Source organism: Papio anubis, chromosome 16 (genome assembly GCF_008728515.1).
Source record: "Papio anubis isolate 15944 chromosome 16, Panubis1.0, whole genome shotgun sequence".
Classification (NCBI taxonomy): domain Eukaryota; kingdom Metazoa; phylum Chordata; class Mammalia; order Primates; family Cercopithecidae; genus Papio; species Papio anubis.
The window spans coordinates 66022904-66245570 of record NC_044991.1 but is presented as its reverse complement, the minus strand read 5'-3'; the positions used below and the strand labels follow the sequence as shown (position 1 = coordinate 66245570).

General features: G+C 46.3%; 4 protein-coding genes across 6 annotated transcripts; 1 reads left to right on the top strand and 3 right to left on the bottom strand.

Annotated features, from left to right (window-relative positions):
* Positions 1 to 6171: 6171 nt before the first annotated feature.
* Positions 6172 to 8346, top strand: LOC101014679 (haloacid dehalogenase-like hydrolase domain-containing protein 2). The gene has a single exon (XM_003904745.5). It carries the CDS (start codon positions 6284 to 6286, stop codon positions 7061 to 7063), a length of 780 nt encoding a protein of 259 aa, XP_003904794.1. The 5' UTR covers positions 6172 to 6283; the 3' UTR covers positions 7064 to 8346.
* A 1147-nt stretch (positions 8347 to 9493) lies between these two features.
* Positions 9494 to 34960, bottom strand: FAM83D (family with sequence similarity 83 member D). Of its 2 annotated transcripts, none has more exons than XM_003904744.5 (4): positions 33674 to 34949; positions 20313 to 20480; positions 14781 to 14905; positions 9494 to 11261 (listed from the first exon to the last, which is right to left on the bottom strand). In XM_003904744.5, exons 1-4 carry the CDS (start codon positions 34334 to 34336, stop codon positions 10280 to 10282), a joined length of 1938 nt encoding a protein of 645 aa, XP_003904793.2. In that variant the 5' UTR covers positions 34337 to 34949; the 3' UTR covers positions 9494 to 10279. The 2 variants fall into 2 exon arrangements, with proteins under 2 accessions (XP_003904793.2, XP_017800306.1); XM_017944817.3 differs by having other exon boundaries at positions 10192 to 11119; positions 33674 to 34960.
* A 2598-nt stretch (positions 34961 to 37558) lies between these two features.
* On the bottom strand, positions 37559 to 158057 carry PPP1R16B (protein phosphatase 1 regulatory subunit 16B). The gene is made up of 12 exons (XM_031656774.1): positions 157258 to 158057; positions 125886 to 126235; positions 71735 to 71805; positions 65434 to 65577; positions 63617 to 63618; positions 60615 to 60718; positions 58508 to 58632; positions 55239 to 55364; positions 54275 to 54350; positions 53382 to 53511; positions 53121 to 53289; positions 37559 to 42438 (listed from the first exon to the last, which is right to left on the bottom strand). The coding sequence occupies exons 2-12, from the start codon at positions 126133 to 126135 to the stop codon at positions 41929 to 41931; spliced, it is 1707 nt and encodes a 568-aa protein (XP_031512634.1). The 5' UTR covers positions 126136 to 126235; positions 157258 to 158057; the 3' UTR covers positions 37559 to 41928.
* Positions 158058 to 191120: 33063 nt separating this feature from the next.
* On the bottom strand, positions 191121 to 215733 carry ACTR5 (actin related protein 5). 2 transcript variants are annotated; one of them, XM_003904748.5, is made up of 9 exons: positions 215200 to 215733; positions 213819 to 214048; positions 211769 to 211938; positions 209069 to 209286; positions 208222 to 208404; positions 198528 to 198644; positions 197666 to 197805; positions 196109 to 196241; positions 191121 to 191754 (listed from the first exon to the last, which is right to left on the bottom strand). In XM_003904748.5, the coding sequence occupies exons 1-9, from the start codon at positions 215572 to 215574 to the stop codon at positions 191497 to 191499; spliced, it is 1824 nt and encodes a 607-aa protein (XP_003904797.2). In that variant the 5' UTR covers positions 215575 to 215733; the 3' UTR covers positions 191121 to 191496. The 2 variants fall into 2 exon arrangements, with proteins under 2 accessions (XP_003904797.2, XP_021776754.2); XM_021921062.2 differs by lacking the exon at positions 198528 to 198644.
* Between the last annotated feature and the right edge of the window lie 6934 nt (positions 215734 to 222667).

Genomic DNA, 222667 nt, shown 5'->3' with positions numbered 1-222667 from the left:
ACTTTCTAGGTAGGCAACTAATTGGAAGTGAGAGGCTTCAGAATCTCTGCATTTTTAAAGCTGTGAAGAAAATTTTGAATTCTTTGAAATAAGTGGCATCATTACGGCAAGAGCAAGGGCTTTTGTGGACAGCTAGTCCAGATTTGGAATCCTAACTTTGCCATTTCCTAGCTCGTAGCTGTCATTTAATTTTAGTTGTAAATGAGGTTTAAAGAGGTATTAAATGAGATAACATGTAAAATACCTAACACTGCAAAACATAGCAGGCACTGAATCAATGTTAGCTCTCATTACCTCAACTCAAACAGAGCAAATCCACCAGGGAGAAAAATCTGAATTTACTTGCATAGGTTCATTTAACAAATAATCTCCTTTGATTTATTTTTATAGTAATTAATATAGGGACTCAATACCTGTTAATCCCTCTGCCTAGAATTCTCCATCCATCCTTTAAATTATCCCTTAAAGGACCAGCTCTAAATTATTTATCCAACTTAAACATTCCTCTTGTAGTCTAGGAACCTGTATTCTCGCTTTTGTGAGAAAAGTGACCTATAGTTTACCTGCCGCCACTATCACACAGGGAACTTACTGAGGACAGGACCATGTCACTTTTGTAGCCCAATAACAAGTGCCTGTTGAGTAACGTATAGATAAACATCATGCTTTAGGCTTAGTTTTAGTTGACCTGTAGTTTACCTGCCGCCACTATTACACAGGGAAATTACTGAGGACGAGGACCATGTCACATTCACATTCGTAGCCCAATAACAAGTGCCTATTGAGTAATGTATAGATAAACATCATGCTTTAGGTTTAGTTTTAGTTCTTCATGACATTGATTTTTCCTTGTTTTATTTTTGTCTTATTTTTACTAACAGCCCAATATGGAAACCAAGGTTTATACATGAATATAAGGCAAAATGAAATAAATGCCACTTTTTAAGATTATTTCATGGCCTGGCACGGTGGCTCACACCTGTAATCCCAGCATTTTGGGAGGCCGAGGCAGGCAGATCAACTGAGGTAAGAGTTCAAGACCAGCCTGGCCAACATGGTGAAATTCCATCTCTACTAGAAATACAAAAAAATTAGCCGGGTGTGGTGATAGGCACCTGTAATCCCAGCCACTTGGGAGGATGAGGCAGGAGAATCGCTTGAACACGGAAGGCAGAGGTTGCAATGAGCAGAGATCCGCCACTGCGCTCCAGCCTGGGTGACAGTAAGACTCCTCAAAAAATATAAAAAATAAAATAACTTCTCTATTTTATCTATTACTCATATAATGAAACCTTCCTGTTTACGAAGATACAGTAAATCGACCATGCCTGTATTATTGGATCATAATCTTTTTTCTTTTTCAGATGGAGTCTTGCTCTGTTGCCTAGGCTGGCGTGCTGTGGTGAGATCTCATCTCACTGCAACCTCCCCGCCCCCGGGTTCAAGTGATTCTCTTGCCTCAGCCTCCCGAGTAGCTGGGACTACAGGCACGCACCACCACGCCCGGCTAATTTTTGTATTTTTAGTAGAGACAGAGTTTCCCCGTGTTGGCCAGGCTGGTCTCGTGGATCATAATCTTAAAGCTGGAGGAGACCATACTTAACACCTCGCCTGAATTTCTTGTCTTACAGGAAACTGAGGTACTTGAAAGTTAAAAGGACTTGGTCAGAATCAATGAGTTAATTTAGTATCAGAACTAAAACTAGAACTCGGGCTTTCTAATTCCCAGGCCAGTGTTTGCTCAACCACATGGGCCTTTAAAATCATTAGAGCTACACTCTCCTAGAAGAAAATTAGTTCATCTGCCTTAGAAAGTTCCCAAAGTCCAACTCTCCTCAAGGGGTTATTTTGCCTACACAGACTTCTGTTAGAGAAAACACTTAAGTAGTAACCTACATGTTGATGTTGTGGTTTTATTTCCACAAATTAGGAATGGTCTCAATAGATTCTTAGTCTTCCTAATTATTTTCAAAAAGAATGGGCTAAAATAACAGCCCTAAAATTAAAACTGATATTTCTTGAGATGGCATCCAGAATTTATTTAGTTCATTGCCAACAATTCCATAAAAGTGTAATCATTTTGTTACATAAAGATGTATTTTGCAGCTTCCAAATGATAAGCTTTCCAGAAAGGTAATGTTCCTCAAAATCATGTTACAATATGGAAGTTTTTCTGTGCCTATGATAAAGGGTATTTTTTGCTTTGAAATATTTCCAGACTAAACGTATTGACCATGTTCAGGAAGGCATAGAATTTAGGGTTTTCATTTTTATATCAGTTAAGACGTGTATGGATATAAGTGATAGAAAATCCAACCCAACCTCTCTTAAGCAGAAATGGCTCATATAAACTAAAAAGTCTGGCTGGGCACAGTGGCTCACACCTATAATCCCAGCACTTTGGGAGGCTGAGGCGGGTAGATCACCTGAGGTCAGGAGTTCAAGACCATCTTGGCCAACATGGTGAAAGTCCATCTCTACTAATAATACCAAAAAAAATTAGCCAGGCATGGTGGTGCACGCCTATAATCCCAGCTACTCGGGAGGCTGAGGCAGGAGAATTGCTTGAACCTGGGAGTCAGAAGTTGCAGTAAGCTGAGATCACACCATTGCTCTCCAGCCTGGGCGACAAGAGTGAAACTCTGTCTCCAAAAATAAAAATAAGGCTGGGCGCGGTGGCTCATGCCTGTAATCCCAGCACTTTGGGAGGCCGAGGTGGGCGGATCACGAGGTCAGGAGATCCAGACCATCCTGGCTAACACGGTGAAACCCCGTCTCTACTGAAAATACAAAAAAAAAAAAATTAGCCGGGCGTGGTAGCCGCACCTGTAGTCCCAGCTACTCGGGAGGCTGAGGCAGGAGAATGGCGTGAACCTGGGAGGTGGAGCTTGCAGTGAGCCGAGATCGCACCGCTGCACTCCAGCCTGGGCACAGAGCAAGACTCTGTCTCAAAAAAAATAAAATAAAATAAAATAAAAATAAAATAAAAAGTCCAAGAGTAGTTCTGACTTGAGATGCAGCTGCATCAGGATTCTTTCTGATCATATTGATCCACCTTTTGCTGATTCAGGTGTAACATGGTAACGAAGTGGCCATGCCAGTTTTAGCCACCACATCCTCTTAAGCATTAAACCTCTTTCCAAAATTCCTTGGCAAAGTATTCCTGACAGGCCATGTATCCATCCCTAAATCAATCACTAAGCCAGGGAATCTAATGTACTAATTGACTTAGGCCTTGGTCCCACGTTCCACATCCAGGGTCAGGTTAGGTCAGCTTCAGCAGAACCACGTGGACTGAGAGTTGGGAACAGAAGGGTTCCCCAGAGGGAAACCTGAGGGTGAGATTACCAGAGGATGAATGATTGAATGAATGAAGCAAAAATAATAGATGTCCATTACAACCACCCATGTATCCACTTGCTACAACTGTTAGCTTCCTAAGAAAAACACTAACTGCCCTTTGGTTGCCACCATCAAGCTAGGTGAGAGGCAGCCATCCCCCAGACTGAAAAGTGGTGGTCCTTTGCAGAATTGCTTCACTAAATTGCATTGTATCAGGATTTTTCCGAGAGTCTAAGGTGCAGTCTTCCACAACTTGTTGTAACATATGTAAACCTGTCTGGTTTGTTGGTTTGCACACAAATGATCACGTTCACACAGTTATTAGCATAAGCACAAGTGCTGATGCAGCTTCAAAGATTTGGGTACAGAGTTGTGGAAAGATCCACTGGAAAGGATTCAGCAACCAGAGGAGCGTCTGTCTCTTTGGCCTGAGGGACACACAATTCCATGAAGTTGGGTGAACTGGGGACGGCCTCCTTAGGTCTGCAAGGTGCTTTCTATATAGGATGACTATATACTTTAATGTTCAAACTGGGACACTTTTGAGAATAAAAGGAGGTGTTAGCCAGATGGGACCTGGGGATAAGAGGCACCAACTGGAACTCTGCCAGGCAAACTGGGGCATACATCTAGGTGTGTGTGTAAACTTAGCCTAACAATGTTGATCTAAACATATTCAACATAAGGTATGTATTCCATGCTCATAGAATACACCTGAATACATTCACCTCATTTATTGCTTCAGACAACTGCCCCTGCAGAGTTCAGGGTACGGGCATGCCTCAGAGTATCTGTCATTGTTTATTATTGGAATGTGATTACCAGAATGTCATTTTTATAAGTATCATTTTTAGAAAAAGATCCTTGAAAGAAATTCTTATCTTAGTGCCTGGGACAATTTTGTTGTTTTAGAGATAGGGTCTCACTCTGTCACCCAGGCTGGAGGGCAGTGGTGCCATCACAGCTTACTACTGCCTCGTCCTTCCTGGCTCAAGCCATTCTCCCGCCTCAGCCCTCCAAATACCTAGGACTACAGGCACATGCCACCATGGGGAATAATTGTCCTTTCTGTATCTGGATTTACTTTAATCTTCAGGACACTGCGAATGGTGTATCTGACCAGGTTTCTCTGTCTTCACTATTGGAAAGCTTAAACATGTGGCCTCATGAAGTAGGTGTGTATGTCATGGTGTGCTCTTCAAGCCTCATTCCAGACTCCACTTTGCATCCCTCACTCTTGGGTTTCCTTCATGTAACTTTTCATTTACACAGCCTTGTACCCTAGCTTTTCTTGTTAGTCACTTTAAGTCCTATAAGTAAATGACAGATACTCACCAGCCCAACTGCCTACAGAGGTGGAAGTGGGGTGGCCAGCCACCTTTTCAGTTGATTCCTTTAAGTTTAATAGGAGAATGTCAACCCTGCATGGATCAACCTCTAATTCAAACAAACCATCAGGGGGAAAAAAATTAGACAACTAAATTTAAACACTTTATTTGATAAGTTTTTATCAAAGTTGTTTAGGTGTGACAGTGGTAGAGTGGTTATGTTTTCTTTTTTGTTGTTTTTTGAAATGGAGTCTCGGTCTGTCACCCAGGCTGGAGTGCTCACCACCACCTCCACATACCAGGTTCACACCATTCTCCTGCCTCAGCCTCCCGAGTAGCTGGGACTACAGGCACACACCACCATGCCCGGCTAATTTTTGTATTTTTAGTAAAGACGGGGTTCACTATGTTGGCCAGGCTGGTCTTGAATTCCTGACCTCGTGATCCGCCCACCTCGGCCTCTCAAAGTGCTGGGATTACAGGCATGAGCTACCACGCCTGGCCCTGGTTATGTTTTCTAAAACAGTTATCTTTTAGATATATATGCTGAAATATTTACAGCTAAGTCTGCGATGGCCAAATCTGACAGTAGACAGAGGAATATAATTTTCTCCCAGGGAGGGATAACAAATATTTTTGAACTACATAGGCTGCCACACTCACCCCCGCCTCCCCTGAGAGTGGAACCAGTAATCAGCATTTTAAATGCAAGCACCCAAGCACCCCAAGACTGATGCAGGTGGTCCTCAGATCTTTGAAAAACTCTGCCCTGTAAATGATACTTTCTGGACTTGACTCCAGAAAAACTTTGCTTACTCTGAGAGACTGAGTCATTTTCTTGGGACTCCATGTATCTCTTGCTCTTATTTCTAATTGTTGGCCACACTCTCAGAGAATAAAGATTTTGAGTCCTGCTCCACAAAAAGAGCACTCTGTGGTCAGGTAAGTTTGTGGTAGGCCATATACCTGCCCTGCTCTGAGAAATTCACTGTGATCATTACTTCAGAGCTCTGAATCGTCCTGCATTAAAGAACCTTGTTTAAATTTATTTGGCCCGGTTTCTCACACTAAACACAGAACCTTTGTTATGTAATCCTATTAATAGTTCCCTAGAACATTGAGTTAAAATTTCAAACTACATTAAAATACATTATCACAAGCTGGGTGCAGTAGCTCATGCCTGTAATCCCAGCACTTTGAGGGACTGAGGCAAGAGGATCACTTGAGCCCAGGAGTTTAAGAGCAGCCTAGGCACCATAGTGAGACCCCGCCTTTGCAAAAAAAACAAAAAAGTGAGCTGTGATTGTGCCACTGAACTCTAGCCTGAGCAACAGAATGAGACTGTTTCAAAAACAAACAAAAAGAATTATTACAGATTAGGACTTTGTACTTACATTTGTTAATGAGGCTGTTTTAATTTTCCATTCACCATTGCAGTAACTGCCCTTTCTCAAGGTACACTCTCTCCTGCCTCCATACTCCATGTAAAGAAATAGTCGGCTGCGGGGCTTTTTATCCCAGCTGAGAGGAACCTGCAGCCAATGTGGCTGGCTGGTTTTGCCATTAGCGGGGACCTTTCCTGAGGACGGCGTACGGAGTGTGGGGAATGAAGGATGGCAGCACGCCATGCGTTAGAAGCTGTTTTGGTAGATCTCAGTGGCACACTTCACATTGAAGATGCAGCTGTGCCAGGCGCACAGGAAGCTCTTAAAAGGTTACGTGGTGCTTCTGTAATCGTTAGGTTTGTGACCAATACGACCAAAGAGAGCAAGCAAGACCTGTTGCAAAGGTTGAGAAAATTGGAATTTGATATCTCTGAAAATGAAATATTCACATCTCTGACTGCAGCCAGAAGTTTACTAGAGCAGAAACAAGTCAGACCCATGCTGCTAGTTGATGATCGGGCACTACCTGATTTCAAAGGAATACAAACAAGTGATCCTAATACTGTAGTCATAGGATTGGCACCAGAACATTTTCATTATCAAATTCTGAATCAAGCATTCTGGTTACTCCTGGATGGAGCACCTCTGATAGCAATCCACAAAGCCAGGTATTACAAGAGGAAAGATGACTTAGCCCTGGGGCCTGGACCATTTGTGACTGCTTTAGAGTATGCCACAGATACCAAAGCCACAGTCGTGGAGAAACCCGAGAAGACGTTCTTTTTGGAAGCATTGCGAGGCACTGGCTGTGAACCTGAGGAGGCTGTCATGATAGGAGATGATTGCAGGGATGATGTTGGTGGGGCTCAGGATGTTGGCATGCTGGGCATCTTAGTAAAGACTGGGAAATACCGAGCATCAGATGAAGAAAAAATTAATCCACCTCCTTACTTAACTTGTGAGAGTTTCCCTCGTGCTGTGGACCACATTCTGCAGCACCTGTTGTGAAGCAATGTGTGCGTCTGAAGCAACTTGAAATGCAGCTTCTTATTGTCTGGAATGAATCCCTGACCAACTCAGTGCCAGCATCGGTAGACACACACCAGTCAGTGCTGATCGCTTTTTAACCCTCTTTTGTTGTGCATTAATTAGAAAGAAAGGTATTGAATTGCAGCCAGCCAGTAAGCCTTGCTAATCTCTTTTGTTTTGTAACTGAAGATGAGACCCAAAGAAAGGGAAAGCTGAGATTTTGTGCCATTCCTTTTAAAATATTCATCAGGTTAGGCAGGGCTGGGAGGGAGAAGCTACCACAGGGAAGAGTGTTCTCTGCTGTCTCCTCACTGGAAAACAGGCGGGGGGGATTTCAGACTGTGAGGAAAGTTGAATGGTGGTTTTTAAATTATAAAGTAATGTATTAAAAGGTACATTAGGCTGTAGTTCTAGTACTGAGTTCAACTGTGAAATCCATCAGATGTGCCAAATGGAGAAGACAGAAAGTAACAAAGAGAATTGTCCTTTAGCCCAAGTGATACAGTGAATTTGCTTTAATAGATGCTGAAAACTAAATTTTCTACTGTATTCCCAGCATGGGTGACTTCTTTTTCTCTTCATTAGCCAGAGATGACTAATTTAAATTTAGAACCAGAATTTAATTTAAAATAATACTTCCATTAATAACCTATTCATTGCAGATACCTATTATACTGTGTAACAGTTGTTTTGGAAATTTTATGTAAAATTAAAACTATCAGTATTTTACAGATGTTTTAATTAGACATTGTTATTAACAGGAACAGTGCAGAAACTGGAATCAAGCCTTGTAATGTCTTATAGACCATGCATTTTTGAAGTTAGTGTCCACTAGGGTCCTATTAACTGTACATTTGCAAGATTTCATTATTTTTGCCTCTGACACTATGGGAAAAAATTTTTAGAAGCTATTGGGACAGATTCAAGCTTTTATGTACTTGGTTACTACAGCTGTAAAATGAAATCTCGTCTTGTAGCATGGATTATTCCTCTCATGTTAAACCCACCAAAATGACTAAATAGGTAATGATTTTCCTAGTGCATTTGCATACTGTGACAACCCTGGGCCTTGCAATAGTTTTACAGGGCTCTTGGGCATTGAGTTATGAGGATGTAATTGTACATCACTGTAGTGTTCACCTTATTGAAGCTCACTCTGATGTTAATGAGCTTCGGGTTTTGATGCTTGTTTAGAGATCAGCAGTCTTGGATGGGAGGGAACAAAGCTAAATAAATCGTAGTTTGGTGAAAAAAAAAAAAAAGAAATAGTCGTATAACAGAGTACTGCACTTAGAATCTAGAAACCTGTGTTTAAATTCTTGTGTCACCATTTACAAGCCATGCCATCTTGAATATGCTACTTAATCAGAGCCCCAGTTTCATCTGAAAATTGGAAATAACAGCTATCTAACCTGCATAGCTCTCTGCTACATTGCTGCAAAGATCAAAGATGACACATATGAAGTGACCTAAGTCTGCAAGATGATTTCAAGTAACAGTATGTTTACTCGAGGCTTAGCTCAGAGTCGTTTCTAAGCAGACATGGATCAATTTCCTTACATTTGCTTTACAGCCACAGATTACAGCACTAACCCAGTAAATAACCTGACCACCATAAGGGAGTCCTGGCATAGGCGTGAGTGTAGGGGCACTCATGATCCAAGTGCATCAGCAGTTTATGTGGCAGATGCCTTCCCCTGCTGTAGATCTTGTTTACTGTAGCTAAGTCAGGAGAGGGAGGAAGCCATCATTTAACTCCCTTCCCTTTTGTCTGTCCATGAGAATGAGACAAAAACAGGATTCCACAGCCATACCAATCCTGATTAGCAGGGTGTAGAAACCAGTTACATTGCCTGCCACTGGACCAGGAAACCTGGATAATTGTCAGTGTCCTCTTTTGCCCCTACTCTAGGATATTAGATTGTAAATCACTGTCAATACACCCAGCTGATGAAATGAGGCCCATGGGGCCACCAGAGTTAATATTGGGAATGAATATAGGAACATACACTAAGGCCTCCTTTGGTAGACAAGCAGAGTACCAGCGTACCAAGGACCTACCGAAATAGCTCAGGCTTCTTCTTCAAAAAGAGAAAAGGCAGAGCATGTGCAAAGGCCTGCTATTTCTGGCCAGTTTCCTCACTCAAACTATACGGTAACATCAACATTCATGATGCTAACGAAGGTTAAGTGGATCTATTTTCCCTTCTATAGTTTGGATCATCTACTTCTTCCTCACCCTGACACTATGTTAAAAACCTTCAGATATAGATACCTATATACCTTTATCTATTAGATGCATTTATTTGTGACATATTCCCAGATTTAAAGAGAAAAGTGTCAGAGAAGGGGGAAAAAAGTACAGAAACACAAGTTTATATTTATTTAATGCTAAGAACACAGATACTCTAAAGAGATAAAAAGTAGTTTTATTTTTTCTAAATAGGATTTTGATCACAAAAATGCTGGTAATTCAAACCTTTAAAGCGGAAAAGCATATAACCTGAGAAAAATGCAAAACATATTTCATCTCTCACCTGAGTTAGACTTAGAACACCTAAGCATTCTCCTTAAGAGATTAATACAGTCACGTGTTGCCCAATGATAGGGATACATTCTGTGAAATGTGTTGTTAGGTGACTTCGTCCTTGTGCAAACAGCACAGAGTGTACTTACGGAACCCTAGATGGTATAACTACTACACACCTAGACTATATGGTATAGCCAGTTGCTCCTGGGCTACAAACGTGTACATCATGTTACTGCACTGAATACTGTAGGCAACTGTAACATAATGGTATTTGTATCTAAACATAGAAAAGGTATAGTAAAAATACGGTATTATAATCTTACGGGACTGCCATCATATACGTGGTCTGTCGTTGACCGAAACATCATTATGTAGTGCATGACTATTAAAATTGTGCAAAAAAAAAAAAAAAAAAAAAAAACAAGAAAAAAAAAATAAAACTGTATCCATAGTGTTTAAACCATAAAACCAATACCTGGTACATACATGACAAAAACAAAACAAAGCACGTAAAAGAATATGCAGCCTATAGAATTCAAAGACAACAAAGGTGACAAAGTCAGGTAAAAGAAAGGCAATTAGGGACATAAGATATTTTTTAAAGCAGGAAGCTGATGATGTCCACTGTAAGCCTGGAAGAAACCAGGAGTCTGAACACAGAGTAGTTACTGATAGGAAGGATAAAGTGCAGCATCTCTAATAGCAAGCAAATTAACTCTGCTGAAATTGCCAGAATGAAGGCCAAAGTGGTTTTCAGTAAAGACTGTTCTTCTTGACAGCATAGCCAGCATGTGGTTGAGCCGGGACCTGATACCAGCGAAGTGGAATTGCCGCTCTTTGTTCAAGTTTCTAAGTGAGTCACTCAAGTACAGTTCCATGTGGGGGGTGCCCAGGTACTTGGGATAGCCAGGATTGTGGAAGTCAGTGGCTCTGATGGAAGCGGGAGAGCCAGTGGAGCTTGCCACAGAGCCTTGGGAAGACACAGAGGAGGAAGACTTCAAACTGGAAGATCTTGATACAGACATTTTTGAGACTGGTGACCCTTCCGTAGATTGAGTTCCTTGAGGAAAGAGAATGTTCTCATCCATGTCAGTCTGAGTGGTGGTCGACCTGGACCAAACCATGGTTTGAGAGCTTGCTATCCTGGTGGTGACTGCAGTCTGGGTCCCAGCACACGCTGTGGTGATGCTGGTTTGTGTTCCCACCTCACTCACACGCAGCCTTGGCATCTCCTCTCCTGGCTCTGTTTGAGTGGCAGCGTCAATGGCCTTTCTGCTCTGGAGCTCGTCCCTGTGGCTGTTGAAGTAGTCTTCCTCACTAACAGTGGAGGACTCACAGTCCTGGGGCTTGCGCTCTGCCTTGCCCTCTGCGGGCATCTCTGGGTCCAGGTCCGCCTTCCTGGGAGTACTTGAGAGCCTAGCCAGCCGCATCCGCAGCAGGTTGCCTAGGGTGAGCTCCTTAGACTGTGGTTTTCGGTCGGTGAGGTGATCAAACTTGTTGCTGCTCTGGAAGTGAGACAGGAGTTTGGGGCTGATGGGCTTGGACTGGGCATACAGGATTCGGAACTCCAGATCAAAGTGTTCAACCACTTGGCCAGACAGAATTACCAAGTTACTGCTGTTTAATTTGCCATCTGTCCATGTAAAACTTAAGGATTAAAAAGAAACAAACAGCAGCTGGTAAGGATGAGCAATTTTGGTTTACTCACTGTCCATCTGAATAATATAGCACAGGTATCTTATCACATAAGGGTCACAACTTTGGTGATACAATACCTAACATTTGCATGCATTTAACTAGCCTTAACATCTATATAACACATATGTGTGTTACCATAAAAGTAAAAAGGCCAGCTGTTTAACAAATACACTAAATGCTCAGCCTCAGAGGGTTTTTTTTTTTTTTTTTTTTTTTGAGATGGGGTCTTGCTATATTGCTCAGACTGGTCTTGAACTCCCGGGCTCAAGCAGTCCTCCCACCTCAGCCTTCCAAAGTGCTAGGATTACAGGCATGAGCCACCTCACCTGGTCCTTGCCTCAGAGTTTTTAAAAACTAGAAAGGGGGCCAGGCGCGGTGGCTCACGATTGTAATCCCAGCACTTTGAGAGGCCAAAGTGGGCAGATCCCTTGAGGTCAGAAGTTCAAGACCACCCTGGTCAACATGGGGAAACCCTGTCTCCAGTAAAAACACACAAAAAATTAGCCAGGCATGGTGGTGCATGCCTGTAATCCTAGCTACTCAGGAGGCTGAGGTAGGAGAATTGCTTGAACCCGGGAGGCAGAGGTTGCGGTGAGCCGAGGTCATGACACTGTACACTCTATGACAGAGTGAGACTCCGTCTCAAAAAATAAATAAATTAATTAATTAATTAAAAATAAAAAGTAGGGCTTGTAAGTATTTAGGCCAGCATCCCCATTTTAAAGGTAAGAAAACTAGGCCAGCACCCCCATTTTAAAGGTACGGAAACCAGATAAAGGGATTATCACAGTGGGGAGCTACTAATGGACCCCATATCAGGCCCCAGGCCCTATGAATTGCTAATGCCCTGCTCCTTGCTACTGTTTGAGTGGTAACATGCCTTCCTGCCCTCAAGCTTGTCCTTGTGGCTGTTGAAGCAGTCTTCCTAACAGTGGAGGACCCACAGTCATGGGGCTATGCTGCCATTTTCACAAAACACCATGGCTCAAAACATGTTAGAGCTGATTAGTGGCCATGTGCCCTTGCCTGTCCAGTGTCCCTTCCCCGCCTCCCTTGTCTGCTAGCAGAACTCACACCCACCTGTACCCCAGAAAGCTTTCATTATCATACTCTCTCCAACCACAATAGGGGCAGGCATATGGTCCAGACTGGCCAGAGTATCCTATTCCCTCGGATGCAGGGATTCATTCAGGTTGGGCATGTAATCCCACCCGAGCCAAGTAATTTTTTAGAGATTTCTTTTTTCTTTGTCAAATGGATTCTGACAGAAGGGATTGATAGCAATTCTGAGTGAAAGAGTTTCACCCTTTGGGAGACAGCTACTAAAGACCATGTAAGAAAGCCAGGATCTGGCCGGGTGCGGTGGCTCACGCCTGTAATCCTAGCACTTTGGGAGGCCGAGGCAGGTGGATCATGAGGTCAGGAGATCGAGACCATCCTGGCTAACACAGTGAAACCCCGTCTCTACTAAAAATACAAAAAAAAAAAATTAGCTGGGTGTGGTGGCGGGCACCTGTAGTCCTAGCTACTCAGGAGGCTGAGGCAGGAGAATGGCGTGAACCCAGGAGGCGGAGCCGGCAGAGCACCGAGATCGCACAACTGCACTCCAGCCTGGGCAACAAAGCAAGACTCTGTCTCAAAAAAAAAAAAAAAAGAAAGCCAGGATTGTTGACTTTAAAGGGAGAGCCTACCTAAGAACAAAAATCAACTCGAAAACATCAGAATCAGGAGACAGTGTTCTGATCAGTGTGTGGGTCCTAGGTCAAGGTGAACTGAAAACCAACTGTAACTTCCTATGCTTCCTTCCAAGTTCTTCAAGTCAGTACGTTTGACAGTTAGCTGACACTCGCCATCACCCCACTAATGGTGGTATTTGTACCGGAATAGGTTTCAAATAAAGATCATAAAACACAGTCAACTCTGTCTCCTGCAACCAAAAATCTGGCTAATGCAAAGTCCCCCTGAAAACTGCCTTCAAAGCCTGAGAAGGAAGATTCTTTTGAAAGCCTTCAATGAGGCTGGGCACAGTGGCTCACACCTGTAAGCCCAGCACTGTGGAAGGCCAAGGCCAGCGGATCACCTGAGGTCGGGAGTCTGAGACCATCCTGGCCAACACGGTGAAACACTATCTCTACTAAAAATACAAAAAGTAGCCAGTCATGGTGGCATGCCTGTAGTCCCAACTACTCGGGAGGCTGAGGCACAGGAATCACTCCTGAGAGGCAGAGGTTGCAGTGAGCTAAGATGGCGCCACTGCACTCTAGCCTGAGCAACAGAGCAAGACTCCATCTCAAAAAAAAAAAAAAAAAGAAAGCCTTCGATGAGATAATCTAAATAAAACACCTATCCAACACCAAGATTATAAAACGTCCTCAACAAATGGAAGCTATCATCGTCATCAATTTCATTTGAAGAGTGTAGTTTTTATATTTTAGAACAGCCAAAAACCATTTGTAGTTAAGTTTAGTTAATATAGATAAATCCTACTTAGGTTTTATTTGGGTTAAAAAAAAATTTTTTTTTTTAAATAAACTTCTTACAAAAGGAAATTCCAAGAAAAAGAGTTCATATTTGTATTTTCCAACAGCCTCTTTGGTGAAGAAAGTTCAAATTTTATTCTGAGCAATGAGAGTATTGTTTAAAAAGGTGTCAAAATTTTCTTGATCTTACTGCTTCATCTTCCACAAGTCTTCACATTTCCACCTTTACCCAGGGCTGACATGTAATTATCACTCAGGGTTGTATGTTTCTTCAAAAATGGGGTTTTCTTTTTAAAATTCTACAGACACACCTCATGCAAACCATTAGACAATCTACTGCAGAGGCAGCAAAACTGGAGCCACATACGTAAAAATGGCACAAATTCTAGAGATTGATGTAAACCACTCATTATCCCCACCCTCTCTTCAACCTCCCTGCTCTCTACCTTCAGATGCCATTGCCAATGTGAGACTTCAAAGGTGGGTCAGAAACATAATCAGTATTTTCTAAAGTGCTAAATTACAAGGCTTGAAGCAACATATAGGATTTGAGTCTAAAGCTGACAGCTCTGGCTCTGCTTTCAACACTAATGGAGATGCCTGCAACTGCCTCTACCTTCGAGTGACCAGGGCAAGCTAGGTCCAGATCCCTAAGGAACCAGGATTCCAGATTGTGTGTTGCTGTTAACCCCCAATTTGTCCCCTGCAGACCTGGGTCAAGGCTTGAAATCTAGGACTTGCTGACTGTGTTGTCTCAATACAAGTTCAACTTCTGCATTTTAATCTATGGACTACAGGACAGGGGAGGTGACCCCCACCCAAACTGCCTCTAACAGGAGGCTTTGATAACCAGCTTGTATACACAGATGTGTGCATATCAGAATGCGTGGCCATACAGGCTCCCACTGAGAGGAAAAGGCTTTTACCTTTACGTGACATGCTTCTTAAGAGTTTAGATTAATAAGCCTTGGACGGGTTAGAAACTTACCTGTAGGAGCCTGTTGCCACGCGGATGCCATCAATCAACGTGAACTTTTCGTGAACCTTCCCAATAATTTTAGTTCCTGACCTTGCATAGTAGATATTTCCTGTGATAGTCCGAACTGTCATCAGCTGTTGGTGGGGAGTGGGAGAAATATAAACAAACAATTCAGCAATACTCATCCGTTGAGCAAATGATTAAGACAAAAAGGCTGAGTTTACAATTCCCAGATATAATTATTGGCAGATGCGTGGCTTAGGGATACCATTTAGTGACAGTACACACGGTACACTAGCCAAACAGTTCTCAAGCCTCAAGTGATGTTACGTCTACATTTGGTCCTTCTTCTCATCTGTTCTTTTCTTATATTTACTTTTGAGACCCTTAGTTCATGTGTGTATGCCTTCTTTTCGAACCTTTTTGGGATACTAAACAACAGAATTCGAAAAATGATTCTGAAGCAAAATGTGTGGGATAAAATCATCAAAGAAAACACACCAGTAATAAAGAATATTTTAACAAAATCTGAAAGAAGCTAAGCTGATTTTCCTCCAACTTGTTTGTTTAATGGCATCACATCAGAGTACCAGTCCATCCTCACTCACCCTCAACACCATAATGGGTATGGAGAAGAGGAACATAGGATAGGCGTTCTCTAGTACAGGCCTGCTGAGGCAGAAACACTCATATCACATGTGGCTTAACGAGCAATGTCACATCTCCTACAAATACATAATTACCAAAAAGGTACACTGGTGGTGGTATGCTGGGGCAATATATTGCACATGTATGCATAATTATTCCTGTAAAATGACACACATAAATGTATAAACAATGGCATACAAAATACTACAACAATTTGCATTCTCTGGAGCAGACCAGTGGTTCTATATCATTAGAAATCTTACACATTTAAATTAAATGTGTAAGATTTTTGTTTGACTCATTGATTCCATAAACATAGAGAGCCCCTACTATGTGCCAAGCCCTGAGACAACAGAGATGTAAGGCATGCTCCTTACCTTCAAGGACTAGAATAAGAGAGAGAAACTAATTGAATGATTTAGAAACTACAATAACACATAACAGCATCCAGAGAAATGAAAACCTATATCCACACAAAACCTCTACACATGTTCACAGCAACTTTATTCATAATAGACAAAAACTGGAAACTATCCAAATGTCCTTCAGTGGCTGAATGGTATAAGATACCATAAATACTCAGCAATGAAAAGGAACAAACTGTTGATACATGCACAACTTGGATGGATTTCAAAAACACTGTGATGAGGGGAAAAAAGCCAATCTTGAAAGTTACATACTGTATAATTCCATATATATAATAGACTGTAAATGACAAAATTATAGAAATAGAGAACAAATTAGTGGTTGCTAGGGGTTAAAGAGATGGGAGTGATGTGACTATATAAAGGAGAAGGAGGAGGGAGATCTTTGTGGTGATGGAAACTGCTGTCTGGATGTGCATGCATGATGATAACATGGCACAAAGCTGTATACACACATTGTACCAATGTCAATTTCCAGGTTTTGACATTGTACCATAAGTTACATAAGATGTAACATTTGGGGAAACTGGGTGAAGGGTACATGAAACTTTTCTGTGCAATCTTTGCAACTTCTGTTAATCTATCAATATTCAAAATAAGCTAAAAATAAAACACAAAACAAAACTATGGCAAGACATAATACCACTTCTGTGGTCTTCTTATCAAATGCGTAATCTGAATTTAACTTTGAGAAAACATCAGACAAACCCAAATTCTACAAAAAATTGGCTAGTTTTTTTTTTTTCCGAGGTGGAGTCTGGCTCTGTTGCCCAGGCTCGAGTGCAGTGGCATGATCTCGTCTCACTGCAAGCTCCATCTCCCAGGTTCAAGTGATTCTCCTGCCTCAGCATCCCAAGTAGCTGGGACTACAGGCACCTGCCACCACGCCCAGTTAATTTTTTTGTATTTTTAGTAGAGACGGGGTTTCGCCATGTTGGCCAAGCTGGTCTCGAACTCCTACCTCAGGTGATCTGCCCACCTCGGCCTCCCAAAGTGCTTGGATTACAGGCGTAAGCCACCATGCCCTGCTGGCTAGTGTTCTTTAAAGGTGTCAAGACCCAGCCGGGCACAGTGGCAAATGTCTGTCGTTCCAGCTACTTGGGAGGCTAGTTGATACAAGAGGATCAGTTGAGTCCAGGAGTTCAGGACCAGCCTAGGCAGTATAGTGAGACCTCATTTCTTTAAAAAAAAAAAAAAAAAAAGGGGGGTGGGGGGAGGGGAGGGGGGGAGGGGGGGCGGGTCAAGACCCTAAAAGACAAAGAAAGATGGAGAAACAGTTCCAGATTAAATGATATGCAGGAGACTTGACAACTAAATGTAAGGTGTGATCCTAGACTGGATTGGATCCTGGACCAGAAAAAGGGCATTAGTGGAATGACCAGGAAATGTATAACTCTGTAAATTAGATAGTATTGATACCAAGTTTATTTCCTGATTTTGTTATTTGTACTGAGGTTTGTAAGATGTTAACATGTGGAGAACTTGGGCTAAGAGTATTCAGGAATTTCTTATATTATTTTTGTAACTTCTTTATAAATCTTAAATTATTTCAAAATAAAAATTAAAAAAAAAAAAAAAGACGACTAGGGAATGTCATAGAGATACACCTGGACTTGGTGGGAGGAGAGCTTCCTGGAGGAGGTGATGACCCCTGAGCCAAGTTGTAAAGGATCAACATATAATAAGCATAAAAAATACCATTATGGGCAGATTAGGTGTGGTTTTGTGTATCTTTCCCTTTGACACACATCTGCATGTTGTACATGCCTCTGTGATCGTGGCCAAAGCACTCATGAGTGCCTGCACATCAATGTGTGACCAAGTTCCTACAGACAGCACAACCCAACATTCTGAACCAGCTACAGAGGCAAAGCATGGGGAAATCAGCCCCCATACGGCAAGGGCAGAAATTCACTAGCACAGACAGGCACAGGAGACACAAGCAACCAGAAGACAGTGCTTCCCCAGGAAGGAGTAAGACTACAAAAACTGGGGAAGCCAGAGAAATAGGCCTTCTTAAATCCCCCTACAGAGGATCTGGGCACCTATGAAGGCAGCAACCAACAGTAGGCACCTGAACCGGTACCTGCTCATAGATTTCTGTCTAGTAGATAAATCAGAGAAAATCACTTGATCAAAGTTGTGGCCAGAACAATTCTGTGATTTCTCTGCTAACGCACAGCTTTAATTATAGAAAGAGCGCCTTGAAATTAAACACTGACACCTTCAATTTCTTCACCTGACTAGCTGATAATGCTCTTTTCCATGCCAAAGTGTATCTTCCTTGGGTCCACCTGGCCTCATTTTCTAACCACCTGTTGGGTTACATGGCTATCTCATCTCAATTGGTCTCTAAACCCCAATCGTGTCTTTATCATGAGGCAATCAACAAGAACTCTGTGGGAGAATCTGAATTCTGTAAATCAAATTGCTTGGTAATAACAAGGTGGTAAGTTAGAGTCTCTTAGGCAATAACTTATAGTACCAAAGACTAAATTCGTTTTGCTGACTGCTTTATATCTAGTACCCGATGCATAATAGATGCTCAGATAGGTGATGAACAAATAAAGTTCTGAAGCTCACAGGTTAAGTTGCTTAATTTTTACACTTGATCTTAGCCAAAAGGCTGAGAAGCGATGGGTTGCTTAATTTTTAAAAAACAAATTCTGGGCCGGGCGTGGTGGGTCACGCCTGTAATCCCAGCAATTTGGGAGGCCAAGGCGGGTGGATCACTTGAGGTCAGGAGTTCGAGACCAGCCTGACCAACATGGTGAAACCCCGTCTCTATTAAAAATACAAAAAATTAGCTGGGTGTGGTGGCGAGCACCTGTAATCCCAGCTACTCAGGAGGCTGAGGCAGAAGAATTGCTTGAACCTGGGAGGCAGAGATTGCAGTGAGCTGAGATCGTGCCATTGCACTCCAGCCTGGGCAACAAGTGTGAAATTCCATCTCAAAAAAACAAAACAGAACAAAAAAAAAATCTGTAATAAATATGACAATTTTTCTTGCTTCTTTCCATGAAAGTGACCAAGCTAGCTATGCTGTATAGGCTTCCACTGAAACACTTAGATTATTTTCAGAATCAGAGAAATAGACATAAAATCTAATTTTACAATAATGTGAAATGAACAGCAGCAGCATGTGATACTGATTACAGACACTGGGGTTGGAGGCAGACAGACATAGGAGGAGGCAGACCCCAGTTGTGGACACTTGGGTTCTCTATGTCACTATTTCCTGATCTGAAACACAGATGCCACTTACCTGATAGGGCTGCTGCCAGGATTCAGTTACATAACATCTGTTAAAAGCACAGAGCAGGCTGGGCGTGGGGCCTAATACCTGTGATCCCAGCACTTTGGGAGGCCGAGGCAGGCAGATCACCTGAGGTAGGAGTTCAAGACCAGCTTGGACAACATGGCAAAACCCTATCTCTACTAAAAATACAAAAATTAGCCAGGTGTGGTGTTGCACACCTGTAATCCCAGCCACTTGGGAGACTGAGGCAGGATAATCGCTTGAACCTGGGAGAGGGATGTTGCAGTGAGCCTAGATTGTGCCGCTGCACTCCAGCCTTGGCAACAGAGTAAGACTCTGTCTCAGAAAAAAAAAAAAAAAAGCATGGAGCAGTGCCAAATACAGAGTGGGAGCTCAACAAATACTGGTTGCCATGATTAAAAGAGCAGCCTCCTGGAACTACTATCAAAAGCAGCAGCTTCCAGGGTGGCCTTCGGGCCTTCAACAAGGGAGCTGGTCCAGGCTCTATTAAGAGGCAGGACAGTACAGGGGAGAGGCCAAGGTCTTGAATCCTAACATTTCTTTCAACAGCTTGAGATCTAATTCACAGATCATACAATTAACACAAATTCTGTAGTTTTTAGTATATCCACAGATATATGCAACCATCATCACCGTTAGTCAATTTCAGGACATTCTCATCAGTTAGCAATAACCCCGTCCTTCCCTCCAACTCCCCAGCCCTAGGCAACCACTAATCGATGTCTCTGTAGCTTTCCCTATTCTGACTTAATGGAATAATATCATATGTGGTCTTTTGCGACTGGCTTCCTTCACTTAGCATGTTTGCAGGTTCATCCATGCTGTAGCATGTATCAGCACTTCATTCCTTTTTATGGTTGAATAGTACGCTATTGTATAAATAGACAACATATCATTTAACCATTTATCAGTTGATGGGCATTGGATTGTTTCCACTGTTTGACTTTATGAATAATGCTTCTATAAAACTCATACACAAATTTTTGTGGGGGCCTATATTTTCATCTCCTAGGAGAATTGCCAGGTCACAGGTACTGTCCATTTTCTGTAAGACCAGGCAAATGACTTTGCTCACATCCTCAGTCCCTTCCTTGTAAACAGGGATACTGCCACCAACCACCTTGTAGATCATGGATGCTTAGTCACATTCGTTGACTGTGGTGAAACTGGATATAGTGTACCACAAACCTTTTCCTGTTCAGGATGAACTTTCAGATCCATGCACATATCCAAAAACTGAGAGAGGAGAGCCTGGTCCAGAAGGATATACACAGCGACTCCCTGTTTCCTGCATATTTCTTGAAGGTCTCTGAAGATGTCGATGTCTGTGAACACGTCCATTACCACTGCAATCACCTACAGGTGAAACGGGGAAGAGCACATGGTCAGCTTATAGGACACCACCTTATAGCATGCTGTCTGGACTCTGGACTCCACTCAGAACTGGGAAATGATCCCTATCCAACAGTTATCCTTCCCTCCTGCTTCTGCAGTATTGGTGCTCCCCTCACCATAGACTCTTTTGCACCTCCAAAGACACCTGGGCCCCGTATCCTACAAATCTTGACTTGGCCTAGCTAACACTCCATGCTGTCACTAGGAGCTAACACTCCCAACTAAACTGTCCATGCTGGCAGGTTTCTCAAAAATACACATCAATCCACTGCCTTGCTCTCTTATGAACCTGCTCCATTCACCTTCTATTCCTCCACTAAACCCCTGTCTTACAGGCTTAATTCAGATCAGCAAGCTGTCTGGTTCTGTGGGTAACACACTGTTATCTTTGGCTTGTAGATTTCCCTACCAGGATTCAGTTTGCTGTCCGTTAAACAAGTAAATAAAACCTTAGATTCTCTCTGAGGGCCCTTCTGGGGGGTAGCATTCTCGAAATCTACTTTTTAAATTATTGTCTGGTTTTGAATCTTAATCTCTGACTTTTTTAAGGCCTGCCCCATTCACCACCAACTCATGACTTGAAAGCAACCAAAGCAGGCCCATGGATTCTCCCATCTTCTGCTTCCCTCCTACTGCATACCACATTTGTTAACATTCTGTTCTTTCCACCAGCCAGGCCTGATCAGCTGTCTGTTGGGCAGGTTCTAACCAAATGGCTTCCACCGCACCGGCCTCTCCTCAGTAAAAGGCTCTCTCTGCAGTTCTTTGGTATTGTCCACAGTGCAAGCCCATAGCAAAGAACAGGGAAATATTTCCTAAGGATTCTGCCCTTAAGCTCAGAGTAGGCCTTTCTTCTCCCCAACAACGTGGCTCCATTCATGCCTCCCAAGTGATTTTCCACACCTAGCATCAGACTACAATTAAGAGCCACCTTTTAGCCACGCATTCTTGGGCAAATTACAGCTGTTTCAAATGTCTGTTTCCTTAGCTGCAAAATACGGTTGTATCGAGAATTAAATGACTATGTTACATAAAGTACAAGGTACAAAGGATCCCTTAGTATCTGCTCATTTATTCACTTTACCAGTCCCGAGCTGGAGCTGTCCAGACAGTTCAACACAGGGAGACACTGCTCAGCTTTCCTCGCTCTTTTAAAGACAGGCTGCTCCAGCCACAATGCCTCTAATCACACCCTTTGCAGGCTTAAAACCAAGGTCCTCAGCAAACTCCTGGCAAGGCAGTGGGGGTGTCCAAACATCCAGGCTTAGAAACAGGTCCTGACAAACTGAGTCAGAAGCCGGGGGTGTTAACTAAGGAAACCAAGGCTTGGAAGCTCTTCTGTAGTCTGGAGCTATATGGGTTTCTCCTTCCTCCCCATTTCAACAGTAAAAGCCTGTCTCTCAGAATCACATTAACTCTTTTTCTGAAAGTTAGGATTATTCATTTATGGGTTTCACTCCTTCTACTGCAGCAAAGGCTCTTGAATGGGATTGATTCATTTCTGTGGTCCCAGAGGACTCAGGACAGTACATGACAGTCATTACTCCTTAAGGATTTGGGGAACTAAAGAAGGAATGAAGAGACAAAAAGGCAATTTGGCTGTCTTTCTCCAACACTCCAGGGCGTGGTCTACTAGGATGTGAGACCTTGAAATGCCAGTTCCTGGGAAGTCACTGCTGTGAGGGGGTCGAGAAGACCAGTTACTCTCCTGCTGCCTTTCCCTCCCCACCTCTTTTAATGATGCTGTAAGCTGTGGGCTATTCTTGGTAAAGAGCAAGGCTGAAACCCACTGAACACAGTGATTTAAAAAACGAGAAACGTTCTTTCTGAACTCATGGCATCCTCTGAAGTTTATATCCTCCACTGGCTTTACACATCCTATTTTGACAGTCCTATTCATCCTACTCATTCGGGTCATACAGCAGGGATTAAAGACAAAAGGTCTGGGCATAGAACCTAGCTCTACCACCTACCAGCTCTGTGACCTTGGGCAAGTGGCTTAATCTCTCTGAGCCTCAGTTTCCTCCTCAGGAGGATACAATTAATAGCATCTGGGTCAAAGGGCTGCTGTGAGGATTAAGTGAAACAAAGCATGGAAAGGGCTTAGCACAGGAGGGCAAGGCAGGAAACGGGTGCTATTATGCAGCCAAGACCTCCTCAGAGCCCACCGTGGGCTGCACACTGCACTAGGCAGAAAGATGGCTATGAGGAATTTGACATAGACCCAACTTACCTCAAGGAGAGGACACAGGATGCAGAGAGGCAAAATGATATATATAGCCTAAGCAATTAAACTAAGGGGGCTGGGCATGGTGGCTCATGCCTATAATCCCAGTGCTTCGGGAGGCCAAGGTGGGTGGATTACCTGAGGTCAGGAGTTTGAGACCATCCTGGCCAACATGGTAAAACCCTGTCTCTACTAAAAATACAAAAAGTTAGCTGAGCATGGTGTCATGCACCTGTCATCCCAGCTACTAGGAAGGCTGAGGTACAAGAATCACTTGAACCCAGGAAGTGAAGGTTGCAGTGAGCCGAGATCGCACCATTGCACTCCAGCCTGGGCAACAGAGCAAGACTCCATCTCAAAAAACAAAACAAAACAAAACAAAACAAAACAAAAACAAGGTGTCTCCTCCAGTGGTGGACTATAGGCACTATAGGTACTCAAATGCTTACCAGATAAGAGCAGGGAAGGCTTCCTGGAGGAGATGGCATTTGAGCTGAATCACAAGGACACTTGGACAAGGGCATGGGAGAAGTGAAGGGAGGAGAAGGCATTCCCACGGGAAGCCATATGATGACAAAGGAAGAGGTAGGGAATGACGGGGTATGTACCAGTCTAGCTGGAACGTACAGCATGTATGAAAGGGAGTCACGAGACATGACTGGAAAAGATGGATGAATGAGCAAGATCACAGAAGGCCCCGAATGCCAACCGAGGAATCAGTTTCAAACTTCTCCACATTGCCTGTATAAGAGTAATGAGTTCAAAGTGAAGAATCCAACAGGATGGGAGAAACTGATGCCAGAAGAGACTGGTATAGGTCAGAGTCTGGCCCCACCTCCTCCAACACAGGACCTATAACACGTCAGTCACGTGGATATTCTTTAGGTTAAGCAACTTCAATAAATGTTTAGGAGGACTAGAGACTAAATGAAGAAAAATCAGTGACATGGCAGAAGCAATGAGGGTTGCAGAAGAGGGAAGAAGGAAAATCAGTGGCAGGCAAGAAGCAATGAGGTTGCAGAAGAGGGAAGGAAGTCATGGGAGAGCCCAGCAGTGGGCGACATGGGCTGAGGATGACAGGGAGAGGGATATTCAGATACAAGGAAACAGGAAACACAAGACAAGAAGCAAGAGCGAGGGGTGGGCTTCGAAATGAATTTTGAGGTGGCAGTAAAACCTTCAGAAAGAGGTCTGGAATATGCAGGTGTAAGAATGAGAGTAGTGCTCACGGGAGAAAGCTAAAGAGGAAAACGCACACACCTGCTTGCCTCTCTGATTTCCCACTCTTCTTTCTTTCTTTTTTTTTTTTTTTTTTTGAGATGGGGTCTCGCTCTGTCACCCAGGCTGGAGTGCAGTGGCCGGATCTCAGCTCACTGCAAGCTCCGCCTCCCGGGTTCACGCCATTCTCCTGCCTCAGCCTCCCGAGTAGCTGGGACTACAGGCGCCCGCCACCTCGCCCGGCTAGTTTTTTGTATTTTTTAGTAGAGACGGGGTTTCACCGGGTTTGCCAGGATGGTCTCGATCTCCTGACCTCGTGATCCGCCCGTCTCGGCCTCCCAAAGTGCTGGGATTACAGGCTTGAGCCACCGCGCCTGGCCCCACTCTTCTTTCAAATCTTCAGGGTGGACCCAATCGAGGCAGGCAGGTGTTGAGCACTGAGGATCTAGTGTCAATCCCTGTCCTCGAGAACGCAGTCTAATGAGACAGGAGACAAGCCAGGGGTAACAGAGTGTGATGGGCCAATGGACACGTACCCTCAGTGCTTCTGGAAACAAAGACCAGAAAAACCCAGCTCAGCTGCTGGATTAGAGACCTGCTGGAGGCAGAGGCATGCGCCCAGGGGCCCACAGCACAAGGCACCACCAAGCTGAATTTTGATTCACCACTTAACAAAACAATTGTGCAACACCTTTGTTATATGGTGAGTAAATACCTAATTTGCTATTTGTTCCACCGTTTGGTTTTAAAGCCTCACCCTTTCCTGTGTGTTGGATTTGAACACTAGTCCTTAACATCCTCAGGGTGTGTAGAGTTGATGGAGGTTTTTCTTTCCCTGACTCCCCCTATACCCAGCACCCACTCCTTTCTTACTAAAGCAGGACTCTTAAAAGTATTCATCTATTTTTTGTTTTTGGAAACGAAGTTTCACCCCATCGCCCAGGATGGAGTGCAGTGGTGTGATCTCGGCTCACTGCAACCTCCCCCTCCGAAGCACAAGCAATCCTCCCGCATCAGCCTTCCAAGTAGCTGCGACTACAGGCACATGCCACCACACCTGGCTAATTTTTGTAGACATAGAATCTCACCATGTTACCCAGGATGGTCTCCAACTTCTGAGCTTAATGATCCACCCACCTTGGCCTTCCAAAGTGCAGAGATTCCAGGCATGAGCCACGATGCCCAGTCAAAAGTACTTGTCTTTTACAGAGGAAAAGTCCACAGTCCTACTGTAGAAGCAATCAGTAGGGAGGTCTTCCTTCAAATCCCCATCCCCATCCCCCTATTCCTATGTCCCAGCCCTCATGCAACCAATTCCTGCGTAGCTGAATTAGACCTGGGGCTAGACTGAAGGGACACTCTGTTCACTGAGCTGAGCAATGACCTGGACTCATCCACTAACTGGCTGAGTCCTGCTTTCCAAGCCAGGATGCATCTCCTAGGTGTCCGGTGCTCATGCTGCATCCTGTGGGCCCAGAAATACACCTGGACTTGAATACTGATGTGGAAATTGGCCACTGCTCCCACTCCTGGAGGCATAATGTACGAAGGACAAAGGCATGTCTGGAAGGCAGGCAGCCCTTGCACATCAAGTGCCCACAGTCATGGCACTCTCCCAGTCTGTGCTGTGTGGAGCCCACCCACTCTCTAAGGGCTAGAAAGTCATGAGAGTGGTGACTTTCAAGAGTCCCTTCCAGGATCAACACCCATTTGCAATTTGCAACTCAGTGCAAGTCAGTTACAACAGGAGATGTGAGGAGGACGCATTCAGCTAGTCAGGGGCCTAATGCAGCACCCCACTGTTCCTGCACTTCTCCAGCCATATCTGGAGCAACTGCACCTGTGCACATCATCTCAGGTGACAAATCTCAAGCCTATCTCTCTCAGTCCTTCTACCTATCCCCTCCTGATGTGTACCAAGGGACATGGGAACCTATGTAGTTGAACAGCAGACATCATGATGGCCTTCTTGGTCTCTGGGAAGGTCACAGACCCTGTTTATGTTACTTGCCAAGTAGAACTGAACTCTTTTCTGCTTGCCTTTTTTTTTTTTTTTTTTTTTTGAGACGGAGTCTCGCTCTGTCGCCCAGGCTGGAGTGCAGTGGCCGGATCTCAGCTCACTGCAAGCTCCGCCTCCCGGGTGTGCACCATTCTCCTGCCTCAGCCTCCCGTGTAGCTGGGACTATAGGCGCCCGCCACCTCACCCGGCTAGTTTTTTGTATTTTTAAAGTAGAGACAGGGTTTCACCGTGTTAGCCAGGATGGTCTCGATCTCCTGACCTCGTGATCCGCCCGTCTCGGCCTCCCAAAGTGCTAGGATTACAGGCTTGAGCCACCGCGCCCAGCCTCTGCTTGCCTTCTTGCACAAAAGCTCAAAAGTGCTATCTAGAGATTTCAAAACCCCATTACCTATCATCCCCAATCTATAGATGAGAAAGCCAAAGCTTGAAGAGGTTAGGTAACTTGTTCAAGGTGACAAACTTAAGCAAGTACAAGGGCTGGAATTTCAACCCAAGTCTGTGTGACTCTGCAGTCATCTAAGAAAAGTACTACACTCAGTATTTTATATCATTCCAAACAAGTTTAATGGGCAGTTCTTCACATGATTGGGAGCTTAGAACGAACACTAAAGGCTCAGCAGCGTAGCCCATGAAGTACATGGGCTCAAGCTCACCACGGATGATTGAGACTACCTACCTCATAGTGTTTATTGGCAGTTCCTAGCATATGGAAAGCCCTCAAATGGTAGCTACTCATATTCTTAGTCCCAATTCTGTCACTATCCCTGGACAAGCCATTCCATCTGAGTCTCAGTGTCCTTGAAACAAGGCCCCTTCCAGCTCTTCGAAGTCAGTGATTCATACACACTCAATGGGCAGGTCTGGGCTCTGACCAGGCACATGTGCAGCCCCAAGAGGCCCCTCAGGGCCAGTCATTCCAGTTCTCATTCCAGCTCTTCTTCCTCTGTGTGAAGCAGGAAGTTCGTACCGATTACCCCTTCTCACTGCACCGCAGTTTCCCTCCCTTCCCTTCCAGAGTCATAAAGTGAGGTCAGGTGTGCAACATGCTTGGAATTCCACCAAAGATCTGCACACGTTCAAAGATATGTCAGCCTGTGCTGCAGTCAATAACATGCTGGCTGCTGCATTCCCCCAGCTGACCACATGGCCTCCATTGCTCCTTCACTTCCTCTCCTTACTCTCTAGGGACCCTCTTGCTAAAAAAGCAAAAGATGTATTTTCTCCCCATGTATTACATGTTTTAATAGAACAGAAATGATCTCCTTGGGATTTTGTTAAAAACCTTTAAGTAACTATCTTGACATCTTTGGAGTTTAAAAACAAAAAAGAATGTAAATTCCCATAGCGAAACCTAAACTTGCTTGTATATACTGTTTTCCCTCTGTTTCAGAGGCTATTATCAAATTAACAATTTAGGTCAGGCACAGTGACTCACGTCTGTAATCCCAACACTTTAGGAGGCTGAGGTGGGAGGATCACTTCAGGCCAGGAGTTTGAGACCACTCTGGGCAACACAGTTGAGATCCCGTCTCCACAAAAAACTTTTTAATGATCTGGGCGTGGTGGCATGTGCCTGTAAGTCCCAGTTACTTGGGAGTCTGAGGCAGGAGAATTACTTGAGCCTGGGAGGTCGAGGCTACAGTGAGTCATGATTGCACCACTGCACTCTAGCCTGGGCAACAGAATAAGAACTTGTCTTAAACAAACAAACAAGCAAACAAATAAAACAATTTAAGTATCAGATGAAAGTGCTGGCAGGGTCACCAGAGGGTGGCGGGAGCAAAGTTTTTACTGACCTGTGGAGGGACTGACCACTATTCAGTAATCTGTACTATTCCAGCACGAAGTATACAAGCAGGCGGGCTTTTCAAAGGGGAGGGAAAAGCACCAAGAAGTTAGGGGGTAGGGGGAGGAGGGCTTCTCATTTTGAGTTGTTTTTATAAGTATGTAAAACATTTGCCTAGTTCCAAAATCCAATTTACAAAACAAGGTACTTTCAAAGATACCTAGTTTCCATCCTTGTCCCTCCCTCCCCATTGAGATAATATTTCCAATAGTTTTTTGTTTATTCTTCCATTTTTAATATAAACAAGTATACATAGGTGTATATAAACATATTTGTTTTATATAAACAAGTATACTATGTACATACCTATGTATATGTGTTTATATCCCCCTATAGATAAAAGGTAGCATGGAATATACATTGTTCTAGACTAGTGTGGCCCAACAGAACCTTCCAAGATGACAGAACTGAATCTTTACTTAATTTTAATCCATATAAACTTTAATAGCCTCATGTGGCTACCACATTGGTCAGTACCATTCTAGATACCGCATATCAGAGCTAGTCTTCATTCCTTCTTGGAGCTACAGGATATTCCACTGCAGAGACGAATTGGTTTATTCACAATGATGAACTCACCCTCTACTGATGAACACCTAAACTTTTTCCTGTGTTCTGCTATTATAATTAGTGCTGCAACGCATGGCCTATTGTCTACAACTATTCATATTTTTGCTAATGTATCTAGATACATAGAAGTGGAAGTGCTAGATCAATGGGTAAATATAACTGAAATTTTGCTAGATATTGCCAAATTCCCTTCTGAAGGTTATATCATTTGCATCAAGAATTTTCTTTTTTTTTTTTTTGAGACGGAGTTTCACTCTTGTTGCCCAGGCCGGAGTGCAATGGCGCGATCTTGGCTCATTGCAACCTCCGCCTCCCGGGTTCAAGCTATTCTCCTGCCTCGGCCTCCCAAGTAGCTGGGATTACAGGCACGTGCCACCACGCCCGGCTAATTTTGTATTTTTAGTAGAGTCGGGGTTCAAGATTTTTTTAAGCCAATATACCCACTACATTAGTTTTTGCTTTCTTTTTTCCTGAAATAACGTACGCTCTATCCATAAAGCAGTCAGAGAAGAATCCTGCAGCTTCCTTACTGTCTGCTAGACACTAAGGGAAAAGAATAAAGAAATGGCGGACAGAGGCCAGGCACGGTAGCTCACACCTGTAATCTCAGCACTTTCGGAGGCCAAGGAGGACAGATCACGAGGGTCAGAAGCTCGAGACCATCCTGGCCGACACGGTGAAACCCTGTTTCTACTAAAATACAAAAAATTAGCCAGGTGTGGTAGCAGGCACCTGTAGTCCCAGCTACTCGGGAGGCTGAGGCAGGGGAATCGCTTGAACCCGAGAGGCAAAGGTTGCATTGAGCCAAGATCACACCACTGTACTCCAGCCTGGCGACAGAGCGAGACAGACAGAGAAAGAAAAGAAAGAAAAGAAGAAAGAAAAGAAAAGAAAGAAAGAAAGAGAGAGAGAGAGAGAGAGGGAGGGAGGGAGGGAGGCAAAGAGAAAGAAACAGAAAGAAAGAGAGAGAGAAAGAAAGAAAGAGGGAAAGAGGGAAAGAAAAAGGAAGGAAGGAAGGAAGGAAAGAGAGAGAGAGAGAGAGAGAAAAAGAAAGAAAGAAAGAAAGAAAGAAAGAAAGAAAGAAAGAAAGAAAAAGAAAGCAAGCAAGCAAGCAAGCAAGCAAGTGGGCAGACAGAAAGTAGAATGGTGGTTGCCAGGGGCTGGGAAAGGAGAATATGAGGAGCTAGTGTTTAATGGGTACAGAGTTTCACCTTGGGAAGCTGAAACAGCTCTGGAGATGTCTGCTAGTGACAGCTGCACAACAGTGTGAACCTATTTAATGCCACTGAACTATACACTTACAATTGGTTAAAATGGTAAATTTTGCTATGTATTTTTTACCACAATATTTTTTCTTTTTTCTTTTTTTTAATTTTTATTATTATTTTTTATTATTATTATACTTTAAGTTCTAGGGTACATGTGCATAACGTGCAGGTTTGTTACATATGTATACTTGTGCCATGTTGCTGTGCTGCACCCATCAACTCGTCAGCACCCATCAACTCGTCATTTACAACCACAATATTTTTTAAAAGAAATGGCTAAATTCTAAAATCCTTAACCTGACACATGAAATCTAAAGGAAGAGATAAACAGTAACAACACTTCAGTCCAGTGGGTAACATCCCATAATGATGCGCTAGTGAGAACTTCTAGGCCAGTGGTTCACAACTGGGGGCGATTTTGCCCCCAGAGGGCATTTAGCAATGTCTGGAGACATTTTTTATCGTGGTAAAATAGATAAGTTTGCCATCTTAATAATTTTTAAGTGTACAATGTAGTGGCAATAATTACATTCACAACCATCACTACTATCTGTTTCTTTCTTTCTTTTTTTTTTTTTTGGAGACAGAGTCTCACTCTTTTGCCCAGGCTGGAGTGCACTGGAGCAATTTCCACTCACTACAACCTCTGCCTCCCAAGTTCAAGCAATTCTCTGCCTCAGCCTCCCCAGCAGCTGGGATTACAGGTACTTGCCACCATGCCCGGCTAATTTTTGTATTTTTAGTAGAGATGGATTTCACCATCTTGGCTGTGCTGATCTCGAACTCCTGACCTCGTGATCCACCCACTTCGGCCTCCCAAAGTGCTGGGATTACAAGCGTGAGCCACCACTCCCAGGCTATCTGTTTCTAAAACTTTTTCATAGCCCCAAACAGAAACTCTGTGCCCATTCATCAGTAAGTCCCTATTTCCCCCTCTGGAGACACTGAATATCATGACTACCTGGGGTGAGGGATACCATTGGCATCGAGTGAATGGGGGCCATGAATGCTACTCAACATCCTACAATGCACAGGACAGACCCTCAGGACAAAGAATTATCCAACCCAAAAGGTCAATAGTGCTGAGGGTGAGAAGCCCTGCTTGGGGCTGACACGAGCATTTGGAACAGAAACTGATCACACCACACAGGCTCTACTGTAATGCAGAGGAAAGTTATGCAAGAACAGGAAAGCCTTAATTCAGATACATCCAAGTACATGCCAGGGGCCCCCAACAGATTCCTTAGCTGCTACTCCTCCTGGCAGGGCTCTCTGGGAATGCAATGAGCCCCACTACTAACGCTCAGGTTATCAAGAGGATGCCCGAGGGTGAGGTCATAGCAAAAGGGGCCTCTTTGGAACAAAAGAGCATAGGGAATAGGCACTGGTAAGAAAGGTGACTCTGAGGAATTGGAACCTCCTGGTGGTACCAGCTTTGCCTCTGAACTCCCATTCAACAAACTGGAATAGCCGGACAGCCAATTCATAAGCACATTGCCAAAATGACACTACATAGCCCTTCCAGGCAAGGGGCCACAGCCCAGCCAAATCCCAGTTCACATAGCAACAGAGGCAAAAAGCTGAATGAGTCATCAATAGATACAGTGGTAGAGGGGTGGACCTAGAGCAAGTACGTGGGGAAAATATCCTGCATAGTTCAAGATTATCCAAAAACTTCCTTAGGAAGCAAACATATGGGTTCTCAAAAGGTTCAAAGCAGTATTTCCTCCAGTTTTGGTGAAGCTCACCTAAGCACCTGGTAAGCAGCCAGCTTGTATTCAAGCCATGCTACACATAATTGTGTTTTTATTTATTTTTTAGAAACAGGGTCTTGCTCTGTCACCTAAGCTGGAGTGCAGTGGCATGATCATAGCTTACTATAGCCTCCAACTCCTGGGCTCAAGTAATCCTCCTGCCTCAGCCTCCTGAGTAGCTGGAACTACAGGCACATGCCACCACACCCAGCTAATTTTTTAACTTTTTGTAGAGACGGGATCTCACTATGTTGCCCAGACTGGTCTCAAACTCCTGACCTCAAGAAATCCTCCAGCCTTGACCTCCCAAAACACTGGGATTACAGGCATGAGCCACCACGCATGGCCAAACCATTTGTTTTTAAACACTGTATCTCATTTAGTGTGACAGAATGCCCACACTTTGAAAGGTATATAGAAACAGTGTCAAGGAAGGGGATGGCAGATTCACAACCCCCAGGCACAGCCACCCAGGGACAAATACTTGCTGAGTAGAAAGGCAGACAGAATCACCTGAACTACTTTTCTTCCTACCTCCCACTCCCTTTCCCCCACCCTTTATTTCTCCTCAAAGCATGTAGCTGAATGAGCAAAGCTGCACATAATAGGCCCCTACAGTATTTACTGAGCACCTTTTATGTATCAGACACACTGAGTGATTCTGTGTGGTCAGAGAGCTGCTGGATAAAACCTATGCCAGAACCAGCCATTTAGGCTGCAAAGCCAGGATTAGGCCTTGCCATTTACCAAGTAACCCTGGCTTCCTGTGCCTATACTCTGGTCAAGGAGCTTCATATTCTGGCTTCTTCCAGAGACATTCCTGAAGATGCAAGGTGGTCCCCAGACCACCTTAGTGAGGGCAAATAAAGCTGCACGGGGCAAACGCTGAGCTCTGACCCTGCTCTACTGCAGCCTGGCCCCAACTTCTGGGGTTAAGTGGGACCGTTCACGTGGCATTCAAAGTTCCTTCATTCACCCACCAAAAGGTTCCCACAGATCCCTCTGCTCCAGGTACCAGAAGTATCTATCTGGCTCCATCTTTCCCAGGGAGAGGAAAACGCATTCTAGTTTACAAAACCTAAACCCAGAGACCTATATTCTTCTGGCATCATTAACCACCTTCCCCACTTGATGGGTTGAGGAGGTTCTCTGCCAGCCTTAATGTCTCCTCCTCTAAAAACTGACCACCTCGTTTTCTTCCTGAAAAGGACAGGTCTAGTCACTGTCATTTTCCTGTTCATAGAATACGCAACATGGAAATTAAAAAGTCCCAATCTTCAACTGTTACAAACCTTCAGCCTGTTGAAAACTAACAAAGCTCCAATCCTTCCTCATGGCAGGGAGGCTGTGTGCAGTAGGGATTAGGAGTGTGGGCTTCAGTGGTCAGGCACAGTGGCTCACGCCTGTAATCCCAGCACTTTGGGAGGCCGAGGAGGGTGGATCACCTGAGGTCAGGAGTTCGAGACCAGCTTGGCCAACATGGCGAAACCCCGTCTCTACTAAAAATACAAAAACTAGCCGGGCGTGGTGGCAGGCGCCTGTAATCCGAGCTACTTGGGAGGCTGAGGCAGGAGAATCACTTGAACCCGGGGACGGAGGTTGCGGTGAACTGAGTTCCCGCCACTTCACTCCAGCCTGGGCAAAAGAGCGAGACTCTGTCTCAAAGAAAAAAAAAAAAAAAGACAAGAAAGAAAAAGCGGCAGGGGTCTCGCTTTGCCACTTGTGTTTATCTGCTTTTTACAACATAAGATGCGTGAAAGTAATTAGCAATAATAATTGATTACTAATGCCCCGTAGTTGTCTCTGGAGACCATCTTCCTGGAACTTTCCCTAGGTAAGTTCTTTGGTAATGAGTCTCCTAAGAAGCTCCTGAAAGTGGGATCTAGCGTTGGCTGACAGCCGGGGAAATCGGCAATTTTCCAAGTTTGATTTCAACTGAAATTTGGAGCTGGGAGTACTTCTTCTGGTCCCTCCTTCAGGGATATGAACGTTAGGAGATGGAACCCGGACACAATTCTTATCCTTGGGAACCGAGGCTTCCCCACTATCTCCTGCCACCAGGAGCGGCCCGGGGGATCCGGGGAAGACACGCAGAGTTGGGTGTGAGTCGGGGACCCCGGGACCCCGTGGCCCGCGCTTCCGGTAGGGAGCTGAGGAGGTAGTCGCCCCGGCCTGTGCTCCCAGCAGGCCTCAATTTCCCATTCTTGAAGGGGGTCTCCCGTGCGACCCAGGGCCCGGGAGGGCCGCTCACCTCTCGCGCCGAGCGGAGCTGCTGGCGCAGAGCGTCCTTGCAGCCGTAGGGGCCGCCCTCGCCCGTGCCGCGGGGCTGGAAGTGGGCCTCGACGCGCGTGGCGCCGCGGTAGGCGCCCTGGTAGAAGGCGGGCCAGCCGAGCTCCAGCAGCGGCGGCTCCAGGTCCGACTGCTCGGGGAAGTAGGTGCCCGACGAGCAGTCATGCGAGGAGCCGAACGAGTCCTCGGCCGCCGCCGCCGCGCCCTCCTCTCCTGGCCTCTCCGCCGCGCGCAGGATGGCGTGCACCTCATCGGGGTTCAGGAAGCGAGCCAGGCGCTCGCGTCGCAGGAAGGCCGCGAAGGCTTCGGGGCCGCCGGCCACCAGCTCCTCCAGAGCCAGGCGCCGTGACTCGCTGAACAGCTCGGCTGGGTTAGGCGGCCCGCACGGAGACAGGCAGGCAGCCGGCAGTTCGTCCAGGCCCTGGGATAGCAGAGCCATAGCGGCACTCGGACGCGACAGCCCTCGGACGAGAACCAGCCTGCAGGCCCGCTTTATAGGCAACCTTTGAATCAAACAGGCCCGCGCCATTGGCCGCACCTCCCCGCCTCGACTCTCCCATTGGCTGTATTCCTTCCAATAGCGGAGCGAGGCGGGGCGCAAGCCTCTACGGTTCCGCCCTCTCATGCGTTATTGGCTGCGATGCTGGGGTTGCTAAGCGGAATTTAAACTTGCAGGGGCGAAGCGGGCCGCAGAGCAGGGACAGAGCGGGGAGAGCCGGGCTCCTGGCCATCCCAGGGCGCCCCCTGCCGGCCGCCCCCCAGTGCGGCCCTACAAGGCCAGGGACAGTCAGGCCTAGGCAGTGAGGAGAGGCAGGTGCTGGCTCCCAGACACGTTGGCGACGCTGCTCCTAGGCTCTCAGAGCTTTGGTATGGCCAACCATATCGCCTTTATCCCCTGCCTTTAACCATGTATTCATTCATTTAAAAAATACCGGCTCATCATATTAGGACCCCTCCTTTGATTGCACCCTCGGGTAGTCTTCTCTCATTTCATCGGTTTTTGCCTTGTAAAACTCCAACCAACCCTGGTTATATCCTACTTTGCACCTGCACCCCGGCAGCCCTACAGGGCTGGAGAAAAAAACAAAAAGAGCATAACCATGCTTACTGACTGGTCATGTTTTAAATTCATAATCTGTAAGACTACCTGCTAGAAGGCCGGGCGCGCAGTGGCTCACGCCTGTAGTCCCAGCATTTTAGGAGGCCTAGGAGGGCGGATCACCTGAAGTCAGGAGTTTGAGATCAGCCTGACCAACACGGTGAAACCCCGTCTCTACTAAAAATACGAAAATTAGCCGGGCGTCTTGATGTACGCCTGTAATCCCAGATGCTCGGGAGGCTGAGGCAGGAGAATCACTTGAATGCAGGGAGAGGAGGTTGCAGTGAGTCCAGATCACACCACTGCACTCCAGCCTGGGCAACAAGAGCGAAACTCCATCAAAAACAAAACAAAACAAAACAAAAAAAACTGCCTGGTAGGCCACATTTCCCTCATTCTCTCTACCTTTTCCTCTCTGACAGCTTGCCTCCTATGTCACCGAGAACACAGCAGCAGTGAGAAGGGAACGTCCACGTGCGCCCATCTAGTCTACCTTCCTGTCTCCATCGCTGCCCATATACTGGGCATTGATGAACTGCGCCTGTGCCCATCCAACCCCAACCCCTCTGCCTGGGCACTTCCAGCCCCTCTACTACTCACCATGGTGCATCACTCCAGCAACCTCCTCTTTCTCCTGGAACATCAGCTTCCCTCTTTACTGATTCATTTCTATCAACCTACATGCATGCTGAAATATTTTTCGTCTTAAAACAACCCTCTTTTGACCCTACATTCCTCTAAAGTTCCCCATCTCTCTTCTTTCTTTTGCAGCATAAAATCTCAGATGTGGCTGGCCATGGTGACTTGCACCTGTAATCCCAGCACTGTGGGAGGCCAAGGGAAGAGGATCACTTGAGCCCAGGAGTTTGAGACCAGCCTGGGCAACATAGTGAGACCCTGTCTCTACAAAAAAATACAAAAGTCAGCTGGGCATGGTAGTGCGCCTAACTCTTAGTGCATGGCAGTGCTCCTGTTGGTCCCAGCCACTGGGAAGGCTGAGGCAAGGGATCACTTAAGCCCAGGAGTTTGAGGCTGTAGTGAATTATGATCACACCACTGCACTCCAGCCTGGGTGACAGAGTAAGACCCTGTCTCAAAAAAAAAAAAAAAAAAAAAAAGAAAAGAAAAGAAAAAGAAACCCTCAAACCAGTTGTCTATACCTGCTGTCTCCAGTTCCCCTCCAGCCCTCTTCAATCAGGCTAAACCCCTCACTTCTTTACCAAAACCTCTTGTCAGGTTCATCATGAGTTCCACAGAGCTAAATCCAACAATCAATTTTCAGTCCTCATCTTTCTTATGTAAATGAAAAGTGCGTCATAAATGTGAGAGGTTGCTATTATTATTTAGTAACCAATAACCTTTTTAAATGGATGAATGCCTGCGGCTATTCAGACGCCTCTCCCTCTCTTCCCCTGCTCTCCTCATCCCTTTGTGAAGTTTCTCAAGAATAAGTGTGGGGCCTTCCATGTGTCCCTGCTCTGGTATCCAGTGTCTGGGAGGCTACAAAAGAGCACCTTTTTTTCTTTTTTTTTTTTTTTTGAGATGGAGTCTTGCCCTGTCACCCAGGCTGGAGTGCAATGGTGTGATCTCGGCTCACTGCAACCTCTGCCTCCCAGGTTCAAACGATTCTCCTGCCTCAGCCTCCAGAGTAGCTGGGATTACAGGCTCGTGCCACCACGCCCAGCTAATTTTCTGCATCTTTAGTAGAGACAGGGTTTCACCACATTGGCCAGGCTGGTCTCGAACTCCTCACCTTGTGATCCAACACCCTTTTCATCCTCTTTAAAGAAAAACACCAACAAAGTTCTGTGTGGGACAAGGACCAAGGATTGTGGTCTGAGGCTGTGCAACCACATAGCTTCTGTATGGCTCTAATGCTTGAGGTAAAAAATGAGAATGGCCAGGGCCTTAGCTGCTGTATTGCTGTCATAAGGTGAAGTACTTTATAGTATTGTACTTCCCCACAATAAGCACACGAGGGGAAAGAGTGGAATAGGGCAGGGGGAAGAGGACAGGACACATCAGTGTACTCCAAGAATGGGACAGAGGAGAGGGGCACCCTTGTTATATACAAATGTCATGAGAGGCTGGGCGCCGTGGTTCACGCCTATAATCCCAGCACTTTGGGAGGTCAAGGTGGGCAGATCACTTGAGGTCAGGAGTTGGAGACCAGCCTGGCCAGCATGGTGAAACTCTGTCTCGATTAAAAATACAAAAAATTAGCTGGACATCATGACAAGCGCCTGTAATCTCAGCTACTTGGGAGGCTGAGGCCGGAGAATCGTTGGAACCCGGGAGGCAGAGGTTGCAGTGAGCCAAGATCGCGCCACTGCACTCCAACCTGGGTGAAAGAGTGAGACTCCATCTTAAAAAAATAAAAATAAATAAATAAATATCAGGGAAAACTTTGAAAATGTATGGAATAAATATATGCAACTCTAGGGCCTCATGTTAATTTCAAAGAGAATATTTGACAGAATGAAGGTCATTCCCAACCACCAATCTTTTCTTGAATTCATCAGTTTTCACCATCTCCCAGTCTGGAGAGACATCTGCTCCAGGTCTGAGCCCCTAGAACTCCCTCTACTTCAGGGGCCTCATGGGAAAGCCCTCTGTGGGGAAGGGGTGGGGTAAGGGGGAAGAGACTAGAAGCCCTCACCCACCCTCTATTCCAGAAACCTCCTCTTTGTGAATTCAAGTCAGCACTGTTCAAGTGAGCTCACAGCAGTAACCACTCACACTAGCAGGTGTTATTAAAAGGAATTTAATAATTTTAATTAAAAACTCTTAACAGCGAATTCCGTCACAGGCCTTGGCATCTGGAAGCAACTCCAGGGACATGTGCCCCCTTTGGGATGTGGCTGACCCACGGTTTTGGACCCGAGGCCCACCGGTGCCGCATGGCGAGGGGCTACCTGGAAGTTACTTCAATACGATATCAAAGATCCGCGAAGATTTTTTTTAAAAAAGTTTTAAATATATTAGACTCTCTTGATTGCCATTTTTACACAAAGCTGCTGATACAGTATACAGAGTTTTAACTTTTTTTTTCACATAAAATACATTTTTTAAAGTGTTCTCTGTACATCAGTGGCTTCTGGTCTGGTGAATTATTGCGGAGGGCTGGGGGTCTGCAGACTTTTCCTGGGTGTGCAGAGCCAGGCCCCGCACGGTGGCACTTGCAATGCCCATGGGAAGCGGGCCCTCTGGCCAACAAGAGAGTCCTGTCGGGGAGAGGGCTATAGCTTCTGGCACAGGGGGTCACTTTTGCAGAGTCATCCACTGACCATTGGACCCTTTGCTCTTACGTGCCCTGGGGCAGGGAAGACCATCCCCAAGTTACAAATAGCAAGAGTTAAATACAGTCTTTCTGGGCATCTTGAAAGGAGCACCCTTCTTGAAAGTACCCCAGTATCCTGCTCTAGAAGAGAGAGCAGGTAGGTGAGAGAGCTCAGGATGAAAAGGTATCTGACACCAACAACCACAATGGTCTCATGTTATTACAAAGCCAGCAAACCGGTGGGGCAGGACAGGGGACACACCCTTGTTAACTTTTCTAAGCCCCTTGGAAATGGATCAAACGGTGCAGAGCAGTTTTACTTATGCTGCATATTTGATGGAGAATTCTATCCTGAAGTCTTCAGTAGCTCTGGGCCTAGAGTTTATTCGGCTTCCCTAAGCTACTCGCCAGAAACCCACAGTCTGGTGATAGCCGCCAACTTTCAATTGTTTGGGGCATATGATGGTGAGTCATGCAGCACCTGCTTTGGAAGTGGTCTCCTTTAATCTAATGAGGAGCTGCCACAGGACCTGGGTCACAGCAGGAGCTAGGCATCTGGCTGACTTTGCCTGGTTTCTCCCAGCTCCCGAATCCACCCCTGCCATGGAGGGAGGCAGATTCCCGGGGAAAGGCTTTGATGCTGAAGGAAGCAGCAACTTTTCCTCCCATTATCCATTAGTGGGGTGAGGGGACTATGTAATAAATGAGCCACCATGAGCAAGAAACAATGACTTTAAAAACCTGAGATGCATTTGGCAGCAAATTGCAGAACAGTCTTCTAGACACTGATCTCAAGCTGATATTATAGAGTCCCCCAAAGATGCTGGCTGAAGGCAGCTATCACTGAAAGTTCCAGATGGAGCTGGATGATGTCTGCCTGGAACCCGAGACCCAGCATCTATAACTGCTGGCAAATGTTATCCAGGGGTGGCCATGACAGCTGTTCCCAGCTAAAGGAATTCAGACTCTAAGGATTCTGGGAGCTGAAAAGCAAAGGGTCGCTGGACCAAGATGCAGACACTTTGCCTCAGGTGACTTGAATGGGACTGCTGATGCCTGTGATCCCCAAGGGGCAGAAACCACAAAGAACAATTCTCTTGACTCTGTCGTATTCCTCCTTTATCCGCAGAACCTAACATAGTGGCTGGCATGTTGCAGCTACTCAGTAAATTACGTGAGTGAATTAATGAATAACGGCGGCTCATTCATTGGAGGTTAGTCTCCAACTTGTCTCTCAACACTCAGAAGACCTACAGGGAAAGCTCCCCAGGGACTTAAAGCCCCAAGAGGGGATGGTTTATCCCTGGCTGAAAACATGAGCCAATGCCTGAGAGTCACCCGTGTGTGAAGTCAGCTCCTGTTAGGGAATCACCTGGGATTCCCAGCCTTCTGGGTGGAGAGGAATGGCCCAGGAGGCAGGAGGCATGCGGAAAAGGAGGGAATGGCCTCAGGTGCTCAGTGGGTTGGGCAGCACATGCCTTCAGTGTTTGGCCCCTGAGCAAAAAGATCGGAAAACCTGCCCAGCTCTCTCCTGAGGAGCACATGGCTTCCCTCAGAACTCCCTACCTTGTAGCTAAGGTCGGCTCATGAGGGCTTTCAGCATCAGTCTGGGCTCATACTGTTTTACAGCCAATGGTACATGTGTTTTACATCATCCTGTCCTGTTCCAGCCACAGCCTGAGATGTTGAAGAGCCCACCCCAGATGGCAGGGACGTGGGAAGCATCTGTGCACCTGTCTTCAGCCTCCTGGGCCGCCTCTACCTCTACTCTAGAATACATCTATCCTGGCACTGGGGTGGAGGTGGCCTGATGCTGAGAACCTCTCCCCTTCCAGCAGCCACCAAGGGCGCAGTCACTCCCATGGGCCCTCTACTCTCTGGTCCAGTCGCTCTGCTCCTGGGAAAGCATCACTCAGGCTCCCTGAAGTCCAGCTTCCTCTCTGCGTTATGGGGCCATGGGGGCCACAGTAGGGGGCTAAGAATGAAGAATGACAAAAAGCAGATCCCATGACAAAAGTTGTGGCACAAGGCGGGGATGGTCTTCCAGCTCCAAGCCCCTAGCCCAGGTGCCCCTCAGGGAAAGTTTCTCATAGACTGAGAAAGAAGTGGGTTAAAAAGAACCCAGATCTGTTCCCCAGATTAAAATCTGGACCTAGGGGACCCCTTCAGAGCTCTAAGGAGGTAGTTTAAGGACAAATAAAAGGCGCACAGAGCAGGGGACAACCTGCAGCTTGTTGGTTGCACCAAAAGGTTCTGGCTGAGCCTGTGGGCAGTGCCCGTGCCATGGGCAACTCCAAAGGGGGTCCTGGGAGAATCAGCAGTGAGGGGAGAACAGCCATTCACAGTCCTCCCTCCCCAGCATCAGGAAGGCTGGGACTATGAAACTGCAGAGCTGGGCAAGACCCAACTCCAGCCCTACCATGGCTCTCCTGAATGCAGGACGGGATATTGACCACGTGCACCCTGGATTCGCAGATTTGGGACATCACCACTCCTGCAAGTGCAGGCTGGGAGCCCCTGGGCCAGGCAGGAACTCAAAAGGGCTGACTGGCAAATCTGCCTCACCAAGCATCCCCAGAAAAGCAAAAGCTGGGCCCGGGATCCTGAGCACTGACTCCACACACATGACTGATGGGGGTGGATGGGGGTGGGAGGTGGAGGTAGGCTGGCCCCTAATTGCTTGCTCTGACAGCTCAGTCTGAGGAGGGCTGGCTGAGATGGGCTGGGCTGAAACAGTCTGGATATTCACAAAGACCCAAGGGTGCTGGGCTCTGTCACTGTTAACTAGCGACTGTTTTTTTTTTTAAATTAACTGGCCTCTCTGGCTGGAAAAGCATTCCAATGGAAGCTCCTCATTTAGCTTCATTTTTCCAGCACCAGCCAGTAAAACCCAGTGACCGTGATACGATCAGCAAGAAGAAGTGAATTCAGATACCTCCCTCCCTCTAGGAGTTTTACAGACTGCAGGAATTTTTAAAATCAGATATACTTTTGTAAATACTGACCTTGTCCCCCTCCCACACCCTTCTGCCTTTGGCACTTCCATCCAAGAGGAAAACATGATTTGGTTGATTCCAGAAATGGAATCGCCTGGTTTTCCCCCTTTATCCCTGGATGGTCATACAGCTGGCTCCTGGCATGGGTAGAAGTGTGGCTCTCAACAAGGCTGCAGGGAGCAGGTCTGTGTCCATCTCATCTACCCATGCAGGTTCCTGGCTCCCTCTGAACACAGCGAGGACTTCTCGCTCCTGTCAGGTGTGGCTGGTGGCCCAGACCTTGGGATGACTCTGAGCAGGACTATGGGTCTCAGCTTAGCAGGTCCCCTCCCCTGCTAAAGCCACATTGGCAGTGGTAATGAGACTCTGAGTCTTAATTTCCATCCTTTTGGGAATACCCCATACATTCTAAGCCCCCTTGCTTCCCCTGAGCCCAGGTATGTCATTCCTACACACACTGATCGAGCTTGGGTGTGCGTGTGTGTCTGTGTGTGTGTGTGTGTGTTGATGTGACATGCACATACTGATCCGGAGAAGCCTTTATACCAAGAATAGAGCTGGGATCTCAAGCCCACCCTCCCAAGATCAGACAGCAGAGTGAGCCAGGAGGCCATGACGGGCCTTGTGTCAGATGGCAGACGATGCAGCAGGAAGCAGAACCATGGGACATGGGACATGGGATGCTATGGGCAGCCAGGTGAGGGCTGGGGTCTGAGTTCCTCTGAAAAGCAGAGCCCACCTCTCCCCAGCTGCCCTATGACACCTCCCCAGCCAGGGCTGTCGGGCTGGCCTGGATTCCAGGAGCCCCTCTCCAGTCATCTCCCTCCTCCATCACACAGAGACTAGGAGATACGGCAACAGCCATGCACCTTCTCCTCCATCTCCTCTATGGGGGCCTTGAACTTTAAAAGTGGGGGATCTCCGCTGGTGACCGTGTAATATACCGAGGTCCCATTGCTGCTGTATGGTGAAGTTCTGCCTCCGATCAAGGGGGCCTTGCCTTCACTGCTACTCTCGCCCGTCCTGGCCATGCTGCTGCCCAGGTGGGTGCTAAGGAAGGGGTGGCTGAGCAGCTTGGCTGCAGCCCGCTGCCGCTTCAGCTCCAGAAGCGTCTGAGGGCTCTGCTCCTTGTAGCTGCTCCAGGGCGGGGTGGCGTCAGCCACGCCAGGGTTGCCATAGGCCATGCTGTAGTCGGGCACCTCATGCACCTTCCAGACATCGCCATTGGCCAGTGCATACTGGTAGGCACTGACCGGAGCCCGGAGGCCATTCTCAACAGGCATGTCCAATTCACCTCGTGGGATCTTGGTAGGAAATTCGGAGAGTAGCACTGGCTTCTCCAGCCTGGGGTTCTGCAAGTGAGAAGGACAACATTACCAGCTGGCTGGAAGATCTGAACCTACTATCCACCTGTCTCTCTGCTGAGGGCATTATTCTTTGGACCTTTCCCCTATCTGTTTTCCCTCTCTGGGTATTGGGGCCAGGGTTGTCCTTTGGGGAACCCCCAATCTATGAATTTTTGTAGAGCTGACTGACCCCTGGTCTTGCTCCAGGGCCTGGATCATGACCTAAGGCCTAGCCAGTCAACATATTTCACTACTGGGATTGGCCCAGGGATGAGTTCTTAACTGAAATTGCTTCAGTGAAGCAACCCTGGGACTTCTGCGAGAACAATTGGGAAAGAGAAGTTTCTGTAGGAACTGTGGGTAGTAAGAATGATGTAAGCTGAGGGCTGGGGAGATATTGTGTTGAAGGGTCTGCTTGCAAGTGAAGTTGACATGAAGGAAAACTAAGAGAGACTGCATCCCAATGACACATTTGAAGCCCAGGATCCTTCCAGGCCCAGACTTTTCAGTTGCATAAGCCAATAAATTCCTTGTGTGTAAGTCCATTTTAGTTGGGTTTTTCAGTCACTTGTAATCCTTCCTCTGTATTTGAAGCATGTCTCACAAAGATTCTTACCCAGGGACCCTGTATACCCAATAATCCTTGGATAACAAGAGTTTGAAAAGTAGCTGCTTCCTAAAAACTATAAACTAAAAAATAGATACAAGCGACAATAACATTTAAAGCACAGCAAAAATCACCATGAACAAGGAACAAGGTCAAAAGACACATGAAGAAACTAGAAAAATATTTTCAACATATACGACAGAAAAGAGAGTAATTTTCAAAAAGTATAAAGAACTCTTCAAAGTTTTTTGTTTTGTTTTGTTTTGTTTTAGGAGGCAGAGTCATGTCGCCCAGGCTGGAGTGCAGTGGCTGCATCTTGGCTCACTGCAAGCTCCGCCTCCGGAGTTTTAAGCCCGTTCTCACCTCAGCCTCCATTAAGCTGGGACTGAAGCCGCCACCTGGCCCGGCCTAGTTTTTGTATTTTTTTAGTAGAGATGGGGTTTCACTGTGTTAGACAGGATGGTCTCAATCGCCCTGACCTCGTGATCCGTGATCTCGGCCCTCCCAAAATTGCTGGGATTACAGGCTTGAGGCTACGCCCGACCTTTTTTTTTTTTTTTAAAGCGGGTCTCTGCTAGGCTAGAGGTGGGAGACGGTGGGCAGCTATCTAAGCTCCACCACAACCTCTGCCCTCCCACCTCAGCCTCCCGAATAGCTGGGATTACAGGTGCACACCACCACACCCAGCTAATTTTCATATTTTTATAGAGACGGGGTTTCACCATGCTGGCCAGGCTGATCTTGAACTCCTGACCTCAAGTGATCCACACTCCTCGGCTTCCCAAAATGCAGACAGAGATTGCAAGCATGAGCCACCGCGCCCAGCCAAAAGTCAATTTTTAAAAGACTGCCTACCCAGACCGGGTGTGGTGGCTCACGCCTGTAATCCCAGCACTTTGGGAGGCTGAGGTGGGTGGATCACGGGGTCAGGAGATCGAGACCATCCTGGCTAACACAGTGAAACCCCGTCTCTACTAAAAATACAAAAAATTAGCCGGGTATGGTGACGGGTGCCTGTAGTCCCAGCTACTCAGGAGGCTGAGGCAGGAGAATGGCGTGAACCTGGGAGGCAGAGCTTGCAGTGAGCCGAGATCGTACCACTGCACTCCAGCCTGGGCAACAGAGCGAGACTCCGTCTAAAAACAAAAAACAAAAAAAAACCTACCTACCCAATAAAAATAGTAGGCAAAGGATACTAATATGCAGCCCACAGCAAAATATATAGATATACATGGCATTGGAAAAAAGTATTCATCCTCACACATCATTAATAATATAAAAATTAAAACAACAAAATATCACTTTTAGATATCACATTGACAAATATGTTTAAAGTGTGTTATTACTCAGTGTTGGCAGGGGTATAGGGAAATGAGTGAGAATGTAAATTGCTACAGTCTCTTTGATGGACAATTTTGCATCATCCTTCAGTGAAATTTTTTTTTCTTTTTTCCTTTCTTCTCTCCCCAGCTCTTCAGTAAAAAAAAAAAAAAAAAAGGCCGGGCACGGTGGCTCAAGTCTGTAATTCCAGCACTTTGGGAGGCCGAGACGGGTGGATCACGAGGTCAGGAGATTGAGACCATCCTGGCTAACACGGTGAAACCCGGTCTCTACTAAAAAATACAAAAAACTAGCCGGGCGCGGTGGCGAGCGCCTGTAGTCCCAGCTACTCGGGAGGGTGAGGCAGGAGAATGGTGTAAACCCGGGAGGCGGAGCTTGCAGTGAGCTGAGATCCGGCCACTGCACTCCAGCCTGGGCGGCAGAGTGAGACTCCGTCTCAAAAAAAAAAAAAAAAAAAGATAATAATTTTTTAGAAAAGATTATATACTTTGCACCAGCAAGCCTATTTCCCAGATTTTCTCTCTCATTAGTGCAAAGCCTAAAAGTCATCACTGGGCAAGCAGGAAATTGTGGCCAGTACTTCTATTGGAATGCTCTGTAGCTTGTAAAAAGAATGAACGAAGTCTCCATGAGCTGGCATGGAAAGATGTCGAAGATATATACATAATCTAGTTTTCTAACATATATATAATAACACATATATATATAATAACATATATATATGGTAATATGTGATAAGGCAAAGAACACTTTCCTTAGTAAGTTTCCATTTATGAGTGTGTATTTCTTCTCTTTCTCCTTTTAGAGTCAGGGCCTCACTATGTTGCACAGGCTGGTCTTGAACTCCTGGTCTCAAGTGATCCTCTCACCTCAGCCTCCCAAAACACTGGGATTACAGGCATGAGCCACCGAGTCCACTTTTTTGTTGTTAATGGCTCCTTCTGAAGTATGCAGGCAGACTGATGCCATGTCATGTGGAGACCGTTTCTTGGTGGTCCTAGTCAGTGCTTCTCAAACTTCGATGTGTATGTGAGTTGCCTAGGGATATTGTTAAAATCCGTATTCTGATTCAATAGGTCAGGGTTGGGGCCTGAAATTTGGCACTTCTAAGAATTTCCTGCTGATGTTTAGAGTAGCAAAGATCTGAGACACTGATCCCATCTTCGATGCACATTGGCATCATCTAGACCATTAAAAACATGTACAGGCCGAGCGCGGTGGCTCACGCTTATAATCCCAGCACTTTGGGAGGCTGAGGTGGATGGATCACTTGAGGTCAGGAGTTCAAGACCTGCCTGGCCAACATGGTGAAACCTTGTCTCTACTAAAAGAAAAATACAAAAATTAGACAGGTGCAGTGATGCATGCCTCCAATCTCAGTTACTCAGGAGGCTGAGGCAGGATAATTGTTTGAAGCAGGAGGCAGAGGTTGCAGTGAGCCAAGATTGTATCATTGCGCTCCAGCCTGGGCAACAGAGTGAGACTCCATCTCAAAAAAAAAAAACAAAACCATATACAACACCAATCTGAAAACATCACATATTATATAATTCCAAGCATATACCATTTTGGAAAAGCAAGACTATGGAAACAGTAGAAGATCAGTGGTTGCTAGGGTTTGGGGAGGAAGCATAAGTAGAACACCAGGGCTGTTTAGTGGGATAGACTTGGTCTCTTTAACCAGTTGTTCGCAATCTCAGCTGTCTAATATAACCACTTAAACCAATTGGCGAGAGCATTCTGTGTGACACTATCATGATGGACACATGACATTATGCATTTGTCAAAACCCACAGGAGGTACAACACAAAGAGCAAACCCGACGTAAACTATGGGCTTTAGTTCACAATAAAGTATCAATATTGACCCATTGGTGATAACATACGTACCACACTAATGTGAGTTGTTAATAACAGGGGAAACCAGGGTGGAGGGGGGTGTATATGGGAAATATCTGTACTTTCCACTCATTTTTCTAGAGTTCTAAAACTGCTCGAAAGAAAAAGAAATCTATTCGTTTAAAAAGAAAAAATCCCTGCTGGGTGCAGTGGCTCATGCCTGTCATCCCAGCACTTTGGGAGGCTGAGGTGGGAGGATGGCATCAACCTGAGAGTTGGAGACCAGCCTGGGCAACACAGTGAGACCTCATCGCTACAAAAAAATCTAAAAATTAGCTGGGCATGGTGGTGCGTACCTGTGGTCCCAGCTACATGGGAGGCTGGGCAGGAGGATCACTTGAGCCCAGGAGGTTGAGGCTGCAGTGAGCCATATTTGCACCACTGCAGTCTAGCTTGAGTGACAGAATGAGACCCCGTGTGAACAAAACAAAACAAAACCCACCTATGTCCATCTCCAGTGTCAGAAATCAGAGCACTGAAGGAAGAGGAATTAACTCCGGCCTGAAGGATGTGGGTTAGACGAAAGAGGTTTTCTCATGATGCAGGGATGTGGGTTAGACGAAAGAGGTTTTCTCATGATGCAGGGAACTTCTAAATATATTTATCTGCCTAATGCTTAATGAGATACAAATGATGGGCTGAGTCCTATACAAATAAGAACACAACTGACCCTGGAACACCCTTTGTGGTAGGCACATCATCTTGGCAATGGTGAACTGAGATACTGGAAAACAGGAAGGTTAAACAAAATCCCCACCTTTCGTGTTCTGGGGAATGGCTGACTGCACAGAATCACCCTTCCCCATAGGATTTCCAGAGCGCTCAGACGACCCCTCCTTTTCCTAGGACAACCCAAACACAGTTCCCCAAATTCTCATTCTTTTTCTCTGCAATGATTAGCTAAACTGTCAACTTATCAACTGAAATTAAATGCTTGCTAAATGATTTTTTTTTTTTTTTTTGAGATAGAGTCTCACTCTGTTGCCTAGGCTGGAGTGCAGTGGTGCGATCTTGGCTCGCTGCAACCTCTGCTTCCCAGGTTCAAGTGATTCTCCTGCCTCAGGCTCCCAAGTAGCTGGGATTTCAGGCACCTGCCACCACACCTGGCTATTTTTAGTAGAGACAGGGTTTCACCATGTTGGCCAGGCTGGTCTCGAACTCCTGACCTCAGATGATACCGCCCACCTGGGCCTCTCAAAGTGCTGGGATTACAGGCGTGAGCCAACGTGCCCAGCGGTAAATGATTTAACCAAATTTTAGTTAAGCTGCTCCCCTCCCCACAGGATCCTGGACTTTGACTTACCCTGAGGGTAAACAAGCACTGCAATGCAGAAAAACTCTCCTGAAGACCCTTCTGGAAATGGACTGACCATGGGACACACATTCCTGGTCAACTGTCCAATTACACCACCTGCTCGTCCCACCCCCAACCCTCAGTCCTTGCAGCCTCTTGTCTTCCTCCCTAGGTAATGAACTCCTTTCTCACTGACCTCCGAGATCCTTGCCAATTCTGTGGTGGAAGCAATCTACTTACTGCTGCAATCACTTGAAAAACAGTCTGTCTTTAGGTTTGAAAAACAACGACATGGCCGGGCGCGATGGCTCACGCCTGTAATCCCAGCACTTTGGGAGGTCGAGGCAGGCAGATCACGAGGTCAAGGGATTGAGACCATCCTGGCCAGCTTGGTGAAACCCTGTCTCTACTAAAAATACAAAAATTAGCTGGGTATGGTGGCGTGCGCCTGTAGTCCCAGCTACTCAGGAGGCTGAGGCAGGAGAATCACTTGAACCCGGGAGGCAGAGGTTGCAGTGAGCCAAGATTGCGTCACTGCACTCCAGCCTGGCCACAGAGCAAGACTCCATCTCAAAACAAACAAACAAACAAAAAACAACGACAAACATATACAATGCTGAGGTCCCAACTCCTGAGATTCTGATTTAGTCTGTCTGTACTACTTCTTAAACATTAGATTAAAGAACAAGGGGCACGTTGGCTCACGCCTGTAATCCCAGCACTCTGGGAGGCCAAGGCAGGCAGATCACTTAAGATCAGGAGTTCGAGACCAGCTTGGCCAATATGGGGAAATTCCGTCTTCTATCAAAAAACACAAAAATTAGCCGGGCGTGATAGCGGGTGCCTATAATCCTAGCTACTCAGGAGGCTGAGGTGGGAGAATTGCTTGAATCTGGGAGGCAGAGGCTGCAGTGAACCAAGATCGCGCCACTGCACTCCAGTCCAGCCTGGGCGACAGAGTGAGACCCTGTCTCACAGGAAAAAAAAAAAAAAGAAGAAGAAGAAACAGTGAACCAAAGTCAGCCACAGCCTTGGAAGAAATGTGATTTGGGGGTCAGGCTGAACAAATTATTCCTCAAATAAGTGGTTCTGAAATTCTTATGTGCAGCAGTATCACCACATCTGGGGTGGGTCCTGAGAATCTACATTTATTTATTTTTACTTTTTGGTTTCTTTTCAGAGACCAGGCCTCACTCTGTCACCCAGGCTGGAGTGCAGTGGTGCTATCATAGCTCACTGCAGCCTCAAATTCCTCGACTCAAGCAATCCTCCTGCCTCAGCTTCATGAGACCGAAGACTACACACCACCACACCCAGCTAATTGTTTTTTTTTAGGTGGGAGTGGCAGAGATAGGATCTTGCTATGTTGTCCAGTAACTCCTAGGCTCAGGAGATCCTCCCACCTCAGCCTCCCTCAGTTTTGGGGTTACAGGTGTGAGCCACTGTGCCCAGCCAAAATCTGCATTTCTAACAAGTTCCCAGGTGTGCTGATGTTGCTGGTCCAGGCACCATACTTTGAGAATTCCTACCCTAACATGGTGAAACCTCATCTCTACTAAAACACAAAAATTAGCTGGGCATGGTGGCAGGTGCCTGTAATCTCAGCTACTTGGGAGGCTGAGGCAGGAGAATCACTTGAACCCGGGAGGCAGAGATTGCAGTGAGCCAAGATGGTGCCATTGTACTCCAGCCTGGGCAACAAGAGTGAAACTCTGTATAAAACAAAAACAAAACCAAAAAAAAACAAAACTGACTATACCAAGAGTTGGCAAGAAACACTCTGCCATGGGAAAGCAGACAGGTACAAAGCACCTTGGAAAACTGCTTGGTAGTATCCACTAAAGCTAAACATATGCCTACCTGTGACTCCCACTGTGTTCCTGGGTATATTCCCAACACAAAATAGCGCTTATGTCCACCGAAAGACATGCACGAAAATGTTTATAGCAGCTTTATTCACAGTAGCCAGAAACAAGAAACCCAAATGTCCACCAAAAGGAGAATGGAGGCCAAGAGCAGTGGCTCACTGTAATACCAACACTTTGGGAGGCCGAGGAGGGTGGATCATTTGAGGTCAGGAATTCAAGACCAGCCTGGCCAATATGGCGAAACCTTGTCTCTACTAAAAATATAAAAATTAGCCGGGCGTGGTGGCACGCACCTGTATTCCCAGCTACTCAGGAGGCTGAGGCAGGAGAATCGCTTGAACCTGGAGGCCGAGGAGGTGTAGTGAGCTGAGCACGCCACTGCACTCTGGCTTGGGTGACAAAAGCGAGACTCTGTCTCAAAAAGAGGAGGAATGGATATATAGGGTGATTTTAATATTCAAGCAGCCAATTCTAAAACAATAAAAGAATGGGAGGCAGCCAGTGGCGTCATCCTGTAATCCCAGCAGGGAGGTAGGTGGATAAGTTGGAGGTGAGGTGTGCAAACAACATGGTGAAACCCACTAGAAATACAAACATTAGCCGAGGCAGTGGTGAGCGCCTGTAGTCTAACTACTAAGGCTGGGGCAGGGCTCGGCTGGAGGGAGGCGGAGCTTACAATCTGAAACCAAGGATTGCCACTGGCCAAGCCAGCCTGGTGACAAGCGAGACTTCATCTCAAAAAACAAAAAAACAAAAACAGAATGAAGACCAGGAGACTGGGACATGGGGATCATTTTGAGTTCAAGTTTGAGGGCAAGCCTGGGTAACATAGCAAATTCCATACCAAAAGATTTTGTGTTTTTGTTTGTTTTTAGAGCAAATCTCACTCATGCCCAAGGGGCTGAAATGCAAATGAAACAGTCCAGGCTCCTTTCATCTCCGGGTTCCAGGATCTCTGCCTCAGCTCAATGGCTAGGGATACCATTTTACCACTTCACCCAGACCATTCCATGGTGCAGAGTGACAGGGGATTTCTCATTAAGCTGGAGACAGTCTCAATCTTCTTGAACCTTATGGTCTGCATATGACTTTCCCTAGTCTAGGAATACAATTTATATTACTGACTTTTGACAAAAAAATTTTTTTAATTAGCCAGGCATGTTGGTGCATACCTATAGTCCCAGCTACCCAAGAGGCTGAGGTGGAAGGATCACTTGATCCCGAGAGGTCAAGGCTGCAGTGAGCTAGGATCACACCACTGAACTCCAGCCCAGACAACAGAGTGAACTCCTGTCTCAAAAAACAAAAAACAAAAAACAAAAACAGACCTACTGCTATATGCCACAACGTGGGTGACTCTCACAGATGTTAAAAAAGCCAGACATAAAAGAAGACAAACTACAGTGTCTATTCATATGCATATATAAAACTAATCTTTAGAACTCAAAGTTAGATAGTGGCTACATTTGGAGTGGGGGAAAGGACAGAGAGAGAACATGGATGATGAAAATGCTCTATGAATTCATCTGAGTGTGTACATTTGTAAAAGTTTGTTGAAAATCTCATTTAAGATTTGTCTACTTGGCCAGGCATGGTGGCTCACGCCTGTAAGCCCAGACTTTGGGAGGTCCAGGTGGGCGGATTGCTTGAGGTCAGAACTTCAAAACCAGCCTGGCCAACGTGGTGAAACCCCATCTCTACTAAAAATACAAAAATCCACCAGGTGTCGTGGTGGGCACTAGTAATCCCAACTACTGGGGAGGCTGAGGCAGGAGGATCACTTGAACCCGTGAGGCAGAGGTTGCAGTGAGCTGAAATCACACCACTGCACTCCAGCCTGGGTAACAGGCAAGGCTTCATATCATTTAAAAAAAAAAAAAAAAAGATTTGTCTGCTTTACCATACTTAAGTTACACCACAATCACAAAGGAAAAATAAATAAAGCATAGCTGGGAGACATCTGAAACGTGATTTGATCTTGATCTATGTCTCTTTTCTCACCAATCCTCAGACTAAGGGGCCAGGCAGAACAAAGCTTCCCTATGTGCCCTCTCCATCACCAGCTGGTGGCTTTGATGTGGTCTCCCCTTGGGCAGGCACCTTCACACCTCCTGGTGAGACAGGCAGTAGGTGACCTCACTGTTCATGCTGGGAAGCAGGGTCCCTCTGAGACACGTGGGCATGCTGGGTAGCTAATCAATTGCATCCCACCAAAGCTAAACTCTCTAGGCATGTTTTCATCTGTTCATGGTGTGGTGGAAGAACAAAAATGGCAGACCACCTCTGGTACAGTTAGCTTCTCCCTCGTCCTCAGCAATTCCACTCCAGCCCCAAACTTGTTCACTCCACTCAGCAAGAAAGCAGCCATGCTGAGTGTGTTGGTTCTGGGTTAAGTAGTGTCCCTCAAAAATTCATGTCTACCTGGAACCTCCAAATGTGACTTTATCTGGAAATAGGTATTTGCAGGTGTAATAAATTAAATTAAGATTAGGTCATACTGGATTGGCATGGGCTCCAATCCAATGACTGGGGTCCTTATAAGAGGAAAAAACAGGCTAGGTACAGTGGCTCGAACCTGTAATCTCGGTACTTTGGGAAGCCAAGGTGGGAGGATTGCTTGAGGCTAAGTTTGAGACCAACCTGGGCAACATAGCAAGACCTCATCTCTACAAGAAATTTAAAAATTAGCCAGGCGTGATGGCCCCCACCTATAGTCCCAGCTACTTGGGAAGCTGAGGTGGGAGGATCGCTTAAGCCCATGAGTTGGAGTCTTCAGTGATCTATAATCATGCCATTGCCTGAGTGACAGAGCAAGACCCTGTCTCAAAAAAAAAAAAAAAAAAAATCCAATAAAATAAAAATAAAAAGAGAAAATACACACACACACACAAAGAAGAATGTCATGTGGAGATAGAAGCAGAGACTAGAATCATGCTAGCAAAAGCCAAAGAATGCCTGAGCCACCAGAAGCTCACAGAGCTATGGAACAGAATCTCCTTGAGAGCCCTCAGAGGGAACCAACGCTGTGTCACCTTGATTTTAGACTTCTGGCCTTCAGAACGGAGACAGAATACATTTCCACCATGTTAAGCCATCCAGTTTGTGAAAATTTCTCAAAGCAACCACCAGAAATGAATGTGTGTTCCCTTAGGAAAGCAGCTTAAAGCTTAAAGGACCATTGGCTGCTACAGGAGCAGGCTTCTCAGAGGTCCTGCTAGGCTCCTACTCCATTTTTCAAAAAGCATGTTCTGATAAACACAATTCTCAATATCTTGTTATATTTCCTGAAAAAGAAGTTGTAGCGCCCTCAGCTCCTGGGTGACTGCCCTATTGAAGCTCTCTTCTGGGAAGCCTACTGCTAGGTGTGGTGGAGCATAGCTAGGCACATAGCGGACACTCACCCCCTGTCAATTAGGAGACCCATCTGTGTGCCAAAGCACCCAGCTCAGCCTCTAACACGCTCCCTGATCACCTCTTTAACTACAGCAGCCACCAGCATCAGACTGAAACTGCTGGTTGAACTACAGTAGCCATCATCATCAGACTGGATATGCTAGTTTAAGGGCAGTGCCTGGCTACTTCCCTCTGAAGGCTCTCAGTTGAAGAGGCAAGGCCAGGCTGGGCCCTGTTCTCCTCCCATTGCAGTGGCTGACACTGGGGCAGAGAGTGAGGCTACTCACAGGGTCCTTATTCTCTTGGTCTGTCCTGGTCTCCCTGATGTCCCCGTTGTAGGTGGAGGTCCGCTGATCCTCGGTTGCACTCCGCTGCTGCCACAGGATGGCCTCTCCCTCATACTCCTTTCTGTACAGGTTGGTCCTGTCCGACAGGCTGGCTCGACGCACCACCTTCCTGAGAGGACAAAGTGGGTGCTGGAGGCTGCACCCAGGCGCCACAGGCAGGAGCACGCACAGGGACCCTTGGCTGCCCTGCCCTGGACTCACCCACGGCTGCCTGCGCTGGATGTCCTCCGGCTCAAGGATGACTTGTGCCTCAGCTGTGACTTCATGATCACGTCATGCTTGTGTTTTAGCTCCAGCAGCAGGACCTTGAACTCTTCCTCCTCGCACAGGTCTGAAGGGGCAGAGGAGTCTGTTGTGGGGGACAGGGCCAGGACCTGTGGCCCAAGAGGGTGCTCCAGACCAGACGAGCTACCACCCCAACCCAATGAAAACTCCAAGCATCTTTTGGGGCATGCAGGGAGGGAAGCAAACAATGCCAGCCTAAGTTCCTGGGCTGCAACCCAAACCTTAGAGGATTATAAGAATGGGAAACCCAGGTTCTGGGCACAGTCACAATTCCTAAGGTTCCCAGCTATGACCGAGGGATTCATGTTCCTCTTTGATAGTCTCCAAGAAGAGTCCTCAAGTCTTCACTGACAGAAGTAGTGAGGGAAATAAGCAGGTACCCCACATAGCCCAAGCAATAAATTATGCAAAGATGCTAAGAAAGCTACATACTCCTATCTATTCTACTTAACCCCTTCATCCAGCTATCTACCCACTGCTGAAAGAGCCATCTATTCAGATTCATCCTTTACCCACTCATCCACTTATTCTTCTATCTATTCATCCATCCATCCACCCACCCACCCATCCAGTCAACCATACCTCATAATATCTACCCATGTACCCCTCTCATCCATCCATTCATCCATTTATCCATCTATCCCTTCATCTGTCCATCTGTCCATTCATCTACCATCCATTAATTAATCCATCTATCTATACACCAATCCATCAGTCTATACAACCATATATTTATCTATTTCTCCCTCTACCCATCAAAAAATTGATAACTGTCTATTTGTGCACACCAGCTGTTGTGCTGGACTCACCTATTGGCATCTCATCCATGGATGTCCTTGCACTGAGACTAGCTCCATGGGACACCAATAGCTCTGCCATCTGCATCTGAAACACAGGAAGAAGCTCAGTGTCCCCCTGCCCAGAGCTCAGAAAGCCTAGGAGGTGGAGAGAGTGCCCAAGGCCTCTTAGGATGTGACCCAAAGAATGGTGGGACAAAGTTGATTTCCAGGGAAGGCCTGCATGCTAGAGCCATGGGGGGAATCCAGACAGATGCAATGCCTGGGCCACACCAAGAAGAGGGAGAAGAAAGAGTTGGCTGTAACTCTAGAGCTGGCAGGTATCTAAGGAGGGACTAGGTGTAAGTGACAATCAGAGTTTTGTGTCTAGAAACAAATGAGAAACTACTAGGGGCAAAAATGCTGGAAATTTTCTTATTTGGCAAATCTGATTACCATCCTATTAGAACACAACTTGTCAGCCGGGCACAGTGGCTCACGCCTGTAATCCCAGCACTTTGGGAGGTTGAGGCGGGCAGATCACCTGAGGTCAGGAGTTTGAGACCAGCCTGATCAACATGGTGATACCCCGTCTCTACTAAAAATACAAAAAAATTAGCTGGGCATGGTGGCACACGCCTGTAATCCCAGCTACTCAGGAGGCTGAGGCAGGAGAATTGCTTGAACCCAGGAAACGGAGGTTGCAGTGAACTGAGATTGCGCCACTGCACTCCACCAGCCTGGGCAACAGAGCAAGACTCTGGCTCAAAAAATTTAAAAAAAGAATACTAATAACAATTAAAAAAAAACACAACTTGTCTTGTCCAATGTTTTTGCAAACTCCCTAGGCCTTTTCATATCCCACATATGAGCTATAGTCAACACCTTAAGCCTTAAAGTCTTATGTTCTTTGAAACCAATTGCCAGCCCAAAAAACTTGATGTTAGCAAGTTAGCCCTGTGCCGGCTTCCCCTACAGCCCTGTGGGTGAGAACTACCTGTCCCCAGAAGGCAGCTGCGTGCAGGGGCTCCCAGCCATCCCAGTCCTTCACATCCACACGTACTCCATGATCCAGGAGGAGCTCAGCTGCCCTCAGGTATCCATTGGCTCCAGCTATGTGCAGCTGGAGAAGAGGAAAGAAGTAAGCATTCCCTAGGGGATCAGTCCCACATTGAAGGTAGGCTAGCCCTTACCCCCACCCAAGCCCCACAGCATCCTTGGGGCCAATACAATGGAATAGAATGAGATGGAAATACCAGTCACATTGCAGAGGATTATTAAGTCTGAAATATGGACCTAGAAAGAAAGGTAGAGAGCTGAATTCTTCTCCCATGTGGTTGGTCTTGGCATCCATGTGGTTAAAGCAACAGCATTTACTGAGCCCCTACTGTGCACTGAGCCCTAAAGAAGGGGTCTCTGAGGTTCAATATGGTGATTTTTAAACATGTCTACAAATTCTTTGACACAGCTTCCTTTAGAAGATGGAGCCCAACTGTTCTCACCTTGAATGTGGGCCAGATTGAGTGACTCACTTCTAACAAATAGGATATTGTGAAGTGAGTGACGATGTGTGATTTCTGAGGCTAGGGCATAAAAGGCATTGCTGCTTCTACTTTACATTGTCTTGGATCAATTACTCTAGAAGGAGGCAGCCACTATGTTGTGAGGACGCTCTAGAAGCCTCAAGGAGAGGTCCTAAGCCTCAAGGAGAGGTGAGAAACTGAGGCCTCCTGCCAACAGCCAGCACTAACTTGCCAGCCATGTGAGTGAGCCACCTTGGAAGTGGATCCTGCAGCACCAGTCAAGCCTTCAGATGAGACTGCAGCCCCAGTAGTCTCAACAATATTGCAACATCTTGATTGCAATATCATGACAGCCACCAAGCCAGAGCCACCCAGTTAAGCTGTTCCTAACTCTCTGACCCAAAGAAACCATATGAGACAATAAATATTTATTATTGTTTTAAGATGCTACATTGTGGGGTAGTTTGTCATGGAGCAATAGATAATATATCCAATAAGGGACTGTGATCCCATTCAAGGCCTTCAGTCACTGCCTGGCAGACCTCAGTTGTCATGCTTGTTCAATCTGCCCCCAAAATACATAAAGTGCTTAGCCCATAATGAACACTCAGTAAGGGATTCAAATTCTTAGAGAGCCCTAAGTGATGACCATGAGAATGAATGAGGGAGAAGGAAATAAGGCAGAAAGACATCAACTGTCCAGCCAAGATGAGAGATAGAAGTGAGAGTCCAAGGTGGTCAGCAGAAGACTGGCTGGGAGGAAGCCAGAGAGCCTCAGCGGACCTGAGGTCTGGGGCCGGAGAGTCAGAGGGACAAAGAAGGCATGGCCTCAGGAAGTGATCCTTCCGAATTCAGCCCTGATGGTCAGATGCTCCCTCATCCTGGGACAAAGTTGCTTAAAGCTCTGGTCAGTGGATGGTTTTTGTTTCTTTGTTTTTTGTTTTGTCCATCAGTCTATACAATTTGTTTTCCAACTTGAAAAACCAAGGGTATGATGTGAAAATTAGTATAATTATCTGATTTATAAATGTTTGATTCTTGCCAGTTGTAGAGAATGATACCTGCTGGCCAGTACGACATTACAAACCTCAATACTTGGCTGGAAATTAAAAGGTATGAGTGGAATAGTGGCATTATTAGTAAAAATAATGGTCATTGCTAACATACATTGAGAATTTACAGACTGTGCTAAGCACTTTCACACAGAATCTCATTTAATGCTCCTAACAACACTGTGAGGAAGACGAGGAAGACACTATGATCTCCACTTTACTGGGAAGACCTGAGACCTAGTATGTGCCTGGTCCATGGGGGTGGGGCCACCCTGAGGCCAGCCCCAGCCCAGGAAGAGAAGATCCCTCTGTCTTGAAGACCCAGTCACAGCCCCAGTAGAGCTGCAATAAGAGTGGGTATGCCCTAGTGCAGCCTGACCTTGACTTCAGACAGAAACAGTCAGTCCTCCTACCTGATCCCATTCTTGAGTGCTAGGCTGAGCAGGTAATTCAAGCAGGCACCCAAGTAATAGAAATGGGCACAAAACAGATGTGAGAGCTCAGGAAGCAGGTGGAAGAAGCCCACTTATCACACCTAGGCTGCCAGGTCAGGCCTGAGGGGCAGTGAGGATACCTGGTACTGCTGAGCCCTACCTAGTGAGCTTGAGATCCCGAGACTGCTAAGTGCTTATGACCAGCATGGAACCTAAGCCTGGGACAGGGCACCCGCACCCCGATCAGCAGGGTAGGCTGCCACAGCCATGCTCTGAATTTTGATTTACAGGCTGCAGAAGTAGACCTCCCAATATTAGCCTGCAGTGTGCTCTGAGAGCCTATGAGGAGTGGCCAGGGAGGTTTTCCTAAGTCATTGACACTTGAGCTGCAAGGATGAGTGGAGTTAACCAGGCAAACTTGAGAGAGAAGAAGGTCCCATTGTTCTCTGTCTCCAGGGTCTAGTAAAGTATGTGGCACAGAGGAGATGCTCATAACTGTGTGTTGACTGGATGGATGGATGGATGGATGGATGGATGGATGGATGGATGGTTCGATGGATGGATGGATGGAAGTCAGGGAACCCAAAGGAGAGGCTATTGCAGTAATAACAGAGGAGCTGATGAGGCAAGGCAGTGGGTGCTAGGGTGGGAGAGGAGACACTAAGGCAGAGGAATGGACAGTGCAAAGCAAGAAAGCATGGGTGAGTGGGTGAATGGTGACACCAGTCCTTAATAGAGGAGGTCATTAGAGGAGAGGGAAATAAGGTGCTTAAGATGGACACCTGAAGCCTTGGGTAAAGGAGTATCTTGGAGACAGAGCAGGTGGTGAACAGGTGGGAGCCAGGCCTCCCATCTAGGCTCCTAACTCCAAGCCCCACTTGAGAGTGGCCGGATTCTTTTTTGTTTGTTTGTTTATTAAAGACAAAGTCTTGCTCTGTCACCCAGGCTAGAGTGCACTGGTGCAATCACAGCCCAAACTCAAATTCCCGGGTGCATGTGATCCTCCCTCAGCCTCCCAAGTAGCTGGGACTACAGGTGTGAGCCACCAAGCCCAGCCCAGAGACAGGCCAGGTTCTCAAAGAGGCTGAGCCCTGCTCTGCTGACCCTCCCTATCCAGGGGCAATCCTGGCCCAAAAGGATTCTCGAGGAGGTCCAAGGTCACAGACAGGCCCCAAGGGTACAGGGTTGGTTCCCACCAGTTGCTGGCCCACTTTGGACCTAGCTGGTTTTGGTTTTGGCACTGGCCCATCTCCTCACCAGTGTGGCACCCTGGGCATCTATCCAGTCCAGGTCCTGGCCTGCTGCAATCATGCAGTGGATGTCCGCAATCATCTGCTGCTCAGGAGCTGCCCGCATCTCATTGATTTTCTCTTGGGTGATGCCTGCAGTGGGAAAGAGGGGATTTATTTAGCACCCTCAGGCCTAGGACCCCAGAGGGGAGGGGAAGGCAGATGAGGAGGCATGGTTCTTGTACCCTAGGGTACGCCAGTCAAGGGGGCATGCAGACATGCCCATAGATCATTGTCTTCAGGCCTGATGAGCATAGGCACCATGCACTGGCCCACAGAGCAAGGGCATTCCTGCCTGGCACCCACTAGGCACTGGATTCATGTCAGCTGCTTTGCATATGCTGTTCTTCTACCCGAAAGTCCCTACCATCCACCTACACACCTCCAACTGCTCAGATGGCTGCCTCTGTCTTGTTCTTTAGGTCCTGGACTGGATCATCTCCTAAACTGGCCTCTACTGACCGCCCTATCTGACCAGGGTCTCTGTTAGTTTCCTTCGTCTTAACCACAGTTGTGTCTGTAGCACCTGGCACAATGCTCAATCAATTTTAGTTCAGAATGACTGACTAAATGAATGTATTACTTTCAAGTGGAGAGCTGAGTCAGTTGAGGTAGGGGGCGCAGAGAGACATTGTATAGCCCGAATCCCATTCCTGTCTTAAAAGTGTGTTACTGACAGCTACGAATAGTATTTAACGAGAGGATGACACGCTCCGTAAAAAGATGCATTAGACCAAGCACTCTTCGATCGAGTTCAGGAGAGGTCTACAAAAGGAGGAAATAAAATCACACGTTTATTTTGACTAAGCTTTAAATGAAATTTAGCATTCCCTACCATTAGAATGTAAGCAAAACCCACAGTAGTGTTAGCAGTGCTTGTGACTTTGTTACCAACAGATACTATAGCTATTTTCATATCCTGTTATCTTATTGTTTAATGAATTAATGAAGTTTCTATCTAACACATTGAAAAATATTTTGGTAGTTATGCTTTAATATAATTGGCTTCCTTTATAATCCTATAATTTTATAACTATTTAAAAACATTATTCTAGACAGGCACGGGGGCTCACGCCTGTAATCTCAACACTTTGGGAGGCTGAGGCAGGCAGATCACCTGAGGTCAGGAGTTCGAGACCAGCCTGGCCAACATGGTGAAACCCTGCTCTACTAAAAATACAAAAATTAGCTGGGCATGATGGCGCACGCCTGTAATCCCAGCTACTTGGGAGGCTGAGGCAAGTGAATCACTTGAACCTGGGAGGCAGAGGGTGCAGTGAGCCGAGATTGTGCCATTGCACTCCAGCCTGGGGGACACAGCAAGACTCCATCTCAAAAAAATAAAAACATTATTCTGAGAAGGGGTCCATAGAGTCACCAGATTGGCACAAAAAATGGTTAAGAATCTCCATGGGAGATGAATAGGAAGAGCTGGGTGCAGGGAACAGGAGATTCAATCATGGTTACTGTGGCTCTGTGGGAGACACGAGGGCAGGGCCAGGGCAGGACTGCAGCTGCAGCTGAGGATCTGGGGTGTGTGACATATTTCCAAGGAGGTGGCACTTCAGAGGCCTGTCTGTGGGGTGCTGGGGGCACGCAGGTCTCTCATTGCTGCATTTGTTTCCTCTCTGAACCTCATTTGTGAGTTAAGAACAGCCCACATCTTGTTTATCTGGGCCCCTGGCAGCCAGTGTGGTGCCTGGCACAGAGCAGGCATCCTCCAGTGTTCTTGACTTTATTATTGTCCCACATAGAAATATATCTTTACGGTGAATGTTTATTGAATCAAATTGTCACAGCTGATGAAGACAAGGCCAGCTGCGGCCATCTGCATGTGTGGGTGACACAAATGAGATCAATACCTCCCTTCTGCGCAGCACATTTTCCAGGGTCCTCTCACGTCCTGCTCTTGACAATCACACAGATAAGGATACGAATGAGGACCCATCCTATTCACTGAGCGCGGCGCACAAGGCAGGCCGATGAGTAGCTAATCTGTTCGCCTGTACTGATTTAAGAGACGCTCTCTGCAACTCTGTGCTGTGCTCACTTCATAGTGGGCTGCCCTCCCTTACCCTGGTATGCCATGCAGGTCTCGATGACATCCAGGGTGGGTTCATCCTCGCAGAGGTCATATGGCATGTTCCCATCCGAGTTGACAGCAAGCAAGTCGGCCCCACTGCAGAGAAAGAGGCAGGGTGAGGGCCAAGTAGGTGTGGCTAGGATTGGTCTAGCTGCCTCTGCCCTCTGGCCTCTCACCTGCAATCCTACTGTACAACCCGGCACTCAAAACCCTACCAAGGTGTACCCCAGCAAGATGATCCTTGGATCTGCCTGACACACAGTCCAAGAGCACGACGGCTGCAGGATCCCAGGGCCCTAGGTGGGAAGAGACCAAAGTCCCAGGACAGCTATCCCAGGAGACCTCCCTAAGCCTTTCACTCTGTTGAACCAGCAGGCAGGGACTTAGGGACAGATATAAAAGTCCTCCTGGTGACAATAACAAAAATCGCATGAATGGCAGCAGCACCACTTACCAGGCACTTGCTTAGAGCCAAGCCTGATCTAAGCCCCTTTTGCAGGCATCCTTTTATTTAACCCTCATAATAGCTCAGGTTAATATTGTTGGCCCCATCTCACACAAGGGGAAACAAAGACTCAGACATGACTGGGCACAGTGGCTCATGCCTGTAATCCCAGCACTTTGGGAGGCCGAGGGGGGGTGGATCATCTGAGGTCAGGAGTTCGAGACCAGCCTAGCCAACATAGTGAAACCCTGTCTCTACTACAAACACAAAAATTAACGGGGTGTGGTGGTGGGAGCCTGTAATCCCAGCTATTCAGGAGACTGAGACATAAGAATTGCTTGAACCCGGGGGGCGGAGGTTGCAGTGAGCCAAGATCACGCCACTGCACTCCAGCCTGGGCGATAGAGCAAGACTCGGTCTAAAAAACAACAACAACAAAAAGACTCAGACAGGTTCGGTCACTTGTCTAAGGTCACACAGCTTGGATACAGTAGAGTCCAGACTTAAACTTCTCATATTAGTTCTTTTTACTTCTCCATGTTCTATTTCATTTTTTGCCCATATGCAGAAACACCCTCAGTTACATTCCACCTCCTCCAAGTCCCTACTCAAAAGGCTGATAGGACAGAGGTAGAAGAATGGAGACTTGGGACTCCCTGGAAGAATTTGCCCTTTGGGCCAGTGGTTCCTGAGAATGGCCCTGGATGCCCTGTGGCAGAACTACCTGCGGACCATGGGAATAAAATGCAGCATTTTGGGTGGGCTTCACTCCAGCCCTCCTGAAAAAGTCCTTGGGTTAGGGCATGGGAATCTGTGTTTTAAACCCATGCCCCAGGAGATTGTAATACCGATCAGCTTTGGGACCCACTGACCCAGGCTGGCACCACTTTCCTTGTCCTCTTGGCACCATCACTGATCAGGCTGTGACTGCCTGAAGCTCCTAGCAGAATTAACCATACTCAGGTTCCCATCAGAGATGTAGGCATGGGCCACCATCCAGTCCTGTGGCCTAACAGCCCTCCACTGTGACTTCTCTGAGCTCTTGTACGCCCCAGAGCAAGTTCATCCAGCTCTCTGAGCTGGGGCAGCAGTACTGTCATCTCCATCCCCGCGGGAGCCAACGATGGGCTCCTGCTGCTCTGCCAAGACCAGTGCAAAAGGCTACCTGCCCTTGGCCACTCTCTCTGACTCCCTGCCCTCAGATGATCAGTCCCCTGGTCTGGCTCTGTCTCAACTCTGGTACTTAAACCCCCTGGCTTTCTTCCTGGCTCCCCAGGACTTTTGCATCCCTGTGTGCCCAGTGCCTAACTCTGGGTAATACCAATTATTATTTAGGTTGGTGCAAAAGTAATTGTGGTTCTTGCTATTACTTTTAAGAATCACAATGATTTTGTTGTTGTTGTTGTTGTTGTTGTTGTTGTTGTTTTGAGACAAGGTCTTGCTCCATCACCCAGGCTGGTATGTAGTGGCTCGAACTCAGCTCACTGCAACCTCTGCCTCTCAGGTTCAAGCAATTCTCCTGCCTAAGCCTCTTGAGTAGCTGGGATTACAGGCATGCACCACCACGCCCAGCTAATTTTTTAATTTTTAGGAGACACAGGGCTTCACTATGTTGGCCAGGCTGGTCTCGAACTCCTGACCTCAAGTGGTCTGTCCACCTCGGCCTCCCAAAGTGCTGGGATTACAGGTGTCAACCACCACGCCCAGCTCTTCAGTGATTTTTTTTGCAGACTAGAATAGCTTATTCTAAAATTCATAGGGAATCTCAAGGAACCTGAATAGCCAACATAACCCTGAAAAAGAAGAACGAAGCTGGCGGACTCACATTTCCTGATTTCAAAACGAACTCCAAAACTCTAGCATCAAAACAGTGTGGGACTGGCATAAAGACAAATATACAGACCAATAAAACAGAATAGAGTCCAGAAACAAACCCTCACATATACAGTTAAATGATTTCAGACAGGGTACCAAGGCCATTCAATGGAGAAAAGACCAATCATCTTTCCAACAGATGGCGTAGGAAAATTGGATATCCATATGCAAAAGAATGAAGTAGGTCCTTACCCAATATAATATATAAGATTTAAATCAAACTGGATCCATGACCTAAATGAAAGACTTAAAACTGTAAAACTCTTAGGAGAAAACATAGAACAAAAGCTCCACGACAGTGGATTTGGCAGTGATTTCTTGGATATGACATCAAAGGCACAGGCAACAAAAGGAAAAGTAGATAAATTGGACTTTGTGAAAATTTAAAAATTTTGTGCAGCAAAAGCCACAACCAACAGAGTTAAAAAGACAACCCATAGAATGGGTGAAAACATTACATCTATCTGATAAGGGATTCATCTCCAGAATACATAGAGAAATCCTAAAATTCAATGACAAAAACCCAACCCAATTCAAACATGGACAAAGGACTTGAATAGACATTTCTCCAAAGAAGATATACAGATGGACAATGGGCACATGAAAAGATGCTCAACATCACTCATCAATAGAAAAATACAAATCAAAACCACAGTGAGAGACCACCTCACAGCTACTAGTATGGCTAATAACAAAAAAGAATAAGCAGAAAATAATAAGTGTTGGCAAGGATATGGATAAACTAGAACCTTTGTGTACTGTTGGTGGGAATGTAAAATGTTGTGGAAAACAGTATAGCAGCTCCTTAAAAAATTTAAAATAGCATTACCATACGATCCAGCAATTCCACTTCTGGGTGTATAACCAAAGGAACTGGAATCAGGGTTTCAAGAGATATTTGTACACCCATGTTCATCACAGCATGATTCACAATAACTAAAACATGGAGGCAACCCAGGTGTCCATCAACAAACAGATGCATAAGTGAAACATGGTATAGACATACAACGGAGTATATTCAGCCTTAAAAAGGAAGGAAACTCGGACACATACTACAACATAGATGAACCTTGAGGACATTATGCTAAGTGAAATATGCCAGTCAAAAAAAGACAGACACTATATGAATCCACTTCTTGTTTTTTTGAGATGGAGTCTCACTCCATCGCCCAGGCTGGATTGCAGTGGTACAATCTCGGCTCACTGCAACCTCAGTCTCCTGGATTCAAGCGATTCTCCTGCCTCAGCCTCCCGAGTAGCTGGGATTACAGACGTGAGCCACTATGCCCAGCTGAATCCACTATTTATTTATTTATTTATTTATTTATTTATTTATTTATTTATTTTTTGAGGTTGAGTCTTGCTCTTGTTGCCCAAGCTGGAGTGCAATGGCGTGATCTCAGCTCATTGCAACCTCCATCTCCTGGGTTCAAGTGATTCTCCTGCCTGGGCCTGCCAAGTAGCTGGGATTACAGGCATGCGCCACCATACCCAGCTAATTTTGTATTTTTAGCAGAGATGGGACTTCACCATGTTGGTCAGGCTGGTCTTGAACTCCTGACCTCAGGTGATCTGCCTGCCTCAGCCTCCCAAAATGCTGAAATGACAAGCGTGAACCACCGCGTCTGGCCTTTCCGAATCCACTTCCATAAAGTGCTTAGGGTAGTCAAATTCATAGAGACAGAAAGTAGAATGGTGGTTGCCAGGAACCAGGGGTGGACAAGGAATGGGAATTACTGTTTAATAGGTACAGAGTTTCAGTTTTGCAAGATGAAAGTCGTTCTGAAGATGGAGGGGGTGATGGCTGCACAACAGTATGAATGTACTTAACACCACTAACCTGCACACTTAAAATGGGTAAGGCGGTATTTTATGTTATATGTGTTTTATCACTAAAAAAAATTGGGGAGAAAGAGAGCATGAAAGGAGAAGAGAGAAAACAAAAAGAGACTGGAAAATACAGAGCAAGACCAAGAGTGAAGGACAGACAGAGACAGAAGAAGAAAATAACAGGCACACAGAGATGGGGAGAGTAAGGGGGAACTGAGGGGAGGAGAGGGCAAGAGGTAGAAGCAGAGAGAGACTGAGATGAAGAGAGGATGAGAGGAGAAAGAAAGTGACAAGCACTAAGAGATACTGAGAAAGAGTGACAGAGAGAGAGAAAAAAAGAGGAGAGGAAGAAAGAAAAGCAAAAAAGGAGGGAAGGAGGAAGGGAAGAAAGAAGAAAGGAAGGGAGGGAGGCAGGTAGGGAAAAGAAAGGAAGGGAGAGATGGAGGGACAAAAGGAGAGGAGGAAGTGGGGGAAGAAAGAAGAAAGGGAGGAAGGGAGGAAAGAAAGAAGAAAGGGAGGAAGGGAGGGAGGAAAGAAGAAAGGAAGGGAGGGAGGGAAGAAAGAAGGAAAGGAGGGAGGAAGGGAAGAAAGAAGGAAGGGAGGGAAGAAAGAAGAAAGGGAGGAAGGGAGGGAAGAAGGAAGGGAGGAAGGGACGTACGACAGAAAAAAGGATCTTCACCAGGTTGATGTGGCCACAGGTGGCTGCAGCATGGAGGGGTGTCCACAGCTCATTGTCCTTGGCGTTCACGTTGGCACCATGGGAGAGGAGCAGCTTGACAATTTCCTCAAAGTTGTCGATGCAGCACTGGGAGGGACACACAGGCAGAGTCAGCTCCAGGCAGGACCCTGGGCCCTGGTCAGGACATGCCAGGTTCCCCCTGGAGGCCATGAGGAAGACTGTGGAAGGCCTAAGTTTGAATCCAGCTCCATGATGTTCACACTGTAAGCATTGCCCTTGACCTTGAGCAAGCCACTTAACCTCTCTGGGCCTCAGTCTCCTTGTGAGCAAAAATGAAGTAAATAATATATAAGATAAAAATATACAGGTAAAAAACACTCTGTCAGCTATAACGTGCTTTGCAAGTATCACTGAAATGGGACAAAATTTTGAATGAGATTTTAAAACTTTTTTTTAATCCCAGAAGGCTTTCTCCAAACAAAATTGTATGGAGAACTCTCACTTAGATGACCAGTAAATCCAAGCAGGATTGCTTGGGTTGAGGCAGGGGTGTGTGTGTGTTGCGGGGCGGGGTGTCCCCATTCCCAGCAGTGGCCTCCAAAGTGGTTTCAAGATCATAGCTTGAAACCTCTGACTTAGGAACCTCTGACCCAGTAGCTCAGATCTTGGGGAAGCCTTCAAGTAACCAAGACTCCCCTCGAAAGAATCCAGCTCCACGTGAGTGTTCAGGAATGGGATAATGCCCTGCGAGGGCAGCCATGTTTGTGCTCCTGCCTGTATGCTGCAGGATTGCGCTTTCCAGGGCGATCGAGGGTAGAGAGGAAGAAGAACCCACGGCTGGGCTGGCAGTGCCTCAGCCTGTAATCCCAGCACTGGGAGGCCGAGGCGGGTGGATCCACCCGAGGTCAGGAGATCCCGAGACCATCCTAACACGGTGAAACCCGTCTCTACTAAAATACATTTTAAAAAGCCGGCGGGAGCAGTGGCGGGAAGCCTGTAGTCCCAGCCACAGGAGGCTGAGGCAGGAGATGGTGTGAACCGGAGTGAGCTGCAGTGTAGTGGAGAATCCCAGCCACTGCACTTCAGCCCTGGGCGACAGAGCAAGACTCCGTCTCTCAAAAAAAAAAAAAAAAAAAAAAAAAAAGGAGGAAGGGCCAGCAGCCTGCAGCCTCCTAGAGAGAACACAGGCTCCAACACAGGTAGCCCCCAGACTCCAGGGATAGGGAGGAAAAGATCCCAGGGAGACAGAGGGGTGTCAAGCTAGGCGCCAGGGTGGGAGAGGCCGGGAGAGAGGAGAAAGACAGGGAGCCACTTTACAGACTGCAGGAGGAGGCTTTCTTCCCCTAGAGAGGTGACTTCTGGGAAGCCAACGGGGAACTGTAGGCTCAAAGGCTTATGCCCATCCAGATAAGGGCTTGGGACTTGGTCCTCAGTGCAATGGGAGACACTGAGTTCTGGCAGCTGAAAGGGAATCAGGCTTTGCTTTTAAAACAACAAACTCCTCTGATTGCACGTGGAGAACAGATTGTGTGTGTGCGCGTGCACGCCCACACACATGTGTGCACGTTGGGAGGGGACAGCGAGGAGCTGTGTTGAAGTCACCCGGCTAAGAGATGATGGTGGTCTGGCCTCCAGAAACGACCACGGGGATAGAGAAGAGTCCAGATGCCAGCAGAAGGAGCGGGAGCAGCTGTGGAAGCCCACGGCCCCAGGTGGGTGTGGGCGTGGGTTGGGGCAGCACCACAGCCCCACGCCTATTCCCAGGGAAGCCAGGGCTCAGCATATATACCAGGACATGTGGGTAGCCGTTTGCTGAACCAGAGACCAGGTTCTTCACGCCAGCCAGTCTTTGCGGGGCGGGGGGGGGGGGACGGTGGCTAGGTCTGAGGACATCTCTCCGGACAGGCAGGGAAAGACGTGACTCTGTAGCGGCTGAGTGCTGCCTCAGGTGGGCGGGAGAACCACGCAGCAGCACGGCGCGGCCGGCAGAGGGCGCCAAAGGCAACGAAGCGAGGCTGTGATGGAAGGTGAACATCTCCAGGCCTTCACTGGGAGATGCCACTGAGAAGCCCCTGGGGTCAGGGGCAAGAGGGCCAGAAATCCAACCCCTGGAGACTGCAGGAAACATAGAGGGTGGAGTGGAAGCCTCAGGTTGAAGCGGGAGGGGACTGTGTGCCCAGAATGGCAGAGTCTTGTGAGACAATGTCCAGGGGCTGGACCAGTCTATACCTGGGAGACCCAGCCTGAGTAAGGGCTGCGTTGGGGGCTGGGTGCAGGGGCGCACATGGAGTAGGTGGTAGCTGGTGGAGTGGGCGGGCCTCCTCCTCTGCGGTGGCTGAGGTGGGAAATGGCACCTGGCAGTCAGTCGCCTCCTCCCACCTCCTCCCACCTCCTCCCTTCCCACCTTCAATCTATCACCAGGTATGAATCGCACATCTCCTAAATCGCTGTCCCCACCCTCTGCCCTGGATGAAGTTTCATCATCTCTCTCTACCTCCCTGTCACTCCCCTTCCTAACACCCTCGACCAGAGAGAGCTTCTTCATTAATCTAATCATGTTGCTCTGCATTTACAAACCTCTGAGGGCTCCCTGTTGCCAAGAGAAGAAAATCCACACTCCTTTGCCAGGCATGGGCAGTTCTTCTTAATGTGCCCCCATCTCCTTTGTTGCACTGGAGCAACAGTGACAATAGCAGTGATAACAATAACAACAGCCCCGGCAACAACAGTAATAACATGTCACATCACATTGTCAATAACAATGTCAAATACTTTTTGAGGGCTTACAAGAGTCAAGCAGCTTGCTAAGCTTTGGCCATGCATTGCCTCATTTAATCTTCAAAAAAAAGGAGGATTGCTCTTTTTACAGATGGGGAAATGGCCCCTTTTATAGATGGGGAAACTGGCTCAAGGAGACCTGGTGGCACAATGTCACACGGAGTAAGAAATGAATTGAAATCCAAGCAGTCTAACTCCAAAGGCCCTGTTCTTAACCTTCTCAGTCTCACCACCTGCACCTCTCCCTGAGGCTCCCTGCTCTCTAATTGTGCCACACGGAACCCTCTAGACTCCAAACTTGAAATGCTGAGCCCCTTTCTCAAGGCTTTGCACATGCTATTCCCTTGGCTTTGAATGTTCTGCCTTACCCTTTTCTAGCTAGCAAGCTCCTACTCATCCTTCAAGACCCAACTCAGATATCCCTTCCTCTTAGAAGCCTTTCTCAGTTCCCCTTTGGGTCAAGTCTTCGGTTCCCAGCTTTAAGCTGCCTCTGTGCAAGGGCTGACCACACTGCATTACCTCTATTATGATTTATGTGCCTGTGGCCACAGCACACTCTGAATTCTGAGAGCAGGGACTCTGCCTAACTTACTTCTGGGGCCCTGTCCCCAGAAGATACCTGGCATGGAGTGGGTACACAATAGGTACTTGTTGAAAAAATAAATGGAAGCCCACAGGCTGATGAGGGTGGATGTCTCCCTGAAAGGGATCTCAACATGGGGCCCAAGGCAAAGGTGGTGGTTGGGGTGGGGTGTGGGTTTCAGCTGGTCAGCCATGAGCTTCATGCAGCTAAACTCGGAGCCTGGTGAGTTCCCGCCTCCCTGACCATGCATCCCCAGGGGCCTAGGAACCCACAGGAGAAACTGGTCCTGAGAAAGCAATGTGACCAACAAGGAAGAAGCACTATGTGAGGTGGCGGGAACCCCAAGCTAAAAAAAGGGTGCCACTCAAGAGTTCATTGCATAGGGATGGCAACTCAAGGGGAGACCTGGGGTTCAGAGAATTGCAGCTGTGGTGTCCACAGAGCAGTTAAGACTACCTTGTTTCAAATCCTGGCTTCAACACTCAATCACTGTTTGGCCTTCGACAAGATTTCACCTCCCCAAGCTGCATGGTATAATACTACAGCCACTGTTTCTTTAAATCCAGTAAAATTAAATAAAATTCAAAATCCATTTCCTCAGTCACATCAGCCACATTTCGAGTGCTGGAGATCTGCATGTGGCTGGTGGCTATTGTACTGTGCACTGCAGAAACACAGAACATTTCCATCATTGTAGAAAGTTCTATTGAATAGGCTGCCTCAGTTTCCTCAGTCATAAAATAGGGATGATAATTCTTTTTTTTTTTTTTTTTTTGAGACAGCGTCTCACTCTGTCACCCAGGCTAGAAGGCAGTGGCATGATCTTGGCTCACTACAACCTCTGCTTCCCAGGTTCAAGCAAATCTCCATACCTCAGCCTCCCTAGTAGCTGGGATTACAAACACCCGCCACCACACCCGGCTAATTTTTGTATTTTTAGTAAAGACAGGGTTTTGCCATGTTGGCCAGGCTGGTCTTGAACTCCTGACCTCAGGTGATCTGCCTGCCTTGGCCTCCCAAAGTGCCAGGATTACAGGCATGAGCCACCATGCCCGGCCTGGGGATGATAATATTTCTGAGGTTTGTTGTAAGGATCAAAATGAAATATATAACTGAAGTAATTTGCAGATAAGTGGTCACATGATACATTTTAATAATAACTTTTAATAAATAATAATAGATAATATTTATCCAGTATTGAGCACTGCTTAAAGGAGTTTTACGTGTGTTCATTTAATCCTCACAACCACCCAATGAGATGGATACTTGTTATTCCTCTTTTAGAGATGAGGAAACTGAGGCACAGAGAGCTTAAGTAACTTCCCCACAGTCACACAGCTAGTGGGTGACAGTTCTGGGCCACAAGTCTGACTCTCAGTCCTGACGTCCTCACCTTTCTGGCACACAGTAGGAAGTAGCCTACACATTTGGTCCTCATGCCCATGGCTGGTGGGTGCTACCCAGCCTTGGAAATTGGCATTTGGGTCTCCACTTCAGGGCAAGCTACAGCAGCCACCTGCTCTCCGCTCCCTGGTGGAGTCCCAGGCCCTCTAGAGTTCATGGAGCTGGGAGTCTGGGAGTTTCCAAGGGCAGATGGAGACAGGGTACTGAGGCAGCTGCCTAAGAGTGGATGCCTGAGGCCCTGTGAGAGAGAAATCAAGAGGACACACAGGGACCTGCCCCTGGGGCCTGTGGGCAGGGCGTGGCCAGTCTCTGTCCATCCCACCCCGGCCCTTGCATGGAGGTGGAGAGGCCCTCACCAGCCCAGGGTTCTGGCTGCCTGGCCTCTCACTCAAGTCCATCTACTTAGAAACTCGGGCACAGGGAGGCTCTGGTGTGTTCATGCATTAATTCAGCATGCACATATTGAGTACCTGCTGTATGCCAGCATGGGGAAAGATGCTAGGACACACCCATAAGCAAGAGGCATGGGCTGTGCCCTCGGGCAGCTCAGCGTCTGAGTAGGGGAGAAGTCAGCATCAAATGATGACATCAATGGCTACAATGACTAATTACAAAGGAAGAGGGCCTTCAGAAGACAAAGGGTATGTCCATCACAGCACAGCTCTGAAGTTCTTGCTGTGGAGGGCAGCTAATGGGTGAAAGCACCAAGTGCTGTGGGAAGTGTGGTGGGGAGGAGCGCTGTGGGTCCAAGGACCTGAGAAGTTGTGTAGCTGGAGCCCCGAGAGCCAGGAGGCTTGGAAGATCGGGTGCGAGCCCCGCCTCGTGGGGCCTTGTGCACTGTGGCAGAGTTTGTTTTTATCCCCTCCATTATAGGAAGACATCAGAGAACTTTGAGTAATACGAAGAGAGTTTTGGCTTCAGCATCCCCATGGCTGCTGTGTGGAGACAGAATTATGGCAGAGCCAGACTGAATGCTGGGGACCAGTTACGAGGCTGTAGCAGCATCCATGTGAAAGGTGACAGCCAGAGCAGCCGTCCCCAGCAAGGAGGACTGGACCCATCCCTCTGCCTTGGAAAGGACATGTCATGATAGCACATGGCTCAGGGCCATAAATCAAGATCATGTGACCTTGGGCAGGTCACATAAGTCCCGCCAACTGCCTCTGTCACCAGGGTGGATGGGATGTCCTGATTAAGTGTGAATGTGCTTCGTACACTGTCAAGCTCCAAACACACTTGCTTTCATGGGTAGGAGGGGTGCAGTGAACAAAGGCTCCCTGTCAACAGAGCCTGCATGTGCAGGCGCGTCTGCGCGCACACAGGGCTCTGTAGGATGGCAGTAACAGACACGCGTGTCTCCAAAGTAGACAAGAGCCTTTCAGATGGGCCAGCTGCAGCTCCTCCTCCCTCCCTCATTCCCTCCTCCCTGAGAGTTCTGAGCAGGAAAGTGCCAAGAAACAGGGTACCTGTCCAGGTAAGGAGCAGGGAGCCCGGGAGCCCCAACGAGCCCAGCCTTACCTGGTGTAGGGCTGTGAGTCCGTCCTCATTGCACAAATCAGGGCTGACCTTATTCTTCAGGAAGTAGCGTACTGCAATAGGAGGGTACAGGAGTGAGCTTCCCGTTGCACACTGGGTGTGCAGGCATGCAGGGGCCTGGGTAAGACCCACTCTCCCCCAGGCCCATGAGGAATGCAGTAACACCTCCCCATTTTACAGATGAGACAACTGAGGCCCAGAATTTCCAAGAGGTGGATGCCACTGCCTGTCTTATTATGGATAACAATAACAAGAACTAACAATTTTTCAGTACTTCCTGTATGCCAGGCACTGAGCTAAGCAATTTACATTTGTTGTCCAGAGGGTGCACATTCTAGTCATTGAAAGCATACACTCTGGAGGTTCAAATTTGGGCACCATTCTCATTGGCTGTGCAACCTTGGTCAAGACACTACCTTCTCTGTGCTTCAGTTTTCTCATCTGCAAAATGGGGATGATGTTCATCCTCCTCACGGTGACAGTGTGAGTGGTCATCGAGGTGAGCCATGCCGGGGACTCAGCACAGTGGCCTGCATGTGGTTTGGGAGTGAACTCCTGCTCTGGCAGCTGTGGTGATTTTTATTAAAACTGTGGGTACCCACAGCAGGTAATGGCTCACCTATGGGTGTCAAATGCCCCTTCTTTGGCCCTACTGAGCCCTGAGGAAGGAGGGTAGCAGAGGTTTTAACCATCCCCAATCCCTAGAATTTTGTCTAGGGGTGTGTGTGTGTGTGTGTGTGTTTTCAGGGATTCTGGGTGGACAGGGAGGCCACAGTGAACAGCACCGACAGCCTGGAATCCCTCTTGCTTAGGATAAGCCCCCTCCCCTTATCACTGTGACCCTCCTCCCTTCTCCTCTGCCCGCCACCATTCAGGCCCTAATTCTCCCGTGAACCCAAGTGCAAAGGGAGAGAAGAGAGGAGCTCACCCAGCAGCCCTGCAGGCCCCTTCCCTGGCTTGGCAACTGGGACCCCAGCTCTGGCTTTAGCAGGGTGATCTGAGGCCTTCCAGCTTTGCCTTTCCCCATGGATGAGGAGTCTAGGGGGCCAGTGGGATGAGTCCACTCGAGCCCCTGGCTCCCCTTCCAGGCCACACCTCTACTGTTCCTGTCCAAATGGCTCCGAGCCTGCTTGCAGGGCCTCAGTAGGATCTTCCCTGGATCCAGTTTCCCAAAGGTAGACTGTGCAGTTACTGGGCAAGCGGACCTCTAGGCCAGAGGGGTGAACAGAGTGTGGCCGTTTGTGGGGCAAGTGGACGAACTTGAATAAGCAAGCTGGCTTGTGTGTGTGGCCCTCGCGCCATCGCGCTGATGAAGCCAGGCATGGAGGCCCAGGCACTGCAGATAGGATACATAGGCTGGCCCTGAGCCCTCTGAGCCTCCTCCCACCCCCAGCCAAGTCTGGCTCCCTGTGAAACAGAAGCCAAAGTCCACACCCCCTAATCCCCACCGCAGACACTATCTCCACACTACGGTTCATGCCACAGGGCAGGGCTGAGGTGGCTTCCTCGTTGATTTCTGCTGTGGGGAAACAAATTAGAAGTGAGCCGGGCAGGGTGGAGAGAAGGCTATCCCTTCCGCAGGACAAAAAACCCAGTCAGCAACTCCAGGGGGTACAGGGGAAAAAGACGCTGGCAGGCAAGGGAGGAGTCCTTAAGGGCTCAGGAGCAGTGAATGGGGTGGGGGTACAGCCCCTCAGCTCCATCCTCATGAGGCCCAGTTCCCAAACCACAGTCCCAGTTGCACCCTAGACCTCAGTGTGAACCAAGGCCCTGCATGAAGGGGAGGTTGAGGTCACCACTCAGCAAGAGGTGGCATCTCCAGTAGACCTGCCCAGTATGCATAGCCAGTATGGGTTAAGCATGACAGGACCTTGTCCAGTAAGGTCAGATCCTTTGGCGCTGTCCTGACCAACACGGTGCCACTAGCTACATCTGGCTATTATGGCTGCTTAAATGAATTAACATTTCAAATTTAGTTTCTCAGGCATGCTGTGCTGTTTCAAGTGGTTGGTGGCTACCATACTGGAAAGTGTAGAAATAGAACATTTTCATCTTCCTGGAAAGTTATATTGGACAGTGCTGCTTTGGGGCATTATAAATGAAAATTAGCTCTATCACAAATTGTTAAAATCCTTCCATGGCTCCCCATTGCTCTGGGAATAAAGTCCAAAACTCTTCCTATGGCCTACAAGTTCTTGCATGATGTGAGCCCTGCCTGCAGACCTCCAGCTTGTACAATTGTAGGGGGCACCATCCACATCATGGTTTCTAAGACTGGCATCCTCTGGAGCTGTCCAGTACACAACTTGCTCAGCTGTGCACAATCATCCTACCTGCTAACCTCTCCACTCTCATTTCTTAAACTCCTAACACTTTCCACAAGAGTCTTTTGTCAGTTACAGAGTCACACCACTTCTTGTGGTCTCTGAGATTTTGCATAGTCTGTTCCCATTGCCTGGAAAACTCATTCATTCATCCATCCAACCACCATCATCCATGCATCTGCCTCTAACACTAACACACACACACACACACCTCAGCCCCACGCCTCATCCTTTAGGTCTCAGCTCAAACTCCCCAGGCTCCTGTTATATATACCCATAGCTCCTATACATCTCATTTACAGCCTTGTCACAACTACAATTATATAACTAATTATGGGCTTTGAGTGTATCTGCTCATTGGACACTAAGCCCCACGAGGGCAGAACCATGACCTGGTACTTATGACTCTATCCCTAAAGCCTGGTACACAGTAAGTCCTCAAGAACTCCTCTAGGACTTTGACCCAATTGGCAGCCCTCTAGTTCAGTCCAAGGACAAAGCCTCCCCATCTCTGAGCAAAGCAGATCACCCTCAAGGGCTGACTCCGGAAGACTCATGTCTGTAGCAGGCAGTTCTCTGCTCACAGGCGCCTCCTACAGACCCGGTGCCTGGTGTTAGCCTCAGGACCATGTAGGAGATTATGGCAAAGCCACTGATCACCAAAGCCCAACCTGCCCATGGGTGAGTGGGGGTGCCCTGAGCCTGACAGATGGCCTTTGGGAGAGGAGCAGTGGCCACTATGTCCCTGACTAGGATGGGTTTCTGGATGGTTCTGCTCACATTAGCTAGGGGTTCAATTCCCATGGGATGGGTAGCAGAATAAGCTTCCTGTCCAGGAGATACTCTTTGAGGCAGAAAATAAGCATCAGCTGCCAAAAGCAGTGTTTGTGCACAGTAATTATTGGGGTGTCCTCCGTGCTGTGCAGGAATCCAAGCCATGTAATTACCCTGATGTTGGGCAGTTATTTTCAGCCCAAGAGGTGGGACAAATCATTCCCCTCTCTAGGAAGCCCTTAGTACTCATGAGCCAAGGCTGCCTCAGCAGTGCTACTTCCAATGTAGCTAGGAGCCCAAGGCCCGGCTCTGCACCTAGTCACAGGGGCAAAGTCCTCGCCGTCTAGTGCACAATCAGGCTCCCTGCCTCTAGAGTTCAGTAAGAAAATGATTATTATATTAATAATGTTTTCTGGCCAGGCACAGTGGCTCATGCCCATAATTCCAGCACTTTGGGAGGCCAAGGCATGTGGATCACTTGAGGTCGAGAGTTCAAGACCAGCCTGGCCAACATGGTGAAACCCTGTCTCTTCTAAAAATACAAAAATTAGCCAGGCATGGTGGCTCGTGCCTGTAATCCTAGCTACTCAAGAGGCTGAGGCAGGAGAATCACTTGAATTTAGGAGGCAGAGGTTGTAGTGAGCCGAGACTGCACCATTGCACTCCAGCCTGGGTTACGGAGCAAGACTCTGTCTCAAAAAATATATATAAATAAATAAAATAATGTTTTCTTACCAAGCCTTTCATTTGCATCTTGTTCAATTCAGAATCACTTTATTTTATGGGTTCACATCTATAATTATTCCTCTTATGCAGAAGAAGAGACAGAGGGCCAGGAAGGTGTAGCTCAGTCACACGTGGCCAAATTAAGGAGCAGGGATTTGGCACCAGGCCTCTCTGATTTCAAAGCCCAGGCAGGTGTCCAGTGGACCATTCTACTCTGCCCTAAGGCCAGGAATGGCAACCAACATTTCTGGATTTCTGCCATGTCGAGATCTGTGCTGAGAGCTGATTTGGGGACGAGGGTAACGGGAAATGGACAGCAGTGACCTCTGCTTCTGGAACTGTCTATGTATCAGAGGCCCTGCAGTCCCAGGCCAAGCCTCTTCTTGAAGACAGAAGAGTTCAAGGATCTGCAAATGGGACAGAAGAAACGGTGTTACTCTGCTGAGGGATTAGCTCTTTCAGGCCATTTAAAATGTAAACCTGCCTCCCCGACTCCCTGCTTTAAATCTTCTCATGGCTCCATTTTGCTCTTTTCTTCTTCTTTTATTATTATTATTTTTAAATATAGAGATGGGATCTCACTATGTTGACCAGGCTGGTCTCAAACTCCTGGCCTCAAGCAATCTTCCCATCTCAGCCTCCCAAAGTGCTGGGATTTAAGTCACAAGCCACCATGCCCAGCCTTCTTCTTCTTCTTCTTTTTTTTTTTTTTTTGAGATGGGAGTCTCGCTCTCTTGCCCAGGCTGGAGTGCAGTGGTGTGATCTCAGCTCTCCTGCCTCAGCCTCCCGAGTAGCTGGGACTACAGGCACATGCCACCATGCTCAGCTAATTTTTTGTATTTTTAGTAGAGACGGGGTTTCACCGTGTTAGCCAGGATGGTCTCAATCTCCTGACCTCGTGATCTGCCTGTCTCGGCCTCCCAAAGTGCTGGGATTACAGGCGTGAGCCACTGCGTCTGGCCACCACTTTCTTTTTTTAAGAGACAGGGCCTCACTATGTTGCCCAGGCTGGCCTCAAACTCTTGCTCTCAAGCAATCCTCCCACCTCGGCCTTCTGAGTAGTTGAGACTCCAAGCGCACACACAACCACGTCCAGCCTCCACAGTGCTCTTGGGATGAAGTTCAAAATCCTTCCATGACCTTCACTGGAACTGACAAACTATGGCCTGTGGGCCAAATCTGGCAGGCAGCCTGTTTCCGTAAATAAAGTTTTATTGGAACACATCCACGCTCATTCATTTACATATCACCTATGACTGCTTTCACCCTACAACAGCAGATTTGAGTAGGTACAACAGAGACTGTATGGCTCACACGACCTACGATATTTACTATCTGGCCCTTTGCAGAAACGGTTTGCAGACCCCTGGTCTTCAAAGTCCTGTATGGTGTGGTCCTGCCTACAGAGCTACTGCCTTGCATAATTCCAAGGCAATATGCAAATACGCTTGCATAACAGTACCTTGCACTGTTCTCATCATAGTCTGTGTGAATAGAGTGCCCTGGAATTATGCAGTGTGCAGCCTGCTCAGCTATGCCCAGGGGTCCTGTCTCTCTACCTCTCCAGGCTCATCTCTTGCTTTCTGGAGCACCTGGAACAACGGAGGAAGCTGGCTTGGGTCTAAGGTGTTGCCTGGAGCTCAGGGAGCACAAAGACGAGAAAGGCACACTTCTTTCCTTCGGCCAGGAGTGTCCACACCTTCTCTCAGTTGCCCACACTCAGGGTAGCTCCCTGCCCACAAAGCCCTAAGTCCCAGGCTCAGCCATCAGTTCGTCGGAGTGACCCATTTATTCTCATGCATTTGCTTAGCTGCAGCTCCAGGCAAGTTATTCCCCCTCTCTGCCTCCATGTCCTCATCTGCAAAATGGGGATCACAACAGTGCTCCCCCATGGCATTGCTGTGGGGTTAAGGAAGACAAGGCCCTGGTTACTGTTAGCATTTATTTTAAAAGTAAAAACAAAAACCAACCAGTGAGCTCTTGCTTGTGTCCCAGCCTGTGCTGGGTGCTGGGAATACAACCATCAACATCTTGCATGTCTCAAGAGCTTTAGCACTGGTGGTAAAATGACAGAGGCAGTCTCCCTCCAGGGAGCTCTGAGCATATGCTGGTTCACGGACCACCGTAAGGCCACAGTCGGTGCCCCGCCACCCCCGATGCAGGCAGGACCCTACTGAGATGGCAAAGAGGTGGCTCCCGCCCTCCTCACTCACGTATCCCTGCTCCTGGCGCCGACCCCGCTGCTCCGCCCACACCTCCCTGGCAATCTGGCTGGAATCTGGGCCAAACGGGCCATCTGGTCCTCTCCATCTCCAGCTGTAGCAAGTGAGGCTGAGCCGGCCCGTCTCAGCAGGAAGCTGGTGGCGGCTGCCTTTGCAGGGAGACATTACCGCTGACAAGCTTGTGTTTTCTTTGGCATCTGACCCACGCCGTCTCACAAAGAATCTTCCTGACCTCGAGATGGTCAGTGACATGCGACCACAGGCGTGGCTCCTGCTCCTCCTCTGGGGAAACGGGGACAGCCAGACAGAGGTGTCTGCCCAGTGAAGGTGGACCTTGGGCAATCTGCATCTCCATGGGGGGTGCCCTGGGGCTGAGCTGCTGCCACCTGGCCATGTGACTTGCAGTGTCATGTTCACTCACAAGGCCTACCCTCCTATCTCTCTTCCTTCCTTTCCTGCCCAGTGCCCAGCAATGAGGCCTCATCCTCCCACTGCCTCCAAGGCACGGCATGATCTAGTCCCTGCCTGCTCCACACCCACCTCACCTGGAAATCACTCCCTGAATCCCTCATTGGTTTAGCCACACTGGCCTCTCATTTCCTAAAACAAAACAAAACAAAAACCGAGCTCCAATTCTCCAGGCCTTTACACATAGTTTCCTATGCCTGGAACCCTCTTTCTTCCCATTGTTGGGCCGGCAAACTCTTCTTCATCCTTCAGATTTTAGCCAAAATGTCACCTCCTCTGGGAGGCCTTCCTTGATTGCCTCAGTCTCCATTGAGCTTCCCCATCTATTCTCTCCACACTACCCTGCATTTCTGCTTTTGTCCTTCACAGCAGCACTTACTTTGTTGCCCATGGAGCTACCTGTTCCTGAGGCCATGAAACTATTTCTCAGCGTAGTCCCACAGACACGGGCACTGCAGGAGCATGACTCAGGAATGAAAAGCAATGATTGTGACTTTTGTACAAAATTGAGTGAGGCCAGAAGTGGTGGCTCACACCTGTAATCCCAATGCTTTGGGAGGCCAAGGTGGTAGGATCACTTAAGGCCAGGAGTTCGAGGCCACAGTGAGCTGTGATTGTACCACTGCACTCCAGCCTGGATGACAGAGCAGGATACTGTCTCTTAACACAACAACAACAACAAAACAAACTTTAAAAAACGAGTCAGCAGACACCCTTCCTTAAGCCTCCCTCATCAACACTGCCAGACCTGCAGGCTGACCACAGGAGTCCTTCAGTCCCACCCAACACTGTCCCCTCTGCAGGCTGGATGCAGGGGACTCAGCATGTCCCTTTGTCCAGGACCCCACTCCTCATTCTCTCTGCCCTGTGCCCTTGCTCTTTCTACAGCCCAGCACTAACTGTGTGCCAGGCATTGTGTTAAGCCCTTCATATCCATCAAGTCAATTAGTCCTCATAATCCAGCTACGAGGATAAGTAACCTGCTGTTATTAAATAACTCCCTGGGATTATTGCTCCAATTTACAGATGGGAAAACTGAGGCTCAGGTTTGAATACATGAAATGATTTGCCCAAAGACACCTGGGTGGGAATGGTAGAGCTGGGATTTTCACCCAGGCCCAGCCAGCTCTGAAGAGTGAACCCTTAACCACTTTGCTAAAATGGTAGCAAACAAGGACTCAGGGAAGGAAACATATACAGCAGAGAGACATACAGGGTGGACACAGATGTTATCATGAAGAAAGCCAACAGGGATGGCAAAAAGCCAAGAGAAAGGTCAAGACCATTGCCAATAAAGGTCAGTGTTCCAGAACATCATGTGATAAAGAAGACAGTTGCCAACAGGCATTGCTGCAGCCTTTGTGTTTACTATATTTGCAAATGAAGTCACTGAGGCACAGAAGTGAACACTGAGCCTGAGGTCCAGCACCACCTCTGTTGGTCTTCCTGCTGCATCTCCACTGTGGGTAGACAGCAGCCTGCCCCTGCTTCCAAGCACCATGGTGGCCTGCCTCATGTTGCCACATCCCGCCCACTGGGTTGCACTTCCTGCATGAAAAGCCCAGTCTGCAAAGACTTATTTCGCCCTCTTCAAGGTGCTGTCAGGACTGCTGTGAGCCCAGCCCTCTGCTCTGATAATGCCAAAGGGTCAGCATTCTCAGAGCAGCCCCTCTGCTCTCCTCCCAAGTCAAAGCTGTCCTGTGTCCCCAAGGCAGTGCACTTCCAAAATCACCCCACCGAGTAATTGCAACCTTTCCACCCACCATTGCTCCTCCCTGGAGCAGAAATAGCCAGAAATAGCTGCTCCCAGGGAAGCCCAGCAGCCTGGAGCTGAGGGTGGAGACTCAGTCAAGTCGCATGGTGGCTTCTGCAGTGGCTGGTGCAGCCCGCCCCTCTGCCAGGCAGCTCCGCCGAGATCCTGGGTGGTGACTCACCCTGGTGGACCAGAAAGACACGGGCTTCCCTCAAAGTCACATTCCCAGGACCAAGCCTCAGGCCCCAGGCGCCAACTCCCTGCTCTTCACCAGATAGATAGTATCACTCTTGGCCCATTCAAGAAGAGGAGGGGTTGGACAACCGTGTGAAGACGCACGGAAGTCAGAGCCCTCGGGCCTTGCTGGTGGGAATGTAAGATGGCACAGCATTGTGGAAAACAGACTGACAGGTCCTTAAAAAGTTAAACATAGCATTACCACCTGACCCAGCAATTCTACTCCTAGGTATATATTTAAGAGGAATGAACATATATGTCCATACAAAACTTTGCATATGAATGTTTTTATAGCATTAGTTGCCATATCTCTAAAGTAAGACCCAAATTTCCATCAACTAATGAATGGATAAACAAGATTCCATACAATGGAACAGTATTTTGCCATACAAAGAAATAAAGTATGGCTATGTGTGACAACATGGACGAACCTTGAAAATATCGTGCTAAGTAAAGGAAGCCAGACACAGAGGCCACATGTTGTGTGACTTCATTTACATGAAATGTCCGGAATAGGCAAATCCATAGAAAGAGAAAGCAGATTAGTGGTTGCCAGGGGTCAGGGGACTGGAAGGAGAATGGGGAGTGACTGCTAATGAGTACAGGATTTCCTCTGAGGATGCTGAAATTGTTCTGAAATTAAACACTGGTGATAGTTGTACAATCTTGTGAAAGATCTTGTAGCAAAGACCACAGAATAGAGTAAATTTGGGGCTGGGCACACTGGCTCACACCTGTAATCCCAGCACTTTGGGAGGCCAAGGCATGTGGATCACCTGAGGTCAGGAGTTTGAGACCAGCCTGACCAACACAGAGAAACCCTGTCTCTACTAAAAATACAAAATTAGCCAGGCATGGTGGCGCATGCCTGTAATCCCAGCTACTCAGGAGGCTGAGGCAGGAGAATCGCTTGAACCCAGGAGACAGAGGTTGCAGTGAGCCAAGACAGCGCCATTGCACTCCAGCCTGGGCAACGAGAGTGAAATTCCATCTCAAAAAAAAAAGGGTAGGCTGGGCGCGGTGGCTCAAGCCTGTAATCCCAGCACTTTGGGAGGCCGATACGGGCGGATCATGAGGTCAGGAGATCGAGACCATCCTGGCTAACACAGTGAAACCCCGTCTCTACTAAAAAATACAAAAAAAAGTAGCCGGGTGAGGTGGCGGGTGCCTATAGTCCCAGCTACTCGGGAGGCCGAGGCAGGAGAATGGCGTGAACCCGGGAGGCGGAGCTTGCAGTGAGCTGAGATCTGGCCACTGCACTCCAGCCTGGGCGACACAGCGAGACTCCGTCTCAAAAAAAAAAAAAAAAAAAAAGGTAAATTTTGGCCAGGTGCAGTGGCTCACGTCTGGAATCCCAGCACTTTGGGAGGCCAAGGCGGGCAGATCATGAGGTCAAGAGGTTGAGACCATCCTGGCCAACATGGTGAAACCCCACCTCTACTAAAAATACAAAAATTAACCTGCCGTGGTGGTGGGCACATGTAATCCCAGCTACTCAGGAGGCTGAGGCAGGAGAATCACTTGAACCCGGGAGGTGGAGGTTGCAGTGAACTGAGATCGCACCATTGCACTCCAGCCTGGGCAACAAGAGTGAAACTCTGCCAAAAAAACAAACAAACAACAAACAAACAAAAACAGGGTAAAATTTATAGTATGTGAATTATATCTCAACTTTAGAAAAAGAAGAGGAAGGGGTTCCAAACTAGGTCTGCTGGGATCTCACTCCCCTGCCAGCCTGGGAGGTCTGTGAGGTCAAGACAGCATCTGTCCCACTCATCACTGTACCCACAGTGCTGAGGACAGTGTCTGGTACACAGTAGGTGCTCAATCATTGCGTAGGGGAAGGAAGGGGGAAGGCCACTGGCCACTTGGGCCCTTCTGGGCCATATGTGATCTGCCTGTCTTTCCCGGCATCATCCCTCCTAACCACCACACACCCTACCAGGCACACTCCATACCACCCTCTCTTGTGCATCTTCTCATGTGCTGTTCCTTCTTCCTTTTTTTTTTTTTTTTTTGAGGCAAGGTCCCTCTATCACCCAGGCTGGACTGCAGTGGCGTGATCAAGCTCCCTGCAGCCTCGACCTCCAGGGCTCAAGCAATCCTCCCACCTCAGCCTCCTAAGTAGCTGGGAGTATAGGTGCGCACCACCATGCCCAGCTAATTTTTTTATTTTTATTTTTTGGATTTTTGTAGAGATGACATTTTGCCATGTTGTCCAGGCTGGTCTTGAACTCCTGAGCTCAAGTGATCCTCCTGCCTCAGCCTCCCAAAGGGATAGGATTACAGTCGTGAGCCACCACGCCCAGCCCTGCCTGTCTTTCTCTGTCTTCACTTCACCTGGTTAATTCTTACTTAGATTCCAAGTCCCAGCTTCAATGTCATTTCCTCTACAAAGCCTCCTGCAGATCTCCCAGGCTGGGCCAGGCACCCTTCTCATATGATTGCTGTGCCCCCCAAACTCCAAAAATACTTAACACTATTTTATAGTCATATATGAATTTGTCTGTGTCTTTACAACACTAAAGTTCTGGAGGCGTAGGGCGAGTAGGACCATCTTTTGGCTACCATGTTTCTCTATGTGATGCAGTTCAGGCCCCTAGTCAATTTCAGATGACCGCAGAAGTGAATGGAGCTTACCTGGCCTCTACCCAAGCCTCAGAACCAGCCAGAACATCTATTCTTGGGCTATTGTATGCTTCTTCCTTTGGACAAGAGCGTCCCGGCTGGGCCACAGACTTTTTCTTCTCAGAGAGAATCTTCACCCTTTGGCTTGAACAAAGAGGCCAGTTCCTCTCCTACCATCTCTGATACCCTTAGCATCACCAGGACAAGATGGCCAAGGGGACCCCAGACACGTAGCTATAAACCTTCTCCCTTCTAGAACCTCCGTGCCCAGAACATATGTCTCTACTAGACAAAAGGGGTTGACAGAGATTCACATCAGCTACCCAGATGCCTCTGCCCATGTAACTTACATCTGGCATTGGGTGTATGCAGGAAAAGTGACCTCACACCCTTTAGGATATAAGCTCTATGTGGGCAACTCGTGTCTGAATTCTTATCTGGGGCATGCAGCTCCTAGAGAAAGCACTCAACAAATATTTGTTAACTGAATGAACAAATTAAAAAGACGTTTTTAATTCTAAGAATAAAAAACTAAAGATACCCGGGAAACTGATGTACAAAGTAGGCCTGCAGTTAATCCTTTTCACAATGTATAGTCTTTCTGAGACATGGAGGTTGGGGTGAGGTGGGGCATCACTTCCTAATGTGTAAGGGGACATTTGTGTATTAGATTTCCTCAAAGGGAGGGAGAACTGCATTTAACTCAGCTACCGTGAAGATGATATGGACCTGTAAGGTTTCTCCACCAAAGCTGCAAAGACTGTGTGCCTTGGACCCTTCCCTCTCTCTTCTTCTCCCTTCCTTCCCCTTCTCTTACCCCTTATAGTGCTTAATCTCAGAGAATGACGGCAAGGGTCCCCCTTTTCCAGAAACATGATGTTGGAACTTACGCATTCTATTCATAAAACATCGGACCCCCGCTGCATTAGGCCCCTGTTCTTTACTGATTCTACCTCCAGAATTCTCCCAGCACCTCTCCTTACAGCTTCACTGCAGACCTAGGGACCTGATCTCCCTTCCGTTCTGCAGAAGCACGCACTGGCTGCCCGGGAGCTCTCCAAGGTATCTGCTCTTATCCCAATTCCCCTCTCCCAAAATGCCCTGCATGCCTCTTTCTGACTTGCTCTTGCTCTCCAAGACCCATCCCTCTCACCTTACTTCTCCTTCCAGCTATCTCTCCTGATTTTTTTTAATAGTCCAATTACTTTATCTCTCCAGGCAAGTAATAGATAAAAATATTTCCAGCCCTGCAGGTAGGAGATACATGCGTATAAACACTGTAATAGCTTCACAGCCATCATAATAGCATCTAACATTCATTGACTATTTTCCGAGTATGAGGCACTGTCCCAGGATGTTACATGTATTATCCCAGATCCCTGGGATCCCTCAATCCCCACAACAACATCATGACTTAGGTGCTATTGTTAGACCATTTGACAGAGAACTTATATGATTTGCCCAAGCTTATTTAGCTAGTAAGTGCTGAGACTCAATTCTAGTCTGGGTGATTCCATACATAACTGGTATTTCAGGCATGACTAATTACAAGGGACCCTCATTCAAATATAGCCAAGAATAAAATCCATTCCTATCAATCTTTAGCGAGAGGCAACAAGCTGCATATGAAGGGGGAAGTTCCTTCAGCTCACACCTGTCCCTTTTGAAGCTTCCCTCTGATTTCCCTGGTCCTGTTCTGCTGTCCCAAAACTACCTCTCCAGTCTCTGCCTGCCTTTCAATTTTGGTCTTTCCTAAAGATGCTACTCTGCCTCAGCCCTGTATTACATAGGACATGAACAAATCCTCCTTTGGGCTTCCAAGTATCTGCCTGGGAAAATAAAACAAGATTTCTGAAAATTTTAAAGGTAACCACACAAGAAATTGAAGTCACTACTTGTATCTTCCATATTATCAATGGAAAAGATAAATGCAAATCAACATAGTATTTGTTAAAGTCACAAAATGAAAGAAATAATAAAGAAACAAATGCCACAAATCACAAAGCAAGATGACCGATATCCAAATATGTACCAGATGAATAAATTGAATCATTTATCCTTCCCATAAAGCAGCAATGATTTGGTTGCCAAAAAAAAAAAAAAAAAAAAAAATCAACTGTGTGCTGCTTACAAGAGATATATTCCAAACAAAATAACAGGGAGACTAAAAATAAAGGAATGTTCAAATATAAAACAGGCAAACACAAACACAAAGAAAGTGGAGGTGGCAGCGTTACTATTATGAAGAATGGAATTCTGAGCAAATAAGGAGGTAATCAACTTTAGGCTGATCAAAAATAAGGTACTTCAAAATGAAATTATAAACAGAAAGCAGATCAGTGACTGCCTGGGGCTAGTGGTGCAGGAGGGGAGAATGAAGTCATTATCAGTGAGGAAACCTTATGAATTGCATAATCAGCAAAGTCAAATTCAGTTAAAGCAAAAATGGTTAGTATAGGCTGGGTGCCGTGGCTCACGCCTGTAATCCCAGTACTTTGGGAGCCTGAGGCACATGGATGACCTGAGGTCAGGAGTTCGAGACCAGCCTGGCCAACATGGTGAAACCCAATCTCTACTAAAAATACAAAAAAATTAGCTGGGTATGGTGGTGGGTGCCTGGAATCCCAGCTATTCAGGAGGCTGAGGCAGGAGAATTGCTTGAACCTGGGAGGTGGAGGTTGCAGTGGGCTGAGGTCGCACCATTGCACTCCAGCATGGGCAACAAGAGCAAGACTCCAACTCAAAAAAAAAAAAAAAAGGTTAGTATATAAGTTATAAGTCAGAAGCACAGTTTTCCTAGGAATCTTCAGCACACATACTCCCTAAAGAAAAAATCAGAGGGCAAAGATTTACAAACGAGGATGTTCACAGCAGCATTGTTTATATGCATATCGTTTATAAGTGAGAAATCCTGGAAGCAACCCAAATGCCTAAACAATTGGAGGTTGATTTGGTAAATGATGGAACATCCATATAATGGAATATGCTGCAGCTGGTAGCTTTGAGGAATTTCTAATGACATGGGAAAATGCTTGATATGTAATATAGAATGGAAAAACAAGGAGTCAAAACTTTACATTCAATGCAATCTCAACTGGAAAGGAAAAAAATGCATTCCACACATCCACACACTTTTCATTGGAAAAAAATATATACAGTAGCTGTGTTTTATCAGGGATTTTTATTTTCTGTTTGCCAGTATTTCCCAAGCATTTTAAAATCCATATGTACTACCTTTATAATCAGATCTTCTCAGTTTCACCAAAAAACAAAAACCTTCCACAGAATGATAGCCAAGTGGTAAGAACTCTATTTCCGCTCAAAGTAGCTAGCGCAGAAACAAAGTCTCAACCTGGCTGACCCCATGAAGGAAGTGCTAAAGCTGGGATTCCTATACTGAGTAGGAATTAAATAGCAACAATAATACAAACCATTATGTTTGGAGAGTGCAGGGGTTGGCACACTGTGGTCTACAAACCAAATCTGACTTAATTTTATACTGCTTGCAAGCTAAGAATGGCTTCTATTTTTTTTAATGGTTGAAAAAAATCAAAGAAGAGTAATATTTGGCAATACATGAACATTATATGAAAGTGGCATATCAGTGTCCAAAAACTAATTGGAACACACGCTCCCTTGTTATGCATTGCCTATGGCTGTTTTGAGGCTCCAGCAGCACAGCTGAGGAGTTAGACAGAGACCATATGGCCACACAGCCGAAAATATTTCTTATCTAGCCCTTTGCAGAAAAACTTTGCTGATCCTTAGGGTAATGCTTTTCAGCTAACAAAATATGTTCAATGGCTGGGTGCGGTGGCTCATGTCTGTAATCCCAGCACTTTGGGAGGCCAAGGTGAGCAGATCACCTGAGATCAGGAGTTCGAGACCAGCCTGGCCAACATGGTGAAACATGTCTCTACTAAAAATACAAAAAATTAGCCAGGTGTGGTGGTGGGCACCTGTAATCCCAGCTATGCAGGAGGCTGAAGTAGGATAATCGCCCGAACCTGGGAGGTGAAGGTTGCAGTGAGTTGAGATCGCACCTTTGCACTCCAGCCTGGGCAACAAGAGCGAAACTCCATCTCAAAAAAAAAAACCAAGTTCAAAACCACAGTCTCATTTCACCCTCACAATAAAAGTCTCCTGGTCCCTGGTAGGAGAGGAAGAAACAAATATAAGTCCAAGGTGAACCCTGGGATCGTGGCCAGGAAGGGAACAGACAGATCGGGCCCAGTTCCTTCACCTGTCAAGAAGTGAAGGGTGCACGAACCTCCCCAGAGAGCCTGCCATTGCTTCTGGCTGTCCCCACTGTCTCTACCCCCAGCCCCAACCCAGCCACCCCTCCCCTCTGAAAGCAGCCGCATTTCCTGTCAAGAGCGTGACCTTCTGAAACCTGCATGGTGGAGGCTGCAGCTGCAAAGAGGATGGTATTTTTATCCAGACCCTGCTTCCTGTTTGCTTGGCTAGGGGGTTTTGTTTGCGGGTGTTTGGTTTTGTCATTTCTGATACAGACTCGGTTCCCATGTCATAACAGAACAGAGAAGTCTGGCTCCTACAAGGTATGCTGACTGCCTGGCAGCCCCACCTGCCCGGGGGGCCCTGTCCTGCTACCCTCCCTTAATGCTGCACGATCTCCTGTGACTTCCAGATACCCATCTTCTGCCCATGCAGTAGCAGAAACCAGGGCAGCTGGGTGGGCAGAGAGGAAACAGGAGCATTTCTGCTGCAGGAAATGGAAAAATCCACTCTCTTATCAGACAGGAACAGCTAGAGAGGAGCTGGCTGGGCCCAGAGGGGAGCGAGCTGCAAGTTATCCCGGGCTTCTGGAACCCTCTGTTCCTGGCTCAGAGAGGACCAGGACAGGATGGAGGTAGAGTGATGTATGGGACTTGAGAGCCATTTGCTGAGAATGCTCTGAGCTCTAGGACCTGGGGGATGGATCATTTGCTGATGCTCCCAGCAATAGACAAAAATGCCATGGTCTTCAACACTCATATCCTCACAGCTCAGCCAGATGTGGGAACAGACAGCAGATGCATAGCAGCATCTAACAAGCCGGTGATAAGAAGTGCTCACGTTTACTGACCACTTGCTCTGTGCCCAGCCCTGAGTCTTGCACGTGTAGGAAATGATCTCATTTAATCCTTACAACAGCCCAAGGCAAATGTGAGGCAGGCTTTACCTGAGCTCCTATTTTACAATTGGGGATACTGAGGCACAGTGAGTTTAATTAACTTGCCCCAATCTACTCAGCTGGTAAGAGGCTCCAATACACCCACACTTGACCCATGCTTGCTCCACCATGAGAATGTATGAGAGAGCCAAACTTGACCCCAGGTTTTAAGAGTTGGGGATCTGCCTGCAGCCCAAAGCCTTCCTGTTTCCTCTTCTGCCAGCGTGCCTAGTGCCAGGCTCTGAGCCCAAGGGATGAAAGGGCCAGTCTGACCTTTGCTCCAACCACTTCCACCCTGGAGAGAAGCCATCAAAGCATACTGTTGGGGGACATGCAGTCTACCTAAGCATTGCACCTGGTATGATATGAAAACACAGGTGTAGTGGTTCAGAATTCAGACCCCACCATATCCCAGTGGTTTGATCTCAGATGTGTCATCTCCTCTGAGCCTCAGTTTCCTCATCTGTAGAATGGGGACTATAATCTCACAAGGTTGTCTGAGAATTAGATTATAAAGTGTTGACCACAGTGTCTGGAATGAGTAAGTTTAGCTACTAGCTGGCTCTCCCCTACCCCACCTCCTAGCCCCAGCAGGCACCCCTTAGGAATGTAGGGCCCAGTCTTCAAGCTCCAAGACAACAAATAGCAGCACCAAATAGAGTTATCTTTGGAGATCTGTGGACTGACTACGAGATAAGGCCAAAGGACAGTTTGGGCATTGTGGTCCGTCTCCAAGATGCCACCCAAGTACCCCAGCCTCCTAGGATTCACGCTCTTGTCCAGTTCCCTCCCCCAGTGAACAGGCTAACGTGTCACCAATAGGATGGAGTGTGCCTTGTGAGTCTGAGTCATAAAAGATGTTTCAGCTGGCCAGGCGCGGTGGCTCACGCCTGTAATCCCAGCACTTTGGGAGGCCGAGGCGGGCAGATCACCTGAGGTCAGGAGTTCGAGACCATCCTGGCCAACATGGTGAAACCCCGTCTCCACTAAAAACACAAAAATTAGCCGGGTGTGGTAGCGCATGCCTGTAATCCCAGCTACCCGGGAGGCTGAGGCAGGAGAATCACTTGAACCCAGGAGGCGGAAGTTGCAGTGAGCTGAGATCACGCCATTGCATTCCAGCCTAGGCAACAGAGCGAGACTCCGTCTCCAAAAATAAAAAGATGTTTCAGCTACTCTCTTGCCCCTTGGATCACCTGCTCTGGGAGAGGCCAGCTATCATAGTGTGAAGACTTAGCAGTCCTGTGAAAAGACCACCAGTGAGGGAGTGAAGCCTCCCGCCAACCGCCTGTGGGCGCCATTGTAGAATCAGATCTCCTAACCCAGTCAGGCCTTGGCCCACATATTGACTACAGCCTCCTGAGAGACCCTGAGCCCAAACCACCCAGCGACCCCGGGTTCCTGACTCACACAAACTGTGAGAAAACAGACATCTGTTGTTGCTTTCAGTCACCACATTTTGGGGTGATTTGTTATGCAGCATACATAATGAGTGCCCCCAGAGAAGAGGCTCAATGGGAGGAAGTGGTCTCGAGCCTGGAGGCATCATGCTGAGCTGGGCACCATGAGGACCGAAGAGCCCAGGCCTCCTAGACGTCTCAGAACCCAACCTCCCCCTTACCCGCAGCCAGTCAAGTTTCCGTTAACCAGGGAAATTCATCACTGAACCCCACAGCTGACTAAGGGTTTCTATTTCCGCCCACAGTGCAGAGAACCATCCACATTTGACACTCATCACCCGGGTCTGTTTCTTGTTCTGGGAGCACAGCCCAGGCTTCCCCACCATGTGAGGATGGAACTGGGTCCTGACACACCCTCCTGAGCTAAGGGTGCCACTGACCTGGCAGGAGAGGTGGGAAGGAGGTGGAAACCCCTGTCCTCAGCAGCCACGCACAGTTTTCTGATCAGCAGGGGAGTTTTGACCTGCTCTGTTTCCGACCTGGGCCGGTTCACCCCTCCTTAGGCATCCTGGTGGTCCTCCGCTCCCGGGAGGTCACCATATTCATGCCAAACTTAGTGCGGACATCCAATCGGCATAGCACACTACAGCCCAGATCTCCCAGACCCAAGTGATCCTCCTGCTTCACCCTACCAAGTAGCTGAGACTACAGGCACGCGCCACAGTGCCTCGCACCCACAGTTTTCTAAATCACAAACCTAAGTGCATCCCTCTCTCCTGCTCAGAAACCTCTCCTGGCTCCTCTCTGCCTTCACAGTGTTCATGGTTTAGCCCAGTGGTTCTCAGTGATCCCTGGACCAGCAGCAGCAGCAGCACCTGGGAATCTGCTGGCAATGCAAATCCTGTGGCCCTACCCCAGCCCTACTGGATCAGGAACCCCGCGGGAGGGGGTGTCTAACAATCTGTGCTTTAACAAACCCTCCCAGTGATTCCAGTGCACCATCAAGTTTGAGAACGGTGTCTCCAGCTTCCTCTCTGAGCAGTCTTCTCTGCCTACTGCGCTTTAGAAATACCCAGCTCCTCTCTCCCTCCTTCCCCACTCCACAAATATTCACCAGGCACTAACTCTGCACCAGGTGCAGGGCTACAGCAGTGAACCAGACAGACACCAGTCTGCCCTCTCAGAGCTTGCAATCTGCTCCCCTAGTCTGGAATACCCTTCCTTCCTTCCTTCCTCCAAGCAGAGTCTCTGCCCAGCTATCACACCCAGCGCAGGAAGCATTCAATAAACATTAGTTGAACAGTAAATGAGCAAATGAATAAATGACTGAAGGCACCACCCGGTGAAATCTTCCTTGACCCTGGGTTAAGTGCCCTCAGCAGGCTCTGTGCACAATCTCAGCTGCATGAGTAAGCCAATGCTCACCCTGCACACTGGCGTCCAGGGCTGGGGAGTACTTGAAATGTGCATAATCCAGATTGAGACATGCTGGGGGTATAAAATGCACACGGGACTTTGAAGATTTAGTGTGAAAAAGATATGTAACATACCCATTAATATTTTTATACTAAATACATGTTGAAATGATGTTGAGTTAAGTAATTATTGCATACAGGGTTAATGTTCACTCTGATACTCGTTGCCATGACTCCGTGTACTGGACACTATTAGAACATTTAAAATTACATATGAGGCTCACATTATTTTTCCATTGATCAGAACTGAGCTAGATTGTAAATACTTAGTTACATTAGGCCATGAGGCTGAGCCATGTGCTGCACCCACAGTCACATGATGATGAGCTCTGTACACACAGGTCAGGGAGATGCAGGCATCCAAGCCCTGTTTGAGGGTGCAGCTGCGGTAAACTGGGGCCTAGGTGTGAATCACTGCAGGACTGCGGTAAACTGGGGTCTGGGTGTGAATCGCTGCAGGAATTACATGCCTATTTTCTGGTGGTCTCTGTCATAGCTGCCACTAACCATGCCCCAACCCTCCAGACCTCCAGTTTGAGAGGCTGCAAGACACTGGAATGAGCCACAATATCCCAGCTGAGCTGCCTCTTGGAGCTGAGAATGCAGCAAGAAAATTGGCCCAGAGCCTGGCCCTTCATGTCTCCAGTCCTCCCTGCAGCTAACACAAAGTCGTGGCCCCTACAGTACAGGCCATCAGCCAGCAGGAACATCCCTGTGCCTTCCCTTCCCACTGTTTCACACCTTCCTAACTTTGCACTGAACCACCAGAGGATTTCCCTGCCCCAGGGCCCTTGCTCATCCTATTTTGTTCTGCCTAGAACACTCTCCTCTAGCCCAGCCTCCCCTATCCTTCTGCACAGCTGGCTCAGTTCCCATCCTTCAGGCCTCCTAAATGTCACCTCCCCAGAGGGACCCACCTGACTGGCCTTCCTATACACACACTGTCCCTCTGTTCCCTCTCAAAGCACTTTGCCTGTACCTTCGTAGCATTTAGTCAGACTTTTAAAAGATAGGTTATGTATTTGTGGGCTTGCAGTTTCCCCCTATAGATTATAAACTCTACAAGGACAGGGACCTTTTCTGTTTACTTATAAATGAGTCCTGGCACACCACAGTGCTCAATAAATTTTTGCTTTGCAGGCCGGGCACAGTGGCTCACACCTGTAATCCTAACACTTTGGGAGGCTGAGGCGGGTGGATCACCTGAGGTCAGGAGTTCGAGACCAGTTTGGCCAACATGGTGAAATTCCATCACTACTAAAAATACAAAAATTAGCTGGGCATGGTGGTGCATGCCTGTGATTCCAGCTACTCAGGAGGCTGAGGCATGAGAATCACTTGAACCCAGGAGGTGGAGGTTACAGTGAGCCAAGATCATGCCACTGCATTCAGCCTGCGTGACATGTCAAGACTCTCTCAAAAATAAATAAATAAATAAATAAAAATAAAACGGCTAATTTTTTATGTGCATATCACCTCAAAAAAAAAAAAAAAAAAGAAAGAAAGAAAGAAAAAAGAAAAAAAAATAGCCTGTAGTGGGGAAAAAAACCCATCAGAACAATAGCTGTCTGGGAGAGGGTAGAGGACTGACTGGGAAGAGACACAAGGGAACTTTTTGGACCGATGGCACTGTCCTAGGGAAATATAACATAGGCCACATATGTGATTTGAAGTGTTTTGTTAGCAACATTTAAAAAATAAAAACAAGTGATATTTTAATGATATATTTTATCTAATCCAATATGTCCAAAATATTATAGTTTTATCATGTAACCAGTATTTCACAATTCTGCCTCTTTTTTTTTTTTTTTTTTTTGAACGGGGTCTCACTTTTTCTCCTTTTTAGTAGAGACGGGGTTTCACCATGTTAGCCAGGATAGTCTCGATCTCCTGACCTCGTGATCCACCCGCCTCGGCCTCCCAAAGTGCTGGGATTACAGGCTTGAGCCACCGCGCCCGGCCACACAATTCTGCCTCTTGACTGCAGTGCTGGTCACGCAAATCTGTTCCTGTGATTAAAGATTTCACAGAGCCAAACACACACACACATACACACACACACACAAATTAATGCATACAAAACTGGCAAAATCTGGATCAAATTGGTGAACCGTATCAATGTCAATTTACTGGTTCTGATAACATGTATTGGTTTTGCAAAATGTTACCATTTGGGAGGCCGAGGTGGGAGGATCACTTGAGGCCAGGAGTTCAAGACCAACCAGCCTGGCCAACATGGTGAAACCCCATCTCTACTAAAAACAAAAACTAGCCAGGCGTGGTGGCGTGCGCCTGTAATCCCAGCTACTCGGGAGGCTGAGGCAGAAGAATCACGTGAACCCGGAAGACAGAGGTTGCAGTAAGCTGAGATTGCACCACTGCACTACAGCCTGGGTGACAGAGTGAGACCCTGTCTCCAAAAAAAAAAAAAAAAAGTTACCATTTGAGTAAACTGGGTGTAGAGTAGAAGGAATCTCTCTGTATTTTTTAAACTGCATGTAAATCTATAATTATCTCAAAATAAAAAGGCATGAGCTTAGCTCACTGGGGTGTACCATGGGGTCCTTAGATGAAACGCAGGAGTGGTGCGGGCATGCAGTTGTTCAGAGGGACTGTGCCCAGCATGTACACTGTGCTAAGCGAACCAGAGCCAGCCTTTGCCCTGTGGAGCTCACAGTGATGCACAGTAAGAAGAGAGCCCTGAAATAAATGGAAAACAGCCCAGGAGAGGAGCAGTAGGAAGAGGCAATCCATGATAAGAGGGTGCATAGTGCCCAGGCAGGGCCTCAGCACAGTCACAGGACTGCAATTTTGGGGGGAAACACCAATTGATAGAATCAAAGAATCATGGCCAGGTGTGGTGGCTCACACCTGTAATCCCAGCACTTTGGGAGGCTGAGATGGGTGGATCACCTGAGGTCGGGAGTTTGAGGCCAGCCTGGCCAACATGGTGAAACCGTCTCTACTAAAAATACAAAAATTAGCCGGGCGTGGTGGTGCATGCCTGTAATCCCAGCTACTTGGGAGACTGAGGTAGAAGAATCGCTTGAACTCAGGTGGTGGAGGTTGCAGTGAGCCGAGTTCACGCCATTGCACTCCAGCCAGGGCAACAGAGCAAGACTCCGTCTCAGGTGAAAAAACAACAACAACAACAAAAAAATCAAATAATCACAAGAGCTGACAGCTAACACATTTTGGAAATGCTAACACATTTTGGACAACTAACACATTTTGGAAACATTCCTCTGTGCCAGGCACTGTGCTAAAGCAAGGCTTCATTTAGCTCTGGTACAACCTTTTTAAGTAGGTAGTATATTATTATTCTATTTAACCAAAAGAGAAACTGAGGCACAGAGAAATTGAATGGTTTGCCCAAGTTCACCCAGTAGGCAACAGAGCTAGGATTTGAGCCTAGATGGTCTCGCTCCAGAGCCCAGCATCTGAACCATGGACCCTGGTGACTCCTGAGTTGGACCACACAGGAAGCTCATACTCTGTCCCTGGTGGATCTTTAACCATTCCCATCCCCCAGAGTCACCTCCCACCTCTTCCCCATCAGTACCAGACTGATGTTCGGGCATGAATGGCTGGTGAGGTCAAGGAGCCAAGACCACAGTGCCCTTTGGGGACATCGCTTTAACCACCACTGCAGAGGTGGACCTTAGGGTGACTCCAGCCTGGGTGTGTGTGGTTGGCAGTGGGGTTTATCCACACAATGTAATATGATCCAATCATAAAAGGAATAAAGTTCTGACACGTGCTACAACGTGGATGAACCCGAAAAACATTATGCCAAGTAAAAGAAGCCAGACACGAAAAGTCACATATTATATGAAATATCCAGAACAGATAAATCCATAGAGACAGAAAGTAGATTAGCGGTTGCCAGGGGTTAGGGGAAAGAGGAAACTGGAGAGTGACTGCTAATGAGTCCAGGGTTTCCTTTTGGGACAATGAAAATGTTCTGGAACTAAGCGAAGGTGATGACTGCACAGCTTTGTGAAGGTACTTAAATGCCACTAAATCGTACACTTTTAAATGGTTAATTTTGTGTTTTGTGAATTTTACCTCAATTTAAAAGAAAACACCAGTACTGTGTGCACTGCAGGGCGCCTCTGCTCCACAGCGTGTGCCTGATTCCTGGCATCACCAGACAGAGGCTGATCTCCAGGCCCAGGAGGCCCACCCTCCATCCCAGGCTGTCTCCTGCATGGCAGGCTGTATCCCCTCCGTGGGAAAAAGACGTGCCTTGCCTCACACCCCAGACATCCATGGTGCAAGAAAAAGCAAGCGGCCTTCTTTGGGTTCGTTTCCAATGGGCTAACCACAAGAGTGCTGGCGAGATAACAGGCAGCTGCTATGGGACACTAACCGCATGTCAACACACCTTCCAGGACATTCTATGTCATCCACATCACAAAGGAAGCTGTTGCTGTACCCCGTTCTACAGATGAGGGAAAGAGACTCAGAGAAATCAAGTCAGTTGCTGAAGGTCATGCAGCAAGTCTGGGTAGAACCCAGAGGTGCCCCTTCTTCCCGCTGCACACACTCAGCCCACAGAGGACAGCAAACCCGGGATTTAGGAGCTATTCTATTCCCTGGGGGCCCGTTGCCTAAGTGATTATCCTCCCTCTGAAACCAGAAGCAGAAATCAAACCTCGCAAATTTTTATTTATTTTTTAATTTTTTTTTTCTCCAAGATGGAGTCTCACGCTGTCGCTCAGGCTGGAGTGCAGTGGCGCGATCTCGCCTTACTGCAACCTCTTCCTCCTGGGTTCAAGCAATTCTCCTGCTCCAGCCTCCCAAGTAGCTGAGATTACTGGCGCACACCACCATGCCTGGCTAATTTTTGTATTTTTAGTAGAGACGGGGTTTCACCATGTTGGCCAGGTTGGTCTCGAACTGCTGACCTCATGATCTGCCCAACTCGGCCTCCCAAAGTGCTGGGATTACAGGCGTGAGACATCGCCCCTGGCCACTTTTCGAGTTTTTAAAGCCCAGATGATGAGTTGTGCCCTCAAAACAGAGGCAGGCTCTGCAGGGGTAGCTGAGATTACAACAGAAGCAGGAGACCCAGAGGTAGGAATCCGGCCCTGCCACCTATTGCCGTGGGAACATTCAGTAAGTGGCAACTCCTCTGCACCTCAGTCTCCTTATCTGTGAAGTGGAGCCCACCTATGCAGGATGTGAGTGAAAGGTGGACCAGGCGACGCATCTAAAGAATGCAGCAGTGTACATGGCACAGGGTAGTTGCCCTGTGCAAGTCAGAGGTCTGTGTGCCAGGACACAGACGGAGGGGCCCAAGGAGGCAGAGTATGAAGAATGAAGCCTCTACTTCTCCTTCCAGTTCCCTCAGTCTGGGCCCCAGGATCATCTCACACTTGAGCTTGGATATGGGTAGAGTTTGCCTTATACTCCAAACCAGAAACTCGGGCCCTTCTGAATACCAGCCTGGCTAAGGGGACAGAGCCCAAGAGACAGATAGCCCCAGAGAACCAGGGCTGAGGCCACCGGCATGATTCCAGGCCAACCCAGCCCATTTAATGGTGTTTTCCCAGCCAGAAGGAGGCCATGCTAATTAAGTGGAAACTGGCGGTCTGCAAATCGATTTCTGCAGCTCCAGCTCCACGAGGGGCCAGGCACTCTCAAACTGGGTCAGAGACATGTTAGTCCCGTAGTGTCACCCAGAAACACCCACTTCTTGTCTGCCTCTCAGAGCCTGGCTTTCTGCTGGTATGTAGGCCCCACACCCTCTGCAACCAAGTCCTGGCAGATCCCTTTGTGACAGGTGGGGGGCTCCGGTGGTCTTTCTGGGTGAATGAGGTCCTGTGACTCCCTCTGTTATACACGCAGTCCGACCTCTGGTTGCAGTAGGGGGCAGCTTACAGTGGTGGTTCAATCCTAGACCACCACTGCTTGAGTTCAGATTCCAGGTCTGCTAACTAGCTCTGTGACTCTGGCCATGTTACTTCACCTTTTCTGTGCTTCTGTTTCCACAACTGCAAAAATGGGGTAATGAAAGGACCTCCCAAAAGGTTGCTGTGGGAATCAAATGGGTGAATATTTAGGAAGCAATTTAAGTCAGTGGCACTAGCAAGTGCTAGTAAGTATCTCTTCCTCTCCCTAACTTCTCATTTTTAAATAGCTTTATGGAGACATAATTCATATGCCATACAACTCGCCTTTTAAAAATGTACATTTCAGTTTTTAAAATTATATTTAAAGTTGTACAATCATCACCACAATCAGTTTTAGAACATCTGAACACCCCAAAAAGAAACCCCATACCCTTGGCCGGGCGTGGTGGCTCATGCCTGTAATTCCAGCACTTTGGGAGGCCGAGACAGGCGGATCATGAGATCAGGAGATCGAGAGACCATCCTGGCTAACACAGTGAAACCCCGTCTCTACTTATAATACAAAAAAATTAGCTGGGCGTGGTGGTGGGCACCTGTTGTCCCAGCTACTCGGGAAGCTGAGGCAGGAGAATGGGGTGAACCCAGGAGGTGGAGCTTGCAGGGAGCCAAGATTGCGCCACTGCACTCCAGCCTGGGCGACAGAGCGAGACTTGTCGCCAAAAAAAAAAAAAAAAAAAAAAAAGAAACCCCATACCCATTAGCAGTCACTCCTCATTCCCCACCACACCCCAAACCCTAGGTAACTCCTAATCTACTTTCTGTCTCTATAGATTCCTCTATTCTGGACATTTCACACCAGTGGAGTTCTAGAACATGTGGCCTTTTGTGCCTGGCTTCTTTCACTTAACATAGTGTTTTCAAGGTTCATCCGTGGTATAGCATATGTCTGTCCTTCATTTCTTTTTATGGCAGAATGAGATTCCTTTGTATGGCTAGACCGCATTCCATGTATCCCCTCATCAGTTGATGGACATTTGGGTTGTTTCCACTTTGGGGTGATTGTGAGAAATGTGGCTATGAACATTTGTAGACAAGAGTTTATGTAGACATATGTCATTTCTCTTGGGGGAATATATCTAGGAATAGCGCTGCTGGGCTTTTGTGCGCACTTTCATTAAACAGAAAACTTTCATCTCATCTGGGTCCCCCAGCAGAAAAGATGAGAATTAACCTCTATTGAGGACCTACATATTCCAGTCACTGTTCTAGGATGACATCCACAGGTTCATTTAATTCTCACAATTCCCTTGAGGTGGCTGTTACTGTGACCGTCACTGTCCAGATGAAAAACCTGGGGTGCAAATAGGCAAAGCGACTGGCCCAAGATCACACTGCTGCTGTCTAGAGGAGCCAGAACAGGAACCTGGAAAGGGCCTGGTCCTTCCCATCATCCAGGCCAGAGTAAAAGGAGGCAGATGGTGTGGGCTCAGGCTATGGGGAGACAGACATGGAAACGTGGAAAGTTTTCATTTCCATTACCCCTCACTTCGGCCTAGTGGAGTGGTCCTGGACTCTGCAGGAGCTCAGTCATGCAGGGAGTTAAACCTGTCAGCAGGGATCTTTGAGCCACAGCAGCATGAAACCAGCCAAGTTCACGCTTCAAAGATGCGAGGGGAAGTACGAGGTGCATCAGGTCTCTGCGGTCAGACCAGGATTATCTGAGCCCCAGGAAGTCGCCTTCTGGGAATGTCCCCATTTCCACATTTTTTTGTGTTTTGTGCTGTGGTTTGTAAGCACCAGAGGCAACTTGCATCCAGGGATGCAGGCTGACTCCTGGGTGGTGGGCTTCCTAGAGTCACCATGGTTCAGAAGCTTCAGTTCTGGGCTGGGAGAGCCCACAAATGCTCTCTCTGCTTCATGACCGAGCACCACGATGGTCTCCAAGCATCAGGGAACTAAGTAGGGGGACCACTGTATCTACTCATCTTGAAGCCCACTCCTTCCTATACACCAGAATGTTCTCGTCCACCATCCACACACCCTCTTTCGAACATCAGAACACCCAGGAAGCTGAATTGGTGACAAGCAGTGGCTGGGTGAGCCAGGAAGCAGGGCAGAGATCAGACACCCTCCAAAGGCCGTAACTCATGGAATCAGGGGTGGGCGGGAGAGCAGGGAAGGAACCCCCAAGAGCTCCAAGATCTTGCTTTTGTACTCCCCACCCTAGGGCAGGCCACAGTCACCCTTGTGGCCATGCTCTCCCTCCTGAACACTCTTCTTCATCCCATTCCTCATTTCCTCAAGGACCTGCTTATTCCTCACTCTGACTCTGGGTTCCTCGGGATGATGAGGCCCATCCATTATGTCAGGAATTTTCTGGACAAAGGGTCAGACAGTGATTTTATTTCTGAGTCTTTGGGACTCTTCACTTTACCTCTAGCTACTAGCTATATTCTGTCTACATTTGCTTTCATATCTTCCTTTTAGTTTTTAGGTGGTAGGGTTGTGTCAGGGGCATTCATTTAACATCGAGTCAAAATTCAACTTGAGCACTTGGAGCTGTGAGACCTGAGCAAGTCTCTGAACCTCTCTGCACCTCAGTTTCCTCTTCCACAAAATAGGTATATAATAGTATCCTCTGCCTTATAGTTTCTGCCTTATATCATTTTCACGGCACCCAGCCCAGTTCGACATTCACTATGCTAACATTGCCTTTGTCTCTTCTGAACATAGCAATGAGGACTGGCTCAGGGTCACTGGTCACCTGGCATTAACTGTCCCCTCCTCATAACTTTTCTTGGTGCTTCAGGAAGCCAGCCCAGCATGCCCTGCCCTTAGAGAGAGGGAAAGAAAACAGGCATGGGAGGCAACAAGGCTGGGGGGCCCTACACAGCTGTAGGCTGGACTTGGGCCTGTTCTCCAAGGAGACTGGGCTTGGTCAGGGCTGGTGTCAGCCTCCTAAGAGTCCAGTAAGAGATCAAAAGCAAAAGAAGAACTGCAGGCCAGGCATGGTGGCTCACGCCTGTAATCCCAGCACTTTGGGAGGCCGAGGTGGTTGGATCACAAGGTGAGGAGTTCGAGACCACCCTGGCCAAGATGGTGAAACCCTGTCTCTACTAAAAATACAAAAATTAGCCGGGCGCAGTGGCAGGCTCCTGTAATCCCAGCTACTTGGCAGGAGAATCACTTGAACCCAGGAGGCAAAGGTTGCAGTGAGCCAAGATTGCGCCATTGCACTCTAGTCTGGGTGACAGAGCAAGACTCCATCTAAAAAAAAAAAAAAAAAAAGAAGAAGAAGAAGAACTGTGGCAGGCCAGGGGCCACCATCCAGATTCTCAAGTGGCAACAGGAGATTGATGCAGGTTGGCTGAAGGGTGGGGGTGAGAAGATATCCCATCCCAGGGTGAAAACTGACAGGTCAGGGCCCTATCATAACCATGCTGAGATTCTTCAAGCCAAACATTTTAAAAGCTGAATGGTGACCTTGAGGCAGAGCCTAGCCCTCCAGGTGGAGCCATCACTTTGGAGGGACACAAGAGTCTTGGCTCTCCCAGGCATCTCAGAGACAAGGACATCTCATCGCAAGATCAAATATACCTCCCTCAGTGGGAAGGGGTCTCGCCCTCTTCTAGGGCCTGCCCAGGTCAGAACGAGCTCAAATACCAAGTTGAGCTTTGGCCTGCAGCTGTGCAGCACTGGGACAGGCAGGGGCCAACATCCCACCAGGTAGCTCTGGTTATTCCCGTTTTACAGAGGGGACAGTTGAGACTCAGAGAGGTTGAGTGACTTTCCTCAGGGTCACACAGCAGGTGTGTCATAGAACCGGGGCTGGAATCCAGGACCAGCTGCTTCTGAACTGCATGTTTCTCCACTCATGCTGCCTGTATGTCTGTACATGGTGCAGGGCATAAAAGGGGAGCGTAAGAGACTGAAGAAGACCCAGGGAAGGGGGAGGATCAGGGAAGATGGGCACAGGACCTGAGGAAAACACCAATCCTCCCAGTGGGAGGAAGGGCATGAGTAACAGCGTGCAAATGGGACCTGCAGGGGTCCCCTGGGAGCACTGGGAAACAAGTTAGCATGGAAGACCCTGGAAGCCACTTTAAGGAGTATGAAATATGAGCTAAAGGAAACCAGTATATAAAGCAAAAGTTCTTCCACCTTACTCAAAACCTAGGTACAGCCTGCCAACCAGGCTGACTAGCTCATAGTAGATGCACAGAAAATTGCTGGCTGCTGGGAGAGACTCTGCTGAGTGTTCGCTAGACTTTGCTTCCTTATCCTCCTGGGCACAAAGCTAGATGCTGCATGTTCCAGTCTCCCTTGCAAAGGTGTGACCACAGTCTGGGTTCCGGTCAGTGGAATGTGGGCAGAACTTGCCACTTCCAGATCTGGCCTGCAGATCCCTCCCCTGCAATCCCCACCTCCAACCTGAATGAGGGGACTCTGAGGATCCAGGGCTATACTGCCCCATATGGTGACCATGAGCCATGTGTGGCCATGACACTTGAAATGTGGCTAATCTGAATCAACACAAGATGCATCAATTTCAGATTTCAAAAACATACAAAAAGGCCAGGCACAGTAGCTCACACCTGTAGTCCCAGCACTATGGGAGGCTGAGGTGGGAGGATCACCCGAGGTCAGAAGTTTGAGACCAGCCTGACCAACATGGTGAAACCCCGTCTCTACTAAAAATACAAAATTAGCCTGCCATGGTGGCGCATGCCTGTACTCACAGCTACTCGAGACACTGAGTCAGGAGAGTCACTTGAACCCGGAGGGTGGAGGTTGCAGTGAGCTTAGATCGCATCATTGCACTCCAACCTGGGTGACAAGAGTGAAACTCCGTCTCTAAATAAATAAATAAATGTAAAAAATATGAGAAAACCAGAATGTAAAATATCTCATTAATAGGTTTTACATTTTTTGCATGTCGAAATGATATTTTGGATATATTGGATTAAATAAAATATATTATTAAAATTAATTTCACCTGGTTTTTTTTACCTTTTAAAAATGTAGCTACTAGTGCATTTAAGAATTACTAGCCAGGCACAGTGGCTCATGCCTATAACCTCAACACCTTGGGAGGCTGAGGTGGTAGGACTGCTTGAGGCCAGCAGTTCAAGCCAGCCTAGGCAACATATCAAGACCCTGTCTCTACAAAAATTTAAAAATCAGCCAGGTGTGGTGGCATGTACCTGTAGTCCTAGCTACTTGGGAGGTTGAGGTGGGAAGACAGCTTGAGGCCAGGGGTCTGAGGCTGCAATGAGCCATGATTTTGCCACTGCATCCCAGGCTGGGCAACGGAGCAAGAACCTGGCTCTAAATAAATAAATAAAGTTACATATGTGGCTTGAATTTTTTTTCTACTGGACAGCTCTGATCTAGAGGGCAGAGCCATAGGATGGAAGGAGCTTAGGTATGGGGTCACTGTGTTGAAGAGAGCTGCCTAAGAGGGATTTTTGCACAGAGTTGCAACCATCACCACAATGGTGCACCACAACGGTTCACAGAGTTGTGCAACCATCACCACAATCAATTTCAGAACATTTCGTACACACCCCCTCCCCAGAAAAAAAGGAACCCACACTAGCAGTCACTCCCCATTCCCCACCCACAGGCTGAAGTAAGCATGAATACCTGTGCTGGGCTGTCACATGAACAAGAGATAAACTTCAAAATGCTGTAGCAGGTAGCCTCCCGTGGCAGTTTAAAGACAGCCCCAACTGTGACCATCAAACTCCTGCCAGCAGAAGGTGAGGTCTTCATCCCTTCCACTTAAGTCGGGGTCAGCTTGATAGCTGTTCCAAGGTCTTAAGATCCTGCAACATTTGCTCTTGGAGCTCTGAGCCATCATCTAAGAAGTCTGACTCTGCCAAGGCCACCATGGTAGAGAGACCCTGAGACAATAGGATGACTGTTTCAGTCATTGTAGCTGAGGCTCTGGACATTGTGGAGCAGAGACAAATTTTCCCCTGTATGCTCCATCTGAACCCCTGACCCACGTGAGATCATTTAAGCAGCTAAATTTTAGAATGGTTTTTTTATGTAACAATAGAGAACCAGGACACCTCCCTAATAATACAGGTTCCTTCTACATCCCTACTTGCTTAAGTTCCTGGGCACCTCTCTGGGTAGCATCAGGGATTTGGTAAACAAGCCCACTGCTCTCTCCAGAGTTTTATGGGTCTGAATCATATCCCCTTCCTCCAATCTCATTGCCAGAAGAGCATGGCAGCCACTAGGTACATTCATTTATTAATATTTACCCAATACATCAGGTTTGGCCCTTTCCTCTGCCTCTTTTCTTTTCCTTTCCACCAGGAAGTTTTCAAAGACCAGGGTTTTCCCCCACAAAATGATATGTCCTATGTTCTGCCAGGATCTGAAGACCCCATAGCTCTTCCAATCAGCAGTAAACTTTGCTTCAATGCAGCCAGGTCTTGGGAATGGGCTTCTAGCTTTTTGAGGCCATTGTGTCCACCCCAAGCCTTCCAGAGAATCCCTCATCAGTTTCTCCAGCATCACAGAGAAGCCCAGGGATATCAAAGAAGCCAGCTCTCTTGCCCAGCCTCAGAAAGTGCCTGCTATAGACTACACTGTGTTCCCTGCAAATTCATACATCGACGTCCTATCCCCAGTGCGATGGAATTTGAAGATGGGACTTTTGGGAGATACTTTTAGATAAGGTCATGATGGTGGGGCCCCCATGATGGGATTAGTGTCCTTAAAAGAGATGCCAGAGAGTCTCTCTTACCCCAAACCACCACCAGGTGAGGAAACAGTGAGAAGGTGGAAAGCCAGGAAGAGAGCCCTCATGAGAAACCAGCCATTCTGGCACCTTGATCTTGGATTTCTGGCTTTCAGAACTGTAAGGAAATACATTTGTATTGTTTATGTCACCCAGTCTATAATATTTTTTTCTGGCCACCTGAGATGAGATAGTGTCCTAGTGCCCAACTGAGGTTCTCAAGCCATGTCTGCCAAGAAAGACCGGTGGGCTCAAACCATCTGGGGGATTTTTGACCACATCAGCTGTGTCCTGAGAGATACTTGGGTCAATGCAACCATCAGTCACTGAGTGCCATGAGTCAGAAGCTTCTTATTAACCAGAGCACACCAAGACTGGAATATACTTGCCAAAAATGGAGCTTTAAGAAATCTACAGAGTTGTGTGGGCTTTAAATATATATTTTCAGCTGCAGAGACAAAGATGGTGTATTTGACATGTCCCCAAACCTACCTACCAATCTATCTATATAAAATTCAACCCTCTTCCATTAATTAGTGCTTAACCTTAAGCTCCTTTTAGTGCAAAACAATTTTACCAATCAAGAACCTCCTGGAGTGGATGGCCTATCTTGGAGCCAGCAGCTTATTAAATGAGGGACCACATCACCAATGACAATGCGACTGCACTGCTTCCATTAAATAAGGAATACAGTTAGGCTCTTCAGGATCCAAACATGAATTTTTTTAATTAAAAAATCACAAAGCCTGGAATTATACAACATGTTCCAAGTACCTAGATGACCCTTGACATGGCATCTGTCCCAAGACATGCCGGAAAGGACGGCTGTCAGACAGAGGAGAGAAGAAGAAACTTCCTAAACCCAGAAGCCTTCCGTTTCTTTGTCTCATTCTATGTAGATAATGGAAATTCACCGTGGACTATAAATGTCTCAGTGCAAACGAGGTCTGATTGCCAGTGGTGGGTGCACCCTGGGGAAGACTGATTCTAAACTGTGACTTTATCCAACAGACCTCATGGGCAATGGGTTTGGAAAAGGGCAGACGGGTGGCCATGCCCACCGTATGTAGGGACCATGAGCATTTGAATTGTTTCTCAGGCTCCTTACCCAACCAGGACACCCTACCTGAGCTTTGACTCCCAGCCCAGACCTTGCTAAGTGCTATTAAATAGTGAATGGGTAGGGGTGAGCTTTTGAAGGAGAAATGCTCCATGTAGAAGTAACCATGATTGTGGCATAAGGCTTAGAGGACAGATTCTGAAGTCAGACAGTCCTGGCTATGCCTCTTACATAAGCAAGTTGTTAGACTTTTTAAGCCTCAGTTTATCCACCTGTAAGATGGGGTTACTAATGGTTCCCATTTTGTAGAGTTGTTGAGAGGATGCAATGAGTTGATGCATAGAAAGATTTTTAGCACAATGCCTGGTACTTAAGTTGTCCAATAAAAAACTGGTTTAGAGAAGGATGAAGGTGATGATGGGGGAATTGGGGGCTCAGGTGTGAGTGGTGCCAGGACCTCTGGCAGGCAACCTCACCCATCCTTTGAGGAGCTGAGAGAAGAGAGAGTCCCTCCTTCAAGGAAATAAACTCACCACATCTACCTGCTACTGCTACAACCTGAGCCTCACTCCCAGAGAGCTTCACCCCAACAGTTTACAACAGCCCAGATTCCAGCTAACTGGTACAGACTTAGGCTGAGTTTACTTCTCACCAGCAAGACCTAAGGAAGTGGCAAAATGAAGGCAACTGGAACAGAGCAGAGTAGCCTCTACCCCAGGTCTGGGGCTGTCTTCTGTTGCCCCACTGCAGTAACTCCCACTTTGTACCTGGCCTTCATCATCAAGTTACTCTCCCATTCTCCAGCTACTTTGCCTTATTGCCTGGTTACTCCCTCTCGCCCCAGCTACTTCCCATCACCTTACCTGCCTCTTCATTATCCAATTCTCCGTCACCTACTCAGATGCTCCCTCATTACCCAGCTACTTTGCCACCCCCAGCTTGTTATCATATCTGGAGTTATTATCCTCTAATTTAACATCAGTTTGGAACAATCAAGGGAATCCTAGTTTCAGCCAGGGCAAGTCAATCCTGGTCTCTCCTCCTCCTCCTCCTCCTCTTCCTCCTCCTCCTCCTCCTCTTCCTTCTCCTCCTCCTCCTTCTTCTTCTTCTTCTCTCTCTCTCCATATATATATATATATGTAGGAAACTGTCTCTTCCTGGACCAAGCAGCTGGTATTTACAGATGGGATGTCCTGCCTATTATCTTTGAGGCCTTTAGTCTGGGCTGCAGGGAGTGGGACGGCAGAGCTCACATGGTACACAACTTGGAGCACTGCCAGGAGTCTCAGCCACAATGGGGGCACCCCACTGGGTGGGTAGCACGGCCCTGTTGCAGCTCTCCTGGCTCCAAGTGTGCTGCTCAGGCAGGGGGGCTCCTCCCCTTCACCAGGGCCCTGCCCTTAACCAGCCCTGCGGTTCAGGATGTTTTCTCCTGAAAGCTGGGAGAGCTTCATTATGGATCTGATTAAATCATAAGGAATCTCATCCTAAGCTTGCCAGAAAACAAGTTATTTTCAGCGTCCGTGGGCAGCAAATGGAGAAGAAAGTCATGAGCCGGAAGGAATGACTATATAGAAACCGAGCCCATTCAGGGGAAGGTTGGCCACCATGTCTCCTTGACAAAATGTTAGGTGCCAAGTAACTTGGGAGAAGTTTTGTGGAGTATCCTAGGGATTTTTGTCTTTTGTTTTTTGTTTTTAATAACAAGGGAACAGATTGCATTAATTCCAAAAGGTTAGAGAAAGTAATTTAAAGAAGTTAATTAGCATCCCTCCAAAGAACTTTTGTTTTTAAGATGAGTTTTAGACATTCAAATGGCTCAAGTCAACCAAAACAGATATTCATGGCCACGTTCAGAGATGACACATGGGAACCAGGAAAAGCCAGGCACCATTAGGTCTATGATCTCAGAAGTTCTTCAGGGGGCAGGTCCTTTTCTTTTAGAGACTCTGCAAGGGCTCTCTATTGCAAGCAGGCTTTAAATCACATATTATGTGGGGTGGCCAAAGCCTTTCACTTCCCACTGGCTTCCATTGAAAATAGATACAAAATGTGCTGATTCATTCATACTAAAGTGTAAATGACTACAATAAGAATACTCTTATGTAACTGACTGATAGAAAGCTGCCATTGAGTAAACAGAGACAGAGAAAATGGGAGTAGTTTTGGCAATGTGAGGAGCAGAAGGATTAGAAAGAAAAGGAAGAGATGTTAACCTTGCCTCTGGCTTGCTGTAACTGAGGCTACTGGCAGATGATAGTAACAACTACACTGACCATGTCCACTATCCATCGTTTATTTCTATGAATCTTCATGGTGAGCCACTCCCCTCCCTTCCCTGCATCATTCTCTCCACTTTACAGATGAGGAATCTGAGTCCAAAAGAGGTTAAGTAACTTGCTCAGGGTCACAAAATAGAGATTAAAAATTAGTTTTGTCTGACTCCATGTTCTTAACCTTCAAGGTCCACTGCATCTCGGCAGAGCTTCCCAAGCTTTCCACTGCAGGCCTCTTTATATTCGATTGCACCCATGTCATCCACATTTTGAAAGATTTTATTACTGAGCACACTGCATTTGTGAACTAATAATTTCTTCCATCTGGCTGATGATTATTTTTCTATTCCTGTTTCTGTTACAACATCAATCCAGACTTTAACCCCAATTATTGAAGGTTCAACATAATATTATAAAATCACATAAATCACTGTTGTGTCTACGCAGCTAATAGGCTAATAAAATTAAATCAGCATATGCGCCATTGCCTAGTGCTGAATTCTGAATGCCACATGGTTTTAGAGTCAATGCCAACTAAATACTAGGCATTCTCAACCCAAAGTCCAGGGTTCCCAGAGAGAGGCAGTGTTTGGTCCACCCCATACATCTCAGACATTCCAGGGACATCAATAGCCAATTACAGTGTCTGAGCAACATGACATGTCCAGGGTTATCACATCGAGTTGCTAGAATTCAGATCTAAAGCAAAGCAAAGTCTAGAATGTGTGGTAGATTATAACAATGGCCCCCGATGAACTATGCCTTTCAGTACCCAAGAACTTGTATAGACTTTTCCCACACTGAGTCTGAGCTTGGTCATGTGATCCATTTTAGCCAATGAGACATGAGCAAACATGATGCAGGCAAAGGCTGGATAAATACTTGTGCATTGGAGCTTACCTGCTTGGAACCCTGAGACCATCGTGCTGGATAAAGGACCACATGCAGAGAGAGGCCAGGTCATCCCAGCTGAGCCCCAGACACTGGTTGACCGAGCAGCTATCTGCGCCTCATGAGTGAGCCCAGGAAGAACCAGCAGAAGAACTGCCCAGGCAAGACCAGCAGAAAGAGTGCCCGGTCAAGCCAAAGAATCATTGAGAAATAAGAAGTTGTTGTTTCAGTCCACTAAGTGTTTCAAGAGTGGTTTGTAATGCAACAAAAGGCAAGTGATTACAGTCTAGCTCTTGACACTGATTCACCTGTTGGACTGCCACTACTACTTTTGTGGTGCCCAGGAAATGTGGGGTCCTGAAGTCAAAAAGCCTGTGTCCTGAGCTTCTCTTGAAAGATTGAAAACTCTATAACACCTCCATTGAGATTTGGGTTTCATTTAGCTTTTCCAGCATAACTGGCAGAGGGACCATTTCCCTCTCCCCTACTCAGCAGGTTTCTTGTATCTCCTTTCTTAGTCTTCACCTCTGCTCTGCATGCAACTTCCTTAGCCTAACATGGTAGACAAAGGATGAGGGCAGTGGGACCAGCTCTGTTTGTTGGTACAAACATGGGATGGACATATTGGAAAATGTAATACTCTGAGAAGATTCTGGAACATTCCTGTTTTTCAAACCCCAGCGTTCCTCCACGTGATGCTTCAGCTTTGGCGATTGTTGAGAGAAGGGCCTGAAATCCATGCATACAAACAGCCTCATGAGTTTCTTTGACAGAAATACTGACGATTTTCTCACTCCATTAGAAAGGAAACAGTGGGGCAGGACGTGGTGGTTCATGTAATTCCAGCACTTTGGGTGTAATTCCACTTTGGTGCTGTAATTCCAGCACTTTGGGAGGCTGAGGGGAATGGATCACCTGAGGTCAGGAGTTTGAGACCAGCCTGGTCAACATGGTGAAACCCTGTCTCTACTAAAACTACAAAAATTATCTGGGCGTGGTGGTTGGCACCTGTAATCCCAGCTACTCAGGAGACTGAGACAGGAAAATCACTTGAACCTGAGAGGCAGAGGTTGCAGTGAGCCGAGATCATGCCACTGCACTCCAGCCTTGGCAACAGAGCGAGACTCTGTCCCCCCACACCCCCACCCCAACAACAAAAGAAAGGAAACAGTGGTCCCTAGAAGCCAAGCAAGAATCAATCATGCCAGCAATGGCTCATCTATCTTCTCAATGGGTTCACTACACTGAGAAATTTCAAAGATAGAAAATGTCTAGACTCCACTGAGTACCTGACAAGCCTCTCATATATCTCCTTATTAACACCCTGCAGAAATACTGGTTGAGTGTCATTGTGGTTTGACTTGAGGGAGGTTCCAAGGGAGTTCCAATTGGTTAAATATCCCCAAGATCCCTAGGATGGTATCACCTTGGTGATCAACCATGGTTGACCAGCCTACCAACGGCAGTTTCTTCTCCCAAGAGCAGTCTCATACTATCCAAGTTTATGAGGTTGCTGCATAAAAACACAATGCCAGGATCACAGGAGAATAATTGCTTTGCATGTATGAAATTCAGTGAAGCATGGTCAACTCCTTTTGTGCTTGTAGGCAGACCTGGCTGGGATGCCAAATTATAATCAGAAGGTTGTAAGGAAGTACATAATCATCATGTTTAATGATTACGCCAAGATCACCAAGATGGGTTGAAGTCCCCTTTTTCCATAATCAGATTGTCCTTAGCAATGGGATGATAATCATCAAAGTTGTTGCTCACAGTGTCCTCTCTCCTGAATTATATTTAAATAGAATTGTTCATAAATGATCTCCTAGCCCCCTTTTTCTGGCATCTGTTCTTGACAACACTTTCTTTTTTGTTTTTTCCCCAGATACAGGGCCTTGCTCTGTCACCCAGGCTGGAGTACAGTGGCACAATTGTGACTGACTGCAGCCTTGCCCACATGGGCTTAAGCAATTCTCCTGCCTCAGCCTCCCAAGCAACTAGGACTACAGGCCCACACCACCATGCGTGGCTTTTTATTTATTTATTTATTTTATTTTATTTTATTTTGGTAGAGATACAGTCTCACTATGCTGCCCAGGCTGGTCTCGAACTCTTGGCCTCAAGTGATCCTCCTGTCTTGGCCTCCCAAAGTGCTGGGATTACAGGTGTGAGCCACCATGCCCCGCTAGGCCTTCTTTATAATAACACCATCCATTGTTAAGCATGTTAATACTATACTCTCTTCACAATGACTTTGCTAGACTCTGAGCTCCAAGGTGGCCTGGCCCATTTTGTTTTGTTCACTACTGAACCACCAATGCCAGCCTGATGATGTCCAGACTATGTTCCATAAATGTCTGTGCATGAATAGCTACTCTGATCCATCACATTTTGTTGTAATTTAACCCTCAGAGAGAAATCGTCTTCCAAGTTTTGTAGGAAAAGATGGCTTTTTTCTAGAGACAGAGTCTCACGCTGTCACCCAGGCTGCAGTGCAGTGGTGCAATCTCAACTCACTGCAACGTCCGCCTCCTGTATTCAAGCAATTCTCCTGCCTCAGCCTCCTGAGTAGCTGGGATTACAGGCATGTGCCACCACACCCAGCTAATTTTTATATTTTTAGTAGAGACTGGGTTTCGCCATGTTGGCCAGGCTGGTCTTGAACTCCTGACCTCTGGTGATCTGCCCACCTTGGCCTCCCAAAGTATTGGGATTACAGGCGTGAGCCACCACGCCCAGCCAGCTCTTTTTTTTTTTTTTTTTTTTTTTAATTGTAGAGACTCCTGCTACTGTTCCCACATACCAACTGCAAATAACAATGTAGTTAAGTTCATTTCAGTTGCACAACTATTCCCAATGTTTAATAGTTGACTTTGATACATTAATCTGAAAAAGGTCGCCAGGGGTGTGGCCCCAGGCAGCATCTCTACCCATGACCTATTCAACATTTTTTTTTTTTTTTTGAGATGGAGTCTTGCTCTATTGCCCAGGCTAGAATGCAGTGGCATGATCTCGGGTCACTGCAACTTCCACCTCCCATGTTCAAGCAATTCTCCTGCCTTAGCCTCCCGAGTACCTGGGACTACAGGTGCCCATCACCACACCTGGCTATTTTTTGTATTTTTTAGTAGAGACAGAGTTTCCACATGTTGGCCAGGCTGGTCTCAAACTGCTGACCTCAGGTGATCCACCCACCTCAGCCTCCCAAAATGCTGGTATTAACAAGTGTGAGCCACCGTGCCAGGCCCTATTCAATATTTTTATCAGGGATTTAGATAATGGCCTATGACTATGTTTCTGAGTCAGCAGCCTCTAGCCTAGCACAGTTGGCTAATTACATTATTTCTAACTAAATACAATCAAAACTTTAGCAGCTATCGTATTGGACAACACATTTCCATCATCAGAAAAAAATTCTATTGGACAATTCTGGTCTAGAAGGCAAATCCTTATTGCAATTATGAATGATATGGAGTAGAAACTGCTGGTGAATATTTCATTTGAGGTGAATATATTTAATCATGGCCTGACCAGCACCCATTCTCCCTCCTTCTGTAAACAGCATCCCAATATTTTGGGGGGAGTGGGTAGGTACAACATAATCCCAAGTGTCAGTCCATGCGTTTGGGAGAAGTAGACTCCAGGAGTGGGCATGTGGCTCCAATCAGACCAATCATAGCATTGCTTCCCTGATCTAGCCATTGCAATTGACTCAGGAATTGACCTCATAGCCAATGAGGTTCCATTCTGGGACTTGTTGAGCCTGGGACACTTCTGGGAAAAGAAATTATTCTTATTGAGGTTGCCAAAAGGATTTAGGATATCTATTTCAAGCTGCTGATAGTCGTCTTCCCAGAGACATTTCTTGGTAGTCTCATGCATCCACATGCGCCTGAAGCTGTGCTATCTTTGAACTTCTCCACTACATGAACACTGTTTTGTTAACCTTGTTAGTGTGAGTTTTTGTCACTGGTGACACCAAAGTCCTAACGTATCATTCAAGAATCCAAAATTATCTGAACAGGTAGATAATTGGGCTCAAAACTCCACAAGATAAATATAGAGATTGACCTCAATGTTAAAAATCAACTGTGAGTCCAGGAAGGCTTCTGGGGGTCCTGGTAATGTTCTGTTTCTTGATCTGAGTGCTGATTAGTTACACGGGTATGCTTAGCATATAAAAATCCAACCAGTTTTACCCTTTTCTGCCTGATGATTATGCTTCAACAACTAGTTTGTTTTTTTTTTTTTTAATCTGTATGGGGAAAATGTAGCTTCATTAAAGGGAAACTGACTTGGGGGTTTTGTTTTCTTATAAATTCAATATGAGTCAACAGCAGTTACCCAAAAAACTAATGGAAACTTGAGTCATACTAACAGGCAAAACCAACCAGAACGAGGAAAGTGACAGTTCCATTCACTCTAGAGTGAGCCAGATCAGACTTTGGGAAGAATGTAGACAAAGTAGAGCATGTTCACAAATCTCAAGGTCACATATCATAAAAGAATACTAAAAGGAACAGAAGTAGTTAGCCTGGAGAGAAGGGCAGAGAGGATAGAATCTGGATAGGACTCAGATCTCCAGGCTCACTGAAACACTGGAATGATTAGACAACCTTATCATCTGCAAATAATGTTCTTTCTATATAGAAACCCCCAAGATAACTAAATCGAGGCTAAGGTGAAAGCAGTAAATTGACCTGGTATAACATTAATGTTCAAAACCCAAAGCCCTCCTTTTAAGACATTAAACAGGACTTACATGAAAACAAAACAAAACAAACAAACAAAAAACCCTACAGCTTTCCTAAAGGACAAGAAAGAATACATGTTTAACAGAGAAATGTGCCATTTGCATGCTTAGAAAAACAGCATGGTAAACGTATCAGTTTGGTCCAAATTAATTAATTATTTTAATTTTTAAAAAACTTTTAAGTTCGGGGTACAAGTGCAGGTGTGTTACATAGGTAAACTTGTGTCTTGGCAATGTGTTGTACAGATTATTTCATCCCCCAGGTATGAAGCCTAGTACCCATTAGTTATTTTTCCTGATCTCCTCCCTCCTCCCACAATCCACCATCTAACAGGGACCCAGTGTGTGTTGTTCCCCTCTATGCGTCCATGTGTTTTCATCATTTAGCTCCCACTTATAAGTGAGAACATGCTGTATTTGGTTTTCTGTCCCTGTGTTAGTTTGCTAAGGACAATAGCCTCCAGCTCCATCCATGTCCCTGCAAAGCTTTGGAGAAATCTATTTTTGAGGTTTGGAGGGAAAACTTGACCAAACAGTCCTAAATGTTATGTGAACAGCTGAAAATAACCAGGAACATTTTGAAAAAGAAGAATAATCTGAGGAAAAACTTGTTTCATCACATATTAAGCCACAATATAAATCTACAAGGATGAAAGCGGTATGTAACTGGCACCAAAATAGGTTGCTGGAACAGAATAGACAGGTTGAAGAGTTACCCTTCATTACAGATGAGGCTCTAGAGTACAAGGGTGGCCTCACAAACTCATGGGGAAGGAAGGGATGTTGGGACAATTGATGATGCTTTGGAAACAAAATATAGACAGATTTTCATTTAGTACTCTACACTAAAATGGAGTCCAGAAATACTATTTATTTAAATAAGGCCAAAAAACCCTAGAAGAAAACATAGGTTTAATATACATCACTAAATGAGGAAACATTTTAGTGCAAGAGCCCATAAACTATTTCTGTAAAGGGCCAGAGAGTAAATATTTTAATCTTTGCAGGCTATATGGTCGCTGTTACAACTCAACTCTGCCATTGTAATGTGAAAGCAGCCATAGATAATAGGTAAATGAATGGGCATGGCTGTGTTCCAATAAAACTTTATTTACAAAAACAGACAGTGGGAAGATTTGGACTTCAGGCCACACTTTTCTGGTCCCTGCTTTAAAGGGGTAAAAACAAAAAATAAAATGATTTTTAAAAAAGAAATCAAGTATCATTAGGTTTGACAATATAAAAAATAAGAACTCCAAGGCATAAAAAAATTACTATACACAAAACGTTAAAGCAAAGACATACACACACTGCAGAAAATATACGAACCATACATGACAACAAAGGGTTGGCATCTCTCCCTCCAATGTCATTCTCCCCCTTTCTCGCCTTCTCCCTGTCTCCTCTCACACACACAAACATAAACGTACACAATCATTGAAACTAATAAGAAGCACACTAGTAGAAAAAAATCGACAAATAGTCTGGGTGTAGTGGCTCATGCCTGTAATCCCAGCACTTTGGGAGGCTGAGGCAGGCAGATCACCTGAGGTCAGGAGTTTGAGACCAGCCTGGCCAGCATGGTGAAACCCCATCTCTACTAAAAATACAAAAAGTATCCAGGTGTGGAGGTGGGTGCCTGTAATCTTAGCTACTCGGGAGGCTGAGACAGGAGAATTGCTTGAATCCAGGAGGCAGAGGTTACAGTGAGCCAAGATTGTACCACTGCACTCCAGCCTGGGGACAGAGGGAGATTCCATCTCAAAACAACAGCAACAACAAAAAGACAAACAAACTACACAACTCAAAGGAGAGAGATGATCAGTAAACTTATGAATAGGTATTCAACCTTAACTGTCTCAATTTTATGCAAATTAAGACAACAGGACTATTTTCCATATATCAAATACATCAGCAAAGGTGTGTTTTCAATGTCATCATCCAGCATTGATGTGGCAGGTAGTGATGAGGTGGGGAGACAGCAGGGATGGATACACACAGCTGATGCAACCTCTCTGGTAGTCAAATTAGTGGTTTATTTCGAGACCTCAAAGCCAATGAACATCTGGGAATCTACCTAGTAAATAAACCTATGGCCAAATACTTTTTATTTTTATTTTATCTATTTAGTTTTTTGGAGACAGGGTCTCACTCTGTCACCTGGGCTGGAGTGCAGTGGCACAATCATGGCTTACTGCAGCCTCAACCTCCTGGGTTCGAGTTCCTCCCACCTCCACCCCACCAAGTTGCTAAGACCACAGGTACATGTCACTACACCTGGGTAATTTTTTAAATTTTGTGTAGATACGGGATCTCACTATGTTGCCTAGGCTGGTCTTGAACTCCTGGGCTCAAGTGATCCTCCTGCCTTGGCCTCTCAAAGTGCTGGGATTCTTAGGCATGAGCCACTGCACCCAGCCAACCAAATATTTTTACACATTGATACTCACCACGGCATAATTTATAGTAGCAAAAATTGGGAATGGCCTCAAAATACAATAATAAGGGAGTAGTTGCATAAATTATGGAACATCCGGACAGGATATATGAGGTCATCATTAGAAATCTCTTTTTCCAAAGACTGTATAAAGATAAGACAAAATATTCAACCCCTCAACAGCATTTGACTGAGCCGACAGTCCTTTCTTCCAGGCTTCTGAGATGCCACACTCTTCCTAGTTTTCTTTCTACCATCTGAGTAGATGATTCTGGTCTCCTTTGTTCTCTTCTTCTTGAGTCAACAGGCAGCTATTGAGGTGTTCCAGAGCTTTCTCTAGTGATCCCTTCTCTGCGATCCCTTCTCTGTTCCAACTACCCTTTCTTCCTAGATGACCTCATACTGTCCTGCATTTTTGAAAAGACTGCACTCGTATCATGCTGATGACTTCCCAAATATTATAACCATCCCTCATATCTCCCCTGAGCTCCAGACTCACATATTCATCTGCCCTTTCAAGAACTCCATGTAGATGTTAAAAGGACATGTCAACTTGGACAGTCGTACAGAACTTGATTCTCTCCAAATCCCCTCCTCCCTCCTACTCTGATCTTCCCAGTCTCAGAATGTGGCACTGTTATCCACCTAGGTGTTCAAACCAAAAACCCAAGAGTCATCACTGAGTCTCTCCTCCGTCACTTGACACAGAAGCCCTGTGGGCTCCACCTCCTGATTTCTGCATCATCCAGTGACCACCATAGGTTCTCACCACTGTGATGGCTTCTCATGAGCCTCCCTGCTCCCCTCACAGCCCCGTGAAAATAGATTCCTACAGTCCACTCCGCACTCAGCAACTAGGAAAATCCATCCCTAATTCAAAATCTATGTCTCATCATATGATTCCCCTTTCAAAACCACCAGTGGCTTTTCATCGAAATCAAATATACAGTTCCTACTCTAGTCTTCTAAGGTCAGTATGCTCTCCCCAACCACCTGCTCCCCCTACCCTTCCACCTCCCATCTTTCTCCTGTCTTCAAACACGCCAAGCCTATTCCCATCAGATATCCTTTGTACATTTCTCCCAGGCTCCTCCACATTCAAGTCCGAGCCCAAATCACCTCCTCAGACAGGCTCTCCACGATACCACAGCTCTAGCAAATGACTCATTTTGCTGAATTCACAAGTGAATGTTAGGCTAAAAGTTGTTTTTACTTTTACACTTTTATGTATTTGTTTATTTATTTTTTAGGGACAGACTCTTCCTCTGTCACTTAGGCTGGAGTGTAGTGGCACCATCACAGCTCATTGCAGTCTTGAACTCCTGGGCTCAAGCCATCCTCCCACCTCAGGCTCCCAAAGCTCTAAGATGACAGGCATGGGCCACCATATTTGGCCCTAAAAGTTGTTTTTTAAATGTACACAAACTCACTCCTTGTTTGTGTGTAGATCCGAAGGGTTGAAGACAGCTGGGCTCACTCTCTGCCCCATCTGTTCTTCTAGATCTTCCCTTCTCCATGCCTGAGGAAGTTAGCCGACTTGCACTACATCAAAGGCTTCCTTGCATTCTGCTTTCTGGTTAGGTTTGTCATTGAAAGCACCAGAATGGCAGAGGCATGGAGTGGCAGCCACCGCTCCTGTTAGTCAACCCTCTCCCATATGTACCGTATGTACCTGCCTTAGGTTCTAGTAGGTTCCATTTCCTTGTCTCCTTCAGGCCCAGGGGGGCGGTGGGGTGGGGTGGGTAAGATCTCCCAACTTTTCCTATCCCAGGGTATTGCCCCATTCCTTGTTGACCCCCATAAACCAGTGGTTCTCAAAGTGGTCCCTAGACACTTTCAGGGTATTAAAACATCAAAATGATTTTCACAGTAACACTTAGAAATTACTTGCATTTTCCACTGTGTTGACATTTGCACTGATGGTATAAAAGCAATGGTGGGTAAAACTACTATTGTTTTAATAGAATTAACTCAGTGGCACCAAGCTGTACTAGCAATCACCAACTTCATTGTTTTGTATGTGCAATCAAAAGAAAAAAAATCAATACCAGTTTCCCTTAAAAATGTCCTTGATAAAGCAGTAAAATGTATCAATTTTATGAAACCTTAATCCTTGAGTATATGTCCTTTTAATATTCCATGTGACAAAATGGGAAGTTCAAAAAAAGAATAATCATTGTCTCCAACTGCAATACTTGAACCACTTTTTTTTTTTTTTTTTTGAGACGGAGTCTCGCTCTGTCCCCCAGGCTGGAGTGCAGTGGCCTGATCTCCACTCACTGCAAGCTCCGCCTCCCGGGTTCACACCAGCCTCCTGAGTAGCTGGGACTACAGGCTCCCGCCACCGCGCCCGGCTAATTTTTTGTATTTTTAGTAGAGACGGGGTTTCACTGTGGTCTCGATCTCCTGACCTTGTGATCCGCCTGCCTCGGCCTCCCAAAGTGCTGGGATTACAGGCGTGAGCTACCGCATCCGGCCCACTTGAGCCATTTTTGAAGCTGTGTGCTAAGCTAGCCTTTTCTCTCATGGAGCACTCGTTTTACTTAAAGGATGTCTAGCAAACAATGGTTATTCAGACTTGAGTATTTAACAGGCAGTGTTTTTTTTTTTTTTTTTTTCCTAAAAAGGGCAAATGGATCTTCTCACAACTAACAGCATTTGTTACCAATGATAGAATTTGAACTTTTAAGCAAAAATCCACATTTTAGAAAACTTTTATAGCTACCATGAACTTAAGAGTTTCCCAGTACTTGAATAATTGTATGGCAAGACTGGTATTGAAACTATGCATTTTCTTATATTGTATAAAGCAACGTGTCAACATTTGGAAGATCTGTATAACTCAGTGAACCAATATTTTCTAACAGATCCAATACATTACATTTTTTAAAAAAGTACACATGGGTAAAGTGAACCAATATTTTCTAACAGATCCAATACATTACAGTAAAAAAAAAAAAGTACACATGGGTAAAAGAACCATTCAAAATGCAAGACAGACCAATGGATTTTGATGTAAATTGATATGGCTTCAGATTCTGCACTGCAACTAACCTTTAAGAAAGTACTACTTGTTGAGTTTAGATGTAGTATCAAAGAATATCCACAATATCTGAAAAAGCAAATTAAAATATTTCCTCCCTTTTCCAACTACATAAGACTTTCTTTATTTACTTCAACCAAAATAACATATCACAACAGATTGAAGGCAGAAGCAGATAAGATACTCCAACTGTCTTCCGTTAAGCCAGATCTTAAAAAGATTTGCAAAAATATAAAACAAGGCTACTCTCCTCATTGCTTTTTTTTTTGTTTTGAAAAATATCATTTTTCATAAAAATATTTATGTTAACATGTGGTGGTTTTAAAACATGTCCACAAATTCTCTCTTCAAAAGATGAAGCTTAATTCCCCACCCCTGGAGTGTGGGCTGGACCTAGTGAGTCATTTCTCATGAATAAAAGATGGTAGAAGTGATGGTACATGATTTCCAACACGAGGTCATAAAGGCATTGTGGATTCCTCTATCTCTTGGATCACTCACTCTGAAAAAAGCCACCTGCCATGCTGAGAGAACAGTGGAGCTGTCCTATAGAGAGGGTCACATGGCAGGGAACTGAGGCCTCCTGCCAAGAGCCATGCCTGTGAGCCATCTTGGAAGTTGGATTCTCCAGCCCCAGGTAAATCCTGAAGTGACTGCAACCTTATGAGATATCCTGAACTAGAACCGCCCAGCTGAGCTGCTCTGGATCCCTAAGCCACAGAAATTGTGTGAGGCAGTAAATGTTTATTGTTTTAAGCTGCTAAATTTTGAGCTCATCTGCTACGCAGAAGCAGATAGTCAATAGATAATGTGTTTATCACTCTGACTTAATTAATGAATAAATATTTAATGCTTCTGTTTAAATTTCAAATACAGTAAATATGGGTAGATAGAACCCAGTTAAACCAAAACTCTTAGAAGTTCTCAGGTTTTAAGAATATAAAGGGGCTCTGAGACCAAAAAGTTTGAGGACCACTTCCCTAAACCTTTTACAAACTGCCCCTTCATCAAACTTTCCACAAATCGCCCCATATAAAATCACCATTTGTTTCCTCCCAGGACGCTGCCTGACACAACAATACCAAAATATAATCAATGGTTGTTGCTGTTCAGTGGGAATATGGGTGATTTTATCTTCTTCTTAATGCTTCTTTTTTCTGTACTTCTAAAAGTTTCTATAACAATAATAGGGTTTTTTTTTTTTTTTTAATAATTAGAAGAAAAGAAACTTCCCTTTTCAAAATCACCAAAAGTGAAAGTCAGAGTTAGTTCCTGTAGATGAGCCAATGGTTTAAGAGGCGGGCGGCAGGGCCCAGGTGTCCTGTGCTGTGCCTGGGGGCGGGGGAGGGGGTTGCAGGTGGCAGGGATGACTGAGCACCCCACCCATCTGACCCCAGTCAGAACAGCTCCTTCCTTTGTTTTACATATTGGGCTTCTGAATAGTATCTCATTTAAAGAAAAGTTTCCTCTGCTTAAAAAAGAGTTCAAAAACCTTTACAGTGAGAAAAATCATTAAATTTAATAAGAGTTAAATTTAGAGTACAGAAGAATCACTCAAACATTTTTTGAATGAGAATTTCCATAAAGAAAACCCTACACACTCTGAGAGAAAAACAGAAGTCTCTAACAACTTAACATAAATTTGATGATTTCAAGGGAGGCTGGGCTATTGCGGCCCTAGAAAGAGTTATATCTGGGGCTAAAGAGCTTATCTGGGGGCCCCCAAATCAAAGGGCCTAAGAGGCCAGCAGAAACACCAGGATGCCTAAGGCCAAAACAAACACAGATTAGAACCACAACTGAGGGTTATCTGCTTTTCTAGTGAAAACAAAAGCAGGAAGTACAGAACTGCCTGGTGGTTAAATACATGGGCTTCAGAGACAACTGATCTGGGTTTGAGTCCTGGGATTGAGTCTGATACTTAAAACCTATGAGACCTTGGCAGGTGACTTAGTCTCTCTGAGCTTCAAATTCCTCATCCGTAAAACGGGGGGATGAGAATTAACACAGTGAAGCCATTTTCCAAGACAGTACAGCAGTTTCTTAAAAAGTTAAACATAATTTACCATATGACCCAACAATTCTATTCCAAGGTGATGACCCAGGAGAAATGAAAACATATATCCACACGAAGACTTGTACCCAAATTTGCTTACCAGCATTCTTCATCCTACCCCAAAACAGAAATAATCCAAATGCTCACCTACTGGTGAATGGACAAACAAAATGTGGTATATCTATACAATGGAATACTACGGGGCAATGAAAAGGAATGAAACCCTGAAATATGATGTCACACCAAGGATGAACTTTGAAAGCAGTATTCTGAATGAAAGAAGCCAATCACAAAGATCATATATTATATGATTCCATGTAAATAATATGTCCAGAAAAGGCAAATCTATACAGACAGAAAGTAGATTATGGTTGCCTGGGGCTGGGAACTAGGAGTTACTGCAAATGGGCATGAGGCTTCTTTTTGGGATGATGAAAATGCTTTCTGTTTGTTTTTGAGATGGGGTCTTGCTCTGTCACCCAGGTTAGTGGTTCAATCATGGCTCACTGCAGCTTTAACCTCCCAGACTTAAGTGATCCTCCTGCCTAAGCCTTCCAAGTGGCTGGGACCACAGGCATGTGCCGCCACACCTGGCTTTTTTTTTTTTTTTTTTTTTCCTGTGGTACAGACGGACTTTCCAGGCTGGTCTAGAACTCCTGGGCTTAAGCGATCCTCTACCTGGGCCTCCCAAAGTGCTGGGATTACAGGTGTGAGCCACCCCACCCAGCGATGGAAATGTTTTACAATTAGATTGTGACTGATGGATGCACAACTCTGTAAATTTACTGAAAATCATTGAATTGTACACTTAAAGTGGGCAAATTGTATAATATGTAAACTGAACCCCAAGTTATTTATAGAAAATGGGGTTTGACTCTCTAACCTCAAAGAGTTACTATGAAGATTAACCGAGATAACATATGTAAGGCAAGCTGTCTGGTACAAAGTACCTGATAAATAATAACAATGATGACAATCAGAATATGCCGTAATAATAGATTATGTAAATGTAGAATAATAGTGTAGAATAACAACAATTTATATCACTTATATAGCTCTTACCATACCACTTCAACATTTATCAACTTAATTGAACCCCCCCAACAACTTTTGGAGCAGGTATATTATCATCCTCATTTTTACAGATGGAGAAACAGAGGCACCGAGAAGTAAAGTAACTTTCCCAAGGATGCACAGCTAGTAAATGGTAGAGCAGGGATTTGAATCCTGGAGGACAAACTGCAGGGTCTGTGCTCCTAGCCATGACACTACACTGTCTCTCAGTAAACATCAGCTACGTATTGAGTTGCTACTTTAACCAGTGATGGGGTGGGAGTGCAGAAAAGGCTCACGGATGGCTCCCTAGAGGTCACGCCGGACTCAAAGCTGAGGGTTACAGAAGTTAGTCACAGGAAGAGTGTCCCAGACAGAGGGAATTGCATATATAAAGGTGTGGAGGTAAGATAACACAGGGAATAAGGGAGGATCTCGGTGGAGCTGGCATTGCCTGGGGCAGAGGGTGATGGCAGTGAGAGCAGTGAGCATGGGGCTCAGGCAAGTCCAAGGGCAAGGACACTAGCCTAAAGGCAATATGGGACCAGAGGACGAAACTCAGAGTTCCCAGCCTGCCTTTCTCTGGAAACAACTCACATTCCCCAGGCAGGTGGGGGAGGTTGACTCAGAGGCTGCTGTGAGCTCAGGGGAGCGGGGGAGCTGCCACCCCACGTTCCCACGCCACTGTGAGCTAACACCCCGGCAGCCTCCCAAACACCAGCTCCACCAGCAAGAAGCAGCCGTTTCTAGCCTGCTGGAAGCAGCAGGCTCTGTAGTGCTGCCAGGAAGCTGAGCATAGCCCAGTGAGGTCAAGGGCTGACTGATGGCAGCCTCACACCCCTCATCCAAACCCAGGCACCTGTGGACCCCCAAACCAACCCCAGGGCCTGGCACAGAGCACAGTGTTCTGGCCCCTTCCCCTCACTTGGCTGCCCCTAGAGACAGAGGGATCAGCCCATGGGGTCTAGCACTTTTCTCATTCAAATTTAATACCTTCGGATCCATCGCTTTCGTTTCACCACATCTGTCCTCTATAAACATTTGCACATGCACATAAAACATTCACTGTGGCAAAAGCAAAGCTACTGGAAAGATCTACATCAATAAGGAGCTAGTTCGAAAATTCTGGTGAATCCATACTATGGAATACTACACAGCAGATAAAAATAATGGCACAGATCTGTACTGTATATGTTCTGGCATGAAAATGTCTCCAAGATATACTGTTGGGTAGGAAAAAAAGAAAATTGCAGAATAATGTGTCCAGGATACCATCACTTATGTAAAAGCTTTTTAAAAAAGAAACCTAGCTCTATATTTCTCTGAAGTCCACAAATGCATAGGCAAATGAAAAAAAATACCTGGAAAAGAAACATCACACTAACAACAGTAGTGACGGATGGACAAAAAGAAGCAAAGGAAGGGAGGAAGGAGAGAGGGAGGAAGGGAGAGACAGAAAGGACTTTTTACTTTGTACACTTCTATGTTGATTGTTTTTTACAAGAAGAATGTATTTGTGCATGTTTAGGTTCTAAAAAACATTAAAGTCTGTGAAAAACAAAACAAAATAAAGTGCATTATCACCATGCTGGTACAGGTCTCAGGGTAAATTTTCAAAGAACTGTCACATCCAGGACCTTGTCTAAGTCTTGCCATACCCTCTTGAGGGCAAGCTTCAAAACCTGATCTCACAGATTAAAAAACTGAACGCAGTGGCTCACGCCTGTAATCCCAGCACTTTGGGAGGCCAAGGTGGGTGGATCACTTTGAGGTCAGGAGTTTGAGACCAGCCTTGCCAACACGGCAAAACCCCAACTCTACTAAAAATACAAAAATTAGCTGGGTGTGGTGGCGCATGCCTGTAGTCTCAGCTACTCAAGAGGCTGAGGCAGGAGAATCGCTTGAACTCGGGAGGCTGAGGTTGCCGTCAGCCAAGATTGCACCACTGCACTCCAGCCTGGGTGACAGAGCGAGACTTGGTCTCAAAAACAAAACAAAACAAAACAAAACAAAAAAACTGGACCCACAGAGATGAAACAAGCTGCTCAAAGTCACAGGCAGGGCTGCGGGGCACTGACCCCTTCACTCCCAACCCAGTGCTCCTTCTAACCGGGAAACAAGACATCAGCAAGGGGTAGGGACTCGGCAGGGGGCTGGGAGAATGGTCTGAAGCCTGCAGCCCGTTCACAGAGCCCCTCAGGGAGGGGCAATGGGGCTTTGTCAGGCAAGAAGTCAGTCAATAATGAGGGGTGAGAAGAGCTGATGAACTTCCGCCCCCAACAAAAATTAGACATCATGACAAGCCACCCACTGCGTGGGGATGGGGCTGCCGCGTCACTCGGCAAACTGCACGTGGGAAGGAGCCTCGGGGCCATGTCCCCAAGCCCGAGATTCCACCTCTCTTCTCACCAGGGCTGCTCACCCCGGGCTCTCAGTGGAGCAGCTTGCAGCAGAGTAGTTCCAGGGATGCCTCTTGGCTCGTTTCCTAGAGCCCTCTGCAGCCAGGTGGAAGTGGAATTACACTTCTCAGAGGTTCTAGAACCTGAAGAGCAAGGTGACTAAAACCCAGCACCTCTTGGGCCAGAAATGCCACCACCTCTCTGTTCTTTCATTGATGGGAAGGTGTGTGCAGGGACCCAGGAAGCATGGCCAGGCCTCTCCAGGGACAGCCAGGAAGGTTTATTATACAGGGATGCGTCAGAGGTGCCCCGGGGAACAGGGAGGTGCACAGACCTTGGCTCACAATGAGCAGGCGAGACTGCCTCCAAACAAGCCCAGGGAAGGGGGCTGTGGTTAAATCGTGGATCCTCCATTTATTCCCACAACAGGAAGCAAACCTACAAGGCTATGAGGGCAGTGACAAGAGTCAGATGCCAGTGGTTCTGATCCCGCTCTGCCACCTTGGTCAAGGTTCTGAACCTCTATGAGTTTCAGTTCCCCCATCTGTAAAATGGGTGTTATCATACATGGCTCTTAAAGCACTGTACATGGTACAGATCATGATATCTAGCTCATGAGACACAAAAATAATATAACTAAGTTAAATATGACAAGTACAAGGTATCCATAAAATCTGGAAACATAGGCTGGGCCCAGTGACTCGTGCCTGTAATCCCCAGCACTTTGGAAGGCCAAGGCAGGTGGATCACCTGAGGTCAAGAGTTCGAGACCAGGTTGGCCAACATGGTGAAATCCCATCTCTACTAAAAGTTTTAAAAAATAGCCAGGGCATGGAGGTGTACGCCTGCAATCCCAGCTACTCAGGAGGCTAAGGCAGAAGAATTGCTGGAACCTGGGAGGCAGAGGTTGCAGTGAGCCGAGATCATACCGCTGCACTCTGCCCAGACTGGGCAACAAGCGAGACTCCATCTCAAAAAAATAAAAAAAAGAAAAAGAAAAAGAAAAAAACCTGGAAACATAAATTATATGAATGTGTATACATGTTTGTTTATATTTATTTACTCATTCATTTTACAGAGTGAAAATGTCCTAGACAGCATTGTCTATATCTGTTTTCAGACTTTATGGACATCCTCTGTTAATGTAAATAAAATATACTAATACAATAAAATAAAACATTAATAATCACTTCCTTAGCATAAGGGACCATGTTTAAGAACTTCACAGGGATTTTCTAACTTAATGTTCACAGCAAGCCCTTAAAGTGGATTTTCTTATTAGCCCCATTTTACAGAGGTGTAAACGAAATACAGAGAGCAGAAGAGACTTGTCTACGTGTTAAGCTCATGCAAGGAACTGACAAAGCCGGTTTCAGATTCAGGTAGTCTCACTTCCGAGTCCATCCCTCTACACCATTTATGACTGCAGCAAAGGCTACATACACTGAATACACGGAACAGCATTCAGAGGGTACCAGGCATGGGGTCTGGCACAGAGGAGAGCTTTACGAAATGCAAGATCCCATGAGTATTGAGCTCTTGGTGGGGAGAAACCAGATCCAACTTGTTCACCACTATATCTAGGAAAGTAATGCAAAAGAAGTTGTCTGTAAATATTTGTGGTTATCTGCAAATATTTGTGGGAGAGAAAGTTATTATGGTATTCCTTAGCCAAAGGCTGGAATCCTTGTTCCCAAAAAAATAAAGCTGGGCAAGGGGCTTGCCTATAATCCTAGCTGCTTGGGAGGCTGAGGCACGAGGATCCCTTTAAGCTGGGAGTTTGAGACCAGCCTGGGCAACATAGTAAGACCCTATGTATAAATAAATAAATAAATAAATAAATAAATAAATAAATAAATAAAAATGAATGAAGATGTTTAAACAAAAAGTCTAGGTCTGGCGCTGTGGCTCATGCCTGTAATCCCGGCACTTTGGGAGACCAACGTGGGCAGATCACTTGAGCTTAGGAATTCGAGACCAGCCGGGGCAACAAAATGAGACCCCTATCTCTACAAAAAACTTTATTTTTAAATTAGCTGGGTATGGTGGCAGTACACCTATGATCCCAGCTACTAGGGAAGCTGAGGTGGAAGGATCACTTGAGCCTGGGTGGCAGAGGTTGTAGTGAGCTAAGATCGCACCACTGTACTCCTCCAGCCTGGGAGGCAGAGCGAGACCCTGTCTTAGAGGGAAAAAAAAAGTCTATGATAAATTCGAAGGTTTTCCTAGGAACGTCCACTTCCTAAGAGGAACTTGGAAGAGGGTCTGCAGACCTGCCTTGCCCACACGTCTACTACATAGAACCTGGATTCCAAACCCTGAACAGAGGCCAAGGCAGCTGCATGGCCGCCAAGGCACAGAGGGGCCTACCTTCCTCGGCGTCGTTCCTCAGCGAGGCCTCCAGCAGGGCCACGCTGGCCTCGAATGACACTTTCTTGCGGCGGCTGCCTGTGCTGCGCTTCCGCTCATGCTTTCGCTTGCGGTGCTGCAAGTCCTGCTCGTACTGTGCCCACTTCTTCAGCTGCTGGGCCCGGCGCTTCTGGGCGGCCCGCAGCCGCTCCAGCGTGGGCACCTTCTCCAGCAGCTGCAGCTCCGTCAGCAGGTCCACGTGGCTGGCCATGGCCACTGCCCTCCCCACGCCCTGGCTGGGGGCTAGCACAGTGCACCGGGGGCCAGGGCAGCGCGGGGCCTCTGGTGGGGCTGGGGCCTCATGGTGGGGCCTGTGGCAGGGAGGGAGACACAGATGAACACGTGTCAGACTCCACAACTCAGATCTGATTGTCACCCCAACGCCCCGTGTTCAAAACGCTTTTGAGGTTTTCCTTCCATTGCTCCTTGAGAAAAGTGCAAATCCTTACAGTGGCTCTGTAAGTATCAGCAAGGTCTGGCTGTGCTGTCTAATGCAGCAGCCAGTAGCCACCTGTGACTATTTACATTTAAATTAGTTAGAATAAAGTAAAATAATTTAATTCCTTGGTTGCACTATCCACATTTCAAGTGCACAATCACCACATGCTTCATATTGGACAATGCAGATAGAGAATATTTCCATCACTGCAGAAAGCTCTATTGGATAGCTTGGTTGTCTGCCTCTCTAGCCACAGCCATTTAACAGGAACCATGCCCTTTTAGTTTTCTTGTATAGAGTCACTCTACCTTTTTTTTTTTTTTTTTTTAAGACGCAGTCTCTCTCTGTCGCCCAGGCTGGAGTGCAGTGGCGCTATATTGGCTCACTGCAAGCTCCACCTCCAGGGTTCACGCCATTCTTCTGCCTCAGCCTCCCGAGTAGCTGGGACTACAGGTGCCCACCACCACGCCCAGCTAATTTTTTTATATTTTTAGTAGAGACAGTGTTTCACCATGTTAACCAGGATGGTCTTGAGCTCCTGACCTTGTAATCCTCCCGCCTTGGCCTCCCAAAGTGCTGGGATTACAGGCGTGAGCCACTGTGCCCGGCCAAGAGTCACCCTACTTTAAGGATCTGGGTATCTGGGTGCTGGAACCAGAAGGGGTGCAGGGAGGGTCAGGACATGATGGGGGCTGCAGACCCCCCAAAATCTGGAGACTATACAAATGTCCAAGGCCTCAGAATTATGAATATCTGACACTTCTGCTCAAGCCTCTTTTGTTCTGATCACTATGAGATGCAAGTTGTTCTGGAGATGGGATGGATAGGACTAGAAACAGACCAGAAGAAATAATATGCTATTGCAGTGCTTCTCAAAGTATGGTCTGGGAACCCCATAGGGAATCCCTGAAACCATTTCAAGAAGTCCATAGGTCAAAACTATTTTCATAACTATACTAAGATATTACTAACCTTTTCCACTCATTTTCTCATGAGTGTACAGTGGTTCCCAAAGCTATATGAAAAGTGACATTGCAACAGACTAAATGCAGAAGTAGATACAAGAATCCAGCTGCTAAGCTCAACATAAAGAATTTTGCAAAATTTTTAAACATCACTTTTCTCACTAAATTTTTTTGTTTTGAAAAATAGCTATTTTTCATCAAAATGTTATATATTATGCTTTCATAACAGTCTAATAAAAATATATTATAGATTATTATATTGTTATAATATATCTTGGGTTTATGGTTTATTTTAAAGGAATTATTACTATTTTTAAAAATTTCTCAATATTCATTTATATTATGATAAATATTGACAGATATAATCCACATAAACAAAAGCTCTTTGGGGTGCTCAATTTAAGGAACTAAAGAAATCCTAAGACCAAAAAGTTTGAAAAATGCGGAACTACTGAGACATAGAAAATCTTAAAGTTTCTCTCTTTGAATGACCTTTTAAAAAAAATTATATCTCTTGCTCTCATGAGTCTCAGACAACATCAGGTCAACAAAATTTCAGAGTGTAAAGCCAGCTGGTCTTCCACACAGACTCTATGAACTTTCAGACACAGACGGAAAGGGTCTTAGGACAATCACTTGATCCTCTCTAAGCCTGTTCCTCCACCTGCAAAGTGTCCTATCCACCTCCCAGAAGTTACAGGTGCAAGGAATAAAAAGAGCCGGGGCTGGATGCAGTGGCTCAATGCCTGCAATCTCAACATTTTGGGAGTCCAGGGTGGGAGGAAAGCTTGAGGCCAGGAGTTCCAGACCAGCCTGGGGAACATAGCGAGACCCTTATCTCTACAAAAAAATAAAAATATTTTTTTTAAAAGAGCTGGTTCAAAACGTTAAGACACCTAAGCAATGAGACACAAGCTTGGAGGAGGAATGGTAGGGAGACGTTAATGCAGCACATCTGTGAACCAGCAGGCAAGGCTGGTTTTGGGTTGTTGGGTAACAGGAAAGAATGGCAGGAGTCTACATCTGTGTGATGTGGCCCACTGTCGCATGAGTATTGGGTTAGCCCCTGGTTGGTTTCAGGAAGCGTTGTTAATCTCCTGGGTCGCCCGCATCACCTGCCCCTCCAAAAGCCCTTTCTACGGAAGCTGAAGAGCAGGGTTCAGCCTAAATCCTCAGGTGCTAGGTTGGGTCAGATCCAGATCGTTCTTCACACCTCTCCCAGCTCGGAGACTGGAGGCAAAATGTGGCAAGGGGTTGGCTTGGCAATGCCCAAAGGGCAAAAGTCCCAGGGTCTGAGTGGGTGTGACCTCCAGCATACATAAGCCAGTGGCAAGTCTCAATGGGAGACAAGCTAGCTGGCTTTGGTTGCCTTTTGTTTGTTTTGTTTTGATTTCTGTTTTGAATACACTTGCAATGCACTTTCAACTAATTAACGTTTTTATTTTAGATCATCGTAGATTCACAGGGAGCTGTAACAAATAGTACAAAGAGATCCTGTGTACACTTCACCCAGTTTATCCCAGTGGTAGCATCTTGAAAACTACTACACCATATCACAGCCAGAAACCTGACAGTGATACAACCCACCAATCTTATGCCGATTTCCCTAGTTTTACATGTACTTATTTGGATGTGTTTTGTTTTATGCAACTGTATCAATGTATCTACCACCTCAGTTCATAACCACACCTATCTCCTTCTCTAAGCTCCCCCTCCAACCCACTCCTGTCCCTGCCTTGGCAATTACTAATCTGTTCCCCATCTGTAGAATTCTGTCATTTCAAAAGATGTTATATAAATAGAATCAGATAGCAGGTAACCTTTGAGGACTGGTTTTTTTCACCCAGCATCATTCCTTTGAGATTCATCCACATTGTTGCATGCATCAATAGTGCATTTCTTCTTGTTGCTGGGTAGTATTCCATTTTATGGATGGCCTCAATTTGTTTAACCATTTGCCTATTGAGGAACATCTGCATTGTTTCCAGTTTAAGGCTGTTCCATTCATCTATAGATTGTGTAAACATAAGTTTTTGTTTCTCAGGAGCAAATACCCAAGAGCACAAGTGATACGGCATATGGTAATTGCATGTTTACATTTTTTTTTTAAATCTCACTCTGTCGCCCAGGCTGGAGTACAAAGGTGCGATCTCGGTTCACTGCAACCTCTGCCTCCCAGGTTCAAGCGATTCTCCTGCCTCAGTCTCCCAAGTAGCTGAGATTACAGGCACCCACCATCATGCCCAGCTAATTTTTTTATTTTTGTAGAGACAGGGTTTCACCATGTTGGCCAGGCCGGTCTCAAACTCCTGACCTTAGGTGATCTGCCCATGTCGACCTCCCAAAGTGCTGGGATTATAGGGATTACAGGCATGAGCCACCACGCCTGGTGCATGTTTGCCTTTTTTTTTTTTGAGACAGAGTTTTGCTCTGTCGCCCAGGCTGGAGTGTAGTAGTGCGATCTCGGCTAACTGCAAGCTCCGCCTCCCGGGTTCAAGCCATTCTCCTGCCTCAGCCTCCCAAGTAGCTGGGACTACAGGTGCCTGCCACCGCGCCCGGCTAATTTTTTGTATTTTTAGTAGAGATGGGGTTTCACTGTGTTAGCCAGGTTGGTCTCGATCCACCCGCCTCAGCCTCCCAAAGTGCTGGGATTACAGGCGTGAGCCACCATGCCTGGCTGCATGTTTACTTTTAAAAGAAAACTGCCTAACTGTTCTCCAGAATGGCTGTGCTGGTTTCGTGCCCTCCAACAATGTGTGAGTGATCCAGCTCCCTGCCAGCATTTGGGATTGTCACTGCTTTCTATTTTAGCCACTTAGATAGATGTTTTGGTTGCTTTTTAAGAAGTAAGGAGCTCAAAATAGTTCAATTCACAGCCACTCAATATAATTATTATAGTCAGACCTCTCTGGGAGCTAGAAGACCACAAGTTTGTTTCACTCCACTTCCTCAAGTGAGCAAACATTTAATGAAGTCCTGTTCTGTGACGAGCCCTGATTCAGAGATGGATGTGGACCAGCTCTGCCTTCTCTCTGTCAATTTATCTTATAAATCCATTTAATTATCCCAGTAACCTAATAAAATAGCAGTACTAGGTACTATCATGCCCATTTTCCAGATAAGGAAACTGAGGCACAGAGGGATTAAGTCATTTACCCAACATACCACAGCTAGATAATGGAAGAGCCAGTCCGCCTGGGGTTCTCAAGGAAGGCTCTCCAGAATACAGGACAATGGATCTGAATCTCAGTGCAGAAGCAGGATTTCACCAGTTGAAAGGAGCAGACACGAGCTGAGAGGGAGTCAGGCAGCGTTCAAAGGTGTACAGAGTGGCTGACCACAATGGAGGGAACTCTGGAAACCAACACACACAAACACGGCCCAAAGAGGACGTGGCTGCCCAGCCCAAAAGGAGCAGAGAAGTCTTGTTGGCAGTGATGAGCCACTTGTGGCTGTGGGCCAGGCCTAACCAGAAAGTCCCCCTGCGATCCACATCATGTTTGTTGGTTTGTTTGGTCGAAGTCCGCACCATGTTTTACAATATTTTAATTCATTGCTAACATTTACAACTTGGAGATTTTATATCCAACATCGGAGGTTCGGCTTTTCTTAGAACATCTTGGTATGTGGCCACAGTGGACTCAGACGGCATCACCATCAACTGGTGTATAGTCGGGCTGTCCCCTTTAGATAGGGCACATACCCTCTCCATTACCATAGTCCCCAATGCTCCCCATTACTCTTGCCTGACTGCCCTCACTGACTGACATCATTTGCCAGCTCCAATGTCATTTGAGTTTGCAAGCTCTGTCTTAGGCAGAATGAGACAGCAGTTTCCAAATAACCAGAGCTCCAATCTGCATAAGAAAGGAAGGAGAGCCTGTGAGTTTCCCCAACACAGAGCAGGACGAACACAGCAGCTGGGCAGCCCCAAGACAGGGCACTGGCCTGGGTGCTGCGGCAGCCCACGGCAGCCAGGTTCCAATGGGCTGCAGCCTGGCCTCCTCGTGAGACCTGGGGTCACCTGTCCACACTTCCAGAGAAAGCCCCAGAGGGTAGTAGGAACACAACCCAACTGCCAGGACCTGGGAGAGCAATGGCTATCATCAACACTTAAAGGGGATCCCCAAGGAAGACCTCATTTGGAGGAACAAGGAAGTACAAGGAAGCAGTTGTGTGCACCCCAAGAACAGACACCAGCCTCCAGAGCTGTCCAACAAGCAATTCGACAAAGGTACTTGTGGTCAACGGCTGTCTCAGGAGGTGGCAAGTTCCTCATCACTCACTGGAGGATAAAATTTCCACCCGTGTCAGACTGGCCTAAGTATTTGGTGAGATGTCTTTCAGCCCTAAGACTCTGTACATAGTTACTCACTTCTTCATTATTATGACTGATCACCTCTGAGTGGGAGGTACCAAAAACATGCTAAAAGTAACGATAAGAGTAATGGCACCAATCACTTATGCTGTTAAAGCACTTTATCCCTTTCAAAGAACTTCCCCAGCCATCATCTCAGTCAGGTGCTTCCCTAAGTGTGGAAGGAGAATCCACTCCAAGGAAATTTTCAAAAGTACAGGAACAAGTCTTGACGTAACATGGACCCACACAGACAGCAGGGTATATACACTTTTCACTTCTCTTTTAATCTTTCAGACTTTCTCCAGAGAAAAGTGTCAGTCCGATGCTAATAGATCCTTAACATCTTTATAACCATGCCAATCCTCCTTGTAAACAAAGAGAAAGCAGGCCTCAGGCTCCTGGCCTGGGCAAGCCACTGTATCTAGGATAGAATATAATAGCATTGTTTTGTTTCCTGTGGATTTGTTTACACAATTACTGTTTATTTATGGTTGTGATATAAAATTTCCTTTTTAAACAAATCGATTTCAGTTGGAAATATCAAGTTGATAGTAAAGAAAAATTTAATGACAATGGCATTTAGTGTTGGCAAAACTTATAAGTGACTGACATTTGGGAAACCCGTCTTGCCACTTATCCTCATGGCAATAATCTTACAAGAGAAACACTCATATAAACTCATTATTTTGTTTGACATATATTTAGGGGGCACCTACCACATGCCAGGCCTGTGCTCAGGGCTAGAGAGGCAGCAGGGTGAAGGCAGACACAGTCCCTGTGCAGTGGATGGATGGCACAGACACACAGGAGTAGGTGATGTGCTCCAAGGATACAGAGGCTGAGCAGTAACTAAACTTGGGGCCTGACTCACAGCACAGTGCTCCCTCCATGGGCCCCAGGGTGGCAGGCCCCAGGCAGACAGAAGGCACCACTGCAGTGTCCTCCCTACTCCCAGCAAAAGAATTAAGGGCAGTTGCCCAGCCCCCTGGAGAAAGGTGAGAACAATGTCTCCCAGGGGCCAGTAAAAGGGGCCAGAGGCACATTTTCTCTGACTTGGCCCTCCCCGCCAGCCCCTCCCACCTCGCCCCTCTGGGTTCCTTGGAGCTGGGGCTCGAGGACAGCTCCCTCTTGATTACTGGTTTTCAGGTGACCTACTTTCCCCCAATAGACCCATACATCTCCTCCCACCCCCGTCTGAGAAAACCCTGCTTGGTCTAATTAAAGAACTGCCATGGTGCTGCAAACACAGCAGCGGGGCAGCCCCAAGACAGGGCACTGGCCTGGGTGCTGAGGCAGCCCACGGCAGCCATGGCTCCAATGGGCTGCAGACTGGCCTCCTTGTGAGACCTGGGCTCACCGATCCACGCTTCCAGAGAAAGCCCCAGAGGGTGATGGGAACACAGCCCAAACTGCCAGGATCTGGGAGAGCAAGGGTTACCATCAACACTTAAAGGGGATCCCCAAGGAAGACCTCATTTGGAGGAAAACCAGCTCCATGGAGATATAGCAAGTCCAGCATTGGAAAATCTAGACGGACCATCCTACAGAGAACGGGACACATGGGCCCACAAGTCAACAGTGTCCAGGACTGGCAAGACATCTGTGGGAGGGATCTGTGGAGGCCAGGTCGGGTGAGGTCATCCAGGAAGTAGGTGTGATATGAGAAGAGAAATCAGAAGCAAGGGGAAATAGGGCAGGGTACTTAATTTTTCTAACATCTGGGTGGATGAACAAAAATAGTTTGATTGTGACCAGCAGGAAGTCTGAGGCCAAGGCACTTGACCCTTGGGGAAGCAGAAACAGGCCGCTGAGGTGTGTTCACCTCTTCCCCCAGAGCCTTAACTCAGCCCCTGTTGTCTGACAAAGTCTGAACTTCATTCCTCGTGTTGACCCCAAAGGGAGAGACAGAGTCAGTGCATATCTGGGGAAGCAGAGACTCAGCTCCAGAGAGCTGACCCTTTAAGGGAAGGGCAAGAAAGGGTACACCTCAGCCCTCCCACAATACACTCCTTTGAATAATAGCACCACCCAAAGTATGGCAGGGAAGTGGGCAGGATGTACTACAGAACTCCTCACACTCCACACCCTTAAAAAAGAAAGATGACTATTACAAGAGTTGTTTGGGGGACTAAATACACCTCTGGGAAAACTACAGAGGCACTGGTTTGGTGGTGGTCTGTGTATTCCCACATTATTAGTCAGTGCTGGGTCCTGATGGGCCCGAGAATGTCAGCAGCCACCTGAGCCCTGCCGCAGTGATTGGTTGGGGCTAGGCACGTGTCCTGAGTTGGCCCAATCAGAAGCTCTCTCTTCTCACAAGCTGTGAACTGGCAGCATAACACCGGGTTGCTCCTGGAAGCCATCTTGCCACCATCTCTGCAGGAAGCTGGCTTTTGGATGAAGCCAGTGCTTGGCAGTCACCAGAGGGGAACAGGGTCCTTTAACTAAGGGGTCGCAGGACTTCAGTTATCCAAGCCAACAAAAGCCCCTTTATTATTTGAGCCGGTTGAATTGGATGCTGCTACCTGTAGCCAAAAGCACCTTAAGAGACAGCAACGATGTTTTTAGGGGTGCAGAAATAGGGACCCCAGAGGCAACTGTTGCTTGTAGCAAAATGAATGGCCTCTCGCTGAGGCATATTACCAAATACCTTCTCTTACCCCTACAATCGTTATTTCTTGGCCGTTCAGGCCCGAGGTGAGGCCCAGCTTTGAGGAAGGGTAGGAAGGTCAAAGCCAGGCTCTCAGAGAAGCCCTGCCCACTCGGCTAGGAGAAGGGGGCCCAGGCTTTGTTCCTTCTTAATTCTGGGGGAGCAGTCGGTTGACACATCTTTGAACTCGAGCCTAGTACCTCGAGAAAAACAACACGAAGGAAGGTGAATTCAAATTTAAGAGATTTTAAAATATGAGTCAGAAAGTGTTTCAAAGTTCACACTGTTAAAAGGAAATGTGAAGATTTGTTTTCATGTTCTTCAGCTATTCTTCTCCACACAATATTGGCAGCAGCCTGGAGGAAGGCGATGGGTCCTTTTCTCCTTGTGTTTCCTGTACCATTGAGCACGAGGGAAAGAAGAAAACAAAACAAACAGTGCTGGCTTTCCTACTCCTGGGATCTCACTCGGGACCTACTTTTTCTCCTAAAGGATGTACACCCCCGCCCTCCCACAACACACTTCTTTGAATAATAGCATTTTTTTTTTTTTTTTCAAGCATAAAGATGCTTTAACTCATGAGCAAAGAGACTTCTGGGGCCCTTGGTGCTCCAAATACCTGAATTAGAAATCACTGTTGTCTCCCCTAATCTCATTCCCATGGGATTTTTGTGGACTGATTGTCCTACTCCTGCTAGGATGAACCTTCTAGACTTTGGGCCTTGTCATCATAGACAGATCTCCTGGTTTTAAATTGGTTGTGAAACTCAGATCCCCACAGGCCTGCTCTGTAACTCCAATTCTCCCAGCTGTGCTCCTTCATTCAGATCTCTGACTTGTCACTGTCCCCTGAAGCCCATTGACTATATAACCCCATTTGGCAGGACTTTGTGTGTATTGGGGAGGCTGAAGGTAGAGGAGGCAGGATTCAAAAACCACACATTCAACAAGAACAAAGATGAAACAACTCATGTATCTTGAGCTGTCCCAGGAAAAGAATCAGGTCATCATGTCCAGCAGTGGAACAATAACAGACCTGCTGACCTGTGTCTGAACTGGCTGGGCCATATTGGGAGCAGAGGACCAGGTGTTAACAAAAGCCAACAAGAAAGGATCAGCTTTGTTCCAGGCCTCTGGAGGGCACAGTGAGGCTCAGGCATGGTAATATGAAGAAGTGGAATCTGCAGCCTGGGCAACATAGCAAGACCCCATCTCTACAAAAAAAAAACAATTAAAATTAGCCAGGTGTGGTGGCGTGTGCCTCTAGTCCCAGCTACTTGGGAGGCTGAGGTGGGAGGATCACTTGAGCTTAGGGGTTGGAGGCTGCACTGAGCTATGATGACACCACCCCACTCTAGCCTGGGTGACAGAACAAGACCCTGTCTCTGAAAATAAAAAATAAAAATAAATCATTTAAAAAATAAATACATGAATAATTTTTTAAAAGAACAACTAGGATCAGCCTGGCATGAGGATAAACTGTCTAACAGTGATAATTCAACAAAGTCTAGCCACTGCATGATGCTGGAGTCCCCACTGCCAGGAACTCCATGGCCTTTAGAGCTCTATGTTGGGTGGTAGATGGGACTGGCCCCGTGAAGGCCCGTGAGCCCCAATCCTGGCCTGCAGGGGACGGCATCGTATTGGGACTAAGCAGTCTATCATGCGTGTCTGCACCCAGCATTTGGTAACCACCAGGCTACACAACTTGCAAGGCCCATTTTAAGCAGATACTGATTGATGATTTGGATTGGTTCTGCCTGTCAGGGTGAAGCCGCTCTCTCAGGCTCAGCCCCAAGAAAACTTCAAAGGAGGCCACAGCTCAAACAGGTAAAGGAAAACCCATGAACACACCCATCTTCCATGCTGAGCTTCCCCGCAAGATCTTCAACCCAGGGAAGCCCACACACTTGTGGGTAAGTACAACAGTGTTGAGAAGGCCGTAGGGGACAGGAACAAGGGTGCCAAGGACAGGGACACTCACAAAGCTGACATGATGTCTACAAACACATTAGTCAGTCACAGTCACGGTGCTAAACCAAACAGCCTGTCTTCTAAAGAAGCTTATGTAATAGCTAAGCTTGGGGAAACGGGAGTTAAATTACAAACAGTTTCTCCAGGCTTGAGGGAGTGTGGTCCACCCCCTCCCTTCACAGGGAGATAAAAACTCCCTTTGCAGCTGGAGGGATCATTTTCCAAAGGAGACCACCTGTGGCTACGGAACACACTCCTGGGTTACACAGGTATTAAACAGGGGATGGCCCTTCACATCGGGTAGGCCGGGGGTGGCCTCTAATCCCTGCCTTTCTCTCCCAGCATGACACTCGTGACAAAACTGTCCTCTGTTGTGCCACCACTTAGGTTGGTGGTGGCTACTTGGTGCACTGTGAGGAGAGGGATTACGAAGCCATGTGCGATAACGGGAAGAATGTGTGTTGTGATTAATTAGCAAAGCCTGCCACGGCTGAAGAGATGGGAAGTAGCTGCCTGCATCCTGAGTACGCAATTCTGTTCTACATCATGCTGCCTCAGAGCCTGGCATCCAATAGTTGCCTTTGTATCCACTGATTAAAATCCTTGGCTGGGCATGGTGTTTTATGCCTGTAATCCTAGCACTTTGGGAAGCCGAGGATCTAGAAAGTTATCAGATATGAGTGGAAAGGCCCCTCAAATCCCAGGATATCATCCAAACAACAGCAAAAACTCACCGTGGCATCAGTAGATAAGCATCAAGAAAATCTCAGGTTCATGTCAGAATTTTTCCAGTAACCCACCCTAGGGGGCAAAGGAAGAACTGTACTCCACCTGTTAAGGTGACTAGATCCAGACTCTAGGAACTCAAGCAGACGAGGGCAGCCCCTGTTTTGCTCCATATGGATGTTAGCAAGTATTTGTTCTATTGCAAATTGGTCTGTCTGCTTTGTTAACCAAAATGTCCCCTTATCTCCCTGATCACTAATACCATGGATTTTCTGACATCTCATTGCATTTTACCAGGAAGATCTTCTAAATAACTTGCAGCTCTTTTACAGTTTCTTCTAGTTCCTACTTCCCCCTCCCAAGCCTGGCCCTGGAATGTGGGGAGATGGCATGCTGTTGGTAATTGAATAGGGTCCATTCAGGAATGGAGAAGGACCAAGGCACTGTCGCCAGCTGACACCCTTCCTCATCCAGATCTGGGGATCACTGTCTTGTCCATTCCAAGCATCTTGGGCTCTACATCATTACCAGCATGAGAGAGGAAGGGGAACATAGTTTGCTGCCTAATAAGACCACTCTCCCCATTTCAGAAACCTCAAATATCCCTAACAAGCTATCTCCTCCCCTTTAGCTAGGGATGTTCTTAACCAATTAGGAAGTAGTTGGGATAGATTTTTTTTTTCTTTTTGTTTTGGATGCAGAGTCTAACTCTGTTGCCCAGGCTGGAGTGTGTTGGTATGATCTCAACTCACTGCAACCTCTGCCTCCTGGGTTCAAGTAATTCTCCTGCTTCGGCCTCCTGAGTAGTTGAGATTACAGGCATGCACCACCATGCCCAGCTAATTTTTGTATTTGTAGCAAAGACAGGGTTTCACCATGTTGGCCAGGCTGGTCTTGAACTCCTGACTTCCACTGATTCCATCCATCTTTGCCTCTCAAAACGCTGGGATTATAGGCGTGAGCCTCTGTACCCAGCCTGAGATGGGAAATTTTTAAAACTTTTCATATAGTTTGTTCACTGAAGTTCAGAGAATAATTCCAAGGAAACGGACGATTAAAAGCATAGAATTGAACTTGAAGGAAAAAGTCCTACCTTGGAGGACAAAAGAATGAGAAGAGGAAGACAGAGGGCAACACAGAGAGCAGATTCCAATTAAGTGCAGGATGGAACTGACATTCGAACCAACGTCTACCTAACTCCAAAGCCTACACCCATAAAAAGCAGAAGAAGAAGGAACTGGGAAAATCTCTAAAGGAACCATAAGTGCTTTAACAGATCTTTCTCATGAATTGCAAGAAGATTTCAGAAACCTCACAGTATTTATGACCAGGGAGATGGGGACATTTTGGCCAACAAACCAGACAGACCAACTGGTAATAGAACAAATACTTGCTGAAGTCAGTATAGAGTAAAACATATACGCTTAATGAAATTAAAGGCTAACATTGCAGAACCTATAAACTAGATACATGAAATGAACCTAGAAACAAAGAATGCCAGGTAATCATGGCAGCTTCTGTGTCCAGCATACCTTCCACCTGCCAAGTTCTTTGCATGTAACCTTTCTGGGAATCACTGCACCAACTCTGCAATGTAGATATTGTTCCCATTTCAGAGAGGAGAAAACTGGGACTCAGAGAGGTTAGGGAACTCGTAACTAGGGCTGATGTTCCAGATGTGTGTGGTTGGCATCTCTTCTGATTAGTCTGGCATCTGTTTTGATTGGTCAGTCTCTATGCCATTAGTTAAGTATTTTTAATATCCTCCCTGCTTAAAAATAAAAGAAAAAATGTCGGACAGGAAAGATGAGCCACAGAGGCATGACTGTAAGAGGAGTCCTTGAAGGAAAATAAATGAAATCTATGCAGAGTAAGGATAACTGATTAAAGTCATAACTTCCCTTACTGTTGGAGCTGTCATCACTTTTGGAGGCTTGGGCAGGAAATATATCTCATCCTAAATTTCATAAAATCTGCCTTCCAAACCCCGATAGGCTCAACCCCCTATGGGTGCTCCTTTTTTCAGTGAGCATTTTTGTGTGTTTTCTTTGTTTTTGTTTTTGTTTTTGTTTTTGTTTTTTTTTGAGACAAAGTCTCTGTCACCCAGGCTGGAGTGCAGTGGCACTATCTCGGCAGCTCACTGCAACCTCAACTTCCCAGGTTCAAGTGATTCTCCTGCCTCAGCCTCCTGAGTGGCTGGGACTACAGGCAAGTGCCACCCCGCCCGGCTAATTTTTGTATTTTTAGCAGAGACAGGGTTTCACCATGTTGGCCAGGCTGGTCTCAAACTCCTGACCTCAAGTGATCCGCCGGCCTCAGCCTCCCAAAGTGCTGGGATTACAGGCGTGAGCCACCGTGCCCAGCCTCAGTGAGTACTTTCTCACTTTCACTTCACCCGGTAACTCCCAAACCAGATTCATAACAGCAACTGGCCTCTCTCCTCTTCTGTCTGAGAGATGAAACTGCTAGTAGAATAAAACAGAAAGTTTCCAGATGCTCTACATTTTGGTAAGTGAAGTTTCCATCCAATAGGCAGGTTTTGAAGTCTCAGTACTGGATCTATGACCTTCCAGGTCACCATGCAGAGAAGCAGGCTGTAGTATTCTGCCTTTAGAGCATTGCTTCTGTTCCTCCCCTCTTTGATCTCCAGCCAAAGTTCCTCCACTTTGATTCCCTCCTCTTGGGTACACAGAACTCCAAGCACACCTCCGCTTCCCTCTCACCAGTTGTATTTCCTTTGAACATGGTAACTTCTCTATAAGCCATAGTTTCATCCCACGAAAGTGATGTTGCTAACACGATTGAATTTATCTCCTCATGTTAAAATCTCAGGTTCACTTTGTTAACTGCTTTGGTCTACACTCAAATGTCTGGAGCTCTACGACCACACCCATCCTTCTACTCAGCAAATTCTTGAACACCCTGTTTCATACTCGATGCCAACAATGAGTAACTACTAGTTTCAGGATTTTCTTCTGGCAATTTTCTCTGTGAATTCACTTCCATTTTTAATTTAAAGCCTATTTAGCCAATAAACAAATATTTATTGCCATCTATATGAGGCAGGCAATAAAGTAGGGTGGCTCTAAGGATCCCTTAATGAACAAACCTATTGATCAGAGAGGTCCTGCTTCTAGTAAGGGCAAAGTAGCTCTTTCTGGACCAAACTTCCCACGCAAAACTATTACGAATTCTAGACAACAAAGAAAAAAAAGATTGGAAGGCACTAAATGTTCAACTACAAGCAAGTAGAAACTGCAGAGGAGGCAACACCTGAAAGAAAGAAATGGCACGGCCGGGCGCGGTGGCTCATGCCTGTAACCCCAGCACTTTGGGAGGCCAAGGCAGGCGGATCACGAGGTCAGAACATCGAGACCATCCTGGCTAACATGGTGAAACCCCATCTCTACTAAAAATACAAAACATTAGCTGAGCGTGGTGGCGGGCGCCTGTAGTCCCAGCTACTCGGAAGGCTGAGGCAGGAGAATGGTGTGAACCCTGGAGGCGGAGCTTGCAGTGAGCCAACATAGTGCCACTGCACTCCAGCCTGGGGGACAGAGTGAGACTCTGTCTCAAAAAAAAAAGAAAAAAAAGAAATGGCACTAGGTAACTTTCGTGTTTTTATAGCTTTTTACTTGTGGGAAGCCCCCAGGCAATGCTGTACTTACTAGCTAAAACTTGGATAGAAAACCAAACCACTGTCTTACTATTTGAGGAGTTTAAAGACAGAGTTCAGGTAACCACAGCTGGAAAATAAGGAGAAATATCCCAGACAAGAATCACAGAACAGTAGCCCGAAATTCTGAGTATAAACAGTGCCCAAATCTCACTGAATGATACATACAGGGCAGACTTCAAGTAGTTCAACTAAAGCTAAATGAATTGAGCAAAGATTTCACATGTTGCCCTGTTGCCCACCCAAGGAAGACTGAGTTTGGAGTTTGAGTTTGGTCAAGTTAATTGCCTGATATATATATATGTAAAATATATATAAATATTATTTATATTATAATATATAATATATAAATATTATTTATATTATAATATTATATATATATTTCTGAGGAATAGGAAAGAATTCAGAGTCTCTTCAGGTCTCATTCACAACATTTAGGGTGTAATCCAAAATTACTAGGCAAATTAAAAACAAACAAACGGGAAAATGTAACTCAAATTCAAGAGAAAAGGCAATCAATGGAGACCAATCTCAATGTGACCCAGGTGTTGGAAATAATAAAGATCTGTAAAGCAGTTATTACTTTGCTCAAGAATGTAAAGGAAATTATGCTTATAATAAAAGAACAGATAGGAAATCTCAGCAGCAACATCGAAATTACAAAAAAAAAGAACCCAAAGCATCAATTCCACTAAATTCTCACCAATACCTTCCTCTGCAACTCTTTGGGTGGTGTCTCTCACTAGGGACAGTTACAAAGTTCTAATGTATTTATTTCAATGACCACTTTTTTTTTTTTTTTTTTTTTTTTTGAGACGGAGTCTTGCTCTGTCGCCCAGGCTGGAGTGCAGTGGCGCGATCTCGGCTCACTGCAAGCTCCACCTCCCGGGTTCACGCCATTCTCCCGCCTCAGCCTCCGAGTAGCTGGGACTACAGGCGCCCGCCACCACGCCCGGCTAGTTTTTTGTATTTTTAGTAGAGATGGGGTTTCACCATGTTAGCCAGGATGGTCTCGATCTCCTGACCTCGTGATCCACCCGCCTCGGCCTCCCAAAGTGCTGGGATTACAGGCTTGAGCCACCGCGCCCGGCCTCAATGACCACTTTTAAGCAGCTTCCAAGTGCCAGGTTCCAGACAGCCTTTGGGGCACAAAAATATGTCACAAAGACCAGATTTTCTTCTCTGACAATGTCTATATAGCCCACTAGTCACTTCTCGTATCTTCCCTTCTCATTCAGGTCTTAAATTTTAAAAAGAGATTAAAGTCCTGCTGCAGCATCTTTCCAGAGCTTCGTAGTGCTTCCCTCTTAGCTTCCAGATCACTCCTGGTGGAGCCATTTGCTCCAAATAAAGCACATAGGAATGAGAGGCAGGCTGTCAGGTTTGACACGTGTGAATATTCTCCCTCCACTGACTGAGAGCCAGGTCAGTTCTACCAAAAACTCTGGGACATCACGGGAAGTCCATGGGGAGGCACTCACCATTACAACATCTCTTTCCCCAGTTCTACTCTGCTTTTGCAAAATCTGTTAGGAAAGAGGTTCTCAAACTTGGCATTGGAATCACTTGGAGATGCTGGGAATATACATGAAGATCACAGAGAAAGGCCACTACGAATCTATCAGAATGGTCAAATTTTTTTTGAGACAGAAAATGCCAACTTTGGCAAAAATTCTTACACACTGAGTGGGAACATAAATTAGTACAACCACTTTTTAAAGCTGTTCAGCAGTGTCTTGTAAAATTAAACACGGGCATGTCCTATAATCCAGCAATTGAATTCCTAGGAATACACCCAGCAGAAATTTCTTTTCTTTTGAGACGAAGTTTCACTCTTGTTGCCCAGGCTGGAGGAGTGCAATGGCGCAATCTCGACTCACCGCATCCTCCACCTCCTGGGTTCAAGCAATTCTCCTGCCTCAGCCTCCTGAGGAGCTGGGATTACAGCCATGTGCCACCACGCCCGGCTAATTTTGTATTTTTAGTAGAGACAGGGTTTCTCCGTGTTGGTCAGGCTGGTCTCGAACTCCCAACCTGAGGTGATCCGCCTGCCTAGGCCTCCCAAAGTACTGGAATTATAGGCGTGAGCCACTGCGCCCAGTCAGAAATTTCTATATACATTCACTAAAAGGCATTCACAAGAATGTTAATTGCACTATTTCTAATAGACGCAAACTATAAACAACCCAAAATGCCCCCAACAGTAGTTTAGAGAAAAAATATGGTTTGTTCACACAATAGAACATTGTACAGCAATGAGAATGAACAATATACAATTACACTCAACAATATGGATGACTCTCACAAACAATGTTAACCAAAATAACCCAAACACACAAAACTGCATGCTATATGATTGCATTTATGTAAAATTCAACAACAGGCAAAACTAATCTATGCGGTTTCAGGGTGTGGGGAGTGACTGGAAAGGGACATACAGGATAGGGGAGGGGGATTCTGGAGTGCTGTTAGCGCCCCAAGCAGGATATGGGTTAGACAGGTTCAGTTTGTGAAAAATTGATTCATTTAAGATTTGTGTACTTTTGTGTATTTGTTTTTCCTTAAGAAATCACCACAATTTTTTTTTTTTTTTTTTTAAATACTGCTGTCTGGGTCCCTCCTCTTCAGATTCTAGTTTAATTGGTCTGGAATGCAGCCAGAAATTGACATTTTTAAAAGCTCCCCAGGTGGGTCTCATGTGCACCCAAGAACCACTGTATCAGAACCTGGCAACTCTCCTATTTCTTGGAGCAGAAAGTGCTGCTGCTTCTCCAGAAAGGCTAAAAGCCGGATGTTTTTGGTAGAACACTAGTAGCACCAGAGGATGTTAATAGGAGTTACATGAAAAAAAGTCTTCTATAGTCATATATGTAATATATTTATTTTTATTTTATTTTATCTTTTTTGAGATAGGGTCTCAGAATGCTGCCCAGGCTGATCTCAAACTCCTGGGTTCAATCAATCCTCCCGCCTCAGCCTCCTAAGCAGCTGGGATTATAGCTACTACCACGCCCAGCTAGTAATATATTTCATTACAATTATCAACTGTTATTGAACACTCACTGCATTCCTGGAGCTAAGCTATATGTTTTAGCTACTCATACTATCTCATGTAATCTTCACAGCAAGCCTATGAGAAAGGTACTATTAATCCCTATTTTATAGAAGGGCAGACTAAGCTCAGTGGAGTTAAGTAATTGCCCAATGTCCAGTAAGCAATAGGGCTGGGATTCAAATCCAGAGTGGCTTTGACACTGAAACCCATGCTCTTTTTTATTTTTTCCTTTTTCTTCCAAGAATTACAAGGGGTCAGGTACAGTGGTTCATGCCTGAATCCCAGCACTCTGGGAGGCCAAGATGGAAGGATGGTTTGAGCTCAGGAGTTTGAGAGTAGCCTGGACAATACAGTGAGACTTCATCTCTACAAAACATTAAAAAATTAGCTGGGTGTGTTGGCTCCCACCTGTAGTCCCAGCAACTCAGGAGGCTGAGGTGGGAGGATCGCCTGAGCCCAGGAGGTGGAGGCTGCAGTGAACTGTGATTGCACCACTGCACGATCACAGATCACTGCACTCTAGCCTGGGCAACAGAGTAAGATCTTGTCTCAAGAAAAAAAAAAAAAAAAGAGGACAATCAGTGAAGCCTACACACTCGACTAATGCCCTAAATTCCCCGTCCAGACAGCACTTGACTGCAGGAGTTAACAGAGCCTTTGCTATGGTAATCTGAGCTGTGAGGTGAAGACAAGAATATTGAATGCAGCAGTTCCCAAAGTGGTTTCCTTGCCTCCACCGCTTACCTTCCAAACCACCATCCACATCACTGGTGGAGTTTTCACTCTTAAGCCAAGTTTGATCCTGTATTTCCTTTGGAGGGAAGCATCTTGATGGCTCCCACTGCCTATGCTGTCCAGTTTCAAGCTCTCAGCCTAAACCATCCAATATCTGGACCTTGACATTTTAGCTTTCTCTCTGGCCAGCCTAACTTCCCTCCCCACCTCCAACTCACTAAATACCTAATTTTCCAGGTGCACCCAACAAGACTGATGGATTCACTCCTCCCCAATGGTACTCACCATTTGCTGAGACTCTACTGTGTGCCAGGTACTATGCATAAATTGACTTTAATACCCGCACTGAGTCTTAGAAACAGGTGTCATTACCCCCACTGGACTTATTAGTAAAAGGAGGCTCCTCTTGACATGCCCGAAGTCACAACTAGGAAGTGGCAGGGTTAGGATTTGAACCAAGATGTATCTGCTACAAAGTCCATGCAATTTTCACTACACCACACTCACCTCCTCGCCTTCACACACGCTGTTTTTTGTTTTGTTTTGCTCTGTTTGAGATGGAGTCTCACTCTTTCGCCCAGGCTGGAGTGCAGTGGCACGATCTCAGCTCACTGCACGCTCCGCCTCCCAGCTTCACGCCTTTCTCCTGCCTCAGCCTCCCAAGTAGCTGGCACTACAGGCGCCCACCACCACACCCGGCTAATTGTTTGTATTTTTAGTAGAGACTGGGTTTCACCGTGTTAGCCAGGATGGTCTCGATCTCCTGACCTTGTGATCCGCCTACCTTGGCCTCCCAAAGTGCTGGGATTACAGGCACGAGTCACCACGCCCAGCCCACACACGCTGTTTTATGAGTGGCAGTACCCTTCTTTCTCTCCACCTGGCAAACTCCTCTTGTTCTTTGAGAGGTAGCTCAAGTGCTAAAACGACAATAGCTATCACCTCTTAAAGGCTTTCCAGGCACCGTGTTCAGCACTTGCCTTGTCTCATTTAGACAATATTGTCTCAATGTCTTTTTTTTCTTGAGATGGAGTTTGATCTTGTCACCCAGGCTGGAGTACAGTGGTGTGATCTCAGCTCACTACAGCTTCCGGCTTCCAGGTTCAAGTGATTTCCTTGCCTCAGCCTCCCGAGTAACTGGGATTACAAGCACACACAACCATGCCTGGCTAATTTTTTTGTGTTTTTAGTAGAGACAGAGTTTCGCCATGTTGGCCAGGCTAGTCTTGAACTCCTGACCTAAGGTGATCCACCCACCTCAGCCTCCTAAAGTGCTGGGATTATAGCCATGAGCCACCGCACCCAGCCTCAATGTCTTAATATTGCCTCTGAATTGTTCTTTATCTCTCCTGTGCCAAATGGGCTTCGTTCCCCTCTCTAGTCCCAAGGCATTTGACCACATCTCTTCTGTGGTGCTCAGCACTCTGGTAATTGCTGGTTTCAGATCTGCCTCTTCCATTGGACTGGATGCTCTCAGAAGACAAGGGATATGTATCGTTCACCTTTACATCCTATCATAGCGCCACCCAGCACATGTTAGGTATTCAATAAATGGGAGAGTGTGGACAGCAGGCTGGCCAAGAGACTGAAAATTCACGAAGAATTTCTGTTCTGCCATGAGAGAGTGGTCCTTTCACTTAGAACAAGAGCTGTAAAATCAAACTGGGCAAAACAGACCTGGCTAATGGGCGAGGAGGGTGGGCCTTGGGACCAGAACCAGGACATACCTCGCCTGGCCCCTGTGCTTTGCCTCCTGTGAGAGGGTGGACTAAGATTGTTCTGGTCTTCACAGTCTCTTTTCCACTCTGCATGCTTTGCAATTGGCTCTATCTATCCCTGCTGAGGGGATTTGTTTTAAAACAATGGTTAGGTTCATTCCACAGCACTGATTCAGTTGATTTTCTCAACTGCTCCTTGTGTTGTGTTGCTTTTAAGATGTCTCAAGTGAATGAAGAGCTATCTAGGACAGGTGGGCCCAAAGAAAATGTATCTAGCTAAGGATTGGTTCCCCCCAGGTGGGTCGACTAGATGGTCATACCCCTTTCTATATGGGCCTGTTCTTTTTCAGAAGGAGGCCCCTTTACAAGACATAGACAGATGTTTGATGTTCACTCATTGATTGAAAACCATTCTGTGGATCCACTCTACCACAGGCCTGTTCAGAGCACACCTGCTTGTAACCCCTGTGGTAAACAACTTATTTATGCCACCCATATCCAACCTCTATGAGCTTCAAGGCTGCTGATTTTTAAAGCCAGCCTCCTGTTCCCTTGCTCACACTCTATCTGGACCAACATACAGATCTGCCCAGGTTTGAGTGATCGGTAATCAGTGCCAGCTGCGAACTCAGCTGGGTTTCCCCACAGGCTCCCTCAAACGAACCCTATTTGTAAACATGGAAACTACCAAAGAGACTATTTTAAAATTACTCACCCCTTCCTAACTTCCCACTTCTTCTGCTGCCCTATTAAGGATAAGCTCCATTATTATTTTTTTCTTCTAATCAAGTTGTTTTCTTTTGAGAATTTCAAGCCTCCTCACACTGTGGGACATAGCGCATACGGTATTTTATGAATTTATTTGTGATATTCATGAATATAGAGTTTATCAAACAAAAGTTAGTTAAGCTTATGCATTTCTCTAGCACAATGTGAACCATATGGTTTTGCTCTCATTTTATTTGTTCCTGTGTCTGCCAACTCCAGGAGATGGGATCAACCTGAGGGCAAAGGCTGGTTTCATTTAATTTTGTATCCAATTCCAAGCACAAGGCCAGGTATAATGTAGTTTCTGAATATTTGATCGTCATTATGTAGGCATAATCCAAAAGGTCATAAAATCTAAAAATTACTGCAGCACCTGCTGCAGAAATGTTCTGTTGTATATCTATCAGACTGACAAAAATGAAAGTTACTTAATCCTCAGTGCTGGAGAATAGATGGGGGAAACAGTCACACACTGTTGAGGAAACAGAAATTGGTTCAGCCTCTTTGGAGAACAGTTTAGCAATGTCTATCATAGTTGAAACTGCCAGGATTTTTCCTTATGAATAAAATCATCAGTGTATAGAGTATACAAAGACATATACACTGGTCAGACAAGGATGTTGCAATATTGTACATTTGTAGGAGGAAAAAACTGGAAACTATCTTAGCCATCATCAAGAAACTAGAAAATAAATGATAGTACATTATCACTGGACTATCAGATAGCCTTAAAGATCCAGGTATATCTGTGTGTTGGCATGTGCTCAGATAAATTAGCTGAAAAAGAAGATCTCAGAAGAGTTTTGTATAGTTGTGTTAAAAAGAAAAATGGATAAACATATAAAAGAATATGGGTTTGTATATGCATATGAAATTTATGGAAAGATACATAAAACATTCATAGATTTATTCTGGGGAAAAGGGATGAGTGGCTGGGAAGATGGGGAAAATTTACTTATGATACACTTATATACTTTGTATAATTAAAAAGCATGATATACAGCAATAGGAAAACAAAAGCTTAAGTTATATATAAAAGAAAAAAAGTGAATGACATTTTGGTGAAAATCTTTACTATATTTTTATAAGGTAATAGGCAATATTTATAAGACAACATTTCCTCTCTGTCCAGTCCATGGGATAGCCAATGACAGCAACAGTTCCAGAAAGAAAACCAGAGAGAGAAAATCACCAAAAAGGGCTAAGAGCCCTAAAGAGAATAAGTGTCAAAATCTGTACCTTTTACTTGTTCTTGGATGCGAGGAAATAAAGCCAGTTCTGATTAAGAGTCTGAACTAAGACATTCTGAGAACTCACCAGGCTGGCACAGACTCTGGGGCCAAGAAGCAGAGACTAGGAATGCCCAGATAAGTAATGGCCATAAGTAACCTAGTGAACAAAACGAATGACCGAGCTCCTGGGGACATAATGACACAGTGCTCTGCTCACCTATTTCCCCAGCCCCTGAATACTCCTAGGGACTAACTCTAATGATAATAACACCATAAGAATAGTTGGCATGTATCAGGAACCTCCTACCTGTCAAGCAGAGGCTAAATGCCTAATCATATCAATTTATATTATGTTATTATTATTCCTGTTTTACACATGGGGAAATTGTGGCTCAGCAAATATATGCATGTAACTTACTCAAGGTTACAGTCGGTGCTGGAGGTAGGAATCAAACCTGTACCTGACTCTAAAGCCAGCCAAGGTCATTGCTAGCCTTCCCCGCTCTGAGGGAAGGACAAGAAAAAAGCATTCCCTCTGAGCAGGGAGTAGGGACAGCTCCATAAAGAGAAGACAGCATTTTTATGCAAAGAAAGGGCCAGAGAGTGTAGTGATTCAATGCAAGGACTTTGAAGCCTGAATTCGAATCTTGACTTTGCCATTTACTGGCTGTGTGACCTTGAGTAAGTCATTGAACCTGTGCTTCACTTTCCCAAGCAGCAAAATCAGAGTAGCAAGAAAGTCATCCCTGGCCAGACGCAGTGGCTCATGCCTGTAATCCCAACACCTTGGGAGGCCGAGGCAGGCGGGTCACCTGAGGTCAGGAGTTTGAGACCAGCCGGGTCAACATGGTGAAACCCCGTCTCTACTGAAAATACAAAATGCAGCTGGGAGTAGTGGCGGGTGCCTGTAATCTCAGCTTCTCGGGAGGTTGAGGCAGGAGAATCACTTGAACCTGGGAGGTGGAGGTTGCAGTTAGCTGAGATCGCACTACTGCACTCCAGCCTGGATGACAGAGCAAGACTCTGTCTCAAAATAAATAAAATAATAATAATAACAATAATGTTACCCCTTAGAGTTGTTAGGAGGACTGAAGGAGTTAAATAGACAGCACCTGGTTCATAACAAGTACCAAGTGATCATGACGAGTATTAAGAAAAAGGTGCCCTTCCCTCTAAGCAGATGCAACCCTGCAGGGTGCAGAGTTTGGCAAGTGGATCACAGGCTAGATTTCAGCCTCTCCTTTAGCCGAGTGCCACTGTGCCTATCAGCAATACACAACTCTACAACCTTGCATAGGTCCTGCTGAGCAATTAACCTGCATGTACTGGCAGTTCTTCCTCCCACCTTCCCTTCCATCAGCCTAGCTGTGAATCAGAATCACCTGGCACACTTTGAAAAAAATACAGACTTTCAGGGCCCTACCTTGGCCAATTCTAACACAGGTGGACTGGGCTAGGGCCTAGGCATCTGTACTTTTCACAAATTCCAGGTGACCAGATGACCCAGAAACAGCATGCTCCTGGATATGTGTTTTTGGAAGTACTCAAAGTTCATCATTCTGGCCGACATTCTGGCTAGCTGAGTTGCTTCTTGAGATGAAGCTTCCTCTTTGTCAAGTCTGGTCCCAGGCCTGGGCACACGGGGAAGGGGCACAGTGAACATCTGTGACTCTGCAAGTCAGCCAGCACAGCAGATGGCTGTGTGAACAGGCACAACAGGCTCCATTTGCTTTTGTGCTTAAGCGGTTTGCACCAGGGAACCCTCACCTGTAGACTTGGGGTCTCCCATACCCTTGCTTCTCAAAGTGCAGTTCACAGACTAGCAGCTTGACACCCCCTGGGAGCTTGGTAGAAATGCAGAAACTCCATACCCAGCCCTACTGAGTCAGTTTCTGCACTTTAGCAGGAACCCAAAGAGGATCCATATGCAAGTTTGTGGATACGCCCTAGACCCCTTCTCCCTATCCAAGTAAGTTCTAACCAATGGGCACATCTAACCTGTCCAAACACCCTTTGGGGCCAGTCTTCTCTTTCAAACTCCTACAGAGACCTAGAAAAACAGCACAGTCGCTTCGGCAGCCCAGATTCACACGTAGCAGCCAGCCGAAGGCTCCGGGTGAAACTTCGCTTTAATAAGTTATTTATTTCTAAGTCCACATTAAAATAAACCTTCCCAATAAATTGAAAAAGAGACACCTCTGGCCTCTGTAATTCCAGGACATAAAACACCCTCCTCTTTTGTACAGAATTGAGACCCCTGCTTTCCTGCCTAAAGCCATCCAGGGACATCAAACAGTCCAAAGAAAACAAGCGATGTCTTCCTGTTGGCCAAGCTTCAAGTTATCAGGCAGATTTCACACTGCAGCTTGACCTCATTAATCCAAGGCCTATCACATTGCTGTAAATGTCAGTGGAAAATAGCCATTCAGTGGGTTTCCTTCATTCCACTAGAAAGGGACAAAACAGGAAGCTGACAAGCAGCTGTGCCCCAGCTTGGCAAATCCCAAGGGCCCAGCTGACAGCACCTATGCTCCTCTGCCCCAGCCTACTTTCCAGATAAAGACGGCTCCTGTATCTACATAAGTAAAATGCAGTGGTGATGGCAGGAACAATTCAGATAATCTGGGCCCCCAAGCACCTGCTTGGGAAGGAAAACAGCTCGGTCTGAATGTCTTTGGCCTGAATTACCAATGGGCTGTTCATCATTCAAGTTTATCTAAATCTCTTCTGCCTATTCAAATGTTCCACAAGCTAAACCCCTGGGACTCCAGGGGACATAAGGCCTTCCAAGTCCTCATTCATTCCTTTAATGCATATTGATTGTCTCCCGTGTGCTGGGCATCATGCTGATCACACTGGCCAACTGGAGACACACAGCTGAATGAATTGGACACAGTCACCGACCTTATGGGGCTCATAGTCCAGTGTAGTCTTTCTTAACCTCAGCACTATTGATATTTGGGATCAGATAATTTTTTGTTGTGGGAGGCTGTGCTGTGCACCATAGGACATTTAGCAGCATCCCTGGTTATCTACTCACTGGATGTCAGTAGCTCCTCTCTCCCACTATCCCCCACAAAGTTGTAACAACCAAAAATGTCTTTAGACATTGCCAAATATCCTCCCCAGGGAGGGTCAAACTGCCCCAAGTGACCACAGGTCTAGTGGATGAAACAGAAGACTAAGAGAGTAAGGCTCACATATAACCATATAATCACAATTATGATAGGTACTGCAGAGAAAAATCTGCTGGATATTATATCAATATTATCTACAGCTTGGAAGCCAAGCATTTTACATATGATTACAAATCCTTATGACAATTCAGAATTGTGTTTATTAGTCACTATTTAGCAACTTATTGAAGATGGTAAAAATAGCAACTTATTTCTTCATCTTTATTCCAGATGAAGAAATTAAGGTTCAAGGAAGTGAAAAAATTTCCCTAGGCCCCAAAGCCAGTGGAAGGCAGAGCCAGGATTTGAACCCTGGCCCCAAACTTTGCCCCCATATAAAAGGAAATGTAAGCCTGTGTTTGGATGTTCTCTGAAACAGGGAGGGTCTGTGGTCATGTGATGCTCTGACCAGCCATCCTAAAAGATTCATTCCTTCCTGGGGCCACCGTGGGGCTCAGCCACCATCTGCCACATCAGTCAAACTGCACATTGCTTGCATCAAGGCACATCTGTGGGCGAAGGAATGCCATTCTAGATTCTGAGACATCCAAGAACACCTCCCCTCAAAGCGCCTGCACCCAGGAATTTCCCCAAAGTCGGGGTGCATACCCAGAGCACACCCCACTGTGACCCATCTCCAGAATTCCTACTGCCCAGCACCCAAAGGTAGACAAAGCGAAAGAGGCCAGATATTCTGCAGTCAGCCTTAGATTTACAAAGTGTGTGAAGAAGGTGGTGCAGGATAGCACATGGCAACTTTGAGACGCCCCCAAGATGTGAGTTCCTGTCACTTACAAGCTGCATGTCTTTTAGCCAATAGCCTCACCCTCTGTGCCACAGTTTCTCCCTCTGTGCAGTGGGGGATATGTGCATTCTTTTCAACGGATTGGTATGAGAATACAACGGTGATGCAAGTAAACACCTTTGACAGTGACCAGCATCCAGAAATGCACTTGGTGCTATATCATGATCAATAAGTGAGTCAGGTCATGACGCTTCCTCCACCTCTACCCTCTTCTGTCAAGTGAGAAACTGAGTCCCAGGAAGAGAGAAACAAGCGTAGAGGTGGGAAAAGCATCTCAGGAAGAGGGAGTGGACCTCTTCTTCTTCGTACTTCCTGGGTGGAACAAAGAGGGAAGGATGGTGAATGTATGGACAGTTGAGCTGAGGCCAGCCGTTCCTCCCATGCAAAAGTTAATCCTGAAGTTTCTTGGACAACCCTCACTAGAGAGCCACCCTCCCAGGAAGGTGCAGAGGGACTGCTTCGGGTCAGTGAGTGTTTAATCCTTCAGGGCTCCTGGCAGGATGGCTGCTGCTACCTCCCTGGCCTTGCTTCTGCCTCCATCAAACTTTCTGATGACTCTGCTCCATCAGCAACTCCTCCCACTGCTCTCCAAAAACATCCAGCACTTTTAAGCCTCGGTGCCTCTGCACACGCTATTCTCCCTGCTAGGGCTGCCCTGCCACCTGGAGAACTGTCACTGCAGGGCTCAACATGCTCCCACAGCAACTTTTGTCCACCTGTTATTGGCAATAATAGACTAATAATAGCAATGAACATCTGTGAGCACTTATTAATATCTAGAAAGCCCAAGCTAGGTTTTTAAGTTTTTTGGCTTTGTTTTGTGTGTGTGTGTGTTTGTTTTCGAGACAAGGTCTTACTCTGTTGCCCAGGCTAGAGTACAGAGACGCACGCAATCATGGCTCACATGCAGCCTCCACTTCCCTGGTTCAGGTGATTCTCCCATCTCAGCCTCCCAAGTAGCTGGGACTACAGGTGCGCACCACCATGCTTGGCTACATTTTTGTATTTTTTGTAGAGATGGGGTTTTGCCATGTTGCCCAGGCTGGTCTCGAACTTCTGGAGTCAATCAGTCTGTCCACCTCTGCCTCCCAAAGTGCTGGGATTACAGGCGTGAGCCACTGCACCTGGTCCAAGCTAGGTTTTTTACCCACAGTGTCTCACTTCTTTCCTCACATCATCACCTTAGGGAGGTGGCTTATCTGCTTTAGAGATAAGGCCCCTGTCCATCCTCACCCAGCTACAAGGTGGCAGCTTCAGGATTCAGACCTGGGTCAGCCTGAGCCATGTGGATCTGCTCTTCACTCTCTCTTCTTACTGCTGCAGACTTTATCCCACAGTGTCCTCATTATCTGTCTCCAGGCCTGCCTCTCCCCATAGAGGGAGAACTCTGAGAGCTGCCTCATTCATCTTGAAATCCCTTGCTAAGCACAAGGGCCAGGATGGAATAAACGTCTTTTGAATGAATCAATGAATCCTGGAAAATGGCAGTCAGCTGAGAAAGGCTAAGTGGCTGTTCACAGACTCCCCGGGGAAAAGCTGGTGCTAGAGTCAAGTTCCCAGGAGAGAGCCCCCACCTGCACCCCAGGAGACAGGCTGAGAGGTTTTCCCTATCCTGATGGCTACAGGCAGAAGAGACAGGGTCTAACTCACTCCCCACCCTGGCACTGGAGGAGGTGGGACCTTTGAGAGCCCAACACAAAGGAGGAAATAGTAGTGATGGTGACAATGATCATTTTATGCATTCCTACCCACACCAGATGCTGTACTGAGCACTTTCTTTTTTTTTTTTTTTTTTTTTTCTTTTTTTTTGAGATGAAGTCTCAGTCTGTCACCCAGGCTGGAGGGCAGTCGTGTGATCTCGGCTCATTGCAACCTCCTCCTCCCGGGTTCAAGCAATTCTTGTGCCTCAGCCTCCCAAGTAGCTAGGACTACAGGCATGCGCCACCATGCTGAGCTAATTTTTGTATTTTTAGTGGAGACAGGGTTTCACCATGTTGGCCGGCTGGTCTCGAACTCCTGACATCTAGTGATCCTCCCGCCTTGGCCTCCCAAAATGCTGGGATTACAGGTGTGAGTCACTACACCCGGCCCTAGTACTGAGCACTTTCTATGTGTTAATGGTCTCATGGAATCCTTACAATCCCACAAAGTAGGCATTACTATGATACCTGTTTTACAAATGAGAAAACCATGCTCAGAGAGATTAAGTCATGTATACAGGGTCACGGAGCTTTTAGGTATAGATCCCTAATTAAAATTAGACATCTCTGGCTCCCTCACTCTTCATACTCATAGCTTTCTGTAAGAGGCAGGCTTGTCCAAGCCCTCCTTGAAGCCCAGTTGCTAAGATGCACTCAGGACAGTGAAGGTTTTCCTGGTCTCTGCTGGAAGAGTGCCAGTTGGGACCTACTGTTCAACAAATGTGACAAGCGTCCTGGGTGCAGGAAGGGTGGTGGTTAGGTTGCGAAAGGGGAGGGAAAGGTTGGGGGGATGGGGTCCTGAGAGTCCAAACACAGCACCTGAATTCAGGTATGTGCCTCCTGCCTTCTGCTAAACCAGGTTGGCTGCAGCCTCTGTTGCTCCTCTTGGGGCATGGAGCTGGTTTTGAGAGGAGCTGAGCCCCAGTTTTCCCATCTGCAAAATGGGAATCAGTAATGCCTACTTCATGGGGTTGTGAGGATTCTGTGAGGCCATTACACATAGGCCTAGTTTCCAATGGTCTCAAATGGGCTCTGCAGAAAGGAGAAAGGTTCTGGCTTTAAGGAAAAACTACCTCCCTACGTCAGCATCCTCTTAGTCCTGTGGCTCAAGCTCCTGAAATGACTTAACAGCCAGATTAGAATTTAACTTCCGCTCCACCATCAATTACCAGAGAGAGCAAAGTCTGAGTGAGCACAGGGCCTTGCCTACCACGTCTTTCCAGGCCACGGATGATCTGGAGAGCACAGATGGCACGGGGCCCTTGACACATGAACCACAGAGCCACTAATGAATGCCACGGTGGTAGGAGACCAAAAGAGAGGAAAGAAGACATTCCAGAGGCTGGGAAGAGCTGGGGCCAGGAAGCTTCCAGGACAGGGGGACACTGTTAGGTAGACCCCAATAGACAAGTAGGTACAGAGTTGATGGTCCAGGGTGGCCTGGTTGACACCTTGCCCCCAGCATCCTGGGGACTCAGCCAGGAAGATTGGATTTGGGTGACAGGTGGGAGAGAAGGGCATGGGAGATTTGTGTGGGAAGGGCCGTGTGAGCAGGCAGCCGGCTGGAAAGATTTGCTGGCCCCCACCGGACTCCTGCAAGCTGGCTTTTTATGACAGAGCTGGGGGAGGAAGATGTGGAAACTCCCCCAGCCCCTGCAGAACCACCCACCAGGGCTCCACTTCTGCACCTGTCTAAGAGAGACACGCCCCACTCATAGCCAATCCCGAGGGCGGCCAGTATTGGCCAAGGAGTGTTCATCCTCCGGCTCTGCTGCACCCAGCCTCTCCCTCATCTCCCCACAGCCTGGCGGCTGTTAGCCCCAGTTTCTTAGAGGCAGTTGAGACTCCAGAGGCCAAGTACTTTGCCCACGAGTAGACAGCTAGTCGCTGGCTGAGCTAAGAAGCTTTATTGCTAGCCTTGGAGGAGGCCTCCTAGATGGAGGGTTTTTCTCCAGTGCTTCACCAGCCGCAGGAAATGGCAGAGTACACAGGGAAGTACCCCTGCGGACTGAGGCCGCCATCGGCAGGCCCTTTCCAGGGAGAGCCCTGCGGGAAAGGGCGCCTGGTACCTCCGGGCCCCGGGTCCTCCACAGAGGGTGATTCAGAGGCGACACCTGGTGCCCCGAGCCGCGGAGAGCTGGGGGGCGCTTCTGACAGTGAGAACAGGGGCCCTTTATGTGAAATGCAATCACATGGGCGCGCAGGCAGCTCGGTTTTCCGTTCCTAGAAGCGCTGATGAAGCCACATCCCTCTCCCTCCGCTCCTGAGGTGCCCGGGAGCAGCGGGACCCAGGCCTGTCGCGCGGCAGCGGCGCAGCCCTGGGGTCTCGAGAGGGCCAGATTCAAAGCTGTCCCAGGCTCAATTATCCACCAAGGGCTGGGAGCTGCATCATCGGCATCTCCAGTGAAGCTGGAGGCCAGGCCGGGGAGGGGGAGCGGAGGAAGGGAGTCTGCATGGGGGAAGGAGGCGGGCAGCGAGCGCCTGCCCCTCCCCGCTCTCCACCCGGGGCGGTCTGGGCAGCTCAGTCTGGGCACTCCGGGTGACCTTGGCGAGACCCCTCTGGGCGACCTCTCTGGGGCGCTGCACGTCTCCGCCCATCCTCGGCGCTCGGGGGCGCTCCTCCCGGCCTGAATCGATGAGCGGGAGTCGCCCGGAGGGGAGCGCTCCCGGCGCGGGGGACCCAGCAGCCCGCGCACGGGGCCCTGGGAGAGGCCGGGCGCGCCCCTCCCGGGGAACTACCAAGCGCCGGGTCTCCCCGGGCTGACTGGTGCTGTCAGCTCGATCCTGAGGCGGGGCGGGTCTGCAGGCGGAGGCGCCTGCTTTGGGGACCTTTCCTGCCCAGGCAGGAGCGCTCTCTGTGCCCTGCCGCTGCCTGCGGGGACCAAGCCCCGCCACGCGAGGGGGCGGCACCTCCATGCCCGGCCGGGAGAGTGGGCGCGAGGGGGTTGTTTGTTGTCCGCCGTGGCTCCCGCCGCCCGGCATTGCACCCCCAGCAGACGGCGGCCCACGAGCCTAGAACCGACGGAGGACCCCACCTCCCCGCCCTAAGATTGGGCCACGACGGCCGCAGCCAACAACCTGCCAATGCGCCCCCTCCCCTGGCCTCGTCAAGGAATTGCGAGGCCGGGGAGAACGCCCCCACTCCAGCCCGACTCCCGGACCCAGCGCCCTCGGTACCTGGCTTTCCAGAGTCCCCACACTCCCATTTATCTTAAGCTACCGTCCCTTGGCCAAAGCGCCCTGGCCCCCAGCTAGGTGATCGGAGGCTGGGACCACCTCCCCGCCCCATCCTCATCCCCCGCCCCGCGAAGCCGCAGAGGGCAAGGAGGGAGGTGGCGCCGCCGGGGAACTCACCAGCTCTCCCGAGCCCTGCCCCGGGCGGCTCCAGACCCCGGCTGTGTCTGTGGGTCCCCGAGCCGCAGCTGCTCCAGCGGCGACAGAGCCGGCTCTGCTCCGCCGCGAGCCTCCGCGCCGCCTCTCGGCTCCTCCCCCAAGGCGGGGCCTGAGCTCCCGGGACTGGGGTGGGCGCGCTCAACCCCACCCGGCTTGGGAGGCTGCGCGGGACAGGGTCCCGGCGCTTTCGGGTGGGGACCCCTCTTCTGAGCTGCAGGAAGTTGAAACTGGTTGGGACGCGGCCAGGCTTCGGAATAGTTTTCCTAATGCTGCCTCCTCCTCCAAAATAGTTTTCCTAACCCCCACCCCGACCATGGAAAGAGGGAAGCCAAGGACGGTATCCCTGCTCCCATTTGACAGACGGGAATCCTGAATCCCAAAGAGGAGTAGTAACCTGCTCAAGGTCACACAGAATGAATTCCAGGAACTCAGGGTTCCTAGCTTGAAGTACCGCGCGGCCTGAGTCTGAAGGCTTCCCAGGAGATCCAGGGGCCGGCCCTGGCCTTGCGCTGGGGACAGAACTGTGGGGCCAGGTCGCCCAGCTGGCGGAGGCGAGACATGGAGGCTGTGGCCTGCGGCGTGGACTCGCATCATTTCCTCTTTCTGGAAAGAAGGGAGGTGAAGCGCTGGAGGAAGGAAGTGGTCGTACCTCTGCTGACGTCTGCCACCCTTTGAGGTGTGCAGGATGAAGATAGGGGCTGCTTCCCTGAGATTTAACGCTAAAAATAAAAAGCAAAACACCCGGTGACTTCTGTCACCTTATTCAAGCCTCTTTCTGGGGCTGAAGGCCTCTGCGCTCTGTGCACCAGCCTTTCTTTACATCACAATAGGTTTAACTATTTAAGTTGCTGAGAGTCAACACCCCCCCACCCCCCACACCCCCCCACCGCCACCGTCACCACCCCAGGAAGAGAAGAGAAAGTTCATAAACAAAGCGGAGAAAACATCCCCAAACATTCTCTGGAATCCACATTTGCTGAACCCTGGCCTTAGAACAATAGGTTTCTCTTCTCCACAAAGGCTTTGTTTCCTGAGCTTTCCCGGCCTACAGATGAGAGCCCTAGGCACCCTAGGGCCAGCCAGCTGGGGAAATTCAGAGTTTAAGTTTGGGGAGTTTGGGGATGGTACCCAGTTAATTTAATTCTCAGCTGTCATGTTTGAGGAACTCTCCGGAATCCCTTTTTTTTCACTACCAATGTTCTTTTGAGACCACCAGCATCACCTGAGTTTAGTGATTTTGTGTGTGCTCAGTCAACTTTCTTGGGGGAGAGAAAATCTGTGGGTTGAACTTGTTCCAGGCCCCCAGGCCCTCCCCAGGAACTGTGCGAGCCCCCTTGGTTGGCTCCCTGGCTCCCTCTCAGTTCATTAATAATCCAGTTGTGAATGACACTGTTTCAGGAAAAGCAGTTAGACAGCAGAGCAGGTGGGGAAGACTTAAAGTGATGTTTAAAATAACCCAAGGGGATAATTGTTCTCCGCAGAATGTTTCCATTGATTGACAATGAAGAGCCATGGGCTGAGAGGGTGGGAACCCATCTCTCCAAGGTTTTTGTGGCACTTGGGGCCTGTGTTCCTAAAATGATGCCCTTGGAGGGGCTCCCAGCTCCAATGACATGCTGTTCATTCACCTCTCACACAGTGTTTGGTATCAGAAGTTAAAGTAAATTCAGAATAAGTTGGAGGACTTACATGTCCTGATTTCAAAACTTACTAGGAAACTTCAGTCATCAAGGCAGGGTGGTACGGGTATAAGGATGGGCATACAGAACAATGGAATAAAACTGAGAGTCCAGACAGAAGTCCTTACATTTACTGCCAATTGATTTTCAACAAGAGTGCCAAGACAATTTAATGGGGAAAGAATAGTGTTTTCAAAAAATGATGCTGGGACAACTGGATATCCACATGCAAAAGAATGAATTTGGATCCCAGCTTCGTACTATATGCAACATGTAGATCTAAATGTAAGAACTAAAACTGTAAAACTCTCTGAAGAAAACATAAGCCTAAATCTTCATGACTTTGGATTAAGCAGTGGTTGCTTAGATATGACACCTATAGCACAAGCAACAAAAGAAAAAATAGATAAATTAAAAACTTTAGTGCTTTTAGGGGTATCATCAAGAAAGTGAAAAGATAGGACTGGGCCTGGGTGGCTCACACCTACAATTCCAGCATTTTGGGAGGCTGAGATAGGTGGATCACTTGAGGCCAGGAGCTAAAGACCAGCCAGGGCAACAGAGTGAGACTCTGTCTCTACAAATTCTTTCAAAATTAGGCAGATGTAGTGGTTCATGACTGTAGTCCTAGCCATTTAAGAGGATTGCTTAAGCCTAGGAGTTCAAGGCTGCAGTGAGCTATGATGGTGCTACTCTACTCCAGCCTGGGTGACAGAGCAAGACCCTGTCTCTTAAAAAAACAACAAAAAAATTAAACATAAAAAGAACAAAAAGAAAGTGAAAAAGTGTTATAAGCTGAATTGTGTGCCCCCCAACTCATATGCTGAACTGTACTGGTTACAGTCCCAGAACCTCAGAATGTAACTGTGGGTGGAGATAAGGTCTTTAAAGAGGTGATCAACTTAAACTGAGGTCCTTAGGATGGGGTCCTCATCTAGTGACTGGTGTCCTCATAGGAAGAGACACTAGAGATGCGCCACAGAGAGGAAAGACCAGTGGAAGGCACAGGGAGAAGAAGGTCAACTGCAAGCCAAGAAGAGAGGACTCGGGACTGGAGGACCAGACCTGCCAATACCTTGATCTCAGAATCATAGCCTTCAGAATTGTGAGAAATAAATTTCTGGGGGTTTGTTTGTTTGTTTCTTTTTTGAGATGGAGTTTCACTCTGCTGCCCAAGCTGGAGTACAGTGGCATGATCTCAGCTTACTGCAACCTCCACCTCCCGGGTTCAAGCTATTCTCCTGCCCCAGCCTCCCAAGTAGTTGGGACTACAGGCGCGTGCCCCCACGCTCGGCTAATTGTTGTATTTTTAGTAGAGTAGGGGTTTCACCATGTTGACCAGGCTGGTCTCGAACTCCTGACCTTAAGTGATCCACCCACCTTGGCCTTCCAAAGTGCTGGGATTACAGATGTGAGCCACCGTGCCCAGCCAATTTCTGTTGTTTAAGCCACCCAGTCTATAGTATTATGTTATAACAGCCTTGGCAAATTAATACAACATCCCACAGAATAGAAGGAAATATTTGCAAATAATATTCCTGGTAAGGCACTTATATCTAGAATATATAAGGAACTCTTACAACTCTATAATAAAAAGACAGATAACTCATAAAAAATGGGCAAGGAGCCTGGACAACATGGCAAAACCCTGTCTCCACTAAAAATACAAAAAGTTAGCTGGGCGTGATGACATGGGCCTGTAGTCCCAGCTACTGGGGAGGCTGAAGTGGGAGGATTGTTTGAGCCTGGGAGGTGGAGGTTGCAGTTAGCCGAGATCATGCCACTACACTCCAGCCTGGGCGACGGAGTCAGACCCAGTCTCAAAAAAATAAAAATAAAAATAAAAAAATAAATGGGCGAGGGATCTGGATAGACATTACATATATATTTATATGTAAATACACACGTGGCCAAGATGCTCAACATCATTAGCCATCAAGGAAATGCAAATCAAAGCCACAATTAGATACCACTTCATACCCACTAAGATGGTTATAATAGGCCGGGCGCGGTGGCTCAAGCCTGTAATCCCAGCACTTTGGGAGGCCGAGGCGGGCGGATCACGAGGTCAGGAGATCGAGACCATCCTGGCTAATATGGTGAAACCCTGTCTCTACTAAAAATACAAAAAACTAGCCGGGCGTGGTGGCGGGCGCCTGTAGTCCCAGCTACTGGGAGGCTGAGGCAGGAGAATGGCGTGAACCTGGGAGGCGGAGCTTGGAGTGAGCCGAGATCGCGCCACTGCACTCCATCCTGGGTGACATAGCGCGAGACTCCGTCTCAAAAAAAAAAAAAAAACAAAAACAAAAAAAAAAACAAAAGATGGTTATAATAAAAAAGACAGGCGATAACCAGCATTGGTAAGGATATGGAGAAATTGGATCCTTCATGCATTGCTGATGGAAACGTAAAATGGTGCTACTGCTTTGAAAATCAGTATGACATTTCCTCAAAATTTAAAACACAGAGTTACCAGATGGCCCAGCAATTCTACTCCTAGGTATATACTCAGGAGAAATAAAAACATACATACACAAAAACTTATACACAAATGTTCATAGTAGCATTATTAATAACAGCTAAAAAGTAGAAACAACCCAAATATCCATCAAATGATAATGGATAAATAAAGCATGGTACAATCCACTGTTACTTGGCAATCAAAATGAATGAAGCATTGATATATGCCTCGTGAATGACGCTTGAAAACCTTGTGCTGAGTGAAAGAAGCCAGTTCCAAGGCCATACACATATTGTATGACTGTATTTGTATGAAATGTCCAGAATAGGCCGATCTATAGAGACAGAAATCAGATTGGTGATTGTCTAGAGCTGGGAGGGGGTTGTAGGAGGCAAATGGGGGGTGTCTCAAAAACAGTACCAGTTTTTCTTTTGGGGGTGATAAAAATCTTTTAAAATTGATTGTGGTGATGATCACACAACAATGGATATATTAAAAGCCATTGAATTATATACTTTAAGCCAGTGAATTGTATGGCATGTGAATTATATCTCAATAAAGTTCTTCCAAAAAAAAAGTTCAACTATGCTCTCATCCTCCACACCTCTGTCTCCTGTCCACAGGCAGGAAAGTCTCTTCCTTTATTTTGGAGGTCATCTGTGGTAAGACACTAAGGGACAGTCCAAGGCCACTGAATATTCTGAGGCTATAGGAAAATGTTTGAGGGCCTGCAAATAAATAAATGGGCTCCAACATACAAAATCTAAAACAGTGATGTTAAAAAATATAGAGTTAAATGTCAACATAACTTTAGGTCAACTGGTCAACTGCAACTCAGTCAACTCATAGTTACATATAAATTATACAGAAGGTAGAATTTGGGTGAATTATATGGTTGCTATGCGGCAAGGTCTAGAGACTCCTGAGTCTGTGAAAAATGAACTAATTCCAGCGTTTAAAGGGATTCATTCTAGAGGTTATCTGAACCAAGATTTTTTGTTTGTTTGTTTGTTTTTTGAAACAGAGTCTCACTCTCTTACCCAGGCTGAAGTGCAGTGGTGCAATCTTGGTTCACTGCAACCTCTGCCTCCTGGGTTCAAGTGATTCTCCTGCCTCAGCCTCCTGAGAAGCTTGTATTACAGGCACCCACCATCATGCCCGGCTAGTTTTTGTATTTTTAATACAGAAGGGGTTTCCCAGTGTTGGCCAGGCTGGTCTCCAACTCCTGGCCTCAAGCGGTCCGCCCAAAGTGCTGGGATTATAGTCGTAAGCCACTGCACCCGGCCAGAATGAAGGTTTTTGTTTTTGTTTTTTTCCAAGACAGAGTCTCACTCTGTCACCCAGGCTGGAGTGCAATGGTATGAGCATAGCTCACTGCAGCCTCCTGGGCTTAAGCAATCCTCCCACCTCAGCCTCCGGGTAGCTGGGACTATAGTCACATGCCACCACATCCAGCAAATTTTTTTTTTTTACTTTTAGTACAGATATGCTCTTGCTATGTTGCCCAGGCTGGTATTAAACTCCTGAGCTCAAACAATCTTGCTGGAATTATAGGCATGAACCACTGCACCCGGCCTGAGCCCGTGGTTCTTTTTTTTTTTTTTTTTTTAGATTTATTTATTTATTCATTTATTTTGTTTTTTTTTATATATACTTTAAGTTCTAGGGTACATGTGCACAACGTGCAGGTTTGTTAATGACGAGAACCTGTGATTCTTAATATCAGCCTGTGGGCAGGTGCTAGGCTGGCTACATTCATTCATTCATTCATTCAACAGATACTTAGTCTAATGCTAGACCCAGAGTAAGCTTTGATAGTGGCCCTTGTCCCCATGCTGTTACTGCTGATGATGAAGATGATGGCTCCGGGCCAGGCCCAACCAACAGAGGAGCAGAAAGTGCAGAGGGTTCAACTTGGGTTCAAGTAAAAATGAGCCAAGCAGGAGAAAGGCATCCCAGGTAAGAGTTCTGGCTCTGGCATGAACTTGCTGGGCGGTCATTTCCTCTTCTGAATGTCGGTTTCCTGGTCTGTACAATTCTGATTGTACAATACTTGCAAGTGCTTGTATGTGTGGTTTTTTTCCCACGTCCTCATGCTTTTGTGGGAAGTGACTTTTGTTTTACCTCTTTTGTAAGCTCCCCAAGAGCTGTTTGCATGCAGTAGGAGCCCCGTAAGTAGGTGGAAGGAGCCCCAGGCATTTAGGGCTAGTGGTGAGCTCAGCCTGTGATGATGCTGTGAGAATAGGGGTAACTGAGAGTGGGACAGACTGGCTTTCATTTTTTTTTTTTTTTTGAGATGGAGTCTCACTCTGTCGCCCAGACTAGAGTGCAGTGACGTGATCTCTGCTCACTGCAACCTCCACCTCCCGGTTCAAGCAATTCTCCTGCCTCAGTCTCCCAAGTAGCTGGGACTACAGGTGCCCGCCACCACGCCCAGCTGATTTTTTGTATTTTTAGTAGACACGGAGTTTCACAGTGTTAGCCAGGATGGTCTTGATCTCCTGACCTCGTGATCCGCCCACCTCGGCCTTCCAAAGTGCTGGGATTTCAGGTGTGAGCCACCATGCCCCACCGGCTTTCATTTTTATGTTCAATTTATGGAGAATCTTGTGCAGTGGCTCTCAGTCTTAGTGGTACTTTGGAATCACTAAGAGGTTTAAAATTTTTCTGATGGCTGGGTTCTACCCCAGACCCTTTGAATCAAAATCTCTGGCGGTTTATTTTTAGGCATACATACAGATCAAAACAACTCCCGAGGCATGCTGAAAATGCAACTTCACTTAGCCAGGATTAAGAATCACCACCTAAGTCAGTGTTTCACAAGTTTTGGTGACCACAAAGTGGGTAGGGAATGGGAGAGGGGGTTTAGTCCGTTTTCTGTGGCTATAAGAGAGTACCTGAGACTGGGTAATTTATTTAAAAAGAGGTTTATTTAGCTGACGGTTCTGCAGGCTGAGAAGTTCAAGGGCATGGCCCAGGCTTCTGGCAAGGATTTTCCTCATCACAACATGGTAGAGAAGGGAGAAGGTCAAAAGGGAAGCAGACATGTGCAAAGAAGGGAAACCCGAGGACTGTGCTGGCTCTATGACAACCCACTCTTGTGGGAAATAATCCATTCCTGCAACAACCAATCCAGTCACTCCAGAGCCAGAACTCACTCACTACCGCGAGAACAGCACCAAGTTATTCCTGAGAGATCTGCCTCCATTACCCAAACACCTCCCACTAGGTGCCACCTCCCCAAACCCTCATTCTGGGGGTCAAATTTTAACATGAATTTTGGTGGCAACAAACCATATCCACGGTTGGCAGGAGAGAGAGTGTTAAAATGCTCCTTCCTGGGCCTGTCCTTTACATCCCTTTCTCATTCTTTGGTGTAGGATGGGGCCTTGGAATACGCATTTTAACAGATTCTAATGAACAATATGCCTTAGCTAATGCCTTTAGCTGCCTTGGTAGCAATGCCTCATTCTCCTCATTCTGCTTTATTCCTTATGTTGACTTAAACGGGGTTTCCAAAATTCCAGGCAAAAAAAAGTCACCTGAGGCACTTATTAAAAATGCAGATTCCAGCGGGGCACGGTGGCTTACGCCTGTAATCCCAGCACTTTGGGAAGTCGAGACGGGTGGATCACCTTAGGTAACGAGTTTGAGACCAGCCTGGCCAACATGACAAAACCCCATCTCTACTAAAAATACAAAAACTAGCCAGGCATAGTGGCACACACCTGTAATCCCAGCTACTTGGGAGGCTGAGGCAGGAGAATTGCTTGAACCTGGGAGGTGGAAGTTACAGAGAGCTGAGATCGCACCATTGCACTCCAGCCTGGGCAACAGAGCGAGACTCTATCTCAAAATAAATAAATAAATAATAAATAAGCAGATTGCATTTTGCAATCACGAATATAATAATTGATTGAGGGAGCAACAGCCATGAACAGCTGCTACAGCCATTGAGAGAAAAGATATTGGGTAACAGAATAGCCACACTCTTCAAAACATCATGCCACAGATCATCTACTAGTTAAAAGGGGGAAAATGTACCTTTACAATAGAGAGCTCCAGTGGTCTCCGCCTTAAACGCGAGATCACACAGCATCACCCCTAGTGGGACAACCTGACATTGTTTACCCCCACTGTGATGCAATAAGATGTACTCAACGTCTTCTATGTCATATTCTTGCCAAAAATAATTAACCTGATTTTAATCATGAGGAAAATTTAGACAAATCTAGAATGTGGGGCATTCTACAAGCCTAGACTTTCTTTTTAAAAGTTAATATCATTTTCTATAGTGGCGGGGACTTATTCCAGATTGAAAGAGATTAAAAGGACACAATAAAAAGTGCATAATGTGGGCACCTTGATTGGCTCTTGGACTGAACAAGTAAATAGCTATAAAAGAAATGTTGTAAACCACAGGGAATTTAAATATTATCTGTACATTAGAGGACATTAGTGGGTTGACATTACTCTTCTTAAATATGACAGTGGTGTTGTGGTCGTGGTTATGGAGGAAAAGGTCCTTTTTTGTTTGTTTTTTGAGACAGGGTCTCACTCTGTCACCCAGACTGGAGGACAGTGGTGCTATCACAACTCCCTGCAGCCTCAACCTCTAGGACTCAAGCAATCCTCCCACCTCAGCCTCCTGAGCACCTGGTAGCTAATTTCTTTTTTTTTTTTTTTGAGACAGAATCTCACCCTGTCGCCCAGGCTGGAGTGCAGTGGTGCGATCTCAGCTCACTACAACCTCTGCCTCCCGGATTCAAGCGATTCTCCTGCCTCAGCCTCTCGAGTAGCTGGGACTACAGGCGCGTGTCACCATACCCAGCTCATTTTTTGCATTTTTAGTAGAGACGGGGTTTCACTGTGATAGCCAGAATGGTCTTGATCTCCTGACCTTGTGATCCATCCGCCTTGACCTCCCAGAGTGCTGGGATTACAAGCATGAGCCACCGTGCCCAGCCCACAACTGGCTAATTTAAAAAATTTTTTTGTACAGACAGGGTCTCCCTATGTTGCCCAGGCTGGTCTTGAACTCCTAGGCTCCAGCGATCCTCCTGCATCGGTCTCCCCAAGTGCTGCGATGATAGGTGTAAGCCACCACACCTGGCCTAGGTGCCTACTTTTAGGAGATGCATGGTAAGGAGAAGGTGAGGGAGGGAGACAGAGCAGCCAAAATGAGCCAAAACGTTAACAACTGGAGAGTCTAGGTGAAGGGGGTTCAAGTGTTCCTTGTACTTTTCTTTCCAATTTTCTGGACTTGATATTTTTCAAAATAAGGAAAATTGGGAGGGAATGCAGGTTCTTGGGCCCTTCCCCTTGGAGATTGTGATTCAGCAGACCTGGATGACGCCTGAGATCTGTATTTTTTAAAGAGTGCTCAGATGATTTTTACCTGGGGCAAGGTGCCACTATCTCTAACACTGTGCCCAGAAGTACCCCCGCCCCCACCCCCAGCAACCTGTGCCGCTAACTGCCTTTGGTCTTCATGTGCCTACTGGGGTATTGCCAGCCCTGCAGCACATCCTGTCCCTCCACCTGGCCTGCTGTTCCCTCCCTCTGCTTAGCCCCCAACCTCTTTCAGGTCTCAGCTCAACCATCACTTTCTCAGGGAAGATTTCCTAGAGCCCACTCAGCCAACCCCCCTGGTAGTAGCTCTCATAACCCCAGGGACCCTGGTTGTCATTTTGCACATCGTTGTGGCATTGAATATTAATTCTACTTCTCCCATTAGACAGTGTTATGCACTGAATTGGGTCCCGCCACTCCCAAATTCCTATGTTGAAGTCCTAACCCCCGGTATCTCAGCATGAGACTGCATACAGAGCAGGGTCTTTCAACAGGTGACTAAGGAGCTGGGTGTGGTGGCTCACACCTGTATTCCCAGCACTTTGGGAGGCTGAGGCAGGCGGATCACTTGAGGTCAGGAGTCCAAGATCAACCTGGCCAACACGGCGAAACCCCATCTCTACTAAAAAATGCAAAAATTAGCCGGGCATGGTGGCAGGTTCCAGTAATCCCAGCTATTTGGGAGCCTGAGGCAGGAGAATCACTTGAACCCGGGAGGTGGAGTTTGCAGTGAGCTGAGATCGTACCACCATACTTCAGCCTGGGAGACAGAGCAAGTTTCCGTCTCAAAAAAAAGAAAGAATAAAAGAAGGTGACTAAGGTCAAATGAGTTCATATGGGTAGACCCTAATCCAGTAGGACGAGTGTCTTTATTAGAGGAGATTTGGAGGCAGATAAAAGACACTGTGAAGACACAGGAGGAGGACAGCACCTACAAGCCAAGGAGAGAGAAAAACAAGCCAGCCCTGCTGACACCTTGGCCTCAGACTCCTAACCCCCAGATTGTGAGGAAATTGTTGTCTGATCCTCCAAGTCTGCAGTATTTTGTTATGACAGCCCCAGAACATTGATCCAGTGAGTGTCACCCTGCGATCTGATCAGACACCAGGCCTTTTTGCTTAACCCGGATTCTTAGTGCCTAACATAACCTGGCACATAGGAAGACCAAGGACATTTTTATTTATTTTTATTTTACTTTTTAGAGATAGGGTCTCACTCTGTCATCTGGGCTGGAGTGCAGTGGTGCCATGATAACATCATAGTTCACTGTAGCCTTGAACTCCTGGGCTCCAGTGACCTTCCTGACTCAGCCTCCCAAGTAGCTGGGACTACAGGTGCCATCACCACACTCGACAATTTTTTTTTTTTTTTTTTTTTTTTTTTAGGCAGAGTCTTGCTCTGTCGCCCAGGCTGGGATGCAACGGCATGATCTCAGCTCACTGCAATCTCCACCTCCCAGGTTCAAGCAATTCTCATGCCTCAGCCTCCCAAGTAGCTGGGACTATAGGCACGCACCACCATGCCTGGTCAATTTTTGTATTTTTTGTAAAGACGGGGTTTTGTCATGTTGGCCAAGGTGGTCTCGAACTCCTGGCCTCAAGTGATCTTCCAGCCTCGGCCTCCCAAAGTGCTGGGATTACAGGCATGAGCCACCACGCTCAGCCACCTGGCTAATTAAAACAAATTTTTTTTTGTAGAGATAGGGTCTCACTATATTGCCCAGGCTGACTTCTAACTCAGCCTCAAGCCCTCCTGCTTGGGCCTCCTAAAGGGCTGGGATTACAGGTGCGTGCCACTGTGCCTGGCAGCAAGGATTTGTTGTAGGGATGAAGTGACCCTGCTTTAGGAGGCTGGTGGAAGTGTTTGGAGGGTAGAGAAACATACTCCTGGCATACTTCAGGGCTTTAATAAACAGAGAATGCAGCAAGATAGTATTTTGGAAATTACAAATGGGGTTAGGTTTCCTTCCCTTCCACGTCTGTTTTGTTGCGCTGCTACTGCGGTTGCCCTCAGTTCTCACCCATCTAGCGATTGTCACTCTTTGCCTCTGGGGAAGGACAGATGCCAGCAACAGCAAATAAAATTGTTCCTCAGGCCTGAGTGGCAAAATTGAGCCTGGAACACCCACAGTCCAGGGGGCAGCCTGAAAGCTGAAGCGCTTTTCATATGTTACTGCCTGGAATAAGAGAGGGAAGGTCTTTTGAAATTCTAGAAATCTAGGTTTTGGAATTCTGGAAATCTAGGCATGGAAGATACCGTCATCCCTCCGTATCTGCAGAGGACTCTGGTTCCCAAAACCAGTGTGTAAAATTTCGGGAGTCCTGCAGGATTCTGGCGAATATGGTATTTTCCACCCGCATTGGGTTGCAGATGCAGAACCCATTCATATGGGCGGCCTACTGTATTTATTGGAAAAAAAACAAACAAAACAAAACTCAAAACTATGTTTAAGTGAACCTGCGCAGCTCAAACCTGTGTTGCCTAAGGGACAATCGTATACAGGCAAAGCCTGAAGTAGAAAGGCAAAATGTGTATCCCCATACAACAGATGGGTTGAAGAGATGCTCCATTTCTGAATTATCACGGAAATGTAAATAAAACAGCCAGGAGATAAAGGTCACACCCATCAGAAAGGCAAAATAAATATAAATTAAAACGTCTCTCAATACTGCGGTGGGCTAAGACTGTGTAAGTGGAACCCCATGGGGTGGGAGGAACCAAACCCTGGTACAATCATTTTGGAGGGGAATTTGGCATTCCTTGGGAAAGTTGGGTACTCACGTCCAGTAACACAGCAGCTCCACATTTAGGAATATCTGGCTAGGAGAAAACCCCCCATCTGTGTAGAAGACTTGTCTAAAGATATTCATTAGACCTTTATCTGCAAAAGGCTAACAACATCCTAAATGCCTACCAGTGGGGGAATGGATGAATGGATTCAGGAAGGCTTTAATACCACAGAATTCTAAACAATAGAGAAAACGAACAGAAATAAAGCCACCTGTATCAACATAAAATTGAAAAAACAAAATGAGTTGGGAAAAAACGCAAGCTGCAAATGAAGACTTACAGTGTGATACTTTTATTTTTATTCATTTATTTATTTATTTACTTTTGAGATGGAGTTTCACTCTTGTTGCCCAGGCTGGAGTGCAAGGGCACGATATCGGCTCACTGCAACCTTCGTCTCCCAGGTTCAAGAGATTCTCCTGCCTCAGCCTCCTGAGTAGCTGGGATTACAGGCACCTGCCACCATGCCCAGCTATTTTTTTTTTTTTTTTTTTGTATTTTTAGTAAATACGGGGTTTCACCATGTTGCCCAGGCTAGTCTCAAACTCCTGACCTCAGGTGATCCACCCGTCTCGGCCTCCCAAAGTGTTGGGATTACAGGCGTGAGCCATTGGGCCCGGCCAATACTTTTATATTTTAAAACCACAATAGCATCCATTTGTGATACCCAGATATGCACTAGAGGCATAATAAATGATAGGCTGGCTGTCTTCACCAGCTCTACAGCCCTAAGACTGTGTAAGTGGAACCCCATGGGGTGGGAGGAACCAAACACTGGCGCAGCCATTTTGAAGAGAAATTTGGAGGCCTGAGTAGCATCCTTCATCTTGCTCTGCACTACTGTGGATGGCACCGTAGGAATTCCCTTGTCTTCTGGCTTCTTGTAGGAGATAAGAGGGCAGAAGTGAGGCCATGTGAGTTGGCTGTGTCCCTCTACTGAAGGCCACAGCTTCTACTGCTGACCCTCTTCAGGCTTTGGTAGGTCCTTACACCACTTGCCTCAGTTTCCCCATTCATAAAATGGGTATGATAAAAGTAACTGTCTCCTAGGTGCATTATGTGGACTAGATAAGTGTAGGCACTTGACGCACTGCCTGGTGGGTTATAAATAACTCAGCAAAAGTTAGCTTTTATTGTTATTAATCACACCCTTTCTCCATAACAACAAGGAACTCCTTCCCCACCCCCACCCCTCCCTTTTTTCTTTGAGACAGAATTTTGCTCTTGTTGCCCAGGCCGGAGTGCAATGGCACAAACTCGGCTCACTGCAATCTCCTCCTCCCAGGTTCAAGCGATTCTCCTGCCTCAGCCTCCTGAGTAGCTGGGATTAAAGGCATGCACCACCATGGCTGGCTAATTTTGTATTTTTAGTAGAGACGTGGTTTCTCCATGTTGGTCAGGCTGGTCTCGAACTCCCGACCTCAGGTGATCCACCCGCCTCGGCCTCCCAAAGTGCTGGGATTACAGGCGTGAGCCACCGCACCCGGCTCCTTCCTCACTTTTTAGACATGAAAATCTCATGGCTTCCCTTAATATTACTTGACATTCCAAAATACAGGTCTGAAAGCAATTCTTTTTCATAAAACATGGGACCACATGTGCTTTTTAATTTGAGAATTTTTTGAATTTTATAAATGCAATGTGGTGGGTGCATAGAGTCTATATCAGTGGTTCTCACATGTGAGCATGAGTCAGAATCTCCAAGAGGGCTTGTTAAAGCACAGAGGGCTGGACCACACTCATTCCGTAGGTCTGAAGTGGGGCCTGAGAATTTCCATTTCCATTTACCAGCTGATACTGATGCAGCTGGTCTCAGAACCACACTTTGAGAACTACTGCTATTTTACTACATCCTTAGAGGGGTCTAGAGCAGCAGCCCCAAATCAAACACTATTATTACTACTGTGGGCTCAGCGTGGTGGCTCACACCTGTAATTCCAGCACTTTGGGAGGCCAAGGCGGGCAGATCACCTGAGGTCAGGAGTTCGAGACCAGCCTGGCCAACATGGTGAAACCCAGTCTCTACTAAAAATACAAAAATTAGCTGGGCATGGTGGCGGGCGCCTGTAGTCCCAGCTACTGGGGAGACTGAGGCAGGAGAATCACTTGAACCCGAGAGGTGGAGGTTGCAGTGAACCAAGATTGTGCCACTGCACTCTAGCCTGAGCGACAGAGCGAGACTCTGTCAAAAAAAAAGAAAAAAAAAAAAAAGAAAGAAAATTCTACCGTGAAATGTTAATGAAAGACTATAAATAGCCTTAAGCCAGTCCGGATTAGATTTAGCTACTGAGTAAGCTTTTAGAAACTGATGCAAACACTTTCAGTTTGCAGAGAATTTTGGATTTTGGAAGAGTGTAAGGGATTGTAGACTTATAAATGAAATTTCATGACCAAAGATGAAAAAAAAACAGTAATGTTAGAACATACGTTTTAAAACTATACTTGATCCGCCACCATCAGGGATTGTGAATGTGGAATGAACGAATGAATGTAAATAAACTCGTAAGGAAGAAGAAAGGGAGAAACAGTGGGTCTTGCATAGCTTCTATTGGCCACCTGGTGGCAGTATCAGCTCTCTGTCAAAGTTGGGGAGTGCTAGGGAGAGAGGCGATCTATGCTGTTATATCAAAGACAGAACCAGGCTGTGGGTAGCTGCTGTATCTATAAGAGCCCTTGGGAGTTGCTATTGCTTTGTATCCAACTACTCCAAAACTTAGAGGGGTAAAACAACCATTTAATTACGCTCATGAATTTAGTGGGTCTGAAATTTGGAAAAGGTGAAGCAGGGATAGCTTGTCTGTTCCACATGTCCGGGGACCCAGGTGGATATACTTGTTGGCTGGGGGTGACTCACGAGCTGGGGATGGGGGTGTGGGGGGGAGGTGACTCAATAGCTGGGAGCTGGAATCATCCAGAGGTGTCTTCATTCTCCTGTCTGGGTATTGATGATGGCTGTCAGCTGCAATCCCTACCGAAGGGTTTCTCTGTGTAGGCTAGCTTAGGCTTCCTCACAGCATGGGCTAGCCTGGGCTTCCTCACAGCATGGCGGCTGGGCCAGCTTGGGCTTCCTAGTATGGTTGCTAGGCTAGCTCAGGAACAACATGGCAGCTGGGCTAGCTCAGGCACAGCATGGCTGTTGGGCTAGCTTGGGCTTCCTCATAGCATGGCGGCTGGGCTCAAGTGTGAGTTTCAAGGAGAGGAGAAACAGGACACCCTTTGATGGGAGGGATGTCAAAGTCAATGTATTCATTTGCTAAGGCTGCCATAGCAAAGTATCACAGTCAGGGTGACTTAAGCAACAGAAATTTCTTCCTCAGAGTTGTAGAGGCAAGAAATACAAGATCAGGTGCGGGCAGAGTTGGTTTCTCCTAAGGACCCCCTCCCAGGCTTGCAGATGGCTATTTTCTCATTGTCCTCACATGGTTCTTCCTCTTCGTGGCACATCCCTGGTGCACCGTTCTCTCTGCCTGGGATGCCCTCCCCTGCCCTCCTCTAACTGGTCACTCCTAGTCACCTATCCAGAGCTCTCTGCTCATCCAGAACAGCCATGACCCTGCCTCCTATCACCATTCTCATGGACCGTGATGTTTACCACCACTCTTGTCACACTGATCACTAGCACTGCCATTTATAGACTGCTGCTTTATGTCGGGCTAAGCTCTTCTGAGCTCCTTTAATTCTCACAGCAACCCTGTGGGGTCCATTTCACGGATGAAGAAACTAACAGTCAGAGTAGGGGAGTTACCAGCCCAGGACCACAGAACAAGGAAATGGCAGAGTGAAGACTCGAACCCAGGTCTGCCTGGCTTGAGAGTCTGTGTTTATCACCTCTAGCCACTGGGCCTCTGAAAGCAATGGCATTGGTTAGGCCTCCTACTCTGTGCTATGCTAGCCCCCGGTTTAATCCTATCAAAGCACTAATCCCCTCATTAACGCAGGTGGCACCAGCTCTAGTCCCATCTGCCAGGCTTACTTGCTTATGCTTGGGCTGTCCCAGGGAAGGTCTCACCTGAGCTTAGAAATAGGCTGAGGGCCAAGCATGCATTGTATATTACATGGCAACGTCATGACAGTAATAAGTCCATGGACCACACCTCTGGCATCCACGCCTATGCATAGCCCTCTCTCACCCTGACTTGGGGCTTGTCCATGTGACTTGCACATGCTCACATGTGAGAACCACTGATATAGACTCTATGCACCCACCACATTGCATTTATAAAATTCAAGCAGGAGCTTGGAACGCAGGTATACATAGAGCCTGGTTCTCTAGGAACACTGTCACCTTGTGAATAAAGTCAGAGTAGACTCCTTAAGGATGAGAGGCTATGTGCACAGAATGACTCAGCCACTCACCCTGTTCCAGGAATCCCAACTGATGCCCCAGACATATGAGTGAGGCCACCTTGGACCACCTACCCCAGTCAAGTTCCGTATGACTATAGACATGTGAGTGACTCTTGCATGACCAGCAGGAGAACTGCCCAGCTGAGCTCAGCACGAATTGCTGAGCTACAGAATCCTGAGCAAATGCAATGGTTATTGCTTTAAGCAGCTAAGTTTTGGGGTGGGTGTTACGCAGCAAGAGATAACCGATCCCCTGCTGTGTGTCCCCTTCTGCCCCAGCACCCTTCTTAGGCTTCTAGAAGGGCCCCTCTGCTGCTGCTGGCATCCACCGCTCGATCACTCCTGCAGTTCCCAAAGTGGTCAGAATTTCAGGCACCAAGCCCCTCTCACCAGTTCTGGTGTCCCCTTGGGTCTGCTACAGCCATGCTCACTTGTAGCTTGTGCCTTAGAGAACTCTGCTCTGAAACACCCTCAGGTGAGGCTGGATCCAGGGTCTCACATGGTGTCCTTGGGGCTCTGTGTTACTCAGCTCTTGGCTCTGCTTGATTCCGCTGGGATTCACTCTGCAGACAGGGTTTCCCCACACAGTAGCTGTGGTCCACTCCCAGGTGTTAACTCAGTTAGCAGCTGGAGGGCTCGGGCAGCTTCCATTCCCTTGCTTGGCTTTGGGTCTGTAGTGGAGGCTTTCCAGGTGTCCGCCTCAGTGAAAAAAAGCCCTGAAGCAGAACCTCAACAGAGTTCATGGTGGCAGCTTTGCCATTTCTGACCTCCAGCCTGGGGACAGACAGGAAATGATTTTGCAGTCAAGACCAGTGTAATAGTAATAGTACTGTAATAATCATTTTACTTTCCTGCTATGATCCTCTACTTAATACAAGGATATTATACATTTTACCTTTATTTGGTATATTTTGTTTATCCTCATATTCCTTTTATTTTTTACATGATAGCACATCATATATATATATACACATACACACACATATGTGAGGTAAGATCACGCCACTGCAGTCCAGCCTGGGCAACAGAGCAAGACTCTAAAAAAATATATATATATACACACACACACACACATATACATACATACATATATATATATATATATATATTTTTTTTTTTTAGACAGAGTCTTGCTGTGTTGCCCAGGCTGGAGTGCAGTGGCGCGATCTTACCTGACTGCAATCTCCACCTCTTGGGTTCAAGCGATTATCGTGCCTCAGCCTCCCGAGTAGCTGAAATTACAGGCGTGTGCCACCATGCCTGGCTAATTTTTTGTGTTTTTAGTACAGACAGGGTTTCGCCATGTTGGCCAGGCTGGTCTCAAACTCCTGGCCTCAAGTGATCCACCCGCCTCAGCCTCCCAAAGTGCTGAGATTACAGGTGTGAGCCACCACACTCGACCAATAGCACACTGTTCTTTAATTTCTTGTTTATTTTTATATTAGCATGACCTTTATTATCTTATTATTTTATATTTTTAAAATCCCTTGGTCCATCAACTTCATTTATAGTAACATCATTTCCAAATACATATTTTTGCAGGGATACTCCTTGCAGTGCTATTTGTAATAGGATACATTTGGAAACAGATTTATTCAAATGCCTTTCAAAGATAGAATGATTAAATAAACCATGGAATGAAACATAATAGAATACTATTCAAATGTTTAAATGAATGAGTTACTTCACAAGGAATGTGCAGGAACTACATGACTAAAACTTGCAAAGGCTATTGTGTGCCACGAGACTTGAATAAAGGAAAAAGTCATATCCACTTTTGGCTAGAAGAGTCAATAAAGAAAAGACACCATCTTTCTATCTTTTCATCTATAATTTTAATGGAATGCAAACAAACATACCAACAGGAGTATTTTGGAACTTGACATACTGATTCCAAAGATCATGCAGGGGAATCAAGAAAAGTTCTGAAAAAAAAGAGAAACATGGGAGACAAATTCTGCCAGATCTTAAAGTATATTATAAAGTGACAATAATAAACAGTTCATTGCAAATTCAGAAATAGAAAGATGAATGGAGCAGATGAGCAAGTCTGGAAGTAGACCACAATATTTAAGGTCATTTAATAAATAATAAAAGTGGCATTTACATTAGTGGAGAAAGGATGGATTACTCACTAAATATTGTTGGTGCAACTGGCTAGTCATCTGAAAAGAAATTCAGCTGGAGATTTACTGCAAACCTATGCCAGGATAAATTCCATCTCGATAAATAAATTATGGTACATGCATGCAATAAAATACCACACAGCAATGAAAATGAACCACAGCTACACACAATATGAATGGATCTTAAAAACAATGTTGGCCGGGCACAGTAACTTACACCTCTAATCCCAGCACTTTGGGAGGCCGAGGCGGGTGGATCACCTGAGGTCAGGAGTTTGAGACCAGCCTGGCCAACATGGAGAAACCCTATCTGCACAAAAAAATACAAATATTAGCCACACGTGGTGGCATGCATATGTAGTCCCAGCTACTCGGGAGACTGAGACAGGAGAATTGCTTGAACCCGACAGGCGGAGCTTGCAGAGATCGCATCACTGCACTCCAGTCTGGGCAACAGGGTGAGACTCTGTCTCAAAACAAAACAAAACAAACAAACAAAAGCACAATGTTTAGGGGCTAGGTTCAGTGGCTCATGCCTATAATCCCAGAGCTTTGGGAGGCCAAGACAGGAGGGTTGCTTGAGTCCAAGAGTTCGAGACCAACCTGGGTAACAAAAGGAGGCCCCTCTCTCTACAAAAAATGAAATAATTAGCTGGGCATGATGGCACATGCCTGCAGCCCTGGCTACTCAGGAGGCTAAGGTAGGAGGATCATTTGAGTCCAGGAGTTTGAGGCTGCAGTGAGCCATGATTGTTCCACTGCACTCCAGCCTGTGTGACAGAGTTAGACTCTGTCTCAAAATAAAACAACAGAATAATGTTTAGGGATGCATGATGAGGTAGTAACATGATAAGGAACATGAAATAGAATACCGTTGACATCAGTACAATGGTCTCTTCTAAGGAGGAAGGAGCAGATTTTGATGAGAAAAGAGGGATCACACTGGAGGCTTCTAGGGTGGCAGCAGTATTCTATTTCTTGACCGTAGCGGGTGGCGGTCATACAGGTGTTCATTTAGCCACAGTTGTTTGTTTGTACATTTATGACATTTGTGTTTTATATCATTATATGTGTGTATGTATTACCAAAAATGATTTTTTTTTTTTTTTTTTTTGAGATGGAATCTCGCTCTGTCACCTAGGCTGGAGTGCAGTGGCACAGTCTTGGCTCACTGCAACCTCCACCTCCCAGGTTCAAGCAATTCTTCTGCCTCAGCCTCCCAAATAACTGGGACTACAGGCCCGGGCCAGCACGCCTGGCTAATTTTTGTATTTTTAATAGAGACGAGGTTTCACCGTATTGACCAGGCTGGTCTCGAACTCCTCACTTCAAGGGATCCCCTGCCTTGGCCTCCCAAAGTGCTGGGATTACAGGCGTGAGCCACCGTGCCCAGCCCAAAAAGGATTTTTAAAAAACCACATATATGAAAAGAAAACGTAGGATGTTTTTTCATTATCTCAAAATGAGTGAGGCCTTTTAAACTATGACATAAAACCCAAAAGCAATTTTAAAAGATTGCTTCGAGTCCACAAAAAGAATCTGAGTGGAAAAACACCCCAACAAAGTTAAAAGACAAATGACATCATGGGAAAATGTTTGCAATTCTTATCAGTCTCTTAAGAGAAAAGAGCCAAGGAAGCCGGGCTCAGTGGCTCACGTCTGAAATCCCAGCTCTTTGGGAGGCTGAGGCAGGTGGATCACTTGAGCTCAAGAGTTAGAGACCAGCCTGGCCAACATGGTGAAGCCCCATCTCTACTTAAAAAAAATACAAAAATTAGCTGGGCATGGTAGTGGGCACCTGTAATCCCAGCTACTCAGAAGGCTGAGACAGGAGAATCGCTTGAACCTGGGAGGTGAAGGTTGCAGTGAGCCAAGATTGTGCCACTGCACTCACTGCACTCCAGCCTGGGTCTCCAAAAAAAAAGAGCCAAAGGTTGGGGGGTAGATTTTCAGAATCTCATGAATGCATTATCCATGAAAAATAATATTAAGATAAGGGAATAAAGCAGAAGCTTGGTTTGTATTGGCATGGAGTGATCTTCAAGATATATTGTTAAACCACAGTATGCTACCATCTGGGTAAAATTTATAAGTATATGTCATGGATATGCTGAGTGCATGTCCATGGTGTTGTTTATCATGTTTGTGATATAATTTATGCAGATATATATAATTTATACAGACATACATTATAAAGAAACAAGAAAGGAGCATCCCCACTTGTAATCCCAGCTACTCAGGAGGCTGAGATGAGAGGATCGCTTGAGCCCAAGAGTTTGAGACCAGCCTGTGCAACAATAGTGAAATCTTCAGTTTTTTTTTTTTTTTTAAAGCAGCAGCTCACTATGTACTGCTATGCACTGAGTGATATCCAAGAAATATTGCTATATGATAAACAAAACAAGGCTAGACAAGAGTGTTGCTACTTTTTATCTTATTTTTTGAGACAGTCTCACTGTAGCCCAGGCCGAAGTGCAGTGGCACAATCACCGCTCACTGCAGCCTGGATCTCCTAGGCTCAAGTGATCCTCCCACCTCAGCATCCCGAGTAGCTGGGGTCACCATGCCTTATTCATTTTCTTTTGCTTTTGTAGAGACAGGTGTCTTGCTATATTGCCCAGGCTAGTCTCAAACTCCTGGGTTCAAGGGATCCTCCCACCTCAGCCTCTCAAAGTGCTGGGACTACATGCATGAGTCACTGTGCCTGGCCCAACTTTTTAATTTTTTTAATGGAAAATTTTAAACACACACAAAAACAGAGAAGTATAACCAGCCCCTGTGTACCTACCTATTCCCCCATATTCAGTGACAATCAACACATGGTCACTCACTCTTGTTTTTTTTTTTTTGTTTGTTTTGTTTTGTTTTGTTTTTTTGAGACAGAGTCTTGCTCTGTCGCCCAGGCTGGAGTACAGTGGCAGGATCTCAGCTCACTGCAAGCTCCGCCTCCTGGGTTCACGCCATTCTCCTGCTTCAGCCTCCCAAGTAGCTGGGACTACAGACGCCCACCACAACACCCAGCTAATTTTTTGTATTTTTAGTAGAGACGGGGTTTCACTGTGTTAGCCAGGATGGTCCCGATCTCCTGACCTCGTGATCCGCCCACCTCGGCCTCCCAAAGTGCTGGGACTACAGGCGTGAGCCACCGCACCCGGCCCACTCTTGTTTTATCTACAGGCCCTGGCCTATTTTGGAGCAAATCCCAAATATGACTTCACCTGCAAACATTTCAGTATGCATCTCTATAAGATAAGCTCACTCATTCTCTCTCTCCCTCCATAAAACTACAAAAATCACAACCACATCTTTAAAAATTATCAATAATTCTTTCATATTATTAATATCCACATTTCCCAGATTTTCACAGAAGTTTCTTTTATCAGACATGGCTTATTAGAATTAGGAACCAAACAAGGTCCACACTTTATATTTGTGTTACGCTTTTAAATTTTCTTTTTCTTTTCTTTCTTTCTTTCTTTTTTTTTTTTTTTTCCCTAAGGGCAAGTTTTGCTGTGTCACCCCGGCTGGAGTGCAGTGGCATAATCTCAGCTCACTGCAACCTCTGCCTTCCGTGTTCAAGTGATCCTCCCATCTGAGCCTCCTGAGTAGCTGGAACTACAGGTGTGCATCATTACACTCGGCTAATTTTTTTTTTTTTAATGTTTTGGTAGAGACCAGGGTTTCACCATGTTGGCCAGGTTGGTCTCGAACTTCTGACCTCAAGCGATCTGCCCACCTTGGCATCCCAAAATGTTGGGATTACAGGTGTGAACCACTGCACCGGCCTAAATTTTCTTTTAATTTATATGTTCTCCCTCTCTTCTTCCCCCTTTGCACTTTGGTGCAGGGAAAATGCTATTTCTCCTGGAGAATTTTCTGCATTCTGGATTTTGCTGTTTGCAGCCCTGTGGTGTTAGCTATCATGTCTGTGACAGACTGTACTCGTTTGTCCCATTTAGCAACTACCGTTCTCTACTCTGACCTTTGAATTTGCCCTTGGAGGTTGCCATGTGTGAATTACATCAGCTGGGCTCTCTTGCACTCTGGCTTCAGATAGGTTTGGCCAATAGGGAGCCCTGGCAGGTATAGGGGGGAGGGAGGACAATGCAGTCGGGGCGTGTATTTCCCTGTCTCCCTCCTGGCAAGGCCACCTTGGTTTGGCTGTGCTTCTTTACTGAAGCTGTGTCCCTCTCAATACAACTGTTCAATACAACTCTTTCTCCTTCCAAATTTGGGTAACCTCTTCTTTCCGATTGTAAAGGCTTCTCCGCAGACCTTCCCAGCCCGCTGCACCATCTTTTACACCCTGCCTTTATATCTTATTCTCCTTACCTGAGTATCCTGTCTGCTTCCTGTTGGGATGCTAATTCATAATATGTTTCTCTGTCCCCAGAATTTCTAGTAAAATGGCCATTAAATTTAATGGCTTGATCACATTCAAGTTCAAATTTTTTCCTAAGAATTCTTCATGGATGATGTTTAGTATGTCTTATTGTATCATACCCGGAGGCACATAATATCCATCCTTTATAAAGACGTCCATCAACTCTTTTTCTTTTTTTCTTTTTTTTTTTTTTTTTTGAGGCCAAGTCTCTCCGTCACCCAGGCTGGAGTGCAGTGTGGAGTGCAGTGATGCAATCTCGGCTCACTGCAACCTCCACCTCCCACGTTCAAGTGATTCTCCTGCCTCAGCCTCCCAAGTAGCTGGGACGACAGGGGTGCACCACCACGCCTAGGTAGTTTTTGTATTTTCAGTAGACGGGGTTTCACCATGTTGGCAGGTTGGTCTCAAACTCCTGGCCTCAGGTAATCCACTTGCCTCAGCCTCCTAAAGTTCTGGGATTATAGGCATGAGCCACTGTGCCCAGCCTTCCATCAACTTTTCACCGAGTGGTTTTTAGCTGTCATTGATGAAGATTTGTCTCTTGCCATTATTTCATTAGGAGCTAGAAAATGGTGGTATTCAGGAGAAGAGGTTGCAGTAAGCCAAGATCATGCCACTGCACTCCAGCCTGGATGACAGAGCCAGACCGCATCTAAAAAAAAAAAAAGAAAGGGGAGAGAGAGAGAGAGAGAGAGAGAGAGAGAGAGAGAGAGAGAGAGAGAAAGAAAAAGAAAATTGTGGTATTTCATCATTCTGTCTTCATTTATGTAGCTGGAAATCTTTTACAATGAAAAACATTCCCTTATGAACTCTTCGGTTGCCATGAGGTACAGTTTCTACAAGAAAGATGAGGTCGATGCCTGCTTTTGCCCTTTATTTCCTAGTTTCAGAATTATGAGCTGGTTCCCTAGCATTCTCCAAAGGTGACCATGATGAATTCATAGATTTTAATATGTTTCAACCTTTCATTGTTATTTTTTCAGATGCTCAAATTGTCCCATTCCTGGGTCAGCAGGAGCCCCTTCAAGTGGACTCCTGAATTTTGAGAGTTTTGTTGTTATTGTTGTTGTTGTTGTTTTGTTGTTGTTGTTTTTGAGATGGAGTCTCACTCTGTCACCTAGACTGGAGTATAGTGACGCAATCTCGGCTCATTGCAACCTCTGCCTCCCAGGTTAGTCTCCCTAGTAGCTGGGATTACAGGCGCCTGCCACCACACCTGGCTAATTTTTTGTATTTTTAGTAGAGACGGGGTTTCACTGTGTTGGTCAGACTGGTTTCAAACTCCTGACCTCAGGTGATTTGCCCGCCTTGGCCTCCCAAAGTGCTGGGATTACAGGTGTAAGCCACTGCGCCCAGCCGTTTGTTTTTTTTTAAGAAACAGGGCTCAGTCTGTTGCCCAAGCTTGAGTGCAGTGGTGCAATCATGGCTCACTGCATCCTTGACCTCCCAGGCTCGAGCAATCCTCCCACCTCAGCCTCTTGAGTAGCCAGAACCACAGGTGCCAGCCACCACACCTGGCTAATTAAAAAAAAATTTATTTATTTATTTATTTTTTAAGAGATGGGGCCACCTCGTCACGTTGCCTAGGCTGGTCTCTAACTCCTTCCCACAAGAGATCTTCCTGCCTCAGCCTCCCAGTGTTTTGGGGTTACAGGCATGAGCCACTGCACCCTGACCTTGAGTTCTTTTGATGTGATCCCAAAAGTCTTAAGGAGTCTTGGATAGTTTCCTTACTTTCTGGTGCAACAAGATATTCCAGGTTCAGCTGGGACTGGTGGTGCGCACCTGTAGTCCCAGCTACTTAGGAGGCTGAGGCAGGGGGATCACGTGAACCCAGAAAGTCGAGGCTGCAGTGAGTCATGATTGTGCCACTGCACTCCAGCATTCCAGCCTGGGCGACAGAGGGCGACCCTGCCTCAAAAAAAAAAAAAAAAAAAAAAAAAAAAAGATATTCCAGGCCTATTTTATATATATATTTCCTGCCCCAGAACTAGAAACAGCCATTTCTCCAAGGAGCACTGGTTCCTTTGAATGGGGAATGGTATTGAGAAGCCACGATGTAGTCACTAGGGGTATATTCCTTGTTATGGCTGTTTGTTGTTCTAGACTAATTAATTAATATTTATAAAGAGAAAATACATCATGTGTTCATACAGATATGTGCAATTCAAATTTAGGATTATACGATTTTTCAGTTTTTATTTTATATTTTTATATCTTGTTATACTGAAAATCTTGGTTGCTAATAACGTTAACATTATTTGAATATATACACACATATTTATATCTTCAGAATAATCATACCAATGCCATTACTAACAACATAATTATTGAAAACAGTGAGATTTCTGTGCAGTTATTTTTTGTTCTTAGAATTTATCCCACTAAAGATATACATTCAACTACTATGGTTTCTTTTTTTCCAACTACCATGGAAAATCACTTAAAATAAAGTCACCTAATTAAAGTCACTTAAAATGAGTCCTCTCCGTGTGAATAAAACCACCAACTTGATATATAATGAGGTTCACTTGTTTCACTTTGCTTTGATTTTGAGAATTGTGCTTTTCTTTTTATTGAAATTGGTTTATTTTATAATAGTGTATAACATACACACAATTCTTGAGTCAAATATGCAAAGTATGTATTGTTAATTTAAAATGAAGCAAGGCCTCTCAAAGTCTTTGTACGAAGAAAATCATAGTCATAGGAGAAAGATGAACAAAGAAATTTGCAAAGCTCTTCTGGCCAATACAGACAATGTATTCCTTCATTTTTTAAAAGAGATGTCAATTGCAAGGTTATTACCAGGGCAACATGTAATTAAGCAAGGTTACCAATTTAAAAGCAGATTAAAAAAAAAAAAAAGTACACAGTTACATTTCTTTGAAACCTTAAAAGATTCCTTTGTTTCATATACCATTTGCAGCAGGTATCAGAACTGGATGAGTCACACATTCTCACCTAAGTGCCTACCCTGGGAGCAGGGGGCGGGAGGAATGATCTCCTGGGTGCTTTATCAGAACAGGCTTTCACCAGCTTTGTGAGGCTCTCGGGAGAGTGTCTGCTTCTTCACCCTCGTAGAGGAAGAAGGAACATCTCCTTTGTCTCTTTCTGAGATTCCCTTCACTAGAAATTGTCGATCGGGAGAATCTGCATTCTCAAGGTCAAGCTCTGGAATTCCATTAGACAGCAGGGAGCCAGAAGAGCAGGCTGAGAACTCAAATCGAGAAATGGACAGAAATGGGCCAGGAGAAGTCTTACGATTCTGCTTCTACAGCCTGCAAAGAGCCAAAGCTGCAGTGCTGCAGGGTCCTGAGCTACACCTCTGCTCTCACGTTCATCACCCTACCAGACTCCTCGGGCAGCTTCCCCCCTGCCCCTGCTCCCCAAGACGGAGTTTCACTCTTATGCCCAGGCTGGAGTGAAGTAACCCAGCTCGCTGCAACCTCCAAGTAATTCTCCTGCCTCAGCCTGTGGAATAGCTGGAATTACAGGCACCCACCACCATGCTGGCTAATTTTTGTATTTTTTAGTAGAGACGGGGTTTCACCATGTTGGCCAGGCTGGTCTCGAACTCCTGACCTTGGGCAATCCACCCACCTCAGCCTCCCAAAGTGCTAGGATTATAGGCATGAGTCACCGGGCCCGGCCCGGCTTCTTCTTTAAGCTTGGCCCTTCTGCAGGGTCAGCCCGGAATTCAGAAAATAGGCTTCAGAGATTTTGCATTCCTGTCATTTTGGTGCTCCCCAGAAAGCTGTGGAGTGGCATCAAAGGGTCTACCCACTCACCCCGTTCCCATAGCCCCTAGCTTGGCACACACCAAGGAGTGCCAGGATGGGCTGGATGTGATCGGTATACCCTGGATTTCCCAGTGTGTCTCAGCAGTTTTGTAAGAGCTTCCTTATTGCACAGGCCCAGATGTGAGAAAAGACGTCAAGAAAATGAGGGCAGGTCATCCTCTCCTTTGGGGGCCTTTGAAAATATCCTGGTTCATTTTATTCATATCTTAGAGTACACTGTAGCATTTGAGCATATCTTCTCTGAATGGCTGAAGGAATGCCAGTAGCAAAGGCTGGCAGAATCACCATCAACACAAGGACCTAGTTCACACTACTGGAATGCCCTTTTCTACTGATGACCAGGGCATGGTTATTAATGGTCCAATTATAAAGCCTTGGAGACTTACCACCACCTGTGATGAAACCCAGTCCAGATTATTGCTGAAGCGTTGCAAGCTGGGGAGTATCAGTGGGTAAAGCCCTGCTCCCACGACTAAAGCAAAAGGGTTTCCAGAAATTTGTCCAGGCTGGGGCATACGATTAACCTCAATCCCCGGCAATCCACAGGAGGTTGCCTGGGCAGGGGATCAGCTAGACAGCACTACCCTTCTCCTGGCCACGTGCTCATCAAAGCCTGATACAAGCCAGGCATGGTGGCTCAGGCCTGTAATCCCAGCACTTTGGGAGGCTGAGGCAGGTGGATCACAAGGTCAGGAGATCAAGACTTGGCTAACACGGTGAAACCCCGATTCTACTAAAAATACAATTAGCCAGACATGGTGGCACGCGCCTGTAGTCCCAGCTACTCAGGAGGCTAAGGCAGGAGAATCGCTTGAACCCAGGAGGCGGAGGTTGCAGTGAGCCAAGATTGCGCCACTGCACTCCAGCCTGGGTGACAGAGTGAGACTCCATCTCTAAATAAATAAATAAATAAACAAACAAACAAACAAGTAAATAAAAACCTGATGCAGGCTGGGAAGTGCAGGCAGCTGAATTCATCTCCCAATTCTTGTGGAACCAGAGGGTTGTCTAGGCTGAGGAATGGCTGTTTGCAGAACCCCACCCTACTCCATGTCTGCTGGAACCTTTCCAAAAGGCTACTTAAGCTGGGCACTGGCCAAAGGCGAAGCCCCCTCCTTCATCCTGTTAAGCATTCCTGAGAGGAATGTCCAAGCTGAGAGACTAGTGTCAAGGAAATGACCCTCCATCCCTACTCTCCTGTACTGGAAAGGGCCAACTTGCAGGTTAGTGCTAAGGACCATCTTTTTTTTTTTTTTGAGACAGGGTCTTGCTCTTCTGTCACCCAGGCTGGAGTGCAGTGGCGCAATCATGGCTCACTGCAGCCTTGACCTCCCAGGTTCAAGTAATCCTCCTGCTTCAGCCTCCCTAGTAGCTGGGACTACAGGCATGCACCACCAAGGCCAGCTAAGATTTTTATTTTTATTTTTTTTTAAGATGGAGTCTTACTCCGTCACCAGGCTGGAGTCCAGTGACACAGTCTTGGCTCACTGCAACCTCTGCCTCCTGGGTTCAAGCGATTCTCCTGCCTCAGCCTCCCGAGTAGCTGGAACTACAGGCGTGTGCCACCACACTCAGCTAATTTTTGTATTTTTAGTAGAGATGGGGTTTCACCATGTTGGCCAGGATGGTCTTGATCTCTTGACCTCATGACCTGCCCGCCTCGGCCTCCCAAAGTGCTGGGATTACAGGCATGAGCCACCGCACCCGGCATTTGTTTGTTTTTTAATAGAGACAGGGTCTTGCTATGTTGCCCAGGCTGGTCTTGAACTCCTGAGCTCAAGCAGTCCTCTCACCTTGGCCTCCCAAAGTGTTGGGATCATAGGGGTGAGCCACCGTACCCAGCCAAGACCATCTTTTTACATTTCTCCAGAAGACTACTACATAAAAAAAATTCATACTGTTATGGGATTCACAACATAATAGTAAAATACATGACAATACCACAAAAGACCAACCGGGGGGAAACCGAGTTATACTGCGGTACACCGCAGTGTATATGGTAGCATTCTGACATTGTATATGAAGTATTGTAGAATTAATTAATGGCAGACTGTAATTTTTTTGCCTGCGACCCCCCAGAGTGTAATATTTTAAAGATGCATATTGTAATTCCAAGAACCACCAACATACACACACAAGGGCATACAGTCATAAATAAATAGGGTAAAATGAAATACTAAGAAATTAAACATGGCTAAATGACTTGCTTTGGCCAGTGAAATTTGAGTATTCGTGGTGGATATGTTCTGGGTGGCAGATTTGGGAGCCAGGACTTAACCCTTGATGTTCTCTTCCCTTGCTTTGCGTTGAGATGGAAGGATCGTAAGATGGTGTGGAGTAATTAATAATCCACAGCAATGCATCACCCACTTCCTGCACTCCACCATACTGGTATTTACTGAACATGCAGCATAAGAAATATACCTGGTGTTAAGCCACCGAGATTTTGGCGTTTGACAGATATACCTGGATTTCTTGGAATAAAACCCATTTGGTCACAATGTTTTTTGTTTGTTTTTGAGACAGAGTCTTGCTCTGTGGCCAGGCTGGAGTACAGGGGTGCAATCTCAGCTCACTGCAACCTCCACCTCCTGGGTTCAAGTGATTCTCCTGCCTCAGCCTCACGACTAGCTGGGACTACAGGCGCGTCACCACACCCAGCTAATTTTTGTATTTTTAGTAGAGACGAGGTTTCACCATGCTGGCCAGGATGGTCTCGATCTCTTGACCTCGTGATTCGGCCGCCTTGGCCTCCCAAAGTGCTGGGATTACAGGTGTGAGCCACTGCACCCAGCCATGATGTTATTTCTTAATGTGTTGGTGGATTTCAATTGCAAATAATTTGTGTTTTCTCCATTGATATCTTTAAGCAAGATTGTTTTGTGTGTGTGTGTACAACCTACTGGATTTTGATAGCAACATTATACTCAATACATAAATATCACTTAGATGATTTTTTTTCCCTATGCTCTGGTAAAGTTTAAGGAACACTGTAAGTATCTAGTCTTTAAGACTAATAGCTATTAAACTCAACTGGTCCTGGAGTTTTTTGAAGGGAGAGAGGCAGCTCTGTGGCATTTTTCTTGAGTTTGTCTATGGGGAAAAAAAGTCTGTTTGGACTTTATATACTTCTGTTAAGGTCAGTTTTGGTGAATTATTTTCCTAGAAAATTCACTTTATATATATATATATTAAAGGCTTGAATGCAGAAAACTGACAATTGCATCTAGATTTTCTCATGTATTTACAGAGTGTGTGCAAAATAGATGCTTATTTGAGATGGGGTCTCACTTTGTTGGCCAGGCTGGAGTGCAGTGACACAATCATGGCTCACTGCAGCAATCCTCCCAGCTCAGCCTCCCGAGCAACTGGAACCACATACATGCAATGTCACACCCAGCTGATTTTTAAATTTTTTTGTACAGGTGGAGTCTCCCTATGTTGCCCAGGCTGGTCTCAAACTCCCAGGCTCAAATGATCTTCCTGCCTCGGCCTCCCAAAGCGCTAGGATTACAGGTGTGCATCACTAAGCCCAACCTATTTCTTCTTTTGATGACTATTACCTTATTTATCACACGTACTTGTGCTTTCTACATTAATTAGGCCTTCTAGTAGTTTAAAAAGTTTGCCATCCTTCTTCAAATTTATCATTTTTGTTTTCTAATTATTCAACTTATTTAACTTCCCAGTATTAGTGCTGTTAAAAAGTCTGACACCATCTAATTTTCCTATCTTATGTAAGCCATTTGTCTTTTTGCATAGAGACTGAGAAGACTGTTGTTTTTTTTTCTTTTGGGCGGGGGTTACAGTCTTGCCTTGCTCTGTTGTCCATGCTGGAGTGCAGTGGTGCGGTCTTGGCTCACTGCAACCTTGGCCTCTTGCGTTCACGCGATTCTCATGCCTCAGCCTCCCAAGTAGCTAGGATTACAAGTGTGCGCCACCAAGCCCGGCTAAGTTTTGTATTTTTAGTAGAGACGGGGTTTCGCCATGTTAGCCAGGCTGGTCTCAAACTCCCGGCCTCAAGTGATCCACCCGCCTCAGCCTCCCAAAGTGCTGGGATTACAGGCATAAGCCACCACCCCTGGCCCGAGAGGACTTCTTTTATCTTTAAAATCTAATCGTTTCACTGGGATCTGACACTTCTGAGTCAATTTTCCCAAGCACAGAGTGTCCTTACAGTATTTATATTCAGGGTGGTTTGTTTTGTGGGGGGAATACAATTTTATTACCAATTTAAACATTAATTCTGTTCCATTGTTTTTTCTTCAACAAAATTTAATGTAGTTGATAAAACCTAAATATAAGACCTGAAACTGTAAAACTCCTAGAAGAAAACTTAGGGAAAAAGCGTCATGACATTGAATTTGGCAATGATTTCTTGGATATGACACCAAAAACAGACAATGAAACAAAAAGCAGGCAAATGAGACCATATTAAACTTAACTTCTGCATAGTAAACAGTAAGAGTGAAACGGTAACCTACAGAATGGGAGAAAATATTTGCAAACCATGTATCTAATAAGAGGTTAACATCCAGAGTATATAAAGAACTCCTACACTCAACAAAAAATGAAATAACCCAATTAAGAAAGGGGCTAATGACATGAATAGAGACTTCTCTAAAGAAGACACGCAAATGGCCAACAAGCAAACAGAGAGATGCTCCACATCACTCATCATCACGGAAATGCAAATCAAAACCAAAATGAAGTATCACCTCACCTCAGTTAGAATGGTTATCAAAAAGATGAAAGATAGTAAATGTGGAAACTATAAAAAACAAAAACAAACAAACAAACAAAATAATGAGTTGGTGAGGATAAAGAGGAACTGGAACTCTCATGCCCTGATGGTGGGAATGAAAATGGTGCAGCTGCTATGGAAAACAGTACGAGTGTTCCACAAAAAATTAAAAATAGAACTACCATATGATCCAGCAGTCCCACTTCTAGGTATATATCCAACGGGATTGAAATCAGGATCCTGAAGAGATATCTGCACTCCCATGTTCACTGCAGCATTATCTGCAATAGCCAAGAAATGGAAGCAGCCTAAATGTCCATCAAAGGTAAAGAAAGAAAATGTAGTATTATCCCTATGATGGAATATTATTCAGCTTTAAAAGGGAAGGAAATTCTGACACATGCCACAACATGGAGGAAGCCTGAGGACATTATGCTAAGTGAAATAGGCCAGTTACAAAAAAACAAATACTGTATGGCTTCCCTTATGTGAGGTATCTAAAGAAAAACTCTTACAAAGTAGAATGGTGGTTGCCAAGGGTTAGGGAGGGACAGAGGCAGAGGGAGGGAGTTGTTTGATGGGTATTGAGTGTGGTTTGACAAGATGAAAAAGTTCTGGAGATCTTTTGACCAACAATGTGCACTGAGTTAACACTCCTGTTCTGGACGCTTAAAAATGGTTAAGATGGGCCAGGCGCGGTGGCTCATGCCTGTAATTCCAGCACTTTGGGAAGCCGATCACGAGGTCAGGAGATCTAGACCATTCTGGCTAACACAGTGAAACCTCATCTCTACTAAAAATACAAAAAATTAGTCGGACTTGGAGGCACAGACCTGTAGTCCCAGCTACTCGGGAGGCTGAGGCAGGAGAACTGCTTGAACCCGGGAGGTGGAGGCTGTAGTGAGCCAAGATTGCGCCACTGCACTCTAGCCTGGGCGAAAGAGTGTCTCTGTCTCAAAACAAAAACAAAACAAAAAAAATGGTTAAGATGGTAAAGTTTATGTCACGTTGTTTTTACCACCAGCACCACAAAAGCTCAATATAGTCAAATTTTCAACTACAATTTAATTTCCTTTGCCTCTTTTCCGTATCTATTACTATCTTATTTCGTTTATTTCTTTTCAATGGAGTATCTTCCCCCTGTGCATCTTCTGTTTAGGTTTGTGATAACCTTTCCTTTTTCCTTTGTCTAGGGTCAGCTGTGGTCTTCCATTCTCTCCATCACCACTGCTCCTTCCCTCCCAGTCTGCAGTTTCTAAGCCCTCCAGAGCTGGAGATCCAGGTGATATGACCCTTGGTAAACTGTATGAGCAAACAGGTTCTGTGGTGGCCTCATCAGAGGGGTGGGCTAGAGGCTCCATGAGATTTAAAGGTACAAATTCGGTGACAATGATACTAGCTCAGGGGCCTTCTGGGATCAATAATTGGTTGTCTTTGAGTTAAAATTCTCACCAAGCAATCTCTGTAAAAGGGAGGGGTTATCTGTCCACTTAAGACAGAGCTGGGAAGGTACAGGGAATGTGAGATTATGGCAAAACTGAATAGGACACAGGATAAACCTCCTCCAGTCTCTTTCTTTCTTCCTAAAAGTCTGAAAAAGTTAAGGTGCCAAAAACTCAGAGGGACAGAAATAAAACATTTGTAGGCCTTGTATGGTGGAAAAGTTTCCAGCAGAGAAAGTATGAACAAAGCTGGCCACTGGCTCTGGCACCAAGCAGGTCCCTGGCTTGCAGAGTGACCTCACATGTTGGTAACTTTCTGGGCCTTTTCTCCTTATCTGTAAGGGGAAAAAATAGGAGGAGGGAAATATTTCTGATTCCTGAGGCAACTGCTTTTATTGCACAAACATTACCTTTTATGAAAAATGTATCTATTTAGAGACAAGGTCTTCCTACGTTGCCCAGGCTGGAGTGCAGTGGCTATTCACAGGTGCGATCACAGCACACGATAGCCTCCAACTCCTGAGCTCAAGCGATCCTCCTGCCTTAGCCTCCCACATAGCTGGGCCTTAACAGGCATGTGCCACTGTGCCTGGCAATAAACATTACCTCTTCATGTGCATGAAAGACCTCCCCTCGCTGGGCATTCATGCAATTTCTGAATACATCCAGAAGAATAAAGTATCTACACGGACAAGATAAATTTTAAATAATTTTTTTAAAACAAAAAAGACTAAAACGTGGTAAGAAATCAGTCTTGTGCATTTTGTACATTTGTGTCCTCCACTCTGTCTTCATTTACTGCTACAGGAAGCTGACTGCACAGCCGGTCACAGTTGAACAAAGACATCAGAAGGCCAGTTAGTCTCTTCACCACAGAAGCCCCCAAGTAAACCTAATTCTGAAGGACAGGTCTCAGTGTCCCTTAACTTTGTTCTCCCCAGGAGAAATCCATTTTGCTGCCAAATGTGACCAGCAGACTTGGGTGGATACATCTAGCACAATCACGGTCTTGTCATGCTGCCAACATGGCCCAAGGCATGGTGTGCAGGGCAGCCTCTCTGGAGGGCCTCTGCTACGCCTGCTCGCCAGCACCACCTCCGCCAGCAGCAGAACCCTTGCTGGATGCCTGGGCATCTGAGGAGCGGGAGGCCTGCTTCGGCAGGCGGATGGGGACATAGATGTTGGAAGCACGGTGCTCCTTGAGGTACTCTCCTCCCTTTTCTTCATATTCTTTCCTGGTGATCCAAACTTCATTATCATCTAGGTGGTCCAAGGCCCAGTCACGAGCACCGTACCAGGCGTCCAGCACAGGGTTTGAGGCAAGTTGAACCTGAAACACAAAGAAGATTCACCAGGACATCTCCACCAGGGCTCCAGGCGTGAATGTTCACCTGGCTCAGCTACAGCCCCCGATATTTTATCCCCAGAAATATACACATAGGTGGGCCCAGTGCACTCCAAGACAGTTCGGGGCTAGCTCCACACCCTGTAAACAAAGCTGAGCTGGAATGCCCAGATTCTTCAGAACACATGGCTGTCAGACATTTTACTAACACAAGACCTGACACTCAGGGTCAGAGAGGGGCCAGTGGCTCAGCCTCCTGCTGCGCGATGCTGTCAACCACAAGCTGTCAGGGAGAGGTGAAGCGGAGGCTGGCCTGTGACCTGGGGAAAAGGCCTTCCTGGCCCTGCTCCCCACTCTGAGCAGAGGGAAACAGGGGCCGCTGCAAGGCAGCTCTAGCCAGGGTAGCAGAAGAGCCTCAGGAGAAATGGCAGCAGAGAGGGGTGACCTGGGCGTTCCCTGTGAGGCTGCTGGCACTTAGTTTCCCCTTCTTCTCATCGGAGTTGGGCTGGGGTTCAGCAGCTCTGAGAAGGCCCTCGGCTAGGCTGACCTGATCATTATGGTAACGCTGCAGCTCCCATCGGGCCTCCTGTGTCCTGGAGTTACCCGCCTCACTTCCTACCTCCCTCTCACCTCCCCACTCCACCAATCCCATGAGTTCCAGGTTGGAATGGTGGTTTCAGAACTTTCGGGAGTGAAGGGCAGAGGCCGTAATGGTGGAATCAACATGCGCAAATGGAGGTGGGAAAGTGCAGGCTCGGGAGTCCAGCTGCTGGGCTTGCCACGTGGGCAAGGGGCCTGTGAACCAGGACCTCGCCACTAGGATAACCAGAGGCCCCACCCCCTGGCTTCAGGGGACTTAAGTGCATGAGTGTAAGGCACGTGGTAGATGCTGCCTGCTACAGAGTATTCAATAAAGCGTAGCTCTCATCATTACTAATAAAAAATGCAGCAAGATATATGATTAATAGACTATATAGCCATAAAAAGGATGCTCTGGAAATGTACCTATTCATATAAAAACAGTGTCACAATAATTCGAAAGTGAAAAAATTACAGGTTACAAAATTAGCTGTCAACAATCTCTTTTTGGTGAAAACCATACATGAGATGAAAACGACCGGAGAGTACACAAACAACATTGCTCGCAGAGACTGAAACTACAGTTTTCTTGGTTTTCATTTTGGTTTAAATTGTCTGATATTTTTGTAATATTTAAAAATGTTTTGCTGTTTAAGAAAAAACAGGAACTTAAAGTTGTAAATTTGCACATCTTGGGGTTCTCTTCCTTCTAATGATCACGGAGGGCCTTAGGTGGCCGGTGTGTTTGAGCCACTGCTGAATATATAATCTAAAATTGGAACATCAGGGCTTAGTGACGGTGTGACACACTCATGACATTACAATGTGAAAGGGGGCAGAAACAGGAGTGGGGGGGAGCTGAGGCAAGGTCAGGTGAGACCAAAACAGCAAAAGCAGGGCTGGGAAAAGATCTGGCTGGTAGCAGCATTCCTACAACCAATGCTCACAAAGTGATTCATGGGAGACTTTGGAAATTATCAAGAAACACATCTTGAAAATCCTCTACGATTTTTTTCTCTACTACTTCATCCTAAGTCGCTACTGCCAGCGTGACTCAGCCCCATGCTCACGCCCCTTCCTGTCACCCCTTGGCTTCAGCACTGCTGCTCTCTCCTGCTCCCCCCTCCTCTTCCTCCACCTCCTTCTTAGACTCATGGGTGTCCTACAGCCCTTAAATGCTAGTATTCTTTAGGAATTCATCCTTAACATCACCTACCCTCCCAAACAGTGCCCAGAACACATCTATGCTTGTGGCAGGTGGAAGGGTGTAAAACTACCCTCTCGCCTTCCCCCTTCCCCACCGAGCGCTCATCCAGCTAGCTGTGGCCACCTCTCCGTGTGTCCATTGGAAACTCAACCCACCCTGGAAATGGAACACACTATCCTCTCCCTTAAGTCTGTCCTTCCTCCCATGGCTCCTCGTCCAGTGAATCTCTTATTCAGCAAACTAGTTGCTCCACCTAGAACTTAGGAATTACCTTAGGTCTCACTTCCCTCCTCAGATCCAACTTACTAACAAGTTCTGACAATTTGACTGCCTTAGCCTCTTTCACATCAACTCCCTCTCTTCCTCTCCCTCTGCCACTGCTTTCTTATTTCCTGCAGAGCTACCAAGTGACACTGTGCCAAGGGCTTGGGACGCATTTCACAAGACAGTGGTTGTCTCTTCCCTAACAGAGGTAGATCTCGTAAGGAACATAGGAAAGGACAGGGAAGGCTTCCTGGAGGAAGTGATTTCCAGGAAACCAGCCACTGAGAGAGTTGGATGAGCTAGAAAGAGTACTCTATGCAAAGGGAGCCAGCATGTGCAAAGGCCCTAAGGCAGGAAAACTCTGGAAAACTAATAGCAGTGAGCTGTGGCTGAAGTGCAGGGTGGAAGGGGGAATGATGAGAGAACCCTGGACAGTTCTTCAAGGTCAGAACACAAGAGACCCTGTAAAGCCTGACGAGTGGAGTGAGGGCTTCCTCCTAGAGGCTGGGAAGCTGCCTCCTAACTGGTCTGCTTCCAACATTTCTCTTAATACCCTATTTTGCACATCAATGTCAAATATATCTTACTAAATGTAAATCAGATCACATTCCCTGCTTAGGCTCCTTCATGGTTCATCACTATGGCTAAAGATAACAGCTGTACAGAAAAGAGTTAACAGAACGGCCCTACTGTTACCTTAGAAAGGCTACTTCCAAGGGTGGGGCCTTGGCAGGCATCTGGGAACTTGGATTTTGGGAGGTCCCCACCACCACCTGGTACGAGTGGCTCAATAAGCCCATTCATTACAAATAATGTGGTTTATGCCAAACACGTGTTTCCCTTCTGTAAGCCTGGAATTTGGGTATGCTCCAAGCAGGGGGCGCCTATGTGATGGGTCCCCAAATAAAACCCCAGGCACTGCGTCTCCTACCAACTTCCCTGGTTGGTGACACTTAATGCGCTCTTACAAGGCACTGCTGGGGAAATTATGGCCTGTGTGACTCCACAGGGAAAGGCCTCAGACACTTACACCTGGTTGCTCCCAGGTTTCACCCCAGGCACCTTGTCTCTCTGCTGAGTTGCCGTACTAAGTCACAGCTGTAAGTGTGATTACATGCTGAGTCCTGTGAATCCTCCCAGAGAAACATCCTGCCTGGAATGGTCTCAGGGACCCTCAAAACAACAGCTCATGTCTGAGAGTTTATTACATGCAGGCCCACTGTTGGGCGCTTGACGTGCACCAGTACACTGAATCCCAGCAACACATACCGATTACCCCTTCCTACCCCTGAGAAAGCCAAAGCTTAGCACAATTCAGTAATGGTGACGATGGAGTCAGGACCAAAGCCCCGAGACGCCACCCTGAATGTACACTACATCATGCAGCAGAGCAGACCACGGCCAAGCTTCTTAGCAGGATGCACAGGCTCTGCACAGTGTGGGCTTTGCTGACCTCTCTACCTCACCCACCTCCTCTCCTCTTTGTCAGCCACGTGCTCCAGCAACACTCAGCCACTTCTCACTCCCTCAACAAGCTTCTGGCCTGTGTGCCCTTGCTCATGCTAATCCTTCTGTCTGGGATGCTCTCTCCAATGTGTCCCATGCCCCACACTGTCTACATGGCAAACACCTATTCATCCTGAGAAGATCCAGATCCATGGAGCCTTTTCTGAACGCCAGTGGAGACTGCCAGGTGCCCATGCCTGTATATCCCTTATGCTCTGATTTACCTGGCTGCTGCCTGCTCAGATAGTGAGGTCCTTGCAGCCAGGTGCTGTGTTCAGGACATCTCAGCGTCCCCACAGTGCCTGGTCCATGATGGGAGATCAGACCATGTTTCTTGGTAATCAGGGATTTGGTAGGTAAATTGTGGGGCATTCACACCAGTCATAAAGGTAGTATTTTAACAGAACAATGACATGGGAAAATGTTCATGACAAGTTCAGTTCAGCTTACAAAGCAGTACACACTCACATGTGTAGAAAATGTATGGCAGACAAGCTCTGCCTGCAGGGCCGGGACTGGGTAGGGAGAATGACTGACTTTTCAGGTACACTTTTTCACACTATTAGAATTCTATGCATGTCTTCATCTTCCAATTTAAAGAAACCACAAAATAGTATATAAAACACGATTCCCATTTTGCTTTAAAAATTAAACATGGACTTAAGATCAGAAGAAAAGCCACAAAAATGTTAACAGTGGATATTTCTGCATGATTATTACTTTTGCAATCAGAAAACAGGTAATGCTATTTTCAGAATAATTGACTACACAAACAATCAGTACCTGAAAAGAAGACTGGAAGGGTCTCATCTCCAACAGTTCCTTCTCCATTCTGGCTTTCATCCCAGGATACATCGTGTTCCCGCCAGTGAGGAAAACGTTCTGAACCAGCGTTTCCTGAACGTCCTTTGGGTACCTAGGAAAGAAACAACTCCTAATATAGTCCCTTAACTCAAATATCAGAACAAAATGTGGATGCAGAAATGTAAGCTCTCAGTACAAAACAGAAAAACATCTACACAAAAAACTAAAAAAAAAAAACAAAAAACCAAAACTTTCAATTTTCATTTGTGTCTCTACAGAATGCCAGCCCAATGTGTCCACATAGCCAGACAAAACCATAATGTGAATGGCCAACTTATCTCCTTAACATGATTAGAATTTTTTTTTTTTTTTTTTTTTTTTTTTTTTTTTTTTTGAGACGGAGTCTCGCGCTGTGGCCCAGGCTGGAGTGCAGTGGCGCGATCTCGGCTCACTGCAAGCTCCGCCCCCCGGGTTCCCGCCATTCTCCTGCCTCAGCCTCCTGAGTAGCTGGGACTACAGGCGCCCACCACCGCGCCCGGCTAGTTTTTTGTATTTTTAGTAGAGACGGGGTTTCACTGTGGTCTCGATCTCCTGACCTTGTGATCCGCCCGCCTCGGCCTCCCAAAGTGCTGGGATTACAGGCGTGAGCCACCGCGCCCGGCATGATTAGAATTTTTATACTTTTATAATACATTAAAAAAAAAAAAAAACTTGAGAATAAATTTGCATACGTTTTGATAAAGTCTAACAAATTTATACGTTCCAGTAACGATCACTACAATCAAGGGACAAACATTTCCATTATCCCCAAAAGCCATGCCTCCCTTTTCAGGGCCCATCTATCGACCTGTGCTTTCTTTTTATCTTTTTTAATAACAGCTTTATCTAAGACATATTTGATCACTTTCCAACCACTGTTAAGACAAGGCTCAAAGGCACTCAAAGTAGCAGCAGCAGCTTTTTCTTCCTTGCTAGGTACACGTTTCCCTGTCGTTATAACCAACAGCAGCCAGAGTCCTACAAAATTCGATTCCCTACTTGACAAACTTGAATGATCAAACTCACACTTCAGGTAAATGCCCGCATAAATGGGTAAAACACCTGGATTCTTATGGAAATATAAACTCTTAAGTTTACATTTAAGAGGAATGGAAGCAGAGGAAAAAATTTTATTAGCTCTGCAATATTTTAGGGTGATTTAAGATCACTAATCTTTAATAATGTGAAGGTTTACATGGAAACCAGTGTACATGTTATTGGGTTGTTCAAACTTAAAAGACACTCTTAAAGCTACTCAAGTCAACCCAGCATTTATAGGTTCAGAAAACAACTAACTACAGAGCTTCGGTTAGGTGCCAGTTAGGTGCCAGGCCTGGTGATAAGAGATTAAGGGAATACTGTCTGAGCACAGCAAGTCAATGAAGAGAAGACAGTGAGATGCATTTTCAAGTGTCTGACCATCACATCTACCATTCAATGCAAAATCCAAGGAAATGTTTCAGGAAAATAGAAGGAAAAGCAGATTCGCTGTCTCACCTGTCCAGAATGTACTGAAGAGTCTCTGCAATCCCAGCCTGCTCTTCTCCTATGAGAGATGGCTGGAAAATAATCTCTGGAGCTCGAATTCTTTCTGTCCCAACAAACAGCTGATGATATGCTGCCAAGTTAAACACGGGCTTTAAAAACCCAAGGTTTAAAAGATATTTTTAGGCCAAATGACAAACATTCCAGTGGCTAGTTTCCTCAAACTGCATTTCTTATCCCAACAGTTTCTGTCCCTTGTTAATGCCAGTATAGCCTCTCCCAACTCTCTTGACCTGCTAATTCAATTTCCTACCTTCTTCCAACCTGTATATTATAAACATGTACATGTTTCCATCATGAAATGGTCCCCGAGTTGCAGGGAGAGGCTTTGTGGAGAGCAGCAGTAAAAGGCCCAGCCTAAAGGACAAGTCTCCTGCTCGGTGCCTTGCTTAGTGCCCCATCCCTGCATCGCAAGGAAGCTCTCTCCCAGGTGGGTCTCAGACTCAGGACAGTTTATCTGGTTGGTATTGTAATGACAGAAACATAGACTCCAAAGAGGATTATGTGTACTGGCATTGGCTTAAATGTAAATGAAACCATTAGGAGCCAGTCTTCAGATCTCAAGTTCCCAATCACTTTCCCAAATGTTTCTGCTGGGTGGACTGTTGCTCACAGAGTCACAGATCTTGGTGCTGGAACCAATCCATCAATCACTGGGGAAAAAAAATCCCTGATTTCAGATGTTTTAAGTATTGGTACCCAATTTTCTAAAAATATAACAGTTTTGTTTTAAGTCCTAAAGAAACAGACTAGCCCAGCCATTTAAGTCAACACCTTCAAAGAATAAGCATGTTCTGGGCTGTAGGAGTCAAACCTGGACAGTGGTGACCGGCTTCTCCACTCCAGGTGTTTCCTCTGAAAACAAGGGATCAAAATCATTCATGCTTTCCACATCTTCCAAAGACGGCTCCAGCTGCTCCAGGTCAGGGGTCTAAGAGGAGAAGCAGCAAAATGAAATGGAACCTGTACCTTCAGCAGGCCTCGGTTCTATCACTTTAGTGCCACAAAAAAGAACTGGGATCTTGCTCAATGTTCTAAAACCTTACATAAAAACTATGAAAATGTTTCTAAGCTATTTTTAAAAAAGCACACATGAACACGAAGACTAAAAAGCCAGGAACAGGCCTTGCTTTGATCTCCTACCTTTCCTACTTTATACAAGCCTTACCAACCCCCGCCTTCTCTAAAGCCTTCTGATGGTGCCAGCTCATGGCTGGGCCCCGTGGAAGACTTGCTGCTTGCATGAGTCACACCACCACACACGCAACTCTGAGGGAAGGGTGTGACAGCTGCTATCCTACAAGGCAGCTAGACTACCAGCAAAGTTAAAGCAATCTCTTAATAATTAATAAATACATCTGCTGGCCAGGGAGCGGTGGCTCATGCCTGTAATCCCAGCACTTTGGGAGGCAAAGGCAAGTGGGCTGCTTGAGCCCAGGAGTTCGAGACCAGCATGGACAACACAGTGAAACCCCATCTCTACAAAAAGTACAAACATTAGCTGGGTGTGGTGGTGAGCACCTGTAGTCCCAGCTACTTGGGAAGCTGAGGTGGGAGGATCATTTGAGCCTGGCAGGTTGAGGCTACAGTGAGCCATGATCATGCCACTGTAATCCAGCCTGCGTGAAAGAGCAAGACTCTGCCTCAGAGATATAAATAAATTATTAAATAAATGTATGTGCCAACACTAATGAGCTTAACAATCGGTCCCTTAACAGCAGGTCCTGCTGGGCTGGGAATGGGACTAGAGGCCCCAAGGTAGCAGAGTGCTTCCTATCCGTGGAGTCCTGCAGAACAAGCTCTCGTCTGTGACCACAATGAACCTGGGCAGGGTCTAGACATGCCGGCACCATTTCCAAAAGAGAAGTTAGGGCGCTTTTAATTCTAATCTGTACAAAGTAAGCTGGGGATGGTGGTGGTTCTGAAAGACATCTTTAGCCATCTGTCACTGGACATCTGTCATTGGAGAGAAGTTCCGGGTGGAAATATTTAGTTGCATCCCGGGGAAGAATGCTGTAACAATGAGAGCTGCTGCAGAATGGGCTGTCTTATGAGGCAGCCTCTTGGGAGGGTTCAAGCGGAGTGTAACCAATAGCCAAGTATGCTTGAGAGGAGACTGCGCCAGTGAGTATGCATTCTGAGTCTCGCCTTACTCTCGGAATTTATGAAGTATGTAAATTACCAACATAATTCAGAGGACTTAAATATACTTCTCTCGAACCTACTCATATATACTGCAAATGTAAACTGGCATTAAAATAAGGCAATACCCCTCAATACCCCACACACATTCACACACCAAAAGTCATGTGGCAAATATGGCATGCAAAATGGGTGACAATGTACTCTAAATTCTGTTCAGTATAGATGACTCTACAATATTTGAGGGGGATTTTCCAGGCTTGAGGATCAACCCTGGAAAGGAAAGCGAATGTTTCTTCATGTGAGACTTGTGTACAGGATGAGGGGGCTGGTTTATAGGGGTAATCTGAGGAGGAAAGAAGATGGGTTGGGTGACACGAATCTAAAGAACCCTGCTCTCAGGGAAGGAAGGAAAAGCTGTCCCTGCCAATACTGAATCAGACACAGAGGGGAGGGACACCTGCTATCTGCACAATCCTCACTGCAGATACTGCTGTATTTGATGGGTGAGGAAACTGTCGCTCAGAGAGGTGAAGTAACTTGCCCAAGGTCACATAGCACTAGCAGGCAGTGGACACGTGGGAAGAGACAGAACTACTCAGTTCCGAAGTCTCTGTTCTGCCTTAAGCTGGAGTTCTATAAATCATGAGGCCGAGGATAAGACAAGTGGGGCTTTAGGAATATGGAAACGATCTAGCCTAAGGTCAGAGTAGGTAATACAAGAGATCAATGAAAGATTTTACACGCAGCAGCAAGACCAGCTGCGGCAATGACAGGCTCCTCTGTCCAAGCAGGGACAGCAGAGAGGGAGTAAAGGAACATTCCCCTTGCCATCTGCAGTTTGTGATCTGGAAGACTCTCAGCTCCCCTCACAAGAAAGGAGCCCTCCCACAGGAGTGTCTGTGCCTATTCTGGCTTGGCACCAAACCCAGTTCTTCAGGAATGACCCCAAAGGGTTCCAGGAGAGGAGTGGAAATTGATCATCAAAGTTGTTTTTCATTTGGTGGTTTGTCATCTGGGGGAAGCAGGAACCAGGAGGCAGTGTGACATAACAGAAGGCGACCAGGCTCTGCAGTCACTGATCCAGCTTGGAAGGCAACCAAAGGTATATGAAAGGTCCACAGAGGCAGAGCTGGAAAAGCACACTCTGAGCCGCTTCTCCATCTATGTATAAGTGGGACATGAACTTGGGGCAGCGTTGGGTGAGAAATGAACAACTCTTCCCTCTTCCCTTTTAAACACACACTTAATTTGGTCCCTTAAATAATTCTGTCGTATTACTGGGTTGAAGACAAAAATATCATCTGTGTATTTAAGATAACTACAGACAAAACCTGTAACCTGTGATTCCCCAAGTAACAGGTGAAAGCAAGCACTGGGGTCCACTGGAGTCGTTCCTCTCTACACCCCACATTTTTACCCTATTTTTCATCTTCATCCTAACCTCCACCCTGGCCTCCCTCAATCCAAGTGATGACCTTTCCTGTGGATTCACACACCCTTCTCTACCCAGCCTGGAATCCAATCACTTTTGCCACCATCCCTCCATGAACTCTATCTGCTTCTGTTACATCCAACCAATAAGCCTGCAGTCTAAAGGATGCCTCCCAGTACTCTTTCCACTTGGGCTCTGGAGCAAATTATATTTTTAAAAGAAGGTCACAACAGTAACTTCTATCCCACACGCTTTTTTGTAATGTGACCCTGACACTCCTCATAAAGAGGTGGAGGGGCTTTGTTTCCTCCCCTTGAGTCTCAGTAGGGGACTGTGAGGACTACAACCAACAAAGTATGGTGCAAATGATGTCATGTGACTTCTGAGGTAAGGTCCTAAAAGGTCATGCAGCTTTCTTATGCTTTCATGTCTTGAAACATTCACTCTCTGGCTGCTCTCTTGGGAAGCTCCCTCTTGGAAACCAGTGGCCATGCTGGGAGGAGCCCAAGGCACATGAAGAAGCCATGTGTAGGTGCCTGGGTCAAGAGTCCCCCATGAACCGAGCCCGTAAGTCCTCCCAGCCCAGATACCAGACAAGTGAAAAACCCTCCAGCTGATTCCAGTCCCCAACTATTTAATTCTTCCCAGCAGTGGCTCCCGGCACCTTGAAGCAGAGATCCCTGCTGTATCCTCTCTAAATTCCTCACCCACCAAACCCATGAACACAATAAAATTGTTGTCGTTTTATGCTGCCAAGTTTGGAGTGATTTTTGTAGCAATAGAAAAGTTAAATACGCTCCAGCAGGGCAAGAGTGCAGAAAGTCCCACGTGCTATTTAGGCAATCCTGTGGTTATTCCTCAGCTTCCTTCTGCCTGCCCTTTCCCAAAACCCTTCTCCACAGTCTCCTTTCTAATCTCAACCCTGGGAATCTTAAAAGATCACCTTAGTTGCTTCAAAAAATGAACTTCCCTCTTTATTCTTCATTCTACTTCCTTATCTATTTTCATGTCCTTGAGAGCTTGTTTGGAGGTTCTAGCAGGGGAGCACAGCTACTCGTATACCCTTGATGGAAGACTGGTCCTCCTCTATTAGGGATGGTCGTCCTCTTCGACCAAGCATGCAGCTTCGGGAGGGACACACACGAAGTGGTGAGGACAGGAGACACCCGCCTAGCTAGCCAGATCAGCCGGATCAACCCTGGCAATCAATGGGGTGACAGATATCGCAGCCAGATCACTCTCATGTCCTATTTTCTTATCCTTCCAAGCCTTCCTTGTTTCAAAAAATAATTATCATCCTAGCTAAGATGACTATTCAAGCTCTTAACTCTCCCATCAATCCTTTTGGCTTCCTTTATCTCTGACTGCTCTTGCTCAATCGTCGTCCTGGCTTTTCTTCTGTCACCTAACTCTCAAGCGGTGGCATTCTCCAGGAATTTTTCTTTTCTCCCTTCCCATTTGATTCTGTCCTCCCCTAGCTCCACCTGATGTCCCGCAGAGTCCTGAAAAACTCCACCTGATGTCCTACAGTGATTTTAAAGATAAGGAGCTCAGGGCCAGGGGCGGTGACTCATGCCTGTAACCCCTGCACTCTGAAAGGCAAGGTGGGAGGCCTGCTTGAGACCAGGAGTTCAAGAACAGCCTGGGCAACACAACAAGACCCATCTCTACAAAAAATTAAAAAGCAAAAAGTTAGCTGGGCGTGATGGTGCACACCTATAGTCCTAGCTACTAGGGAGGCTGAGGTGGGAGGATCAATTGAGCCCAGGAGTTTGAAGTTACAGGGGGCCATCATCACACCATGTACTCCAGCCTGCGCAACAGAGTAAGATCCAATCTCTTTAAAAAAAGGTGCTCAAAACTAAGCCAATTATCTTCCCAAACTTGGTCAAAGGCACTACCATCTACCCACTGCCTTTCAATACAGCCTAAGGGTTACAAGAGTGGAATCTGGAATTGAACTGCTCGTGTCTGAATTTGACCAGTACTACTTCTAGCTATGTGACCTCACTCCAATCTTTCCTTGTCTGTAAAAGACGGATAATGATAGTACCTAGCCATTGAGTTGTGAACATGAACCAGGAGGACACCTGTGTAGGTGCTCAGCAAGGGGTCGGCACATGCCACATGCTCTATTCCTAATCAACACTGCTACTCTCGTCACCTTGGCTTGTAAATGGCAGTGAGATCTTGGGATCCTACATCTGATCCTACATCTGTTCTGTTTTCCCCCCTGTAGCCTCACCCCTCCCTTCAACCATCATCCTAACTGCCACCAGTTAGTTTCCCAAAACAAAATCTCATTGTCTCATTCACTTGCTCAACATCCCTGGAAAGCTACGAATGTCTGAAGGATAATATGCAGGCTCGTAAGCCTAATGGGTAAAGACCTTAATCTCCACTTCATCACCCACCACAGCCTTTCTTGTTCACACTCTATATACCTGCATGTGTGGTTCTTTCCACCTAAAATGTCCTTCCCTCCTGCTCTGCTACCTACTGAAATCAAATAATCTTCCTTTTTTTTTTAGAGAGGGTCTCGTTCTGTTGCCCAGGCTGGAATGCAGTGGCACAACCATGGCTCACTGCAGCTTCGAACTCCCAAGCTCAAGTGATCCTCCGACCTCAGCCTCTCAAGTAGCTGAGACTACAGATGCATGCCCAGCTAATTTAAAATTTATTTATTTATTTATTTTGAGATGAAGTCTCGCTCTGTTGCCCAGGCTGGAGTGCAGTGGTGCGATCTCCACTCACTGCAAGCTCCGTCTCCCAGGTTCACGCCATTCTCCTGCCTCAGCCTCTCAAGTGGCTGGGACTACAGGCGCCTGCCACCTCGCCCAGCTAATTTTTGTACTTTTAGTAGAGATGAGTTTCACCACATTGGCCAGGCTGGTCTCAAACTCCTGACCTCAGGTGATCCACCCGCCTCTGCCTCCCAAAGTGCTGGGATTACAGGTGTGAGCCACCGCGCCCGGCCAAAAAAAATTTTTTTTAGAGACAGGATCTATGTGGTTCAGGGATTGGTCGCAAATTCCTGGGTGCAAGCGATCCTCCCTCCTCAGTCTCTCAGTGTTGGGATTAAAGGTGTGAGCCACTGTGCCCGGCCCAAATAATCTTTCAAGGACCAGCTGAAACATCCAATCCTTTCTCAAAAAACCAAATGTGTATTCCCACACACATTTACCAGTATACCTGCTATGCTTCATTACAGTCAGCTAAGCATGGTGCTATAGCCCTCGTTTTTTGTTTTTTAAGTACCCAGGAAGGCAGGTATTGCATCTTAATCACCTCTGCATCCCTGGTATACTGCGCCTGGCACTGAGTGGTGGGCCCCTGGGATACACCCTCAAATTCCCCTGGAATAGAGATGATTGTAAAGCTTTGGGTTTCAAGAAGTTTCTTCAGCTGCCAAAAAAAAAAAAAAAAATCAACATTCACCTTCACCTAGCTTCATTCCAAAGCATACCATCTTAAGATAACTTCTTAGCTTCACAAAAATTATAAAAAGGATATTTACTTATCCCAATTCATATGATTCACAGAGAGGAACAAAGCTGGTAATTTCAACACAGAGAACAGGCATCCAACAGAGAACAGTTTTCTCTGCCACGGTTGGCTTCTCTCCTGCTAAAGTTTGCCAGGGTCTCCACATGTCTTACGTGGTGTTCAGAAACACTAATATGACTGTTCTTTTGGAACTGCATGGAATGACAGTTTGCCAAGGCATACCACAGACGATGCAGCATGGTTCCCTAAAACAGCCTTGAGCGGCGTAAGAAGCAGCAGAGGCCAACCTTGATCTTGGCTAGTAAAGCGGGAGAACTTTCTATATCTGGCCCATTGTGTTTTCCAACAAATGATAATGCTCAAAAACTGTGTTCTCCCCCCTCCTACCCTCTTATGTTGTGCTTGTAGCTATGAAAATCAAGCATCTTCTGGTTTAAATACTTCATTACAATTCATGCTAATAAAGCCTGCTCCTCCACAACATCCTCACAGAAATAACTGCAGAATAACAAGGGCCAGAATAGCTTGGTCTATAAGAAAACAGATTTTTGAGATCACTATTAGTTAAATTCCAGCTGTATTAATTCAGTTCAGCCATTACTGCTTAAGTGGAATTTCAATATGAATTTTGGTTCACATATATCGATTCAATTCATTCTAAATGAATTATATTATTGGAAAATAATACAAATACTTTTTGAAAGGGAGAACTGGCTAGCCAGTGTCATGGTAACTTTATCCCACAAATGTGACTGTAATTGACTCTGATCATTAAGAATTACCCTAAAATGCTAAATGCTGATTAACCATTAAAGGTTTAGTGACCGATCATTGCTTTTTTTTTCTCTGAGACAGAATCTTGCTCTGTTGCCCAGGCCGGAGTACAATGGCGCAATCTCGGCTCACTATAACCTCCGCCTCCTGGGTTCAAGCGATTCTCCTGCCTCAGCTTCCCGAGTAGCTGGGATTACAGGCGCCAGCCACCACGCCCAGCTAATTTTTCTATTTTCAGTAGAGATGGGATTTCACCATGTTGGCCAGGCTGGTCTCAAATTCCTGACCTCAGGTGATCCACCCGCCTCGGCCTCCCAAACTGCTGGGATTACAGGCGTGAGCCACTGCCCCCAGCCCAACTGATCATCAAATTTGTTGCACACAGAAAAATCTTTTGCAGTCCAACATTTCAAAATCCCCTAAACCCAAGGAGATTTAAATGTGTGTGCCAGAGCATAAAATGAAGTAGGTACCTACTGAGTATCTGCTGAAAGAATGGGGGAATGGGTGGTGAATCACAGCATGTAACAAATGCAAACAAATGAACAAAGAAAAGGAAAAACTAGATTCTCAACTGCTGAAGAATCACATCTTCACAGCTGTTTGGTTTTTTTTCCCCTTTTGAAATCTGAAATCCTTCATCTGCATGTGGCTGAGTGGCACTGCTCTGGTATAAAGAAGAATATGTCCTGCTAACATGTCGAGCATGATAAAAACTAAATATGGATGAATATATAACAAAGACAACATGCTTCCAGATTTCAGTAAACAACAACTCAAACCTCAAACAAAGACCTGAAAACCGAGAGAAGCAAAATGGAAAAGGCACACTGATTCAGCTGAGGCTGATCTGGGATGCTGCGTTGGAAGAAGATGGTAAAGGCCCCTTCTACACAAGATCTTAGTGATCCAGTAAGGTGCTCTATAAAGCATACACTCATGTACTGTCCTCACATAATCGACAGCCTGTCGAGATGCAAAGAATGCAACAGTGAGAGCAGAAACTATGAGCGAGCCTCCAGCTGGGAGCCAGTCACTGCAAAAGTAAGCTTCCTGTTGAGCCAAAGGCAACTCTGACATCACTGAGAAGCACCATGCTACACCCAAGCATCAAATGGCACTGACTTGCATTTTTCCAAAGTATCTTTTTTTCTAGAAAGATAGGTAATCAACAGCTTAATGAAAGTTGATTTAAAAAGAAAAACAAAAAAAAAACAAGAGGCTAGTCTGGTTTATCCTGCCTAAAACATGTCTCAAGGCAATAAGTTACTTTGTTTTGGAATTCTAGGGATGACAGATCCAGGAATAGTATGTACAATTACTAACTCTTTGTTCCAGTTCTAAAGGCAGGGGACTCTACCTGTGACTTCTGGACTGAATACTGACCTGCAGGCTGCCCCTTTGCCATACAGGAACTAAGATGCTGGGGTCTAAGCTCTTTTGGCTACTTTGACACTTATTAACAACCAAGCACGGTGGCTCAAGCCTGTGATCCTAGTGCTTTGGGAGGCTGAGGAGGGAGGTTCACTTGAGGCCAGGAGTTCGAGACCAGCCTGGACAACTTGATGAGACCCCATCTGTACAAAAAAATCGTAAAAATGACTTGGGCATGGTGGTGCTCACCTGTAGTCCTAGCTTCTTAGGAGGCTGAGGTGGGAGGATCCACTTAAGCCCAGGAGTCTGAGGTTACACTGAGCTATGATCATGTAACTGCATTCCAACTGGGCAACAAAGTAAGACTCTGTCTCAAACGAACAGAAACACACTTTGTTTTTTGTTTGTTTGTTTTTGAGATGGAGTTTTGCTCTTGTTGCCCAGGCTGGAGTGCAATGGAGCAATCTCAGCTGACTGCAACCTCCACCTCCCAGGTTCAAGTGATTCTCCTGCCTCAGCCTCCCAAGTAGCTGGGATTACAGGCATGTGCCACCACACTCGGCTAATTTTGTATTTTTAGTAGAGACAGGGTTTTGCTGTGTGGGCCAGGCTGGTCTCAAACTCCTGACCTCAGGTGATCTGGCCTTCCAAAGTGCTGGGATTACAAGCGTGAGCCAGCATGCCCGGCCTCAAAAACACTTATTAACAGTGTACGGGTGAGGAAAACAGAAGAGGAAGAAGAAAAAGAGAAAATCAAAGAGCTTATTCAGAGGGTCTTTAGCAACTAATAAAAGGCTGATCTTAAGGCAACCTATACATGTATTATTGAGCATAACTAGCAACTGCTGTAAAAAATTCATAAATCATGGGTGAAGCATGATCCCTGTCCTTAGAGAATATCAAGATGGAAAGGAGGTAAATGAATAATCAACCACAATATATTTAATAAAATACTAGAATAAAATTAAAGGAAGTATATGACTGCCAATGACTATCAGTAGAGCTGGTTTAGGTTCAAGACAGCACCACAGGTTTGCTGTGTGAATGTTCTTCCTATGTTAAATGCACTTTCTGCGCTCAGGTGTCCAGGGATCTACAGGGTGAAATCCCTTCTCACAGAATTTCAGTTGGTACAAGGTCAGTGCTATCTCTGCCACCACCCACGTCCCTTCAGCTCTCTTTTCCTCCCGACTCTTGGCAAAACCCCTTTGATGTCAGCCCTCTGAGGATACTCCTCCTCTCAAGAAGGGCTGCTCCTTCGAAGGCCCTCAGTTACCTCTGGCTTGCTGTCTACCACATCCACTTCGAGGTTGACTTCCGCTTGGAGGATTTTCTGCTTAGCCTGCTCCACTGCTGAACTGAGCTTCTGGATGTAGGACTGCAGCTCTTCTGGGGAGTCCATATTCAGCTCTATCAGAGCTTTGTGAAACTGATCCATCTGGCCATCCTCTAGAAGTTCCTGAAAAGAGCATTCACAAACAGGAAGGAAAGTAGCTTCAGAGCCAAATGGAGAAAATGACAGCTGGAGAGGGCTTCCAGAGCTCCCCTGGCCTACCCTGCCCACAGCCACACCTCCAGCTCCCTCCAGTTTCACACAGCTGCCCACCTCTCTAGCTGTCTCTAGGCTAGCATTGCATCACAGTTCTAGCAACAACTGATTAGGTAAAACTAATGATGGTGACAGATATCTAAAAGGTTGTTACCCCTTTTTTTTGGGCGGGGGGGGAGAAAGGTTGTGGAGGAAGGTGGGAAAGTTACTAAGAGGAGACATGAAAGGAGCCTTCTGTGGGGGATGCTGACAATGCTGTTTCTTGACCTGACAGCAGATACATGGGTGAGTTTCACTTTGAAAATCCATCAAGATGAAACAAAGATTTGTGCACTTTGCATGATGTATGCTACACTTGCAAAGTTTAAAAACATAAAGGAGTTTATAAGGTGAAAATAAATAATGCTGGAGTCCACAGCTCTTTCAGAAGCAGCTGCTTCTACACTGTATTCTATGCTGATGATCCCCCTGCACTCCTTCCTGACCCCAAAGAAGGCCAATGGAAAAATATACAAGAAAATCTGAGATCATCTTGTTAACACAGAAGGGCGCCCGTCCCTGTGTCTGCTATTACTTGCACGTATAGCAGTCGGTCCAGACGCTCCTGATCCAGCTGCAGCTTCTCCTCCCGCCGCCGGGCATTGAGCTCCTGCAGCCGCCGCAATTGCTGCTGCCGCCTTTCTTGTTTCTCCTCAGAGGTCAGGGTGCTGCCCAGGAGCTTGCTGGAAAATGGGAGCTGCATCTTGTGGACATTATTCTCATAATAATCAGGACACCGCCATTTGTGTAATTCTTCAAAGAAACAGTTTTGAAAGTTATGAAATGGAAACACTATTAACACAACAATTAAAGTCAATTACCAGCCAGGCGCGGTGGCTCACGCCAGCACTTTGGGAGGCTGAGGTGGGCGGATCACGAGGTCAGGAGATTGAGAGCATCCTGGCTAACACGGTGAAACCCCGTCTCTACTAAAAATACAAAAAATTAGCCGGGTGTGGTGGCGGGCACCTGTAGTGCCAGCTACTCAGGAGGCTGCGGCAGGAGAATGGCGTGAACCCGGGAGGCGGAGGTTGCAGTGAGCCGAGATCGCACCACTGCACTCCAGCCTAGGCAACAGAAAGAGACTCTGTGTTTTTGTTCTTTTTTTTAATCAATACCAGCATTTCAGACATAGGTCAGATGGAGAAAATACACTCCACCCAATCCCTGAATCCACTCAATCAACTAAAAGCAGCTACCAAACCTGGACATAATGCCAGCAGGCCTGTTCTAAAAGAACTGCTAAGTAAAGTTCTTCAGCGACAAACACCACCAGAAGGAAGCCTGGAGCACCAAGAATGAAGAAAGAGCAATATAAATGATAAAAATCTGCTTAAACATAACAGACTCATCTCCTTATGAGTTCTTTAAAACCTATTTGACAATTTAAAGTAAAAATCACAACACTGTCTGATGGCTTTCCAATGTATACAGATGAAATAAATAAGACAACTTTAAGATAAACCGGGCAAAATAAAGGAGTCAATAGAGTGCTGACATTTCCACATTCCCCTTGAAGTGGTAAACACAGAATCTAAGTAGACTATGAAAAGTTGTGTTTACTGTAATCTCTAGAGCAACCACTAAAAACTACAATAAAAAGGTACAGTAAAAAACACAACAGATAAAATACTTAAAAAAGAAAAGCTCAAATAACCTAAAAGGAGGCAGGAGACAGAAACAGAGGAACAATAAACAGAAGACACAAAACAAATAATAAACCGGTGAACATAAATCCAAGCATATGAATAATTAAACTAATTATAAATGGTTTAGCCTAACAATTAAATAGAGGTTGACTTTGAATAGATATTTTTTAAAAAATGATCCAACTACCAAGAAACTCACTTTGAATATAATGATATAGGTAGATTAAAGGTAGAAGGATGGAAAGACATACCATGCAAGCACATGACCCAGCAATCTATTTACTCTGGAGAAATGAAAATGAGTTCACCCAAAAACTTGTCTCTATCCCAAGTCCAGGCAATCTTTCCCTCACTTCTTCTGTATCACTATGGTTTTATCTTTGCAAAATGTCACGTACATAGAGTCAAATAGTATGTACTTTTTGAAACTTTTTTTTTTTTTTACTCAACATCATGCCTTTGAGATTCATTCAAGTTGTTCAGTGTATCAGTAGTCTGTTCCTGTTTATTGTGGATAAAGACAGGATCTGATTATAAAGAGAAAGCATATGTAACCAACACCACAATCAGGATACGGAACAGTTCCATCATCCTAAAAAATTCCCTCATGCTCTCTCTTTATAATCATATCATAGAACTGTAAAAGAAAAAGTTGACTAAAAGAAAAGAGAGTCAATACTGGAGCACCTGGAGAACAGAGAAGTGGGAGCACAGAGAGCTGTGTGCTTCAGCCGTGTCTTCCGGCAAGCCGCTAACTCTCCAGACTGAGTATTCTCATCAATTATTTATTTCCCTATCTGTCTCCCCAACTTCTTTGTATCCCAGGAATAACAGATGCTGAATAAATGCTTTCTAAAGTTAATTAAAACACAGCTCTTAACACATGAAACATATACTTAAAAATGGTTAAAATGGCAAATTTATGTTACATGGTTTTCACAATTAAAAATTAAAAAAAAAAAAAGATGCAGTTTTTGCCCTTCAGGAGCTCATTATTGGTCAGCTGAGGTCAGCACCCTCAACGAGAACAAGCAAATCCACTATTGGAATAGAGCTGTATTCACAGTGGCATTGTCCATAGTCCTTTGGTTTTATATGAACTATTTAAATTCAGGAGGAAGATATTTTCATCACATTCAAGTGACAATAGTAACTAAAATTCACACTTTAATTTGAAATGTAAAATACAACCAAAAGTCCAAGACAAGCTTGAAAAGAATAAGAAGTGTTTATGCAGCATAGATGTTATGCTAATGGTATAATAAAACAATTTCAATTGTTTTCTAACTTAAGATATTTTTAGTCTGATATGTTCTGCTCACTCTTAAAAATGTTTAGTATCTGGAAAAAGTTGAAAGTTGTACAATTCCAAGATCTGTATTACAGGCAAGTTATAAAAGCTACCATTTGTGAAGGGAAACCGTACAACGTAAATTATCAGGTTACTGAATAGTTTAAGAAAGGGAATACAAAAAGGGGAAGGGGGTGCTTAAAAAGTGAGCAAACAAAGAATTACGCTGGCAATAATTTAAGGAATACAAGGTAGACAACACCCAAAAGCTGCAGGCAAACATCCTCTTGGATACCTTCCACATAATCCTCAGCGATGTAGCTGTGCTCATGCAGAATCTCCTCCATGCGGCTGAGGGTGATGGCTGCCAGGTGCCCAGGGTACTTCAGCTGGAGGAGACGCTGGAGGTAACCAGCTGCTTGGCTTCCTCCAAGATTGATGCGCTTGCAGTTTTTAGCATCTAATCTATAACCAAGCAGTAGAAAACAGCACTGACATTTCTGGAGGACAGAAATATGAAGCATCTTGGGAGAAACAAGATAATTTAAGGCAGATAAAGAAGAAACAGACCAGCAGGAGAAACACAAAACCTGACAGTTGGAAAGGACGTTAAAGTTCTCCTGGTATAGCCTCTTCTCTAGGCAGGCATTCCTAGTTCACCTATACAGTCACATGGCCACCTAACAGGAATGCACTCCAAAGTCAGATCTTAATGAGTCTCATCATATATTTCTCAAACTGTAGTCCTGGGACCAAGTATCCCAGAATTAGCTGGAGGAAATGTTGAACATGCCAATTCCCAGTACACAGCTGCTCTGGGGTAGGGCCTGGGAATCTGCATTTTAATGGGCTCCCTAGGTGACTGGTGAAGGCCAGAGTTTAAGAAGCCATCCCCTGAACACTTCACATCTACTGATTAAGTAAACACATTAAGTAACCACACACATCCTGGTTTACTGTAAAAGAACCAGAGTAATTTTATTTTCCTAATGTGTGAAACTAAGTGGCAGAGCACTAGGAACTTGCTGTAGAAAACTAAAATGTCACTGCTGTATCGTACCTCACCAGCAGATGCCAGCATAGAACAGGATATGATTCACTCTGATAATTTCCCAGCCTTCAGGTAATTTTCTCTCAATATAACATTAACATCTTACTTTTATTTCTGCATATTCTCTTTACATAGAGAACTTCATACATCAGGAGTGTTTGGTAACACCTAAGAATTACTTTTTTCTTCATAGATTTTCACAGAAACTTCACAAGAAATTCAATGGTATTTGTCTTATATGTTCAGTCTGCTTTACAGTTTACAAAGTGCCATTACCTACCTTATCTCATTTCATTCTCAGAGTAACCCTGGGAAATCAGTTGTTCCCAATTTTACATGTCAGGAAATGAAGTGAGGAAGTTAAGTAGCAGAGCTGCAAACCCAGACATTCAGCTCTAAAGTGTGAGTCTCTTTATGCCATGTGAGAAACCTTCTCAGGAGAACACAGTGCTGGCCTAGGCTCTTACCAGACAGTGAAAGCTCAACGATCAAGTGGGAACAGACTTTTAAATATGACATAAACTACCCTTGCCTTTTATTCAACTTGAAAATATTTAGTATGGGTCCATTATGTGTCAGGCACTGTATCTGAAAAGTCTAAACAATAATGATTAAAGAACTTTAAATTTGCTGGGCACGGTGGCTAACCCCTGTAATCCCAGCAAGTTGGGAGGCCAAGGAGGGTGGATCACTTGAGGTCAGGAGTTTGAGACTAGCCTGACCAACATGGTGAAACCCTGCCTCTAATAAAAATACAAAAAAAATTAGCCGGGCATGGTGGCAGGTGCCTGTGGTCCCAGCTACTCGGGAGGCTGAGGCAGGAGAATCAACTGAACCTGGGAGGCGGAGGTTGCCCTGAGCCGAGATCGTGCCACTGCACTCCAGCCTGGATGACATAGCAAGACTCTGTCAAAAAACAAAAAAAACAAAAAAACCCCACTCCAGAACACAAAGATGGTCTCAATTAAATTTATTCAAAACATTTCTACTGAATGCCTATTACCTGTAGATACTATGTTAGCTATCTACCCATAAGTCAGAATTATAAAACTGTAGAATTATGGATGTGGAACTAAGAGATCATCCACCCCAACTCCCTCCAGAAGGTCACAAAGGACAGAACTATGGGCAAAGGGACTTACCCATAGTCACACAGTGAGGTAGTTCAAAGCTAAGCCCAAGGGCTCAGTTCATAGGCTAGTACTTGCTCTTTCTACTCTGCCTTTAAAGCACGCACTAAATGTTTCCTGAATGCTTCTCAAAATAGCACTCAAATGCCACAAGCGCAACTCACCTCCCTTCTAAGACGGGTAAAACATGTGTACACTGGTATCCAGATGAAATGATGAGTCCACTGCACATCGAGTTCTTTGGCTTATTGTGGTAGAAGCTGAAGAGGCTATCTATTCCATAGGCAACCTTGGGAATCCCATAGCACTCAAAAAGAAGTTCGGACATCATTTGCCGTGAATATAGTGGGTTGCACACAGCTTCTGTCAAAACTATAGGATGATCAACGCAGCCCTACTTTGAAAAGAAAGGGCAAATAGATGAGTGGTAACAGAATACTCTTTTTGAAGCATAGAAGAACCCAAAATCCTTATTGCAGGGCTGAATTTGCTTTTGGCCTCTTAATCAAAACCTGATCACAGGCGATTGTAAGACTCTCATCTCATCTTTACTGGAAAATACGAAAGTAGAGTCAATTTAAGTCAAGGTCCCATCCAAACTGTCAGCAAATCGTGTTGGCTCTATCTTCAAAGTATCTCCAAAATCCAACTGCTTCTAATCACATTCCCTGCTACCTGCCTCATCTAAGCCACCATCATCTCTCACCTGGGTTATTCCAACAGCCTCCTAACTCGTCCCTGTTTCCACCCTATGACCCATAACAATTCATGCTCCATACAGGAGTCACAGTGATCCTTTTGAACATAAGTCAGGTCCTTCCTCAGCTCAACGCCCTGCCATGGCTCCCCATTTCACGCAGTAAAAGCCTATAAGGTGTGTGATCTGCCTCTCCACTACCTCTCTGACATCCTCTTCCAGGTACTACTCTCCCCCTCACACAGGCAGCCTTGCAATTAGGATTAGGGCACACTCCTGCCTCGGGGCCTTTTCACTGGCTGTTTCCTCTGCCTGGACTGTTTTTCCTTCAGATATTCACACGGCTTGCTATCTGAATCACCTCCTTCAAGTCCTTGTTCAAACATCACCTTCACGAGTCCTACCCTGACCATCTTATTGAAAAAAATGTAACTCCCTCCTCTCCTATCATGGCGTAGAATCTACTATATTTAATTCTATGTTTACTGCCTTTTCATAGTAGAATATCTTTCCATAGTATTAATAGCTCCATAAGCACAGGAGGTTTTGTGTGTTCACAGATGTACTCCAAATGCCTAAAAAGTGCCTGACACAGAGTAAGTGCTCAATACATATTTGTTAATAAATGGACTTCTTAACAAACGAGCATATATGCCCAAATGCATGCTCCAAGATACAAGAAGCAGCATTTTATTCGCTGCTATACCCCCAGCGCCTAGCATCTGATCGACTAAAAGACAATCGGAGCTACTGAAGTGACTGTTACCTCTCCGAAAGCAGAGTGAGCGGAGACGAGACCGCACCCCTCCCCTCAAGCCCAGCCCAGCCCAGCCCACTCCGCCCATCACCTGTGAGGAGACACCCAGGTGCTGGAAGCTGTAATCCAGCAGCAACTCCTGAAGCTCCAGGTTGACCGGCACGTTGCGGTCGAAGGGCGAGCGCAGCATCCAGCGCAGTGGCTCCAGGCTGCCCAGGGCGTTTCCCACCTGCGGGCCCGACCCGCCCCGTGCCCCGCCACGACCACGGGCGCACACCGCGCGGAATTGCAGGCGCGGCTCGGGACCTGGGTCCTGCCCGGGACACGCCCAGCCAGCGCGGACTTGGAACGACCCGTTGTCCAGCACCAGCGGTACCGGCAGTAGCCCGTGTGCCACCGGGCCAGCCTCCAGCACCGGGTCGGGTGCGGAACGGGCGTCGCGGAACGGGAACACGTTCGCCGCCATCTTGGAGCGCGCGCCCAGCCCCGCCCCTCAGCGCAGCGTCCGCCCAGACGCCGCGAAACCGCGCCTCCGACGTCACGCAGCGCGATTCAGGCCTTAAAGTAGCTTGATGCCTCCTCCGTTCTCGAAACCCGGCCAACCTTTCCACCTGACTCGCCTCTGGTCGTCCAGGCTGCTTTCAGGATCGCTGAGACCTATCCATTCTGGCTGCGAAATTCTACGTTGCTTAATCTCGCCCCCAATAGCCTATGAGTGACCACGCCCCTTCGCTCTAGCTGGGATGCCCAGTTTGGAAGCTCCGCCCCAATGCGTATCGCCGCCAGGCCCCGCCCCTTTCTGGCCGTCAGCTTCAGCGCCGTTCTCGGTGGAGCCCCGCCTCTCTGCCTGGCCACGCCCCATCGCCGGGCGTGCACCATCGGCAGGGTGCGCACCTTCGACCGCCCGCTGCCCCGCCTCTGAGTGGCTGTCTTGTCCTCAGCCTTGCGTCCTGGCTAGAACGGTCCTTTACCTTTTGATGCTTCCTTTGCGTTAAGAAATCCCAAACTCTGCGGTGCCGACTGTTCAATTTCTTGACTAGGCAGATGACTACGCAGGTCTGTTCACTTTACTAACTCCCACAGACTGTTTTCTCAGTAAGACCTCAAACACTGAGAAAAGACTGCTGATTGTCCCCAAGCATTCCCTCTTTTAGTGGTATCACCTCCCACTCCCATGTGGCCATCCGTCTGGCTGCGATCTAGATGCGCTCATGTGACTAAATTGTGGCCAGGAGCGGGTGGGAGAGGAGGTGATGTGTGTGACCCACTCCCAGTTTTAGCCCTAAAAGCACTGGTCACGCTCTATCCTGTCCCATTTCCATCTTTTCACTAGCTAAGGGGGTAAAAATAAGAGCAGTTATTTTACTGCAACCGTTTTTTGTGCAGTGGAGCGATCTCGGCTCACTGCAGCCTCTACCTCCAGGACTCAAGTGATTTTCCTGCCTCAGCCTCCTGAGTAACTGGGATTACAGGCGTATACCACCACGCCCAGCTAATTTTTATATTTTTAGTAGAAAAGGGATTTCGCCATGTTGCCCACGCTGACTATAACCATTTTGAAAGAAGAAAAATAATAGAGCAGCTGCCTTGAATCTACTCTACCAGGTCTATAAGACTTCAGTTTGAGAGATAAAATCAAATTAGTTACAAAAGACATTGTAAGCGAGAAATGAAACTCCTAACTTATCTCAAGAACCTCTATTAACAGTTTTTGTTGTTGTTGTTTGTTTCTTTGTTTTTTAAAGACAGAGTCTGGCTGTCACCCATGCTGGAGTACAGTGGCATGATCTTGGCTCACTGCAACCTCCACCTTCCCACTTCAAGCAATTCATCTGCCTCCGCCTCCCAGGTAGCTGGGATTATAGGCATGCTCCACAACACCCAGCTAATTTTTTTATTTTTAATACAGACGGGATTTCACCACGTTGGCCAGGCTGGTCTCAAGCTCCTAGTCTCAAGTGATCCGTCTGCCTCGGCCTCCCAAAGTGCTGGGATTACAGGCAATGGGCCCAGCATATTAACACTCCTAAAACAGATTGGGAGCCAGCCCAGTGCCAAAAATCAGATTGTGTTGTCTTTCAACACAAGTCCATTGTTCAGCTATTCGAAGTACCCATCGTTAAGTTAATTAAGAGGGGGACCAGCAGAACACAGAAACCAGTATATGTAAGTTAGTGAATGTTAGTTTAAGAATTATGTCTGTGTATATTAATATGAAAAAGCACTGACTGGGTGCAGTGGCTCATGCCTCTGATCCCAGCACTTTCGGAGGCCAAGGCTGGCAGATCGCCTGAGGTCAGGAGTTCGAGACCAGCCTGGCCAACATGGTGAAACCCCGTCTCTAGTAAAAATACAAAAATTAGCCGGATGTGGTAGCAGGTGTCTGTAATCCCAGCTACTCGGGAGGCTGAGGCAGGAGAATCGCTTGAACCTGGGAGGTGGAGGTTGCAGTGAGCCGAGATTGTGCCAGTGCACTGCAGCCTGAGCAACAAGAGCGAGACTTCATCTCACAAAAAAGAAAAAAGAAAAGCACCAAGGTAAATATATATAATATAAATATATAATATATAAATATGTATATTATGTAAATATATAATATATAAATATGTATAATATATTAATATATAAATATATATAATATATAAATATGTAATATATAAATATAATATATAAATATATAATATATAATATATAAATATAATATATAAATATAAATATATAATATATAAATATATATTGTATAAATATATAATATATAAATATATATTGTATAAATATATAATATATAAATATATATTGTATAAATATATAATATAAATATATTGTATAAATATATAATATATTGTATAAATATATAATATATAATATAAATATATTTTATATATATATAAATATATACATATATTTGAGGCTATTCCAATGGGGATGGTCGGTGTGGTGGATCATGCCTGTAATCCCAGCACTTTGGGAGGCTGAGGTGGGAGGACTGCTTGAGCCCAGAAGTTCAAGACCAGCCTCAGCCTCCCTAGTAGATGGGACTACAAGTGCACACCACCACATAGAGACAGAGTTTTGCCATGTTGCCCAGGCTGGTCTTGATAAGGGTTTGGCACAACATGAGGTAGATTGGATTATTATTCCCAGTTCTTCTCTCCTTTACCTTTTTTTTTTTTTTTTTTTTTGAGATGGAGTCTCGCTCTGTCACCCAGGCTGGAGTGCAGTGGCCAGATCTCAGCTCACTGCAAGCTCCGCCTCACGGGTTTATGCCATTCTCCTGCCTCAGCCTCCCGAGTAGCTGGAACTACAGGCGCCCGCCACCTCGCCCAGCTAGTTTTTTGTATTTTTTAGTAGAGACGGGGTTTCACTGTGTTTGCCAGGATGGTCTTGATCTCCTGACCTCGTGATCTGCCCGTCTGGGCCTCCCAATCCTTTACTTTTTTTTTTTCCTTCACTCCTTTATAGTAGGATGATACATCCATACCATTTGCCATGTAACTTTGTAGAGCCTTTCCTTGCAGACACTGAGATTAGGCTTGGTCATGTGACTTGCTTTAGCCAATGGACTGTTAACTGAATATGATTGGTTTAGACTGCCTTCTTGCACTCCTGCTTTTAGTCATGAGAGGAACATACCTGAGTCCAGAGAGGATAAGAGACACGTGGAGCAGATCTGAACCTAAACTGCCGTCCGAAGCCAAGTCCAGCCAACCTGCAACCTGAAGTTGAGCTGCCCCATGGACCTCTGAACAAGAAAAATGTTTATTCTTATAAACCACTGAAATTCTGGAGTTGCTATGCAGTGTTATTGCAGGAGAAAACCGACTAATACACTAGACCAATGCTGTCCAACAGAACTTTGTACATTGGAAATGTACATATTGATGGAGATGATCTAATATCTGTTGTGTCTAACACAGTGGCCAGTAACCATATGTGGCCGTTGAGCAGTTGAAACGTGAGTAGTGTAACTGAATAACTGAATTTTTTTAACGTTCTTAATTTTAATTTTGATTTCTCTTTTTTTGAGATGGAGTTTCGCTCTTGTCGTCCAGGCTGGAATGAAGTGGCACAATCTCGGCTCACTGCAACCTCTGCCTCCCAAGTTCAAGCGATTCTCCTGCCTCAGCCTCCCGAGTAGCTGGGATTACAGGCATGCATCACTACACCCTGGTAATTTTTGTATTTTCATTAGAGACAGGGTTGCACCATGTTGGCCAGGCTGGTTTTGAACTCCTGACCTCAAGTGATCTGCCCACCTCAGCCTCCTAAAGTGCTGGGATTACAGGTGTGAACCACGGCGCCCAGCCTTAATTTTAGTTTAAATTTTAATAGTCATGTAGCTAGTGCCTACTGTATTGCACACTGTAGCACTAGACAAAATCTAGGGCTGTAATGATTTACCCATGGAAAGGACTAGAAAAAAATACATTAGGCTAGGTGCAGCAGTTCATGCCTGTAATCCCAGCACTTTAGGAGGTTGAGAGGCAGATCACTTGAGGTCAGGAGTTTAAGACCAGCCTGGCCAATGTGGCGAAAGCCTGTCTTTACTAAAAATACAAAAAATTAGCTGGGTGTGGTGGTGCACACCTTTAGTCCCTGCTACTCAGGAGGCTGAGGCACAAGAATCACTTGAACCTGGGACGTGGAGGTTGCAGTGAGCTGAGATTGTGCCACTGCACTCCAGCCTGGGCAACAGAGCAAGACTCTGTCTCAAAAAAAAAAAAAAAAAAATGCTTTAGAAGCCTACTATTTTCCTAGCTGCTGTAACAAAGTACCATAAACTAGGATGACTTGAAACAACAGAATTTTATTTTCTTACACTTCTGGAGGCTAGAAGGCTAAAATTAGGGTGTTGGCATGGCCATGCTCTTCTTGAAGGCTCCAGGGGAGTATTTGTTCCACGGCTTTCTCTGGTGCTGTTAGCTATGATGGTTGGTTTTATGTCAACCTTTCTGGCTGCCCACATATTTGGTCAAACATTTTTCTGGGTGTTTTCTATGGAGTGCTTTGGGATGAGATGAACATTTCAATCAGTAGACTGAGTAAAGCAGACTTCCCTTCCTAATGTGGGTGGGCCTCATCCAATCAGTTCAATAGAACAAAGAGGCTGACTGTTTCCAGAGTCAGGGAGAAGTCTTCCTGCCTGCATGGCTTTGGACTGCGACATCAGCTTTTTTCCTGCTTTTTTTTTCTTTTTTTGAGATGGAGTTTCACTCTTGTTGCCCAGGCTGAAGTGCAATGACACTTGGCTCACTAAAACCTCTACCTCCCCGATTCAAGCAATTCTCCTGCCTCAGCCTCCCGAGTAGCTGGGGTTACAGGCATGTGCTACTATGCCCTGTATTTTTAGTAGAGATGGGGTTTCTCCATGTTGGTCAGACTGCTCTTGAACTCCCGACCTCAGGTGATCCACCCGCCTTGGCCTCCCAAAGTACTGGAATTACAGGCATGAGCCTGGCCTTTCCTGCCTTTATACTTGAACTGAAACATAGGCTCTTCCTTGGTCTCAAACCTGCTGACCTTCAGACTGGAACTACACTACCAAGGCTAGTTCTTAGGCCTTCGGACTTGGACTCTGATATGGTTTGGTTCTGTGTCCCCACCCAGATCTCATGTTGAATTATAATTCCCAGTGGTGGAGGTGGGGCCTGGTGGGAGGTGACTGGATCACGGGGTGGTTTCTAATGGTTTAGCGCCATGGCCCTGGCTGGTCTTGTGCTAGAGTTCTCACGAGATCTGGTTGTTTCCCCCTTCGCTTGCTCTCTCCTGCTCCACCACGTGAGGATGATGCTTGCTTCCCCTTCGCCTTCCACCACGATTGTAAGTTTCTTGAGGCTTCCCCAGAAATGAAGCTTGTACAGCCCACAGAACCATGAGCCAATTAAATCTCTTTTCTTTGTAAATTACCCAGTCTCAGGAAGTTCTTTATAGCAGTGCGAGAACAGACTAATACAGACTCAGACTAGAACTAAACCATTGATTCTCCTGGGCCTCCAGCTTTCCAACTCACCCTGCAGATCTTAGAACTTGCTTACCTCCGTAACTGAGTAACCCAATTCCATATAATGTGTGTAAGTGTGTATACATATATAATATTAGTTCTCTTTCTCTGGAGAATCCTGACCAACACACCTGCAATCCTCAGTGACGAACACACCTGCAATTGTGTTGCCCTCTCCAGTCTCTGCTGCCGTCATCATGCAGTGCTCCCCTTGTGTGTACCTATCTCTTTTCCTCTTCTTCTTCTTTTTTTTTTTTTTGAGATGGAGTCTCGCTCTGCTGCCCAGGCTGGAGTGCAGTGTCGCCATCTTGGCTCACTGCAACCTCTACCTCCCAAGTAGCTGGGATTACAAGCATGCACCACCATGCCCAGCTAATTTTTTGTATTTTTAGTACAGACGGAGTTTCACTATATTGGCCAGTTTGGTCTCAAACTCCTGAACTCGTGATCCGCCTGCCTCAGCCTCCCACAGTTTTGAGATTACAGGAGTGAGCCACCTCACCAAGTCCACTTTTCCTCTTCTTCTAAGAGCACCAGTCGTATTGGATTAAGGCCCCACCCTACTTCAGTATGATCTTCACTGATTACATCTGTACTGTGTATCCACAACAACTATATTTGTAAATGAGGGCACATTCACAGGTACCAGGGGTTAGGACTTCAACATACCTTTTTGAGAGACACAATTCAACCCACAACATCTACTAAGTTTTGAGGGAATTGTATTGCCAAGAAACCACAAGCCTGGACTGCAAAAGCCTGTAAGTATTTGATCCCTAGCATAACCCTAGGATCCCAAACCTGCACCAGCAGGAAGCTGTATGTGAAAGCTGTTCAGCCCCAAGGAAGGGTAACCCTCTAAGATGCTCAGGAGGATAATGGATAAGGAACACCTTCTTGGATGGCAAAGCCAAAGTTACTGAAAACAACAGACAAGGGAGGTTTTCCCAGAGAGGAGAAGCAAAGAGAGGTCTAACCAAGAACCCACTCCACTGCCAGGGCAGGGCAGAGAATCCATAAATTCCTGCCCAGTGGGATTTGAACATTGTTAGAAACCAGTGATTGCTTTGTAGGAAGCTTTTAAAGTACTGCTGCTGGGTCTCACCCCTCGAGATTCTGATTTAATTGGTAAGGGACAGGGTCTGGGCATTGGGAGTTTTATCATCTCCCCAGATTATTCTATTGATCTATTGATCTAATAGAAAGCAGAGTTTCAGAATCAGTACTCTAGGGCCATGCAGCTCCAAATGTGGTTCTTATGCCAGCAGTCTCAGTAACAGTCGGAAGCTTCTTAGAAATGCATGTTCTCCAGCCCCATCCCAGATGTAGTGAATCAGAACCCACATTAAACACACCTTCTATTTTGCTTAAGTTATGGCCATGTTGGCTCCTGTCCTAAGTAACACACACACACAGGGAATCATATAATGCATTTAGTCTTGTTCCTTAGAGAGCCTTCATGACAGGACCTAGACTGTAAAACCATCAAAAAACTGTTCCAAGGAAACCATGTGCCATGCATTCTGCCTGCAGCTTGGTGGGGAGGATGCGATGAGAA

Bases quoted from the DNA above. Each gene is read 5' to 3' on its own strand.
- LOC101014679 (XM_003904745.5), top strand. From the start codon at position 6,284: ATGGCAGCACGCCATGCGTTAGAAGCTGTTTTGGTAGATCTCAGTGGC.
- FAM83D (XM_003904744.5), bottom strand. From the start codon at position 34,336: ATGAGAGGGCGGAACCGTAGAGGCTTGCGCCCCGCCTCGCTCCGCTAT. The intron at 20,481-33,673 runs GTGAGCGGCCCT...TTTCACCTGTAG, and splicing joins AGCTCCGCTCGGCGCGAGAG to GTGATTGCAGTGGTAATGGA. The intron at 14,906-20,312 runs GTTTGTGGTACA...CCCCACCAACAG, and splicing joins TTCATCCTGAACAGGAAAAG to CTGATGACAGTTCGGACTAT.
- PPP1R16B (XM_031656774.1), bottom strand. From the start codon at position 126,135: ATGGCCAGCCACGTGGACCTGCTGACGGAGCTGCAGCTGCTGGAGAAG. The intron at 55,365-58,507 runs GTGAGGAGATGG...CCTCTTCTCCAG, and splicing joins ATGCCCAGGGTGCCACACTG to CTGCACATAGCTGGAGCCAA. The intron at 53,290-53,381 runs GTGAGTCCAGGG...TTGTCCTCTCAG, and splicing joins TCCAGCGCAGGCAGCCGTGG to GAAGGTGGTGCGTCGAGCCA.
- ACTR5 (XM_003904748.5), bottom strand. From the start codon at position 215,574: ATGGCGGCGAACGTGTTCCCGTTCCGCGACGCCCGTTCCGCACCCGAC. The intron at 208,405-209,068 runs GTAATAGCAGAC...TGCTCTTTTCAG, and splicing joins ACCGACTGCTATACGTGCAA to GAACTTCTAGAGGATGGCCA. The intron at 196,242-197,665 runs GTGAGACAGCGA...TTTCTTTCCTAG, and splicing joins CTTCAGTACATTCTGGACAG to GTACCCAAAGGACGTTCAGG.